Below are 288,358 nucleotides of genomic sequence, written 5' to 3'. Positions count from 1 at the left end.
TGACCAGACGCTGTCATCCTCCTCGCAGAGAATCCAGCTCCAGTGTTTCTGACTCCCTGTAAGGATGGACCGGGTGGTTGACAATGACGAGAGGGATGTCTGGGATTCTTTTGCTTGCAAGTATCTTTATTACTTCTTTTCAGTCTAAGTTTTTGTTGAGGGTCAATGTTCACAGCGCTTTAACAAAAATAAGGACTAAACATAAGAAACAGAAACGGATGTTCCTCCAGACCGTATTCGGCGCCGCCCTTGGTTTGGTCTTCTCTGGTGTGGACTCCCCGGGACTCCTCAGAAGGGATATAAAGAAAGATAAGGCCGGAATTAGTCACATCCGATTCCTTCGTTATCACTCTAGTGCAACCACCACCTTGCGTAGTGAGGGAGAGGGGGAAACGATCCGTGAGGGAAAGAGGTCGATGTGCCTGTGTTTTAACCTACCCACCACCACCACCAGAAAGCATCTCTTAACGGTACTTGCCTTGGGCCACGTCCCGTCCACAGGGCCGTGGCGTCCGGACCCGGGGCGGTTGTTCCCCTCCTTGGGCCACCGGGTGTATGATGTAGATGCCGGATCCTCGCCCGGGTAATGGACTCCGCCACACCTGCTCTCTCCGCTCTCCGCTCCTCCTCCCGAACTGCTGGGCTCCTCTCATGCGTTGATACAGCTGGGCTCCTCTCCTGCATTGATACAGCTGGGCTCCTCTCCTCCGTTGATACAGCTGGGCTCCTCTCCTGCGTTGATACAGCTGGGCTCCTCTTCTCCGCCAGGACAGCTGGGCTCTTCTCCGCCGTCGATACTGCTGGGCTCTGCTTCTTTACACTCTCCGTCCTCCTCCGGGCTCCAGGAAACCGCTTCCTGCTTACGCCGCCCGTCCTCCAATAGGGTAAGGTTTATATTGTCCCTCCTCTCTGTTTGGGACCGTCCGTCCTGGCTGTCAACTAGTCCGTCGAACGCTTCCTGGTTGGAGTTGATGTCACTCCTCAGGATACCCCACTTCCGGTCGTTGTTCTGGCTCGGGACGCCGTCAGTCTCACACTCCCCTTGCGGGGTGTTAGAGATCAAAACTCGGAAAGAGATTCCAACCTCACTCATTCTAAGGTATGGAGCGGACTAGAACCTAGAGAAACTTTTGGCAACTCTTGGCTAAACTAGACTATAGCTAAACAGTACATACTTCTTCCCTTGTACTACACTTAGGTTAGGTTCACTGGGGTAGGATTATTTTAGAAGCGCCAGATGACTATTTTAGCCTGTGTTATTTATGTATGTATTTTTATGAATATATGTCATAGCTACAAGCCATGTTATTACAGTATTATTTTATCTTACTGCAAATGCTGTACGTATTATACTTCGCATTCTGTCTTACGATTGTAGCAGTTCATATCTCTTGCATGAGAAATAAGACTGTTCAATAAACCCTTTTTATTGAAACGCCCGTCTCCCTAGTTCTGTGCAAACTCTGTAGAAACGAAGCATGCAAGATCGACTGAGTGAAACTGTTCTCTATTGTTTCCACGATTCTGAGATTGTTCAGACTCTAAGGGAAACAAAGTTGTCATGTTTATGCGGTTGTCAGAAACTAATCCCTTCTTGTTCATTCGAGAAGTTCCTAGCGACCTCTGAGTTAGCTGGCACACACAAGTAATTAACTTTAATGTACTCAATAGAGACATACTGACCTCTGTCCTATGTCAAAACTAAAGTGTATATTATTCCAATGCCTAGAGCCTATCAGGGGTATGGGAACTAGACTACATGGCGCCCCACGGTTTGGTAAGGCACTAATTTAATGCTAGATACTGAAGTAACTCAGTCGTGCTTTTCTCATAGGCCCCTACTCATAACACTCCATAAGACGTCTGGAGTGGGTAAGGGATAATATCTGCCATAGCTGAGTAGGACGAAAATCCTATGTATTAGCTGTTTGGTTTATTCAACGTAAAAGGCTACAGTGTTCCAAAATATTGTGCACCTTATCTTTGTTCCCTTGAAACTTGCTCTGCAACTTCCATTAAACAATGGCCAAAGACGCAGTTACTCCTAAAGCTGTACCCGGCTATGTCGCTGTACTTTTTGACAATACAGGTTTTAATGAAACCGATGAGAATGCAATAATCATTCCTCCAAATTTAAGGAGAGCCATCACTCTAAAACTTATAAGACATGGTCTAACTCCAAGAGGTGGTAGAGCAGTTTTTGTGATAGAGGCACATGAATCTTACCATACAGAGGTATTCTACTCGTGGAATCCAATAACAAGAGTGTTTCACTTCTACAAAGAAGATGAACCACCTGAGGAATATATTCCGTTCGAGGATATTGAAATTCCACTCACATACCAGGAGCATGAACTCTGGTTTACAGGCGCCCTAAAACACTTAAATCACTTTACCAGGCTCGGTCCACTAGGTAAACCAGGAGCAACATGGCCAGTTTTAGCAGGTTACACACCTAATCCTGAAATCGAGGACATGACCGACATAGAATTACTTGCTCAACTCAAAGAGTTAATCAAGATCTACAGGCAATTAGTCTAATATGTCATGCGGACTCTCACAGTCCAGCCACCATTAGTTATTCCACAACAAACCTCCCACCAGGGGACTACACTACAATCACTCCACAGACTTTACAGGCAGTCATGGGTAAATTGCCTGCAAAACAGGAACAAATTCCGTTCTGGATAGCTCAAAAAATTACTCAAATGGAAGGGGTATTTCCTAATACCAGCCCCTATGACAAACAGATAATTCTAACAATCTGTTTACTAATGGGGATAACACCACATTGGGAAGACTGTACCACTTGGGGCACAGTCTTCGCTGCTATCTACACTAAAACATGGTGTTCCGTCAATGGTGGTAATACCCGACGTCCTGAAACAGATTCAAAACGAAGACGGGGCAGAGCCTGCTCTGAATTGAGATATGAAATTACTGAAAATTTTTAACCAGCTCTCAACAATAATATAGTCTAATATTAAATGAGAAACAGCATCAGTGGCAATCCACCAGAAATTAAGGGAATTTGATGTAACAGAACAACTACAAGAACTAGCCAGAATAATTGAAAAATCCTATGAAGAATTAGGCAGAGACAGTTTGGGTGGGAAACCAGTTAAACCACAACTGTCTGAAAGTCCTGAAAAAGCTGTTACTAAAAACAATCCTACATCTTCTAAAAAGAAGTGGGAAAATAGCAAACAACATTCAAATGAGAAAGATTCTCAATCCTGAGGTAGGTCTCCTCAAAGGAGCCCTCTGCAAGGAGGTAGAACCTCAGGAATAGGGATAATTTGAGAAAAGCTGACAGGTATCAAGATACTGATACACGTTCCTCTCGCACCTTTCAGATATCGTGACAGACATCCGAAAGAAGAGGACGGTCAGATCAAAAAGAAGAACACGTGAAGTCCAAAGACGATCAACATGTTCAGAAAAACAAAACAAAACCTCAATTCTCCAAGAAGAAAGTAGCAGGTCTAAAAATCAGACTGTAATATGAACTTAATCAAGCATGACTTTTTATCATAAATTTGAAACTGTATAGCTATTGTATCTTAAAAATGATTGTGCTGTAATGATGTGGAATGTTTTATCTTATATCTTTTTATATATGTAGTGTTAGACCTGGCATCTTTGGCTTGAGTCCCCCATCCACTTTTTCGCCCTCTTCATGTATGACCCCTATTTTGTGCTGATCTAAGACGCGCTGAGTACTGTACCCCTACTAACCAGGGCCATGGTGCAAGTGCTCCCTTTCAAAAGTATAACCACGAACCTTGTATCTGACCCAGGGAAAATGGTAGAAACTCCAAATTAGTGTCCCTAACATAAGGGGTAAATGAGACATTCTTTTCGGGGAATGAAGGTTAGTTCTGGAGCATAGAAATGGCCTTGGTAGAAAAATGTGTAGATTCCTAACCTCGTAGTGTGATCCAGATTTGTAGTCAAATGTCTGGGTTGTCTCTCACAGCCTGGGGGTTGCTGGCTGCCATCAGATAAGAGAGGCGGGGTAGTTTCTGGTGTGTGTGCTGCCTGCAACAATGCCGGCCCCACTTCCCGCTGACCGTCTGACACCCCGGCCTCCCTCCTTCAAAGGAGGGGTGCCATCTGGAAAAGACGAGGGACAACAGAAACCGGGGTGGAGGGGAACACCCTACCTGATGAAAGACTTCAAATACCTTCTGAGATATAACTAGGGAACCCTTGAACGGGAGGGGAGATCGTTGCTGGACCCGAGAGAGCCCTGCTGACTTTGTTGCGGTTCACGGATCGTACCTCCGGTATGCAAAGCATTTCACCAACACGAGCCCTGCTGACTTCGTCACGGCTCGTACCTTGAGAATTGTACCTTCTGTACGCAAAGCATTTCACCATCACGAGCCCTGCTGACTTCGTCGCAGCTCGTACCTTGAGGATCGTACCGTCTGTACGCAAAGCATTTCACCAGCACGAGCCCTGCTGACTTTGTCGCGGCTCATACCTTGAGAATCGTACCTCCTGTACACAAAGCATTTCACCATCACCAGCCCTGCTGACCTCGTCACGGCTTGTACCTTGAGAATCGTACCGTCTGTACGCAAAGCATTTCACCAGCACGAGCCCTGCTGACTCTGTCGCGGCTCATACCTTGAGAATCGTACTTCCTGTATGCAAAGCATTTCACCATCACGAGCCCTGCTGACTTTGACGCGGCTCGTACCTTGAGAATCGTACCTCCTGTACGCAGAGCATTTCACCATCAAGAGCCCTGCTGACTTCGTCGGGGCTCGTACCTTGAGAATCGTACCTCCTGCACGCAGAGCATTTCACCATCACGAGCCCTGCTGACTTTGTCGCGGCTCGTACCTTGAGAATCGTACCTCCTGTACTAAAAGCATTTCATCATCACGAGCACTGCTGACTCTGTCGCGGCTCGTACCTTGAGAATCGTACCTCCTGTACGCAGAGCATTTCACCATCACGAGCCCTGCGGACTTTGTTGCGGCTCGTACCTTGAGAATCGTACCTCCTGTACCAAAAGCATTTCACCATCACGAGCACTGCTGACTTCGTCGCGGCTCGTACCTTGAGAATCGTACCTCCTGTACACAGAGCATTTCACCATCACGAGCCCTGCTGACTTTGTCGCGGCTCGTATCCTGAGACTCGTCCCTTCTGTACGCAAGGCATTTCACCATCACGAGCCCTGCTGAATTTGTCGCGGCTCGTACCTGGAGAATCGCACCCCTAATCTTTGACTGTGAGTATCTGAGTCGCCCTAGCTACTCGAACCCAACCTGAACTGACTCCATCCCCATCTTCAACCCCTGAACAGTCGCCCCAACCTTCCTACCTTATTGTGGATTTGTACTGTTATTGGGCCTTGTGATAAATCAATGTATAAAGGATACTATATTTTCATAGAACACCGGTATGGTGTCCGTTTGTAGTGTGGCAAAATATTACTGAACATGATCATAAATGCTTTACACTGGCCCTCGAGGTTCAGTCTGACTGTTTGGTGATACTACTAAGGGGATAGCCCCCTATCCTAACTAGAGGAGGCAGGTCCTGGCTGGCACAGAAGTACTCGCCTCTGCCCACCAGAGACCGCCCAATCTAACATGTAGTATACTTTTATGCCTTCATCATGTCGGCGAAATAAAGTTATTTTGCCTGACTGACATGCCGAGGATTCTGAGAACGCAGCTCAAGAACGGAGAATGGGCTCAGACAATGTTAGACAGCGCAGCAGAAGTATCAATAGCTGAAGGCAGTGGACCTGAATGAAGACATTCAAGTTGAGACTGCGGACACCTGGGTTAGTTCTCCACAAAGGTTATATGAAATAACAGTCCAGATGGAGGGAGACATACCAAGAAAATTGAAAGCACTCTTTTGGGAGCTACTTTTAAAGGGTTATATATACTTCTAGCAGAACGGGATTTGTCTGAGAGTACCCACATGGGGAACACATCATTTGCCAGCCATCTCCAACCATGCTCCAGTTCATTTAAAATATACTTATGCCAGGAAATGGGCAGTGGCCCAGGCCCCAGCATTATACAAAAATCATGTAGGATGGGATGAGGACTCACCTCACCACACAATCCAGTTAAAAAATCAACCAACTGCTAAAAGACAGTATCCAATTAAGCAAGAAGGTAAAAAACAGGTCAGGGAGATCTTAGAACAACTTGAATACCAAGGGGTGATTGAAGCATGCACCTCGTCAATGAACAATCCTTTGTTTCCTGTTTCCAAACCAGACAATACATATTATCAAGTTTTGGATTGCAGGCACCTAAACTCTTGTTGTAAAACATTTGCAGTGCAAAATGTACACAGTACAGCATTAATGAATAACATTGTGCATAATAAATATAAAACCACATTAGATATTTCTAACGGTTTCTTTTGTCAAAACATTGCACCTGAAAGTAGGCATTTGACTGCTTTCTCAATAATGGGGACCCAGGATCAATTCTGTCATCTCCTTCAAGGATTCAAGAATAGTCCAGGGTTATTCACAGCAAGGGTACTAGAGTTACTACAAACTTATGATGACGAGGCATTGTCATATGTCGATGATATCTATCTGACAGACGATGACCTGAACAGGCACTTGAACAGGGTGAACACCATTATATTGGGCTTCGCCTCTGAGGGTTATAAATTCAATTTTAAAAAATCAAGAATTGCCCATCTCAACGTCCTTTTTCTAGGAAATGAACTATCAAGTGAAGGCAAACGCCTGGCAGCCAACTTTTTAGAAAAGTGTGCGCTGCTCCAACCTCCAAAAATGCTCGAATATAAGTTTCCTGAATTTTGGAAGAACTTACATTCTAAACTACGCAGAAAGGGTTAAACCTCTCTATGAATGTTATGGCTGGATTTTCTGGTTAGATGGGATCAGCCCCTAGGGGCCCCTCCAACCCAGCCAGAACGTAATCACATCCCTCCTCAGGACCAACTATCCAGGCACCTGGGTACCTACCTGAGGATGGGGAACTCGCAATATACAAGCTCATATTATTAAAAACACCACTAAATCTATAGGGATACTAAGAATACTCACTGATTACTAAGGATATCCATACCCTACACCACACTTATATTCACATCAGTTGGTCTCGCGGCCACTCAGACCCAGACCGGTCTACCCTAGGGCAGATATGACACACAATCCGGTGTGTCTACACATGGGCCTGCAGAACCCAATGCTCCCTTTTCCAAACGGTTCGCAATCCTGCAAACCTCCACGCCAGTCTCCCACCTGACGCTCTCACTTATTCAAGCCACAATCTTGTGGGTATACACACTGGTCTCCTACCCAGTGTTCTCACTAACGCCGCATATCAACGACGACCACATTCCTATGAACACCTATATATATATATATATATATTGGGAAGTCTCTTCACTAAGGGTCTGCTACTACAATATTAGGAGTTAGCCAATTAATATAATGTACCTCCTATTCTTGGCATCATAGGTCCACTCACTCCCTATTTATGTGATCACCACTTACCTGATTGGGATTACTCATCCATTCATGTACCTAGTAAACACCTAGGAGATGCATTTACTCAGATTGAACAAGAATATAAGGCGCTTTAATTTACTACAAATTGGGGTTTTATTCTACTACAATATTAACATTTACACAGATCTGTAACTGACAAAGACTATAGGTAGAACACACCGCTGAAAGAGAAAAGATTAAACATAACAGGAACACTCCGCTGAAAGAGAAAAGATTAGACATGCAATAGCTTAGGGAATAAGGACAAGATTAAGGATGGAGTTCACCTTATTAGTATGTAGTCTTGTTCTAGCTGTCATCTGGGTTCCTCTCTCGTCTGTGCCTTGGCTCATCTCAGACTCTCTCTCTCTCCTGCACTCTTGGGTACACCTCTGCGCTGATCACTTTGCACTGGACTCCTCTCCCCCACGAACGGTCTCCACCTTCCAGCTTCAATCTAATGGTTCCTGCCGCTATGATCACCGTTCATTCCACTAGCTTATTCACTCTGTCTCTGCGCCAATGTCCAATTAACTCCATCTGCTCCCATAGGTTAGTCCACGATCTCTCCTCCGTCTCTTCTAAAAGGCATTACTTCAGACTCCAGCTATTCACACCTCCTCCTGATAAGTAACTGCTTCTGACTGCTTCCTTCAGTTCCAGCTCACTATTCAACTCAGCTCTCTCTCAAGCTTGAACCCTCTCTCTCTCTGCCAACTCCACTCCACTGCTTTCCACTCCTCCACCTTAACACGACTGACTGGCACCGCCACCTTCACTCGACTGCAACTCTACTCGACTCACTGGCTCCGCCTCTGCACTTCACTGATATAGAATGCTGTTTCCTCATGGAAAGTTCCAGCCAGCAGCTTCCTCCCACCAATCCCATGCACCAGGCTCCTTGCGCTAGACGCTCCCACAGTGACCAGTCTGCTTGTTTCGTCTAGAGACCTGAGCCCGGGAACAATTCCTGATTAGATTCAGCTCTGGCCGGTTCTCTCCGGTTCGCTTAGGGCGAACAACAGCCTTAACTATAAACTTTGCCTTTACCCTGAAAAGCCTCTCAGCTTCAATAAGATGGAGTCCCTCTAGCTCTAGGCCTGTAGGCCTGAAAGGGATGAAATGCCCCTTAGCTCTGTCAGAATACCTACATAAACCATACCAATGTGTCTAATATGTCAAAGCCAATAGGCAATAGACAGGTTAAAGTCAAGAATAAAGGATCTATTATCATATTAAGCAGCTATCCTCTTCTAGGTCTGGAAAAAAGGGCTTAAAAGGGCCAACACAGGCTAAGAATACCTATACTAGATGTGAGCAAGATTAAGGTCTATATCACTGCTAAATAAAGCCAAAAACTCTGCCATTACACTCCACCCTTAGATCCTTATCTTGCGAACATCAATAAACAACAACATCCATATAAACAAACATCAACATAATCTATCCAACACAGGCTAAGAATACCTACCCTAGATGTGAGCAAGACGAAGATCTATATCACTGCTAAATAGAGCCCAAAAACTCTGCCATCCACCCTTAGATCCTTATCTTGCGAACATCTTATAAACAATAACATCCATATAGACAAACATCAACATAATCTATCAACAAATCAAAAACTAAAAAACTCCCTAAAAAGAATGACAACTTAAGGAAATTCCACCTGAAACTCAATTGTAGGGAATACAAACCTAACAACCAACTGAAAACAAATCAAAGCACCCTTGACTTGAATGCTGAAACATATCTGAAATTGGATCTGATAACAACAGAAACTAACCAAAGCATCCTCAAACTAAATGCGCCTCAACTTCTAGTGATAACTGGTGAAATCTAGTGATGTAGGGACTTATGTGTTGAATGAAAACAGCAAGGGGCCTACCTACTTCGGACAACTTAAGCCTAAATGAGGCCTACCTACTATAGTCAACTTAAACTAATGATGACTCATGAAATCTATTGGTGTAGGGGCTTGTTTGTGGGATGAAAATAACAATGGGCCTAAATGAGGCCTACTGACATTTGTGAATTTAAAGAAATATTTTGGTGAAATCTGAGAAGTAGACATGACAAACTGTTCTCAAGGTCTGGACAAACATTAATACATAATCATACTAAAAGACACACCTCCCAGGACAATCTAAAGTCTAGGGTAACCACCCTTTGATCAATCAAGGTGAAAATGTAAGAACAGTAAAAAACAACCCCATTTCTACAAGACAGCTGGTGTATATATATATCACTTAGTTTCTTCACACTGTGGAACACATGTGTGCACCACCATTCAAAAAAAAAGTCCTTCATTGGCAAAAACTGTTTTGAAGAAAACAGAAAAACTATAACAGGTGACATGTTTGTGTTTTTTTAAAAGTGGGGCCTGCTCGTAGTGATTGCCAAGAAAAATGCAGGCCAAGGAAAAAGAGTCCAATGTCAATTTTGTTGCTTCAGTGTAGGCCACCACCCTGCATCTTCGGTATCCGGACACTTCCTCCGATGCGGCCATTCACCACCCTTCCGGTCTGGTCTGGTCTGGATCCATCTTCCAAAAATAATAAACTAACATAAAAACATGAAAGTAAAAAACTAAAACAATAAAGGAAGTGGGAGGGGGAGGTGCCCACGCACAACCACAACCCAGCAATCCTAGGGACAAGAAAACAAGTATCATTATTCTTGCAAAATAAAATTTTAATTTAAAAAGCACCCCGGGTGCCTTTCATTATTGAAAAGAAAATATCCTAATTAATTAAAAACATTCAAAATTGAACTTTTAATGAAATTGTAGTAGGGCCTAACATACCCTAATCCTTACTAAGACAGCCCCTCCCTTCAGAGCAGGAGACAGGCTACAGTATGAAGTAATTTGAATCACTGCCAAATGATGATCTCACAGCAGGAGCAGGGCACTGCAAGCCTCCCATTTCCCTGATCAGAGAAGCCCGCCCAGGCCTACTGCCAAGGACCAAGAGTGTGCAAGAATCCCTTATCAGCAGGCAATGAAGCTGCCTGCGTCAACAGCCAGGAAGAGCCAGTTCCCCCGCCCTTACATAAACAAGCCGTCCGCGGAATAAAATTGGATTATAGCCAATCATAACGAGACAGGGCCGTGTTCGGAGCCTGCAGAGGAAGAAAAAAAAAACTCGTCTTCACAAGCCAGCTGGTCTGCCAAGGTCGACAAACAAATTCTTTGCAAGCTTGTTCCCAGGCCTGATTGCACTAACTAACGAAAGCCAGCATTTCAAAAAAACAATTCTGTTACAGTGTACTGCTACTTAAAAGCTCCAGTTTCTAAAAAGACTTTTGTCTAACTAATTCAGCTAAAGGCAAGATAATTAAAATAAGGGCACTTATTTAGAAAGGGGCAACTAAGTTTTGCACACAAGATTATACAGTCTGTATTTAAAAAACGAATTAACATGGACCATTGTCAGCTGTTGAAAGAGAAATAATTTTAAAACAACATAAAATGCAGACACATTTCAACATTGTATTTAGTTCAACCAGGGGCATCATGCAACTATGCATTACAGTGTAATTTATAGCGCAAACTATTTAATCCAACCTATTAAAAGGGCCACATTCATACATTATGAAATAGCTAATTATTTTCTAACTGAGTTTGATAACTTACCAAGGCTGGTTTTGCTGACACATTTATAAAAAAAAGTTGTAGTTTACATATGGGAAAATAATAATGTTACATTTTTTTTTCAAAAGCATACGGTTGCCTTTCACTAATTAAAAGCACATGTTACCATGCACTGTCGGGCAAGATTGATTATTCTCAACCTGTGATCACTGCAACCAGCAAATTCCTTTCTAGATGGAAAAACCCTCAAAGAAATAATTAATGAAAACAGCCCGTAGCATGCATTCTAACGGGCCACCTCCTTAACATTTCACTCATTTTAAATCATGCATTCAAAAATAATACTCCACACGTCTATGGATGCATATTAAGAAGCGTATTTAAAAGAACACAGCTCTCTCCGTGCAAACCCTTATCTCAATCCGACTGGTTGATTTATAACTTACAGTTCCAAGGCAAACCCACACAAATTCGTAGACGCAGTTCAAAAAGAATGTGAAATGAACAGAACCCTTCGCAAAGCACAAGATGTTACCTTTCCGTCAAGAAGCTGACAAAGCACGTAGGCAGACCAAGGAATCAAAAAAAAAGTCAAAATCAAACCATCAATCCTTAAATTAATCCACTGACTTTTATAGTCAGGTCAGATAACCATGCGTGTTGACAGCATGTTTTAAAAATAAAGACTGCCATCTCAATTCAAGATATTAACCCTTTGGCAGCTCAAGCACAATCATTTCCCAATGTCCATGGATACATGGGAAAGTCATGAGCACATCTCTTCACGTTTAAAGATAACACGTACACACATTTTCAAAACGTTATCCCCAAGCACCCGAGAGAGATCCAGCTCTCTCCTGCCAAACGCAATGATAACATGCCCTGTCCAAGCCATGACCACATGGCGCTATTCACAAGCCATATTTACAAGACAAGCTATTCACAAACAATACATCCAAGGCGCAATGCACAAGGAACACAGCAGATCAACATGAGAACATGCACCTCACAAGCCACATTAACATGGCGCTATTCACAAGCCATATTTACAAGACAAGCTTTTCACAAACAATATATCCAAGGCGCAATGCACAAGGAACACAGCAGATCAACATGAGAACATGCACCTCACAAGCCACAATAATATGGCGCTATTCACAAGCCATATTTACAAGGAGCTATATTCAAAGAACTCCACAGAACATATTACAATGAACACATTTCACATTGCACAGCATAAGCAGATGCAGCAAGCAATTTAATGGACAATTTAAAAGCATTTTTTACACACATTTATACAATTGGACCATCACAAAGATGTAACTGGCTCCCTCATGTAATGCCATCCTTCAACCCTGACAGTTCAAACACCAAGATGAAAACCATTCCTTCCACCCTGAATAAACCAAATGCCATGATGTAATGCAATTTCCTCACGCTGCAACTGTTCAAGCCCATAGGTCACACATGCTACATAAACTGCAACATTACGCCAGATGGAACCGGCGTTCAGGGCACTCCCTCAGAACACATGGGAAACAATCTAAGCACATGGCAAAGGTCACACAGGTTTCGTAAACTGTTCGTAGACGCCAGATGTTATGGCTGGATTTTCTGGTTAGATGGGATCAGCCCCTAGGGGCCCCTCCAACCCAGCCAGAACGTAATCACATCCCTCCTCAGGACCAACTATCCAGGCACCTGGGTACCTACCTGAGGATGGGGAACTCGCAATATACAAGCTCATATTATTAAAAACACCACTAAATCTATAGGGATACTAAGAATACTCACTGATTACTAAGGATATCCATACCCTACACCACACTTATATTCACATCAGTTGGTCTCGCGGCCACTCAGACCCAGACCGGTCTACCCTAGGGCAGATATGACACACAATCCGGTGCGTCTACACATGGGCCTGCAGAACCCAATGCTCCCTTTTCCAAACGGTTTGCAATCCTGCAAACCTCCACGCCAGTCTCCCACCTGACGCTCTCACTTATTCAAGCCACAATCTTGTGGGTATACACACTGGTCTCCTACCCAGTGTTCTCACTAACGCCGCATATCAACGACGACCACATTCCTATGAACACCTATATATATATATATATATTGGGAAGTCTCTTCACTAAGGGTCTGCTACTACAATATTAGGAGTTAGCCAATTAATATAATGTACCTCCTATTCTTGGCATCATAGGTCCACTCACTCCCTATTTATGTGATCACCACTTACCTGATTGGGATTACTCATCCATTCATGTACCTAGTAAACACCTAGGAGATGCATTTACTCAGATTGAACAAGAATATAAGGCGCTTTAATTTACTACAAATTGGGGTTTTATTCTTCTACAATATTAACATTTACACAGATCTGTAACTGACAAAGACTATAGGTAGAACACACCGCTGAAAGAGAAAAGATTAAACATAACAGGAACACTCCGCTGAAAGAGAAAAGATTAGACATGCAATAGCTTAGGGAATAAGGACAAGATTAAGGATGGAGTTCACCTTATTAGTATGTAGTCTTGTTCTAGCTGTCATCTGGGTTCCTCTCTCGTCTGTGCCTTGGCTCATCTCAGACTCTCTCTCTCTCCTGCACTCTTGGGTACACCTCTGCGCTGATCACTTTGCACTGGACTCCTCTCCCCCACGAACTGTCTCCACCTTCCAGCTTCAATCTAATGGTTCCTGCCGCTCTGATCACCGTTCATTCCACTAGCTTATTCACTCTGTCTCTGCGCCAATGTCCAATTAACTCCATCTGCTCCCATAGGTTAGTCCACGATCTTTCCTCCGTCTCTTCTAAAAGGCATTACTTCAGACTCCAGCTATTCACACCTCCTCCTGATAAGTAACTGCTTCTGGCTGCTTCCTTCAGTTCCAGCTCACTATTCAACTCAGCTCTCTCTCCAGCTTGAACCCTCTCTCTCTCTCTGCCAACTCCACTCCACTGCTTTCCACTCCTCCACCTTAACACGACTGACTGGCACCGCCACCTTCACTCGACTGCAACTCTACTCGACTCACTGGCTCCGCCTCTGCACTTCACTGATATAGAATGCTGTTTCCTCATGGAAAGTTCCAGCCAGCAGCTTCCTCCCACCAATCCCATGCACCAGGCTCCTTGCGCTAGACGCTCCCACAGTGACCAGTCTGCTTGTTTCGTCTAGAGACCTGAGCCCGGGAACAATTCCTGATTAGATTCAGCTCTGGCCGGTTCTCTCCGGTTCGCTTAGGGCGAACAACAGCCTTAACTATAAACTTTGCCTTTACCCTGAAAAGCCTCTCAGCTTCATCAAGATGGAGTCCCTCTAGCTCTAGGCCTGTAGGCCTGAAAGGGATGAAATGCCCCTTAGCTCTGTCAGAATACCTACATAAACCATACCAATGTGTCTAATATGTCAAAGCCAATAGGCAATAGACAGGTTAAAGTCAAGAATAAAGGATCTATTATCATATTAAGCAGCTATCCTCTTCTAGGTCTGGAAAAAAGGGCTTAAAAGGGCCAACACAGGCTAAGAATACCTATACTAGATGTGAGCAAGATTAAGGTCTATATCACTGCTAAATAAAGCCAAAAACTCTGCCATTACAACGAATTAATCAAACCTGATTTTAAAACCAAACATTGGACACAAGAACCCACAGAAATGTTGCGTTCACTTCAAGCTGACACGTTAGCAACAAAACACTTACAAACACGCGTAAACGTACGCAACTTAGTGATCCGAATCATTCTGGGTCAATGCAGATTAACCATTTAACTTTTAACAAAGGTAAAAAAGTACCAATTGCATACACATCACATTTGTATACACAAGCAGAAAAGAAATTTACATCAACAGAAAAAATTCTGACAGTAGTTCAAACCACTGTAGCAAAAGAAAGAGCCCTAGCACAGGGGAAACGCATTATGGTTGGAACTCCTGTACCAGCCTTAGAGGCAGTTACAAAAGCTAGCACTCCGAATGCAATAGCTTTACATCCAAGATGGATACAATGGGTTAATTCTCTTGCTTCAACTGATGTTGAATATGTTTTGGATCCTTATTTGAAAACAAAAGCATTCCTGCAATACTAACACGAATGTCCTCTGCCTAATGAAATTGTACCTCTAGACCAGTATGAATGTATAATTTATACTGACGAATCTGCACAACCCTCTACGGCGGTAAGCAAGCTTATAGTGCAGCACGCGCGATCATTAAAGGTTGTATGCGCGATGGCAGATTTAGTCCTATGGTCACAAAAACGCACTCTCTAGGAGATTGTACAGCTCGAGCTGAACTACAAGCATTCATGATGGCACTTGAAAATGCGGATCGTGAATTCCCCACACTCATAGTGTGCGATTCCTTTTACTGTGTTCAATCTTACAATGAGTATTTACAGAATTGGCCTCAAAATGGTTTCAAAGATGCAAAAGGTGGCACAATCAAGCACAAAACGCTTTGGGAACAAGTACTTCAGTTGCGAAACGGACTACAAAACACTCATGTGATACACATGCAGATTCATCAACGTGATGGCGTTCACGTTGAAGGGAATTAATTGGCTGACGAAGCCGCAAAACGGATTGTGCAAACGGCTTCCGTAGCTGCAATCACTCGTTCAAAAAAGAAAATAGACAGTGAAATAATACTGACTGTCAATGCTTCAACCAAAGGCAGCGGTGCAGTGTTACCTAAAACTTTTCCACTCATATATAATTGATGCGAATAGCCCTCCGTTTGCTCGAATCCCTGCAGAGGGGGATAGGGTAATTCCAAACATGGACTGTAGGGCAGCTTTGATCTACAAAGCACACCTGGGAGAGGGTCTGATACATCAGGGGATCTCTAAAACAATATTAGCATTAAAAGAGATGTACTGGTGGACAGGGATGAATGCACATATTCACATCTTCGTCATTAACTGCATAAAATGCAATAGAGATCGCAGAACAGAACGCCACCGGATACCTGACTACAGCATAGCCAGCCCAGTACAGACATCATTGTTGGACAGTATTAGACTGTCTACCTGCAGGCGTCCCTCTGGACGAATGCAGTCCCACAAACACTAATTCAAGGTTTCTTTGGATGTGGCCTCAGCACTCGGCTGACGCTCGAACTGTTATAAAAGATTTGCGAGTCTTTATCGGCACATACGCAATAGGCACACTACACTCTGACCAGGGCCCTGCATTTAGCTCTCGAGCTTACAAAGAAGCCATGGCGAGTTTGGGCTTCTCCATTCCATCCTGAGGGAAATTCCGTTGTGGAAAGAAAAAAACGGGACATAAAGCAGTCTATTACAGCTAGGGTTTTAGGTTCGGGTGATGGGTGGGTCAAACATCTTTATGGGGTCCAACGTGCATTAAACAACTTGCCAAGAGGTTCTCTAGGGGGTGTCACTCCATATGAGGTTTTATTTGGGACAAGAATGTTGGTTCCGGATCTTGATTGTCATGGAACAGTGACAGAAAATAAGAAATTTGATATCAAAGATCGTTTGGCTGTTTTACAGAACTTCAATGAACTAAGATCGAAACAAAGCAACGTGCTCCTGAAGTCAACCACCACTGGGGAAAAACCAACCTTCCCAGCAAGGCCTGTCTGGATCCCAAAGCTTGGTGATCTAGTCAGAGAAAAGATCGTGGACAAGAAGGAATTTCGGCCTTCTTACAAGCAACCAGAACCTGTCCTAGCAATCCACAGATCAAGAACAGTACTACTACCACCCCCTGCTGGTAAAAAGGAGAAAATATTTGTGTCCATCGACCTGATCAAACCACACTATGTGGCCGATACTAAGCAGTAGGCCACATGGACTCTGACAATGTAGCGGACTCACTCCGCTAACTACAATCCAATCCAAGAGGTTCAACTGAGAGACTTATCACCTTTGAAGATTCTACAGTGAGAAAAGAAGGACTAAGCAACAAAGCTATGGAACTCGTCACTCTTGAGACCCAAATAACAGTTCGTCCTGATTCACCTGTCTACAACGAAGTAAAAAGTGATCAAGAGGTTCCAGCGATTTCAACAAATCCGAATGCAATTCCAACCATTGACAGAACTGCCTCTGGCTATTTCATTAACTTTGATACGTTTTCTGAGTATCCCAGCGAACCTGAAACAACGCCAGCACAAAAAACTTTCAAAGAACAAACGACAGACTTTTTTCATCTCCTGAAAAAGACTTATCTGGTTTCACCATGGATTGAACTATGGATTGTTTTGGGAATATTCTTCTTTCTACTTTGGTTAGATCTGGTAATAACTCTGGGTATGTTGATAAATGGAAGATATATTTAAATGGACAGAGAAAGTAAAAAAGTGAACTTACTTCTCCAGCCACACAAATCATCCCATCGTGAACAAAGAGACTTGTCAGCAGTGAACATAACAGCCGTTCCTATACCAGTTTGTTTAGTTTGGGACAGAAGTGAACATGACATTTTTGGCCCGTCGGAGCTTTTGAAGATTCCACACTTATTCAAGATTTCATTAAGTGTCTTTATTACCTCTAGTACCTTTTTTGATGATTGGGACTTCTAGACTGTTAATAGCATGATGTCTGATCTAGAAATGTCTGCAGTATTCACAAATCATGAATATTTAGAGGGTTCATCAGGCTATGAACAAATGTAATAATATAATAATAATATTATAATCATTATGGTAATCATTTCTTGCATAAATCTGCATCACCTAGAAATGTATTCATGTATAACCAATGGGAACATTGTCCTGCACCTCCAAAGGGTAGCTCAAAAACTTCGGCAATGACATTTTATATGTTTTCAGGGTTCAACTTGTCAAATCCAGAAACTTTTTTCTTTAAAGACAGGAAAGAAAAATATGTTAACAAATACAAAACAGATTTATTCTGCAGCCTTTATTGCCCAACTGTCTAGACAGAGTTTCGACTTTTGGAAAGACAACATTGAGACAAAAATCTGCCTGGGGTACAAAAGATTGGCAAGTGCAGGGGGTAGAAGCTTTGTTTAGAGCCTGCATCAGCCCTGAGCAAATTATATTTTTGAATGACACTGTCCAACAAACGTCTTGCCTTGGGTTAGCCAAGATCAAAGACATAAATACACCGACCATACCTATGCCTACAAGTAATAGCACTACACGGGGGAGGTCTAGATACATAATATTTTGCATCACAACAGATCAGATCCAGAATGGAAAAAATGGTTGCTCTAGCCCACAGACACAACAACTGTCAAGAGTGATTCCTGAACAAAACACAGGGTTTCACTATCAATAGGCCAGACCCAGGATATGTTCAAAGACAGCATCCTGGGGTAATAACAACATACAGTGTAGGGAAACTATGTCTTGAATGACTACAGAAATCTACACTTGAGGATGTAAAACAACACTTATCTTTACTTAAAGATGGCGCAGACCTTAGGGAATTCTTGCTAGGACCAAGAAAACCGCGTCAAAAACATTTCATATATGCAGGTATCTATGCTGCTTATAAAGAAATATGGAAGATTACCCAAGCAGAGACTGCTGAACAAATATGAGAAATTGATCGTATTCATTCAGAGAAATCTCTCTCTGTAGTAGACAATGGGTTAACAACTCTGTAGTCCAGCATATATTCATTGGACAGCATTGTGTCTTCTGCCATGGACATCATGGAACTTGGTCATGTTGTAACATGGTCAGTCTCAATTACGTTCTATCATGCTATTGGGCTGGACACTACAAAACTTGCGTGCAGTCTATGTGCCTTGGTGTTTAATCAACCCTACGTCGCTGTTTTCAGAATTTAATCTCACTGAAAAACAGATCAAACTGGCACAAAGGGGAGCAGTCTATACGGTGCTGAGCATTGAAAAACTGGAAAAATTACCATTCACAGTGGCAGAGAACCCAGCTACTGAGTGGATCATACATGGTAAAATTACTCTGCCTGTTACAATTGTCCATTTTCAATATTGCCTAAAACATATACCAGCAGGCACTATGAAAGGTTGGGTAAAGAGTACATCAAGACATCATGGGATTTACCATACACACGGGTGGGGGTGTGAAGTGTTTCATAGCGGTTCTAACTGTGAAAATGCACTAAACGGTTCTCTCCTTTGTCAGGGAATTATTTTACACGGGGCCTGCAATGATTCCACTGCAAACTTATCCTGTCACCTGCAAGGCTCACAAGCTGCAGTGATTAATCCAATTTTTGGACTACTTTCTAATGGAAGTTACCTCATGTTGAATGATCACAGCTACTGTGGCATGTTGCCAGGTATCCCATATCTAGTGACTGTTTCATCCAGGGTCACTTGCTGTATGCAAGTATTGTTTCCACAAACCAAGACAGCCATGGAGTCGCCTTTATGGCCTTCACTGAACATCTCTTCTATATGAATTGATACTTTAAGCAGAATGAAAGCCATTCTTTTGCAACAAACTGGGCCACTGACCTCGGCCAAAGAAACCTATGATCTACAAGTCGCAAGGACTTCTGCCGAGATACATGCCCTTTGGATACAAACTGCCCTATACATTTCTCAGGAAATGTTGGAACGTATCTTAAACATTTCTGATACGAGCGGTATTGTACATTGATTTAAGACCATGTGTTCAGGACTATTAGCACCTTTTCAAGCAGTCCTGGGAATACTTCCAAACTTCGTGCACTCTGTGTTTGGCGGACTGCCACTACTTTTTGGACTAGTTGCAGGGATCCTACTTTTGCGCCTACTGCTATGATATGGCAAGACAAATCACCAACGTCACTCCAAGCACCATAGAGAGAGCTCAATTGGAGATGAAGTGTCATGAGCGCATCGTCCAAATTTTAGGTTTACCTCATCTACGAGAATTAAAAACCACATGGTTTCTGTCATTCAGACCAATCTGGCAAGATTGCATCTTACCTGTTCTATGCTGCCTGCTTTGCGGTGAAGAATGCGTGCTAGACATCTGTCTAACACTCCCATCAGTCATGCCGACGGATATCGATACTCGGCTGGACCCGGTAACGGCCCATGCTCTGTGTTCTCCCCAGCGGCTAACAGTCCTGATGATGGCATTCATTGAGCCTCACAGACGCAAAATGCTACTGCTGAGGTACGAGAGGAAACAACACGCAGGCAGGTAACATCTGATATGAACATTGCTGATGCGACGAATGCTGAAGGCGATGCTTCTTAACTATGTGCGGTTAGTCTTCTAAACAGGGTAATCCAACTTTCACCTACAATGGTAGATGACTTTTTGTCTACAGGATTAGAAGATTTCGGGCCAGATGTAGGTAGGCAAATACCGGTCGGTAACGGCCGAAATTCGGTCATTTCGGCCGTTACCGACCAGTATTTGGAAAATGAGATGTAGGGCCACCTAAAATACAGATTCTGTAATTTTACCGAATCGGTAGTTTTACCGATTCGGTAAAATTACTGAATCAGTAAAATTACCGAATCTGTATTTTGCGATGTAGGTAGCACTGTAATCAGTGCTACAGGGCTTTCAGAATTCGTTATTTACCATCAACTAGAAGTTGGTGGTAAATAATGAAAAGCCTTGAAAAAGCATTTTTTTTGCTTTTCAAACTCTGCCATGTTGCAGACATACATGCCCTTAGGGCATGTATGTCTGCAACATGTGCACCCATATATGATTGAGGGGTGCAACAGGGTGTCAAAGTGACACCCTGCCACCCTTCAATGTTTCCCCCAATTACCGAATCGGTATTTACCGATTCGGTAATTGACATTCATTCCTATGGGCGTACAGGCCCATAGGAATGAATGGCAATTACTGAATCGGTAAACACCGATTAGGTAATTACCGAATCTTACTGATTCGGTAATTTAAAAATAAAAATTACCTACATTCCATTTACCTACTCTTAAATACCGAATCGGTATGATTCGGTATTTAAGAGTAGGTAAATCGAGATTAACTACATCGGGCCCTTCATGTTTTCTTCATCCCCTTACACTGACTTTTGGTTTGGCACACAGTCTACTGAGAGACTCTGAATTTGACCTTCATTTTTCAAAAACAAGGGACTAACTTTGGAACTTTTTCCTATGATTATATATTTTTTTTCGAATTTGTATTTTTCGTTTTTTGGCACAAGTAATCTGCTTATAGTAGAACTATTCATAGAGAACAAGAATTCTTTGAAAAATTCAGGAGACAATATATGACCTTGTCCACAACAAAATGATTATGTAATCTGAAATGAAATGGTTTTGGCCCTTTTTTCTTCTGTATTTAAGAGCCATTTCATCGTGTTAGAGATCGAGACTCGGAAAGAGATTCCAACCTCACTCATTCTAAGGTATGGAGCGGACTAGAACCTAGAGAAACTTTTGGCAATTCTTGGCTAAACTAGACTATAGCTAAACAGCACCTACTTCTTCCCTCATACTAAACTTAGGTTAGGTACACTGGGTTAGGATTATTTTACAAGCACCAGGTGAGTCTTTTAGCTTGTGTTATTTAATTATGTATTTTTATGAATATATGTCATTGCTACAAGCCATGCTATTACAGTATTATTTTACCTTACTGCAAACACTGTACATATTATACTTCGCATTCTGTCTTACGATTGTAGCAGTTCATATCTCTTGCATAAGAAATAAGACTGTTCAATAAACCTTTTTATTGAAACACCTGTCTCCCTATTTCTGTGCAAACTCTGTAGAAACGAAGCATGCACGATTGACTGAGTGAAACTGTTATCTTTTGTTTCCACGATTCTGAGATTGTTCCAACTCTAAGGGAAACAAAGTTGTCATGTTTATGCGGTTGTCAGAAACAAATCCCTTCTTGCTCATTCGAGAAGTTACTAGTGAACTCTGAGTTAGCTGGCACACACAAGTAATTAAGTTTAATGTACTCGATAGAGACGTACTGACCTCAGTACTATGTCAAAACTAAAGTGTAAATATTTCCGATGCGCAGAGCCTATCAGGGATATAGGAACTGCACTACAAGACGTGCTATTATCAGGAGTGGTGGGGCTCCAGCTGGAAGACGTGGGCCCAGTGACCTATGTGCCCATTTATTAATTTATATATTTATTTTGAAAGTGGTATAGAGCGTGTACTAGATCCTTGTGGATATCAGAGCGCTTTACAGGCAATGATGAAAAGAGTTAAACAAAAGCAATGCAAAAATACAGATATACGTGTACATAATGAGCAGACCAAAAGCAAACAATAGAGGTAGATCGGATCTGCATCCTACGTTGTGCAAAATAAAATAGGAGAAAGGTGCTGGCCAAGAGAGCATCAGTGCCATGTGGATTTTTCCATGAGAATTGCTTTTACTTCCTTTTTGAACAATGCAGTGGAAGTGGTAAGTCTGGTTTCTGGGGGTAGTGCGTTCCATATCCAGGGGCCATCCCTGAGAAGGAGCGTTTATAGGTTTTAGTCTTATTAAATCTGTGTGGCTTCAGTACAAGGCTTTCTGCACTTCTTGTGGATCTTTTACCCCCAGAGATAAACAGTTTCTGAGCGAGATAGACGGGAGTTTTATGGTGAATGGCTTTGTGGGTCATGCAGGCTATTTTTAGGTGAATTCTGGCTTCCCATGGTAGCCAATTCAACGCTTTCAAGTCTGGAGAGATGTGGGACCTTTTTTTTGAGCCTGTGGTGAGTCTAGCTGCAGCGTTGATGGTGGCTCTTAGAGGTGCTGTTGTAGCTTTGGGGAGGCCGCAAAGAGAAACACTACCGTACTCTATCTTGGGGATAACTAGAGCTTGAACTGCCGTCTTGAAGTCGTTTTTTTGTAGGAAGGGTTTAAGCTTCCTTAGGGTATTAATCTGGAGAGTTGCTCCCTTTGTTGCATTGCGAATATGTTTATGCATTTTGAGGTTGCGATCAAGGGTTATTCCCAGAGATTTTGCTGAGTCAATGATAGCTGGTTGAACGTTGAAAGCCATGAGGTGTATGAACCAATCCTGGAGGAGGGGTATTTTGGAGGGTGGAGCTATAAGTAGGAACTCAGTTTTGAGTGTGTTAAGTTTGAGATGGTTCTTCGCTAGCCATGATTGGGTGTTCAGCAGCGTCTTGTTGAGTAATTTAATATCTTCAGGAGTATTAATCTTCAGATAGAGTTGTGTAACATCTGCATACATGTGAAATTGGACGTTGGATGATTGCAGCAAGGCAGTAAGAGGTTTCATAAACAGATTGAATAGAGTCGGGGATAGTGCAGACCCTTGTGGGACTCCAAGAGTTACTGGTACAGGATTGTACAAGGAGTTATTGACCTTGAATTTTTGGGAACGGTTATGAAGAAAGGAGGAAAACCAATTGAGCACTGAGCCTGAAAGGCTCATTCTGAGATTCAGCAGGTCAACCAGGTTCTCGTGTTTGACCGTATCGAAGGCCAGGAGAGGTCTAATAAGATTAGTAGGCATGATCCATTTTGGTCAAGTATTTGTAACGCGTCGTCGATAATGTGAGTCATGGCTGATTCGGTGCTATGGAAACAAAAGAGGTCGCTGTACTGTTCCTATGGGAAATGGGGGAAGTGTTTAGCTGGCATGACCACAGATGTTCGAGTAACATCCTGGGGCATCCATTTTGTTGGATATAATGGCCTCACACACCCCGAAGGATGTCATGCTTCATCATCGGCAGTTGCTCCTCGTCGGGGAGGCGGTGCAATCCCCGACGGGCTCACCTCAAAGAGGGGCTCTTTGGCGGAGATCTTTTTCCAACTGCCTTATGGTGAGGTGGGGGTGTGTGGACCGGGCTAGGTGTGGTGGTGTGTGGGGTATTAAAATGTAGCAAGGGGTACCGGAATTCAATTTATTCTGGGGGTCCCCTGGCTGCAGTTAAAAAGAGGGGTTAGGCTCACTACGAGTCAACAAGTTAGGTCAGGTGACCCTAGATGAGGCTAAAGGTGATGAAGGTCGACATGTTTCACGCTATGGGTCTAGTCACCCGCGATTCATCAGGACCGTGTAAATGTGCAGTGTCAAACATGCTAGTGTCATGTATGTCTTATGTTTACCTCTGTGGGTACTCCTATGCCTGGACATAAGGGAGAGAAAACAGGAAAAAACATTAAATGCTGCTATGCATGTCAGTAATTCCAGTCAATGCCAGCGTGTTTATATAGTAAGGCATGCCTATAAAGTTGAGAAAGCATGCCTTGCAACAAAGTCTGTGTGCAAAGTGCCCAGTGAAAAGCACACACGACTGTTGAGCTTGTGAGGAGGTTGGTGATGAAATGTGGTCTAAAAGCAAACAATTAAAACCAGTATTTAGAAGGAACTAAAAAAAATAATGAACCGCAGTTTCTGAGGATTTGGCTACTCCTGTTTTGTAAAACACAAGCAAGTATGTTTTTTGCGACACCACTTGTCAGTACATGCATCTAAAACAAACCAAACACACACTGTGTCCCAAACGTGTAAATTAATGGGAAAATACCTATGTCCCACTCACCTAAAGGTTGAGGACTACATGCCAACCTGCCCTTTGGGCAATTCCTAAGAATCAGACGCAACTGCAGCAAGATATCTGACTACAAAAAGGAGTCCGAAATCTTGTCAAGAAATCTACTGGACAGGGGCTACCCCAGAAGTGATGTATTAAAAGCCAGAAAGCGTGCTAGAAATAACAACAGGGAAGCACTTCTAGAGAGACGAGAGAGACCCCCGGCTGAGAGTCAACCTATCACATGTGTAACAACATACACCCCCTTGTCCACTGAAATTAGGGGTACCATCAGACGCCACTGGGGGATCCTCAGCACAGGAGAGTTGACACTAGAAGAACCAAGATTTGCCTTCAAGAGGTCCAAAAACTTGAAGGACATCCTGATCAGTACTAGGCCTAGAAACATCAAGAAGGATACCCAACAAACACTTTGGCACCTACCCCCAGTCACGGGCCACTTTCCTTGCGGAACGTGCGGCGTTTGTAAATACACCATGACACTAAAGACGATCCAACTCTCGGATAACTTCAAATGGGAGATCAGACACCACACAAATTGCAATACATCTCATTGCATCTATATGCTCAAGTGTCCTTGCGATTTACTCTACATCGGGATGACCTCCCGTCCAGTGAAAACTAGAATTATTGAACATCGGAGTAACTTTCGTTGCAAAAAAACACATACCAAAATGTGCAAACATTTTGTGGAACAAAACCATGACGAAGACTCCATGAAATGGGTGGTACTTGAAGCCAGCCCAAACTGCCCAAGTGATGCCCTGTTCCGGAAGGAGCAACGATGGATACATCGCTTGTCCACAGACAAACAAGGCCTCAACGAGGATATCCCATGGCACTCGCTTTAGGATATCAGGGTCCTTTTCTGTTTCCCTTAACATTAATTCCTGTTGCCCATAATACACGAGAGGCAATGCAAACGCCAGACACCAAGCGACATGCCCCACGTGCTATGTTTAGCACCCTATGTGTGCATACTCACCACTGCGTAGTGTTCCACATTGGACTTGCAACCACATTGTTATATACATGCCCTAGGCTCAAGGTACACGATGGCCTCAGCGCTACACTTTCCAACTAAGTTACCTAAAAGTACAATAGTTTTTGCTTAAACCATAACACACATGCGACTCAGTTTACGTGACTTGGTAAAATAAATGGGGGATTTTAACAACTTACCCCGTCAGGATGTAATCTATAGCCTCTACCTATATTCATCATGACACCCTCATAGCGGTAGCTGTAATTGAGTACCGCTCCAATATGGCCGCCACAGTACACCCCCTAACCACGTGACCTAACTAAGAAGGCGGAGACGCGTCGGAACACGCCGACTTGTCAAACGCGCTTTAAATTTCCCCGGCCGCCGAGCTCAGACATCTACTCGAGCTCGGCGGAGAAGGGTAGGTCGATCTGCGCGGACACAGGAGGAACGAGGTGAGTCTCACTAGACAGGGATCCTGCAAAGGTAGACACTGAGGAAGCCCTACGCTGCTTGGTGACGCATTTTCTAAGCTTAAATCAATCTCCAATCCCTGGCGCTATGTTACTTTATATCCCCAGCTTAAACCTTGGGCTCTCCCTGATGTCTAATCCCGCCGACCCCTCATGTGGCATGTAGTCCTCAACCTTTAGGTGAGTGGGACATAGGTATTTTCCCATTAATTTACACGTTTGGGACACAGTGTGGTTTGGTTTGTTTTAGATGCATGTACTGACAAGTGGTGTCGCAAAAAACATACTTGCTTGTGTTTTACAAAACAGGAGTAGCCAAATCCTCAGAAACTGCGGTTCATTAATTTTTTAAGTTCCTTCTAAATACTGGTTTTAATTGTTTGCTTTTAGACCACATTTCATCACCAACCTCCTCACAAGCTCAACAGTCGTGTGTGCTTTTCACTGGGCACTTTGCACACAGACTTTGTTGCAAGGCATGCTTTCTCAACTTTATAGGCATGCCTTACTATATAAACACGCTGGCATTGACTGGAATTACTGACATGCATAGCAGCATTTAATGTTTTTTCCTGTTTTCTCTCCCTTATGTCCAGGCATAGGAGTACCCACAGAGGTAAACATAAGACATACATGACACTAGCATGTTTGACACTGCACATTTACATGGTCCTGATGAATCGCGGGTGACTAGACCCATAGCGTGAAACATGTCGACCTTCATCACCTTTAGCCTCATCTAGGGTCACCTGACCTAACTTGTTGACTCGTAGTGAGCCTAACCCCTCTTTTTAACTGCAGCCAGGGGACCCCCAGAATAAATTGAATTCCGGTACCCCTTGCTACATTTTAATACCCCACACACCACCACACCTAGCCCGGTCCACACACCCCCACCTCACCATAAGGCAGTTGGAAAAAGATCTCCGCCAAAGAGCCCCTCTTTGAGGTGAGCCCGTCGGGGATTGCACCGCCTCCCCGACGAGGAGCAACTGCCGATGATGAAGCATGACATCCTTCGGGGTGTGTGAGGCCATTATATCCAACAAAATGGATGCCCCAGGATGTTACTCGAACATCTGTGGTCATGCCAGCTAAACACTTCCCCCATTTCCCATAGGAACAGTACAGCGACCTCTTTTGTTTCCTTAGTGCAAAACACGGACACAAGCTGCAACTGGACCTTCCACCCACCCCCTTGGGTGGTTAACCGTGTCCGTTGATCGATTGATCTCCTTCTCTAATCTCCCTCCTTTTGATACAGATCTGAGCACGGTTTCGACCGTGGGAGCACTTGCTTGGCGGGTAAACTGGTTGTTGTCCCCCACTTTCCGACTGCATCTGATTGATGCGAGTCTTACAGGTTCCATAGCCAATAATTGTCCTTGGCATTGAACCATCCCTTTTGGGAATTCTCCTACAATTCTTTTTTCTTTTTTCTTCTGAGCACATACCCACCCTTAGTGGAGAACTCCAACCCACCGAGACCGGTCCCCCTTGACCTCACCACCATGGAGGGTCAAGGACTGAGTTTTGGCGAGGAGGAGGCCGCAGAAATTATGAGGACACCATCTCTCTTTGGCATTGATAACGAACCGGCAACAGGGAGCAACACCACTGAGTGGCAGACCCTGTCGGACTTAAAAAGGGAATGGATAAGGATAACGATCCATGGTACTATGATGGCCCAGTATTTCAAGGCCAAAATAGCACCGAATGGGTTGATCGTCAAGAACTTCCCCAGAATCTTCTGGGAGGATGGCCAATTTAAAGTGGAGTGGTCACAAATCTCATGGAAGTGTACCCATGATCTTTTGATTCTCATTGTAAATACGGCGAAAAGACTAGCAGATGCACTTCTGGTTAAAATCCAGGCAGCCGAGGCCACCCTTAAAAGTGCGGTACAAAATCCAGGCTTTAAAACCAAATTGGCCGAAATCAATAAGGAGATGGCTGAGCACAAAGAATATCTCCTGAACCAGAAGGTAGCCAAGCTGCAAAAGGACATTAAAAAATTCTCCAAAGAGAAAGTCTATCCATACCTCAAGGAAGACTATGTCCCTACAGGCACCAACTATAATTCTGATTCAAGCACGAATTCTTCCAGAAGGGGTTCTAACAGTGGCTCCGACAGCAGTGGGGATAATATTCCCGCTCAGATGCCCCCGAGGGCAAAAAGAGGAAGAGGACGTGGACAAAACACCTTTAACGGTTACCCTAACCAGGGACAACCGGTCGGTGCCCCATTTTGGCAGTACCCCCAATTTCCCCCCTTTCAGCCACCGTATGGTCCACAATACCCTCCATTCTACCCCCCAACAAACCCTACACACCCACCTTTTTTAGGCAGAGGTTGGGGCAGAGGGCGCGGGCGAAAGAGAGGGAACGCACCCGAAAAAAGAGTGCAATGGGAGGACACACGCCCACAAGGGATGGACACACGGAGCACGAGCCGGTCAGGACCACAGTAAGTCTTGTGGTTAACCTTTCTGACCGGCTCCTCACAGATAGTGAGGAAAATGTCCTACAGAAAGGTCTGGGATTTGTTCCCACACCGAGGATTGACTCATTCGAACAGACTAGAGAATTGAAATCCTTTTTCAGAAAAATCAGATTGAAAACCTTTTTTGAAGGAAGGCCGTACGAGCCCAATATTGACTCTGGGCTACGTAACCCGTCTACCTTTACACCACATAATGGCTTGGTGCCAAATGAGGTACTTACTTTCGAACAAGCTGTTCTCAAGGATATTTCAAAATTGAACTCGAGAAATGGGTACTGTAACATCTCCAGGCAAGAGATGGCAACACTGAAATCGCTGGCGGAGGACCCGCTTATAACAATCAAACAGGCAGACAAAGGCGGTGCCACAGTGTTGATGAATACCAAAGATTACGAATTGGAATGCACCAGGCAACTGAGTGACAACAGGTACTATACCCCTATTGCCAGTGACCCCACCACACGCTTACAAACTATGATAACCGGTTTGGTCACGAGCGCAGAGTGTGAAGAATGGATCACCAAGCAGGAGGCTGAATTCCTGGTTAAAAAAGACCCAAGGGTACCATACTTTTATATCTTACCAAAGATACATAAAGCCACTAGACCAGTACCAGGAAGACCCATCGTGTCAGGGATTGACTCGGTCTTGGAGCCACTGTCGCAATTCTGCGACCATTTTCTCCAACCGCTTGTTAAAAGCATTCCCTCCTACGTCCAGGACACCACAGACGTACTACGCATACTGGCTAATATTGAGAACACGGGAGAGATTGATCTCCTTATCACCCTAGATGTGGAGGCCCTCTACACTAACATTCCACAGAGGGCCACTCTAGAGGTGATTGAGGAAAGACTTGGCCTCGAAATCTGGAACTCCAACACACCACAGACTTTTATAATGGAGTGTGCCACCCTAGCTCTTACAGAGAATTACTTTGAGTTCAGAGGCAAATACTACCATCAGACCCAGGGGACATCTATGGGCAGCACCTTTGCCCCTTCGGTGGCCTGTCTGTACATGGCGAAATTTGAATGTCAACATATACACCATGAGACCAATCCGTTTAAGGATAACATCAAGTTGTGGAAGCGCTTCATTGATGACATTTTGATCCTGTGGAAAGGCCCACCTATGTCACATGAAGCCTTCCTGCTTTGGGTCAACTCTCTGAATCCCCACTTACACTTTACAATGAGCTCCTCACCTAAGGAGATCGCCTTCCTAGATCTAACTGTAAGACTAGAAGATGGGAACATCAGTACCACCATGTACCGCAAGCCCACTGACCGTAACAGTCTCCTACATTTTAAGAGTCATCATCCAAGGGCCTTGCGTACCAACCTGCCCTTTGGGCAATTCCTAAGAATCAGACGCAACTGCAGCAAGATATCTGACTACAAAAAGGAGTCCGAAATCTTGTCAAGAAATCTACTGGACAGGGGCTACCCCAGAAGTGATGTATTAAAAGTCAGAAAGCGTGCTAGAAATAACAACAGGGAAGCACTTCTAGAGAGACGAGAGAGACCCCCGGCTGAGAGTCAACCTATCACATGTGTAACAACATACACCCCCTTGTCCACTGAAATTAGGGGTACCATCAGACGCCACTGGGGGATCCTCAGCACAGGAGAGTTGACACTAGAAGAACCAAGATTTGCCTTCAAGAGGTCCAAAAACTTGAAGGACATCCTGATCAGTACTAGGCCTAGAAACATCAAGAAGGATACCCAACAAACACTTTGGCACCTACCCCCAGTCACGGGCCACTTTCCTTGCGGAACGTGCGGCGTTTGTAAATACACCATGACACTAAAGACGATCCAACTCTCGGATAACTTCAAATGGGAGATCAGACACCACACAAATTGCAATACATCTCATTGCATCTATATGCTCAAGTGTCCTTGCGATTTACTCTACATCGGGATGACCTCCCGTCCAGTGAAAACTAGAATTATTGAACATCGGAGTAACTTTCGTTGCAAAAAAACACATACCAAAATGTGCAAACATTTTGTGGAACAAAACCATGACGAAGACTCCATGAAATGGGTGGTACTTGAAGCCAGCCCAAACTGCCCAAGTGATGCCCTGTTCCGGAAGGAGCAACGATGGATACATCGCTTGTCCACAGACAAACAAGGCCTCAACGAGGATATCCCATGGCACTCGCTTTAGGATATCAGGGTCCTTTTCTGTTTCCCTTAACATTAATTCCTGTTGCCCATAATACACGAGAGGCAATGCAAACGCCAGACACCAAGCGACATGCCCCACGTGCTATGTTTAGCACCCTATGTGTGCATACTCACCACTGCGTAGTGTTCCACATTGGACTTGCAACCACATTGTTATATACATGCCCTAGGCTCAAGGTACACGATGGCCTCAGCGCTACACTTTCCAACTAAGTTACCTAAAAGTACAATAGTTTTTGCTTAAACCATAACACACATGCGACTCAGTTTACGTGACTTGGTAAAATAAATGGGGGATTTTAACAACTTACCCCGTCAGGATGTAATCTATAGCCTCTACCTATATTCATCATGACACCCTCATAGCGGTAGCTGTAATTGAGTACCGCTCCAATATGGCCGCCACAGTACACCCCCTAACCACGTGACCTAACTAAGAAGGCGGAGACGCGTCGGAACACGCCGACTTGTCAAACGCGCTTTAAATTTCCCCGGCCGCCGAGCTCAGACATCTACTCGAGCTCGGCGGAGAAGGGTAGGTCGATCTGCGCGGACACAGGAGGAACGAGGTGAGTCTCACTAGACAGGGATCCTGCAAAGGTAGACACTGAGGAAGCCCTACGCTGCTTGGTGACGCATTTTCTAAGCTTAAATCAATCTCCAATCCCTGGCGCTATGTTACTTTATATCCCCAGCTTAAACCTTGGGCTCTCCCTGATGTCTAATCCCGCCGACCCCTCATGTGGCATGTAGTCCTCAACCTTTAGGTGAGTGGGACATAGGTATTTTCCCATTAATTTACACGTTTGGGACACAGTGTGTGTTTGGTTTGTTTTAGATGCATGTACTGACAAGTGGTGTCGCAAAAAACATACTTGCTTGTGTTTTACAAAACAGGAGTAGCCAAATCCTCAGAAACTGCGGTTCATTAATTTTTTAAGTTCCTTCTAAATACTGGTTTTAATTGTTTGCTTTTAGACCACATTTCATCACCAACCTCCTCACAAGCTCAACAGTCGTGTGTGCTTTTCACTGGGCACTTTGCACACAGACTTTGTTGCAAGGCATGCTTTCTCAACTTTATAGGCATGCCTTACTATATAAACACGCTGGCATTGACTGGAATTACTGACATGCATAGCAGCATTTAATGTTTTTTCCTGTTTTCTCTCCCTTATGTCCAGGCATAGGAGTACCCACAGAGGTAAACATAAGACATACATGACACTAGCATGTTTGACACTGCACATTTACACGGTCCTGATGAATCGCGGGTGACTAGACCCATAGCGTGAAACATGTCGACCTTCATCACCTTTAGCCTCATCTAGGGTCACCTGACCTAACTTGTTGACTCGTAGTGAGCCTAACCCCTCTTTTTAACTGCAGCCAGGGGACCCCCAGAATAAATTGAATTCCGGTACCCCTTGCTACATTTTAATACCCCACACACCACCACACCTAGCCCGGTCCACACACCCCCACCTCACCATAAGGCAGTTGGAAAAAGATCTCCGCCAAAGAGCCCCTCTTTGAGGTGAGCCCGTCGGGGATTGCACCGCCTCCCCGACGAGGAGCAACTGCCGATGATGAAGCATGACATCCTTCGGGGTGTGTGAGGCCATTATATCCAACAAAATGGATGCCCCAGGATGTTACTCGAACATCTGTGGTCATGCCAGCTAAACACTTCCCCCATTTCCCATAGGAACAGTACAGCGACCTCTTTTGTTTCCTTAGTGCAAAACACGGACACAAGCTGCAACTGGACCTTCCACCCACCCCCTTGGGTGGTTAACCGTGTCCGTTGATCGATTGATCTCCTTCTCTAATCTCCCTCCTTTTGATACTGATTCGGTGCTATGCCCTGCTCTAAAGCCAGATTGGTGACTGTCAAGGAGGTCGAAGTGGTCAATGTGTTTTGTCAGTTGTTGGAGAACGCATTTTTCCAAGAGTTGGCTAGGGTAGGGCTGTTAGAAATAGAGCGATAGTTGTTAAGGTCCATCGGGTCAGCTGTGGGTTTTTTTTAGGATGGGTTTCACTTGACCCATTGTGAGGACGTCGGGGATGCAGCCTTGATGCACAGAGCTGTTGATGATCCTAGTCCAGAGCGGAAGGATCAGAGGTGTTAGATCTTTAACTGCGTTAGCAGGGAGAGGATCGGTGGCATGATTGGCGTGCTTGAGGGTGCTAAGAATCTTTCCTACTGCTTCTTCAGTGTAGTTGTCGAAGGAGGACCAGGCTGCCTCGTTTTTTAGTTTAAGTTTACGGGATGTTTGTTGAGTTGGAGTTGGAAGAGACGGAGGGATTGAGGTGTGATGGCAAGACTGTAAGATTGTAAGGTCATTGAGGAGATCCCTCTTGATGTTTGTGGTTTTTAGATTAAAGAAAGCAGAGAATCCGTCACATGTAGGTTGGGTGTGAAGTTGTTTTGGTTTATCCTTAGATTGTAAGTTCATTAATTCAAAGAGTTTTTCGGGGACGATTTCTTGCTTGGTCTAGTTGGTGAGAGAAAAATTCGGCTTTAGTGCGTTTGATCTTTCTGTAATAATCCTTTCTCTTACTCCTTAGAATTTTAAGGTGCTTGGAAGATGGGACTGATCTCCAAATGCGTTCCGAAGCTCTAAGAGCGTGTCTATCATCGTTCAGCAGGTCATTGAACTAGGGTTTAGAGTTTTTTGAAGGAACTCTCTTGAGTTGCAGAGGAGCAGCTTCATTGATAACCATAGACATTGCGTCAAGGTAATGGTTGGTGAGGTCATTTACATAGGAGAGGCCATCCGGAGGCTGGAGTAATTTGTGGGAGTGGATGGGCAGTGTGTTGTGCTTGAGTTTTTTTAAGTCTCTTTTCCATATCTTTGGTTTAGTGGATTGGGCTGCGTTAAGTTTCACTGTTTCCCTGATGAAGAAAGTAATGATGTGGTGGTCAGACCAATCACAGGGCAGGATTGAATCAAGCTGAATGGAGTTGTTTTTGGAAATTATTAAGTCCAGTATTGCACCTTTTTTTGTGTGTGGGGCTGTTGCAGATTTGGGAGAGGTCAAGCACGCCGATGAAATTTTTGAGACTTTTGACCATTGAGTCTTGATGTCATTCCAATGGAGATTGAAGTCGCCTAGGAATATTGGAGTGTTTTGACGTCCGACGGTCGTTGTGACCATGTCCATGAAGTGTTCAGTGAAGTTAAGGTTATCACGAGGTGGATGATGTATGATGTGTATGGAGCAAATTGGCGTACCCTTACTGTTGATGTCGATGCACATGTATTCACAAGAGGAGAATGTGGGGGATATGGCTCTATTTACTGAGATGGTGCTCCTGTGTATGCATGCTATTCCTCCCCCAGTTTTTTCGCTCCTATCAAGTCTGATGATGTCATAGTTGGGTGGTACCAGAATGTCCAAGAGGGGTGAGGAGGATTCAGTCAGCCATGTCTCTGCACAATCAGGTCAAGCTCATGTGAGACGATGAGGTCGGCAACATCTGCTGCGTGTCTAGCGGCCGATCTACAGTCCAGGAGGGTGCATTTAAGAAGGGGTGTTGTGAGAGAAGGGGTGGGGTCAAGTGTGAGTGTTATTCTTTTCAGGTTAATCTCAGTGATTCCTCTATCATTGTGAGTGGTGGATCTGTGTGGGTTAGAGGTGATAGCCTGGATGGACGTGTGTGTCTCAACGCTAGGGGTGAAGAGAGGGGGATAGTAGGAGCGTAGGAGGGAGCGAATATCATTCTCTGAGAAAGGGTTGGTGCTTCAGATAGGGCGGGAAGGGAGATTGGGGGATGGGATGGAGTTCCAGGAGATGCGGTTATGCTTGGGGGTGTGTGAAAGATGAGTTGTGGGGTAACTTGATCTAGCTGTGAACGCAGATCTGAAGTGCGATGGGGTTTCTCTGTTTGTGTCCTGCTTACTGCTGTACCTGCATCTCCTTGCCTGCTGCCACTGTGGTCCCCTTCTTACGTCGCTAGAACTGCCTTGGTGAGACAATGTTCCAGGGCTCTGAAGGACGGTTTCAACCTGCTCCTGCTGGCGCTTACACCCTGGGACAGGACTCAAACTTCCAGAGTGCACCCTGACTGACCCAGCTGATGCAAGTGAGGGGGAGGCGTGACCGCCACGCTTACAGCGCTGCCTCTCACCCCGCGGCACAGGTTTCTCTGTTTGTGTCCTGCTTGCTGCCGTACCTGCATCTCCTTGCCTGCTGCCACTGTGGTCCCCTTCTTACGCCGCTGCTACTGCCTTGGTGGGACTAGAATCCAGGGCTCTGAAGGACAGTTTCAACCTGCTGCTTCTGGCGCTTACACCCTTGGAGAGGACTCAAACTCCCAGAGTGCACCCTGTCTGACCCAGCTGACGCGAGTGAGGGGGAGGCGTGACCACCGCGCTTAAAGCGCTGCCTCTCCCCCACGCTGCAGGTTTCTCTGTTTGTGTCCAGCTTGCTGCCGTACCTGCATCTCCTTGCCTGCTGCCACTGTGGTCCCCTTCTTACATCGCTGCTTCTGCCTTGGTGGGACGAGGTTCCAGGGCTCTGAAGGACGGTTTCAACATGCTGCTACTGGCGCTTACACCCTGGGAGAGGACTCAAACTCCCAGAGTGCACCCTGACTGACCCAGCTGACGCGAGTGAGGGGGAGGCGTGACCACCTCGCTTAACTTAAAGTGCTGCCTCTCCCCCGCTGCGTGGGACACGTGTGGGACGCAGTCCGGACGAAGCATGGACCAAGGATGGGCCGTCCGAGACCGGAGAAGGCTAGGCTGGGCCACCCTACTAACCTTTGGCATTTCATCAGGGGGGTCAGTCTAGTTCTATTACTGTTTCATCATGCCTCCAGTTGGGGTTAGTCTCTTGGGGAAAACGAAAATCGGGTGTAGGAGGCGGAGTAGTTGGAACCCTAGATGCGTTTTTAACTCGGGCTGAATCCGCGCTCATGCATGATGTGAGAAGTTGGCCTGATATGCAGTGCTCACTATTCTAGTGATCAATATGTATCAGTCCAAACAACCCTTATTGATGATTGGTTGTAAGTCAACCTGATAGACCAGCTATCCTAGTAGCATGGACAAGAGCAGTCTTTAGGCTAAACTCTAGAGGGCGTGTTAAGCCAGCTGTTATACCATCACATATACCCCTTGAACACCAAGTGAAAGGACACCACACAAGTTGTTATGAAAATAAAAGGATATTTATTTATAACACAACAGCCCTGGACTCTTTATGAGGACAGGGCGCTAAGCACAATACAAAGCTCTTAAAGAATTTCTGAAAGTCGCACAATTTACACAAATGCCCGAGGGGCACGAAAAACCATATACTCTAAAAGTGGAATGCGAAATTACTAGCAGGTAAGTACTACCCTCAGAGACTTTAGAAACACTAGGCCTACAATGCTGAACCCTTGGATTAGAAGCAGGAGGCCTAGGGATGGCGTGTGCAGAGTGGGAACTCTCACGCGTAATGCGGGACAAAGTCTATGGATACTAGTAAATGCAAAAGTTAGTGTTCTCGGGCGAACCCGACTAGGTAGGTCAAAAACGAAAGTGAATTTAGACACTTAGAGAGTTGGTCTACGCTGGAGCACCGTGATACTCAGTTTACCTAGCCCAGGGGCTGCGGCTGCATAGGGTTCAAGTGTCGTCGGGTTTCTTCGTTGACGAACCAGGAGCCTGAAGTGGAAGTTGCTGGCAGGCGACCAGTGAAGATGTTCCGGGCCGATCCAAGGACAAGATCAGCTGAAGAGGGTACCTGTAAGCAGAGGGGACCAAGTTCTGAATCACTAGCCAGTGATTAGATGGGCACCAGGATGGCACCGGATGAAGTCACCTCGACCAGGTGAGTGGACGACGCTGGGCTCTGCAGTCTCTCGGACCAGGAGGCGTTATCGGCGACCAGAATGGAGGTGCGAGCTGTCCCACGAAGGTATCTGCTGCCGGCGATTCTGGACCCAGGATTGGGGCAACAACTCTTGGCAAATGCAAGCCCACGTGGTGGACTCAAAATGGCGTCTGGAGTGGACCAGGAGGGTCCGGGGTGCTCCTCTGTTGGAGGGGAGCAAGGGCCAGCCTGGAGCAACCAGACCAGCGATGGAAATGTCATAGTTCGTCGTCAAGAGGGCTACAAGCCAGAAGGCAAGTGGCCGGACAACGCGGTGAGCAGCAAAGAGCAGAAGGGCCCCACGCAGATCTCAAGGATGCTGGGGGGCTGGACTTTGGTGCTGGAGCTGCTCAGGATTAGGGCTTCTCAAACCCCAAAGCACTCACTCGAGGATCCCTCGGCGGTCGTGCTGGATAAGCGTAGTGCAGTTCTGAAGATGGCCGGTCCCTCGAGGTCTCGTCACACTCACGAATCTCAGCTGGGCTGATGATGCAGGTAGAGGTCAGAGGTGCCAGGGAAGCCGGGTCTCGTCATGCTGGTTGGTCTGGTTCCGGAGGAAGGACGTGCAGCAAACCGCAGGTTACTTAGTTGGTGCCCGCTGATGCAGGGTGACTACTCCTTAGTCACAAGGGAGAAATCTTAGGAAGAAGTCTTGAGTTCCTTTCGTAGAAAGTAGTTTCAGGATTCAAAGATGATCTAATTTTGAAGGGTCCCCGCTCCCACCTTTATTCTAAAGAAAGGGGCTGGTACGGGACTAGGTCCTGCCCATGGGTGGGACCAGGAAGGGGGGTGGTTACACCCCTCTCCCATGCCGGACTTTCCCCAGCTCTGGGGCTGGTGTGCCCCTGGAACTGGTTCAAACTGGCAGATGCACAGTGAGCACCGGGGTGCCACTTGCAGTCACCTTCCTATTCAGCCCTGCCTACCTAGGATACACAAAACCCTGTCTGGGATGGTGCTAGCACCGCCCCTGACAGGAAACCCTTTGTCCAAGCTCCCCTCGCTGGAAGGACTCCCAGCTGCAGCGGGTCTGACTTGTGTCTGTGGTGGCAGCATCCATTTTGTGATGCTGAGGCTCGAGTTAACTTTAACCGGGGTTCACAGTTACATACATGTTGTGTCCCTCTAGAAGGGTGGAATGCTAACCCCGTCGCCAGAATTGGCGAGGGGTTAGTATTCCAATTCGTATGACACCTTACTCGACATGTTTTGATAAAGCGATACCAAAGATAGCAAATAACCGTGAGGATTATAATGCACTTAAGAGTATATGGTATGCGTTATCATGGAACAGCTATTAGGACTTGGTTCCGCAAGCTGCAAACGGGCTCAGCTCATGCCAGAGCACCATCTCACATGATTCCAAGCACTCTGCCTTCAGGATTGTTAAGGCCTGCCATAGGAGTGACTGATAGGAATCTATGTGTCCATTTTAGGGTTAGATATAGGTATACTATATCTAAAGCAAAGGGTGATTACACCACCTTGCCCCAGCTGTCGTGCAGCCAGTTGTGTCAGATTTAGATGGCCAGCCAGGGGTGGCATAATATATGCTGCAGCCCCTGGTAGGCCCTGGGTACATCTATGCCCTGAGTTACAGGGTCTGATAAGGTGGCCCAATACCAATTGGTATATGCACCTAAGGTACATGGAATCCATTTTACAGAGAGAGCAGTAGGCCTGGGGCCCCAAATAGCAGGGTCCCAGGTCAACTAAGTCGGAAAACCAGCAAAACACCAGGCAAAAAGTTGGGGGCAACCATAGTCAGGTATCCACCCTCCTACACATGAGATTCAACTCACGGAGTGCAGGTTATCCTTAGAACCCCTACCACCAATAGGACCAGGTAACCCAGCCCCCTCTTCCATGCTAACAGAAGCTAATGCCCCTGTAGTTGTTCCTATAGGGTTATCGAGGCAGGCTAATTCCATCTCATCTGAGCTCCCCGATTCCACCCCAGCAAGTCCAGAAAATTCATATACAGCCTCTCCAGTTACTACTATGGGTGGGAAAGCTAAACAGTTTAAGCAGGGGGCAGTGGGAGCAGGAGGAGAACAGCCATCAAAGAAAAGGAAAGCACGTGACCTTGCTAAAACACTACCGCGCTTGACAGGGGGTATAACTCGCAATGCCCCTACCAAGGAGGACGGGGTGCACCAGCAAAGCCTTAGAGACTGTTCTATTGTTGATGCTATTCCTGACCCAGCACACTTCAGTAAGGAAGATCATAGTATTCAGTAACTACAGAAAATGTCCTCTCTAATCGACTCTGTGATGCAGAAACTTTCTTCGATTGAAGCCAGGCTCACCATATAGAGCAAGGCCTCCCCAGACCTCCACTGTCCACTCAGAATGTATTATCAGGTCTCAATGTTCACTTAGACGGTGGGGGGTGCACCCTAACCGGCTGGGGGGTCAGCAAAGTGAGGGGTTTGCAAATATTTGACCTAATCCTTCCATTGAAGCTCCGGTTAATATTCAATCAAATCCCCTTACGGTTGGTGGATCTAGCCTATATGGTGCCCCCCCGGCCCCGAGACTGGGTAGTTTGCAACCTTCAACAAAGAATGGGAGCTCGCACAGCGTGTATATTCCTGACGGTAGCGTGAGGTGAAGAGTTGTAGTGTGCAACCAGAGTGTGACACTGTCTGGCCAGTCAGTGTGGAAAGTCAACAATGGGGTTCAAGGGTCCCCCTACTGGGAGGGGAACACTCTAGTGCACAACTGGAGGACCGTAGTCTTATTCCATAGACAGATTGATCAAGAGTCTATATATGTAGTTTCATGGTTTTTATTTTTCTCGATGTGAATATTATCTAGTAACCATATTCATTTTTGTATTTCAAAACAAGCTGGTGTTATAGCACACTTAGTAGATCCACATTTGTAATCCTCAACAAAGTTCCCGATGCATTTCGGGCCTGAGCCCTTTCTCAAGGGAATACTCTACAATGGAAAATAGAATGAAACCAGAATCAATATTAAGGCCGAAAGAAAACCGAGACAAATCTGTCTATCACATGCAAAAACCGGTAAAAAAAGTGTGGGTGCAGAAAGCCTCAGAAGGGTGAAAAAATCAGTCAGGTGGATATCGGTAATCTAAAGTGCTCAAAATAGAGAAAACGAGACCAAGTTCAAAGAAATGTAAGAATTCTAAAAGTGCATAAACCGAATGGTGACGGAAACGACAAAACGCGTGTATCTGTGGTTGAATGCCCACAATCTCCAGCGAAGAGGAAAACATCGTGCACATTAAACAAAGCGCGAGAGAAAACTCCCAAATGTTACTTACTCGGAGAGTTAAACGGAGTGCCTCGCGGTGTACCGGCGGGACAGAGGTGCAGTTTATCGGAGTACGCGTGTGTGTTAAGTATCCTGGTAGTAAACATAGAAGAAGGGTGATGATGCGCGAGTGGTAAACATAAGAAACGGACCATGCAATGAGAAGGAGAAAAGGAAAATCGACCACCATGTTGGAATAGTCAAAAGCAGTGAGAAACGATAGGAAATGTAAACAAGTATATAAAGAGGTTCATACAGCAGACATAAGGAGAAACAATTATAAATAACATAAAAATTCAATGCGATCATTCAGCCCGTTGGGCGCCATCGTGGCAAGAAATCGGATCCAGAAATTTTCACGCTTCAGCAAATTGTTCTTGTTGTTCTGGGTGATTGGGACTTGTTCCAAAACCTGGAATTTAAGTTGAGCAACTGTGTGTCTAGATTCGGTGAAATGAGAAGCCACACTTGATTTCGTATTGTTAGTGCGGATATTGCTTTTATGTTCCAAAATCCTGGTGCGGATTTTTCTCTCGGTGTGGCCGACATAGCATTTGCCACACGGACACTTGAGGAGGTAAATGACATTATTAGAATTGCAGGTGGCATTCACTTTGAGTCTGATGGGGTGTCCTTTCATGGGGTGGCATATGATGTTACCAGTGATACAGTTGTTGCAATTCGAACAGTTATAACAAGGTTTCAATCCCTTGTATACCTTCTGTTTGTCTTCCTGGTTGGGTTTGCACAAAAGTTCTTTCAGGTTTCTCCCTCTTGTGTAGGCAAAAATAGGTGGTTGTTTGAAAAGACCCATGAAGTCTGGTTCTAGTGTCAATATAGACCAGTGTTTTCGAATGATGGCTTGGAATCGGTTCGAAATATTAGAGTATTTAGATACCAAGACCAAACGGTCTGATTGAACTTTGGGCTTTGGTTGCAACAAGGCAGACCTACTTTTTTTCTCACTTCTTGACATTGCCAAATCCAATATCGGCGGAGGGTATCCTCTGGCTTTTAAACGTTCAAAGGTGTGTTTCATTTGTGTTTTGCATTGATCTTCATTAGAGACTATGCGTTTGATGCGCAGTAGCTGTGCGTAAGGAAGAATGTTCTTCAAACCAGGGCGATGAAAACTCTTGTAATGAAGAGTAGAATTTCTATCCGTGGGTTTTCGGTATACTGTGGTGAACCAATCTCCTGTACTCCTGTGAATTTCCACATCAAGGTAATGTACTTGTCTTTCACTGTGTTCCCATGTGAACTGTATTCTCTGGTTGAAATGGTTCCATGTGTCGAGAAAAGTGTTAAGAGACTCAGTGGTGCCCTCCCATAGGAGAAAAATGTCATCAATAAAGCGCAGAAATAATCTGCCATGTTCTTGCCAGCTATTTTGGCATAGAATGTAGGATTCCTCAAATTGCTTCATGTAGAGATTGGCGTAGCAAGGAGCTGCCGAATTTCCCATGGCGGTGCCATTAAGTTGTAAAATCCATTTGTCTTTGGCTGAAAAGTAGCTGTGGTAAAGTGTGAATATTGTTAATTGCATAAGGAAGACTTTCAGATCTGCGTCTAGCTCTGATGAAGAGAGGGTGTTCTCAATAGATTCAATACCTCCATCATGGGGGATGGAGGTATATAGTGAACATACGTCCACCGTGCACACGATGAGCTGAGTGTTTTTTAGTTCATTCATGATAGGTTCAATTTTTAAAAGGAAATCTGTTGTGTCTTTTACGTGTGATCTGGTAGCCTGAACAAAAGGTTGTAAGTATTTGTCCAAAAATTTGCCTACATTCTCGTGTAGGCTGCCTCTGGTCGACACTATGGGTCGAAATGGGGGATGCGTTGGATACTTGTGCATCTTGGGAAGCATGTATAGAGTTGGTGGTTTGGGGTTAGATGGTGTCAAAAATCTCCGAGTTTTGTCGTTGATGGTTCCCTGATCAAAAGCATTTTTGATGATGAGTGTCAAATCTTGTGAATACTCTTTGGTAGGATCTCCAGGTAAGAGATCATAAGTGTCTCTGTCATTGATGTGTAGGTCGATTTGCTGGTCATAAAAAGTGGTGTCCATGATGACTAGGGCACCCCCTTTGTCAGCATTTTGAAATGTGATGGACTTGTCATTGGCCAATTTTTGTAGGATGTTTCTCTCCTTCCGGGTTAGGTTTCCTCTTCTTATGGTTGATTGGAAAGGTAGCTTCAAGATATCTTGTTTGATCAAGTTTTCGAAGGCATCAATGATTTTATGGCTTTGTGGTGCCAGAAATACACTGTGTGGTCTTAATCCTCTAAGCATGTCCTCTTCATCAATAGGTGTGGAGATAACATTCGAAAAGTAATATCTTAAGCGGATGTTGCGAATAAGTTTGAATACGCTAACTTCCAGCTCCAATGTGTTAATGGCAGTGGTAGGAACAAAGGATTGACCCTTCTGTAGGGTGTTGATTTCTTCACTCGTTAAGGTAGTAGAAGAGATGTTAATGACAAGATTGTCTTGGGGATTCAGCGTCTGCTTTTGGGTTTCTTCTTGGTTTGAGGAGGTGTTTTTTCTAAGTCCTCTGCGGGTTTTTCCCCCCCGGGATCTTTTTGTTGGTCCAGACCTAATTCTAAAAAATGAACAGAAGGATCAGCGGAGGTGCTCGGAGTTTGTGAATCCGTACTTGGTGTAGTACGGGTTGGTCGAGATCTGGTGTCATCTTCTGAGGATGATGTTTCCGTAGCAGATGTGGGATTGTAGGGTTTGTTGGAGCGTCGGCGGGCGTACACCTCTGCCCAGGTGTACACCTCGCCGAGCTTATAATCTATGGTGTCCCTCTTGAATTTGCGTAGTTTTCTCTCCTGTGTTTCACGGGTATGTTTGTCCAGTTGGATGTTAATGTCCTCTAACATTTTATTCAGATCTTCAGCAGACATGGTATCGGTCAGCTCTTTTTTTACATTAGTTATCTCACGTGTTAATTCCTCCAGGGATTTGGACAGTTCCTCAACCATCAGTAGGATAAGATCGAGGGAACATTTGTTTAGTATTGAGTACCAACGCTCAACAAATTGGATATTATTCTTGCAAAGAAGCGGTTTGAGTGGGACCCTCAGTCCACGGGGTATCCGTTGCACCCGATGGTACCGTATCAGGGTGCTCGCATGGAGTTTCTGGTTGGATTCCTTTTTCAAAAGATAGAGTAGTTGTTTGAGGTTGCTTTCCGCGCTGCGGGTGTTGCCGGGGGCGGTAACTTCTTCTTGAATTAAATTGTAGATTTTGCTAGCATCTTCTGTTGTATATGCAAAGGTGGTAGCTTTTTGATCGGTCATCCCTGACACTGTATCAAAATTCATCTTGAAGCGCATGCTGAGGTCCAAGGACAGATAATGTGGAAATTCAACAAAGAATGGAAGCTCGCACAGCGTGTATATTCCTGACTGTAGCGTTAGGTGAAGAGTTGTAGTGTGCAACCAGAGTGTGACACTGTCTGGCCAGTCAGTGTGGAAAGTCAACAATGGGGTTCAAGGGTCCCCCTACTGGGAGGGGAACACTCTAGTGCACAACTGGAGGACCGTAGTCTTATTCCATAGACAGATTGATCAAGAGTCTATATATGTAGTTTCATGGTTTTTATTTTTCTCGATGTGAATATTATCTAGTAACCATATTCATTTTTGTATTTCAAAACAAGCTGGTGTTATAGCACACTTAGTAGATCCACATTTGTAATCCTCAACAAAGTTCCCGATGCATTTCGGGCCTGAGCCCTTTCTCAAGGGAATACTCTACAATGGAAAATAGAATGAAACCAGAATCAATATTAAGGCCGAAAGAAAACCGAGACAAATCTGTCTATCACATGCAAAAACCGGTAAAAAAAGTGTGGGTGCAGAAAGCCTCAGAAGGGTGAAAAAATCAGTCAGGTGGATATCGGTAATCTAAAGTGCTCAAAATAGAGAAAACGAGACCAAGTTCAAAGAAATGTAAGAATTCTAAAAGTGCATAAACCGAATGGTGACGGAAACGACAAAACGCGTGTATCTGTGGTTGAATGCCCAATCTCCAGCGAAGAGGAAAACATTGTGCACATTAAACAAAGCGCGAGAGAAAACTCCCAAATGTTACTTACTCGGAGAGTTAAACGGAGTGCCTCGCGGTGTACCGGCGGGACAGAGGTGCAGTTTATCGGAGTACGCGTGTGTGTTAAGTATCCTGGTAGTAAACATAGAAGAAGGGTGATGATGCGCGAGTGGTAAACATAAGAAACGGACCATGCAATGAGAAGGAGAAAAGGAAAATCGACCACCATGTTGGAATAGTCAAAAGCAGTGAGAAACGATAGGAAATGTAAACAAGTATATAAAGAGGTTCATACAGCAGACATAAGGAGAAACAATTATAAATAACATAAAAATTCAATGCGATCATTCAGACCGTTGGGCGCCATCGTGGCAAGAAATCGGATCCAGAAATTTTCACGCTTCAGCAAATTGTTCTTGTTGTTCTGGGTGATTGGGACTTGTTCCAAAACCTGGAATTTAAGTTGAGCAACTGTGTGTCTAGATTCGGTGAAATGAGAAGCCACACTTGATTTCGTATTGTTAGTGCGGATATTGCTTTTATGTTCCAAAATCCTGGTGCGGATTTTTCTCTCGGTGTGGCCGACATAGCATTTGCCACACGGACACTTGAGGAGGTAAATGACATTATTAGAATTGCAGGTGGCATTCACTTTGAGTCTGATGGGGTGTCCTTTCATGGGGTGGCATATGATGTTACCAGTGATACAGTTGTTGCAATTCGAACAGTTATAACAAGGTTTCAATCCCTTGTATACCTTCTGTTTGTCTTCCTGGTTGGGTTTGCACAAAAGTTCTTTCAGGTTTCTCCCTCTTGTGTAGGCAAAAATAGGTGGTTGTTTGAAAAGACCCATGAAGTCTGGTTCTAGTGTCAATAAAGACCAGTGTTTTCGAATGATGGCTTGGAATCGGTTTGAAATATTAGAGTATTTAGATACCACGACCAAACGGTCTGATTGAACTTTGGGCTTTCTTCCTTACGCACAGCTACTGCGCATCAAACGCATAGTCTCTAATGAAGATCAATGCAAAACACAAATGAAACACACCCTTGAACGTTTAAAAGCCAGAGGATACCCTCCGCCGATATTGGATTTGGCAATGTCAAGAAGTGAGAAAAAAAGTAGGTCTGCCTTGTTGCAACCAAAGCCCAAAGTTCAATCAGACCGTTTGGTCTTGGTATCTAAATACTCTAATATTTCGAACCGATTCCAAGCCATCATTCGAAAACACTGGTCTATATTGACACTAGAACCAGACTTCATGGGTCTTTTCAAACAACCACCTATTTTTGCCTACACAAGAGGGAGAAACCTGAAAGAACTTTTGTGCAAACCCAACCAGGAAGACAAACAGAAGGTATACAAGGGATTGAAACCTTGTTATAACTGTTCGAATTGCAACAACTGTATCACTGGTAACATCATATGCCACCCCATGAAAGGACACCCCATCAGACTCAAAGTGAATGCCACCTGCAATTCTAATAATGTCATTTACCTCCTCAAGTGTCCGTGTGGCAAATGCTATGTCGGCCAAACCGAGAGAAAAATCCGCACCAGGATTTTGGAACATAAAAGCAATATCCGCACTAACAATACGAAATCAAGTGTGGCTTCTCATTTCACCGAATCTAGACACACAGTTGCTCAACTTAAATTCCAGGTTTTGGAACAAGTCCCAATCACCCAGAACAACAAGAACAATTTGCTGAAGCGTGAAAATTTCTGGATCCGATTTCTTGCCACGATGGCGCCCAACGGGCTGAATGATCGCATTGAATTTTTATGTTATTTATAATTGTTTCTCCTTATGTCTGCTGTATGAACCTCTTTATATACTTGTTTACATTTCCTATTGTTTCTCACTGCTTTTGACTATTCCAACATGGTGGACGATTTTCCTTTTCTCCTTCTCATTGCATGGTCCGTTTCTTATGTTTACCACTCGCGCATCATCACCCTTCTTCTATGTTTACTACCAGGATACTTAACACACACGCGTACTCCGATAAACTGCACCTCTGTCCCGCCGGTACACCGCGAGGCACTCCGTTTAACTCTCCGAGTAAGTAACATTTGGGAGTTTTCTCTCGCGCTTTGTTTAATGTGCACGATGTTTTCCTCTTCGCTGGAGATTGGGCATTCAACCACAGATACACACGTTTTGTCGTTTCCGTCACCATTCGGTTTATGCACTTTTAGAATTCTTACATTTCTTTGAACTTGGTCTCGTTTTCTCTATTTTGAGCACTTTAGATTACCGATATCCACCTGACTGATTTTTTCACCCTTCTGAGGCTTTCTGCACCCACACTTTTTTTACCGGTTTTTGCATGTGATAGACAGATTTGTCTCGGTTTTCTTTCGGCCTTAATATTGATTCTGGTTTCATTCTATTTTCCATTGTAGAGTATTCCCTTGAGAAAGGGCTCAGGCCCGAAATGCATCGGGAACTTTGTTGAGGATTACAAATGTGGATCTACTAAGTGTGCTATAACACCAGCTTGTTTTGAAATACAAAAATGAATATGGTTACTAGATAATATTCACATCGAGAAAAAAAAAACCATGAAACTACATATATAGACTCTTGATCAATCTGTCTATGGAATAAGACTACGGTCCTCCAGTTGTGCACTAGAGTGTTCCCCTCCCAGTAGGGGGACCCTTGAACCCCATTGTTGACTTTTCACACTGACTGGCCAGACAGTGTCACACTCTGGTTGCACACTACAACTCTTCACCTAACGCTACCGTCAGGAATATACACGCTGTGCGAGCTCCCATTCTTTGTTGAATTTCCACATTATCTGTCCTTGGACCTCAGCACGCGCTTCAAGATGAATTTTGATACAGTGTCAGGGATGACCGATCAAAAAGCTACCACCTTTGCATATACAACAGAAGATGCTAGCAAAATCTACAATTTAATTCAAGAAGAAGTTACCGCCCCCGGCAACACCCGCAGCGCGGAAAGCAACCTCAAACAACTACTCTATCTTTTGAAAAAGGAATCCAACCAGAAACTCCATGCGAGCACCCTGATACGGTACCATCGGGTGCAACGGATCCCCCGTGGACTGAGGGTCCCACTCAAACCGCTTCTTTGCAAGAATAATATCCAATTTGTTGAGCGTTGGCACTCAATACTAAACAAATGTTCCCTCGATCTTATCCTACTGATCGTTGAGGAACTGTCCAAATCCCTGGAGGAATTAACACGTGAGATAACTAATGTAAAAAAAGAGCTGACCGATACCATGTCTGCTGAAGATCTGAATAAAATGTTAGAGGACATTAACATCCAACTGGACAAACATACCCGTGAAACACAGGAGAGAAAACTACGCAAATTCAAGAGGGACACCATAGATTATAAGCTCGGCGAGGTGTACACCTGGGCAGAGGTGTACGCCCGCCGACGCTCCAACAAACTCTACAATCCCACATCTGCTACGGAAACATCATCATCAGAAGATGACACCAGATCTCGACCAACCCGTACTACACCAAGTACGGATTCACAAACTCCGAGCACCTCCGCTGATCCTTCTGTTCATTTTTTAGAATTAGGTCTGGACCAACAAAAAGATCCCGGGGGGGAAAAACCGCAGAGGACTTAGAAAAAACACCTCCTCAAACCAAGAAGAAACCCAAAAGCAGACGCTGAATCCCCAAGACAATCTTGTCATTAACATCTCTTCTACTACCTTAACGAGTGAAGAAATCAACACCCTACAGAAGGGTCAATCCTTTGTTCCTACCACTGCCATTAACACATTGGAGCTGGAAGTTAGCGTATTCAAACTTATTCGCAACATCCGCTTAAGACATTACTTTTCGAATGTTATCTCCACACCTATTGATGAAGAGGACATGCTTAGAGGATTAAGACCACACAGTGTATTTCTGGCACCACAAAGCCATAAAATCATTGATGCCTTCGAAAACTTGATCAAACAAGATATCTTGAAGCTACCTTTCCAATCAACCATAAGAAGAGGAAACCTAACCCGGAAGGAGAGAAACATCCTACAAAAATTGGCCAATGACAAGTCCATCACATTTCAAAATGCTGACAAAGGGGGTGCCCTAGTCATCATGGACACCACTTTTTATGACCAGCAAATCGACCTACACATCAATGACAGAGACACTTATGATCTCTTACCTGGAGATCCTACCAAAGAATATTCACAAGATTTGACACTCATCATCAAAAATGCTTTTGATCAGGGAACCATCAACGACAAAACTCGGAGATTTTTGACACCATCTAACCCCAAACCACCAACTCTATACATGCTTCCCAAGATGCACAAGCATCCAACGCATCCCCCATTTTGACCCATAGTGTCGACCAGAGGCAGCCTACACGAGAATGTAGGCACATTTTTGGACAGATACTTACAACCTTTTGTTCAGGCTACCAGATCACACGTAAAAGACACAACAGATTTCCTTTTAAAAATTGAACCTATCATGAATGAACTAAAAAACACTCAGCTCATCATGTGCACGGTGGACGTATGTTCACTATATACCTCCATCCCCCATGATGGAGGTATTGAATCTATTGAGAACACCCTCTCTTCATCAGAGCTAGACGCAGATCTGAAAGTCTTCCTTATGCAATTAACAATATTCACACTTTACCACAGCTACTTTTCAGTCAAAGACAAATGGATTTTACAACTTAATGGCACCGCCATGGGAAATTCGGCAGCTCCTTGCTACGCCAATCTCTACATGAAGCAATTTGAGGAATCCTACATTCTATGCCAAAATAGCTGGCAAGAACATGGCAGATTATTTCTGCGCTTTATTGATGACATTTTTCTCCTATGGGAGGGCACCACTGAGTCTCTTAACACTTTTCTCGACACATGGAACCATTTCAACCAGAGAATACAGTTCACATGGGAACACAGTGAAAGACAAGTACATTACCTTGATGTGGAAATTCACAGGAGTACAGGAGATTGGTTCACCACAGTATACCGAAAACCCACGGATAGAAATTCTACTCTTCATTACAAGAGTTTTCATCGCCCTGGTTTGAAGAACAATCTTCCTTACGCACAGCTACTGCGCATCAAACGCATAGTCTCTAATGAAGATCAATGCAAAACACAAATGAAACACACCTTTGAACGTTTAAAAGCCAGAGGATACCCTCCGCCGATATTGGATTTGGCAATGTCAAGAAGTGAGAAAAAAAGTAGGTCTGCCTTGTTGCAACCAAAGCCCAAAGTTCAATCAGACCGTTTGGTCGTGGTATCTAAATACTCTAATATTTCGAACCGATTCCAAGCCATCATTCGAAAACACTGGTCTATATTGACACTAGAACCAGACTTCATGGGTCTTTTCAAACAACCACCTATTTTTGCCTACACAAGAGGGAGAAACCTGAAAGAACTTTTGTGCAAACCCAACCAGGAAGACAAACAGAAGGTATACAAGGGATTGAAACCTTGTTATAACTGTTCGAATTGCAACAACTGTATCACTGGTAACATCATATGCCACCCCATGAAAGGACACCCCATCAGACTCAAAGTGAATGCCACCTGCAATTCTAATAATGTCATTTACCTCCTCAAGTGTCCGTGTGGCAAATGCTATGTCGGCCACACCGAGAGAAAAATCCGCACCAGGATTTTGGAACATAAAAGCAATATCCGCACTAACAATACGAAATCAAGTGTGGCTTCTCATTTCACCGAATCTAGACACACAGTTGCTCAACTTAAATTCCAGGTTTTGGAACAAGTCCCAATCACCCAGAACAACAAGAACAATTTGCTGAAGCGTGAAAATTTCTGGATCCGATTTCTTGCCACGATGGCGCCCAACGGGCTGAATGATCGCATTGAATTTTTATGTTATTTATAATTGTTTCTCCTTATGTCTGCTGTATGAACCTCTTTATATACTTGTTTACATTTCCTATCGTTTCTCACTGCTTTTGACTATTCCAACATGGTGGTCGATTTTCCTTTTCTCCTTCTCATTGCATGGTCCGTTTCTTATGTTTACCACTCGCGCATCATCACCCTTCTTCTATGTTTACTACCAGGATACTTAACACACACGCGTACTCCGATAAACTGCACCTCTGTCCCGCCGGTACACCGCGAGGCACTCCGTTTAACTCTCCGAGTAAGTAACATTTGGGAGTTTTCTCTCGCGCTTTGTTTAATGTGCACAATGTTTTCCTCTTCGCTGGAGATTGGGCATTCAACCACAGATACACGCGTTTTGTCGTTTCCGTCACCATTCGGTTTATGCACTTTTAGAATTCTTACATTTCTTTGAACTTGGTCTCGTTTTCTCTATTTTGAGCACTTTAGATTACCGATATCCACCTGACTGATTTTTTCACCCTTCTGAGGCTTTCTGCACCCACACTTTTTTTACCGGTTTTTGCATGTGATAGACAGATTTGTCTCGGTTTTCTTTCGGCCTTAATATTGATTCTGGTTTCATTCTATTTTCCATTGTAGAGTATTCCCTTGAGAAAGGGCTCAGGCCCGAAATGCATCGGGAACTTTGTTGAGGATTACAAATGTGGATCTACTAAGTGTGCTATAACACCAGCTTGTTTTGAAATACAAAAATGAATATGGTTACTAGATAATATTCACATCGAGAAAAATAAAAACCATGAAACTACATATATAGACTCTTGATCAATCTGTCTATGGAATAAGACTACGGTCCTCCAGTTGTGCACTAGAGTGTTCCCCTCCCAGTAGGGGGACCCTTGAACCCCATAGTTTGCAACCTTTCCAACATTCATTGGCAAAGAAACTCCACCCTCCTACCTCCCTACACCTACCATCGGAGGCCACCCCTTACTTTGTTGTTTTAGGGAATGTCCCGGAGCTTGGATTCCAGGTGTGGGAACATTGGTCTACCCTACGCAATAAGGCCCTACTTCTCCTAAGTATGAGAACAGGGCTAACAACAGAACTGTTTACAGAATTCAAAATGGTGCGCAGGGTCCCATGGGTGGGGAAGTCTCAGAAAACCCTTAGGGGGGATTGTGTGGTCTTGAGCTTCAGGTCACCCAGCAAGGTTCAATACATCCTGTCGAGGGCAGGGTGTCGGGTTGTAAGGGATACCATTTCTGTACTACCCTTGGGTTTCTTTTATCGACCCACCATTGATCCTACTGGTGCCAACATGAGAGGGTCTCTTCAAGCACACAGTTTTTTTGAACATCCAGTCCCTGTGAGCAATCGATTTGATGCTCTTTCCACACTGGATAGCAATGACTGACTCAGCAGTGATGGTGGGCCTGTAACAACCACACCAAGCCCAATTAAGGGGTACGGGAGTTTAGAACAAGGTTCCCTAACTAGAGATCCACTTGAAAGATCTGAATCACGTTCCACACAGTTAGCAGGGGTTGCCGGGTTTACATTGGGTTCTTGGAACATTGCGGAGCTTTTGTCCAAAACTGTATCCAATGACTGGTCAACTTTTGTTGATCAGCATGACATCTGGGCATTTCAGGAGACAAGGGCCATGAAACAAGTCCACCCCCCAGGGTTACTTAACTTCTCCAAATTAGCTCAAAGGGGGCGAAAGGGGAGACCATCAGGCGGGTTAACATGCTGTGTGAGGTAGCAAGCGAGTTATACCGTCAAGGAAGTTTTTATTGACAGCCTGGACATCTTGGCCCTATGCTTACGTTTGGGTCATGATAGGAATATCTTGCTAATCAACATTTATGCAAGAGGGCAGCCGGGCGGGAGGTGCTCTGAGACTGTTGAAATCCTTGATGGGTTTCTGAATAGTTGGAAAGTAGGGCACTATTTGATAATAGTGGGGGGTTTTAATTGTTCCTTTGAATTTGAGGATCGTAATCTAACTACCGATGAGGATTCTCAATGGAAGATCCCCTCCTTAGACCTTAGTCCAATTAAAAAATGGACTGAAGCTGCTTTGCAGCTCAAGGGGATGTGCCTGGCGAAGGGAGTAAGGGCAGCAGATGGGAGGACCCAGTCGGATCGCATGGGTGTGCATACCTTTAATAACGGCGCAAGATCAAGCAGGATAGCTTACATCCTTCTCAGTGTGGAATTTTGGGCACACTTACATGACATGACGGTCGTAGAGCGAACCGAAAGTGACCATGATCCACTAGTACTATCATTACTGGCACTGAGTTCAATAGTTAATTCCGATATGGATGTGGTGCACAACTTAGTGGAAGCCGCTGTCACAAATGACGACAGAAGAGTTAGATGGGCCAGGCTTATCGAAAGAGAGGGGGACCTTGAAGAGATGAAGCCCATGGTTGGCCATTCGGTTGCTATTCTTAATAGTTGTCACTCCCAGGAGGATATGAACCGTATTGGTCCGAGTGTACATAGTGAGCTATTTACCAGTTTTAAATGATTCTTTATTAAACGCAATTCTAGAAAGAGCCGTTCAGGTGCAAAGATGGCTACGTTGTATAATAAGCTTTGTAGAGAGTCATACCGGGTGCTACTCAACATACTTGAAGCTAGTCAGGAGAGAGACATGGTCAAATTTTGGCAGTTAGTTAAGTGGGGTAGCAATGGAACACCACATATACCGGTGAACCATGTAGTGCCTGACTCGTGGGTTGAGCTTTTTAAAGCACAATTTTCACTTGCAAATACTGTTGATACCCACCTACTACCAGGTTTCATGTCTACAACCTTATTGTTTGATAGCTCTGAGGTTGAGAAGGTTCTCTCATTGTTGCCGAAAGGGAGGGCTCCCGGTCCGGACTGTATACCGGCTGACTTGTTTCAGTATGATAAAGAGAACTGGGTTAAATATATTACTTTTACAGCCAATGCCATAGCCAGTGCTGCACCCATCCCCGATACCTGGTCAGGAGCTCTCATATTACCAATATATAAAAAGGGTGATCGCTGGTCTCCTGGCAATTATCGACTGATTAACCTTATTGACTCTATGCAGAAAATAATTGCCAGATTGGTCCTCAGTAGAATCCAAATGTGGATTGAGGAGAATTAGATTTTGTCACCATTGCAGGCAGGCTTTCGTCCTTTTACCAGCAGCATTGATCAGGTTTTCAGGTTTGTTATGGTGTACTAGAAGGTAGTTAATATAGGAAGAGGGTCTCTATATGCAGCCTTTATTGACCTTAAATCTGCTTTTGACTTGATGCCACGTAATAAAATGTGGCACACCTTTTTGGAAGTAGGGATGCCTCAGGAGCTACTATCCTTGATAATTAGGTTGCATAATTCGAACTATGCTCAGGTGCGGTGCGGCCCAAAGGGTGAGTCCACAGCTAGTTTCTCAGTCCTAAAGAGTGTGCACCAAGGATGTGTCCTGGTGGCGACATTGTTCTCCCTGTTCATTAACAGGGTGGTTCAATACTATTCCACATACCCCACAGATGCCCCTATCTTGGGGGGGCTTAGGATACCACTGCTCATGTTCGCGGACAACACCCTGATCCTATCCAAGACGCAGAAGGGACTGCAGGCTGCATTGGCTAGGTTTGAGTTGTTCTGCCGCGACCATGGGCTTGTGGCTAATGTGGACAAGACTAAGTTCATGGTCTTTCACCATCATAAGACCATTCAAAGTAGTGTCCTCATGAACAATGTCCTTCTGGAACAAACAGAAGCGTTTGCATACCTGGGGATTACCTTGGGTAAGAAACTTAGCTGGAAACCACACATTGATATTTTAGCTCTGAAACACGCTCAGTTGGGAGGAGCTCTTGCCAAAGAACATAAGTTCTCATTCACCAACCCATGGCCCCGGTTCTTAAGATATACAACACTAAGGTTATTACTTCAATCCTACATGGAGCAGAACTATGGGGTTTCGAGAACATCTCCTGCTTGGCATAAGCCCAGAATAAATTTGTCAGAGGTACTACGAGTCTTCTGCAATCCACACCATTATTGCCCCTGTTTTTGGATCTGGGTTGCCTCCGAATTGAGGAGCTAGCCCGTTATAGACCAATAGCATTTTGGCGATGACTCTGGGTTACCCCTGAGCTTTCCCATTATGCGAAATCCCTCATGGATTTCATGGGGGTTGGCTGTACGGGGAAGATCAAGTGGTTACAGAATGTAAAAAACACCCTGCGTGGGATGGGAATGAATGGCCTGTGGTAGCACCCCGAAGAAAATCCATTTCCATGTAAAAGGGAGCTCAAGGGCGCCTATTGGGATATGGTTAAAAATAAATATTTTTCTTTAACTATTAGGCCCACCCTATCCATGGATTATCTTATGCAAAAACAGGAATTCGTGTTTGAAGCATATTGGGATACCATTTCCAGACCGGTGGATAGGAAACTCTACCATCAGTTTAGGGTTGGCTCTCTCCCAATCAACGCGTTCACTTGTAAATGGCGGCTGAACGGGTCTGAGCATTGTCCTACTTGTCCAGCTCCGCTGGAATCCATATCCCATATTCTGTTGGCGTGCCGACTTACAAATTCCCCAGGTTTAAATGGTTGAAACCAATTTGCATGAACATGGGCACTAGATCGGCTATGGTGGCATTAAGGATTTTGCGGACATCCACTGATGCTCCTATAGTTGTAGCTTTGGCAAAATTCCTGAGCTGGGCATGTATCATTTGCTGCAAAAAGCCTAGTTATAGCCATAATAATGTCATGTAATTTCAGTGTGGTATCATTAATTAATTACTTTTTAGCAACAAGGATTATCTGGTTTTATACTGTATCTTTGTATTTATATGGTTTTTAGGGGTTCTCTGTTTTTAATTATTTTTATCTGAAATATATACTGCACTAACTACCGATTGCCACACTGTTTTGATTGTTATAAATGGCAATGTGTTTTTATTTTTAAAAAAATGATCCATTGTTGTATGTATTGTCTTTTATGATTATTTTAATCGAAATAAAGACATAATGAAAGGAAATAATCGAAGCCTCTGATCCTGACACAGAATTAAGAACTAAGAATTATCTATTGTATTAAGGACACAGAGGTGAGGATGATCCCACCCTATGATGTTTGGTGAGGTCATTGCGTAAGCCTACTAAAATGTATGATTTGTATGCTCTACTATTGTACCCAAATAGGTCCTGGGAAAGAGGTCAAGGTAGCGAGTATTTAATAAACGCTGGGGAGCAAGAACTGTAGGTACAAGTAGGAATCTTTTATTTCAATCTTTCTTTTTTATAGATATACATAAATATTTATACTGTATTTCAGGTGCTCAGGTGAATAGTACGGTGCAGGACGTGACAAAAGTGATCAAAGTGAACGGACTGTCACACAACAACAACAAGGTTAAAAAACAACAATTATATACAATAGAATGAGTGAAAATCCTTGGGTAGGTCGACGGCGTTTCGATCTATATAGCTTTAGATCATCATCAGGACTGATGAGCTTCCTGAAACTGTAAGAATTGGGATTTTAGTTACCTACATGTATACTAGGACTTGCATTTGTTTGTGCTCCCCGGGATTGGTGAATTATCATGCACATGTTTGTGTATTATCACATGCGCATTAAATCGAATTTTCTAAGGTGTAAGGGGGCTAATTACCTCACCTTGGTGTACAGCGTATATTTAGCCAAAAAAGGGGTTTTTTTTGGGCTATACATAGAGACATGCACTTATTTAAATCAGTTAAATGACTGGGTTATTTACATTACCTAGCCAATGCATTCTCAGGCAAGGATGATTTATTGATACTGCAATTGAATTGGAGGTTGCTTTCTGGAGAGAATCTGGTGATAATATGAAATATTTCAAACATCACAGAGAGTTATGGCTATACTCAGAAATACTTTAAACACCACATAGAGTTATGGCTATACTCATATGTTAAAAAACTGGGACACTGGATGTGCCTAGAGTATAAGGTAGCAATGTCAGAAGGTCATGCTATTTACCAAAGAACGATGTGGTCATTTTAAAAATAAAGCTGTATTATTAAAGAGGAAAAGAACTTACATTATAGTTAATCAAAAAAAGGGTCTCTCAATGAGATGGTCCAAGTAGCGCTCGATCACTTTTAATTAGACGAGGGTCCTACTTGAACGTCTTTTAAAATGAAGGATAGTGGTTAGAACCTGTAAATTGCTATTAGGTAATCCTACTATAATATAGCGGCGAAAAGAGGCAAGTCAACTTACTTGAATGAATTAAAGGAACGAGGGAATCCGTTTTAGCGCGTTCGTCGCTATGACAATATGCAAATATTGGCGCCTGGAACTGTAAAGGCACGTTTTCAGTACGCGGTTAAATATACTTCAAGGGATTCAGAATGCTAGGTTTAACTAGCTTAACGGGGTACACTTACTTTAATACCGGCGATTTGGCGTAGCAGGGAAGGGGTCCGAGTGCCTCACCGACAACTGCTCACAGCTTACTGAACGCTGGAGCCACCATTAGTAGCGTGTTTTGGTGCGCGCGCAGCCACAGTAGCGTGGCACAACCGGCGCATGCGCGGCAGAGTCCAGTTGGGCTCGCGCGAGGAAAGATTAGCGTTGGTGATTGGCACTTGCGCGGAGAATTGCTGAAGCGCAGCCAAGCTAGTGTTTCACATTTGAGTCAGTTTAAAATTAGTTGGGGTAATATTACGCGCAGAGAATGGGTGATTTGTTTGGTGTATAAACTGAGAGGTATATATAGGAGAAATTTAGGCATTCTAAGTGATTTCGTAGTTTTTTTAAAATAAGGGGGTTATAACATTCTGGGTGGTTTCATAATTTACAAACATATATATATAACCATACATTAGGCACAACATTTTGCGAGTCCCATTATGTACCATATATTCAAGGGAACAGTAATGTGCTAGTCTTCTTAAAGTTCAGGTGCAATAGGCACAGCCTTACGAGAGCCCTATTATGGACAATATATTTAAGAGAACGGTAATGTGCTGTTTTTCTTAAAGTTCAGGTGCACTGTTGTTAGGAATGAATGGAAGGACTGTTGTAAGGAATGATTATAAAAAGTGCACAAGACTCAGTGGATATTCAGTCAAATAACATTTGGTGTAGTTCAAATGCACATGTTCCATTCGTCGAGTGAATTGAGTCCTTTCTCAATGGTTTTACAATAAAAAATCCATTTACATTCCAGCCGATTCAGAATTGTCTGTTGATTGCCACCTCTAGCATTTGGCACTAGTTTGTCTATAACTTGCCACTTCAGGTCATTTTCAGAGTGACCTAGTTTGAGCAAGTGTTCAACCAACGGAGCCGTTGTCACTTTACATCGGATCCTGCTCCTGTGTTGAGATATTCTTGTCTTTATCTGTTGAGTCGTCTGTCCGATGTAGAGCAATTTGCACAGGCACTCAATACAGTAAATCACATTTTTTGAATTACAATTTGTGAAAAAGTTTAGAGTGTGCTTACAGCTCCCATACTCGAATATTTTGGTGTTCGTGGTGAATTCGCATGCCATGCACTTATTACACTTAAAATGCCCTAAAACACGTGGCATATTCAATCTCGTTTCAATTGTATTATGATTGGTTGGGCGGCTGGCAGCTCTTACCAGATGGTCTTTCAGGTTACGACCTCTCTTGAATGAAAATAGGGGAAGCCCGGTGTTTAGCTCTAAAGGGTCTAATACATTCCAGTGTTTTTTGATCATTTTAGTGAGTTTATTGCTAGCTGTATTGAAAGTGGTAACACAGGTAATTTTGGATAAAGTTTTTTTGGGGTGGGGTTCAAGCAAGTATTCTCTGTGTGTGTACCAGGCCCTTTTCATGGCCCTTCTTACAAGTTTGCGTGGGTAGCCTCTAGCAGTTAATTTTTTGCAGAGAACTTCTGCTTCAGCAAAAAAATCATTTTTGTATTTACAATTTCTTCTGATTCTCAGAAATTGACCGTAGGGTAATCCATCCCTCAGAGCCCTGGGGTGTGCACTCTGGTATTGTAAGAGAGTGTTGCGTTCCGTGGGTTTGCGGAACAGTGTGGTGTACAATTTATTTTCTTCACATTTAATGGTCACATCTAAGTAGTCAATTTGGTGTCTGTTATATGAGTAGGTAAATTTCAGGTCTGTTTGGTTGGTGTTCAACCATGTACAGAAATTGTTTAGTGCTTCTTCGTCACCGCTCCAGATCATCAGGACATCGTCGATGTACCTATGCCATGATTTTATTTGGTCGCGGAAGGGATTTGTTGTGTTGAGGATGACGTTCGTTTCCATATCATCCACGAAGAGAATCGCAAAGTTGGGGGCAAAAATCGCCCCCATGGAAGTTCCCTTACATTGTCTATAGTAGGTGTCTTTGAATAAGAAATAGTTCTTGGTTAGGGCTATTTCCAGAAGGCTTATTATAAATTCTGTAGGGACTTGGTGTGGTGCAGGGCGATTGTTTAGATGTTTCTTGATTACATTGATTCCTTTGGCCTGGGGGATGTTAGTATAAAGTGATTCTATGTCTAGAGTCACCAAGATTTCACTGTCTGGATGGAACGGGTGTGACTCAATGAGATTAATGAGGTGTGTGGTATCTTTAACATATGTTGCAGTGTCTTGGACCAAGTCACGGATGAAAAAATCAATATATTTGCCTAGGCGTTCTACAACCGACCCGCACCCTGAGAGTATTGGTCTTCCAGACGGTCGTTCTGTGTCCTTGTGAATTTTAAGCAATGTGTAGAGTACTGGGGTGCGAGCGTTTTTATTATTCAGGAATAAAAATTCATTCTTACTTAGAAATCCTAAATCAAGTGCTTCTTGTGTAACAGAAAGAATTGTTTCACTTATATTCCTTATGGGATTGCCTCTTAGTTGTTCATAATGGTCTTTGTTATTGATCTGGCGCATGATTTCATTCTCATAAGAGATACGGTCTTGGATGGCTATCCCGCCACCCTTGTCGCATGGTTTTATGACAATGTCATTGTTTTGTTTTAATGCCAACAGGCTATTTTTCTCCTCTTTGCTGATGTTGTAGGGTGTGAATCTATATTCATCTTTTATTTTACCCAGATCAAGTAACACCAGGTGTTCGAAAGTGAGCACTTCTGGCGGCATGGTTCCACTAGAAGGATTGAATGTGGAGGGAGGGCGTAGGCCTGTGGTGTCATTCCTATTGGGTCCTTCACGGTTTTTAAAGAAAGTCTGTAGACGTACTTTCCTAAAAAAATTGCATGATCTCAGCTTGGATATTGAACCAGTTTGGTTTCTCAGCAATCACAAATGATAGACCTCTGCTAAGAAGAGCTACATCTGTTGAATTCACAATGTGTCCTTGTGAATTTTTGGCAATGTGTAGAGTACTGGGGTGCGAGCGTTTTTATTATTCAGGAATAAAAATTCATTCTTACTTAGAAATCCTAAATCAAGTGCTTCTTGTGTAACAGAAAGAATTGTTTCACTTATATTCCTTATGGGATTGCCTCTTAGTTGTTCATAATGGTCTTTGTTATTGATCTGGCGCATGATTTCATTCTCATAAGAGATACGGTCTTGGATGGCTATCCCGCCACCCTTGTCGCATGGTTTTATGACAATGTCATTGTTTTGTTTTAATGCCAACAGGCTATTTTTCTCCTCTTTGCTGATGTTGTAGGGTGTGAATCTATATTCATCTTTTATTTTACCCAGATCAAGTAACACCAGGTGTTCGAAAGTGAGCACTTCTGGCGGCATGGTTCCACTAGAAGGATTGAATGTGGAGGGAGGGCGTAGGCCTGTGGTGTCATTCCTATTGGGTCCTTCACGGTTTTTAAAGAAAGTCTGTAGACGTACTTTCCTAAAAAAATTGCATGATCTCAGCTTGGATATTGAACCAGTTTGGTTTCTCAGCAATCACAAATGATAGACCTCTGCTAAGAAGAGCTACATCTGTTGAATTCAATTGATGTTGGGACAGATTAAATATTGGTATTGTCTCCTGGTTAGTGTTAGATATTGGTTCAAGGTCTAATATTGGTAGCCCCATTGGTAATATCTGTTCCTGGTTTGACGTTCCCCCGGGGGGAAGTTGTATCTGGGTCTGGATCGTGTCTTCCCTCTCCCTCTGCCCCGAGGAGGGTCTGTGTTCCTCGGTTGGCCTCTCCCTAAAAAATGGGGATTGTTACCAGTGGAAGTGCTAGGGCCTTCTGATCCCTCTGAACCCTCTGATTCTACTGAGGATTCTGAAAATGTTACTGGTGCTCGGTTTCTGAACCGGCCCCACAATCCAGTTGGAACTCTTTGTTGGTCAGGAGGACCTGCAGTGAAATAGTCCTCCCGAAGGTATGGGTAGGTTTTTTCTTTGTTATATTGGTTAATGTCTTTAGAGACTTTTGTGGTTTTCTTATGGTGCTCAAAGCTCTCAAAATCCTTTATGGTGCGGTCTATTTTCTCTAACGCTGATTTTGCATCAGCTAGGCTGTCCAAGTCACGGATTGCTTGTTCTAATGCTGCAATCTCTTCTAGTTCTTTTTTGCAATGTTCAAGTGCGGTGTCAATGCCCAACACCATCCAGTGGCGTGAGCACGTTGTACCGATATGGGAGAAGCCTAGTTTAAATTTGAGGTCTTGGATAAAGATCGCTGGTACGTTTCGCACCTGGAGGCCTATTGGGATGACCTCTGCTCTCAGATAATCTGTTAGCATGCGAGCATGAAGTTCTGTTCGTATATGTTTTTTCTTAAGGTGTTCTAATTGAGCAAGTTTCTCACTAGCTGTGTCTGTGGGGGCCCCAGAGTTGGTTACGGGACCTTTAAACAGAGATGGACCAGCAAGTTTAGTAGCAATATATTCTTCTGTGTAGGTAATGGCTGTATTTGTAGACATTATCCGGAGGAAGGCACCGAGTTTCTAGGTGTTGGGAGAAAAAACCACTCAATGAGTGATACCCTTGCAGTGTAGCCACTGCGCATGGAAAGTTTTTTTGTAAACAAGGGAACCCCACAAAGTAGAACCTGGGGTAGAGCGATGCTTTTTAAGGAACAATGGTTCAGGTTAGGCCTAATTAGGTCCTGGGGAAGAGGTCAAGGTAGCGAGTATTTAAAAAACGCTGGGGAGCAAGAACTGTAGGTACAAGTAGGAATCTTTTATTTCAATCTTTCTTTTTTATAGATATACATAAATATTTATACTGTATTTCAGGTGCTCAGGTGAATAGTACGGTGCAGGACGTGACAAAAGTGATCAAAGTGAACGAACTGTCACACAACAACAACAAGGTTAAAAAACAACAATTATATACAATAGAATGAGTGAAAATCCTTGGGTAGGTCGACGGCGTTTCGATCTATATAGCTTTAGATCATCATCAGGACTGATGAGCTTCCTGAAACTGTAAGAATTGGGATTTTAGTTACCTACATGTATACTAGGACTTGCATTTGTTTGTGCTCCCCGGGATTGGTGAATTATCATGCACATGTTTGTGTATTATCACATGCGCATTAAATCGAATTTTCTAAGGTGTAAGGGGGCTAATTACCTCACCTTGGTGTACAGCGTATATTTAGCCAAAAAAGGGGGTTTTTTTGGGCTATACATAGAGACATGCACTTATTTAAATCAGTTAAATGACTGGGTTATTTACATTACCTAGCCAATGCATTCTCAGGCAAGGATGATTTATTGATACTGCAATTGAATTGGAGGTTGCTTTCTGGAGAGAATCTGGTGATAATATGAAATACTTTAAACATCACAGAGAGTTATGGCTATACTCAGAAATACTTCAAACACCACATAGAGTTATGGCTATACTCATATGTTAAAAAACTGGGACACTGGATCTGCCTAGAGTATAAGGTAGCAATGTCAGAAGGTCATGCTATTTACCAAAGAACGATGTGGTCATTTTAAAAATAAAGCTGTATTATTAAAGAGGAAAAGAACTTACATTATAGTTAATCAAAAAAAGGGTCTCTCAATGAGATGGTCCAAGTAGCGCTCAATCACTTTTAATTAGACGAGGGTCCTACTTGAACGTCTTTTAAAATGAAGGATAGTGGTTAGAACCTGTAAATTGCTATTAGGTAATCCTACTATAATATAGCGGCGAAAAGAGGCAAGTCAACCTACTTGAATGAATTAAAGGAACGAGGGAATCCGTTTTAGCGCGTTCGTCGCTATGACAATATGCAAATATTGGCGCCTGGAACTGTAAAGGCACGTTTTCAGTACGCTGTTAAATATACTTCAAGGGATTCAAGGGATACTTCAAGGACCTAGCACTTCCACTGGTAACAATCCCCATTTTTTAGGGAGAGGCCAACCGAGGAACACAGACCCTCCTCGGGGCAGAGGGAGAGGGAAGACACGATCCAGACCCAGATACAACTTCCCCCCGGGGGAACGTCAAACCAGGAACAGATATTACCAATGGGGCTACCAATACTAGACCTTGAACCAATATCTAACACTAACCAGGAGACAATACCAATATTTAATCTGTCCCAACATCAATTGAATTCAACAGATGTAGCTCTTCTTAGCAGAGGTCTATCATTTGTGATTGCTGAGAAACCAAACTGGTTCAATATCCAAGCTGAGATCATGCAATTTTTTAGGAAAGTACGTCTACAGACTTTCTTTAAAAACCGTGAAGGACCCAATAGGAATGACACCACAGGCCTACGCCCTCCCTCCACATTCAATCCTTCTAGTGGAACCATGCCGCCAGAAGTGCTCACTTTCGAACACCTGGTGTTACGTGATCTGGGTAAAATAAAAGATGAATATAGATTCACACCCTACAACATCAGCAAAGAGGAGAAAAATAGCCTGTTGGCATTAAAACAAAACAATGACATTGTCATAAAACCATGCGACAAGGGTGGCGGGATAGCCATCCAAGACCGTATCTCTTATGAGAATGAAATCATGCGCCAGATCAATAACAAAGACCATTATGAACAACTAAGAGGCAATCCCATAAGGAATATAAGTGAAACAATTCTTTCTGTTACACAAGAAGCACTTGATTTAGGATTTCTAAGTAAGAATGAATTTTTATTCCTGAATAATAAAAACGCTCGCACCCCAGTACTCTACACATTGCCTAAAATTCACAAGGACACAGAACGACCGCCTGGAAGACCAATACTCTCAGGGTGCGGGTCGGTTGTAGAACCCCTAGGCAAATATATTGATTTTTTCATCCGTGACTTGGTCCAAGACACTGCAACATATGTTAAAGATACCACACACCTCATTAATCTCATTGAGTCACACCCGTTCCATCCAGACAGTGAAATCTTGGTGACTCTAGACATAGAATCACTTTATACTAACATCCCCCAGGCCAAAGGAATCAATGTAATCAAGAAACATCTAAACAATCGCCCTGCACCACACCAAGTCCCTACAGAATTTATAATAAGCCTTCTGGAAATAGCCCTACCAAGAACTATTTCTTATTCAAAGACACCTACTATAGACCATGTAAGGGAACTTCCATGGGGGCGATTTTTGCCCCCAACTTTGCGATTCTCTTCGTGGATGATTTGGAAACGAACGTCATCCTCAACACAACAAATCCCTTCCGCGACCAAATAAAATCATGGCATAGGTACATCGACGATGTCCTGATGATCTGGAGCGGTGACGAAGAAGCACTAAACAATTTCTGTACATGGTTGAACACCAACCAAACAGACCTGAAATTTACCTACTCATATAACAGACACCAAATTGACTACTTAGATGTGACCATTAAATGTGAAGAAAATAAATTGTACACCACACTGTTCCGCAAACCCACGGAACGCAACACTCTCTTACAATACCAGAGTGCACACCCCAGGGCTCTGAGGGATGGATTACCCTACGGTCAATTTCTGAGAATCAGAAGAAATTGTAAATACAAAAATGATTTTTTTGCTGAAGCAGAAGTTCTCTGCAAAAAATTAACTGCTAGAGGCTACCCACGCAAACTTGTAAGAAGGGCCATGAAAAGGGCCTGGTACACACACAGAGAATACTTGCTTGAACCCCACCCCAAAAAAACTTTATCCAAAATTACCTGTGTTACCACTTTCAATACAGCTAGCAATAAACTCACTAAAATGATCAAAAAACACTGGAATGTATTAGACCCTTTAGAGCTACACACCGGGCTTCCCCTATTTTCATTCAAGAGAGGTCGCAACCTGAAAGACCATCTGGTAAGAGCTGCCAGCCGCCCAACCAATCATAATACAATTGAAACGAGATTGAATATGCCACGTGTTTTAGGGCATTTTAAGTGTAATAAGTGCATGGCATGCGAATTCACCACGAACACCAAAATATTCGAGTATGGGAGCTGTAAGCACACTCTAAACTTTTTCACAAATTGTAATTCAAAAAATGTGATTTACTGTATTGAGTGCCCGTGCAAATTGCTCTACATCGGACAGACGACTCAACAGATAAAGACAAGAATATCTAACACAGGAGCAGGATCCGATGTAAAGTGACAACGGCTCCGTTGGTTGAACACTTCCTCGAACTAGGTCACTCTGAAAATGACCTGAAGTGGCAAGTTATAGACAAACTAGTGCCAAATGCTAGAGGTGGCAATCAACAGACAATTCTGAATCGGCTGGAATGTAAATGGATTTTTTATTGTAAAACCATTGAGAAAGGACTCAATTCACTCGACGAATGGAACATGTGGATTTGAACTACACCAAATGTTATTTGACTGAATATCCACTGAGTCTTGTGCACTTTTTATAATCATTCCTTACAACAGTTCTTCCATTCATTCCTAACAACAGTGCACCTTAACTTTTGGAAAAACAGCACATTACCGTTCTCTTAAATATATTGTCCATAATAGGGCTCTCGTAAGGCTGTGCCTATTGCACCTGAACTTTAAGAAGACTAGTACATTACTGTTCCCTTCAATATATGGTACATAATGGGACTCGCAAAATGTTGTGCCTAATGTATGGTTATATATATATATGTTTGTAAATTATGAAACCACCCAGAATGTTATAACCCCCTTATTTTAAAAAAAACTATGAAATCACTTAGAATGCCTAAATTTCTCCTATATATACCTCTCAGTTTATACACCAAACAAATCACCCATTCTCTGCGCGTAATATTACCCCAACTAATTTTAAACTGACTCAAATGTGAAACACTAGCTTGGCTGCGCTTCAGCAATTCTCCGCGCAAGTGCCAATCACCAACGCTAATCTTTCCTCGCGCGAGCCCAACTGGACTCTGCCGCGCATGCGCCGGTTGTGCCACGCTACTGTGGCTGCGCGCGCACCAAAACACGCTACTAATGGTGGCTCCAGCGTTCAGTAAGCTGTGAGCAGTTGTCGGTGAGGCACTCGGACCCCTTCCCTGCTACGCCAAATCGCCGGTATTAAAGTAAGTGTACCCCGTTTAGCTAGTTAAACCTAGCATTCTGAGTCCCTTGAAGTATATTTAACCGCGTACTGAAAACGTGCCTTTACAGTTCCAGGCGCCAATATTTGCATATTGTCATAGCGACCAACGCGCTAAAACAGATTCCTCGTTCCTTTAATTCATTCAAGTAAGTTGACTTGCCTCTTTTCGCCGCTATATTATAGTAGGATTACCTAATAGCAATTTACAGGTTCTAACCACTATCCTTCATTTTAAAAGACGTTCAAGTAGGACCCTCGTCTAATTAAAAGTGATCGAGCGCTACTTGGACCATCTCATTGAGAGACCCTTTTTTTGATTAACTATAATGTAAGTTCTTTTCCTCTTTAATAATACAGCTTTATTTTTAAAATGACCACATCGTTCTTTGGTAAATAGCATGACCTTCTGACATTGCTACCTTATACTCTAGGCACATCCAGTGTCCCAGTTTTTTAACATATGAGTATAGCCATAACGCTATGTGGTGTTTAAAGTATTTCTGAGTATAGCCATAACTCTCTGTGATGTTTAAAGTATTTCATATTATCACCAGATTCTCTCCAGAAAGCAACCTCCAATTCAATTGCAGTATCAATAAATCATCCTTGCCTGAGAATGCATTGGCTAGGTAATGTAAATAACCCAGTCATTTAACTGATTTAAATAAGTGCATGTCTCTATGTATAGCCCAAAAAAAAAACCTTTTTTGGCTAAATATACGCTGTACACCAAGGTGAGGTAATTAGCCCCCTTACACCTTAGAAAATTCGAATTAATGCGCATGTGATAATACACAAACATGTGCATGATAATTCACCAATCCCGGGGAGCACAAACAAATGCAAGTCCTAGTATACATGTAGGTAACTAAAATCCCAATTCTTACAGTTTCAGGAAGCTCATCAGTCCTGATGATGATCTAAAGCTATATAGATCGAAACGCCGTCGACCTACCCAAGGATTTTCACTCATTCTATTGTATATAATTGTTGTTTTTTAACCTTGTTGTTGTTGTGTGACAGTCCGTTCACTTTGATCACTTTTGTCACGTCCTGCACCGTACTATTCACCTGAGCACCTGAAATACAGTATAAATATTTATGTATATCTATAAAAAAGAAGGATTGAAATAAAAGATTCCTACTTGTACCTACAGTTCTTGCTCCCCAGCGTTTATTAAATACTCGCTACCTTGACCTCTTCCCCAGGACCTAATTAGGCCTAACCTGAACCATTGTTCCTTAAAAAGCATCGCTCTACCCCAGGTTCTACTTTGTGGGGTTCCCTTGTTTACAAAAAAACAACTACTATTGTACCCTGCCTAATAATTTACACTGTTATTTGAGCATGCTGAAGCTTTTATATTTTCAACAGAACAGAAGTATCTGAGTGGATGACGAATGGGACGCCTGCAGTCGGTCATTGGAGAATATCGATTCTAGTATCCTAAGATCTTGGATTTGTTTGGTTAAATGGACTTTCCTGTTCAATTTTCTTGTTAATTTAGGACATATCTTTGATAAATGTAGTTTGTCTGCAAGCTGTTGGCAAACAAAATGGCTGAACCTTGGTGTGCCCTGTATTTAGGGAAGAGCTGTGTAACGTGATTAGTTGAAGGAACTGTTGTAATGTTTTAGGCATTGATGCGGAAAGTGGTTTGTAATGTAAAACATTTTCTCTGGTTGCTGTAGTTGAAGTAAAAATTTGACATTTTCTCTGGTTGCTGTAGTTGAAGTAAAAATTTGAGAAGCATGATCCTCGCCTCTGTGGCCTTAAAAGAATATAACATTTGAGACGCAACAGCTAGAAATGTTGTTATTCAACAAAGGTAGAGGATTAATAGTCAATAGATGGCAATTCATCTGATGTTCTCTTACTACTACACCCACTTGGCTGCTGGACTTATTTACCACAGTCACATTGTATGCAAATTGGGTCAGGGGGTGCCCAAGGTTTTCCTAGAACCATCCCTGTGCAGATGTACAGCTATAATCATCTAATTAGTGGATACATACAGTTTCACATGTCCAATCTGTTTTATTAATTGAAGGGTCAATGGAAGGCTCAACTTGAGCTGTAGCCTCTACAACCATACATGTCAACGGACCTGATTAAGGGGATAGCCTCTCAATTATTTAGGCCAAAAATTGCTTTATTTCCCACCTAAAATTGCCTGTGCTTCAGTTGGGGAAATTAAGTCCCCCAGTGTTTTTGTTTAACTCTCCCTATTTGTAGCGTCGAAAGATTGGCATGTGTGTTTACAACTCCCACAAGCTGCTCTGAACGCAATGTACTTTATCCACGGTGTGACACTTAGGGAAGTGCAAGTCACTCGTAGGAGTCTTCAGGGTCCCACTGATAAAGACAGACTGCACTGGAGGTCTTAACACTTTCCAGCCCTAAGTTTCCTCTGACTTTTTGGCATAGCTAAACTACAAGTCCCAGCGTGCCGTCAAAACCTCTCTTTATCGCGAAAGTTTCGGCTCCTGCGCAAGCCCAACGCGCCTCCCTGAAACTACAAGTCCCGGCGTGACGCTGCTGCTGGTTACCCGTATGTCTCGGCTCTCGCGGTGTCGACTCGTGCCCTGCCCCTGCCCCTGTCTCGCGGCTCGCAGCTCCTTCGCTCGGTATATAAAGGTGGCGCGCGGGCTGAGCAGACGGCTGGCGGCGGCGGCCCCCCCACTGAAGCCTCCCCTTCCCCGCACAGAGGAGCGACCGCCGCTGGCAGGAGAAACCAAGGAGACAGCTTTGTAACCCTCCTCCTTGTCCCTGGACCCCTTACCTACTATCCCATGGGCTTTTATCTGATGGCGCTTTTTTAAAGAACTTTTTTCGATTTTATATTTTTTAATCCAGTGTTTTTAATTTATTATTTGGAAATGGCGAGCTCGGCAAACTCGAATCCCGTGGTAAGCAGGAGACGTAACAGTGGGAAAGCTAGGGAATCCCAAGCTACGTGGACATGAAGGGGACCCCTCTACACACGAGTAGCCCCTGCACTTAGTTATCCTGTTTGAAGCCTCTCATCCTCTCACCCACCCTCTTCCCTCTCTGGAATCGAGAGGGACACAGTAAAATACCTCTCTTTTCAGTCACTTCACACAACAAACGCTTGTTAACATGGAGGCCCCCCTACGGTATTCCTGAGGAATCAGGGAAGGTGTTGCTAAGATGTCCACCCCCCTCATCCCTTAATTCTTCGTCTATTGTGGTGTCAGTCGTTCCCCAGGACAGATGTAGTTCACATATGTATGTGCCCCCAACAGTGTATACTCCGTTACAGTGGGATCATGACAGTCAAGTTGGAGTTGTAGAAACAATATTTTAACCCGGGTTCTCTAGGTCGGGCATTGTTGTTTTGTGGTATTTCTCGAGGGGTACGGGGTACACAGCTCCTGGTAGGCAAGTGGGTCCCCACAGACGAGCAAAGGAATCCCTAGTGCGTTGTGGTGCACAGATACCCTGTAACACGTTGTTCGCGTGTTCTTACTTATCTGGGGGAAGGGCGCTTCTTAACCCATATCACGAGCTTACGTGGTGGGATCCTGTGTGTGAGCCTTCCAGGTGAAGGCGGCGGATTGTGTTAGGAGACGTTACATGTAGTACTTAATTCACTTGCAATACTACGGTTTTGTGGCGGGGGCTTAAAGTTGGTGTTCAGAAGTCGTGATTGGTATTTTCAGGGTAGCGTATTATGCGTTTTTATTTTATTTTTACCCCTTCTCTATGCGCCTTGATTATGTTCTCTTCCCGAAGGAGCCATTTTAAGCCATGTACTTTGCGCGCCTGTGAACAAAAGCCGCCAGCAAAGCACCTTCCAAACCTTGCGGATTTGAGCCGAAACCCCTCCCAAAAACAGTCCATCCTACTGTTTGCTGTTGACGATGAACATGTATAAATCCCTGATTCGATCAAACTAATTAAAGCTTATTTTATTTGTTTGGAATCTTATGAATCGTCCCAAAAAATAAAACGAAATATCCTAAAACCCAATAGAATATTTCCGATCCTCCTTCAGTGGTAAAAACGGCTCCTGGGGGCCCTGTGCTCCCCGGGGGTTCTGAGCCGCTGTGGCTGGGAGCTGCAGTGGCAGCCAACATGGCCTCCTCCCTCGCTCTCCGCCTCTCTCCCTCTGTGCGGCTCCCCCCTCGGCTCCCTGTTTATATAGAGCCATTGCAGCTCTCTAATATAGACTCTGCAGGATGGGAAGGTGCTTTGCAGGCCCACGTCACCGCCTCTCCATTTATACAGCCGGGCCAAGGCTTTAAATAGGGAGACGGGCTTTGGCTGCCAGCAAGGGAGGTGCTGCTGCGGAGGGAGGGGAGAGAGAATGATCTGCGGCGCTGGGGAGGGAGCGAGGCAGGGGAATCGCTATATGGGTTGTGGCAGTGCGAGGATGACTACAAATGGAGGAAGGAAGCAGGGACTCTAATTTAGAGCGATTTGTTGTGTTTGAGGCAGGCTCGGCGAATGATCTTCTTCGAATACATTTCAGTTTATTCCATTTGTGTGCTATTGCTGAGTTAGTGGGGTTGTTCGAGTGAGGGCAGGTCCGTGAAATGAGCCCCTGGCTGGTGATGGCGACAAGAAGAAAGGCTTTAGGCTACTGCTTACCGGGCATGTTTATCACAAAGGCGGCTCTCGAAATTAGTTGCTTTGCTAGCTCTCCCGAGAGTAGTGCATCCCCAGTCAGATGAACACTGAGGTGCGAGCTTGTGCCATTTCAAGATCGCTCTTGCCGTTTATTTATAATTGTGCACTGGCAAATAAATATTATTTACTCTGAGTAGTAACATGCAGTTTCCGACTTCTCTTATTTTACCGGGCTGCTGCTTTGCAATTTTAAAATAACCACCATCTTGCGCTTTATTCTATGCTTTATGTTTAGTAATTAAAAAAACAAAACTTTAGCATTATATTACAGTGCAGGGTATTTATGATAATTAATGCTGCTCTGTGTCGTGGCTTGCTCTTTAGCTTCACATTTAGTCATAACCGACCTTTAAATTGTCCAGGCACTGAACGAATAACATTAATAACGTAATTATTGATGCCTAACATTTACAGTGCTACGAACCTCAAAACTTTAGGAAAAGCGTTACATAAACGCTTTTTTTCAATTCATATCCCTTATTAACCCGCTACATTTTGGGCTATTTGACGGTTAGTGCTGGCTAATCATGTTATAGCAAAGTAATCACATGTCTCAGCACTTAATCAATGCAAATAAAATGGCAGCAGGGTTGAGCAAAACAATGTGTCGCCACTTTTTATTGCTTTTCATTTTTGTTTTTGTATCACACTTTTAGAAAAAAAAATACTCGAAAAGCCCTGTTTTGATATATACAAATACTCTAGCACAGAACAGGTTTGGCAAACAGAAGATATATATATCTCTATATATATATTCTGTTAGCCAAACCTGTTTTAACCCAAAGTATTTGACACCCAGGGTGCCTTGTTTTTCCTGTTGAGTGACCTCGGTCCCCCAGTCTACAGCATAAGCCATCCCTATTAGCCAGAAAAGTTGGAGGCAAAGGACCTGCTCTTGGTGCACTGTACTCATGACGTTTGGTCTTTACATTTTAAGCACACTTTTAAGGGTTTCGATGCACACACCAACAAAGTGTTAGTCTGCCTTTGTGAAACAATAAAGCAAATGAAGTAACAGTTACAAAAGAAATGAATAGGTGACCGGTGTTCATAGTTATTTGCACTTTTTTATATTGGTTTCTTTTTATATGTAAATTCAGCATATTGCCTAAGAATTATGGCGGTTGTGGTCTGTAAATATGAGCCATGTTATGATATGCCTTTTGATAACTCTTGCTACCCCTTAGCATGGTAATGTAGTGCTTTAGAATTTGTGTGCCCTTTATGCTTCTGTGGCAATCATTAATTTGATTCATAGTGGTCTGTTGACACTGTATTTGATAGTGTTGTTGTGCTTGAGTCTTTTTGGGTTGAAGCCAGCAAGGTGAGATTCGATAACTGTAAGAAGGCATTGATTATACTAAATAGCGATTGGTTAGAGCTTAATATAGATTTTGATGGGGCATCATGTTAAATGAATGTCTATTTATTCATTGCAGATTTTTACTTTATAGCATTGTGTTGTGGCTTTGTGTTTCTTTTTTTTTGTTTGTTAAGTTTTAATTTCTTCTGAAACAAGAGTACATCCCTGTACTGCTATGAATCTAGTTCTGCAGAATACAATGCAACCATGCTATGGAAATGTTTGTGCATGGGTTTTCATATTTTTTTGACTATGTATTTGCTGTTTTCTCCACTACAGTGTGCTTTAGTATCAGCAAGTTTAGTGCAATGGCGTGTCCTGCATCAAAGTCCTTTTGGTATAGAGGTTATAGGATTACACCTTTTTAAATTATATAGGAGAGGCAAACCAATGGCTAACAGTGAAAAGAGCAGCAACGCGTTGGTGTGGGCATTGAACAAACTTATGAGTGCAATGACAATAACCTGGTATAATAATTGGGACAAATAGAACTTAAGTTATGTAACATTAACAAATGGTATGTTTTGACCCTTCAGGGTAGCAATTGGAAAAGAGGGGTCTTCCTCCTTCCTCAGAATAGATCTTGTAATAGAAAAATCAGTGGCCACCATTCTGTTAAAAAAAAGTGTATGTGTGTGTGTATATATACACATATATATATATATGTGCGCTTGGAAGCATAACGCGCACTCAGTAGTATAGATGCTCAGATTGTTTATTTCTCAGAAAATGTTATGCGCTTCGACACTAAATGTGTCTTGTTTACACACACGTTAACCAACACGACTTTTGGCTTGTTTAAGTAAACATACACTTTTCCATTGTTTAACAAACAGTGAAAAAGTACACGTAGTTTGGCTTTTTATTATTCTAGGTTAATGGATCAGCCATTTTGAAGTGGTATGCTTATAAATGAGTAAAGCATTCACTTCCAGTAGCGAGTGTTAATACAACATTGCCTACGTAAACTGAAAGGAAACATTTTATGTCATTTCAGAAAATTAATGGGCTGGCGAAGCAAAAAGAAACAACAATAAGATAGGTCTTTGAGCATGCGTTATAGTGAATTAGTGGTCTAGTGCCTACCATCCAAATTGTCTACAGCTTCGCATGAAAGCAACACGAATAGAAGGCCTAGTGCCTTTGATCATAACAATTGCTTTCTCAATATGAGCCATGAATTATATCCAGTAACATCCACGGTTTCTGCGGTCTAGTGCCTATAAAGCCCATTTTTCCGTTCAAAAATAGCAGATAGATATCTTACTGCTTTACCCCGATTATCCATAGAGTACAGATATATCCCTAACAAGTCCAACATTACGTGTGACTAATATACAAGCAGAAGGACCTTAAGAGAAATAACCAATTAGGGTCCTTATTAATGTCCAACAAAAACAGTGAAAAGCGGATTCCTTATCTTACTAAAGTGAAGTGACCTCCTCATTCGTCGAAGAAAAGGGTAGGGAAGATGTGCAGTGCATTTACAAAAGTGATGTCTCCCTTCCTTTCCTCCTGAAAGAAACATATAAACATACTTAAAATATGCATTAAAATAAATAAAGACTAGCTTGAACGTTCTAATTCTATGCAGTATAGAACAGATAACCGATATCAACAGAACAAATTTGAAACTTGTTTTTTCTTTCTAGATGGTATACTTCCTGGGGCATTGCATGGTACACCATGTAATTTGGACTATTCTTCATATAAATGAGTTGCTAGTTCTTCGTCTAAATTATGACATCTCACCTACACGATAAGCGAAGATCACGTAGAATTCCTTGACACAGAGATTAATGTGGTAAATGGTAGACTCATCTCTAGTTTACATCGAAAAGAGACGGCTGGTAATAGCCTCCTTCACGCCCTCAGGAATTCACTTTTCACTGTTTTTGTTGGACATTAATTAGGGCCCTAATTGGTTATTTCTCTTAAGGTCCTTCTGCTTGTATATTAGTCACACTTAATGTTGGACTTGTTAGGGATATATCTGTACTCTATGGATAATCGGGGTAAAGCAATAAGTTATCTATCTGCTATTTTTGAACGGAAACATGGGCTTTATAGGCACTAGACCGCAGAAAACGTGGATGTTACTGGATATAATTCATGGCTCATATTGAGAAAGCAATTGTTATGATCAAAGGCACTAGACCTTCTGTTAGTTTTGCTTTCATGCGAAGCTGTAGACAATTTGGATGGTAGGCACTAGACCACTAATTCACTATAACGCATGCTCAAAGACCTATCTTATTGTTTCTTTTTGCTTCGCCAGCCCATTAATTTTCTGAAATATGACATAAAATGTTTCCTTTCAGTTTACGTAGGCAATGTTGTATTAATAACACTCGCTACTGGAAGTTAATGCTTTACTCATTTATAAGCATACCACTTCAAAATGGCCGATCCATCAACCTTGAATAATCGCAAGCCAAAATACGTGCACTTTTTCACTGTTTGTTACACTTTTCCATTGTTTATGTTTACTTAAACAAGCCAAATGTCGTGTTGGTTAACGTGTGAACAAGACACATTTAGTGTCGAAACGCGTAACGTTTTCTGAGAAATAAACAATCTGAGCATCTATACTACGGAGTGCGCGTTATGCTTTCAAGCACACTGAGGATTAAAATTAATCGTTCGGCATTTGGGTTCGCCGAAAAAACTCGCCTCCTGACTAAGGGAGCAGGATCCCGGAAGGACCCTTCTTTCGGAGCAGACTGATATATATATATATACATACACATGCATTCAAAAAACTTTCTAGAAACAGTCTCTATGAAAATGCGTAAGTGTTGTTTGGATATACATGTGCCTTAAAAAATGAAAAGGCAAGGCTTTTGGCACACACAGGAACAAATTGGCAACAGCCAGGAATATTGACAGAGTTACACCTGAAGAAAGTCTCTCATTGCACGCATGTTTTAGCTTTCCATTTGTGAGGTACAATAAACCGACCTGGCCTTCTTGGCCTTGTCATAAACAAGTCCAACCATCTGATAAGGGGGACTCGGGTGCCTCTTGACCTTGGGAGAGCTAGTGTGGGCCAGTGTGTATGTGTCCAGATGTCCCGTATGGGGAGTGTGTGATCCCTAATGGTGGCGTGCATTTGGTGTTCTGAATAGTTGAGTGTTAGTAACTTTGCGGCATCTATCTTTGTGGTATTTTGGGAACACGCGCCTTTAGCCATATGTTTTATTTAAGCCGATTTCCTCAGACCTATTTGTGGTGTAACTGGCCTATCCGTGGGATTGTTCAAGGTTTTCCCTGGGTGCGTGTTTGTGTTTGGGATAAGTGTAACCCCATCTGTGACTTGTCAATTAGTAACTGAATCTGATTTTTTTTTTTTAACTGTTTAGTTAATCAAAACCTTAACAATCTTCCAAATCACTTGATACATTGTGCCGTTAAAGCACAGACTTATTATAGTTACATCAGTTTCTTTAAACATTTATATTAAAAATTAAAATTAATATGAATGATTGATACACCACCTTATTTGTACTATTCGTTAAAATTAATTGATGTTCCTCCTTGCAGTACAATTGTTAAAGACAGGTAATGACCACTAAGCGACTCTGTGACCAATTTCTTTGCTTCATTACTTTCTTATAACTGATTATACATTTTAAGTGGCAAATAAGTTGCGGGTCATTCGAGTCAAGCCATTTTTATATGGCAGTTCTGCAGGAGCAGATGCCTCTTTCATTGAACTGTCTCCAACAGTTGACGGAGTTGCAAACCTAAGGCTGGGCAAATACATATTAAATGTATAAATTCTGTGTGGATGACCCTCAGAGTGCTTGCTTTTGAGTCCTGGTACTCCCTGCGGGGCAAGTCTGCATTAGAGGTCAACTTCCCCATACGTAACTCTAAAACGTGTTTTTTAAGTAGGGAGAAAAGGCAAGACCAAGATACGCGGCTGGCTCTGTTTTTGTGTAGAAATGCATTTCCATCCATGCATAGGCTCTCCGACTCAACGTTGCTGTATCTTCTAGTAGCTAGTCTTTTTTTTTTTTTTTTTGCCTGCTTCATGATATGCTGAAACGAGGCCAGCAGTAATTTCTGCTGCCAGAGGTCAGCTGACCTGGTGATTTGTAGCGAAGCCTGTAAATGCTGTGCATAGACAGACTGAGGGCCACTGTGTAGGGCGACCCAAATCGCATTATTAATCTCAAGCCCGCTATTAAGCCAGATTTTATACCAAGTTTTAATTGCCTCGTACCTTCGATATAATTGTTGTTGCAGCCCAAACTAATCAAACCTGGGCCAGTGAGGAGGAGTTACATGGCAAAGAAAATACTGTTTGTACACTTATGTTTGAAGGCTGTCCCGAACGCAGTGCGACTTCCATGCTGGACAACACTTCCGTACGCAATAGTTGGTGGCAGTTTCGCTTTGACTGCTAATAATGGGGTGAACAGTGGGCCTTCTAGAGTTTTTGATAAACTACAGAACGCAAATATTGGGGCGTTTCCTTTCTTTTGCATGGCCTCATTCTGCTTTAGAAAGGAGAGCCTTTGATCCAAATATATCCCAATATATTTATAACTGCTCACCACTTCCAACCTCACGTTGTTGATTGTGAACATCGTTTGTTTATGAAGACTGCGTTACGATCATTACTTTTGTTTTTGTAGTATTTATTTTATTTCTATCAAGTTTGTTTTGACCAAGTCAGCTAACTCATTAGTTGCTCTTTGAAAGCTGATTCTCGTTTGCTTAGGAGCACAATGTCATCCGCATAGGACAGATGTGTTAATGGCAGTGTACCCAGACCTGGAGGATGTGAGCTAACCAAATCTAGCCTTGGTGTCAAGCCGGCCACAAATAGGTTGAACAGGTGTGGGGCCAAGACACAACCTTGTTTAACCCCTCGCTAGTATAGATCTTCCTGTTGAGCTGCGATTTTTACCTGCATCCAGGTGTCGGTATATAGATCCTTTATTGGTTTCAGTATTGATTCTGGTAGACCCTGTTGCTTTAGTTTGCCCCACAAAATGCGTCTACTGAAACAGTTTAATGCCGCCTTAAAATCCACAAAGCATAGATGCAGTTTTTGTCGCTGCTGCAGGCCTTTTTTTTTTTTTTATTTTTTTTTTAGCAATTAGCCCTAACGCTAATGCATTTGAGATTGTACCTGTGCCCTGCGAAAGCCTGGCTGATAAATGGGGATTATTTTATTCGCGTCAGACCAGATTATCAAGTCTGCTCAAATCAAGGAAGCATAGTATTTAGCCTCAGTGTCTATTAACACAATCAATCGATAATTGGCGGGGCCTATGCGCTCTCCTTCTTTAAATACTGGATTGATTGAGCCTCTTCAGCTTTACGGTAGGCAGCTAGTTTGCCTACCAGAGCAAACAGACAGTACATCTTTGGTGCCCATAAATTGAGATCTTGCTTATAAATGTCTTGGGGTACTCTATATGGGCCCAGAGCCCCATCAAGCCTACTTTTTGCTATAACCTTGGATATTTCTTCTTCAGAATAGGTTGGGAATAGCTGTTGTTACCCCATCACATTTTGTGCTCTTTCCTGTTTTGGTTGTTTTGGAGAATATATCCACACTGTTATTCTGCTTACTCTGGGTCACTAACACTTTTTGGTATAATACCTTTAAAATGGTTTCAAGGGAGTTTGTCCTGCCCTGGTTTAATACTGAGAACGTGGTGTCTAGGTGTTGTACCCAAGTAGACTCTGTGACACAAGTCACGTTTATGACTTGACGTTCTGGACAGAGAATTCACTTGGTCCCAGAAAGCTCTGGCATTCAATTGCTTTGCGTTAGATAGTAATTTTGTCTAAAAGTTATTATGTTGTGGGGTCAATTTGCCTGTCTGACTGCTTATCTCGGACTCTGGGTTGATGGGGAGGTCCCCTTTGATGAATCCAACAGCAATGATAGGAGTTATCAAAAATGTGTACGATTAACATGGCAGCCATTGGTATCATTTTTATCGAAATGATCAGTATTTTGCATACAGTTGGCATAGCATACATAGATGTTGTCTTTAATGATATTGACATTGTTATGCTTGCATCGATTATGGCATACATTGATAATATTTCTACTGGTATCAACATTGTTATGCAAGTACTTATAATTGGGTGCATCGACAATGCATTTATTGGTATTGCCGTGGTCGGACCTGCATATATCATGGTGTGTAATAACATCGTATTCACGGATATTAACTTTCCCCCTTCTAGCTGAATTTTAAACTACTTCATCCCCCTCATGTCTTAACAGTTACATTATTTGAGACTGTGTTACTGTAATGTCTGTTATCCTTTCCCTAGCTATTTGCATAATTCCTAATTTGAGTACTGCATTTTTACCGCAGAAAACCCCTATTTGTAGCAAATCACACAACAGTAGTACACCAACAAAAACTGGAAGTAGTAAAGTGTATAGTTTTGATACCCATAGGGGGGTCGAAGAAAAAATACTATGAAACAAGTCCTGCGCAGGGGGCCCCTCCATCCATGTCCGCTTGTAAACGATGCAGTGCTTGGGTGACAAGAGCAACCGTTCTGTTCTCAAGGCCATTTCCAGGGATAAAAGTACAGCAGGCATCACCAATCTTGGCACACAGCCCACCCTTTATCGTGGTCATATAGTCCAACACATATAGATGTTGCATCACCATAAGGTTGATGGCTGTAATTTCTTCCTGGATATTGTTTAGGCCGAGCTCAGTGTTAATCATTTTCAACATCTCCAACCTGTTTTTTTGTAACCAGCGGGCGTTCACCTTCGTTTGCACAGTGAAGAAGGGTATGGGCCCTCCTGCATATACTAGAGTCTAAATTATTCAGGAATGTACTTGTACTGGCCAAAATAATCAGCATTTCTTCTTCTTTGAGCATAATGCAACAAAGTTGTTTTCTTCTGTAGTGGATGTTGAGACAACTCGGACAGATGCTCAGCGGGAATGACCAGCGTTTGGGTGTGTATGGTCACAAGGGTGCAGAGGCCCCTCCATCTGGGGATGAGCTGTGTGTGGGTAAGCTCACTACACTGCCAGTAAAAATCCATCAATGTGTACGTGTCCCGTTGTAGTTCCAGTATATGCTGTTCTTATTCACAGTTCTTGTTACACTCAAGTGGTAAGGTTCCTTTGCCTCTGAAACACAAGGAACACAGTAAATTTCCCTCCAGTTAGGGGCTACCCATTCCCCTCCAAACATGCATACCTATTAATCTCGGTATGTAACATTTCCTGGCACGGGGCTTATATGCTGGCATTTGATCCCCCCCCCCCCCCCCCCCCCCCCCCGCCTCCCTTGACACTCATTTCCCCTAGCATGATCTAGGTGAGCGGCCCTGCACTCGAATTCCATGTCTGGGGTCCACTTGTGATTAAACAAAAAAGGTGGCCCTGCAATATGTTAAGAGCCACCCTGGGACGCAGACTGATGCAAATATATTTGTGCACTGTTGTGGTGGTCTTGCTACCTCCAAGAACCTCTTTTCTGCAAAGTCCCGTGACCAAACAGTGTCCTCCCTTATTGTGCCCCTTCTGTGCATCCTGTCTACCTCGGTTTGGACTTTGCTAGTTTTGGTAAAAAGGTACAGTGCTGTGGGGTCGATCTTGTATCGGGTGATGTTCACTATTGCTCTATGGGGGTCTACTCGATTGGGTTGGATCTTGCCTCTGATTTTGCATAGGTACAGGTGGATAATTCATTTGACTTTTTTTAGGGTCTTCTCTTGGGATAAGTAAATCCTGTCTTCTCCTACGCCATGGGGTATCGGTGAGCATATGTAACATGACCTGTTTGTGGTTTGAGTGCCCATCGTTGTCATATGTTGGCATCCAGTGTTGTGTGCTGGTTAGTGCATTAGGAATGCTTGTGTTTGCTTCAGCATAGATGTGAGGTGAGAGGGGCCCCTACGCAAGTAGATTTCATGATACTAGGCACCCCTGGGCTAAACAGCGTGTACAAGAATACATAACTACATGACATAAAAAACATTTGTAGGCTGTGGGATGGTCTTCAGGGGAGATGTTTGTTGTCAGGGCACCCAGGGGTCTTTTGTCTTAAACTTTGATCAAAGGGGCGGCGGTCTGCTGCAATGTTGGTGCACGTGTGGCTCAATCGCAGACCTGTAGGATAAGAGCTGTGGGTTGTAGGTTAGCTTGCAAAAAACACATAATTTTGGTAGTTTTCTGAAAAATTCTTGTTTCCTTTTTACCAATACACTCTATGGCTCCACTGTGAGCAGTATTTTCTAGCGGGATACTGGAAGTAGGTGCTAGCAATTTTGGGGAATGGGGAGTTAAAGCTGGTTTAGTGCTATTTATATTTTAGTTTCCCCCACTCTCCTTGCTGTAGTGGGGACAGTAATTTTCCTCTGTCGGCTGCTCCGTTCCAAGTTGTGTTTAACCGGTGCATGGGTATCTTTTTAAAAAACATTTTTTTTGTAAAACATTTTTTATTAAGAAAACAAACCTTAGCAATAGCATGACAATACAGAAGGAGCAGATCAATAGGCATCAGTGGTACAGCAGGCAATATCACAAAATACAATCATGCCTGGTGGAAGGTCTAGGGCGATGTGGTGTCGTCTCATGCAGGAGTCAGAGGGGGCTGACAAATATCTTTACGATGGGAGTTCCAAAGGCCCCACACAAGAGACCATTTTTTGGGACATCCACATGACACATATACAGTCTTTTCTTTAAACATTGCCCTATCCATGTCTTTTTCCCATTCCTGTGCTGTGGGCGGAACAGACTCCCCCCATCGCTGGGCAATATTCCTCTTGGCCAGCATTAGCCCCAAAGTCACCCACTGCTTCAAGCAGATATTCAAGTCAGTCAGTTCCCAGATGTTTAGGGGACACCTACAGGCCTCCACTTGGAGCTGCCAGACAGAACTGTATTGATAATGTTGTGAATATCACGCCAGTAGGGTTGGATCTGTGCATATTCCTACAGTATATAAAAAAAGGTCCCCATGTGGCCACAGCCCCGCCTGCAGACTCCCTAGTCTACTCTTCCCATTTGTACCAGTTGGGGCCCTGTTACATAGATATGGTGAAGGAGTTTTAATTGGACGAGACAGAGACGAGCTGGTATTGCTACAACTCTGGGAGAGGAAACTGTCTCCTGCCATTCCTCGTCATCCATTTCTATCTCATCCCTGGTCCACTTCTCTCGGAGAGCCAGAAAAGGATCCGAGATGTTGACCAGTTTTTTGTTCTATATCAGAGAAATGGTGCTGTCAGGAAGAGACACTTCAGATTCTGGAGTAGTCGACCTGATCTCTGAACTAGCGGCCTCGGACCTCCGTCTCATTAACTCAGGAGCCACCCACATCAAAGGCCACCTGCTGGACCCAGTGTTCACCAGTACCCCCGCGATGCAAGAAATAGACTCCATCCCCCTTCCATGGACGGACCACTTCTTGGTCCTATTCCAACTTCCAGGTCCCCTCAAGAAACCTCAGAAACCTCCCTCCTTCACTAAAGGCAGGACTTGGTCCAAACTACCTATTGAAGAATGGGCCAACACCCTGATATCTACCACCCCAATTCACGACGACATCCCGGACAACGCCGATAGTAACTTCAGAAATTGGATTACGACCTCCCTTGATTCTGTGCTCCCACTCAGAATGCGTGAAGACAAGACCAACAACACCGGATCTGCCCCATGGTACACCCCGGAACTACGCCAGCTCCGCAAAAACTGTAAAAGAGCCGAACGGCTTTGGAGAAAAGACTGGAACAATGCCAGCAAAGAGGCATACCACTCCTCAGTCAAAACCTATAAAACCGCAATTAAGCTCTCCAAAGCCTCTCACTATGACACCCGGATAAAGGAAGCCTCTAATTCCTCTAGGGAATCCTATCTCATTGTGAAGGAGCTTCTGAAAGTTCCCGTCTCTTCCTCGCCCACCAACCCTCAGGTAGACAGAAGCAATGACCTAGCTTCATACTTCAACAACAAAATCGCCCGCATCCTCACATCCCTCCCTCCCCCCAGCTCCCCTTCCCGCAGAAACACCTTTCAGCCCCCCGATCAGACGGGAATACGTCCCCAACTTGAGACATTCAAGCCGGTAACGTCTAACGAGGTGGAAACGACCCTGAATAAAATAAAAAGTGGATCCCCTCTAGACCCTGCACCTCTGAGATTCCTCAAAAACGTGGCCCCCGCTATCACCCCCACAATCACGGAGCTTATCAACTGCTCACTTGCTCAAGGATCAGTCCCCCACAGCTGGAAAAATGCAGTGGTGAAGGCACTCCTTAAAAAACCTCAGCTCGACCCAACTGATATGGCAAACTACCGGCCCATATCACTCCTCCCGGGGATTAGCAAGATCACCGAGAAACTGGTGAATAGTCAACTCTCCCGTTTTCTCGAGACTAATAACATCCTGCGGCAATCCCAAACCGGGTTCCGTCCGGGACACGGTACAGACACCGCCCTGCTCGCCGTCATCGAGGAAGCAAGGCGCATTCTAGACTCAGGGGGATCAGTGGCAGTGATCCTCCTGGATCTGAGTGCCGCCTTCGACACGGTCAATCACCGTGTCCTTCTGCATCAATTGGCGACAGCAGGGCTTACCGAGATGGCACTCAGATGGATAGAGTCCTTTCTCACCGGACGCACGTTCCAGGTCTGGGACGGCGAATTCCACTCGTCCACACTTCCACTCACCAGCGGGGTTCCTCAGGGCTCCTCCCTGAGCCCCACACTTTTTAATGTGTACATGGCCCCCTTGGAAGATGTGGTAACACCATTCGGGATAAAAATCGTGAGTTACGCTGACGACACACAATTGGTCGTCTCCCTCTCCCAACTTGACGACCACCCAGACAAATTACCAAACTGTCTCACCGAAATTCACGGGTGGATGTGTGAATCGTCATTGAAACTCAACGGTTCCAAAACCGAGGTGATGCTCATGGGCAAACAATGGGCTACCATCCCCCCGGCAATATGGCCAGACGTGTTCGGGGAAATCCCCACCCCGAAACACGAAATCAAGACCCTCGGAGTCTGGCTAGAACCCGACCTCTCAATGAAGACCCAAGCGGCCAAAACCGCCGGAACCTGTCTTGGGCTTCTGCGAACTATTCGCAAAATTCTCCCCCTCCTACCGCCCGTGTCCAGGAAACTACTAGTACAGGGCCTCATATTGTCACGGCTAGACTACAGCAACTTGGTCTACCTAGGTGCGCCGGAAGCCACCTTAGCGAGACTGCAAAGAACCCAGAACGCTGCAGCTCGCCTAATCATGAGTGTACCCCCTAGAGTATCCGCCAAACCCGCCATTAAGGCGCTGCACTGGCTGCCAGTCCGCCAAAGGGTGGAGTTTAAGGCCATGTGCACGGCCCATAAACTAATCAACGGATCGGGACCTGCGATCCTCAGCGGTCTGGTCACCCCCTACATTGCACCAAGGGCCCTACGGTCTGAGAACGAGCACCTGGCTAACATCCCTAAATTCAAGAGAACACGTACTGGAGGCCGACGTTTCTCTGTCAAAGCGTCCGCGGGCTGGAACTCTCTCCCACGCTCCCTCAGATTGGAGCCCAACCACCTGACATTCAGGAAAAAACTTAAAACCCTTTTGTTCCCTAAATAAACCCTTCACCTCTCTCCCCCTCAGTAGGACTCAATGTTAACAGCGCGGGGATGCCCTCGGGTCACCAGGCGCTATACAAATTGCTAAATAAATAAATAAATAAATAAGATGACCATCCAGCACCCTTCCAGTGGGGATGATTCCGTCAGTGTGGTCCCGGGCTGTAAGTGTGTGCGAAGTGCGTGTCGAACCTGTGTGCATCGGAAGCGCTCCGATTCGCCCAAGGTATATTGCTGCTGTAAAAGACGTAATATCAGATATTTCCCACAAATCCCTTTTTCATGCAATACCTATGAGATCCCTCATAGGTATTGTCAAATCCCTTACTCTTCCATAGGTAACCCAATTGCTCGGAATTCCATAACGGTGTGGCGAGCGTCAGCCTCCGTTTTCAGCCCAGGCGATTGGTGGCCGCATGCCAGACGTGTACTGCATGTTTAGTGGGGCCTGTAAGTGGATAGCGCCGGAGCCAAAGTAAAGGGCTCTACTAAAGGTCCCCCCTGAGAGGAGCTACCTATCCATGTTGTATCCTGGGTTACAAGGCTGGGCATAGGTGCAGTGGTTGATGAAGGACAGATGGGACGCCCAATAATACAATTGTATGTCTGGGAGGCTGATGCCTCCGTCATACCAATTTAGGGAAAGTTTGCTGAGAACGATGAGAGGTTTACTGTTCCACAGTAGATCCTGTTGGAGGCTCTCAACCTCTCGGAAATAGGACGTGGGTATCGGATCCATGGAATTCTGTAGGGAATACAGGAATCAGTAATTATTGCAGGCCTCTAAAAATATACTCGCCCACTCGCAATTGTGAGTAAAATGTTATCAGGTTGAGCTATTTTTAGCACAGACGAGTCCCATCTGGTAAGTGAATTAAGGCTGGAAAGGAGCAGGTGTTCTGTTCATCCAGAAAGTAAATAAGCAATAAAGATGCCATCAAAACTTGTTTTTATCTTGACACATTTGCTGTCTGTTCAAGGAAAGAGGACATATGTAAGTTTGCCTTTTTACTAACTGCTGTTTGTAAAATGGTTATTTTTTTCTCTCTTACTAGTTAGAGGTTTTTGTCAAGTGAGCTGTCGGAAGATGTCAGTTTTTTTCTCTTACACATAACACTTAAATAAATAGCCTGTTTTATTACACACTTCCAAATATATCCGGAATTATGAAAGCACATTTTTTGTAATTAAGTGTGATGCAAACAGAGTTAAATAAGAGCAAAACAAACCAGAAAACTTTACATGGTGATATGCAAATGACACAAATTTGCAGAGATTATATTTCCAAACATTGTTTGTACACTATATAGTTTTCGGTAAAACCACATGGCAATGGGAAAGTTTGTGACCATTTCAATGTAAAATCTGCTGCTTACAAATAAGTGTGCAACCACTTCATGCTTTAAGTATGTATTTATTAAAAGTGATTAGTTTTTTTTTTTAACATGATTTGAGAAACCTTCCTTCCCCACCCTTATGACAATGCTGGTAACGAACTAAGAGGCAAGTCAGGGGTCATGTGTATCCTGTGGCTAGATTTGTATTATACATGGGGAAAAAAAGTTTAGTCTATTAAATCATACAAGTCTTTTGTACAGCAGTCATTCTGAACTTGCACACTTGAAGGTGTCCTCATATGTGATAATGAAGAAAATTGCGTTTTAATGAATTAAAATCGTTGCCCGCGTTAACATAATTTGAAACCAGTTTATGGGTCAAGAGCATTACAAATGGGTCGAGTAGATTATTTAAGTCTCTAGACCTGCAGGTCCAGTAACATTTTAATGATTTTTTGAGGCCTATGCGTGTTTGTACTCTGTGATTGCGCTAGGGAATTGGCCCCCCAGACAGCAGTCCCCTCCTTGCTTGTGTTCCCAGTGCCTGCTGGGCTTCCTGCTGCTGTGGCTGTTGCCATGTGTTTGGCCAACTATCCGGTCTCTGCTGTGTCAGGCATTGGTTGCCTGATTTCCATGGGCTGTACGATGCAATGGTGTTTTGCTCTGGGCTTGATTTTGTGGATGGGTATTTTGTAGGGCTACCCTGGGACTGTTACTTTCTGCTAGTGGTATGATCTTAGGTGACTATACTTGGTTCTGTGTTTTTTCTCGGTAAGAATAGTGGCATTCTCTAGGAATGGCGGGGGCTGGCAGCCTTGTTGCCTTCTGGTGCAGATTCTGTTAGATATTTCTTGGGTTCCATGGCTGAGTTCTCTTCCAGCTGGGCAACATTTGTACACTTGTGATCATTGTGGTCCTTTGTGAGGGTGATCTCGGCTGTTCTTGGTCACTTCAAGTAGACCACTGAGTGGGGGATGGAGACTGTAGCCAGCCCATTTCAGATCTCCGGAGTTTTTCCTGTTGGCAAGTAGGGATACCTCCTTGGGGGTGTTTTCATGCCAGTCGGGCGTACAGATTTTTCTGTTGGGGTCGTTCTCCTGGGTATCGCATTAGCAGTAGGGGGCCTCAAGTTCGTTGGAAGCATCATTCAGCATGGGCCACCTTGTCTGTGCCACTTCCTTGGGAAAGTGGTGGGGGGGTGACGAGGCCGAACTGGGTAACCCCAGGACTGCTCTTGGACTGGTAGCTACAGCAGTTGTCCCTGTACTCCTTGGGACCGCTCCCCACCTAACCTTGGAGAATTCAGTGGGAATGTGCATAGTGTGGTCCTGAGTATCCTGTTCCTTGAGCACCTTATGTGCTACCCTTTTGGCTGCTTCCACCAAGAAGTGGTGTGCGTGCCCTGCCCACTGCCAGTATAGCTCTAAGAGGCTTCCCGTATAACCCAGGACTGCCCCCTTGAAGTGGGCTCGACAGACTGGGATCACGGACTTGCGTCTGTGTGGTGTGGAAGTGGTTTGCTGACTTATGTGCGGGGGGGGGGGGTAAATTCCAGGGGAGGACTAGGCTATAGTCCCGTTCCCAGCTAACTGGATGGACTTTTTTTTTTTTAAAATCTTGGAACAATAGGTCCCATCCTAGTATATTGATCGGGAAGGAAGGATAGCACAATAATTGTTCCCATATCCTATTCTCCCCTATTTCCAGCTTGGAGTTCTGTGAGTGGGTCCTCTGCCACGGAACCAGAGATGCACTGTATTTTGGCAGTAGTTTTTAATATGGGGGCTGCTCCTTCCCGCATGCATGACCTTGCCGCCCCTGTATCTACTAGAAATTGATGCATCAAAAACATTTAACAATTTGACAGACACATGCAATGAAATAACCGGTAACAAAGTGCAATGGTTAGTTCAGAACTATGAAAGTTGATTTTTCGCAGTGAAATGGCAAATATGGAATTCTGATTTGTGGAAGAAGTTATTTCATAAATGCATAACCTCACTAACATAACATTTAAACAGGAAGCACAATTGCAAAATGTTAACAGCACCACAACATCAATAATGCATTAATGGAAAATGTAAAAGAAACTAAGAGAAAAGGTCAACAGAAAAAATGATGTCTAAAAACCCTAGCCCTCCTTGGCCTACAGCCGAAGGAGAGGGAATGCTATGTGTGATACACGGAGCTAAGTGAGCCTGATACACTCAATATTGGCTCGATGAAAAAAGATAGCAACTGTCTGTGCGGCGTGAGAACAAAGCAATAACCTGACCATTATCGGCCCTCGGTGGTCAGACACAAGGTAAATCTTAATCACCAAGGTCCGAATTTTCCAGGACTTCTAAAGAACACCCAATGTCACAATCTGGGTTCATGCGTACAGTCTGCCTGACTCCCAACAGTCCAAGCTGAAAAATCCACCTCCTCGTTTCTTTGACAGTCTGTGTTGAGAAACCAGAATTCCCTAAGAAAACTCTCCTAACTAAAATATGATCAAAGTGGTGGCCCTATATAAACCACCATGGGCCTCCGGTAAACAAGTTGTCACTCAATGGTTAAATGGGTGAGAGGGCCTCCAAAGGAGTTTGTTTTCAGTATCAACTTTGCTTATTCTGGATGAATTGAATATAGGTAAGTGAATTATCCTAAAAATAACTTAATTTAAATAAATCAAATGGCTAAAGCTGACTAGACATAACGATACTTAACATTGACACAAATGTTAACATAAAAACAAATAGACATGTGTATATGCAAAAAATAGATTTTATCAAAATTTATATTAGCAGGGAAAAATTACAATAAACCAAAATGAAACACACAGGGATACAAGACAGATGCTAAGAAAATTAATCAAAATCTCTGTAAGGCCTGTGGCAAGCTTATCCAGAAGTAAGGGATGGAGAAATTTCCTTTCGGATTAAGCAGAAGTCGACGTTTCGGTCTCTGCAGTCAACTCAATGAGACCATCATCAGGACAAAATTGAAACAAAATATTGTAACTCCCCAAGGGCGAGAATCACTAGCCAGTGTCTTGGCTTTTATGGTTTTATCGGCTATCACACTGTTGGTATTAATCTGAAAGTCGTGACCACCGGTTGTAGTTTTAAGGAGGGTCTCAGGTAAGGTTATTCTTCTGAAACGTGCAAAGGGAGAAAATAATTACTCCGTGTAAATTGGGTCACATCCAAGAGATATGTGCAGCCAGACGTCTATTAATGGACGGTCTGTCAAGCTACTCCGAGGTTAGATACATCAATGTTTCCCGTCATTCAATGGTTAAAGCAGAAACATACGGTAGCTACCCTCACCTTCTCTCCCTTGCTGACCAGGGAAAAGAGTAAAAGTGATCTATGCGCTAGTCCTAGTTTGCGACGTGCTGGGACTAAGGATTAGATGTAGTTATTTACCCAGTGACGGCTGCATCTGGATGGACCTTCGCCCTGTGGAAAATATAATTCCACATTTCTCCCCTATGATGGAGTGTGCCTCAACCATTCAACCAGCTGATTTGTTGAGTATCCGTGGTATCTAAATCTGCATCTGAAAAAGTTCCTCTGTCGGCAGCTCATGTGGGTTATTTGTGTATTGAGTTGCATTGCTTACCATCTCTTGCTGGGGCAAAGCACATTTGGGCCTTCCCAGCTCAGTACTCCCAGTAATGTTTTCTTTACACTTTTGACTCTTCTGAGAGTGTTACTTACATTGCTGGATAACCCTTCCATTGCCAAAATGTTGCACTACTGATGATAGAACTGGGATACAGGAGGCGTGTCAATTTTCTTCCATTTGATGGCATTGGTTGTCTTTTCTGCCCCTAGACATTACAACACCTTGTCCCATGCCTGCCTGGCCAAGCGTTCATATCCCTATGGCTTAAGGCGACTATAATTGTCTCAGCTGTTAATTGCAAAGGGTGCCCTATGTAAAGTTCGAGCGACTTCCTTCCAAAAGTATTCTTTTTGAACAGTCCCACCAAATGTGTAGCGGGTCCCCTCTACTTTCCCATCTTCTGCATTACTTCCAACTTGTCTCAGGATATATACGGTGAGGGTGTAGAACAGCCATGTATAGTTCTAAAGAAGATCCCCTTACTCCTAACTACTGACGAACAGCTTTGTACGTCTCCTTAAATGTTCTGATTGTTTCTGGATAAAAATATTAAGTGCTTTCTTCCATTGTAACATATGACACCAGCTGGGTCTGGCATCTTTGTCTAAAAGTATTGAATGTAATTTTAAATAACTCTATTATTTCCTATCATTTTGAGAGAGAGGGTTTCAGATGGTGCTTTCTCCCGGTTGGTTATCTTCTTACGTTTAGAGTTGAGGGTCCATTATCAAATCTGAGTCTATCCCACTCTTCTTAATCTTTGGATTTACATTGTAAATATTACTTTATTTGATCTCCATGGTACGTTTCCAAGATCATCGTACAGATACATTCCCACTATTTCAAAAAGGGAGTTTCATGGAGTGCAGGAATGAATTCAGGATCCTGAGAGATCGCATGCATGGTGAGGGCAAGGTGGGGAGTCCTCTCACATTGGCCAGTCCGTCCTATATTCTAAGGGTGCAATTGACTGTAGTGCTCAGTTGCACATTTTGACGTGTGATTTTTTTCTTTCTAGCCTCATAGAGGCCTATTCACAATAGCATGACCCTTGTGCACCACTCTACCTCTATCCATAGCTGGGTTGCTACATAGTATAGATCTACATTTGCCAAAGTTGTACCTCTCCATGTCCTAGATTGCAATACAAGATTCTGAAAGATACGTGGTCAAGTCTTGCCCAATATAAAATTCTATATTTTCTGTATCTCTTGAATGACTGAGCTCTCAAAAAAGGCTTGGTAGGCGTTGAAATATACAGAGTAGGCCTTGTAGAACATTTATTTGAACAGCTTTTTTTCTTTACTGACCAGCATATGAGCAATTTGTGATAGTCATTCAAGTCCTATTATTTTTTTTTTATGTCCACCACTAAAGTGGGGTAGTTTACCGTAAAAAGGTCTGAGATTTTCAGTATACTTTTGATGCTAAGATATTTTACTTATCCCACAACCCATTTCATAGGATATGCCATCTTCTAGATGGACCACCAATTCTGGACGAAAGGATACATTTAGGATTTTGGATTGATCCTAGTTTATTTTATACCCAGATTCCTTTCCAACCCTCTGCAGCTGCTTAATAATGTCTTGGGAGAAATGTCAGTAATGCGCTCAGGACGCTCAAGACCTCCTCAGCATGTTAGTTAATATTTTACTTATTAGTCTCAAACAGGATCATGCTTGACATCTGTGTCCATTGTTATCAAAAGACCAACAGTTCAATGGACCGGCCAAAAAGTTAGGGCGATGTTGGGATATCCCTGCCACATACCTCTGTGGAAGCCAAACAATTGTGAGAGTTTTGTTAAAGGCTATCCTTGCTATGAGCCTCTCATATTTTGACTAGGCCAGTTCTCTATTTCGGACCTAATCTCATGACTTGTAGGACCAGTGACAGGAAGGACCAATCCACTTGATTAAATAATTTTGAACCCAGAAAAAGCAGAACAGAATGCTTAAAAAACAAAAAAACATTTCTCACCCTTTTTGACCAAGTGGATTGCCCTCTGTTAATATCAGCATGCCTGTTTTTGAAAGAGCAGCCCGAGCATTAAATGATTTAGCCACAAGGCCAGAATTTAGTGTGTATGACACGCAATACCGCATGCCCTTCCACCGTTTAGTGATTACTGTAAGTTAAGTTTTGTTTTTCTGTAATGGGACATTAGGAAATTCTGTTAAACTATTTTTGACTGGGGGTGTATAATTTAAACGTAACAGATATGAGCGTATGATTTTTTATGTGCGGTTTTGTTGACCGGAACACCATTGAGCATTGGTTAGAATTGGGGTAAAGACTTGTATGGCGTTGTCTTTTTCACACAAAATGTAATTTTTCGAGTAAGAAGTATAGTTGAGCTGTTTCACTAGCTCAGGCCACGTTGTAACACAAAGATTTTCTTCTAATGCATTTTCATTTTCCGCCTTTTCTTCCTGGGGGTTTCTACACTTGGATCCTTTGCGTCAATGTTAGGGTCTTGTTGAGTATACGCCCATACTTTGTGTTCATGTGCCACAGTATCCTAACTTACTCATTTAACTTATGTTTTTCCGTTTTAACACCTTAATGACTCGAGTTTGCTAACAAGTAAAAACTCCCTACTTAATGTCTGGCAAGCAAGAGAGTGGTAGGGTAAATTTCACCAGTTAAGGGTGCATCGTAGCTTATCAGTTAAAACAGTAAAATGTCATATTGCATTATGCAGTATGTGTCAACTAAGGCAGAAGAACCAGATCAGTTAAATGCACCTTGCGCAGCCATAGAAGAATTTGCTGTCCACTGGACTAGCAGCTGAGAGTTCAAGACTGTTGATCCTCACCAGCATTCTCGACTTCTGTCTTTAAGTTGAAGCAGAGACGCCATTTAATGATGTCCTGTTGATACATACAATTATTTGAGTAATGTGTAGCACATTTTGTATTTTGCACATCTACATGTGTGCTTTAGGTGCATGACCATCTAATTGTTGTGAGCCCTACAATGTAGCATTTCAGTGGGGTCTTCATTTAGTGTATAATGTGCACACCTGGTTAATACTATTATTGCTTAGTTTTCCTCGCACGTTGTTTCTTAACACTTTTTTGTTTATCCTTGCAAGCCTAAACTGTACAGATCTGTAATCGAAGATGTTATCAATGATGTCCGTGAACTGTTTCTGGATGAAGGAGTGGATGAACAAGTCCTTATGGAACTCAAAACGGTAAGCCCTCGAAGCTGGAAAGGTTCCACCCCCCAAGCTGTATCCCCCCAGTTTTGCTAGAAGATAAATGTAGAGGTATTCCCATTCTGTATTAGTGATCGAGTGGTACCGAGTTTACCAGCCCCAGTGACCGTTGTTAAATAATTGATGCCATGATCTGCTTTAACAGGTAACTCAAAGCAAGGCAGAGCTAGGAAACGAAGTTTCTGAGTATTGCTTGTTTTCTAAAGCGTTGTCTAGTTACAATTGTCTATCCATCAGTGGCTTTTCTGGGAAAAATGAAAAGCACCTTGACGTGAGCTGAGGCACATTAGGGGAAGTCCTAATCCTGGTAAACAAAAAAAGCGATATTAGTCAGTCTTGTGGCAAACCAGTCTATCTAACATGGAGTAATTTACCCCGGGTCGAGTTCATGTTTTAGAGTAGTACAGTGGAATCAGCCATTTTTTGATACAACTGAATTTCCAAAGTAACAAGAAGGCATGAAAGAGGAGTGAACTGTAAGTGCGGGGGAGGGGGGGAGGGGGGGAGGGGGGGGAGGAGGAGGAGGTTAGAAGTGCTGCACCATCTCTAGTTTTGGACGGTATGTTTAAAATCACGTGAAGTCTGAAGAATTCCTTGCTGGGGTCGCCTGCTATTTAAATGGGTTGTATAGTGGAATGTAACGTGGTGATGGAGGCACACGTTTTGTGTTTTATTGCTAAGCTTCTGCCATGTTGTAACGCCACAAACGTGTGACATGGAGCTCATTGCAACAGAGTTTTTTTCTTTTCTTAACGTTTATTTTGGTATTCACAACTGATATGCCGAATGGTGAGATTGGCTAATTAATGGCATCCTCCCCACTAAAATATTTGATTATGAATGTAGACTGGCATTGATTTAATTACTTGACCAACTAGAAAACATAGAAGTGACTCTAGTTAAATATTTAAATTGATGTGCTTACTTGGTCTAGTAAAAAGATCACCTTTTTAATGTGTGGGATATTTTTTTTTCTTTTTCTCCAGTGGAAATTTACCTCACCCCCACCCCCATCTTTTGCTTGTGTGGCAAGAGTTTTTACATCACTCTTCAATTAATTTCCTACTATATTTTATTTGCCACATCATTGAGAAGGTTGTTTGCTTTTTTGAAATTTGATTAGGTAAATGTGTAGGTCAATTTTGCATATGCTCTTTTTTCATCCCCCTCGTTTCACAATTGCTAGTCCCTACAGTGAGAGAGACGGAATATGACATCGAGGTGCTTTCTTTTGTCCTACTTTGGTTCCTAATGGTAACATGCTGTAGAAAAACGTGTGTAACGTTTTTTTTGCCTCATCTGCAGTTAGGAAAACACTTATTTGAAAGGGCTTTTTTCTTGAAATTAACTTTTCCTTTTGCTCCCTATTTAAATTTGGATGCCATGACAACTGGGGGTATAGACTCTCGCTGCTTGCCTTAACGTTTTCTGACCTGATGTATAAATAGTCTCTAAAAAAAAAAACCTCAGTGCTGTTACCATTAAACAGGCAATCCATCCGGAAAAATAAATCCCTTGTGAATGCTGCCCTATTAAGGTTTTTCTGCAGCCCATTTGGTTTGTGTGCAAATAGCTTATCCAATGTCTTTGTGAAATGTCTGTATGTGTACTTAATGTTTCTTTTATTTTAATCAAGCTGTGGGAGAGCAAGCTAATGCAGTCCAAAGCGGTTGATGGCTTTCATACTGAGGAGCAACAACTTTTACTTCAGGCTCAACAGCATCAGCAACAGCAACACCAGCACACACACCACCAACCGCATCATCTTCAGCAGCAGCAGCACCACCAGCAGCAACAGGCTGTGCAGCATCCAACTCAAACACAGCAGGTCCTCATGCCAACTTCTCACCAAGGTCAGACACCAGACCACATTGGCAACGTAGCTTTGCATGTTTCACTTCAAAATTGGCTTTTCATATGTTTTGATATTGAAGAGTAAGACACGGAGGACCCCTTTAGAGTCTTTGATTGTTTTCACTTGCTACTTTCCATAACCTTAAAACTAGAGTGACAACCTATTAAACTCTTAATTGTTTAACAGTAATGTTGAATTTTAAGATATTTAGTTTGAACAATATTTCAAACGTGAAATAACTTGACCATGACCATTGATATTGCATACATACACCTTAAAAGGTGGTATGTATCAAGAGTTTTCAGCCCAGCCTCACATGATTCTGTTAAATACCTGCTTCTTCAATTTGGCAACTTCAGCCGTAAATATGGTAATTACAGGAATGTGCTGAGCTTCTATTGAGCTGTCAAATTAGATGGGACAATTGCTCTGAATAGTTGCATTTAATTACTCTGACCTATATACATTGGTGCCAAGATAAAATTCATTGCATGCCTGCAAACATAGGATGTCACATGGGAATGCTTATTGAGGAGTGCACCTCCTACTCTGTTCTGAACATGCATTTTTAAAGAAAATAATATTTTACTCGTGGCTTTGGATTTTCTTTTTCAATTACTATTTATTTACGTGTCTTCACCCGGTATTTGACTTTTGACAAGTTAGACCTTTCCTGTGGCTATCGTCCTATTACATAGTGTATGTAACTTGTAAGAAGGACCATATTTTTGCCCCACCTACAGTTACCAACCTAATTAATGAGAATAGATCACTAATTGAGTAGTACAGATGAGGTCATTGCTAAATGAAAGTGAGGGCTCTGATGCTGCTGGTATATGCCTCAAGATTTCTGCCAAAATATTAGTCTCAATAAACGGTAGCTGTAACTCTAGTATCCAAGGCGCCCTCCGAGCCACCACTGCAAAGAAGGCACTTAACACTATTGGTAGCCAGTGTGGCGAGTCAAGCTCTTTCAGGGCATTTTGTAAAACGAGGAATTATGGCATAATCAGTTTAATGAGAGTGATGGGCAAACCATTGCCTTCCCTGTCATGGTATTCTGGACCATGTTCCTGAGCAGGAACAGACACCAAATAAAAAAAAATGAAGCCTCTGCTTATACTAGCGTCTTGGTAGAAGCAACAGATTAGAGCCAGGCTGTATGAAAACTGGTTAAGATTTTTAACCCCTTCGATGCTGATGACGAGCTCAGCTCGTCATCAGCCACGGGTGACGTGTGCGGATGACGAGCTGAGCTCGTCATGTAACGCGGTTAATCGAAAACAGCAGCACAGCGCAAAAATAACCCCAGCAGCGATGCAGTTAATTTCACTAAGTGACCATGGTTGAGTTTAGGCCAAAATCTGAAGCAACATAGGCGTTGGCTCCAGATTAACCAGTAGTGATAGGGACTAGGCCCAAGTCATCCTTATCGTCCCAGACTGGGCAAGTAGGGTGTGGTACATGGAGCTCCTTAGCATGAGCATATATCCTACGATCGGGCTTCCACTGCCGGAGGTCTTCCTGTCTCAGTAGGAGGGCATGCACCTTGAACTAAATGGCCTTACTCCTCCATGTGCCGAAATTGAAAGGCAGCCCTTGGGTATACTTGATTGGTCAACTGAAGTGGTAATGTCCTCCATGCCATTGCATGCCCCTCCAAGAAAATGCATCTTTGCTCAATTTTTGGACACGTTTGTTACCGGGTGTGGTGACAGGGGCACTGACTTCTTAGAAGTGAGGCTGCTAAATGTTGTTTCATTGTTTTGACTTTAGCCCAGCACCATCTTCCAGTGGGCACTGCAAAAAGGATATTAGTCTGCCTTTCTTCATTTACCAGTCCTTCACCCATGTTTAAATTGCTGATTTTGCTGTGGTTTATTATAGGTCTCGTATATTTTCCCTACATTTTCAGTACATTCTTCCTTTATTTGCTTTTTGAGCCTGAGCAAAGTTGCTCGCTGCATATTCGGTCCACCTTCCTGAACACCTGCGTGCCTTCTTACTAGAACTTTTGTCTGCTTTCTATGTTGGGAAAATCAACCACTCTACCTGGATTCTTTGCTTCACCCTTCAAATTGTTTGGATCCCTAGAGGGCTTTACGTTTTTACATTGATGGTAGCAATGATCATTGAGTAGATGACCAACTCTTTGTATCAAGATCTACAAAGCCCTTGGCAAGAAGCAGCCTCCAGAACGTATATGAACCCATTCGAATAGGGCTAAGGCTGCTACCACTGCATTACACGAGAAGTGCCTGTCCTTGATTTCTACAAGACTGTGACTTTGGCAACGGTGCATCCGCTCATGAAGCATTCTTGGCTTGACAGACCCACTGGTCAAGAAGAATACTTATCCCGCTTAGTTCTGCAGGGCTTGTTGTGTGAGCCCACTTCACTCCCTTCCACTTTTGGGAGGTACTCAATTTCAATCATGTTAAGTATTTGAACTGCTCAGTGTTCCCTTTTTAACTAGATCATTTTTAACACACATTAAACTGTTCAAATGTATTCTTCACGTGGTAATTAAAAGCTCTTTCATGTCCGTCTTCGGGAGTTACCAAAGGTTGTTAGAACACCTTTCTTAAGCTCATGGTCTCAATACTCTCTTTTCCGACATGGTAATGGTAAAAGTATTTATAGAGCGCTAACATTCATCCTGGAAGGATATCATGGCGCTAAAATTGACAGTGTACGTGTAACTGGTGGTTGTTGACGGTAATATTGTGATTTAAAGGGTCTTAGGGAACAGTGTTGTTTTAAGTTTTTTCCTGAAGACAAGATGGTCATCTGTGAGTCTCAGATCTGTCGGTAAATTGTTCCACAGATTTGCTGCTAAGTGTGAGAAGGTACGGCCTCCCGTCCTAACCTTCTTTATTCTAGTGGTTGTCGCTCTTGCTGTGTGTTGGGAGCGAAGATTTCTATGTGGAACATAGAAATTAATTCTGTTTTTTAGGATGGTTGGACCTGTTTTGTGTAATGCTTTGTGGGTGAGGCATAGTATTTTGAATGTGGCTCTTTCTCTCATTGGCAACCAGTGTAATGCTCTCAGACAGCTTGTAGCGGAGTCATATTTTCTTTTGTTACATACGGCTTTTGCTGCCGCATTCTGAACAAGCTGTAATTTTGAGAATAGGTAATCTGCCATGCCAACGAATAGGGAATTCCCATAGTCAAGTCTACTGATTAATAGTGACTGTACTAGGATCTTTCTACATTCCAGGGGAATCCATGGAAACACTCTTCGTAGCATTTTCAGTAGTGCAAAGCCTTTACCACAGATAGTTATCACGTGGTTATTCATTGACAATTTATTGTCAATGTAGATTCCCAAATTCCTTGCCATCTGGGTTGGTTTGGTGGGGCACCAAGAATGTTGGGCCACCATGTGTCATCCCAAAGTTGTTGAGATCCGCCAAACAGTAAAATCTCTGATTTATCGGCATTTAATTTCAGGCAGTGATTATGCATCCATCTGGATAGTTCAGAAAGGCAGTTTAGTAGTCTGTTTTTGGGATCTTCTTCACCATCTAAGGCAATCATTAGTTGTGTATCATCGGCATAAGAGCAGATGTTAACGCCCCACTTTTTACCGATCTTGGCCAGTGATGATACATAAACATTAAATAATGTTGGACTTAATGATGCCCCCTGTGGTACACCATACTTGATCTTACAGGGTGTAGAGTTGTAGCTGCCTAATCGGACAGATTGTGATCTGTCTGTTAAAAAAGACTTAAGCCTGGTCAGGGCTTTTCCCTGCAGTCCTTTTGCGGCTAACATTTGCATCAGGAGGTTATGAGATACGGTATCAAAAGCCGCTGATAAATCTAACAGTATCAGGGCCACCGTTTTACCTTCATCAACCTGGCTTCTGATGTTGTCCAGTACTGCCAATAAAGTTGTTTCTGTACTGTTGTTCGACCTGAAGCCCGTCTGCGAGACGTCGAGCAGGTCGTTGATTTCCAGATAGTTTGATAACTGTTTGTTCACTAATTTTTCCAATACCTTTGAAAGGTATGGCAACTGCGAGATGGGCCGATAGTTGCAGGGTTGTTTATGTCCGAACCAGCTTTTTTAAGTAAGGGAGTCACTACTGCTGTCTTCCAGATAGCTGGAAATTCCGCTTGGTCTAATGACTGATTTAATGCTTGCGCCACTATTGGACCAATTGAGGGGATTAGTTGTCGAAAGATGTAATGTGGGCATGGGTCCGATGGTGAGCCCGATTTAATTTCCGACATGACTTTAATTACTTCTTCCTCTGAAAAAGGGCCCAAGGCAGAGCAGGTGGCCGTCAGGGGGAGCTCTGTGTTAATATGATGTTCAGTCAATTCCTGGTCATTACTGGTGAAGGATGAATAAATTGTGTCTATTTTATCAAAGAAATAATTGCTGATTTTGTCACATCCTTCCTGTGAGGGTGGCAGATGTGTTGTAAGACTAGGAGGGTTGCACAGTTCTTTAACTATTTTAAAAAGTTCTTTAGAGGAATGTTTGTGTTCTAATATTTGTTGGGAAAAGTGATCTTTTTTTGCCTTTCGAATAGCTGCGTTGTAGGATTTCAATTCTTTTTTGTAAATAGATCTGTCAATCATGGTTTTACTTAGTCTCCATTTGTGTTCCAGCGTAGTACATTTTCTTTTGAGTACCTTGAGATCTGGACCATACCATTTTTCCGACATTGTTCGCCTAGTTGTACTTTTAGTGGAGTTTATAGAACAATGTTCAAGTGGTACACCGATGCTTTTCTGTAAATGGTGTGTTTCTTGTTCAGTGGAGGAGCCTAAGTTAGTGTGGTGAAAGTTCTGGTGAAACTTCTCCAATGAGAATTTGCTCCAGTTTTTGGTTGTAACTGGTTTCTGTGCCATTGGTCTCACTTTATTTATTGGTAGTCTAATAATAAAATCTATTCTATAGTGATCGGTCCACGTAAGAGACGTAATATTATTGATAGTAGTGGTCTCGATATTTGTAAATATCAGGTCCAGTCTGTGTCCGGCTCTATGTGTGTCCTGGTTGACTAGTTGTGTTAGTTGTAGGATTTGCATATTATCTGCAAGGTGCCTGGTAAGCGGATTATTATCTGACTCAAAATGTACGTTGAAGTCTCCTAATACTAAGATGTTTTTGTGCTTTAAACAGGTGGGAAGAATCTGAGAAAGCAGTTGAGTGCTAAATTCAGCTGAGCTCCCTGGAGGGTTGTAAATGATAGCTCCTCCCATCAGTAGATAGGAATCTAAGGAGATTGAATAGATCATAACTTCATGTTTGCTATCCTGTTTGGAGGCTTCTTGAATACATGTAAACTTCTCTTTAAATAGCAAGGCTACTCCTCTACCCTTCTTTTTGGGTCTGTTAAGGTTTAAAATCTTATACCCTATAGGAAGTGCAGTTGCGATGTCTGGAGTACTGTGGGTGTCAAGCCAGGTCTCCGTAAGGAACACTAGATCCGGTTGCAGTTGGTATAGAGTGTCCCAGAGTTCAATTGAATGTTTGGGGAGTGATCTTGTATTCAGATGGGTACAAGATATCTCGAGATTGGTGGTGCTTCTTAATGTAAGATCGCCTTTGGATATATTGACCCATCTACATGTCTTGCAGCCAAAAGATCCCATGATGTTGGTAGGCTCCACTGTAGCACATGGAGGATGGCCCTGCGGGGGTTTAGTATTAAGTAGCATGAGATTATCTTTAGAGTAAGTCAGTCTCAGTATGTCTGGCCTGTCCTTAGTTAGTGAGGCGGAGTTTTCAGTCCCTAGTCCCGTGCAGGCGCGGACGGGCGCAGACGGGCTAGTCTTTGGCGCGTCTTCGGCGCGCCGTCGACGCGCCCGCTGCGCTCGTGCGCTGCCTGCTGAAGCTGTTCATTTGTACCCGTAGAGGTGGGAGGGGCCAAGCACAGTGCCGCTCGCCTGCTCCTCACCAAGATGGTGGTTTTAGATTTGAATCCCCGGCAGCACCAAGTCGGCTGAGGTAGGGCGGACAGGGTTCGTGGGGCGAGGCGGGGTGAAATGAGATAAGCAAGCGATTCGCTAGGTTTCCTTCAGTCGCTATTAAGCTTTTAAAATTGATTCTTTAAAAGCAAAGTGCTAAATAAACAAACAAAACACTTTTAAAATGTAACTCTTTTTAAAAAGTGATCAGCAATACAATTTCGTTCACTCACTCGAGCAGCAGTCCCGGCTTCCGCCTCAGGACCTCAACAGTCATATGCACACTATCAATCATGCAGCTTAAGAACTAAAACAACTCCCTGTCAAACACTAAATACAAAAGCCTTTTGCGCAAATGGTTTGTATGGTTTTAAGTTGACCTTCAGGAATATTGTAATTTGTGTGTGAATGTCATAAAAATAATTAGCTGGGAACTATCCATGCATTCGCTTACCCAGTCCTTTTTGACAATGGTACTGTTCCAACGCACATTCATGGTAATTTTTATATGGACTGTATGTACATGGAAAATTAGTATAATTTACAGTTTTCTGTCTAGTAGTTTATTGGGTGAAAAGTTAGTTGCTGGTGTTAACAAAACGTTAGCAAAATACTTCACACCATAATATGTTTGTGACGTGTAGTTGTAGATACATGTGCAGTGCATAGTTCTGCTAGTTAGTGTTTTGCTTATTTTTCTTTGACATTTGTCTTAAGTTGCAGGAGCTAGTGAATCCAGGTGTAGTGGTATTACGATGTTAAATGAGAAGGGGGACGGAAGAGCTAGATATTTAACAAGGTCTTACTCCTATGCTCCTCCAAGTACTCATGCAAAGCAAGGAAAGGAGAATGTTCCTCTAAATAGCCAGTGCTCTGAGAGTTGCTACCTGGCAGGGAGTCAAGTCGCTGGGAGATGTGAATTTCTAATCCTAATGCGCTCACACACCTGTTAGGGTGTCATGCTTCATCATAGGGCGCTCCTCGCCAGACCGGTGCTTCAATATCTGACGGGCCTGGTGGCTTATTTGGCGGAGATATTTAGACCTGAGGACGCCATATGTGCTGAGTGCATGTGGGCTAAAAATAGTGTTGTGGTGTGTGCGAGGTAACTTAAAATAGGCACCACCCCCCAGAACCCTTTAACACCTTCAGCGCGGCACGAATTTTCGCGCTGTAGGTTCTAAGAAACGGGCGTGGCCGTGACGGAACGGTTCCGTCATAAGCACAGCCCAACCGGCGCTCGTGACAGAACCGTTCTGTCACAAGCATCAAAGGGGTTAATTCAATAAGGGTCCAGGAATAAGGAAAACAGTGGCGCTATCAAGAGGTCCTAAGGTACCCGGATAGCTTTTTATATGTGCACGGTCAACATGTTTTGTGCCTGTGGAGCCCCAACATTGGGCAGCACTTCATCAGGACCTTAATAAACAAGAGGTATTAGCCCCCTTGTGGGTATGTCCAAATAAAGGGTCTCATCCTGGATAGGAATCAGTGAAAAGTCAGACGCAGAAGGCGAGGAGGGCCCCAAAAAACGGATTCAGTGGCAGGATCAACCGGCACCATAGCAGCAGGAACGCATGAAAATGAGTAGCAAGAAAAACAACCGGACCTAGTTGTAAACCTTTCCGCGGAAACCCCCTCCTCTATTGAGAAGCAAGTCCTCAACAAGGGCTTGGGCTTTGTTCCTACACCACATGAAGACCGGTTCTGCCTGCACAAAGAACTCCACGGGTTCTTTAGGAAAATACGTCTGCGAGCTTACTTCCAGTTTAAGGAACACCAAGAGAAGACTGACACAGGCCTACGAGTTCCATCGAAATTCACACCGCATGAAGGGATGACACCCCACGAAAATCTCACCTTCGAGCAAGCCGTGGTGAAGGAAGTGGACGGCCTCGCTAATAAACAACACTACAACAACCTGTCTTCGAAAGAAAGAACAACGATCAAAGTGCTCAATGAGGACACTTCAATCACTTTCAAACCTGCTGACAAGGGTGGAGTGATCGTATTATTGAATATGGGCGACTATGACCAAGAATGCCTCAGGCAACTCACAGGAGAGGCACTACAAGAAGATCAACAAAGACCCCACCGATGCACTGTTAACTAGGATAAAATCAATTGTGACATCAGCAGAAGCACAGAGCTGGATTACTAAGAACGAAGCTGACTTTATAGTCCACACAGATGCCGCATGAACATGATGATTTCCTTGTGAAAATCCTCTTCTCTACCCAGCGCTCATTTTCAGTAACTCCAGATGCTAAAAGGATCCTCAAACTTACCATGTAGTTTATCAAGGAGCCTGTTAAGGCTAGAGCTATCACACCTATGGTGGATAGGAAGTATAAAGCCTCCCCTAGTAGCCCTCCATTTATTCGTGGCTAGTTACCCCTGACACGCTAGTGGTATATACTGCTAGAAAGTGCGCAAACAACCAAAGCACTGGTGATGCCGGGGTCAAAAGGCTGGCGGCACAGTCTGCTACTCATTGGGGAATTGCCAATTCCATTGGCTTGCATCCCCCAAAAGTAAATGCCCCCTTAAAGCAGCTGCACCCTTTGTTTACCACTTCCCTTATCCCAAAACACCAGGGGTTTCTACCCCGCTGGTCAGAAATCACCTCAGATTGTTGGGTTCTAAATATCATAAAAGGGAGATGCTGTCTGGCACTCGCGCAAACATTGCCAAACATCCCCACTCTCCCCAGTAAAAAATTGTCCAGAGAGCCGTAGAACCTGTCCCACCTCAACATAGTGGAAATGGTTTATACTGACTCTACTTCATCTTAAAGGACGACTGCTCCCTTAGGCCCAAATTTGATCTCAGGCTTGTCAACAAGTATATTGTGTGATCACTGTTCATGGTGACTCTACAGGACGTCATACCACTCTTACAGAAAGGTGACTTCCCGACTGCCCTAGATCTTAAAGACTCCTACTTTCACATACAGATCAACCCAGCACATTTCAGATACTTGAAGGTTGTAGGAAGTAGACACCATTATCTGTTCAAAGTGCTGTTCTTTGGGGTAACCACTGCTCCAAGAGTCTTCACCGAATGTCTGGCCGTGGTGAGCGCTCATTTCAGGAGGAGCAGCAGCATCAACATGTTCCCTTGTCAGTATGACTGGTTGATCCAGAGGGCCTCAACAACTGTCTAGCGAACACCCAGACCACAATTCACACCCTACCAGCTCTGGTTTCACCATCAATCTCACCAAATTCCTCCTACAACCCCCTTCTCATACAGTCTTTCCTTGAGGCTGGACTAAATGTGCATGTGGAAAGAGCGTAGCCCAGTCCAGCCAGAGTACAATCCTTCAAAAACATGCCACTTTTTTCAGCAATATATGACGGTAAGACTCAGAACAGTAATGCGCTTACTAGACATTATAGCATCATGTGTTGCTAAAGTTCCTCATGCCAGACTCCACATGCCTCTGTTACAGGAGTATTTGGCAGCACAGTGGGGGTCAAGCGGAGGGTCGCCTAGAGGATCTAATGTTGATTTGGGGCCGCACGTTTTGCTCTCTGCACTTGTGGGAATCAAACAACCTGTTGCTGGGGCCGCCCTTTCCTGGACCCAGTTCCGCAAGAGACCATAGAAGATGTGTGGCGCAGCGGCTGGGGTGCCTGACTCCGGACCACTGGGTTCACGGTTCGATCCCCGGCTCCGGTGGCAGGTTAGCCCAGCACCATATGACTCTGGGCAACAGCTTGCTTAATCTTCCCGACGGCCCCCAGCGCTGGGACACCTCCGTTTGAGGTAGCTGTGCGCTTTACAAATGCTGGCATTTACATTAAATGCTGGCATTTGCAATCGCCACAGATGCCTCGCTGACAGGTTAGGGAGCACGTCTCTCAATTGCCTCACTGTTCAGAGTCTGTGGACTCCAATCCAGCTAACTCTTCACATCAATCACCTGGAACTCTTAGCCATCCAGCTCGTTCTCTGGGCTTTCCACCCTCCCATTCAAAACAAGACAGTCTTGATACACACAGACTAGTCTGCCATGTTTTACTTACAGAAATATGGGGGTACACATTCACCACATTTCTTGTGTAACCCAAAGCAACTGGCGGTGAGCAATCCATCACAAAGTCCACCTACCCATTCAGCACATTCTCAGGGTGGACAACAATCTTGTGCATCTCCTCAATAGGACGCATCAACAAGTCCTATGTAGGAACTCTACCCCCAGGTCTTACACACGTACTTTCACTGTTGGGGGGGTTCCTACAGATTGACTTGTTTGCCACTTCCAAACACACAAAATGTCCAAACTTCGTCACCAGACTAGCACACCCATAATCCCTTGGTTATAGACTATGGATAAATTGGTCCGGAATATTTGCTTAAGCTTTTCTGCCTCTCTCACTCCTACCGTTTGTGGTTAGGAGGCTGAAACGGATATCCCTAATGCTCATTCTATTAGTACCAACTTGGGCACAACTGCCATTGTACTCCACACTACTAGAACTCTCTCTAGTCCCACATGAGAAGCTCCCCCATGGGATAGATGTTTTCTTGCAAAACCACTGCAGTATCAGACATCACAACCCTCAACAGTTAAACCTTGCGATCTGGCTCCTGAGGTCTTAATATTTGGATATCTTAATCTAACTGAGGAGTATGTCTATTCTAGCCTAGACTGAATGGTCTACTACCTGTTACTTAGCCAAATGCTTTGTGCGCTCCGGTCTTCCCAAACACATTAATCCACTCACAGCATCTGTGCAGCATATTGTATGCTACCTCCTTTACCTGCAGAAGTCAGGGCTAACCTATACATCTTTGTTTACATCCGGCTGCTGTAGCTACCTATTTTCAGAAAAGGCTACATATTTTACTATTCAGAATTCCAGTCATTGAGGCATTCATGGAACGCCTCAAAAGGGTTATTCTACCCCCGATGCCCCATGTTCTCATTTGGAACCCTAACATCACCCTCGCAAGATGGGTAGGCCTGGCTTTTGAGCCACTTCACTCTTGTCCAGTTTATTGCCGCTTAACAATTACCTCTCAGTAGAGTCCGTGAAATTCACGCTGTTACTTTAGAAGAGCTGTTTTTCCAAGTACATCAAGAAAGAAAGGTTCTCAGAACCAATCCAAAATTCCTGCCTAAAGAGGTCTCCAGTTTCCACCTTAATTGAGCTTCCATTTTATTTCCAATTGTAGAGACTAACTGAACACGCTCTCAATACTCCTGGTGTCAAAACAGTGTTTATCTATTATATTTACAGGACAAAGCCCTTCCGTAAGAGACCACAGCTATTTGTTTCTTACCGCAAGTCGCACAATGGACGTGCTGTTTCCAGACCAATAGTTGCACAATGGTTGGCCAAGTGTATACCATTTTGCAAATGCAAAACGATCTCTTCCTGCCCCTCCCAGACCCTATTCCACTCATAAGAAAGGGGCTTCTATGGCTATCTTCGGTAACCTGCCATTAGCTAACATTGGTAAAGCAGCTACCTGGTCAACCCTGCATACTTTTACCAAGCACTTCTTTGTGGATATCTTATCTAGACAACAAGCAAGAGTGGGCAGGCTGTCATGCGCACACTTTTTCAGTCCACTGCAACATCCTCAGGCTAAGTCGCCGGTTTTGGGAGAACTGTTTTAAGGTCTAATCGCAGCTACACATGCCACGAACGGAAAAGTTTCCCACTACTTGTATTTTGAAGTCTTTCCTATTGTTTGATGGAGGTTAGATGAAGACTGGTTTAGAAATGTAAATAAAATTAATTTTGATAGCTGCAGTCCTTTGAAGTTATTTTTTAAAAAGTAGCATTTACTGCAGTGATAGTGCTTATTAAAAGCACCAATGGGGGGGCCAAGAGTGAGGTGAAAGTTATTTGTAGATGATAAAAGCTTTAAAGAATGGGGAAATATACAAGCTTCGTAGACACCGGACACCGATCAGTGACTGAGGTTAGCATCAGACATTTTCTATCAAAATTGTATGGCACCTAAAATGTATGTATGTGTGCATATATACATATACACTTAATATCGGTCATATGGCTTTAAGCGGTTGATACCTCACAGCTGGGCTCATGTGGCCATGTGAACATCACATTGAATATTGCTGCATGATCTTCAGAGTGTGGGCAACAGTCTCAAAGCAGCTGTGAATACTAAGAGGAATTCCCTCTGCCCCATCACACTTCATGACATCAATGAGACATTCAAGAGCAACACTTCTTTCCATGATTACGAGGGAAACTGAGAACTGTTAATATAATGCAGCTTTAAATATAACATTGAGGTTGTCCGCGTTTTCTAGAGTGACTCATCTGACAACTCATGATACAATGAATTGTCGCTGTATGGTAAATCATAAACTGCATTTTTCTTTTTGTTTTAATAATTTTACCATTATTGTTTTATGTAATTATCAAAAACGCAACTGGCCCTCAACTGGCAGCAACATTGGTATTTATAAAGGTTAAAAAAAATCCTGTCTTTTTGTTTCATTTCTATTGAAGTGGGCCGGCAGCTCTACAGCTCAGGAGACCAGACTTCAAACCACCTTTTCGATGGTGGCAAGGTCCAGGCACGTTATGGAGGAGGTGTGTTCACGCACCAGGGTAGGGCGAACCAGTAGACCCCCTAGGTGTTTGAGTTGCTCTGCCAAGCTTGGTCTCTGCTTGGCTGGACCTCTAAATGAGGACTGTATTTGTGTTGTCCTAGAATAGGGGTTTTGAAAGAAGATTGTGGTGGTAATTGGCGGCACAAGCAAGCCTATTGTGAGAAAGTCGTCTAAAAGATCACATACGGGTTTGACAATTGTTAGGTTGATTTTACTTCCTCTCTGCGATGATTTGCATGTCCCACGCCCTAAAAGCATACTGAAATCTTAATGATATCAAAACCTTAATTATATGAAGTATCTTTGTATCTGATCTTTTAAGCACAACTTTGCTTAAGAAGGAGGAGATGGAGAGCAATGTTTATGTAAATTCAAAGCCTATAATGAAAAATGAATCCCCTTATTTCAAAGTAATGTCCAAATTGGAAGTAAAACTAATGTTCTCCCTCTCCTCTTCCTTTTCTTCTATAGCCGCAAAAGTTAAACTATTAATTGTGAGTCAGTCTTTCGTTGAAAATAATAGCTTGCTTATTTGCATTTACAGTACCCCAACAGCAGGTGATCATGCAAGACTCGAAACTGATCCAGCACATGAATTCATCTGGCATGGTATGAAATATTGCATTCTGTATTTAATGAGTGGAGAATAAGATGCCTCCGAGAAACTGTGGGTGGTAAGATGTGAAAATATCACGTTTCCCATTTGCATCTTCAGTGTATATTTTATTGGGTAATAAGAGTTCAGGATGGCAGCGTCAAATAGAAGCTATTTGCTATTTTCCTGCTGGTGTACACCTGCAAATGGCTGTATAAAGCATCAAAATTGAACCGTTCTGCGTACATTGTAGTGGAAACTTATTGTTGATGGGTAGGGAATAGAAGCCCCGCCCACTCTCCGCCCATATTTGCCATTGGCATGTCATTGTCCATTCTAAATCCTGGCTTCTGATTCATCAATAGAATTGTTAGTCCCTCCTTAGTATCACCTCCTCTTCATTTTTCACCTCCCTTGGCGACTGACGCCTTTACTTCGGTTGTTACACGTACGTGTTATTTAGACTGTGAGCACTATTTTATTTAAAGTGAGGTTCTGCTACTGCAGGCACGTCATGCTTTGGTGCCTTCATTACTCCCCCCACCCATTGTCCGTGCCATCTTCCTCCTGTTGTCTGTGCCATCTTCCCCTTGCCGTCCCTCCTGTTGTCCATGCCTTCTCCTCTGCCCGCCCTTTGTCGTGCCTTCTTCACCCCCACCCTCCTCCCTCCCACTGTCCGTGATGCCTACCATTTGCAATGCAATAAGTCTCTTGTAAATGAAAAACCTATTGGATTGCAAATGCTTGATAATTGGGTGTTTGAGGCATTTGTAGATGTAGATAAATGTGGTTTGCATACGTCCACCATCTAGTGTTGGGTCAGTGTACCGTGCGTACTGACAACCCAGTTCTCACACTTTAAAAGACCAAACCACAAAAAAACACACTCCAGGTTGATCGAGCAAAAAGCTCCCTGGCCACCACTGCCATCAGGCTATGTTTGGCACGAAAACAAGATTCTGATGTCACGCCATCTGGCACATGCACTTGACAGAATCCTCCACCTTGGCACCGAGCCAACAGTCTTCGGAGCTCTCTTTCGATACCAAGCACTTCAGTACTGAAAATTATCTAGTCACCGAAAACTTTGAAAATGCCACACAAGGACTCTGCTTCCTCTGTAGAGCCCATCCTCCATAGGATGAAGGATAGGCTTAACGGCAAGCAAAAAATGCATATTCATCCTACTGGGCGTATCCTGGCTAAAGCAGTGTTACCATCGCCACACAAGCGACAACTCTCCTTTGAAGAAACAATTGTTCAGCCTGTGCCATCTAAGCAGATGAAAGCTGATAAAGCAACCAGTGCTTTTTCTTTCTCTTCCACCACTGCCCTCTAGCCCCTTTCTCTACCATCTTCACCCTCTTCTTCTCATTCATTGGCTGACCCACTTGACATCACCCCTCCGTTTTCCATAAGGGGAGCAAGGCACGTAGGACTATCTTTAACACACCACAGGCACCTGACCCGTGGTCCGTATCTGACGTGGACCCTCCAGCGGACACTGATTCAGTTCTATACCCGGCCAGACCCTTCCCTCCATTGACATCACCTTTTATCACGAACTTATCAGCAGGGCGTTACATACCATCGGGTACCTTTACATAAGGAACCCTTAGAGGATTTCCTTTGAGACCCTCTCCCATCACGCATTTGTCGCCCAGTATCTCCCTATGCTTAAGGGTATGCTTTGTCATACTGATAACATTTGCAAAGACCTTGCATGAGCACGTATCATTACTCCCAGGGTAAAAAAGAAATGCAAGGTTTCATCTTCAATCCCGATTTTACAGAGAGCAGATTCCACCAGATTAATTTATTGATGCATCAGGTAAAATAGTGGCTGCACAACTTGCCATCTCGAATACTTTATTCTGCAGATCATGCTGCACAGGGCATTAATGCCAGTGTACTAATATGCGGACATGCTTGCACGTATCATGCTTTAACCCAGATGTTGAGCAAACCCCTCTCAATGTCCCATTCGACAAGGAACATCTCTTTGGCCCACAAGGGAATGAGGCATTCGAGAGAACAAAAAAAGATGTACAGGTTGCCAAATCCATAGGCTCACTTCAAACCCCAAATCCTGTGGGGTCCCTTGCTGCTACCCACATAGAGCCAGTGCCAAAACAAATCAGAATCCTCTACCTCCTACAACTGTGGCCAGAGTCATCACTCCTGTCTGTGGGTAAATAATGCAAAGGGTAGGGGCAGAGGTGCCTCCACTTGTGCGCTACCCGCACCACTAAACAGTGACCCACTTCTCCTTCCCCTGATCACACTACGCCTGCCGGGGGAAGGTTACAAAGCTTTCGTCAAAATTGGCAGACCAGAACACCGGACCACTGGGTGTTGTACATTGTCCAACATGGCTATTTTCTGGAGCTCATCAACACACCTTCAAACATTCCACCTCGTTCTTGCAAGCTCTCTCGAATACCAAACTCTGATCACACAGGAAGTCCAAGCCTTCAACATCAAAGGTGCAATATAACCTGCCCCTCTACGATGGCAAGAGTTAGGAGTATACTCCCTCTAATTCCCATGAACGATGGGACTCTATGGCCTACATTAGATCTTGGGCCTCTCAACCATTACATCCTGTCAGAGCTATTTCATATGGTCACTCTACAAGATGGGTTCCCTCTTCTGCAACAAGGCATTTTTTCGCTCAGCCCTAGGCTCGAAAGGCTCCTACTTTTATATTCCAATATATCCTGCTCTTCACAAATATCTAAGATTAGTTCTAGCAGTCAAACACTCTCTCCAGTTATCACACCTCTCTGACCATTTGGCATTGGGCTCTAGATCCTAACATTCATCCCTTAGCGGAACCCCTTCCAGGGACAGGCTAAAACTATGCTGATCACCTCAATCTCCTCAGCAGGATGCGGCAACAAGTCCACAAGTGCGAACTCCACCCTTAAGTCCTCCTCCCTTACTTTCCTAAGTGTAGATCTGTTCAGTACCGCAAATAAATCAAAATGGACATGCTTTCAATCCAGGTTGCAACACCCACTATCCAAGGGCAATGCTCCATGGATGAATTGGTCAAGGATATTTGCTTATGCTTTTCCGCCTCCCATTTCTGGTTGGGAAGCTCAGGCAAACCTCCCTTACACTAAAACTACCAGCCCCCATTTAAACAAGACATTCATGGTTCACAACACTACTTGACCTATCAGTAGTTCGGCACAAGAAGCTTCCCCTCTAGGCGAATCTTCTCATTCAGGACCATAGAGATCAGGTACCCAGACCCAAAGGAACTGGATCTAGAGATTTGACTAGATCCAAGGTCAACGTTGGGTTACTTAAACCTCCCACCTGAACGTATGACCATCCTTAAAGAAGTACGTAGACTACCTACCTGAGCTTGCTATGCAGCCAAATGAAAAAGATGTCTTCCACTGTAATAATAAAAGTATTGATCTGTTTAACGCTACTATACAAAACATTGTTACTTGTTGCATCAGGATTAGTGGGGAATTAGTATAGGGAAATATGAAATTAATTTGAGCGGTGGACATGTTAGTCTGTTAGTTGGATTCGAAAGGATAGTGGAGATATAACAGAGGGAAGGCAAAAACCTTAAGTTCCTCCCTATGATGGTTTCACATTTCCTCCTTAATCAGTCAGTTAAGCTTCCTGTATTTTTTCCCCTCATCCAGTCACAGTAGCAAAAAAAAACTCTCCATACACTAGATGTAAAAAAAAAAAGTACTTCTGTATTACATTGACAGAACAAGACTTCCAAAAAACAAAGCAACTTTTTGTTGCTTTTTCATTCACAAAGGAAAACCCATATCCAAGTCGGGCTTACCCACTGGATAGTAAATTACATTCGAACATGCAATGCTAAAGCCAAAATGACTTTACCCATGCCCCCTAGAGAGAATTCGACACGTAATATGGGGGTTTCAATGGCTTTGCTAGGTATCATCCCACTAGCTAATATTTGCAAAGCAGCTACATTGTCTACACCACACCTTCACAAAAAATTATTGTGAGGATGCTTTTACACACCACTAAGCTAATGTAAGACAGGTAGTGCTAAAAACACTCCTTCAAACAATTGCAACACCCCAAGGTTAGCCACAGCTTTTAGAGCGCACTGCATTGGTTTATTCAAAGTAAGTGGATCTACAGCCACACATGCCTCAATCAAATTGTTACTTTACCTATAAGGATCTGTTCTTGACATTTAGTGTAAATTTACATGCACCTTCCCTCCTCCCCGGACACATTCTATCTATCACTTGGACATCTCTATTTCTCTACTTACTCTATACTCCATTCTCACCCGTCTGCGGGGAACATTTCTAACATGGAGTCGATTCCCATGCGCAGTATTCCCAAGAGGAGGAGTCACTCTACCTCATGATTCAAAATGCTTCAAGGAAACTGCACACATCCGGACCCAACACTAGGTGGCAGAGCTATGCAAAGCTTGGAATTCTTCTGCACTAGATGCCCGGAACTGATGCTTACCATGTAAGTAACCTTATCCTTTTTATTGATGTTTGGATACAAGTGCTTCATTGGAAAGGCTACTTCGGTTTGCTAAACAGTCCCTTACACAGTATGTTTCATTCTTTTTCCAGTCTGATGTTGTCTTCTAATTGTGACAGCTTAACTAGTTTACTGTTTGCATGAGTTAAATTCCTTTGCTTACCATATTGTGCTAATGTCATCTAAAAATAAGTGACTGCTGTGTGAAGATCACGTTGTAAGTGCTTTCCCTGTTGTTGGAGTTCCAAATATACATGATTTCTGTTAACCTCTTTAATGCGGAATGTGAGATGTTCACGTCCTCTGCATTACCTCTTATGCTGAGGAAGTAAACCGCTCTACTTGGATGCTGAAAATCCTTCTGCGTCTTGCACCAAAATGTTTTTTATCAGTTTTTTTTTCTTCCAGTTTTTCTAACATTTTTTTTTTTTACACTAATCTCAGGATGTAAGGGAAAACCTTGCCTCTTGTCTCAAGGTGGTTAGTCTTTTATCATTGTGGGTCGATCAGCAGGCTGACGCCACACTATAAACTTTAAAGCAGTCCGTGTCATTAGGCACATACTCCTTTCTCTTGGATGCTTGGAGGAGAAGGGGAGCACATTTGAATGTAACATCTATTTCTGACACCATTATAGTATTCTCCATAAACTCAAACTTTCTAAAAACGAACCACCCTCTCCACCAAGATCTTCCCGAGCAAGGTGTAAGATGACAGCAAATACCTATTTTACTGACCTCTTACTGGAACCTCCTGTTTTGTTGAAATATTTGGATGTATGCAAATGCTTATAATTTTAATTTATACACTTCCACTGTTTTGGACTCCATTGCACCTCCTAGCTGCACTTTATATGTTGAACTCCCCCTCTTCGATTCTCTGAGAACGTACTGAAAAAAAAGAGTAAATGTAAAACATTGGATTTCAAGTGGAAAGCCACTTCGAGTCCTGCAATAAAACAAAAAAACCTATAAATTGCCTATCAAGGCTTCTCATAAGCTTGTGAAACAAACATGCAACATTTTGCAGATCAATTGGTCTCCACTCGAAGCTTGTCAGATTTTTTTCTACTGTCAGCTCATTCTTTTATCAGCGAAGTCTTCCACCTTCTGAGGAACTGTGACATTCTCTTTTTTGATAGAAAAGATTGTTTCCATGTATTGTAATTTTTTTCCTATCATATCTGTACCTCAAGAATCAACCTGGGCTCTCCCTCTTCTTGGCTTTTTAAAAATGAAATTAGAGGATATCCACTCCTCATATCCAATTGGTTCTCTGTGGAGAAGTGTGGCTCAGGGGTTAGAGGCGGCAGACCCGGAAGCTGAGATCGGCCCTGGACCAGGGTTCAATTCCCCGCCTCGGCGGGTGTTGGGCTAAAAATTCCACGGCCTCGATAATTCTCGCTCCGGTGCCTTCTCGACTCACGGGTTCACACTCTGCGACTCTGGGCAATAGCTTGCTTAATCTCCACAACGGCCCCTCGCGGCGGGATGCCTGGCTTTCACCTTGTAGATACCCTGCCAGGGTTATCTCACAGGGGAATACCAGGACGGGTTCCCTAAGCAAGCGCCGGGAAATCCACTGCTGTGCGCTATATAAGCTCAAATACATTTACATTTTACCTCTCCAGCAGGCCTATTCTCCGGAAATCTCAAAGCTTGGTATGGGCTTTATTGGTCCTCAGTCATGTGGGCTTCTTAAATTCAATAAATGTGGCCTCGTTACCTCCTACCTGGAAACTTGCTCATGTTGTACCCCACTGAAGAAACCATCCAATACCTGTCACCTCTAACTGCCGACCTATGTCTTATTTGCCATTTTCTACTTTGATATTAGAAAAACTGTCAAAAGAACCTTGTCTGACTTGAAAAAAAAATCTCCTGTAAGTTGACTTCCAGCCTCTCAAAACCACTGGAATTCTAACATCAAACATAGCTGATCCTTCACTGGTAGATGTTTGATCACATGTAGGTATACCATCTAACAAGAATAGTGACATAAATGGATATATGCATGTCCCTCAAAGCTTTAATACTTGCATTCCCTAAAATAAAGTGTCTCTACTGAACAAACAGGAAGAGGACTGATATGGCATAGTGTTAGAGGCAAACAAGACATTAGGCAGAGAACAGGCCTAGTACGTTTTGCAGAACTGAAGAGGGGAGGAAAGATAAGGAAGAGATTGGAGAAACCTGAAGATAAAATTAAACGCTAGAGAAAGTAGTTTCACAGACCAAAAGGGATGATCGTTGACAATTCCCGCAAGCTAAAGTGGAATTGACACCTACAATTCCAAATGGGTGCTGAATGTTCTGTAGAATCCACACCATGTTCTCTGAACAAGGTGATGAGTAAAGGGTGGGGGGGAGGGGGAGTTGTAACAGTAGTGGCAACTAAATAAATGTGGTATATTAGCAATCACTATCAGGAGTTGTACTAGTTTGAAGGGGAATCCACCTAGATAGTATATCTGACTACGGTCCTCAATCTGGGCATTATATTTGAAGATAAGCTTACTCTGGAAGCTCAGGTCACAAAAACAACTTCCTCTTGTTTTGCGATCTCAGATCCCTCCGAAAAATGTTCCCGATACTACCTTCTCAGGTACGCGCACAAGTAGCAAGATGTACGATACTCAGTAGGCTTGACTACTGTAACACTCTCTTGCTGGAATCCCCTAACTTCCTGTTGGATAGACTGCAAAGGATCCAGTCAGCAGCTGCCAAACTAGTCTTAAGGTGGCCGAGAAGCTCTTCTGCCTCTGAAGCCTTGGCAGAACTTCATTGGATTCCCCTGAGACAGAGAGTGCAATTTAAATCTCTCTGCCTTGTTCTTAAAGCCCTTCACGGGATAGGACCTGTACGTATGCGGAAAAAATTCGACTGGTACGTCCCGTCAAGAACTCTGCGCTCCTCGTCGGCGAGATTGGTGAAGGTTCCTAGATTTCGAAAGGACCGGTCAGGTGGGAGATCCTTTGGCGTGGCAGCAGCTAAATTGTGAAACAGACTCCCTTGGGAAATTAGGCAAATCAGGACGCTCATTTCCTTCAGAAAAAGTGTAAAAACCTGGCTATTCCCCAAGACTTAGTGGCCGGTTCCCGCTCCCTCTCCCTCTCTCCCCCCTTGAGCTACTTTAGTGCCAGGATACCTGCCAGGTGATAGTGCGCTTTATAAATTGAATATATAAATATAGTGGTGTAAAATTGTAACTTCATTTTGAGAAAAAAAGCTTAAACTTTGTAAACCCCATCACAGGAAAAAAATAGCAAAAAACCATTTAACTGTGTGGGGGGAAAAATAATTTTAACATGACCCTTTTTTTTTTCTTTTTCTTTCTGCCATCTATAAAGAGTTCCACATCTTTTGGAAGCGTATTTCATGTTTGAAGGCCAGTTTTCAAATACAAAGATTGAAAGGTTTTAACTTTGATTCTAAAGTCCCAGAGTCTTGAGAAAAATGGCAAACAGACATGCCCCTTTTAAGTCTCGCCTAGGTAGCGATTGTGCTGTTTCTTCGAGACCTGCAATATTCAGGTATAGACTTTAAGCTCCGCCCACCCTTTCAATTGGCTCCTCTTACTGTCCTTTGTGAATTATCGCTTTTGATTCGTGAATAGACTTGGTAGTCCCTCCTTTGTGTCCTCTCATGAGGACAGCGCCTTTTACATGTGTCCTTACTCTCTAGTTTTCATTAACAGTTCGTGAGCACTATTTAGTTAATGTCTTGCTGAAGCAGGTACGACATGCTGTCCGCCTTTAGCATCCCGCCCTGGTATGTAGTTGCTGTGCGAGACCCGACATGTTATCCCGCTTCTGCAAACCATGACGCTTCAGAGGAGGTAATTTTTTTTACTTACGAAGTACAGCTTTTTAAAAAAAAAAATGTAATTACTTAATTAGTATTCACGGCATGCTGCACTTTAGCTTCACCCGTTTAAAGCGAAAGTTCAGTGTCCTTAGGTTGCTACAAAAGTAAATAAATAGAAAGTCAGACGCCGCATTTCTTTCCCATTTATTTACTTTTTTAGCAATCGCTGCATGCCAAGGTTTAGCTTTAAACATCTGAAGCTAAAGCACGGAGTGCCAATGAAACGGATAAATACAAAAAGGCGGTCAACAGCTTTTACATTATTGCTTTTACCTTTCAACATGGTGGTCGCCCACCTTTTGTCTCCTATTTATTTACTGATCAGGCATTGATGACACGGCCCGCAAATATCTTTAAACATATACAATTAAAGTGCGATACAATGCAGAGGCTACAAAACAAAAAAAATACTCCAACTTCTTGATGCTCACTTTAAATGTATTCACTTTAAACATGGCGGCTGCACACCAGTCATTTCTATTTATTTTTTCCTTGATTACCATTTGCAGTGCAGCATGTAATTCTATTCCTTTATTAGGTCTCAAGGAAAGAGTGCAGTACCACAGGCTATTGCTAGGTGTCCATGTGGATGTTTAATAAAAACAAATTGTAAGGTAACCTCAGCAGCGATCTTTCTCTTTATCATTCCATGAAGGGTTGCAGTACCTAATGTGCCTAATGGAGGTCCTTTTACAATTCCACAGGGACACTTAGTAACAGCTTTCGGTACAGCACCCTTTCCTTCATTCATGACATTTATTTTGTTACTTATGCTACTGCTGGGATATTTTTAATCAAAAAAAGGACAAACATTAGCATTTGCTACGCCAATGGCTCAAAATTTCACTAATGCAAGACCTCTTGCATTGCAAATGCTTGTTTTTATTAAACGTGGGTCCTAAAATAAGTGAAAGGTAGTGTGCAAAAGCTAGCAAGCTATTAAATCACAGCTAATAGCTGACCAGATACTTTAATGTATTGGGTATGAGTGACTGTTGATTAGAAATGGATAGAATGTCTTTCTGGATTTGGAGAAAGCATTTGATAGGAAGAACCTTAGTAGGACTCTTGTGTGTGTGTTTTTTTTTTTTCTGGTGCTCAAGTTGACTAATATCATAATTGTTTGCTGACGCTGATAGAGGGTCGGAGGAAAGTGAGGTAAATTGACAGCATTACCGTAGCCAATTGTCAAACCAAGCTAGCTGCAGGCTGAGATATCTGGTTCACAGTGAAGCACCGCACACAATAGCAGTTATTCTAAGATAATTAAAATGTGTTAAGTAAAGTATTAAATTACAAGCTGAGCTGGGCTGAAACAAAGGTTCTCTCTTCGAACAATTGGACAGATAAAAGTAGTGGAATCTCTTATGTTATGCACTTAGCATATTTCTACATTCTGGATTGTAAGAATCCACTTCAGACCAACTGAAGGAAAAATTAGAAGTAACCCTCTTAAGACATAACAAACACATCTAACTCGGAAATATTGCATGAAGTAAAACTAACCTTAAAAAAGTTGTCTGTTACCAAATACTCTCAGTTACTGATGCTACGCCTAAGCCTGCTGCATTTGATCTGTATAAAGTATGTCGAAGCAGATCTCTCAGTTCATTTGGCTCAAATTGTAAAGCTGAAGGAAGGTCTCCACCTCTTTATGGAGGACAGACTAAAAAAAACATCACCACTCTATTCATGCCTGGTGCAAGCTGCTGTATTTGACAAAGCAATCAAAACCCGGCAACATCAAAGTACTTTTTTTTCTAAGTTATTATTAATCTTTGGTTGATAGTGAATGAATCCTTTGGGCAAAGAAATACATACTGTAAACCGTTCTTTTTCTGAAATGGCAATGTAACATTGAAACATACTTCTGGGTGGCTCCTCGGCTATTCTGTCAAATTGTCCTTTAAAGTTGAAAGTGTTTTTTTATCAGATTCCTGTATGTGATGGTTGCTGGCATTTTGCTTTTTAAGTTGCTAGCACACAAAGCGCTCTCTGTGCCGGAGATGCCAATTATACCTTTTTTCCCTCAACTGGAGTCTTTTCTCTTGTCATCTGGAGCACTTCCTCCTTTATTTAAAAAATATATTTTTATGACTTGGCGCTCTTGCCTTTTAGTCTTTGTTTTTAAATAGAAGTAGATTGTATCCAGGATGGTCCTACAACATCACAATGAATGCATCTTGACTTCAATAGATGGGTCCTAAAGAAGTAGAATCAAGGTTTATTGTACATACTTATTGGCAGGGCTTCTATAGGTTGGGATTCATGTGCACTTGAACTTCAGGCACTGGGTCACCTGGATCTACTGTATAAAGTGGGAAAGCAGTGCGAAGTTGTTTCTGGCCACCATATTTCTTCAAGATGGAAATGTGAATGGATCTGTATGGAATCGAAGTTATCAAGGGCATATTGGATGATCCTTGCAAACAACACTTGCCATTAGTTACTGTGGTATATTGAAGCAAACCTACTTCAAATATAGTGATTTATTTTAAACTTTACCAATTCTTTACGCTTTTATTTTTCTACAGAGTGCAGCAGCTGCAGCAGCTACCTTGGCTTTACCGGCTTTACCTGCTGGTGTCACACCAGTACAGCAGATACTAACAAATTCAGGTAACAATTTCTTTGCACAGAATGATGGCTCTGGATATTCCCTCTCCTACCTTTTCCTCGTTCATGCTTGGTAACATTGTAGACCATAGCGCAGAGAATTGATGATTTTTTTAAATGTTATACTTGAATGCATTTTGTTGCAGGATTGCAGCAGGTCCATTCATTGTAGTTTGAGTTGCTGTTCCTGCAATTAAAAACCCCAACGTTTTAGTATTGCTTTTAGTCTTCTACCATATAACTTGATTTTTTTTTTTGTTTTTCTTACAGGCCAGATCTTGCAGTTGGTAAGAACAGCTAATGGTGCACAATATATTATTCAACCCCAACAGCAAATGGTTTTACAGCAGCAAGTGATACCACAGATGCAGGCCGGGGTACAGGCTCCTGTGATACAACAGGTAAATAAACGAAGATGTTCCCATTAGTTTATGGTGTATCTGGTTGCTTGTTTTGTTTCATTCACTGCAAGCACAATATAAATTGTGATGTGGCCTATTGTGTGTGCAATATGACAAAAGTGCAAAACAAACTGCTTGTACTGTTTGCATTTGTCCATGTGAAGTTCATGTCCGTTTGTTTTCAAATTATTGGATGGCTGAACTTGCCCTTTGACGTGTTTGCACTTAAAGGCCCCTCTGGTGTTGTTTTTAGATTTGTTTGAATATGTGTAGTGACCTGCCACAATCCTTGTATTGCAGGATCTTTGCTTTGTTTGTGTTTTGGTGAATATTTTTATGCCTTGGTAGTGAGAATAAATGTGGACCAATAACATGTTATTTGGAGCAGGTGTACTGATCAAACACACATTAATACTTTTGTTACTACAGAACAGCGAAACTGACTTGAGAAAACTGTTTGCTGCCTAACGGATGAATGCAAGAAATCCTTTACACAGAGAAAACGCTCCCCTTGTGGTTACAAAGCTTATTTAGTGTGGTCTTACCGTACTAAACAAATTTAACCCCAAAGTCTCTTTTTTAAACAAATGCACGTGAAAAAATGCAGCAATGTGGTGGAGCTTTGAACAGGCCAAGATGGCCACGCCTTAGACGAGCTATTCGCTCAAAACCTGCAGGGAGCAGGAAAACCCCTCATCCTGCAGCCCACAAATTACTTTGTCAAAAAGAGGGTTGAATCTTTGTCGAGGATAACCTCCGAAGTTGAGGCCTGCCTGTGTGAGCTGAAAAGTGGTGTTGCCTGAGCGTCTCCACGGGACAGCGATGCGGACCAGAAGAGAACGCTGTAAAGGCACTGCATGAGTCAAGTTGTTCACTGTGAACCCGAAATGATGACCAGGATGACAGGAGGTGAGAAACTGAAGAAGGTACGGCATGTAAAACACCATCCACCCCTACCTCTCTGTAGCCTGTGACCAATAAGACACCACAGCCCTGTAGGATTTTGATGTCTTGGCCAAAACCTACACGGTTTGAAGACCTCGAAAGCCATCCCAAGAAAAGATAACTTGCAATTCCAAAGCCTAAGAAGTAGCAGAGGACACTTTTTGAGACATTCACCACCATTTTGTGAATCAACCGTGTACTTATCCTGCTGGGCCGTGTAAATTGCTTGGGACAATGGTTCACTGAGAAAATGAGTAGACCATGCGATATCCTGGCACGGTTTCACAAATACCAATACAGCTTCATTTTTTGGGATGGCACACCAGCTGCATTACTCTTACGACAACAGTTCCACCCAGTGACAGACAACTTGGAACAAAATCAAATCTGCAACAGGTGGCTTTTCCCCTTTGGTATTGGCAACTAGAAAGAGCTTTCCAAGGCACAGAGAGATAATTTCATAATTGTTTATACATAATTTTTTTTCTTATTCTCAGTTGGGGGACATTTGGAAGTGGAGGAAAGGTTTAAAGAAAGATGTTCAAACAAAAAGTAAGCCACAGTGGGTCGCCATCCTGTACATCTCATACGAAAATCCAGGTGCTAACTTGACATGCAATAGGGTGCACTTAAGCAAGATTGCGCATCACATCTGCTGTCGTTAAAATACTCTTCAGCGTAAAGGGATTTAATGCGCCAAGGAAATTGTTATTGTTATAATTGTTATTGCGAATTGACATTTGTGTAGCGCTGAATCACCGGCAGGTCTCAGCGCTAGGGAGGGACAAGGTGGGCTACTAGATACCACAGGGTTGATGCATGAGTTTTTAAATAGTGCTAAATGATTCTCTGAACAGAATAGTTTTGAGTTGTTTCCTGAAACGAAGCAAGGAGGGTTCCTTTCGAAGATGTTCAGGAAGCTCGTTCCAGAGCTGGGGGGCCAAGACAGAGAAGGCTCTGCCTCCTTTTGATTTAAGCTTCTATCGGGGGCAGGATAGACGACCAGCCTTGGATGACCATGATGTGCAACCAGGCACTTAGGCCTCCAGGCGTTCTTTTATATAGGTTGGGGCAAGGCCATAGATTGATTTATGGATGATACAGGGCCCTTGAATTTCGATCTCTGCCTGATGGGGGAGCCAATGTAGTTTGTGCAACAACGGTGTGGCATGGGATCTACTCTGAAGCCTGAAGATCAATCTTGCTGCACCATTGAGGACCACCTGAAGTCTGTTGGCTAGGTTCTGAGGGAGGCCCATGTATAAGGCATTGCCGTAGTCCAACCTTGAAACGATGGTGGCCGAAACTATCATTTGTAGTGAGGTGGTGGTCAAAAGAGGGGCGAGTTTTCGAACTGTCTGATCAGGCTAGTGCATATACCCACCACCGAGGTGACTTGATTGGCCATTGAGAGCTCTGAGTCAATTTTCAGACCAAGGCTCTTCACGACCGGCACAGGGTTAGGGGTGGGGCCCAGCTCCTGGGGCCAGAAATGGTCATTCCAGGGGGAGTTGACAGAAGGGATGACCAAGATCTCTGTCTTGTCTGGATTGATTTTCAGCGAGTTTGCTGACATCCAGCTCTCACTGTAAGTCTAAGCACATTTTGGACATGTGCTTGGGCAGGGGGGGTATTGTGAATGCTGAGAAGTTGAGTGTCATCAGCGTAGTTGAATATTTTACAGTCCATGTTAGCTAAAGCTACTATCAATGGTTGCAAATAAATATTAAACAGTAGTGGAGATAAAGCGGAACCTTGAGGGACGCCGCAACTAAGCAGCCCTTTATCTGATATCTGCTCACCCTGCTGAACCCTTTGGGAGTGGCCAGATAGGAAGGGTTTGAGCCAATTGGTGCGCTTGACCATTGATACCCAAGCTAGAGAGTCTGGTCAGTAGTATCTCATGACTGACAGTATCAAACACCGCTGATAAGTCCAATAGGATCAGGGCACTGGGCTTTTTACTGTCAGCCATGGATCTAAGCACTGTCAGCATGACCAGCTCAGTGCTGTGGTGTGCTCTGAAACCTGCTTGGCGAGCGTGGAGTAGTTGGTTGTCCTCCAGTAAAGAGGATAGTGATTTGAGGACATGTTGCTCCAGGACTTTTGCAAGGAAGGGTAGATGGGATATGGGCCTATAGTTTTTAAGATTGGACACATCGCCCCATATTTCCTTAGGAGTATGACGCTGGCTTTTTTTAGGTTAGATGGCATATACCCAGTCTCCAGGGAGTGGTTAAGCATGGAGATGATATGGCTTTCCAAGGCAGGGAGTGCCATTGTGAAGAATATGGGGGGGCAGTGTTCTAAAGGGGAAACATGTTTTAATTCGAGTCATGATTTGGCGGAGGGAAACAGGGTCCAGTGTGGGAAAGCTACTGAACATGATCAGAGGGGGCTTCCTGCGGCAGGTGAGCGGGGTTATAATTAATCGAGATGTTATCAATATCAGAGAGAATATCTTTCACTTTCTGCAGGAAAAAGGCTTGAAATGTGTTGCAGTCAATGCTGTCATCCGCTGGTAGCACTTGCTAAATTCGTTTCTGGACCAAAGATTGATGTCTGACCTAGATTTAGTGTCCTAGGAAGCTTATCTAGGCGGTTGGAACTGGTGAGACTTCCATCTTCAGAGTGCAACCATGGGCTGGTGCCAGCAAAGAGCCAGGCAAAGGTACCACGCGCTCAATTGGTGCAAAGGGTGACCCTTTCTGTAGAAGTCTAACTAGGGGCCCAAAAGTTCTCCAGAAGGGGTGTAAATTAACCAGAGGGATGCTTTTGCAAAGTGCACCGCGTCGAAGCCAGGTTCAAGCTCAATCTGTTATCTCCCCCTTAACTTGGCACTATTTCCCTCGCCCTTAGTGATCTTACCTTTTCTGACTGCAACAGACTCCACAGAGCTTTGTAGGTCAAGCATTTACTAGTAGAGTAAACACATTCCTACAACACTCTCATGCAACGAATCAAACCAAATCTATACTTTTGGTGGAAAAAATTCTGCCAGCTTGGCCTTGTTGTCTTGAAATGCCCTTTTGTTGCTGGCACAGCAAACATCTGCCCTCTAGGTAATTATCACCCGCTCTTGTCAGCCCTAAGTCAGGGTACACTAAATCCCAGGTGTGGGGATATCTGCATCTGCAGATACGCCTCTAAAACATTTGGGTCTATTCTTAATGTTGTAAGTGCTATGGAATCCATAGAGAGTACATGGGTTGGAAACTTGAGTTCCATAGCACCATGATTGCTTCACTAAACAGTGTTTGGTACCAAACTACTCCTCACAATATACCCACTTTTTGCGAGTGTGGGACCTATTGTAACAATTACCCAGAGGGCTGCTCAGAGATGCCCCCTGAAGACCTACCAACCCTGGTATGTTCACTTACTGCGTGTGTGTGCGGCAGCCTGCCACACACGCATGTTTTTGGACCCCTGGCACTGCATGAAGGGGACGCTTCAAAGGCCAGCCGCTTCGGTAATGCGACCCCCAGCATCTGCTGCTAGCAGCAGATGGCAGCCCCCGGTTTACAGGCCCACTTTGGGCGGGATAACTTAGACTCTGAGGTGTGCCCACCTTTGCCAACTCCACCCCTCGGGTGGAGGAGGGAAAGTTGAGCACACCTTTCAGTTCACTGTATTTTGAAGATAAAGGGACGCTTCCAGTCAGAGCTAGGACTATGCCCCCACCCACAAAATGGTGGCATAATGGAGGGTGTAGTCACCCCAGGTGAAGTGCCCATTGCCCCTACCTGTTACTCTTTTAAAACGCCCCCTAAGTCTAGAATGTTAAGAGGCTTCCTCAGACCTTGAAACTAGTCACCTGCGACCTAAGAAGTACAAAGATGCTGTGCAGTGAAGCCGAAAGACTAATGATTTGGCCCCAGCCCAACAAAGCTGTCTCCAGCTTGAAAGACCCTGCGAGAAGACGACACCTGTCCTGCAGCCAGAGACTTCAGAAACCTGAGGAATACTGCCTAACTTTGACAAAGACCAGAACTGCTCATGGCAGCGGTCCTGTCCCCAGTAATCCAACACAAAGGACCCTGGTGTCCTCCGCGTCCAGGAGTCCTGCCCACTCTGAACCCGATGCCTACCACCCATGTCCAGATGGCCCACCATCCCAGAAAAGGTTCCCCAACGGTCCTAACCTCGTCCAGCGTTGGCTGACCCCTCCTGGACTCCAAGACGACTCCTGAATTAAGAGCTCCTCCCCCTGACCATGATTGGCTCCTGTTAGAAGACTCCGTCATCCAAAGGCACCCCTGAACCTAAAGCCACAGAGCCTTGGTGAGCTGAATCGACCGTTCCCTTTATGACCCTCTACATGTCTACTTACCTCTGCTGTTGTTGATCTACCTCCTGCAACCACTTGTGCGATGCCTGCAGTCTGTATGTCCAAAGCAAGTTCTCCATTGAAGAGCATTGGGTGCCCAATGCTGAATAGCACCCAATGCTGAATTTGCACCTTACCCCCGTCCGCCTCTGTGCACCTGGTGGTGTATGTTTGGTGCTGCTTTGTGACCCCTTCTGTGCTTACTCTAACCCTCAAAGCTTTGCCCCTGCAGCTGATTTACCTACCTGCAAGTACACATTGGGCCAAACTTCGATTTTGACTTCTGCACCCGGCAGCCCCTGTGTGTCTGGTGCAGTCTTTGTACTCATATGCCCTGGGCCCTTCTGGGAAACCCCTGGACTCTGTACACGATATAACCATGTGGTGGTATACCATATACAGAGCCAGTTTCCTACAGTTGACTTTTTAATTTTAAATTTCACTGAACAAAAGATACAGGGGTTGATTTAGTTCCTTGTCAGTCAGTGCTGAAACAGCACTTCCTCGGTTTCTTGTCTCATTTTGTATCTTGGACCACGTAAAAACATATTACACATTTCATCTCTTGCTTCACAATTGTAGGTTCCAGTAGTGCAAACTGTTGATGAATACCTGTAGTAACTTAATTACATGTGGGGGAGAAGCAGGAGCAGGGGGGAGCAATGGATTGCGTGACTCTGCAAGGAACAGAAGCATGCCCAACCACTGTAAGTCTTAAAAATAAAGGCATACAGTGAATGGCCATGTTCTGTAGTAATCCCACCCCTACACTTGGTCATGGAGAAAGACCAGCTTCCTGAACTCAGTGCTTTAAAAACAACCAATCTGTGCCCTGCTCTGATGTTGTTTTTACTAGTAAACCAAATGAGAGCATAGCAATGATTGGTGTGAGCATGTCAGCCCAGCGCTCCAAAGGAGACTGGGACAGCTGTGCTGCATTTTTCCCTGGCTCCTTAGCAGCACAGGTTCAAGAAGCCTAAAGTACCCATATCCGATTGGTCACAGTAACAGACCTGTCCAACAAGACATGTTGACCAGGTTTTTGCTGCTCACTGACCATCAGCAGGATTGGCCATGCTGTTTTCTACCCAGACTGACGCATGAAAGACAACGGCATGCTACAGTGAATCTATATGGTAATTTGGCACTTTCAGTTAATGGCAGCCTGTGTGGGGGCAACAGGTCAGCGCCCCCATGCCCTAATGAAGAAACATCCGCTGCCATCGCCATGAATGGATTTGCACCACTGGATTCTCTAGGTTTGTGCTGGCCATTTGTGGGCTTCAGACTCTTCAGAGAAAGGTTTTACACCGCGTTGGAACCCTTCCAAATTAACTCTGCTATGGCACGCTTTCTGGATCTAACCACTCAGGCTCTGGAGTCCCCCCTCCCCCACCCCCAATGCATTACCAGAAGTTCTTAGTATACCTGTGGGGTCTCGCTTACTGCCAAAAAGCCCTTGCAACCTGTAACTCTGCTAGCTCAGCCCTTTAGCAGCTAAATGGAGCACAGTGTGGCAGAGTTTGTGCATACCTCAGAGGACCACAATCTTCCTCTTACACCTCACCTGCCGCATCTGAGCTGCTTGGATTTCTCCATCTGCCAACTGTTCAGAAAGGTTAGAACCTGCTCTTCATTCACATCCACACCCCATCCCCCAAATATTCTGCTTTTACTTCATTGGTTCATTCTACCATCCTTCAGAAAATGCAATCACTTTTGGACAGAGAGGGCATAGAGCAGGGTCCAGTGTTGAAGAAATGCGAAGGATGTTACATCCGCTATTTCTAGGTTCCGAAGAAGGATGGTGGGCCAGGTTGCATTCTCTGCGTTCCGAAAGGCGGTACGTGTGCTTTATGCTGGGATTGATTCTTTTTTCCATTTTGCATTTTTTCCTTTTTAACTCCTCCCGGACTCTTGTGTGTTTACGAAGTTGATGGCAGAGGTCATTGCCTATCTACATCGACCAGGGATAAATTATTCTCGTACTTAAAAAGCTGGTTGCTGAAGGCAGATTTGCTGCAGTCAGTTGCAGACCACCCCTAGACTATAACCACATTTCTTTCATTCCTGTGGTTCTCAATCAGTGAGCTGAAATCCCACCTTACGTCTGTGTGGAGGATTCCCTTTATAGGGGAAGTCCTGGACATGGTGGCGTCAAGGCCATCACTCCTCTGTGGCGAGCCTGGGACATTGAGGAACTAATGCAGTTATTTGAAGCTTAGTCTCGAGTTCCGGAGTAGACTGTTTTAAGGCTTCTTCATCCAGCTGATCCAATCAGCTGCCCTTCCAGTGGAACTTCCATGGACTCAGCACCAGGGTTCTCTCTTGGACAGGGTCTGTGTATTGAAGGAGACTGCTCATAACAGTCAGTGGGGGCAGGTGGCTGCCAACCTGCTAAGCAGCAGTGCATAAATGCCTCCTCCAGAATTCACATTAGCAATGGATCCATTCTCTGGACTGGTGCGGCCATCTAGGAGGAATGCAGATGACGGTGAATTGATCCCCAGCAGGACGCAAGCTCAGTATGAATCTTCTAGAGCCCTGTGATTACAGTTTGCTCTGAAGAACTTCCTCCCATTGATCAAGGGGATCTGTTTCAGGTCTTGATGGACAACAGTACTGTCATGTGGTACTACTACAAGCAGGTCTATGTGGTTGTGGACTGTTTAAAGGCACTGTGCTTTTGGAAATGGCTGGTCCTACAGGAGAATCTCCCTAGTGGCCAATCATTTGGCAGACCCACTGAACACAAGAGCAGACAAACGTACCAGACCTCATCTGGCTGACCACGAATGGAGTCTTCGTTTGGATGTTGCATAAAGGATATTCAGCCAGTGGGACATGCTATGGTTGGATCTTTTTGCCACCCCAAGAACTTGCAGTGTCGCTATTGCTGCCCACAGGAGTATACAATCACAATCTTCCTCACACTCATTTCACCTGCAGTGGGCATAGGTCTCCTGTGTGCTTTACTACCGTTACGGTTTCTGCCAAGTTTTCTGAAGGAGATCAAGAAGGACTGGGTTCAGAATATTCTGATAGCTCGGATTGGGCTAGGAGAATTGGTACCTTAATCATTTGCGCTCTGATCAGTTTAGTACTTAAGAAGAACCTCCTGTTTCTGTAGTAGGGGTGGTCCGACATCCGCAGCTCCACAATCTATTACTTTACCCTTGTACACTGAACGGCGACTACTGACCAGTTTTTTTTTCTTCTAAGTATATTGGCAGATCTTGTAGGTATGCTCCCACCTACTAAATCTGTTTATACGAGTCAGTGGATGACGTTTGTTGCCATCATGTTGACACTTTGCAGGCCAAGTTGTCTGTTTTATTTGTTCTGTCTCTAGACCAGTAAGGTTTTGCAGTGGGCACCGTTAAATTGTTCATTTGCCTGACCAAACCCTTGTTAATCCAGTCACTCTTTTAATGTAGTTTCTAAAAGTACTCACTTGCATGTTTCCGTTGACATGTTTTATTTTGCCATAATAGGACTTTAGAATCAAAACGACCAAGTTAATGTGCTAGTCTTTCAAGTCCATGCTGTTCTCTGCAGCTGCATACTAAACATCAAAACTATTGTCCTCATTGCAATTATTTCTAGTTGCTGTTAGTACAATAACTGTACACTACTTTTCCCCCTGACAAATGGGTGCAGTGGACGCGTAATTCTTTTCTTGGTAGTCTCCCCTTACATGTGGTTCAAGCAAGTACCCTGCCTGCCCTTTTCTCTTTGCCACATCCCACAATAGTTGAACCCAAAAGGAGCTTTCTCTTACATGGAGACACACAGGAGTAATAAGTTGATAACCAAGTTGTTGTTGCCTATGTTGACCATAAGAACGCAAAGGTAGTCCAGAAATTAACCCTGTCCAGGAGGGTCGTTCTGTGCATAGAAAAATGCAGCTATGGTCTGGTGTTGAAGAAACTCACTGTGGGCCTGCTACTCATTCCACCAGAGCAAAGACTATAGCGATGGCATTGGTGAGGGGGTGTTCAGTGCTCGGCATCTATCAATCTGCTGCTTTGGAGTCGATGCCTAACGGGCTCAACTACCTCCGTTTAGGAAAGACCCCCTTTTTGACATTGTTGCCCCCACTTTTTGCCTGGTATCTGATGCAGTTCTAACAAATCACTGGGTCCCTGCGATTAAGATCCCTAGTGCCAGGTCCCTTTCCCTAAACTGTACAATTGTTCCGCCAATTGGCAATACCTTTAGCACCCCCGGTAAGTCCCTAGTAAGAGGTACCTAGATCAGGGAGGCTAATTAGGTTCCCCAATAGCTGAAGTGTGTATTGTGCAACCCTAAGGGACCCCTCAGCGCCAACATGCAATCATTCATTTTCAGGGTGTGTTTTGGTGCAGATTAAAGTGAAAACATGACATGGCACACATCCCTGTGTGCTGTGCCTACAGACTGCATGCAGTAGAGGTAAGCTATCCCTACAGAAGGCCTTACAGCTTAGGCAGGGTGCATTACTACTGAATGTACTGCCACAGCTGCATGCGCAGATAGCCCCCTGTGACATCAAAGACGATTATTCGATATCCAAGTTAACTGGGAAGTTACTTTAGCTACATGTGCTGGACACTGGGAAAAATGAGTTCCCGAGCTACATGATGGCCTCACTGAAATATATGGTGTTTGGTATCCAATACCTTGCATTAATGTAGGAAAGTCCCCCTGCCACCCAAGTCCCCAGTGCTAGAGCACTTTCCCTAAACTGTGCAATTGTTCCCCAATTGGCAAAACCTAATAAATAGTACCCTGGTACCTAGGGCCTGAGATACTAAAGAGAATTCCTAAGAGCCGCAGCATGCATTGTGCCACCCTAAGGGACCCCTTACCAAGCAGGTGCATAGCTGCCATTGCAGGCTGCATGTCTTGGTGCTGATAAAAATGCATGTCGCACATCCCTGTGTGCCACATCCCCTACCACAGCAAAAGGAACAAATGATGGACGGAAGGCTGAATAATGCAAACATTCTCCCCCAGCCACAAAGATCTGGGTTTAATCCATTGTTCTTTTTCTCACCACGCCTCCCCCAGTTTGGAGCTGGCCATATGCAAATCACTCTTGACCCTGTGCATATATTTGTTAGTCACCCCTGCAGAAAGCCTTATAGCCCTAAGCCAGGATGCTTCATATTATTTGTGAGGAAATACCTGCATGAGCAGATTTACCCCTGTGTTGGTCGGTCCTAATGCTGTCAGTGCAAGTGACCAGTGAAGCCCTCTTAAACCATGTGCTGGACACTGATGAAAATGAGTTCCCTAGATACATGATGACTTCATTGAAAATGGGGATGTTCGGTACCGCACCTCGTTTTGATAAAATCACTCTGATGCCAGTGTTGGATATAACAAAGCATGCTCTTAGAGGGCACCTTAGAGGTGACCCCTGAACACCTACCAGCCTCTGGTGTGCTTGTTGGACTCTGCCAGCCTGCCTCCCGAGACGAGTTTCTGACCTACTCGGGTCAGAGCCTTTTACTCTCATGAGGCCGGGTACAAACGTGTGTCCGGGAAGACGGTAACATCCTCTTCCTGAGTATAACCTGATGATTAGCCTCCTTGGGCTCCCCTCCCCAAGACTAGTAGCACCCATATGGTGGGCTAACTACGAGGTGGACACAAATTGTTAGAGGTAGCCATCTTTGTGACTGCATACCTAGGAATTCGAGGACCGGGTGGTCATATAGGAGGCATAGTGTCCCCAGGGATCAGTAGCCAATTGGCTTCTACCCTAACACTCCTAAATTCAGTATTCAGCCGAGTCCCTAGCACCAGAGAAGCAGTTTCACTCCCTGGTATTCCACATAGTTCCACTGGCGATGTATTGCAGTATTCCACTCTTGAGTCTAGACCTAATAGAACACAATATAATCTACTGCAGAGTTTAAACAGTTAGTGCAAGGCTGCACGCAAAAAAAGGACTTTGATATCAGGATCTTAGCAACTGGAAAAAAACAGCAACACGGAGGCAGCCAGTCTCAGTTCTTCCCCATCCCTTCATTACCAGGCCCTTTCTCGCCTAATGCTGATGCTGGTTGCAGTCAGCTTGGTGGCTTCGATCATGAAAACAATGTAGAGGTCAAACCACTCCTTGCTGGTGTGTTCCAACTTCCAGCAGACCCATGTTGCCACTGCCAGAGCACAGAAACGGACTCTGTGTTGGGACTGGAGTCGGACTTTGGACGCTGGACTAAGAAGCGGAGAGAGACTAGGCTACAGCAGTCACCGCTATCATTTACAGTGCACCCTGTATGAGCAGCGCGTGAGTAATGGAATCCCACTGAATGAAAGGAAGAGCAGCTCGGCACCTCTTACACACAGGCACCCACAGTTTGACATCTGGTCATCTCTCAGCAGCTGCCTTGTCCCAGCTAGCTGAGTCTCAGCACTGGTGTGGAAGCCTGTTGTGTGCTTGTTGATTCGTGATATTTTAGAATAGGGTATTGATTTGCAACGCTCTTTGGAGTACGACAGCACTCCGTGCAGTGGTATGCACCACTTTGTGTGTGTGGTGTACCTTCTAGAGCGCTGCCCCATCCAGCTTTATTCACAGATATGGAGGGGACTATGTATATGGAGAATGGTATGGAGGGGACTGTATATGGAGATCGTATGGAGGGGACTATGTATGGAGATGGTGGGAGTCTGAGCGAGGGCACTACATGCACTGGAGACAGCACAAAAGACTGCGTGTTCAACCCACATTCCCCTTTAGCTTGCATGAGTCTGCCTTCCTCCTCCCAGCCTGATCTCTGGCAGAGATCCATGACCTCCAAACCCAGGCCAGCACAAGAAGGTGAAGATTCCCCCCCCCCCTCCTTTTCCCCCCCGCCCCCCCTCTCACCCCACCCATCTGTCCAACCCACCCCCGTATACCTACCCCCACCTCCCTGTCTCGCACATGATCTGCCCCTTTTGGTGCAGTTACCGACTGTGCTATGTGCATCCAGCACCACGAGGCATTCTGGAACTTGTAGATTTTGTTGTTTAAATTGTTGGGGTCAACAATAGCTGGCACTTGTGGCTGGGGGAGCAAGGGTGACGACAAGCAGTGGAAAGGATGGTCATTGTGGTGGGGGGGGGGTAGAACGTGCTTGCCAGTGATGAATAAAACAGTTAAGAAGATAGTAGAGTAACACATGTTGGATCATAATTTCTTTTCCGAACTCGCCGCTATCAAGTGCCAATAGAATAAGTGCAGGCTGCCAGCTCTCTGAAAGCGAGCAATTTTACTGTATTTAATTTAAGCCCTGGCAATGTGAAACAAATTATTATATCTGTGCAAAGAAAGACACTGTTGTATGTTACATAGAGACCACTGTGTATAAAAAAAAAACATCTGCATTAAGACGTACATGGAGTAAAGGTTATCATCAACAGCTACATGGAAAGGCTGGCGCATCGAGCCCCTAAATCTAATATTAAGGAGAGCCTCTGGCACCAGGAAAGCAGATGTTTACGACCTAAGGACACCAAAGAGCAAGAATTTAGGAGCAGTAACTGACTTGGCGCCAACCCTGCCGGCCGGCCTGTTGTCCAAGACAACTGTGCCAAAGACAACTTGTCATGCAGCTGCTCAGCCTCCAAAAGCCTGGAAGAGACTGCAAGCACTCTTAAGAAGCTACCAGCATCTCCTGTGGAGTAGTGGAGCCACTTCCCTGCACCCAAGAAGAACCGTTAGGACTTCGAACAGCACAACTGCACCCATGGGGTGACTTAGGCATGTGCAAGCTTTGCACCTGCACAGGGCCATCAAACCCCAGGGGCCACCACGGCAATATATATCCTTAATATAATAATCCTCTGAGGATGGATACATATTTGTGTGGGGCCCCTGGCAGGGATTTGGCAACCTCCGGCTCTGTTCCACTTCCAAACACCCTGACTCCCCTCTTCACTGGGCTCCGCCCCGCCCAGACCCCCTCTTCCGGGTCCCCCTACCTACGCTCCCTGCCCAGGGCCACCATGAACCTAGAGCCGCCCCTGCATGCCCCCGCTGAGTCTAAGTGGGCCAACTATACTAACCAGGTCCTGAGACACACCAGCTTTGAACCCCACCATAGGTTTGCCCAGACTGAACTTCAAGTCACTGCTTGTGGGTTCAACTGGACAGCCCCTACCCCAGACGCATCTTGCTGTCTCATCATCCTCCCTCCTTCACTGTCTGCACACTGGGCCCCGATAAATTTAAAAGAAAATCCAAGTAATATTTAGTTCTCTGTAATCTGCAGTCTGTCATGGTTGATCTGTTTATGTGTGAGGAAGAGTTCAGGACCATCTGATGTCCACGTGTAGGGGCAGCATTCATGTCGTCCCTTCTGGAGACTGTGCAAGGTCGCCAAAGAGTCTGGCACCACTACTGGGGCTCAAGAGTAAATTCCAATCCATTTTGGGGCTATGGATAGTCAAAAGATGAGAAATATGATTAAGTAAAATATCCTTCTGAGAGCCTTATTGAAAGTAAGTAACTTAGTCTTTGCCTTTTATTTTCTGCAAGCCCAGTCTTGACTACGAATTTTATTGTGTTTCTACTTTTTTAGAGACCACTTACCATCACCCCTTTTTAATGCCCACTGCTTGCTCTGTGTTTACGTGATCGATTTCCAGCAGACTAGAAACTAGAGAAAAAAACTATTTCCCTGAAGTTGTATTAATATCACTATAACCGCCTGGTTATCCGTATCCGAGAAGCAGTGATATCTTTTTGCTTTTTCGTTTCCTAAGGGGAAATTGGTTACAAGTTCAGCTGGGGCCTCATAGTTAACTTCTAGTGTGAAGTTAAAATTCAAACCGTACAAATGTACAGCCCTGGGAACCCATTTAGGATGGTTTCTAATGGTATTTGGAACATCCTGATTGGTGAGCGCAGTCAACTGATTACAAATGTTCACCGAGCATGAACGGAATACCTTTGTAATCTGTATGGATTATGCATATCTGTATCCCATGACTTTCTTTTAATCACTATTAGTGATTATCTTTTTGTCAAACATTGACCAGGTGGGTAAGAGGCCATGCCAGTGAATGATAGCAATGATTTCTGTAGCTAATCTATCCAAGCAGGTTATTTGTTAGTGGCTTCCTATACACATCTTGCATAACCTTGTTACAGCCGCTCTAGTTTTATTTGATGTTTACAAAGGCCCAAATGTTGGGTTGTTGTTCATTAATATCTGTTGAGCGGGCAAGTGGAGCATGAAAAATAATGCCACAAAACAAGTTAAAAGGTGTTTAGCTTGGCAGATTGAGGATATTATCCTGATATCTGATAGATGGCAATCCTTCAATGGTCTCCAGCTTTTAAATTCTAGAAAGTGTTCCAGCGTGTGCTGTTTAGTTCTGACTTTCATGGTTTTTACGAGCAACACTTTTCCTAAATCGATCCCTGGTCTTAATGTGTAAGTGCTGGGCTTGGATGTGTTTGGTATGACATTTTATGTATGTTTTGCTGAATTCTCCTATACGTTTTTTCACATCCCAAAGAACGATTTTCTTCCCATTGTTAGCTGCCCAACAATTTTCAAAAACATTATTCCCAATAAAAATTCCACTTTGCTTGGTTTTTCGAAATTCTTTTAGCTAGCTCTATTTCGAGCTGTTGGCATTGGCTTACTTGTAAGGGTTGTACACAAAGTGATGTTGCCTTCCTTATTTCTACACATTTGTGCTAACTTAACCTGTATAGTGGATAAACAATGAGCGTACAACTAAGCATTGCTTTGTTTGTGTTTTTTTGTTTTTTTTGTCATGGTTGATTAATTATTTTATTGTTTGGTTTTTCGTCAGGTTTTGGCTCCAATGTCTGGTGGAATCCAGCAGCAGGCAGGAGTAATCATACAGCCTCAACAGATTTTGTTCACGGGCAACAAAACGCAAGTCATACCTACCACGTTAGCCACTGCAACGCAAGCACAGGGACAGATTACTGTAGCTGCCCAGCAGCAGCATGCCCAGCAGCAGCATGCCCAACAGCAGCATGCCCAACAGCAGCATGCCCAACAGCAGCATGCCCAACAGCAGCATGCCCAACAGCAGCATGCCCAGCTACAGCAGGCACAACAGCAGGCACAACAGCATGCACACCAGCAAGCACAACAGAATGCGCTGCAACATGCACAACAGCAGCATGTGCAACAGCAGCAGGCACAGCAACAGCAGCCGCCTCTGGTTCTGCAAGTGGACGGAGCTGGGGACACTTCATCGGAAGAGGATGAGGATGAAGATGAAGACTATGATGAAGATGAGGAAGAGGACAAAGAGAAAGATGGGGAGGATGGACAAGTTGAAGAGGTAATCTTGAAAACGAAACTTCTTGGATGAGAGAGTAAATGAGGGGCATATCTGTTTCTTTCACATTGTCGTGGTGCTAACCAAATATGAGTAATTGGGATCAATGTTAGATGGCTCCTGGCCTGTCTAGTTTCATGAGAGCAAGATGTGTTTAAGTTCTTTTATTAAGAAATCATTTTATTGACTTTCTTTAAAATAACCTGCAGACAAGAGAAAACCCATCACACCATAATGCCCAGTATGCGTAAACTGTGTAACAGTAATGCACAGTTTTACCGACACATGCTTCTTTTTTGTCTGGTCCCATACACACTGTTTACTTACTATTAATTCACCTGATTACCCAATGAATCCATAATCCTTTTGTTCTGAGTAGTTCCTTTGTGAGGGCAGAACACATTATGTTGGGTGCCTTCACTATATGGCTTATTAGGGTATTGGTTTATACTGGAATTTAAAATGTTAATGCTAGTCTTCAGAGAGAGCTCTGTGCTGTGCCGTGCTTAAGAGTGTTGAGATGATTTTTTGGCTAATTATACCCCTCAAGCTTCTTAATATGATTAGCTTGTGGAGCTTGATTATTTATCGTATTAAAAATTATCAAATGTGCTGTAGTGCAAATTCTGTCTCATTCTTTCAGACCTGCTCCCCTAACATCAATTCGAATTTAAAAATAAATCTTATATATCATTAGTCATGCCTTACAAACCGCTACAAATCATCAGGATAAACGTACATCTTGAATGGAGCACAGGTGTAATACTGCATCTTTTTGTTTGTTTTGAGATAGATAAAAAAAAATAGTTCTGTCTATGTATCGCCACACGTAAAATGCTAGGCCTCTGATTTTCCATTTAATTGTCCTTCTGTTTCGCCTGTTAATTAAAACAGGTTATAAGTAGATTTGATTTTTAACACAAAAAGCCAATGTCTTAGTGACTGATCACCTAATGGGTCCTGTATTTAGGTGCTACTAGGGCCTAAACAGGGTGGAATATGAATATATATATATATATATATATATATATACACACACTCTGGAACACCCTTCCTGCACATATCCGAGCAAGTCCCTCCCTGTTCACATTCCGCAAACCGCTAAAGACGTGGTTATTTGACCAATAGCCTTGTATATCTTCTTTACCCCAGTTGCTGATCCATCCCTTAATTAGCGCCAAGACGCCCACGGGTATTCGCCGCGCTCTGCAAATGTCAATAAATAAATAAATATATTTTAATATTGTTAATTGGGGAGATGTTTCATAATTGACCACACAGGAAAAAAGATGCACAATATATTCATAAATGATTCAATAAAAAATGTAGTTGGAAAGAAGTGTGTTTTTTGTAAAGGTGGTTTTAGACGGATGCTAACTGACGGCAAACCGGATTATTCAAAACAATTCTCATCTCTAAACCACATAAGTCAATTAATTCATGTTACCACTCCCTTTTTGAAGACGGGTCACAATTTAACCAATGTTTAACTATCTGAAGTGTAACTAGGAAGTCTAATTAGGATCATTGAAATGAATAAAAATCCCCAAAAATGTTGCTGGAGTGTCAGCTGTAGAACTTAAAGTAAACACGTAGGTGAAGGATGAATGCTGGTACTTAATTTGTTTAGCTCCTTAAAAACCTCGACCCAGTAAGCTTTTATTTTCGGGCACTGGATGAAGAAATGTGCGGTGTATGATCCAAAATAGTTTCAATGGAAGCAATTAGTATTGATCCTATATCCCCCATAAGTGTAGGCCTTTTAAAGAAAATGGATATATGGTATCAAAGTATAATTGTGCTTTTTCTGTTTGTTTTTTAAGCGTGAAAGATGTCAAATTCTTTGACGATAAACAATACATTGTCTTAGCTCATCAACTGAAAACAAGTCTCTATATACTTGAAGGAACAGTTTAAGAATATACCAAATGTAGAAGAGTAGTGTGAAGCAGCGAAGGAAAGAGTTTTGAATTAACTGTCTCAGAGTCCTTCAATTAGTATGTGACTACTTAACTGCCAGTGAGTCATGAGAAAAACAACAGGGAAGTGATGGTTTGACCCATAAGAACATGCATTTTGTGCATCTGGGAAAGACCAATCTCTGAGATGACCAACCATATTTGTGAGTAAAACTGATCGGGTCTTAAACCTGGTCTTTTTAGGTCTCGCCTGTCGATGCGCATGCGCATCGAGCAAGGCGAGAGTATTGCGAGTTATCCACTCTTTATCTGCACTGCAAGGAATCGTGGCGATTCCTTGCAGTGCCCGTGACTTTTAAGGTCAATGCGCATGCGCATTAAGCTTATGCGCATGCGCATTGACCGTAAAAGTCACGGGCGCGTGCACGTCCGTGTATGTTTACCCTTGCCTACTCTCTCTCTCCCCTCTCCGCCCCCGTTCCGCCCCCTCCCCTTCCCGCCGTGTCGCATTTCTCCTCCCCCCTCCCCTCTCTTCCTTCCTTCTAACGCCGTGTCGCACCTCTCCCCTCTCCGCCCCCTCCCCGCTCCGCCCCCTCCCCTTCCCTCCGTGTCGCATTTCTCCTCTCCCCTCTCCGCCCCCTCCCCTGCCCGCCGTGTTATTTGTTTATTCCACCAAGCTCCATACTGCAGCAATCAGCTTTTCCATAAATCCCAAACTGAATTATACGGGTGCCCAGTTCGAAGGCCTTTCCATACATCCTTCTTTCAAATGCCAGCTGGTGCAAAATATGACAGGGCGATTCTATGATGGCCTGCAGGCATCTGAAGTGCACACAGGAAATTGCGGACCCAAACCAATGCAAAACCTCGACAGTTAAACATCCAACAGAGGTCTCCTCCTCACCAGGGGTCTCCTCGCTCACTACCCAGGTCTATAATCTGCAGACGCCATTGTGCCGACACAACATGATGGTCTACCCTGGATTCGTTCAGCGAGCCATAAAAGCACACTTGGTTCTTTCTCCTACATTCACCCCACACTCTCGCTATAACCTGCAGGGTGTGATGCACACTGATGTCGCACCTCTCCCCTCTCCGCCCCCTCCCCTTCCCTCCGTGTCGCATTTCTCCTCTCCCCTCTCCGCCCCCTCCCCTGCCCGCCGTGTTATTTGTTTATTCCACCAAGCTCCATACTGCAGCAATCAGCTTTTCCATAAATCCCAAACTGAATTATACGGGTGCCCAGTTCGAAGGCCTTTCCATACATCCTTCTTTCAAATGCCAGCTGGTGCAAAATATGACAGGGCGATTCTATGCTGGCCTGCAGGCATCTGAAGTGCACACAGGAAATTGCGGACCCAAACCAATGCAAAACCTCGACAGTTAAACATCCAACAGAGGTCTCCTCCTCACCAGGGGTCTCCTCGCTCACTACCCAGGTCTATAATCTGCAGACGCCATTGTGCCGACACAACATGATGGTCTACCCTGGATTCGTTCAGCGAGCCATAAAAGCACACTTGGTTCTTTCTCCTAAATTCACCCCACACTCTCGCTATAACCTGCAGGGTGTGATGCACACTGATGTCGCACCTCTCCCCTCTCCGCCCCCTCCCCGCTCCGCCCCCTCCCCTTCCCTCCGTGTCGCATTTCTCCTCTCCCCTCTCCGCCCCCTCCCCTGCCCGCCGTGTTATTTGTTTATTCCACCAAGCTCCATACTGCAGCAATCAGCTTTTCCATAAATCCCAAACTGAATTATACGGGTGCCCAGTTCGAAGGCCTTTCCATACATCCTTCTTTCAAATGCCAGCTGGTGCAAAATATGACAGGGCGATTCTATGATGGCCTGCAGGCATCTGAAGTGCACACAGGAAATTGCGGACCCAAACCAATGCAAAACCTCGACAGTTAAACATCCAACAGAGGTCTCCTCCTCACCAGGGGTCTCCTCGCTCACTACCCAGGTCTATAATCTGCAGACGCCATTGTGCCGACACAACATGATGGTCTACCCTGGATTCGTTCAGCGAGCCATAAAAGCACACTTGGTTCTTTCTCCTACATTCACCCCACACTCTCGCTATAACCTGCAGGGTGTGATGCACACTGATGTCGCACCTCTCCCCTCTCCGCCCCCTCCCCTTCCCTCCGTGTCGCATTTCTCCTCTCCCCTCTCCGCCCCCTCCCCTGCCCGCCGTGTTATTTGTTTATTCCACCAAGCTCCATACTGCAGCAATCAGCTTTTCCATAAATCCCAAACTGAATTATACGGGTGCCCAGTTCGAAGGCCTTTCCATACATCCTTCTTTCAAATGCCAGCTGGTGCAAAATATGACAGGGCGATTCTATGCTGGCCTGCAGGCATCTGAAGTGCACACAGGAAATTGCGGACCCAAACCAATGCAAAACCTCGACAGTTAAACATCCAACAGAGGTCTCCTCCTCACCAGGGGTCTCCTCGCTCACTACCCAGGTCTATAATCTGCAGACGCCATTGTGCCGACACAACATGATGGTCTACCCTGGATTCGTTCAGCGAGCCATAAAAGCACACTTGGTTCTTTCTCCTAAATTCACCCCACACTCTCGCTATAACCTGCAGGGTGTGATGCACACTGATGTCGCACCTCTCCCCTCTCCGCCCCCTCCCCGCTCCGCCCCCTCCCCTTCCCTCCGTGTCGCATTTCTCCTCTCCCCTCTCCGCCCCCTCCCCTGCCCGCCGTGTTATTTGTTTATTCCACCAAGCTCCATACTGCAGCAATCAGCTTTTCCATAAATCCCAAACTGAATTATACGGGTGCCCAGTTCGAAGGCCTTTCCATACATCCTTCTTTCAAATGCCAGCTGGTGCAAAATATGACAGGGCGATTCTATGCTGGCCTGCAGGCATCTGAAGTGCACACAGGAAATTGCGGACCCAAACCAATGCAAAACCTCGACAGTTAAACATCCAACAGAGGTCTCCTCCTCACCAGGGGTCTCCTCGCTCACTACCCAGGTCTATAATCTGCAGACGCCATTGTGCCGACACAACATGATGGTCTACCCTGGATTCGTTCAGCGAGCCATAAAAGCACACTTGGTTCTTTCTCCTAAATTCACCCCACACTCTCGCTATAACCTGCAGGGTGTGATGCACACTGATGTCGCACCTCTCCCCTCTCCGCCCCCTCCCCGCTCCGCCCCCTCCCCTTCCCTCCGTGTCGCATTTCTCCTCTCCCCTCTCCGCCCCCTCCCCTGCCCGCCGTGTTATTTGTTTATTCCACCAAGCTCCATACTGCAGCAATCAGCTTTTCCATAAATCCCAAACTGAATTATACGGGTGCCCAGTTCGAAGGCCTTTCCATACATCCTTCTTTCAAATGCCAGCTGGTGCAAAATATGACAGGGCGATTCTATGCTGGCCTGCAGGCATCTGAAGTGCACACAGGAAATTGCGGACCCAAACCAATGCAAAACCTCGACAGTTAAACATCCAACAGAGGTCTCCTCGCTCACTACCCAGGTCTATAATCTGCAGACGCCATTGTGCCGACACAACATGATGGTCTACCCTGGATTCGTTCAGCGAGCCATAAAAGCACACTTGGTTCTTTCTCCTAAATTCACCCCACACTCTCGCTATAACCTGCAGGGTGTGATGCACACTGATGTCGCACCTCTCCCCTCTCCGCCCCCTCCCCGCTCCGCCCCCTCCCCTTCCCTCCGTGTCGCATTTCTCCTCTCCCCTCTCCGCCCCCTCCCCTGCCCGCCGTGTTATTTGTTTATTCCACCAAGCTCCATACTGCAGCAATCAGCTTTTCCATAAATCCCAAACTGAATTATACGGGTGCCCAGTTCGAAGGCCTTTCCATACATCCTTCTTTCAAATGCCAGCTGGTGCAAAATATGACAGGGCGATTCTATGCTGGCCTGCAGGCATCTGAAGTGCACACAGGCCCCAAAGGAGAGGAAAATAAACGCTGAGATTATCCCCAGAGCATTCAGATTCCTCATTGAAATTGCGGACCCAAACCAATGCAAAACCTCGACAGTTAAACATCCAACAGAGGTCTCCTCCTCACCAGGGGTCTCATCGCTCACTACCCAGGTCTATAATCTGCAGACTCCATTGTGCCGACACAACATGATGGTCTACCCTGGATTCGTTCAGCGAGCCATAAAAGCACACTTGGTTCTTTCTCCTAAATTCACCCCACACTCTCGCTATAACCTGCAGGGTGTGATGCACACTGATGTCGCACCTCTCCCCTCTCCGTCCCCTCCCCGCTCCGCCCCCTCCCCTTCCCTCCGTGTCGCATTTCTCCTCTCCCCTCTCCGCCCCCTCCCCTGCCCGCCGTGTTATTTGTTTATTTTACCCGCCGTGTCTCTGCTGCTTCCCCCTGTCCTGTCTCTCCTCCTCTCTCTCTATACCCTCCCCCTCCTCCCCACCACTCCCATCAAGTCCCTCTGGCCCTTCCCTCCTCCCCGGACCCCTCCTCCCCTGCCCCCTCCACCCTTTCTTGTTCGGATTTGAGGTTGAACTGCGTTTGCTCACGCATTTTTTGCTGTTTGTTGCTTTTTGCTTTACTATGAGGTAAAGCACAGGGCTGAGTTGGTTTCTAAAGTCTCCTGCCACATTGCCGCCTCCTCCCCTCCCTGCAAGTGCATTTGTCGTGTTGTCGATTGTCGTGGTACACACTCACACGAGGTCAAGTTCTGATAATTTTAACGTTGTAATTTGCACATCTCCGCCTAAAGCGCCTTTTACTATTTCCACAGTAATTTCTTTGTTACATCAGTTCTGCTTTGTCCAGCTCTTTTGAAGAGGTCAGGTGTTTCTCTTCTTTCTTGATCTGCCTCCTTGTTTGTAAATATCTCTTCACGCATGTAAGCTCGGGTGAAATGCTGTTACCGGCTGTTGTGCAAGTTAGTCTGCTCTTTTAATTTGTGTGGATTTTGAAGTCTACCCACATAATACAAAGTTACATTTTGCTGTAATCAGGAGGTTCTCTGGGAAATGTTGGCATTTTGGCAGTTTTATTTATCCTGGTATTTGCTACAGAATCGGGAAATTCCTGGAATATTTGAATACTGCTTCTTTCGGGTGTGTTTTTGTGTAGCCAAGCAGCTGTTCATCACCCCACCCAGAGGAGACTTCGAACAGATCTTCTGTCCCAAAGTAAAGTGTTGATTGTCAGGGCAGGACTGGGGAACCAAAACCTCACTCACCCTCAACCCCTCACCCTCAACCCTCACTCACCCTCAACCCCTCACCCTCACTCACCCTCAACCCCTCACCCTCAACCCCTCACCCTCAACCCCTCACCCTCAACCCCTCACCCTCAACCCCTCACCCTCAACCCCTCACCCTCAACCCCTCACCCTCAACCCCTCACCCTCAACCCCTCACCCTCAACCCCTCACCCTCAACCCCTCACCCTCAACGCCTCACCCTCACTCCCTCACCCTCAACCCCTCACCCTCAAACCCTCACCCTCACTCACCCTCACTCACTCACCCTCAACCCCTCACTCTCACTCACTCACCCTCACTCACCCTCAACCCCTCCCCCTCGACCCCTCCCCCTCAACCCCTCACTCCCCCTCAACCCCTCACTCACCCTCAACCCCTCACTCACCCTCAACCCCTCACCCTCAACCCCTCACTCACCCTCACTCTCACTCATCCTCACTCACCCTCAACCCCTCACCCTCACTCACCCTCACTCACCCTCACTCACCCTCACTCACCCTCACTCACCCTCACTCACCCTCACTCACCCTCACTCACCCTCACTCACCCTCAACCCCTCACCCTCAACCCCTCACCCTCACTCACCCTCACTCTGACTCACCCTCACTCAGCCTCAACTACTCCCCCTCACTCCCCCTCACTCACCCTCACTCTCACTCATCCTCACTCACCCTCAACCCCTCACCCTCACTCACCCTCAACCCCTCACCCTCACTCACCCTCAACCCCTCACCTTCAACCCCTCACTCACCCTCACTCTGACTCACCCTCACTCAGCCTCAACTACTCCCCCTCACTCACCCAAAACCCCTCACTCACCCTCACCCTCACCCTCACTCACCCTCACTCACCCTCAACACCTCACCCTCAACCCCTCACCCTCACTCACCCTCACTCACCCTCACTCACCCTCACCCTCAACCCCTCACCCTCAACCCCTCACCCTCAACCCCTCACCCTCAACCCCTCACCCTCAACCCCTCACCCTCAACCCCTCACCCTCACTCACCCTCACCCTCACCCTCACTCTCAACCCCTCACCCTCAACCCCTCACTCACCCTCACTCAACCTCACCCTCACTCACCCTCAACCCCTCACCCTCACTCACCCTCAACCTCATGCTAAAGATTTACAAAAAAACCCATAAACAATTCTAAAAGCACTAACTCTAATGCTGCGAGACCTATTGCATTTCTAATGCTTGTTTAAATAAGGCTCAAGGAAGGAGTGCTGAGCTTCAATCTTTATGTAGATCACAAAAAGGGCAGATTTTAGATAGACCCACCACTTGTGAGTCTGCATTTCCAATAGTATTTTAAAAACAGAAGGGCCCATCAACCTTTGTAGGGCGGTAGTTGTAAGGAAGGGAGGGAGCAGCAAGGTTTCTCAAAATAGAAGTTACATTTTGAGAATAGTGAGTCCTTTATTTTTTTATTTTTACAAAAGCATTTAGGACCGTTAATGGTAGCACTCTTAATTGAAAAGGGAATTGTGGCAGAGTATTCGTTTTAATTACTGTACATATTCTCTGAATACCTAGTGGGAAACTGTCCTATTTCTACATTCTTGGTGATACTTTAGTCAAATGATTTTCATAGAAAAATTAAGATGTGGTTTCAAGGTTGACCCTAATATTCACACCAAAATAAGTGACATTCGTTGTAAAACATTAATCAAAGCTTAGAAATTATGTAAAATCGGAGTTTTCTTTCCAGGGAGTAGCCGGATATCACATCAAATTTGTATGCTTCTGGTTCAATGATTGGAAGAGCAGTAAGTAGGTGTAAATATAGCCACATCTTCATCATTTTCTGCTACTTTACGCCATGCTGTTTAATGACATAAGTAGGAATCCAGAGAGTATGAACAATTGCAGCGAAAAAGACCGCCTTGATGTGTGCCTCTTCTAATCGCAAATCCTTAGCGCAGTGAGATCATACACACGACCCTGGCTGATAAACCGCTATATAGAGATTGAATGTGGCTGAACGTGTTTCCAAAAACAATCCATCTCAATATCTACCAAAGGAAAGACCAGCCGACCCTGTCCATTTTTTTTTTCTGCATCCAAAAGAATCATCCCGGCCACTTTTCCCTACTCATTAGCGATATTCAATATTGAGACTGCAGGGTTGGTGTGCATTGTGGTGTCTCTTCCTGGAATAAAACCATGTTGCATCAGGTCAAACTAATCAGATATCCAAGGGACATTCTTAACAAGCATTGGTATAACCAATAGGTCTCGCCTTTGGGACCTTGTAAGTGTTTAGCCATGCAATACTTGATGTTGCTGCACGAAGGATATTGTGCTGGATAACTAAACACTTATAAGGTCCCAAATGCAAGACCTATTGGCTATGCCAACGCTTGTTTCATCCAATGCCCAGCCAGCCCTCTTCCGTGGAGAGAATGTCCGGTTGCCAATCTAGCCAGAATACGCTGCAGTAAGTGTGATAGAGCCCATTCAGCAGCCTCCGTGGTTAAGTAAATATTTTTTTTTATTATTTTGTTTTAGAAAAACACTTGTTATTCGGCAAGTCTAGGTTTTTTTTTTACTCCTTAACAAACCGTTAAATAAACAAAATTTTTAAAGCACCAATTGCAAAAATAAAACCATTTTTATCTCAACACTAAAAAACTATACAGTACACAAACCAAGCCACGTGCCCCTCAGACGAACACTATCATTTTCAACTTCACATTTCCAAGCGCGCGCAAGAGCTGAAAAACGCCATGTGATTATAGCCTGCCCTCGATGTTTTGTAGCCAGAGCGCAACAATTGGCATTTCAGCTTCCTCTGTCATGTTTCTATTGAGCAAAAAAGAAAGAGCATTATAGTAAGCGATGACTTGTGTAACCTGCTCCAGCGAGTCACCTCTCAGTTTGTTTTTGTCACGCGTTTCACTAAGAAAATTGTTCAGTGCGGGGGCAGCCTTGCAAATCTGGATTGACTCAGCAAGCAAACTGCACTTTCGCATTATCGACCTTACCTATACTGTCAGTCCACACCTGGATGTTCAAAAGCCTAAATTCTATAACGAGGTAGTCAAGAAAAAGAACGTCAATTGCACCATGGAATAACAATAAAATACATAAAAATAAATAAAATACAGAGGCTAACTGGGTTCACAAAAATGCAATTCCTTTACTCATCTTGGGAAAACTTTAATTTCTCGAATAGCATTTTATCTTTTAGGAAATTATTACAGCCTCTGCTACCAACAATCCTCTCAGCCTGTGACAACCGACCCAAAACAAACACTCTATCCAAGAATGAGAGCACACATCTACAAGCACAGCATCTCTTCCCAATTTTGCATTTTTAGGCTCGCTAAGACATTATTGACCAGAACACCCATGGTGCCTCATTAAGGCTCAATTAAAATGTTTGAAATGCACCTGATTTCAAAAGAAGGGATTTTTTTAAAATTAAATTAGGTTTGATCAGCCCACGAATATAATGCAATATGTGTAAACCTTTTTCAGAAGGATTTTTAGGGGCAAAAACATTCCTGGCAATGGATTCAAGTCAAGACTACACTAGAAGTGTGTCCTTTTTACAACTGATATTTTGACATTTTAAATAGCTTTAAATACCAGCTATTAAATCCTATCATGCTAGAGACTGTCTGATTTTCACACGATGAAATCAGTCGGCTATCACTTAATCATCGCCCCCGCAGGCCATCCAGCTCTTAACTGTGGAGACGTGGAAAGAGCTCACTGTAGGCCGGCACTGCAGTTAATACGGTCGTGAAAAGAAATATTTAAAAAACGCAAGCGGTGACGTGTGTTGGGCGCACTTGACGGGGAAAAAGTGCTGTGCACTTCGCGCGCGCTTGCGCACGTAATAGCAAGCTGGTCGCCGGCCTGGGCTACTTTTAAACCACCTTCTAAATTTCTTGCAAGAGCAGCGCATGCGCTGACTGTAGCGAGACCTAAAAATACTGCAATATAAGTTCCTCTCTGTGATGTGGGGATTTTACCTTTTCTGTCAGGAGTTGGAGAGAAAGTTGTAGAGTTAACACATCTGTGAGGGTCTTATACAACTATTGGTATAGAGCCAGGATCGGAAGCTTTTCCTGATATCCGGTCTTGAATAGCACTTTCCAATTTGTGTCCAAATTAAACTGCTGATGAACAGTAATAAGTTGGTACTCCATATTGTGGTATAGGACTGGATATCTCATTCTGTAGGCGTGAGTTCTGGACTATATAATTGCAAATCACATATTATTGAAGTTATTTTTATTTCCTTATACTCTAATCTATCTTGATAATCTCTTATAGGTAGAATATGATTCTTGTAGGTTTGTTGCTTGATTCCCAAGTCTAATATTCTACTAATAATATCATTATTTCATAAATTTCTTAATTTACAACTACAAGCCTTCTGAACAGTCTTATCCCATAACTGTTGCTTAACCCCTACCATGCTCGTGACGGAACGGTTCCGTCACGAGCCTCGGGTGGGCTGTGCTGGTGACAGAACGGTTCCGTCACAGCACCCGCGCAGCGCCTGCGCGGCGCTAATTCCGCGCCTGCGCTAACGTTCTCTAGCGCGGGCGGGGCCGTGACTGAACCGTTCCGTCACAAGCACAGCTCACCCGCGTGCCGTGGCGGAGCGGTTCTGTCACGAGCACGGGACCACCGCGCGGCCCCCCTTAGCACTGCGGCGGAATAGCCGCCGCAGTGAAGGGGTTAAGAAGCATTTTTATTGTAATTGATTTAAGGTGGTTTCTCAACCAGTCATTGTATTTGGAAGTGACAATGCAAATCATGTTTCTAAATTATAAATCTGCTTTAGAGTATTGGCCATTTCATTAGTGTATTTTATACCACAATTGTATATGAAAAGATATTGCCTCACATTACTGCGTTAAGTCAGTCCCACATTAAGTAGCTAGGTGCTGTGTTTTTATTATTGATATATTTTTTTATATTTAGTGATTTTAGTTTTGGGAGGTTTTGTTTAGGAGAAGAGTCCAGTTAAATGTCACTCTTGTTATTTTTAGAGGTTTTTTCACCTATTAGTTTAAATTTCTTAATATGAGAAGGTTATGATCAGATATCAGCGGAAATTAATTTCAATATCTGTATCAAGTATTAGACCTTTGCATGCCAGAAAGACATCCGTTCTTGTGCATGTTTTGTGAGGGGCGAAGTACAAAGTAATGCTGGGCTTTTTTGTGACCGCGCCATACATCAGTAAGTACCGTAGAGTTCTGAAGAAGCAGTGAGGCTGACCGAGAGCGTGTCTTACGAAGGAGTGCTTTAAAACTGGTTGAGTCTAATGCCAAATCTATTATCAAATCTATATTGCTTCATAATTGTGAGGCTGACCGAGAGCGTGTCTTACGAAGGAGTGCTTTAAAACTGGTTGAGTCTAATGCCAAATCTATTATCAAATCTATATTGCTGCATAATTGTGAGGCTGACCGAGAGCGTGTCTTACGAAGGAGTGCTTTAAAACTGGTTGAGTCTAATGCCAAATCTATTATCAAATCTATATTGCTGCATAATTGTTAAGGGTCAGGCCAGATCGGGAGATCCTACAATAATGGATAAAACATAGATGGATCATCAATATTTGATGCATAGACTACACAGATACCGACAATTTACCCGCCTTTTGCTATTTGTGGTATCAGCTAGTGCCCTAAAGGGTGAACCGAAGAGCTTTTTGATTCCCACCTTGTGTTACCTAACAAAGTAGTCTGACTGTCAATTGTGGGAGGATGTAGCCTTCCGGCTAGAGCGGTCGACCTCTCAGTGGGGAACTTGGTTTGAGTCTGGGCAACAACGCTCAACATCCCGTGATTCTGGGCAAATCCCTTAATCTTCCCGTGCGTAACAAAAATGAATGTGTCCATCTGTAACGAAACTGGTGCTCATGTAAAGCGCTCTGATACTCAATGTCTGGGTCTAGCTTGTGCTATATAAAACTCTTTAAAAAAAAAAAAAAAAAAAATTAAGAAAAATTATTGTTGTGGCTGAGACTTTAAGACTGAAAAGATTTAGTTTGACAATTTCAGCAGTGGAGAATTGTATTGTTTGCATAACTGCTCAGGATTAAACGAGGCCAGTTCTTCATGATTAAGACAGTTTGGACATCGAACGGAACCCATTAAGGTTCAGCAGTTCATCCTTGTGTTTTGCAAATGTGCATTTATCGTGGCCTTTTTGTCATACTGTATCTTTGACTGGTTTGGAGATGGTAATAAGAGTGGTGTAGTGACATTTAGGCTCACATTTGCAGAGACATCTTCCCTTTTTAGGTCTCGCACCTGGAGATGCAGCGCGAAGCGCTGTCGCCAGCGAGACCTATTGTCGTCGACTAGGCTTTCAAGGGCGACAGGAGATGGGCACGCGCAGGCTGCAGGCCGCACAGGAAATGTGAACGCGCCGCGCACATCTCCTGTCCCCCTTGGGAGGCAAGTCAGCACAGTTTCACTTTCACTTTTGTGAAAACTCGCACCATCGTTGGAGCGGCCCTTGCGGGCCCGCTCAGTTAATATACATTGGCACTGTGCCTTCATCAGAACAAATGACGGATCCTCCAAACTCACCCGTTGTGGCGGCTGGCTGCGGCGCGGTACTGGAGCACTTACATGTACCGCACATGCGCGACCAGCGCTCGCCCTCCCAGGTCTCCTCCCCGCCCGGATGTGGAGCTGCGCCTGCTTTGAGTGGTTCGCTCCCCTGTCTCTCCGCCGAGACTCGGTATCGTACATGCTGTGCTGCTCTGCTTATAACTGTGCCATTGTTTATTTTTGTTCGCCTGCTATTTAAATAGTGTTTGCCTGCCTGTACCATTTCTGCTCTGCAATTTGATTTTTGCGCAGACTCGGTATCGTACATGCTGTGCTGCTTTGCTTATAACTGTGCCATTGTTTATTTTTGTTCGCCTGCTATTTAAATAGTGTTTGCCTGCCTGTACCATTTCTGCTCTGCAATTTGATTTTTGCGCGATATCCCCCCGGCGCCCTGCTCTGCTCCCCCCTCCATTTTGTCCCTGTTGTTGTTGTTGTGCTTGCTGAGCCCGCCCCGCCTCCCAGCTGAACAGCCCTCGCCCCCCCCCCTCCACCTTCCATTTATGACAGTAGCTCACGCGCGCAGCGTTCACGCGCAGCGACCGCGCCGAAGGTGCGCCAAAGGTAAGCCCGTCTACGCCCGTCCGCGCCTGGACGGCGCCCAGCGCCAGACCCCCTTCCCCACGCGCTGCCCAGCCCTCCCGCATTACCTACGATGCCGCCACCCTCCTAGCCCTTAACCCCGGTCGCGCCCCCAACTGCGTCCAAGCCGCTCCTGGACACACCCATGGGCCTTTCTCATGCTACTCCTGCAAATTCATCGGCACCGACAACATCTACGCTACGACCACACCACAGATTCCCGACCCCAATCACCTACAATGCATCCTTCTCAACACCCGATCGGTCCACAGGCACGCCATTGACCTATGGAATCTACTAGACACCATCTCTCCAGACGTCGCCTTCCTAACAGAAACATGGGTGAACGCTTCCTCCGCCCCAGACATCACCATTGCCATCCCTGAAGATTATAAGATCATACGCAAAGACCGTACCGGCCACACAGGAGGAGGAATCGCTATCGTCCATAAGAAATCAATCCGCATCTCAACCAGCTCTGACGCCAACCTCGCCAACTCCGAACACCTTCACTTCCAGATCCACACCGACCCCAAGACCACACTCAGAGGCACCCTCCTTTACAGACCACCAGGACCCCGCGCAAAATTCAGTGAAGACATCACGGCCTTCATCACTCCACACGCGCTCCCCTCAAAAGACTACATCCTTCTGGGAGACCTCAACTTTCACCTCGAAAAGATCAACGACCGCAACACCACCACCCTCCTGGACAACCTCGCCAACCTCGGACTTAAACAACTGGTCACTTCCCCCACCCACATCGCAGGTCACACACTCGACCCCATCTTCACCTCCAGCAATCATGTCTCCTTCAACCACACCACGGATCTCCTCTGGACTGACCACAGCTGCGTTCACTTCACCTACAACAAGCCAAAACCCATCAACCACCTCCAACCAACTCTGCAAAGAAACTGGAACAAAATCACCATCGACCAGATCTCCTCATCGCTCCTTCTAAACACCCCAGCCCACTCTTCTAACCCAGACCAAGCCGCCGCCAACTTCACCCTATGGTTATCCAACACCGCCGACACCTTAGCACCACTGAAAAAACGTCAAAGCAAACATGGCAGCAAGAAGGCCTCATGGTTCAACAATGATCTTAAGAAGTCCAAGAAACTCTGCCGCTCCCTTGAAAAGGCCTGGAAAAAAGACCCAACCACAAGCACCAAGGACGCCTTCAAAAACGCCACCCGCACACACCACCAACTAATCCGAAAGGCCAAGAAAACAGCATTCAAGGATCGACTTGACAACAACGCCCACAACAGCAAGGAACTTTTCAACATCGTCAAGGAATTTACCAATCCCTCGGCCAACTCCAACGACATCACCCCTTCTCAAGCCCTCTGCGACTCCCTAGCCTCTTTCTTCCACAACAAAATTGCAGACATCCACAACAGCTTCGACAACCAACCCGGAGACCAACCCACCCAACCATATGCCGAACATTCTCCCCCCTTGAACACCCTTAACGACTGGAACCCAATCTCCTCTGAGGACACCATCCGCCTGATGAACTCCATCCACTCAGGATCCCCCACAGACCCATGTCCTCACCACATCTTCAACAAAGCAGACTCCGTCATAGCACCGCACCTCCAAGACGTCATCAACTGCTCCTTCAACTCCGCCACCTTCCCGGAAAGCTGGAAACACGCTGAACTCACCGCCCTTCTGAAAAAACCCACAGCTGACCCCACCGAACTCAAAAACTACCGTCCCATCTCGCTCCTTCCATTCCCGGCCAAAGTAATCGAGAAAGCTGTCAACAACCAGCTCGCCGCCTTCCTCGAAGCCAACAAATCCCTCGACTCCTCACAGTCCGGCTTCCGAGCAAAACACAGCACTGAGACCGCCCTCATCGCAGCTACAGACAACATTCGAACTCTACTGGACAATGGAGACACAGTCGCCCTCATCCTCCTCGACCTCTCTGCAGCCTTCGACACAGTCTGCCACAGCACCCTTTTACAACGCCTCAGAAACATCGGAATACAAGAAAAAGCACTTGAATGGATCACCTCGTTCCTCACCAGAAGAACCCAGAGAGTTTGCCTTCCACCATTCAAGTCCGAGGCCACTGAAGTCATCTGTGGCGTACCACAAGGATCCTCACTCAGTCCCACCCTCTTCAACATATACATGAGCCCCCTCGCGGCCATCGCCCGCCAACACAACCTCAACATCATCTCCTACGCGGATGACACTCAACTGATCCTTTCTCTCACCAATGACCCCAGCACCGCCAAAACTAACCTACACGAAGGAATGAAAGAAGTTGCCGAATGGATGAAACAAAGCCGTCTAAAACTGAACTCGGATAAAACAGAAGTCCTCATCTTAGGTTCTTCCCCCTCTGCATGGGACGACTCTTGGTGGCCGGAAGCCCTTGGAAAAGCGCCCATCCCGACAGACCACGCACGGAACCTAGGCGTTATCCTGGACTCTTCACTCTCAATGAACAGACAAGTCAGCGCCGTATCCTCATCCTGCTTCAACATTCTTCGCATGCTCAAAAAACATTTAGCTGGATCCCCACCGAAACCAGAAAAACAGTCACCCATGCTCTGGTCACGAGCCGACTGGACTACGGAAACACCCTCTACGCAGGTACCACTGCTAAACTCCAAAAGAAACTCCAACGAATCCAAAACGCCTCAGCCAGGATCATATTAGACATCCCGCGCAACGAACACATCTCTGGTCACCTGAAAGACCTCCACTGGCTACCCATCAATAAGAGGATCACTTTCCGACTGCTAACCCACGCACACAAATCACTCTACGACATTGGACCAGAATGCCTCAACTCACGACTGTCCTTCTACACCCCCTCCCGCCAACTACGTTCTTCCAGCCAAGCCCTCGCCACTGTACCTCGCATCAACAAGACCACCATGGGAGGCCGATCCTTCTCATACCTGGCTGCTAAAACATGGAACTCACTCCCCACTTACCTTCGCCTTACCCAGAACCACCTAGCATTCAGAAAGCAACTTAAAACGTGGATATTTGACAAGTAATCCTCCCCCCCCCTAAGCGCCTTGAGACCCTCTGGGTATGTAGTGCGCTATATAAATTCTCTGACTTGACTAGACTTGTTTTGCTGTTCCCTGCCACCCGAGCCTGAGATGGGGCTGTGAGCTGCTTCTTCCTTCCCTGCCAACTTGAGCCCCTCAAGCTCGTCTGTTGCATCCCCTCCTTGTACAACTCATATTTTAAATTATTGCCAGTCTCGTCCTCAATAAGTCCCTGCTGTCCTCTCGTGTGATAGTCAGTTGTCTCCTGCATGCGGGATCCTTCTCTTGCTGAAGTCTTGACCCGTTCCAGCCCCCCCGATGTCGTGTCTATGAGCGCCTTCACTGTAACAGCTACTATTCCTCTCATCCCCCCCATCCCCCCGGTTTGCCCATCGCTGGCTCTCCGCTTCTGCCGGACTCTTGGCGGGCACAGAGAACGACCACCGAAAGGGAACGAGGGCTCCACGAATCGGCTGCTGAGGAGGCTCCCGTGGGGGAGATGCCGGGACTTTTCCCCAGACTCTACGAGATGTGGAAGTATTGTAACATGGAAGGTCTGTGGAGCGGGCCGGAGCCCGCTCGGCCCCTATGTCCTGCCCCCTCAGGCGTTCTCTTTTTCGTCTGCCCCTCCCGGACTGCAGCCCGAGTCTCACCTTTCTGCCTGTAACACAGCCTGTTCTTTATTTCTGCTACCCCTCCCTTTCTGCTACCGTCCTGTTTCAAGACTGTTCTATACTCACTTCCAGCATGCTGACTGTCCCTCCTGCCTGCACCCCCCACTGCCCTCTCCCAGCAGCCCTCGCTTCGTCCTTCCCTACGTACAGCCCTCCACTGGAAGACTTTTTACTCTCATAATATAGAAGCTTCACTTTTGCACACACAGCAAGCTGACACTCGCTTCCCTCTGCCCATTCCCCTTCTCGTTCACTTTCTGCCTCCCCCTCCCACCCCGCCATTGTACCCGCTTCCAAAAACCCTCCTCCTATTCCCCACTACCCTCATTTGCTTTTCCTTTTTCCTCCATTCTCACTCTTTCCCTAACATCTTCCCCTCCTCTTTTTTTCACCCACAATCTCACCATTCACCTTATAGCGCTCCCCGTTCCCTCGCTCAAAACCCACAACCCTTTCTTCCCTGCTCTCCTATCACCTTTTGGGGTCTCTGCTGTTTATCCCCTCCTATTTCTGTAACAACTTCTTTCTTTCTCCCCTAGCCCCTTAGCCACTGCCCTCCCCAGTTTCTGTAGTAGCACGCCCTCTCTCCTACCACTCTCAGAGCTCCGTTCTTTTCTCTGAAGTCACTCCCTTCCTTCACTGCCGCCTTCTAACACCCCGTCCCTACCCATTCTCCTATTTCTCACCCGTCTAACACAGCCCCTCTTTTTATGCCTCTTTCATGCCTAACTTGGTTTCTCTTCCCTCGACCACCCCACCGGTGTCAGATCAATACAAACTTGCTAAAATTCACTGAATCCGTTCTCAGCACATTCGCCTGTCCCCTAAGATGCCCACTCTCCAGCGTCTCTCGGAGGGACCAGTGCAAACCTGCCCAGAAAGCGTAAGATCACCCTCGTTTCCTGGCTCTGTCTCCCCTGTGTCATTTCTGCTGGTTTACTTAACAGCATTTCCCTAATTACTTCCTCAAGTAACTGTCTCTAATAAAAACTCCTGTCCCAAAAATAGCTGCACGCACGGGCACCTTGTTTAATATTCCAGGCTACCTACTTTCAGAATGGTGACAGCTTATGGTACACACTTTCCACGTTAAGGTATTGCAGGGCTGCATGCCTAAAGCATTTTTGAACTTGGAAACGCCCCGATTCTGTTAATCCAGTTTCTCTTACTGCAGGCCCGATGTGCTTTGGTGCCTTCTTTACAAATTGTCCGTGCCTTCTTTACCCCCGCCCCCCCCCTTTTCTGTGCCTTCTCCCCATCCCTCTCCCGCCGTCCCTCGCTCCCATTGTCCGTGATGCCTACCATTTACCATTCAATAGGTCTCATTTACACGAGTTTGAGCTATTGGCATTGTAAATGACAATGCCATTAATTAATGTTTTGGTTTTTAAAACATAAATAAAAAGCATTGTCATTTACAATGCCAATAGCTTAAACTCCCGTAAATGCAAGACCTATGGCATTGCAAATGCTTGTTATATTACCTACTATTCCCACTTCGAGTGCTCCATCCCCTTAACTCAACCTTCACTCCCCCCTCTACTCCATCCTATGTTGAGTGGACAAACGAGGAAGCCCTTTTTCATGACGGGTTTCCAGTCCAAGTTCAAAGCCTTAGATGCTTCCCTCATAGCAGCATTTATCCACACCCACCATTATTTTTGAGTGAGTAGTAGTAGTTGATGAGTTCACCAGGGAGGAATGTAATAAAATGATTAATAGAAAAAAAGAAGCAGTTTCTTTCGTTATGGAGACTCTTTGAACAACCATTTTTTTTCTCTTCAACACCATTCCTCTTACCCCTTTTTGCCGTTATTTAGCTTCCTCTCAAAACCCTCTCTCCCAGCTAAAAAAAGCATTTTTTCCTCTTTTTCCTTTTTTCCCAGCCCTTATTTATGAAATTGTGCCACCACTAATTGCTGTTGTAATATAAAGGTTAACTTGTAATCCCAATTACATGGTGTAGAAAGATTATCCCCTCGTGAAGAAAAGATTTAGGGTGAAGGTAAAAAGAAGCAAACACCCAACTAAATAGGTCTGACATTAGACCCGTAATCCAAAATGACAAAAACGTCCTATTTGCAAGCAGATTTCTCAAGGAGTTACAGAAATCAATAGTTTTAGGAAGAAGAATTGACACGCCTTATCATTTCTAGACCCTCTGATTTCTCTAGAAACTTGGAGAGCTAATCGAGGCAAAGCATAGCCTAGCTCACGAGTTACAGGTATTCGTAATCTGTCCATCAACCAACATAATCCCTGTATTCATTGTCATTTAGCCCACTTGTGGATCTTTTAGAAAAGGCATCAAATACAAGATTTGCCTTCTCTCCAGAGAAATACCAATAAGTACTTGAATTGTATATAATCGCGAGACAAGATGTTTCCTGAGGATAGGCCTGTGCCCCGGGCAATTAAAATGTTTGTATACATTCTTAGCTTCCTTAATCATTCATCAGTGCAATGAACAGATAAAAAAAAATGGTGTTGGCGCCAGAGTAATACTAGTTCTTGATTTTGCTGATAGAAAGGGAAGATCCATTTTATTTATCTTCTAGCTTTTCCAGGGCATCCTGACCTTGCTTTTGTGGTCTACCTACCACCTGATCTCAAATGACCAGCATAATTAATTTCAGCTGTTCTGGACGAAACTCCATTTCAGTTATGCGTATGACGATAGTGGAGAGCTGTTCAGGCATTTGCCAAACTGTTGCCTGTGTTTTAAGATTAGCAATACAAAGGGTGGCTGAGTCCTGCTTACACAGGACTAGGAGTTATAAATAGATGCTGAGAGTTCTTCCCTGTCGTCTTCCTACTTGGATGTAAGGAAGGGCTTGGCGCATCAGTTGAATATCCTAGTATCTGCACCTGAGGCAAGAAGGTGTCACAATTATCCCAGGCAAGGATGCCTTAGTCTTCGATCTTCATCTTCATAATCATTCACTCCTCTCAACCGCTTTGGCTTCTGGAAGCATTAGTCTCATTGTGTCCATTTGGCACAGAGCTTTAGCACCACCCGATGCTGCATGGGATGAGAGATGATCATACGGTCCACCTTCAAATAACAGGATTCTGCCAGTTAGAGGAGGCTCACAGAGAGTAACATCCGGGCCGGAGTCTGGATCAGACACAAAATGAGTGCTAGAACCTATATCTGAGGTGTTCGATAAACGGAAGACCTCTTGTGACGCGGTCTAACCTGATTGGCCCCAGGTATCGGTATACTTCATCCATTGAGGTTTTACCATAATCAAAAAGGGTCTACCATGAACAGTCTCTTGCTATTGCCTCTTGTCCTTAATTGATATTAAAATGGATTCTACCCCCATGTTTGACACTGATTAGTACAGGGGAAAGGGTTTAATTGAGCTTGGCCGAGTGGTCTGAGATACCAGAGGCAATTTCGATTATATTTACTGTTTTCTCAGAAGAGAAACTCTTCAATGAAAGTTCATGTTTTGAATAGGCCCTAAATATCTCTGGATAATCAGGGCTCGAAAAATCCACTCGCATTGAAAAATCCACTCGCATTGAAAAATCCACTCGCATTGTCGAGCAAGCTATTTAGGTTTCGCTGGGGGGCGGAGCCGTTAGGCTCCTCCTCCAGCGAAATCTGTAGTTTCTAGTATGGGTGACTTTAACCCGCCTCTCTGCTTCATTGGCTAGCTCCATAAATGGAGGCTAGCCATTGGAACAGAGAGGCGTCCGTCAATGCCGGACCAGACACGGGGGCGTTCCCGAGATTCTTTGACTTTTGCCGACGTCACGCGACGCCGGGAACGCCCCCGTGTCTGGTCCGGCATTGCCGGCACCCGCCTTCCGTCGTCAGCGTCTCTCCTCCCCCTTTCCCGCCCCCTCCCGCTTGTTATATTTTTATTTACGGGTGCCACCCCGTTTTTATTTAATTATTGGAGGCCGGTGCCCACCCGGCATTGCTCCGTGTTGATTTCACCGCCGCTGGCCCGGAGATCGAGCAAGAGGAGCTGCGCCCGCCTCCCTGCCAAGGGCCGCGCTGCCATTGGCGGCCCTCAGCGCAGGAAGCCAGGCACGCAGTGGTGCGACGTGGGCGGGGCCTCGAGGCGGCCATTTCCGCTTCCCCCTGCCCGGGGGAAGCCTGCTGGTGGTTCGTTGCCGGTCTCCCGTGTGGAGAGGGAGACCGGAACTGCTGGGGAAGCCGCCGTAAAGGAGCCCCCTCACGCAAGGCTGTTTAATCCCTCCCGCTTCCGTGTCTTTCCCGCCCCCCCCTCCCGTGTGGTTTAATTCCTGTCTAAACAACACGTAAGTGTCCCAAAACCTTTTTTTCCCGCCGCCGCTTGTTTCCGCCCCCCCCCTGTCCGTGCGCCGTTCCCAACCCCCCCCGCCACCCCCTCCCGCTTCCGTGTCTTTCCCGCCCCCCCCTCCCGCTTCCTCGCCTTTCCCGCCCCCCCTCCCGCTTCCTCGCCTGCAGTCGTGAATTCTGTGTCTGAACTGTTCTGCTTACAAAGTTTATCCACACATGCGTACACGTCTTTCACAGGTCAACATTTACTCTTTATTTAAAGCATGGCATTGCTGCGCATACTGTGGTTTAATTCCTGTCTAAACAACACGTAAGTGTCCCAAAACCTTTTTTTCTGCGTTTCCGTGAATCTCCCACTTGCTGTTCCCCTCTTGCCTTTGATGTTTTTTTTCGAAATCCATATCACTTTCCGGTATTAATATATGTCGAGGACATACAAAAGTCGTCGCTCTGGTATTTTTTTTTATCGGTGACTTTAACTCCTTTTAAGCCCCCTTATTACCCGTCCCCGTATTCCTCGGGTGTCAGGGTTCCTTTAAGCACTATCACTACGGCTACAAGTCGCGCTTTTTGCCTGTTTTACTTTTTAAATTTAGTGTGTAGCGTAGGATAGATAGGTTGATGAGTTATGTACGTGCTGCAGAAATCTGTTTGCTACCTGCAACTAGCCATGAGCTGGAAACCCCGAAGCAAGTCAAAACAATGAGTAACATTTGATTTGTTAAACATAAAACGTTTATATAAAGCCTACGGCGCTACGTGTAGAAGGTTCTTTTTTGCTGTCGTTTTGTGCGGATGAGTGACCCTCCCTCCCCACCCCATGCCCTCCCTCTCGTGTTTTTTAAGGGTTACCTCTACTGATGGCGTCTGAGCTGAAACACGCCATAGACTGTCCAGAAGGGGATTTGCGCTGAAAATAAAATGCCCAACAATTGCCTATTCTAATTATCCCATAAAATGTCACTGAGACCATCTGATTCGTGCTAAAGTCTGCGTTTTACGCGCCCTGACCTTCAGCCTAATGACATTTGCACAGCCATGTTCTGCAGCTAGACTGACCCCCACCTAGATGGTGTATTGTTCTAGACAGCCCCTAGATGAGAGAGGACGGGAGTCGGTGCAGGGGGTCGCGTCCTCTCTCCCACCCCCAGGAAGAGGAGCCCAGGGGTCTGAGTGACAAGGTAAGACTTGTCCACAGTGAATCACAAGATGAGGAAAGGACCGGGTGCTTAATATGTACAGTGCAGATTGTATGTCCCGGCTTCGCTTTGCACGCCCTGTGATCTTGGGCATGTCGTGTGTACAGAGTAGATTGTATGTCCCGGCTTCGCTTTGCACGCTCTGTGATCTTGGGCATATCGTGCCCACGTGAGCAAAACGTATATATGGGAAGGAGCGGTGTTTTTTATTAGGCAATACAAAGAATTTATGAAACAGGTGGTGCCCCCAAGTACTCGCCCGCAGTCCCCCCCCCCCCCGCTGTCCGTGCGCCGTTCCCAACCCCCCCCCCCCCCCCCGCCACCCCCTCCTGCTTCCGTGCCTTTCCCGCCCCCCCCTCCCGCTTCCTCGCCTGCAGTCGTGAATTCTGTGTCTGAACAACTGTTCTGCTTACAAAGTTTATCCACACATGTGTACACGTCTTTCACAGGTCAACATTTACTCTTTATTTAAAGCATGGCATTGCTGCGCATACTGTGGTTTAATTCCTGTCTAAACAACACGTAAGTGTCCCAAAACCTTTTTTTCTGCGTTTCCGTTAATCTCCCACTTGCTGTTCCCCTCTTGCCTTTGATGTTTTTTTTTTCGAAATCCATATCACTTTCCGGTATTAATATATGTCGAGGACATACAAAAGTCGTCGCTCTGGTATTTTTTTTTATCGGTGACTTTAACTCCTTTTAAGCCCCCTTATTACCCGTCCCCGTATTCCTCGGGTGTCAGGGTTCCTTTAAGCACTATCACTACGGCTACAAGTCGCGCTTTTTGCCTGTTTTACTTTTTAAATTTAGTGTGTAGCGTAGGATAGATAGGTTGATGAGTTATGTACGTGCTGCAGAAATCTGTTTGCTACCTGCAACTAGCCATGAGCTGGAAACCCCGAAGCAAGTCAAAACAATGAGTAACATTTGATTCGTTAAAAATAAAACGTTTATATAAAGCCTACGGCGCTACGTGTAGAAGGTTCTTTTTTGCTGTCGTTTTGTGCGGATGAGTGACCCTCCCTCCCCACCCCATGCCCTCCCTCTCGTGTTTTTTAAGGGTTACCTCTACTGATGGCGTCTGAGCTGAAACACGCCATAGACTGTCCAGAAGGGGATTTGCGCTGAAAATAAAATGCCCAACAATTGCCTATTCTAATTATCCCATAAAATGTCACTGAGACCATCTGATTCGTGCTAAAGTCTGCGTTTTACGCGCCCTGACCTTCAGCCTAATGACATTTGCACAGCCATGTTCTGCAGCTAGACTGACCCCCACCTAGATGGTGTATTGTTCTAGACAGCCCCTAGATGAGAGAGGACGGGAGTCGGTGCAGGGGGTCGCGTCCTCTCTCCCACCCCTCAGGAAGAGGAGCCCAGGGGTCTGAGTGACAAGGTAAGACTCGTCCACAGTGAATCACAAGATGAGGAAAGGACCGGGTGCTTAATATGTACAGAGCAGATTGTATGTCCCGGCTTCGCTTTGCACGCCCTGTGATCTTGGCATGTTGTGTGTACAGAGCAGATTGTATGTCCCGGCTTCGCTTTGCACGCCCTGTGATCTTGGGTATGTCGTGTGTACAGAGCAGATTGTATGTCCCGGCTTCGCTTTGCACGCCCTGTGATCTTGGGCATGTCGTGTGTACAGAGCAGATTGTATGTCCCGGCTTCGCTTTGCATGCCCTGTGATCTTGGGCATGTCGTGTGTACAGAGCAGATTGTATGTCCCGGCTTCGCTTTGCACGCTCTGTGATCTTGGGCATGTCGTGCCCACGTGTGCAAAACGTATATATGGGAAGGAGCGGTGTTTTTATTAGGCAATACAAAGAATTTATGAAACAGGTGGTGCCCCCAAGTACTCGCCCGCAGTCGTGAATTCTGTCTCTGTACAACTTTGCTGCTTACTGTTCTGTTTACAAACTTTATCCACACCTACGTACACGTCTTTTCACAGGTCAATGTTTACTTTGTTTAAAGCATGGCATTGCTGCACATACTGTGGTTTAATTCTTGTCTAAACAACACGAAAGTGTTCCAAAACCTTTTTATGCGTCAGAGATTGACCATGTGCAACATTTAAGCCAGGGCGCACGCCCTGAAACACAACACTTTATTGAACGGGTCCACGTGTCCTCTCCATCACAAGGTATTTGATGTGCAGTTCAAGCTCATGAGCAGCGAGTCAATAAGATGACAAGGGCAACTGAAGAGATACCCTTTGACCTAGATAACATCACATGGTTGACCCACTCCCTCATCCACCCATAGCCCATCAATACACTCCTATTTGTTGCGAGCCCAGGCTCTTGCAGCCGTGTTTACATTTAGTTTCTGCTTCTGCTTTATGACCCTTGACCCCAAAGGCGTCAAGATCAATACAAGTGGTACCTGGGGGGAGAATACATGCCTCCAATTAAGGCCTATACCAGTGCCAATTACACCCCTGCCACCTACCGCCAGTCACACTCAGCAATGCTCTGACTGATCAGGCCTGCACAACCCTCGCCTGACCTTTACGTATTTCTTGATTGGAGTTCCAGAGGGTTGATCGCTGATTGGCCAGGCTCAAAACCCAGAAAGTTGATGGGATGGTATTGCTATCAATGGTATAATCTTCACATTGGGGTCGAATGTACTTTGTCACTAGTACTTTCCCGTCAAACCAGCCTACTCTATTGCCAGCATTACGTGTTTTGTTTACAGGGTTATTTATTTGCAGTTTTCGGTAGCGCGATCTAGGGCGGTGCGACCGGTGCAGCCACACCTGGCACTGATCTCGGGAGAGGCTCTGTGTGCAGAAATAACTTTCGGTTTTAAAAGCACATGCTGTTTCCTTGTTGTGTCCAGCAGATTTCGGGGAACGATACAAATATCAAGATACGTGGTGATTAATGTTCCTGTTGAAGAGACATCAGTTTTGTCGAGGGGCGGTTTTGACGCATTTTAAAGTAGCGCAGAGGGTTAATATGCCTGCTGCAAAGAATGTGTACCTGCAGATCACGGAACAGTAATCCACATTGGTTTGTGTAACTTTTCATATAGACTGATCTAAACATGTAAGATTAGGGCTTTAAGTGGGTTGAAAAAACTGGAGGGTCTCTCAAAGCGGCCTGGCCAATGTGAATAAGTACGTGGCTTAAAACCACGTAAACTAAAAATCTGTGCTTAGCATAGTGTGCCAATTGACCGGCATTTTTCTACTTTTGTCTTTCCATCCAGATATATAATACAATAAGTAACATTACACCTACAACAAGTCAGGACTATTGGCTTTGTCAGTGGTATTTTTATAAGATAAATAAGCAACAACTATGGCTTAGTTGTATAGAATATTGAAAATGCTTCAGTTCTGAAATGATGTTTTCAAAACCAACACATAAATAAAAAGTTTGTCATACACAATGCCAATAGCTCAAACTTTTCCAAAGGCGAAACCGTTGCATTGTAAATGCTTGTTAGGGACTACTACCCTTTCTGTGGAGCTGAAAATCTTCGAACTTCTGTGGCAGACAGACTGACTTTTGACCTCTGTCTTTGAAAGCAGAGCAAATGTGACAAGATAACACGATTTAAAGGCATCGTTGTTGCTCACAAAGTGAAAGAGGATACAGATGCCTTTAAGTCAATTATCTTGTCACATTTGCTGGCTTCCAGAGGCAGAGGTCAAAGTCGTTTTGTCTTTCTACATTTATTTTTCTGTGACTAAGTTACAATTGAACTGTGCAAAGCATGTGAAATGAGAGGCTGTAAGATGTCAGGCTTTTTTCTAATACAACACTGAAATAGCTAAGTGAACTGGTTAAACAGTTCAAATATATTTCACTAGTTTTTTTAATTCTGCTATGAAAAAATATTTTTATAACCTCAAAAATGTAAAACCTTATTCTGTGATGTGCAAAAATAAAATATTTTTTCTGAAACCCAATTTCCAAACATTGTTTATGCGCTATTAGTGAAACTACATATTAGTGGGAACGTTTTGTGGCCATTTCAAGGGAAAATATGCTATCTGTAAATGGCAGTGCACTGCCACGTACTGCTTTAGTGATGTATTTATAAAAAGCGAGTTGTTAAACATGAACTGGAAATTATTACAGCTCCTGCCTAGATGGCAGTGAAATTAGTGAACTAAGGGTCAGATGTGCGAACATTCCATCTTACGAGTCGCAAATTGCAACGTTTTGCCACTTGCAATTTGTGACTCACCAAATGGAATGTACAACAGTGTCTGAGACTCTAGGATCCTCAAATGGGTCTCAAGGGACCTGCCTTATTAATATTCATGAGGCAGGTCTCAATTTGCGACCCATGGGAATAATTCTTTTTTTAAGGGCAAGTAGTGGTCCCTGGGACCACTGCCTGCTCTTAAAAATATTTTCGCACCCTTTCACAAAGGGGAAGGCATCCTCTTGGGACCCCTTCCGATTTCCTGTTGGTGACCACAGAAAACAGTTGTAGATCTAGCCCAAAGAGGAAAGCCATGGATCATGTGTACCCTACATAAGGGCTTGATTCTTGTTATACATAGAGCAAGCCTTTAGTCTAGTAAATGAAGGTTTTTTTTTTTTGTACAGCAGAAATAGTGAACTTGCATATTTGAAGGTGCTCTCATATGATAATAAAGAAAAAGGAGGCTCCATAGACAAAATATTTGCCTAGGATCACACAATTTGAGACCAGTTCACGGGTCAAGGGCACTAGTTAGGTTGATTAGATTATTCAAGTTACAAGACCTGCAGGTCTAGTAAATTATTTGATTTTTCAAGCCCTGCTGTTTTCTCCCAGTGGTTTGCAGCCCCTTGTGATGGAAATGTCAACACTGACCACCATGACTGCCATTGCAACATCTACTTGGACCAGCGCCGTAGCCTGACCCAGCCGTGGGCGTAGAAGAGATGTGACCTCCAACGCCCCTATCCCAGAAACCCGATTATCTCTCTCTGCATGAGCCATCTTTAACCTGATGCTGCCAGTTGATCCTGCCTTCTATTGACAAAGCCCCTTTACTTTTTGCACCAAAGAAGTCTGTTAGTCTTTAACTTAAAGGAATCTGTAAAGGTCAGTTTCCTTTTGCAGTGAGCCATCTTTTACGTCTGTTGCTCTTCTGAAGGTCTGCGTTGCAGGTTGTGCGGGTGCTGTTTCTTATTTTCTTGACCTTTGTGTGACCTCTTGTGAAAAGGACGAGGCACACAGGAAACCTAATGCAAATGGTGCCGATACACTGCCCGGACCTAAAAAGCCCGACGGTCGTGTTGCCAGGGAAAGACTAAGAAAACGCCATGACGCCACCATCGGGGGCCTGCCTGGAGGAGGCTAACGTGGAAAAGAAAGCGGCCACGGACAGGAAAAGAGCTTTCTCTCCCGACTCCAAACAATCCCTCTCCCTCTGAGTGCAGCAGAAGAAAAGAAGACAAACTGAGTCGTGTGTACACAGTGACTGAGCTCGGCGGCCAACAGAGTGGAGTGGATGCCCCGGGTCCCGACAACACGACCCTGGATACAGGTTGTGGCTCACGGCAAGTGCCTTTGAGGGGGATCGTTCTGGTAAAGGGTGGGGGGAGTGGGGAGTGGGGGGCACGATGGGATAGAGCACATATTTCTCAGTCAGGAGTGTCTTGATTCTTGCACTACCGGCATAACCTTCACTTTCCCCCTCCCTCACTCTCTGAAACCAGTGCAGATAGCACAGTAGATGTGAGATCTCTGACCCTCTATTAAAACAAAAACTTTGTTTGTTTTTCCTACCCCACGTCGTGGCTCAAGAGACGTGCCGCTTTCCCCCTGGACCCCAAGACGTTGAGGCAACCTAGAGGAAATCTCCACGCATACCGTTGTGGGACAAGAAGGGAACCCAAGGATAGACCTTTCTCACTTTTTTTTCTCTTCTTCCAGGTCTTCACCAAAAAAGACTATACAATAAAGTAATAGAATAGCTAATACCCCAGTCGCACCTGGTGTCTTCCGCCAAAAACAAACCTCACCCTTACAGCTCTCTATAGAGTGCATTGTGTTGCATAACTAGCAGGCGAGAATGAAGAGAGCAGGGTGATGCAAGATTATTTTGTTGGCTTGGCTTTTACTGGGGTTTTTTTTCCCCAAGCATCATGATTGTGTTCCAGGAGAAAAATATGGAAGTAACAGACGGATGGGAGCTCTTTAGGGATCGGTCAGGAAGATCAGCTGGAGATGAAGCTCAGAGGAGATAAGTGGTCTGTCTACAGCCTCTGCAACTGTTATGCAGAGGAAATGCTAAAAAACATTGCCCCTTAGAACACACAGCATGAGTGTTGGGGCAGGGTGCGTAATGTTCATTTATGCTGATTGTGCTAATCTCTCTACTGAAGAGAAAGTTAGCTCCACTCTCAATTTGAGCAGCACCCAGGAGAGAGCAGCTCGTGGGGTGGCACATAGCCTGTTGTTAACTGCACTTTGTCTTGCTGAATGCTCGAATGGCACTGAATGAAATGGCTTATCTTTTCAACGGTCACCAGGCATCCTTCATGGATACCTTAATGCATAGTCATAAAAAGAAAGCAACATCATCGTTGAAGATGTACAGCCTATGCGTTATGGGTGAACTCAAGATTTGGTTTGACAAACCCAATATGCCTCATCTGAAAACAATCGCTGGCTTAGATGCACCGAACCTGTATAGGATCCTCCACAAACCCACACACAACTCTGGACAGATCCTAGATGTCATTTTTGCTAATACCAATCTAGTTACCTTTCAAACTAACTCCGGTCACATGGTAATTTGAATGTTTTCCAACATAAAACAACACTAAGCGATGCACCTAAAACCACCTAACATGCATCCACCTTTCGACCGTGGGACAAACTCAATTTGGAACACTTGGAAACACAACTAACATCCAGTAGAGATCTAGAAACAATACATTCTGTTAAACTGAGTAGATACAGGAAGCTTTTGATATCCTGATACCACTAAAAACCATACTACAGAACAATAGAAGACAAGCTCTTTGGAGAGATAAAAGACATAAAATAAAAAATTTGTAAGCTGCAACGTGCCTGGCTCAAAACAAACACCAATCAAGACAAACTTTGCCTTCAGAAAATTTACAGATTTTTCAAGTCTGCTGTCAAAAAAGCTAAGAGATGCTATTCAGGCAGAATTCAAAATGCTAAATATGCAACTAAAGAATTCTATAAAACACTCAATGAATTTCGTAAACCGAATTGCCTAGAAGGAGCTCATCCTTTAAAACAAAGAATAAGCACTAACCTTTTTACAAGACAACAATCTAAGAATACTCTAACCCAGACTCCCCATTCCTTCCAACACATTTCACACAATGAATTTATGGACCTGATTAAAGAAAGCAGGCCTGCCAGTAGCTCTTGACTCGTGGCCACCACAAACCTTCAAGACAGTTCTTCTAAAAACCTGTGCTGTAACTACTAGAATATTTCTAGAAGAACTCTAAAAGTCATATGCCCATTACTGAAGAAAACAAACTGGGACCCGCTGTACCCTGAAAACTACATACCGATTACTAGTGGACCTTTCCTTAGCAAACTGATAGAGCAGCGTTCACCCAGATGTCACAATTCATTGAAGAGGATGCCATACTTTGACTTCCAAACGGGATTCCATCCAGGAAGAGACGCAGAATCTGCCCTCCTTCCATCTGGGATGACCTGAAGAACACAGTTGACCGCAACAGGGTTCCTACGCTACCTCTTGGACCTCTCTGCTGCCTTCAACATGGTTGACCATGACACTCTGAAACAGAGACTCTACGAAGCTGGCACAGAAAAGACTGCTCTAGACTGGATTGCATCCTACCTTTGCAACAGAACTAATACCATTCATACCCCACCTTTCTAGTCCAAACTGTACTCCACAAATCAGGGGTTCCTCAAGGTTCTATCTTCTCGCCCATGGTTTTCAAAATCTACATGATATTGTTACCAGGACTGATCTATCCGTTTCACCTCACGTGCTATAACTATGTAGATGACACAAATACTCCTTCAACTGGAATGCCCCAAAGACATTGGAAAAACTCCAGTTTTCAGTTGTCTCTGAGCCATGGATCAATGGATGACTTGGAGCCATCTCCAATTGAATGCTTCCAAAGCAGAAATACTCATATGTGGCGATTGGAAACATTATGACCCGCTCGCCACCTGGCCTGATGATCTGGGAACACCGCCTAAAGTATCAAGAAGGTAAGAATCCTCAGAATGACCATGGACTCCAAGCTGTCGATGAATGCACAAGTGTACAAACTAGAAAGATCAAGCTTTATTACTATAAGCTCTGCAACAAATCTTCCCCCATTTGGGATTTCCACACAAGGTCCAAGCTACCAACGCCCTTGTTCTGTCCAAACTCTATTATGCCAATGGCCTCTACCATGGATAACCTTTAGCGACCATGAAAAGACAACAACTGATTCAAAACTGGGCTGACAGATAACTCATAGATATAAAACTGCAAGACCACATCTCCCTTACCTTGAAAGCCCTGCATTGGTTACCTTCTGCTGCTCTGAAAGGTAAAATCTTTGATTAGGGTTATGAGGGGCATCTGGGGATATCCAAAGCTAAGGAAAGGTTAAGGTTGGAGTAGTGGTGGCGTAAAATGGATGTGGAGGTGTAGAGCTTTATGAGAGATTGCATGCAGTGTGTTGAGTGAAAAGTTTCTGAAACCTCGGACACAACCCATGGTTTTTAGGAAGTTACCGAATGGCCCGTGGAAAGAAGTGGCTCTGGATATATTGGGTCCGATACAGTCTGAGTGGAGTAACGTATGTTGGTTCTGATGAACATTTTTCAAGGTGGCAGGAGGTGACCTTCACATGTGGGATTGAGACAAAGCAGATTGCGTTGTTTGGAAGAGTCTCTTGAGGATAGAGGACATACTAAATGTTTTACTGACCGACAATTTTTTTTTTTTTTTAATTTGTCATTTGTAAAGCGCCTGAATAATCCCAGATGGGGTATCTCTGCGCTATGAGTGAGAAGAGGTATTGAGGCAGTGATTAGAAAAGCAGGGTTTTTAATTTTTTCCTGAAGCCCAGGTAGTTAGTGGAGGTGCGAATATCCAGGGGAAGTTGGTTCCATAATTTAGGGGCAAGGTAGGAGAATGATCTACCTCCCATTCTGGTTTCTGTGATGCGAGGTATGACAAGAAGGCCTTTCCCTTCTGAACGGAGAGTGCGCGACGTTGTGTATTTGGACAGTTTATTGGCCAGCTAGACCGGCCCCATATGGTTTAGGCCTTTGAATACTATACAGCAGATTTTGAAGTGTATTCTTTTGCGACTAGGTAGCCAGTGGAGTTTGCGTAGGAGTGGCAGGGAGGGGGCACGGTATGTAGAACTAGTTACCAGAAGGGCAGCAGTATTCTGCACCACCTGCAGACTTTGTAGGGCGGAGTCCTTGGCGGAGATCAGCAGAGCATTGCTAAAATCCAGGTGGCTGAGTAGTAAGGCGTGAATGAAAGTCTTTCGTGTTGAAGAGGGGAGGAAATGGAAGACTTTACGAAGCAGGTTGAGGGCGTTAAAGCAAGCTCATTTGGTTGCTGCAATGTGTGCATCCATGTTCAAGTTGTTATCAAGAAGGACTATTAAGTTTTTAACCACCGGCTTAGGCGATGGAGCTACGCCAAGTTCTTCAGGCCACCAGCTGGGGGCCCAGCTGGTGATTGCGTCTTTAAACAGCATGATTTCTGTTTTACCTTTATTTAGCTGCAGGAAGTTGCAGTTCATCCAGGAAGTTATTGCTTTCATGCCATTCGCAAATATATCTTGAGTGTTGGGGGTATTCTTATCCAAGAACAGTTGTGTGTTGTCTGCATATGAAATCGGGACGAACCCGATGTTCCTGAGAAGTGCCACCAGGGGGGCGACGTACACATTGAAAAGGGTGGGGCTGAGACAAGAGACCTGAGGTACCCCTTTGGTTACTACGGTGGTCTTGAACTTGAAAGATCCAAGGTTCACTATTTGTTTCTATCTTTAAGAAAGTCTCTCAACCACTCTAAGGCAGTGTCCTGAATGCCTATTGAGTGCAGTCTGTCTAGCAGAATCTGGTGGGAGATAGTGTCGAATTGCGGCAGACAGGTCGAGCAATATAAAAATTACTGCATGACCGGCGTCCGCTTGAATATGAATGTCGTCTGCTGCATTAAGCAGGGCCAGTTCGGTGCTATGCAGAGGACGAAACCCTTACTGGGATATGTCAAGACATTTAGACTCTACAAAGGCTGAGATGTTTGTTGATGTGTTTTTCCAGTAATTTACTGTACAAAGGGAGCAGTGAAATGGGTCGGTAGTTGGATATGACATTTGGTGGCAATTTGGAGTTTTTCCTGATTGGCATTATCTGTGCATCTTTCCATTCTTTGGGGAGTTTACCTTGCCTAATAGAGCGATTTAGAATGGAGCAGAGGGGCTCTGCCAATTCTGCTGAGTATTTTTTGCACTTTTTGTAGGTGTAAGGTCTAAGGGAGAGCCTGACTTGGCAGATTTCAGTCGGTTAGTAGAGGAAAGTCTTTCAGTGAGCACATACTGGGTGGACGGGGAATCTCATAAGTCAGGTGCTGCCTGGCGTTGGTGCTAGGGGTGGATATCTTGTTATAAATATCCTCATTTTTTTGTGTAAAGTGATCAGCTATGTTATCACATAGTAATTGGTATGGTTCTTCTTCAGGATTATGAAATGAATCTTATAACGCACGACTTAGCCCGAAGGCATCAAGGCGCCTAACAGAAAAAACCAAGGGAGCAATAAAAAAGTAACTACGGGTACGCCCTTGCAAACAGCCATGTTTTTAGTGCTTTACGGAAACGCAGAACGGAAGGCTGAGCTTTAATTTCACATGGAAGAGTATTCCATAGCTTACAGTCTATAGATTACAGTCTTTGGGTTTGATAAGAGTGTTAAGGATGTTAAACAGAGTTTTTGAAGTGTTATCTGATTGCTCGATTTGAGTGGCTATATATTTTTTCCGGGCTTTCCTTAGATTTTCGTGATATTTGTCTAGGGCTGATTTAAACTTGTCTTTGTCCATCAGGTCTTTGGATCGGCACCAATGTCGTTCAAGATTTTTGCACTTGCTCTTCTCTGATCTGAGATCTACCGAGTACCAGGAGATCTGGGGACAGGTTAAGGCCTCTGCCCGTTTTTTCATGGGAATCAGGGTGCCTGTTGTTTCTAATAGAGTCTTGGAAAGTCGTCAGGCATTCCTCAACTGTGGCCACAGAAGGTTGGTGGGGATTGATAAAGGTTTCCCGAAAAAGGTAGGCGTGAGTTTGGGCCATTGTCTGTAGCTACGGGTCGCTGAAGATTTATTGTGTGCATGCTCACGTGGGCCTACCAGGTCTAATGAGATTATCAAGTGGTCAGACCAAGTCAAAGGGTTAGTGGATTTATAGATGGTCTCGGAAGAGTTGGAGTGGACCTGGTCTACAGTATGACCTGCAATGTGTGAGGAGGCATCATTCTTTTTGTGAGGCCAAGGGCTGCCATTTCCTTAAGGAAGGAGGCTGCTTCTGGGTCCTGGACGTCATGGACATTAAAGTCACCAAGGAGAAGAAATTTATTGGAGGAGATTACGTGGGGAGCAATTAAGTCCATAAGAAGTGTAATGGAGTTGGAGATAGGTCCAGGGGGGCGGTCAACTAGTGCGCCCTTCCAACTCAGTTGTGAGTGGAGGTCCAGCCTAAATATAAGAATTTCTATTTTATCACTAATAAATTGGTCTAGTGTAGTGGCTTTTATTGGGTCCTTGTGTATAGGATAGCCTTCCTGCCTTGTAAGTTGATAGAAGAATGGAGACATTTGCTGACGAGGAGGATGTATGATAAGAGAAGTGATGGAAAGGGAGGTCGGTTAGCGGTGAGAAAGTCAAAGTTGTAAAGGCACCAAACTACTTGGAAGCATACAGTAGAGCAGAGGTCTTCAAACTTTTTGATGCCGAGACCCACCTGTCAAAAAATGTTAGGCATGAGGACCCCCTCCTGACCAAAATGTCTAGAACTTCGTACTCAGCATCATCGACAACCAAAAGCGCCCCCAATTCTCACGGCAAATCATTTTACAGTTGGGAAATGAAATTAAACAGTGTTTAGCAAAACCAAATGTTTGTAGATGTGGTCTTTTGGGTTTTGTTATTTGTTTCGGTTTTTGGTAACCATCTTGGCCAAGTGAACAATAAATTCTGAAGGCCACGAGAAAATGCTAAGAGGCTGGCTGCCTGGGTGTCCAGTCACCTAGACTATAATTATGTTCTCGTGGTACAAGTACGGCCAATGGGTATGCCCTTGTAATTTGTGTGCTTGGGCTATACTCAAAGGTCATCTTGAAGCAGACTACCTATGCTCATGGTGCATCTCTTGTCCCTATGACCTCTTTCACATCAGTGCCCCTAGAAGTGCCCTTCTTTGCAGGCCATACGTTCAGTACAGTGGGAGGCTTAGTATCTGGAAGGAGAATGACATCCATTGTGAACATGTGTTCCCATGCACTTGGTGCAGGTGCCGGACAACATGTTGCACGGTCAGACTGGCTAAACTGAGCCTTCGTCTCTGACCGACGCTGCAAAAAGTGAGTGTGTGCAAGGCAAGCCTAGGTCGCATTTAACAATACGTTCGAAATAGCCAATTCATTTACAGTTCCAAATATTATGCTTGCCATAATTTTGAGCCTCTGCCTGCCAGCAATGTTATTATGTAGGCGCATGAATTATTTAAGATTAAGCTTTAGGAGCCCTGGTGTGAGGGAGCAGTGAGTAACAAACAAAACTAGCGTATTCACTGAATCTGCAAAGCCACATGCAGCTTTTATTACACAAAATAATATTTTAATAGCGCACAATCATGACAACCCGTCCCACCTCTTTTTCTATTTAATTTGTTTCGAGGTAACTGTACATGTAGCATGCTTCAACCTCCCTGTCTTGAGACATGCCCAGTGCCAGTCTGCGGGGACTCTGGAGACTTGAGTCAGCTGAGTCTTGTGGATATATTCATTTATTATGCAGCTGACGAGATGGGGCCTCTCACAGCTTAGGAATCTCGGCCCGGGTGCACGTGGGACACATAAGCCCTGGAGTAGACTGATGCTACTTGTTTGGTTGCCAGGGAGGAGGAAGAAAGCCCAGACATTTACACTTTGTGCCTTATTACTTACCTAGGATAGCCAGACGCGCACACTGCGACCTTTACTTCACTATTCATGCCCTGTGCTGAGTGCAGACACATGCACACAACCTCATATACAGCATACTTTGCTGAGTGCAGGCGTGAGCCAAAGGCTCTTTTCATGTTGTGCACAGTAGAAGCTAACGCACAGGGAGAGATTATTGTATGGAAATGAGCTCCACACCCGATTGTATACATTTAACATTGCTTATTTATACTGAATACATGCTATAATATTCAGTCATGGTAAACTGATATTCATTGCTTGATTTTGCTCGAGAGTGTCACTCGTGGTTGTTGCAATGAATTTATGAAAATGTCACACATAGAAATCTGAAACCTTGGCAGCTATGGGACGTGCCGTATTTAAATTCAATCTTCCATTGTGTTTCTCTGGAGCAATCAATGAAATTGAGCACGGAGTTAAGGCAGCATAAATAAAAAGACACATGCAGGAAAGAATAAAAACGGACAGAACACAGAAAATAAAGATCAACCGGAGCCTTTGCCCAAATCCCCTCATGGCTCAATCGGGAAACAAATAAGAATCTGTGTGTGTGCGCAAGTCAGTTTCAGTGTATGTCTGCAGCGGGGAAGAGGCAGGTTACCTAATTAAACTGGGAAGCTTTGGGTTGCCTTGGAAATCAGCCGGAAGTAACGCGAAGATCCTAATGAAAAGGCAGCAACGAGGCACAAAGCAGCACACGAGGTGAAAGCAGGGATGGCCAAGGAAGGCAGCAGTGCCGGCGTGAATATTGCAGAACTCCCTCGAAGTACAGGCTGCATTGCAAAGGTTCTGGTCCATCTTTATGGACAAAGTTTGCTGGCATTTCCTGGTATGCATGCTGCAGTCTCTCTGATTGGAGGACATGTTTTGATGACGTGTTCACATTATGATTGGCTTATTTTACCTAGTCCTCCAATCAGAGAGCCTCCTGAGATGCCAGTATTTCTAATCCAAAACGAAGAGGAAACGTTTTGGAGATGAGGCAGACGTGAGGCTGGTGAATGCGCGACCCCCTTCAGATGACTCCACGACCCCCCTGGGGGTCGCGCCCCATAGATTGAAGACCTCTGCAGTAGAGGGTAATGGGTGTAATGATGTGGATTTTAACTTCGGTATATGAAGATATTTGGTGTTACATTTTTCGTGTATATACCAATATATAGCATACATGTGTTGTCCTTGTTGTTTATTCGACGTTTTCCCTGTCTATCATTTGTTTTTTATTAAAGAAAAGGGAGGTGTGTTGTAACTAAGGCTGTAACTGGAGTGTAGTGATTTCCTTTAGAATGTGTTCGGGAAAGTTATTCTAACGGAGACTGTTGCTCAAAAGAAAGACTGGAGTAGCTGTATTGTGGATGGCTGGGCTTGTTCTCTTAATAAAATTAATTAATTCTAAATGTTAACTAGTGCGTGCTGCTTCACTGAGGAGTTATTCTTCATTTTACACCTCTTAAGGACTCAAACCCCCGCTGTGCAGAATAATGCACACGGGAAATTGAGCCCTTGCTGCAAACCTTTTACCTTTGAGACAAGTCCCATCCCCCGCCCGCACCATAGTTCTCCTTCCCATCTTGAAAGAGCTAGTACACCATTGTTTGGTTTGAATAACTTTCTGACCATTTCTAGGATGGTAAAAGTTAGGCCCTTAATTGTAATTGCTGACAAACATAGGCATTCCGAAAAGTTCCAAGGCCAACAGTAGATTAGAGGCTCTTTTCTCGCTACTCGAATGATATTGGAGTGTGGATTTCCCCTGTGATCTGAGATCTTTTGTGCCTTCTGGGCAGATGCAAATTGGATGTATTTTCACCCTTAAACATGCGTACATTTGCAGCTAAAAATACCTTTGTCGACATGTCCCCAGTGATCAGATTGGATGTATTTTCACCCTTAAACATGCGTACATTTGCAGCTAAAAATACCTTTGTCGACATGTCCCCAGTGATCAGATTACATTTCCTGGCTGACAATCTATACAGACGACTCAGTCACTGCACAGACACATTCTCTTATGTTTCCCTAATATTTGGGTCAGAAGTTTTGCTTTCAAAGGTTTATTTTTAATTCATTATTTCTTGTTTGACGTCCTCTGTAAACTGAAGCTCAGAAGAGCCAACTTCATATTGAGAGCTCGTGTCATTTTCTTAATACAACCAAGTGTGTTGGAGGCAAATTGTTTGCAGTTTGATCTATGCTATGACAAATGACCAACTGGTCAAACTCAAACCATCACCATGATTACTATGTTAATCTTATGGATTCACAAACTGTTCATAATTCATTGATCTGAAAGCTGGTTTTCAAAGCCCTATATGTCTGAATACTGTTTATTGTGTGGATCTGGCTCAGCACACTTGGACTACCAAACTTGTATGTCAGAATACTGTTTATTGTATGGATCTTGCTCAAAAACTGTTGTCAAGCGCTCCGATACCCTCGGGTCAGGCTAGCGCTATATAAAACTTCTTAAATAAGACTTTATTTCTAAATTACTGTGTTTCTTTGTACATTGTCTCCTTTGTTTTTCTACCTCTTTTGTAAAGCGCTCTGATACCTGCAAAGGGTCATGTTTGCGCTATATAAAACCTTCAAACTAAAATAGAAAAAAGTGTCAGCCAAAGAAGTGTTAAGAACCTCTTAATTAGACTTCGAATGGAGTCTCATTGCTACTCACCTTAACACCTTTTTTTTTTATTATTAGCCATTCACTCTAGCGAGGCACATTGTGTTGTGTGGAAAACAATAGTTTAGGAGGGTCAAGGGGACTATATTTATAGACCATCCAAACTCAAATACCCCTAATCAAGCTACAAAGAACAAGAAGAGTTGGAGGGTCTGTGAACCAAAAAAGCCGAGCCTAAACGGTCCTATTTAGAAAACACAATTTTGGATTGCACTAAGCCAGACCAGGTGGTCACATGACACAAGTATATGATAGATATCCTATCAGCCCACCCACTTGGCGGAGCCTCGTCATGTAGGACGTCTAGAACCAGGATGGTGAGTCCGAGCCCAGATGAATTGGCCAGACAACACACACTTCTGGTTCATATAATGGAAGTGTCCATGCCACAGAGTGGTGCTGAAAAAGTGCAGTGCAAACAAAAAAAGTGAAATAAGTGATGTTAAAATGACGGTCGAGGCAAAAGAATTTTTTTTTATTGGTATTCACCAGGACGCCAGATTAGGGAGACAGTGGCAGTATCTCCCGGACCCGCTGCTGCATACGTGAGTTAACAACAGAGTGTGTACATTGTCAGTGATTGGGCTGCGAGAAGCAACTAATAATTTATAATAGCGCACTGATTTTAATAGTCGCTTGCTTTTTACTTTAGGCAGATTAACGTGTCTTTTAAAAACACTTGCATTCTCTCCCATTTACTGTTACACCTGGGCTCGATATATCAGCCTGCCCGCCTCGGTCCGACTCGGCAGCAGTGCCGTTGTGCGGAGGGCGGACAGGCAAGAGCCAGGCTGCACTTCCGGTTTCGCCCGAGTTGAGGTTAGCGCTCTAGTGGCTACCTCACTCGGGGCTATTTAGCCACGCCCCTCCTTCAAGCGCGCAGCGGTTGCGCGCAGGGGGCGCCTTCGAGCGCGCCTTCGAGCGCGCCTAAGAAGCGCCGAAGAAAAGCCCGTCTGCGCCCGTCCGCGACAGGACGGGGCGAGGGGTGATGGACCCTGGTCCCTCTACACGAGCTAGTACTGGTAAGAGCAACCAATCTCTCTCCTACTCCGCCCTTACACTACGTAGCCTTAGACCACCTACATGCTGCAATATAGTCATTCCCTGGCACTGTATTGAGGATGCCTATTCCTGTCCTCAGTGTCTGCGCCTTTCTAATGTCATTGCACCCTCTCCCAATTTCTACACTTCAATTAAGGGTTTGAAGAGTTTTTTGCTAAATGTACGCTCCCTACCCAAACATCAACATCAGGTCTGGGACGCAATATATTCCATTCAACCAGACATATGTTTCCTTGTGGAAACCTGGTTAAAACCCCATACAATTACAGCCATTGCTATGGGGATTCCCTCTGGCTATAAAATTAAACACCTAGACAGGGACATCAAAACGGGTGGTGGATTGGCTATTATATATAGGGACCATATTCAACTTACTATTATTGAACAACACTCAAACTCACAGCTAGAAATACTACTTTTTAAAATTCACCTTACTAATCTTCTTACCTGGAAGGGTGCCTTGGTCTATCGCCCCCCAGGAGTAAACCCTAATTTTGCACTTACTCTCCAAGAAATACTAGCCCCGCATATAAGATCGAAAGAAGACTTTTTACTTCTAGGTGATTTTAATATACATGCAGACAAGCCCACGCTGACCGAATCCATGACTCTAATTACAGATCTATCGAACCTGGGCCTAGAATTGAAAAATCATGGGCCTACTCATGTAGGAGGACATATGCTGGATCTAATTTTCTTAAATTCTACTAAAATATTCTGCTTACCGGCTAAAAGCATATCCTGGACAGATCACTCTTTGTTGGAATTTACTCTAACAACCCCTGTAAGACCCACAAAGAATGCTCCCTCCCCCCCCTCTTGGAGACGTCAATGGCATAAAGTTAATTTTAATACAGCTCAAGAAGCATGGACAGACCCCAATTTTTTGGAATCCGACACAGTAGACATAGCTCTAGCCAAGCTGAATGAGTCTATTAAAAAAGCCATTGACACTATAGCTCCTCTAAAAAGACATAAACAACACCCAGTGTCAAAACAAGAAAAATGGTATACGAAGGAACTGAGAGCAGAGAAACAAAAGTGCCGACGAGCTGAGAAAGCTTGGCGGAAAACAAAATCCGAGGATAGTCGGAAATTTTTTTTAAATGCTCAAGCAGAGTATTATAAAAACATAAAGCTGGCCAGGAAACAACAACTAACTCAACAAATAGCTGAAGCAGGCAACAGCTCTAAGGAACTTTTTCATATTCTGCAAAACTTTATAAAGCCCACGGCATGTGAAAGCTCTGACGACTTCTCACAGGATCTGTGTGACAACATCTCTCTATATTTTGAAGATAAAATTAACATCATCTATGAGAGAATAGTAGAAGCTAATGACATCAGCAAAAATAACTCCAAAACGTGCTTAATTACAACCCCCTCCACATACAATGAACCTTCTCTGACGTCTTTCCCTTCTATTGATCACACAGAGCTCCTTATTCTTTGCAACCACATAAAAACAGGCTCCCCTAATGACCTAGTTCCAGCTAAAATGGTTGGTTCTCTGATCCCTTTATTAGGCTCACACATACTTGAAGTGGTCAACATCTCCCTCAGGACAGGACAGGTCCCGGCAGAATGGAAAAAGGCAGTGGTGAACCCGATAAGGAAAAAGACATCATCTCCCTGGACAGACCTTTCCAACCTACGTCCTATCTCTCTCCTACCTTACCTGGGCAAAATCACGGAGAAGCACGTGAACACCTATCTCTCTCAACATCTTGAAGCGACGGACGGCCTGGACTATTCTCAATCTGGGTTCAGGCCGAACCACAGCACAGAATCAGCACTTCAAACAGTGACCAACAACATCAAAATGGCACTGGATGATGGTTGCTCTATGATTCTGGTGCTGTTGGATCTTTCCGCCGCTTTTGATACGGTGTCTCACAAGGTGCTTCTCCATCGCCTAAGGGAGGTAGGAATAGGAGGAGAGGCTTTCGCGTGGTTGGAAAGTTTTCTGTCCGGGCGTTCCCAAGAGGTTAGGCTGGGCTCCCATCAATCCACCCACAGAGAGCTCAATAAGGGGGTGCCACAAGGCTCTTGTTTGAGCCCCACACTCTTCAATATATATGTGGCCCCCCTAGCCAACCTAGCAAGATCTTTCGGGTTCACCCCCGTGTCGTACGCTGACGACACCCAACTCCTTTTTCCTTTTAAAAATCTCACACCTGCAATAAAAAAATCTTTTGCAGATGGCATGAGTGCCATTGCAGACTGGATGTCATCAAATTGTCTGCAATGTAATGTCGGGAAAACCGAAGTTATGTTGTTCGGTCAAGCGACGACACTTTGGTCATCAGAATGGTGGCCCCAAGAACTAGGTCCTGTCCCTACCCCTAATAGCAAGGCCAAAAACCTAGGAGTACTATTTGACCAACAACTCACTTTTAAGGATCACATCAATCAGGTAGCTGGTACCTGCTTCCGGGCTATCGGGATGCTAAGGCGTGTTTTCCCCTACCTACCAGACCATTACAGGAAAACACTGGTCCAGGCTCTTGTTATCAGTAGGGTAGACTACTGCAATGGTTTGCTCCTTGGAGCTAACGAGGAGCAAATCAAGAAACTACAGGTTATACAAAATACTGCTGCAAGGATTGTCATGAATGCTCCACCTAGGACACCTTCCGGCCCCCTACTGACTCATCTACACTGGCTTCCTGTGAAGAAGCGAGTTCAGTTTAAGACCTTATGTACTATACATAAGAGCTTAATAGGGATGGGCCCCAAATATTTCATTGACATCTTTCAGCCCTATATTCCAGGGCGCTCTCTGAGATCCAGCAATCAGCTACTGCTGAAGGTGCCCAGAGTTAAGAAAGCCAGGCAGGGTGGCCGTGCATTGGCTCATACCGGACCCACACTCTGGAACACACTACCGCTAGACCTAAGGTCCATTACCAACCATATGAACTTCAGAAGAAATCTAAAAACCTACCTGTTCCCTACCAACTAATGATCAAATTACATCTGGCTACACCTCTTGTTCTCACTCTCATTTGCAGTTATAGCGCGGAGATACCCCTTCGGGAGTCTAGTCCGGCGCTTTATAAGCATATAAAATAAATAAAAAATAAAAAGAGATGTAGGACAGTGTGAAAAAATCACTGTTTACTTTGCTGTGTTGTGGATTGGGCCAACATGTTTCTGCCAACAGGTGAAACTACACCGGCATTCTTCAGGGCCACATACATAAGATTTTGCTACTGCAAAGGTACACTCAAGTGGTATTGTATAAAGTGAAAGAGACAGACCAATTTTTGTTAACGGACTGTCAAAACTAATGGAGTGGTCATATGGACCATCCTACCGTATCCTCTCGAACCAGTAGTTGATAGAGGATGTAATCCCAGCAATATGTGGGAGTCAAGCCTCACCTCACCCGGCAACGGCTCGGAGATTGAGGCCCCGCTCTCTCCGTCGGTACCTCTCGGCTAACACCAAAGCCCTTCGGCTTTGGTGTTATGTGTGCTAGATTTTCTTCCAAGAAGTCTTTCGACACATGAGACCCTGGCTCCTCCTCTTGGCGATAATGTGCATAGGCATTGACTTCATTGTTGGATTTTCTTTCCACTGTTTGGTTCCGACCTGTTTCATAGCACTCCAGTTCGAGACTTCCTTAAGCTCACTTTGGTTCGCTGTTCATTTGAACCCTTGTCGGTATTGTTTTGGTCTTGTTTTCATCTGTGTACTGAAAACCAGAAAGCTTTCGCCCATCGATTCGACTTACTCTACTCTCGGCCTTCAGGCCTCATCCGCTTGGGACTACTTTTTCGTTCCCTGTCTTCAACTGAGAATGTGCTGCTAATGGAATAGACTCCATTTCGCTTTTGCCCTAGGTGCCATGCGAAGTACCAACTACTATCAGGTTAGCAACTTGGGTCTGGCTCCAGACCATCAGGAGACGGACTGTGTGGCTTGTCTATCCTTTTGATTAAAAAATACTTTGCGCAACTGTCTGGCACGTTGCAGAGAGATGCAGTGCAGGGACCTAAAATAAACACTTGACCTCTTCGGACAACAAGATGTCCAGGTGGAACAATAAATGCTCCACGAGGCCTCTGCAGCTAAGGAGCAAGCCTTTTCTATCCATGACTCTGACCTGTAAATCTGTCTCCAAATCCAGGATCTTCCTCCGGGCCAGCATACGGTGAGTATCCGTGCCCCTATTCAACTGGCAAAAAGACACTGTCTCGACTGAATATACAGCTCCTAGGCCCCCACTGCTAGCAAGCCATGGTAGGTACTGACTATCTGCTGAGGACACCCTTCCCTCGGCAATGAAAGCAAAGCCGAAACCACCCCCTTCTGCACCGAGCTGACAGGACTCAATGCCAAGCTGACAATCTTCCTCCTTGGTTCTATGCACCACTCTTCAGCTCCGACAACCTCGGCTCCGAAAAAGAAATAGGTCTCTCCACTTAAAACTTCAACATTTGCATCCTAGTTGCTACGGAACTAATCCTCAAAATCATGCAGGAAAGGCCCGATCTGAAGTAGAATAAACTGCATATACAGCATCGCAATGGCTGCATTTTAGATAAGGATGTGCAGCCGGGGCTTCAACCATCTAAGGGCCAGCTTTCTTTTGAAGAGGCCATAGACTTCCCAGTGCCTACTAAAAAGGACATAGCAACCAGTCCTTTACATCCTCCTTTCTCCACCACCTTAACCACCTCTTCCACCCTCTTCACCACCACCACCACCACCACCTTCACCACATCATGACCCAGAACATTACACCAAGAGGGTCTCCACAGTCTTCAACTGATCATGGGGGTGGAGGTAATTCTTCTAAACATCCCACAGATCCATGGGATCATTATATTGATCCACCAGGTGATGCTGATCCAGATTTCTACCCGCCAAACCCATCAACCCCTGATGATGCTTACTTAATTATCAAGGCCTCATTGCTAGGGCAGCAGCATATCACCAGGTCCCCTTGCACAAAGACCCAATTGAGGATCTTTAGGCATAACACTCGACACCAATCTCAACATGCAGCAACATATCAGCAAGGCAACAAAGGGAGCGAACTTCCAGATCAATACTCTGAGGAAACTTAAACCCTTCCTCCCAGCCAAAGACTTCCAAACTGCAGTACAAGCACTAGTCATCCCTCGAATTGAATACGGCAGCATCGCCCTCTGCAGACTCCCACTAACTACAACCGCTCCCCTGAGAGCTTCTCTAAACGCTGCAGCGAGACTCATCACTGGGTCAAAAAATCACTCCCATATTACCCCTGACTTGAAATCTCTGAACTGGCTGCCTTTTGAAGCCAGAATACATCTGAAAATCGCCTGCATGACACACAAGGCTGTACACCTAAACTCACCCGGATACCTCGCTCAGAAACTGACAATCTCTGGCGGAGTTACAAACACCAGAGGCACAAACAATCTTCTGCTGAAACCTCGAAGATTCCGGAAGGAAAAAACATATAAGCGCTCCTTCTCAGGAATGGCGCCTAGGATCTGGAACTCACTCCCGCCCGAAACCAGGCTTATCTCTTCCACTACACTCTTTAAAAATGAAGTAAAAGCTATCCTCATGGCTAAATACACTTGAGCTTTTATCTCAAACACTGTTAATACTCTGCATCGATTTGTACTACATGTTTGACCCCTTTGATTATTTGTATTAGCTGTCTTATTACTCACATGATTGGCTTTGTAGCCACCTGGTTGTACTGTTTGACCTATTGATTTATCTGTCTGACTATACTCCCTCATGTACTACTCTTTGTAAAGCGCTCTGATATCTGCGAAGATCTTGTCCGCGCTATATAAAACTTTCAAAATAAAATAAAATAAATAAATAAGGAAATTGTCCTTTTTGAAACATTGCCCAGCGCACACCGATCATGCCAATATCTTGCTATGCTAAAGGGCATGCAGCGCCACTCTGACATTTTTAAGGACCCAGGGCAGGCACTTATTACACACCGGTTCGCCACAAAATATGAATCCGCACCCTCCGATTCTATTGACAATAAGGGTCCCCTTCCCCCTGAGTCACTAGTTGTGTCTAACGTCCGTAAATAGGCCAACTCATAACCTTCAGCGGATGCTCTCCCAACTAACAAGGAGTTCAAACTTATTGAGTCTTTAGGGAAGCAGGTGGCAATCCTCAAATCCTTGGCGGATCGTCAACACACAAGCTTTATTGGCAAGGTATGACGGGGCACCTTGGAATGCAATTGAGGAACCCATTCAACACCACCGGAAACCAGACATACAATTGTAAATGAGGGCAAATTAATAGCAAATAAATCAATCAGTTGTGCCCTAGACTCGGGGGACGCATCTGCCCTGGGCATCAAAAGTATATTGTTGCGTAGACCTGCTTGGCTCTGTATATCTGGCTTCAAGCCAGAGGTGCAGAAAACACTGTTGAATGTGCCGTTTATCAAGGAGCATCTCTTTGGTCTCCAGGTAGACCAAGCACTTGAAAAAATGAACAAGTATTGGCATAGCCAATAGGTCTCGCGTTTGCGACCTTTTAAGTGTTTAGCCAGAGCTCTTGGCTTTGGCAATGTATTAACGCTATGCTGTAGAGCATTGTGGCTGCTATGCAACATGTTGGAAAGTTATGTTAAAAATTTTTTATAATGAAATCGTAGCAGCAACAATAAAACAACAATGATCAAAATAACTATGCATGTATGGATAGCAATACTCGGAAAACTAGATATTGTGTATCAGCGTGTTTTGTACCATGAGTGTTCAGAGAAGGTAGTAGATCATGTGTATTAAGTACACATTTTCACATTTCAATTACATTAGGTTTACAATTGTATCACATATTTACAATTTTTAGCACAGGTAAAGTAAGGATCTTCCCAGAATCACACATTTTCAGGCCAGTTACTAGGAGCTGGGGATAAACATCCAGGTCACAAACACAGCAGGTCAGCATCTAAATAATAATAGGAAAACCAACAAAAGTTATAATATCGTTAATCCCATGCAACACTGATAACTGTGTTTTCCTAAAGTGTTTGAAAGGTCCAAGCAGAGGCGGTTTAAGGCACGGGTAAAGTGGGTGAACAGCACAACACACAGGATGATGGACGGAATGTTGCACAATGGCAAAACATTCACCCCCAGTCACAGATCTGGGTTTAATCCATTGTTATTTTGCTAAACACACAAGATGGACGAAATGTTGCTCAATGGCAAAACATTCACCCCCAGTCACAGATCTGGGTTTAATCCATCGTTATTTTGCTGCATCTTGTGTGTTTTACGGGTAAAGAGGGCCCTGGACCAAGGCCCCAGCCTTGCATGGGGGCCCCCTAATAGAGCCCGCTTTGCTTTTGCTCTGATTACCCTGAATAATTCTTAACATTTTTTTAAATATGGTTTCCTTTCATTTATTTTCAGTGTGGGTGATGTATTTGAGTCTATTGCAGACATATGGCAGAGAAAAGTTTGCTTTTCAACACCATGCAACAGCCATAAAAACAGTTTATTTCAGATCAAAACAGGACCTCACATATCAGAAAACAGAGGAGGTCTCGAAGATTATTAACAATAATATTAATGAGTTGCTGTTGAATTATAATATTGAAAGCACGTCACCATCCATGAATATTTAGACAAGTAGAGGTGTAAACATATTTTGAATTTCGACGTGTCTGTGCACTGCTAGTAACCTGGCCAAGCACGGCATGCAAGTGCTGAAATTGTATCATACACTTCAATACTGTTACAAACTGGGCCTCCCAAATTATGTGTGGCCCAGGGCCCCTGACATCCTTAAGATGTCCCTGGGTGCAAGCGAACGTCCCAAGGCCTCCTCGACACTGCTAAAAAGGAAAACCTAGGCCCGTACTCTCTTGTTGGTTGTCCTGCAGCTGCTGCTCCCCTGCAATGGCAGAGTCCAGAGACAGGCCCCTCTTAACTCACTAGTGACCGGAGAACTTCAACATGGCAGAGTGCATGGGGCCTCGCTGCCGGCAGACACGGACAGGCTCTTGAGAGGACAAGATGCAGTGCCAGCTTTGGGACTGATGAGCAGCTCCTCCCCTGGGGGCCCATATTTATGCGCTGGTCTTGGCACTGATAGAGCGCAGATTAAGCTGCAGTCAGTCATATGAGACATCTGATGCCTCGTGCGAGATTCAACTCAAGGAAAGCATGTGTTATGTTTTACTGTGAAACAGTTTCCTATGCAATTTTCTTGTTCTCGTCGACATGCAAAACAAAGAGAAAGAACATACTTTTAAATGTCTATAAATGTCAGTCAGGCGGTGTTTTTACGCTCATTTTGTGGGAGAAAGCCTTAGGAGCCAAATAAGATTTATTTTATGTTTAAAGGTCCTATTTAGTTTGATACACTATAAACAAGGAATCACCTGGGGAACAGTGTTGCTTTAAAGCAGCTAGACTAATCAAGTAAGAGGATTGCACTGGCTGCTACGTGTCACAAGGGCATTTTTAGGTCTCGCCTCTCAATGCGCATGCGCATTGAGCGAGACTATAGGGGCTTAAATAAGCTTTACCTAGACCTGCGATTGACTGGCGATTTGATGCTGTGCCCGTGGCTTTTAGGTCAATGCGCTTGCGCATTGACCTAAAATGCGCGTGCACAGCATCAAATCGCCATCTGTTCCCCAGCAGCACTCCTCCCACACCTTTGAAGTGAAGCTTAGCTTCACTTCAAAGGCCCCTGCTGCTTATCACCCTCCTCGGCGCTCTCCCCGCTCGGCCCATACCGTGCCCGCCGTGTCGCATTTCTCCTCCCCCTCCCTCCCTCCGTCTTGTTTTTTTTTTTTCCCGCTCCGCCCCCTCCCCTGACCGCCGTGTCTCATTTCTCCTCCCCCCTCCCCTTCTCTGTCTTCCCTCCGTCTTGTTTCATGTGGATTTGCCTCTACGTCTGGACGTTATGTGTTTGAGATGTCTAGGTAGTAACACCCTCTGTCGACCACTGGATCTATCTTGTGTTACGGTGGTACTCTTAGTCTGAAGTTGACTGTTTTTATTTCGCTACACTTATAGCGTTTCCTCGTGAGTTGCCCATCCACTTCAATTGTATTTTTCTTGTTATTTGATTGTGTCTCGTTGATATGTATGGTTTTAAGTAACTTTCATTTAGTCAGGAAATTCTCCAGCATTTCTAGAACAGATGATGGTCTACTTGCGTAATGTGTTCGTTATTTTTTCCACGCGTGGACGCTTGCCGGGAATATTCCTGTTCTTGGTATTTCCTTGGTTTGCTGGATGTGGCACTGTTACCGGAAACCCCCCTCGTTGTTTACCAGACTGTACCAGGAAATACCACCCACCGTTGCAGTGCACTCTTCACCTTCGGAGTTTCCCTTTTATAGCTGCTCCTTTTGCGCGCTAAGTGTAGATTTGTGAAATCTTGGTAATCCACTTTGCGAGTGTCTGTCTCAGAGTTGCCAAGCTCCTCGGCCCTCTACCCTTGCCAGTACAGGATAGTTCTTTCAAGGCTCGCAAGCACGGCTGTCCCAAAGGAAGGGCAACCGCCTCGGCCCGCGCTATTCTGGGGCTATCCCCTCCTGTTGTATGTAACGCGCATTTATGATTTATAACAATAAAAACCATCCCTGACATTTTTTGTTGTTGTGCAGCTAACTCTGCAACACCACTAGATGGCGCCAAATACTCTGGTGAGTAGAATCCCTCCTTGGAACCGGAACTGAAGAGTGACCCGCAACATTTTGTTGCTCCTAGAACCATAAAAACTTCTCGCATGCATATGTACAAGGACTCCCGAAGCAGATTCTGAAATTGGGAAAACACTTGTTAAAAGTGATAGTTAGAATTTTGTGGTTTGACGTGTAGCTTGCACCATCCATTGCGAGTCTATTTAGGGCTTTGCTTCAGGAACCTTCACCCTTTGGCTTGGGACATCATTCGCATCTAGGATCATGCCACGGGAAATGTTTAAATCACACCGTTATATTGGCTGTTGTGTGTATCCTTCCGCCTCCAGTGGAATGCAAGTAGGTCTATTTCTCATTTGAAAACTACACTCTCATCACACATTTAATTCGTTATCATCCGTGCATTGTATGTGCAAATGATGTATTTAAAATGATTTTGCCCTACTGCAGGCGTCTATGTAACCACTTGAATCCGAGTGCTAAAGCTGCTGACTTTGCATGTACTTGCTTATTCTGGTCTAGCCAACTAAATGGCGGCATGGTGTGTTTAGGTCCGGGCGTATTAAACATTTAGAATGCATTTTTCTCCTAATGAACAGTGCAGCAGTCACGGTTCAGATAGACAGGGCTCCATTCGAGGGTAGACTGGCTCGAGTCGAGAGTGGACACAGTCTACTTTCAATTATCAGAGGGTAGACGCCGTCTGCCCTACTGCAGAGCTGGACGCTTTCAGTGGCGTGCGGAGGTCCTTCCGTACTTCTCCCGGAAGTCACAGGAAAAGGCTCTCTTCTCTCTCTCTCCCTCTCTCCACTCCCTCTCCTCTACCTCATTCCCTCTCTTCCTCCCTCTCTCTCCCTCCCCTCACTCTCTCACTCTCCCTCTCTCCGTCTACCTCTCTCCCTTTCCCTCACTTTCCTCTCTCCTCTCACCCTCTCCTTCTCACTCTCTCCTTCTCACTCTCCTCTCTCCCCCCTCTCTCTCCTCTCCCTCTCTTTACCTTCCCCCTCTCCTCTCTCCCCCCTCTCTCTCCTCTCCCTCTCTTTACCTTCCCCCTGCTCTCCTTTTTCTCCCCATCTCCCCCTCTGCTTGCTCTCCTCTCTCTCCCTCCCTCCCCCCTCTCTCTCTCCTCCGTCCTTCGCTCTCTTCCACCCCTCTCTTCTTACCCTCCCTCTCTCCCTCTACCCTCTCCCTTTCTCCCTTTCCCTCACTTCCCTCTCCCTCTCTCCCTTTCCCTCTCTTCCCTCTCCTCTCTCCCCGTCTCCGCCTCTCTCCCCGTCTCATCTCTCTCCTCTCTCCCCCTCTCCCCCTCTCTCTCTCTCTCCTCTCTCTCCTCTCTCCCTCTCTTTACCCTCTCCCTCTCCCTGCTCTCCTTTTTCTCACTCTCCCCATCTCCCACTCAGCACCACCACAGCATCACTGGTTCAAATATGTTCTTTCAATGTTTCAAGCTGTTTTCAAGCTTTCAAGCTTTATTACGATGTTAATATTTCACTTCTGTTCTTGGATTTTCGTCACAATAAAAAACACTGAACATAATCTTCACAAGTTATTTAGAAAAGTTTAAGCTATTGACATTACTAATTAAATAAATTATTTAAGTATTAATTATTTAAAAAAATTAGAAGCCATTGTTATTTGTAATATCGATACATCTAAGTCACGTAAATACAAAACATGTTGCATTACAAATGCTATAGGTGTCACATTTGCAAAAGTTATAACTATTGACATTGTAAATGACAAAGCTATTAACTTAGCTATTTTAAACAACACATAAATAAAAAAATAGTCATTTATAAGACCAATAGCTCTTTCCTAATGCAAGACCTATTGCATTTCCAAGGCTTGTTCCTGCTAGAGCCCTCTGAACATTGAGGGCAGCCTCCCCTCCGAAAAAACATATTGGGTCACACTGAGGTTGCTGCATGACCTAAGAGGTCAGACAGCCGCCTCACATGACCACAGAACTGGAGCCCTCAGCATAAAACATACCAGAAGGAAGAACGCCCGGCCTGCGCAGCACTAAACAGGAGCCTCCGGGTAGAGGAAATGAGGCTGGGACAGCATGCTGAATGGAGGAGCGCCCGAGACCTCCGGCAGCTGCTGTCCTCACACCTTGAAGATAATAAAACATACCAGAAGAAAGAAAGCCTGACCCGTGCAGCAGTAAACAGGAGCCTCCTGCCGAAGAAAATGAGGCTGGGACAGCATGCTGAAAGGAGCGCCCAAGACCTCCAGCAGCTGCTGTCCTCACACCGTGAAGATAGGAGATCCCCGTCGATGTTGGCGCAGCTCCTATACATTCTACAATTAAAAAAACATGTCCTAAAGTGACAAATTATTACCCGCAGAGAACGGGCGGTGCGCACGCGTGCTTCGGAGAGCGAGCAGCCATCTGTTATCAATTATCGCGCCCAAGTCTGGGCACGATAATTCAAAACAGATGCCGCCCATGCAGGGAACCGCAAGCAGGCCGTGGGCGTCAACATTGGGACAAAAAGGTGGGACAAAATGACGCCTTTTGCCAATTGTGTGCTGTCTTTTTACAAAGACGCATGTAAAGGCCAATGGAATGTCAGGATTTAGAGTACGAGCTTGCTCTCGTGCGCAGAAGTGCTGGTCAGCTCCTAGAGGCCCTCTCCTTAGAGTAGCGCACGCGCGCTGCGCTAAGGCTCGACCTAAAAAGGACACTGAAGTAGCTAAATCAGTGGGGACGCTCCAAACCCCTGGTTTGCGTGGCTCCTTTCTGCTTCCCTCATACAAACAGTGGGCAAAAACTATGTCTGCTAGGGACTCTACCTTCTCGTACAGGCAGCAACAGCGGAGATTTCTAGTTGGTACATAAAACTTAATCCTATTTCTTAGGATAAGTGGGCCTGTGTTATGCAGTGCTCTGTGTTATGCACAGAATTTTGAAGGTTGCTCTCTGCCTCATTGGCAGCCAATGGAGCTCTCTTAAGCAGCTCTTGGCTGGGTCGAATTTTCTTTTCTTCCAGATTGCCTTAGCCGTCGCGTTTTGCACTATTTGTAGTTTGGTAAAGAGGTAGTCTGCTAGGCCTACAAACAGGGAGTATCCATAGTCCAGCCTACTCATCAATAGTGACTGAACCAGGATCCTTCTACACTCGATGGGCATCCAGGGGAACACTCTTCTTAGCATCTTCAGCAAAGCGAAGCCTTTGCCGCAGATTGTTGACACGTGGGATTTCATAGACAGTGTTATCGATTGTCACTCCCAAGTTCCTTGTTGTCAGTGTCGGAATTGAGGAGGTGCCCAGGGACGCTGGCCACCAGCTGTTATTCCACAGCTGAGTATGTCCACCGAACAGCAATATCTCTGATTTATCTGCGTTCAGTTTAAGACAGTGGCTATACATCCAGTCAGACAGTTCGGTGAGACAGTTTAGTAGCCTACCCTTGGGGTCATCATCCTGATCCAGGATTACAGTTAATTGGGTGTCGTCTGCGTAAGAACAGATTTCGACACTCCACTTTCTTCCTATCGCTGCCAGGTAAGACACGAACACGTTATCACAAATGCTTCATATTTGTTATAGCTAGAAGGCATAACCAGTATAAAGTGCTCCCATTTGGAGTCATTACTGCACCCCGTTTCTTCACCAAATACCTAGCAGTAATAGTAGCACATCTGAGTAGACAGAACATTAATTTCTTCCCATATTTGGACGACTAGCTAATCAAAGCAAGTACTGTTGTCATGTTTCAACTACACATTTAAACTACTCTCCATCAGCTGCGGTTTACTATAATCCTACAGTAACCACACCTTCAACCTTTACAGATTCATCCTTATTTGGTGGCCATGCTCAATGCACAGTTTGGCTTAGCGTAGCCAAATGTGGCCAGGTGTCAAAATATTCAACTGCTACTACAATAGTTTTAACCCAAACACACAACAGTCAAGACAGTTATGCGACTCTAAGGCATGTCAACTTGCATTGCAATACTACCGCATGCTTGACTACATGTGCCCCAGTGCAAGAATGTCTTGCGTGCCAATGGTCTCAATCACAAGTTCAGCTAAAAGATCTAGTGTTAGACGGCTGCCATTTCTCAACCTTGTTCCCCAGATCATTTTCATAGCGCATGCATCCCTTACAGCATGTGGTTATTCCCTTACAGGATCTCACAGTGAAAGGTCTCTGGGATACCAAACACCAGGGTCCCCACTTCAACTTTCCTAAGCTGTTCACCTAGTATTAAAATCCTTTCTAACTCACCTTGCAGGCAGGGTCGTCTTGGTCCGGGTAGGCATGACAATCATGTACTAGTTACAAAAACAGAAGGGGGGCACCGTCTCAACAGTTATCATGCCAATCTCAGACTATTAGGCGTTGAGCAATACATAAAATTTACTTGCTAACTGAACACATCCCAGGGATGGACAACCACGAGTGGGAACTCGCCCGCAAGCCCTCCTTCCATACTTTCGCAAGTGTGGTTACCACAGATAGACCTGTTCTCAACTGTGGATACCTCAAAATGCCCAAATTTCGCCTCCAGATTCCAACACCCACTGTCCAAAGCTAATGCTGTAGGAATGAACTGGTCTGAGATATCTGCGTATGCTTTTCACCTCTCCCTTTTGTGGATCAGACGCTCAGCAAGGTCTAGTAGCTCCCACTTGGGCTCGCCAGCCATGGTTCACTACACTGCTCGAACTCTCTGTAGTTCCCCATGAGAAGCTTCCCCACAATCCAGTCCTTATAACTCCAAGCCATGGCGAAATCAGTCACACCAAATTCAAAGGAGCTCAGTCTTGTGATTTGGCTACTGAGGGCCTAGAATTCAGTTACCTTAATCTCCCTCCTGAATGTATGACCATTCTTAAAGAAGCTAGTTGGCTTACAATTAGAGCATGTTATGAAACAAAGTGGAAACGATTTGTCTTCTACTGTCGCAGTAAAAAAATTAATCCATTAGATGTAACTATGCAAAACATAGTTTGCTACCTTCTTCGTTTGCAGACGTGTGACCAGGCTTACCCTTCAGTTAATCTACATTTTGCTTCAGTTGCTGCCTAGCTATAAAACAGGCAACACTTACCTTTGTTCAAGGTAACAATTAAGGCATTTACGGACGATCTTAAGAGTAATTCTACCCTGAGTTTTACCTGCACTCACATTGAAATTCAACATTGTAATAGACTTACAGGTCCACCCTTTCAACCATTGCATAACTGTCCCCTCCAATTTGTCTATGAAGGCTGGTTTTTTGGTGGGCATTACCTCACTTAGGCGTGTCAGTGAGCAGCAGGCATTAACCTTGGAAGAACCGTTCTTCCAGTTACACAGATATGATGGTCAGGTGATTAGAAGCAATCCAAAATTTCTTCTAAAAGTTTCATCTGTCTACCTGAGTCAGTTGAATTACTGGTTTTCTTTCTGCAACAGGATTCAGTTGCAGAAGAGCTTTTCATACCCCTAGATGTCAAAAGAGCTCTGATGTATTAATTTTTAGAAACTGAAGAGAATCGTAAGACTAAACAAATCTTTGTATCTTTTTTGCCCCACTCATGAAGGAGCAGCCTGTATTGAAGTCGGGCATTTCTAGATAGATAATGCATTCAGCATGTTATGTCAAAGCTAAAATGACTTTGCCTACACCTTCAAGACACACTCCCCTCATTATATAGGGGCTTCCATGGCTTTCCTGGGCAGTATCCCAATAGCTGACATTTGTAAGGCAGCCACATAGTCTAAACCACACACTTAACTTCGTATGCCAATAACCCAGTATAGGTCAGGCAGTGTTACGTACTCCTTCAAACAACTGAAACAGCCACAAGTTAGCCACCACTTTTGGAGAGGGACTGCTTTACAGCCTATGCAGTGTGTGTCTACAACAACACATGCCTCGAATGAAATATGTTACTTACTCTGTAAGCATCTGTTTGTGGCATGTAGTGCTGTAGATTCACATGAACGTACCTGGACAGCTGCAGCCATTTCAGTTCCTTTACACTATTTTATTTGCATGAACATCTCTTCACTGATACTTACTCACTCCATTCTCGCCCGCCTATGGAAGAAAGACCATCTAACAATGGAGTTGATGCCCATGCGCATTATCACCAAGAGGTGTCGCAGCTTTATCTTGTGACTTGAAAGACTTTTTGCAAAAAAACTACTTTTACACATCTGGACCCAACCCTAGATGGCCTAAGTATGCAGAGCATGTGAATCTACAGCACTGCATGCCATGAACAGATGAATCCAGGTTAAATAACATATCCTTTTCTCAGCAGCTTCACAAACAAACTGAAGCGTTGTGCAGGACGATCTTAAACATTCACATTTTTTCGGTTTTGGATTATCTGTACCCTAGAATTAAATGTTTGCTACAAAGCCCGTGAAATGTCATTGCTCCCGAAGGAGGTTTGTAGGTAGTGGGCCTGTTACTTTTTCTCTCATCTCCCCCATTTATTGCCACTCCACAGTCCTGCCTCTCCAAAGTCATGTCTCTTTCTTCCCCTCTAATCCATCTGCATCCCTGCTGCCCTTGTCCCACTTCCTTTCTGCTCTCCATCTATGTTGTCCCCTTTCCCTGCTCCCAATCAAATCAATCCAGCACGTCTTTGGAGCTGTTCTCTTCTGCTGTGAAAGGATTGGGTATCGTGAGTGACAGAAGACAAGCCACAGTTTAGAAAAGTGGGCAAAGGCTCCTCTAATAGCAGCAGCACTGCCAGAAGATAGACCATGTAGACCAGTCCTGTTGAAAGAACCAAGGATATACCTTCATCAAAGCCCTCCTTTAATAGTGTTGCAAAACTGTCTTGTGCCCAGTGATCATCGGATCATAAGGCAGAACTGGCCAACCCTGCATTCTGCCCATCCCCTGGCCCTGCAGAGTGAGTGGCATTGAGTATGATCCAAAATATATGGGATGGGCTGAACTAATTGGGCAACACATCAGTCATATATATATATACTTTTGTAGTGTATACTGGCAGATAACCTATACAACTCTAAAAATGTGACCAAGCCAGTGTCTGCTAAAATGACTTCTGACTAATATTAATACGTTTATTTACTGTGGCTTAAGCACTGCTGACAGTCTGTATTTGTATTCACACATTTTCTTCAATACACCTGCTTACCAATAGTAATAGTGATTAAACTGGGAAAGCGCTGCAGCACTTATGCACTGTGCTGGAGCTGTTGCTGCAACTCCCCATCATCCGTGTGCCCCAGCATGAGAACGAGTAGGACAGTGGGGTTGGGATGTTGATGAAGGGGTACACCGCACCGCCTTGGGTGCACGCCTCCTCAGTGACGGCAACCTGGTCATAGATATGAAGAAGGCGCTATATCAAAGTACCGTATGTGCTACTGCACCAATCACGTTAACTCCTGTGAGGAAGAGAGGCCACATGAGATTTAATATGATCTTGGCCACAGTCCATGGCTGTATCAGAATAATACATTTCTATAAACAACCTCCTAAGTGGATTGCTATTACACCCAGAGAAGGAAACTAGCAATAAGCATTGGCAAAGCCACTAGGTTGCATCTATGCACGTTCTATGGGCTGTGTCAATGCTTTTTTGTAGCCAAGCCGGACAGCAGCAGGACTTCTGTAAAGCATGGTTGAAAGTATATATATATATTTTTTAGCAATATGGCACTGCCAGCGTTGATCAAGACTTTTTTTGCGTTGCCAGTGCTTGTTTTATGTGCACTTTCTTGGAGAAAATGCACAGTTCCGTATCCTAACCCTCAAAATGTTCTTCCTGATGTCCATAACATTGCCGCTGCATGTAATCAAGCTCCAGGCTTTTTCTTTACAGCTTCTGTATGCCACATTTTTCCCCTATAGGTTGGTGCTCAGGCCCAAGTTTATTTTCTGTCACAAGTGGTAACCCTATTTTACTTCGGACTGGCTATCACACACCTGGTTTTCATGTCTTCCACCTAATCCCTCAAAAGAGCACGAGAGACTCAATTGTTTTAACCCCAAAAGGGGGTTCAGTTTTTACTTTGATCACTGTAAGGTGGATGATCAGCTTTGTGTGTGGTTTGTTGGGGTTAAGAATAGCAAGGACGTGCAGAAGTGGACCATCTCTCGAATGATTATGCACTGCCTCAAGGTATGTTATACACTGGCAAACAGGCAACCTCTGCAAGGCTCCCCGGCTCATTCCACCTGAACAAAAGCTGTTACCACTGTGTTGGCATGCAGAGTGCCTGTTCTGGCAATTTGTCAGGCTGCTACGTAAGAATTTTTGCACATGTTCACAAAGCATTACTGCATTGACGGTCTGGTCCATCAATGTCGAGCACGTTGTACACTCTGTCATGTAGAACTTTTTGGTGTGAGCCAGTTCAAAGACCCACCACCCGGGAAAATATTGCTATACTATCTATCACTAGGTGAGGAATCAGAACAAAAAGTTATTTCAGTAATGCTCTTTCTGGTCCCTACTGTTGCCGATACTATAACCGCAGATTCTTCACCGACAATCACTGTACTGTAAAGCAGACCTCATCTAAAAAGATCCTAGTCTAGAGATCTGCACACTCGCTATTTGCTGATGGTCTCTGCACCTTACTGCGTGGACAAGTGTAAGCAAGTAACTGACATAGGCGTGCATGGATGGAGGTTATTTGTGGCTCTGCATGACGTGGAATATTTGACCACCTATCTGTGCACAGGAGTACTTTTGTAAAGTTTGACGCCTAGAGAATATTCACAAGGTGGGAAATCTGCAGCTGGAGTATCCACCGGAAAGAGTGTTGTAAGTAACTTGTTCTTTTGTATGTGCCGTTGAATCATTTTCCACTCGATGTCAAAAGGATTGTTGCCCACACACACAGTAGTACCTTGCGTGCGCACACACCCCTCCTTCAATACATTTCTCATATAAACCAGTCTATCCATTTACCTGCACTTTTCAAAATTCTTAAAATGGCTGAAGGCAGCTTCCACACCTTGGAAACGAGGAGATCCTGAATTTCCTACCTTGAGAGATGGGAGACATAAGCAAGACTGAACTTCTGTTTGTTAATTGGCTGCCTACTAAGACAGGGAAGCAGTTTTCGAAATGTGGTAGATCAGGACTAATATTTCGTGTATCCAAACATATTTTTCCTTAACAGGTAAACAATTTGTTTTCTGGCCAAGTGGACCCTCCGCCAAACCACAAGGTGTGCAGCAATTTTCTTTAAGGATCATGTTTTAATTGAGCAACTCTTACAAAATTGCAACTTAAGCTCTGCACACCCTTATGAAGCATACCTGTTATGTTAATTTTCAGCTTCAGATGTTTTAGATACATGGAGGCCCACCTCGTCTCTTCTAGAAGTTGGAGCACTAGGATGCACTTATGACACTCAAATTAAATTCGAGGATTATGCTAATCACTTACTTTCCAAATCCCACCTGTAGGTGGCAATGCCATATACAACCGTGCAATCCACGCTTTTTGAAGGAGCAGAACTTTTTTTGTTTTATTGTAGAATTCTAAAACTTGTGCAATAGCGTAATTTATTCCCCAATGTCATTTTATGATTTATTTGCTGGTTGTGATCACTTCAGATAAGATTGTCATCTTTGAACTCTTTGCAACACGGCGCCACTATTTTGCTTGATGAAAAGTAACTCTTTAGTCAGTGCCATTGTATTAGTTTGGCTAAAGAGTTGAACATTCTTGATGCACCTATGAAATGTTGGCTAAAGCGTAACATGTTTGCTTAGACAGGTGTTTACATATGATGCAAATGCTGTCTTTGGGGGTTAAATTTCTAAGGACCCATAGCTTTTCTGTTTTAGGGCTCGTAACAAAAGGCCTCAAGGCTCTAATGAATATTGAGCAGGCAGTTGTTCACTCAACAGCTGTTTGTTTGATTAGCGCCTTACAAAATAGCTTAAGCCAAATGTTGTTCCCTGAATGTCAAGTATTTTATGTGCAAACGGTATCCTCATCAGTTCATGCCATTTTATTTGTTTGAGGTTGTAATGTGGACTCCTGCTCATCACGCTTATGTTGGGCAGTACTTTACAACCTCTTGCCTGAAAAGATTTCCCATTTCTGTTGCGTCACACACTAGTTCTTTGCACAACAACTTGTCTTGAGCCCCTTCTTTTTTGACATCTTATCTCCTTTTAGGAGCCTCTAAATAGCGAGGACGATGTGAGCGATGAAGAAGGCCAAGAGCTGTTTGATACTGAGAACGTCGTTGTGTGCCAGTATGATAAGGTAGTTGGGGGTTTAGGGCATTTAATCTTTGTCGCATACGCTGAAAAGTTGTTTGCCCTTTGTAACCAATTGCTCGTTGCAGATTTGCATTCAAGATTCAAATTAAACGCAAGTAAAAGAAACAAACTTGTTTTTCGAAAGTGTGATAACCATACCTTTGTTAATATACATAGTGACTTAACATGTTCATATAACTTACTTCTGGCATTGATATGACTAGGTTTCAGAAGTGCACTTTAAATAGCACTGTGATAACTAAAGATCTCGTTTGTCAGGGTAAGGATCGATGAGTATAGACCAGATGTGTGACATAGGCAGGGTCTGGTATTTAATTTGTTCTGTGGTTCAACGCCCCTATGTTATATGCTTTGTGCTGCAAGGTGACTAGAGTATCAGATGTGAAGTCTTCTGCAAGGCTTGGCTTGAGTTACACCGATAGAGACCATTGTATTTTGTTTTTGCAGAGATTTAGTTCCCAACGGGGTGTTGTGTGAGTGAGTTTATGCAAATTTAGGCGCGATTGGTCTGCGTATATCTGTAGTCTCGAACTTGGGACCACATAGGGTGGATTGGGAGAGTGCTGTGTGAGGGGGTACTTTTTCTTACTATAGATTAAATGTCTACATAATGTAGAAAAGCTGTATGGTATTTGGAATGCTCATTTATGGTAGAGGTCTGAAAGATTTGGTGCACGCACATATAACCATTGCATCCACGTTTGTGTATTTAGAAGTTTCAATTAATCACTTTTTTAGGTCTGGTGTTAGCCACAACCATTTGATTTTATTAGTTTTTAATATATTTAAATACGGTCCTTCATCCATTGCTTTATTTACATGTTGCTTATGCCCACCAGGCACTACTCCAGGAATTTCCATTTGGATGGGCCAAGGGTGCCTTTGAGTGGGCCAAGGTGAAGTAAATATTTGGTCCTTGTGGAGTTGGCCCACAAGCTCTAGATTACATCATATCTAATTCCAAACCGGCACCACAATACAAATTGTAGGTTCTGTGTATATAGATAAAGCATATACAGGGTAAAGTAGTGGTAAATTGAGCTGAGGCTTATTTTAGGGATTAATAATCTTAAAGCAATATTGTAAACAAAATTGTATATTTAATAAAAAATTACATTTATGTCGATGACTGGTTTACTTTTTGGGGGGAGACCTTCCCAACCCTCCCCCCCCCCCCCCCCCCCCCCACTCTTTAGTTCAGGGTGACCAGTGTGCTCCTTTGAGCACAGGGTAAGAGAAGGATGAACTGGGTAACCGCATGAGTGTATGGTGAGCAGTGTGATGGATGCGAGTGCAGGGTGATAGGTGAGAATGAGAATTGAGTTGTCTGAATGCAGAATGTATTCCCAGGTCTTTGGAGTAACTCTTATTGACAGTTGGCGAGTTGGGTTTCAGATACAAGTTAAACTATTGAGGTCACTCAGCTGGAGGCAAGATGGCCGCTGACTGATTGCAGCAAGAAGTCTCAGTTCTCCCTGTCTCTTCCTAATCTCTGATTTTGGAATGCGGGAGACTCCCTTCCTAGCAAATTATTGTGTGGCAACTTGGATTCGTGAGTTATTGCCGGTTCAGCAGGTGCCCGGGATAACCACAGTTGTGGTAAAACGGCTTGATTGGCTTCCCTGGTGGCGGTGGCGGCTCAGAGGTAAAGAAACTATGGCACCTAGGGCCCTAAGCAGCAGCCGAAGGACGTTAATGCCCAGATGGAGCAACAAGAGTGCTGGCGGTAAAGAGGCACCGAAGGATTCAGCAACTCTAGGTCCTAACCAGCGCAGCTTAACCCTGCCACGGCGAGGTACCACTAAAGACGGATGATCCGCGCGGCAATGGTGGCAGCGGGCCTGCAGGAGCTAGCAGCGGAAAAGATTGCGGCAGAGCACAGGGCGGCACAGATGGGGTAAACATAAGGAACCCACCCTAAGGCAACCTACCTTGAAAGAATCTTTCCATACGAGCACAGCAGAGATGGCTCAGATCAGCGCTGGAACCGCGCTGGGGGAAGACGCAAGAAGTGCTGTTGATGGGCGACAGACGGAGGCGGAGTTACAGGTGCTCCTCCTCCTGTTGCTTCGGTTCTGTTATAGGAGAAGTTGGGGCTGAGGGTCACGCTCCCGTATTAACTCTAGACAGGGTGATCCCTGAAACCCCAGACGGAGAATGTTTCTTCTCTCCATGATGAATCTGACCTCCAGACTTCAACCGAGGGCAGCCTGATCAGCACTTCTGACTCAGATTCGTCCCTAAGCTCATCAGTACAGAAGGCACCTGCAAACTATAGGAGTTCTCAGCAGAAAAAAGGATACATTCGAAATGAAAGCACCCTCAAAGTTCTCTTGAAGCTGAGGCAAACAGGAAACTTTGTTGGGACTACTCTGCAACTTCGCATCTATATCAAGAGGGCAGGTAAGTTGATTCACACGGTTCACATGGAGTAGTACGGTATCAATTTTGGAACAGTTAAGCAGTCATACGAGGTGCAGTAACAAAAGAATGAAGCAGCTTTTACAGGCGGTGAGGAAATCCCTGAAAAACATATTGGCTATCTGGATGGGAAAGGTATGACGTATTTTAAGGAGTATAAGAATTGCTTCTCTTAACGTGTGCGGGTTAAATATTCATATGAAAAGACATCGTGTTGCGGCTGCCCTGAAACTAATGCGATTGGACTTAGTCTGTCTCCAGGAGACGCACGTAGAAGGGACAAGGGGTTATGTAATGGAGCAATTGGGTTTTACTTTGTTGGCATATTCACAGCAAGGGACAAAGACCAGAGGGGTGGCCATTTTGTCTAAAAGAAGGGATGTTAAAGTAAATAAAATGAAGGAAGATCAATGGGGCAGATGGGTCTTGTTGGAATGTGTAATAAACAATCAAGAAGTCACTGTAGGATCAGTGTATGGATCTACAGAGGATGACCCAGATGTTTTTGAGTTCCTAGACACAGAATTGGCCTCTTGGCCTGAACCAGTTATGCTGTGTGGGGATGGGGGGGGGGGGGGGGGGGGGGGGAGGGTCTGGGCACAGAGCACGGGCAGCACTATGATAGCAGGAAGAAGAAAGTATGCCCAGCAATATATAATTTGGCACGTCATAATGCCCTAACTGACGTATGGGTACGGCTGAACCCATTAGATGATGGAATCACCTATTATTCTGCTCAGCATAAGGTCTGCGTCAGACTTGACTATTTTTTTACCTCTAATTCCTTGTTATCTAAAAGTCAGATAGAGAAGTTTCCCCGCTTGATCTCTGACCACAACCCGCTTGTTCTAACACTTGAAGTGACCGGAGGGGAGAGACTGGTACGCACATGAACGTTTTAAAGGAATTTGCTTAAGACGATTATTATATTAAACACATGAATAATTGGATAGCAACTTTCTGGCAAATTAATCGGGGGAGCACTGAGACCGGATTTAGCTGGGACGCATTTAAAGCTGGGATCCGATGGGAGACATTAAGTTATAGTATGTATGAACAAAGACAAGAGGAGATTAGAGTTAGCAAGTTCATTGAAGCAGTGTCGGAGGCAGAGGGGGAACTGTCTAGCAGTCCAGACTGGTACCTCCCCAGATACAGCACTTTTAAAAATACTGTCTACTAAAGCAGAGCTGAATGAGGGTTTCGCAATTAAGGCATCTGCAACCTATTTAATAAAAAAAGAACATTGCCATGAATTGAGTGAGCGTGTGGGACATACGCTTGGTCCGCACAAGGCAGAGGTTGGCTACAGGACACATTTATGAAATTTCAGATGGTGAAGGGGGCACACCTGCTGATCTTGAAATAGTTGGGGAGGTTTTTAGACAGTTCTATACTAAACTTTATAGCGAGGAGCAGGTGGGAGGTTCTTTAGATAGTCAATGTTATTTGGGGGATGTTGAGGTACCTCTACTCACCAAAGAAGACAGGGAGGCGCTAGATGTAAATGTAATGTAAATGTATAGGCATTTATATAGCGCACTACTTACTCGGAGGGTCCCAAGGCGCTTCGACCGCTGCGAAACACTTCCTGGCTTCCCTGAGAGATGGTCCCTTAATGGGTATCTCCAGGGTGAGACCAGGCATCCCCGGCGGTCTGGTGGGGCCGTTAGTGAAGATGAGGCAAGCTAATGCCCAGAGTTGCCGAGTGTGATCGCTGATCAGAGTGGGCACCGAGGCGAGAGAATTATCGAGTCCGCTGACCCTGGTCCAGAAACCTGCCGCGCCGGGAATCGAACCCTGGTCCGCACCATTAAGTGCTGAAGAAATTACAGTGACACTTAGCAGCCTACCTTCAGGTAAAGCTGCCGGGCCCGATTACATCCCTGTAGAATTCTACAAAGCATTCCAAGCTGGTATAAGTCTGGACCTTGTGGACACAATTCTACAGGCTCAGTTAAGAAAATCTGTGCCAGGCTCGTGGGCAGGCGCCGATAATGTTGTGATTTTAAAAAAGGGTAAACCACTCCTGGAACCAGGGTCATATAGACCTATTACTCTAATGAATGCAGATGCTAATATTTATTTGAAAGCGCTGGCTATAAGGATGTGTAAGAGAATTGAGCAATTAGTTAGTTCTATACAACATGGTTTTATCCCAGGGAGGGGGAACTGCTCAGCATGTCCGCAAGGTCATAACTTTGTTTGATGCCACGGAAGACTCAGGAGACCCTATGGCGGTTATGTTTTTGGATGCAGAGAAAACCTAACCTCCTGGTCTCCTGGGACTACCTGTGGGCTTCTTTAAAGTTGTATGGTATTGGTGAAGGATTCATCTGAAAGAGACACGTTAGTGATAGATTCCTTACCTTAGAATATCCCTAGTCGTCGGACTGGATCCGGAAAATTTTGCGTAGCAATATCCATGCGCACCGGCAGGCATCGTCCGCGGCCGGCGTCGTTCGCGCCGGAATGACGTCGTCGGAGTACTTAAACGCCGCCCATGCGAGCTGACATCCGTTCTTCTTTTTTTCCGCGCCAGCTAGCGCAGATCCGGAGAAGCTCTACCCCTTCTTTTTTGACTAAACGTTTTGATCATCTCTCTACTAGAGTCTTTGCCTCCAACCGTGCCGGTAGGGATGCCCGGGTTCAAACCCTGTTCCAGGTGCAACCGACTGATGTCGGTTACCGATCCCCATCGCCGGTGCCTCAAGTGTTTAGGCCTCGACCACGACGACCGCGCCTGCCCTGACTGCCGGGCCGGGCCCTGACGACTAAGGCTAGGCGAGAGCGGTCTCGCAAGCGACTGGAGCTCCGGCAGTCGGCCCCGTGCCGCTCCTGGTCCCGGTCACACGGGAGGTCGAGGGACAGGTCGCGGGGTCGGAGCCCTCGCAGCTCCGGGAGTGGTAATCGGTCGTCAGGATACAAGTCCTCAGGTAAGAGGCATAAGAGGTCGGAGAGACATCATCGTTCCTCCGACCCACCCCGACGCTCGCACTATGCGGCCGGGGGTTCGGGTGACGCCATCCACGCGTTTCCGCCAGAGTCGCAGTCGTCGCCGCCTGCCTCACACCTTCGGGTCCCTGGGCAAGACGCGACGCCTGAGGAGATCAAGCGGTACCTCTTGGCCTTGAGGTCCCTCCCTTCTCTGCCGGGCATAGCGGGTCGAGTGCTTCGGCTCCGCCGCCGCCGCCGACTTCAGTCCCGGCGCCGCAGGCCCTCTCTGAATCCGCTTCCAGGTCGTCGCCGGTCGACCTCACGTCCTGGCCGACGCCGGCCCTACGGGTGTCGCCCCCGGCGCCTACTATGGGTGCCGTCCCCGATCCTACCCTCGGTCCGGTTCTGGCGCCGGAGCGGCGCCGATGGGCGCCGCATCCGACAGCATTTGGAGATTTCTATTTCCATGAGCAGGACCCATCTGTTGAGCCTGTACTACAGGAGATGGGTGACGAGGGTGATTGGGAGGGGTCTGAGGACCCTCTGGCACGGGAATGCCAGTCACCACAGGACTGGACATATGAGCTTGGGGAGACCAGTAACATTGACACTTCGCCAGACACTGGATTTGTCTCTCCTCCCACCGTGGCTATGGATGAGGGGGCTGCTTATAGTGTAGTGTTGACCCGGGCAGCCAAGGCCTTAAACCTTGAGCTCCCTGTCGCGGCCGTGAGGACTAACCTCCTCACAGAGGTCCTTAAACCGCAGGCAAGCTCCAGTGAGCCTCTGCTGCCGTTTAATGAGGCCTTGTGTGACGTTCTTGTGGGCACTTGATCCAAGCCCGCCACAGGTCCGCCGCCTGTGGATAGGAACGTGGCCAGACGCTACCGCCCGGCCCCGGGCGACCCTTGCTTTTTGTCCACCCACCCCACCCCCGAGAGCCTGGTCATCCAGGCCTCCACTTCCCAGACCGCATTCCCGACGGCCCCGCCCGATCGGGAATCCAAGAGGTATGAGCAGTTCGGGAAGGTGTTCTCGTCCCTCAGTTTGGGACTGCGGTCAGTTAATACCGCATGCCTCTTGGGCCGCTATACCCACACCCTGTGGGACGCGGACGTGCTGCCACAATGTCCAGGGAAGGTCCGGGCAAAACTCACCCAAACCCTTGCGGAGGGTCAAGATGCAGCACGGTATTCCATCCGGTGTGGGCTGGATACCACGGACTCACTGGGCAGGGCAATGGCAACGACAGTGGCGGTTCGACGCCATGCCTGGTTGAGGTCCGCCAACTTTTCGGCCGATGTCCAGGCCACTCTGCTGGACATGCCGTTTGATGGCCGTCGCCTCTTTGGCGACAAGGCAGACCATGCGCTTGAGCGATTTAAGGACTCCATGGCTACGGCCAAGTCCTTGGGCCTTTCGGCCACACGCCAGCAATCTGGTGCCTTTCGCGGCCAAGGAAGGGGCGCCCCCACACGTGCTGCCAGCCACGCACCGCAGAATGTCCAACAGCGCGGTGGCGGCCGTGGAAACTGCTGTGGCGGCGGTCGGGGACAACGGCGCGGCCAGTCCACACCTTCCCCCGCAGCACCTGCCTCAAAACCCTCCTAGTCCGTGCTTTCAGGCCCATGTGACACCAGTGGGGGGCAGGGTTCGCCATCACCTCTTCCACTGGCGCACCGTCACGTCGAACAGGTGGGTGCTGCAAATCGTCCGAAGGGGCTACTCCCCTTCGAGGCGACCCCTCCAGCCATGCCACCGCCATTCCACCGCGTGTCGGGGAATCACTTGCAACTTCTGCAAGAGGAAGTCACGGCCCTCTTGGCCAAGGGGGCCATCGAGCGCGTTCCTGGGCCAGAAGTACGGTGTGGTTGTTACTCCCACTACTTTCTGGTACCCAAGAAGGGCAAAGGGGGCCTACACCCTATCTTGGATCTACGGAACGTCAACGGCTTCCTCCGGAAGGAGAAGTTCAAGATGCTGACTCTGGCTCAGGTCTTAGCTGCCCTGGATCCAGGAGACTGGATGGTAGCGTTTGACTTGCAGGACGCTTATTTTCACATCCCCGTCCTGCCGGCCCACCGGCGCTACCTGCGGTTCACGGTAGGCCACGAGCACTTTCAGTTTACCGTGCTTCCCTTTGGCCTTACCAGCGCCCCACGGGTGTTCACCAAAGTGATGGCGGTGGTCGCAGCCCATCTGCGCAGGTTAGGGGTTTCAGTCTTCCCCTACCTCGACGACTGGTTGTTGAAGGCAGGCTCGCCCCAGACAGTCGTCAACCACCTCCAGACTACAGCAGATCTCCTGCATCTGCTAGGGTTCTCCATCAACGTGCCAAAGTCACACCTGTGTCCCTCTCAGAAGCTCCTCTTCATCGGAGTGGTTCTGGACTCGGCGCAGTTTCGGGTTTATCCACCCGAACAGAGGGTTCGGGATATTCAGGCTCTGATTCCGATCTTTCAGCCTTTATCCCGGGTCTGGGTCAGGTTGACGCTGCGGCTTCTGGGACTGATGGCCTCCTGCATCCTTCTGGTGCATCACGCCCGGTGGCGGATGCGGGCTCTGCAGTGGGACCTGAAGTTTCAGTGGACCCAGCATCAGGGCAACTTGTCTGACCATGTCTCGATCTCGGAGGGCACTGCAAAACAGCTGCAGTGGTGGCTCACGGACCGCTATTGGGTCAGTGGCAGATCCCTACCCCACCCAGAGCACGTAGTTGTGACAGACTCGTCCCTCCTGGGTTGGGGAGGCCACATTGGGAGAGGTGAAGATCAGGGGTCTCTGGTCTCCGGCGGAGTCCCAGCTCCACATCAACCTTCTGGAGCTGCGGGCGATCCGACTTGCACTGAAGGCATTCCTCCCCTCTGTCCGGGGGAGTGTAGTGCAGGTGCTCACGGACAACACCACCGCCATGTGGTACTGCAACAAACAGGGCGGGGTGGGGTCGTGGACCCTATGTCAGGAGGCTCTACGCCTCTGGCAATGGCTGGAACATCAGGGCGTGACCCTGGTGGTTCAACACCTGGCAGGTTCCCTGAACGCCACGGCGGACGTACTCAGCCGTCGGTGCATGATGGATCACGAATGGAGTCTGAACTCGGACGTGGCACAAGGCCTCTTTCAGCAGTGGGGAGAGCCTTGGTTAGATCTATTCGCCACAGAAGAGAACGCGCAATGTCATCAGTTCTGCGCTTTGGAGTTTCCAAGGCGGCACTCGCTCGGGGACGCTTTTTGTCGCGAGTGGAGTTGCGGTCTATTGTACGCCTTTCCGCCTATACCACTTCTGCCCAGAGTGTTGAAGATCCGGTGCGACCGGGCCCAGGTTATCCTTGTGGCTCCGGACTGGGCACAAACACACTGGTATCCCGAGCTACTCAGCATGTCAGTCGATCCTCGATTCGTCTGCCTCTTCGGGAGGACCTTCTGTCTCAGCAGCAGGCGACGGTCCTCCACCCGAACCTGTCCAGTCTCCACCTACAAGCTTGGAGATTGAGTGGCGATAGTTGAGGCCATTTGACTTGCCTCCGAATTCTGTAATGTCATTCTGGCAGCCAGAAGTCCCTCCACAAAGTCGGTATACGCCTGCAGGTGGAACAGATTTGTGGCATGGTGGACTGCAAAGGCTGTGGATCCACTCTCTGCACCCCTTTCTGAGGTTCTCCTCTTCGTTCTTTCTCTTGCCCAGCAGGTCTCTGCTCTGGGCACTCTCAAGGGCTACCTTTCTGCCCTTTCAGCCTTCTTAAGGCTACCTGATCAGCCTTCCTTGTTCAAGTCCCCCATTGTAAACATATTCTTAAAGGGCATCACTCATATGTTCCCTCCTGTTCCTTTCGTGATGCCCCAGTGGGACTTGAATCTTGTACTTACCTACCTAATGTGTGCTCCCTTTGAACCGCTCCATAACTGTCCTCTCCGTCTTCTTACCTTGAAGACTGCTTTCCTGGTTGCCATCACCTCTGCCAGGAGAGTGAGTGAGCTCCAGGCTCTATCTTCTACACCTCCTTTCCTCTCTGTTCATCCGGACAAGGTTGTGTTGCGGACGAGACCTTCGTGCCTGCCCAAGGTTGTCATGGCCTTCCACATCGGGCAGTCCATTACCTTGCCCACCTTCTTTCCGCCTCCGCATCCCTCGAAAGAGGGAGAGGCTCCACCGTCTGGACCCAAAAAGTGCACTCTCTTACTATCTGGATCGCACACGCCAGTTCCGGGTGGATGACCAACTCTTTGTTGTTTACGTGGGCGCTAAGAAGGGAAAGGCGGTGCACAAGCGGACCATCTCGCGTTGGATCATCTTGTGTATCCAGGCGTGTTACTCCTTGGCAAAGAAGGAACCCCCTGTGGGACTACGGGCTCATTCTACCCTGGCCACGGCGACTACCACTGCCCTGGGCCGAGAAGTGCTCTTGCAGGATATTTGCCAGGCAGCTACGTGGGCCTCGCTGCACACGTTTGCAAGACATTATTGCCTGGACAGCCATGTCCGGAGGGATGGCTTCTTTGGCCGTTCTGTCCTCCAGGACTTTCTGGTGTGATTATTGGTTCGCAGACCCACCACCGGGGTTGGTATTGCTGGGGTATCTATTCTAAGGTAAGGAATCTATCACTAACGTGTCTCTTTCAGATGCACAAGTTACTACTTGTGTAACGATATATCTGTAAGAGACATTAGTTAGTGATCGATTCCTTACCGACCCACCCATCCTCCCTGTTCTGCGAACCAATATCTAGGGTTAAGGTCATCCTCTTTCAGGGCCCTAGTTTCATGGCACCAGTGTTGGTTCTATCATGGCTCTGCGTATCTGGCGCGGAAAAGCTGTGTATCAGAACTGACGTCAGCGCGCATTGGCGGCGTCTAAGTACTCCGACGTCATTCCGGCGCTAACGACGCCGACTATGAACGCGGAGCCGCAAGCGACGCCTGCCGGCGCGCAGGGGTATTGCTACGCAAAATTTTCCGGATCCAGTCTGACGCCTGGGTATATTCTAAGGTAAGGAATCTATCACTAACTAATGTCTCTTACAGATGTATCTGTAAAGATGTAATGAAGAAAATCTCAGGTTTGTAGGATTGTGGATATAAGACTTTAATTGAAGATAAGACACAGGAAACTCCAGCTCCTTCATCCACCTGCTTCACTCTGTACTGCCTCAGTCTTTCCAATGATAACATTCTATGTTACCTAGTTACATATGAACATTCTAACAGAGACATCTCTACACATCTTCCCCATACAATAATATTATTAAAACATTTGAATATTCAAATAGCATAGACTAACACATGTATACTTTTCAAAAGTAACCAACATTTTTGAACATAAACATAAACTAACACATGTACATACACATCCATCCAAATAAAGCTGTTAATTGCATTGTAACAACGAAGGTGATGAACATTTAGAAATAATTCCATAACTCCAGGTGGAACCATCATTTAAGACCACTACGCTTTTCTTCACTTCTTTGACTAGGAATGGGTTAGAAAACTTACTGTCTCCCTTGACAACAGCACCACCCCGTTTCACAACCACCCAGTCATCTACTTCAATAGTAGGAACCCTGACACCTCTCGTTTGATCAGAACGAGAAGCAGCAGCTAATTGTTGACACTTGACCCTTCTACCAATACTCTCACGGTCCACCCACACACACTCCTTGTCTTTTAGCCACCCAGGTACTTCCTTAACCCCTGGCTCTCTTCCCTTGAGTGACACAAAAGGTGATGCAGCAGTCACTGAATGAGGCGTCACTCTATAAGACCAAATGAATTTCCTTAACTCATCTGGCCATGACAATCCATTACACAGGGAAAGCTAAATATTATCTATTAACCGATTAATTCTCTCCACTAAACCATTCGCCTGAGGCCTGAACATAGCAACTTTTTCGTGTTTCACACCTTTTCGGTGGAGAAAATCTTGCATAGCTCTGGAAACCAACTGAGGACCATTATCTGACACAAGAATCTTTGGAATTCCTTCATTCATTAAGACCCTCTACAAAAATTTGATGGCTTTCTCAGATACAATACTATCAGTTGTCTCCACAACAAACCATTTGGAGTGGTAATCCACTAAAACCATTAAAAACGTACAATTTGACCCGAATTTAGAAATGGGACCAAGAAAATCAATTGCTACTCTTTCCCAAGGATGATCCGGAAACTTAACACAAGAAAGTGGTGGTTGACGAACAACTTTGGTTTTGTCACTAGCAGCACAAGCGTAACAATCCTTTACAGCATCTTCAACATCTTTATCTATGTTTGGCCACCAGAATGACTGGCGTATGCGTCTTTTAGTCATACTCCTTCCCATATGACCTTCATGCGCAATATTGATGGTCCTGGCTTTCAAACCCTGAGGAGGTACAAGTTTATCTCTTCTCCACAACTTACCCTCTCTTACACTCAACTCTTCCTCCACGTTCCTATAACCTCTGAAAGACAAATCAAGACTAGTATCACTTCCAACCATTAGACACTTGCAGAATGACTTCTTTTAATACAATATCCTCCGACATTACAGCTTCCCATTCTTCCTTATCAAAGGATTGTTCTTCAGTATAACATACCAAATCCTCAACAACCTCCTCCTCCTCACTTACTTTAATAGGCATTCTAGACAAGCAATCAGCCACAACGTTTTTTAAACCTTTCAAATACTCAATTTCAAAATTATAATCCAACACAGAAAGAATCCACCTTGAAATTCTCCACCTTTAAATAAGTGCACAAGAGGTTTGTGATCAGTTCGAAGTTTAAAGGGAATACCCCAAACAAAATACTTGAAGTGTTTAATTCCCCAACAGCATTCTAAAGCCTCTTTCTCTATCACAGAGTAGGAAGTTTCAGCATTTTGTAATCTTCTAGATGCAAATCCTATCACCCTCTCTTCCCCATCTTTTACCTGAGACAAGACTGCTCCGATACCCACAGCACTAGCATCAGTTGTAACATACGTCTTCGCTTTTACGTCAAAATGTCCTAAACAAGGAGCAGACAAAATCCCTTCTTTAACTTGTCTGAACGCTGTTTCACAAGCTTCACTCCAAACAACAAACTCTAACCCTGTTTTCATTAGTAATCTTAAAGGTTCAACAATGTTTGTAAATACTTTTACAAATTTTGAACAGTATTCAGCTAATCCCCAAAAACTCCTAAGTTCTTTGTTTGTCGGAGTAGGAGCATCTTTGATAGCTAAAACAATGTTTTTTTTAGGTTTGATTCCATGCTTAGAGATCTCATGACCCAAATAACATACAACATCCCTTCTTAATTGACATTTTTCCCTTTTGATTGTCAAACCATTTTCTCGCATCCGGCATAGAACATCTTCCATTAGAGTATCATGATGTTCATAATCCCCGCAATGAGCACATCATCTTGAAAACAGAGTTCATCTTTCAATCCTTGTAACGCTTTTTGCATAACTCTTTGAAAAACTGTTGAAGCTGAAGCTAGGCCAAATGGCATTCGACAATAGCGGAATGCACCTAGGGGAGTTACAAACTATGTTAAGTGTCTAGATTTTTCATCAAGATCTATCTGATGATACGCTGCTGACATGTCCATGACACTAAATACACTTCCACCACCCATTGCAGTGAGCATTTCTGATATGTTTGGCAAGGGTTGACGATCTACCCATATATTCTTATTTAAATCGCGGAGGTCAATGCATAAACAAATCTTCTTCCCACCATCCTTTGGCGCGACTACAATGGGTGCCAACCATTCAGATGCCTCAATTGGCTCAATAATACCCATTTTTAACAGCTTATCGAGTTCTTCTTGCAAAGGACCCCTCATTAAATGAGGTACTGATCTAACTTTATGAACAATGGGGGTAGCATTAGGTTTAAGAATAATTTTATGGGAGAAATACTTGAGCTTCCCTAACTAGTCAGTAAAAACATCAGCGTATTTACTCATTATTAAGGATTCATAATCCTCAATGCTACTTACAATCACAGCTTGAACTGGTTCAGCAGCATTTGGATTCAAAACAATCCCTAAATCTTTTTGATGTCTCCATCCTAATAAATTTGACCCTTGCTTAGTCAAATAAACACGTCCATAAACCTTTTTAGATTCAAATTCAATCACCATCCATTTCAGCCCCAAAATATCTATAATTTTACCACTATAACCTACAGCTTTAATATCTGGAGGATCCCAATCTTTTTCACTACTTGTCTCCCCCCAGGTTTTAAGGTACATTTCTTTCGACAAAAGAGTATAGAGGCTTCCAGAATCAATCAACATTCTTATCCCATTAGAATCTAAACTGATAACATAGTGTGTTTTTTCTAACTTGCTCGTACTCTCCATTTTGATGGATGTATCAGTGATGTTAGAGTTAACTTTAACAATAGAATTATCAGTTTGAGTAGAAATAACATTAATGGAAGGAACAAATTAATGAACACTTTCACAAGAATCCTCAATTTCATGTACATCGGGCATTTTAGTCTTACAAACTTTGGCAAAATGTCCTTTCCTACCGCAAGTTCTACAAATTACATTCCTTCCCATACATTTAGTACTAGAAGCAATATGGCCTGGTGCACCACAACGATAACAAGTAACTGGTCGTGAGCCAAAAGATACAGATCCTTTAAATTGAGTAGATTCATTACTTTTATCAGAGACCTTACAAAAGGGTGACTTAGAAAAAGATTTTGTTACTTTAGTTTTGTTAACAGCTTGAATATCAATCTTTAGATGGCACAATTTTTGATCCAGACTCTTTGCTTATCATAGAACTAGTGCATTTGTCCATTTCTTAAATCCAAATATCAGTATGCTCTAGACCTTTCGCAGTTTGAATTGCTTCTTCTAACGTAGAATCTTTAATTAATAACTTTTCACGAACTCTTTTATTATTTTTACATCTGACAATTTGGTCACGTATCAAGGAATCTGCCAATTGTTCAAATTCACAAGTCAAGGATAACCCTCTCAAGGCTGCTACATAAGACAAAATGTCCTCATCTACTTTTTGAATTCGGCAAAAGAATGTATGCCTCTCTAATACTACATTAACCTTAGTAATGAATCTGATATCTAACATTTTCATACTCATTTCAAATAAATTGACTCTGACCATCACCAGTACCCAGCGAGACTTCGGGTATATCTTCATTCAATCTCCTACCCTCAACTCCTAGATTATGAAGTAAAATAGCTTGTCTGCATACCGACCCATATTTATCTGCACCTGTAGCAAGAATATAGGTTAGAAATAACTTCTTCCACTCCTTCCATGGAATAGCAGGCTCCCCAGGAGTTGGAAGAAAAGAGGGAGGAGCGGATAAACCTTGATCACTCATGTTAAAGTAAATCCTTATAAATGACAAGTACAATACTGTCTCCGAAATAAGAAAATTAGGTTAATAAAGAAATAAGTTAAGTATCACGCAAGGCCTTCACTTTAACTCCAAAGAATTTCAGTTATGCAGTACAAATGATAGGAATTTCAGTTATGTAGTTCAAATGCTCAGGTAAACGATACGATAAACATCGTATTTCAGCAATAAAAATCACGATTGAAAACCTATCTTCAATGTTAGCAAATGAATCTTTCCCAACAGTACAAAATGGCCGCCACGTAGCGTCGTTTACGTCTTTCTAAAGGAAATCCTTGGCGCCGATGACACGCAACGTGCTTCAAGTCTCTTTCCAAAGAAAATCTTCCAAGATGACGCGGCGATGATTCGGCAATGAAGCGCGTCCTTCAAAACATCGGAAAGTTCTGATGCAGCCGGTGCGAACAGTGCATTCTTTAAAGTAAGAAACGTATGATGCAAATAAACTGGTAAAACGTTAAGATGAAAAAAAAAATTGACTTGAAGCAGGTTTAATCGGCAAGTCCATTCAGTAAAGCACTCAAGTCAGTCGACCAAAGCATCAATCCAATTTAACCCCTTCCGTGCTGCGAACGTCCAACGGTCGTCGCGTGCACTACCTCGCTGGTGCTGCGCACGACCGTTGGACGTCCGAATCCCGTTAGCGCGATCGAACGTCCGCACTGGGGCGGAATGTTCCACGCGCTAAACGGGTTAAATTAGTTCGTTTCTTAATAGAGAACTCAGCTACTCGGCAGAAGCATCAATCCAACTTATTTCATATTTTTTACATGTATCCAGAAGAGGCTATATATTTTTTACATGTATCCAGAAGAGGCTATGGAGGAAAATCCAACTCTCCAACCAAATAAACTTGAGTCAAGAATTAAATCACGAATCAAATCATTAAAATGTTCTTTTTAGAGTTTAAAATGTTCTTTTAGAGTTAAAATATTCCAGTAAAATTCAGTAGAGTTCTTCAGGAACCTTTTCCTTTTTAATTTCAAAAGGTAAAAATTGTACTTAGTGTGGATGAGGCCCTTTTTATCTATTTAATAATGATAATCCAAAGGTGAAGAATCCAAGATCTGCCCTTTGTGCAGAAATTATCCCATCCTCGTCGCCATTGTAAAGATGATCTCAGGATTGTAGATATAAGACTTTAATTGAGGATAAGACACAGGAAACTCCAGCTCCTTCATCCACCTCCTTCACTCTGTACTGCCTCAGTCTTCCCAATGATAACATTCTATGTTACCTAGTTACATATGAACATTCTAACAGAGACAACTCTACAGTATCGTTACACAAGTAGTAACTTGTGCATCAGGGCGATCCAGGCGCTTTATCAATCCCTTCTAGATCGGCGCGGAATCGATGGAGGGCATACTTCGGCAGTATCAATTAAACGGGGTACTCGTCAAGGGTGTCCTTGTTCGCCCTTGTTATTTGCGTTATATATGAACCCCTTAATTCGCAAGTTGGAATTAAACAATAAGATTCTTCCAATCAGGATCCGGGGCCAAGCCTTTAAAACTTTGGCTTACACGGACGACGTTGCGATAGTGACGCCCTAACCAATTAGTGCTATCCAGGAAGTAGAAAAAGAGGCTGCTCTTTTTGGTCAGATTTCGGGCTACCCGTTAAGAATAGACAGGTGGTCTGTGAGAATTCTAGAGTAGTTAGCTTGGCTGTGTATTTAGGGTTTAGCATCTTAGCAGACCTCGATAAGGTTGGACCTATAATGATCAAAGTAAGAAATCTTGATAGAATACATAATCTTCACCTTTCTTTGGTAGGCCGCACTAACGTAGTGAAAATGATAATTGTTTCTTTATTTATTTAGGACAATTCCATTGGTTTTTGAAGCTAAATGGTTTGTTGCAATTGAACATTTAATTAATAGGTTTATCTGGGCACAAGGGAAGACAAGGAGGGCCCTTCGTTTTCTGACTCTCCCTAGAGACAGGGGAGGGTGGGCAGTTCCCGATTTTAAGTTATACTATTGGGCGGCTGCTATTCAGTATATGTGTTGGCTGACGGGGGTGAGGGGGTGGGGAGACACTTCAGATTCACAAATCAAGACCGGATCAACAGACATTTATGCAATTTTTATTGGGGAGAATGCAGAGAACTGTTTTTTTTTTTTAATATACAGAGCCCAGCTATTTTAAAAGAACCAGATTCAAGGCACTTATGGCAGCTTATAAAATCTGGGCACCACTCTGTAAAAAGCTGGGGGTGGGTAGGTTTAATGCCTATACTCTGATCGAAAGGAATGTTTCTCTTCCAGGAGAATTACTCGCAGATTCAGTTTTTTAGTGTGAATCTTTCTGGATTCACTATGCTTTTTTTTTTTTTTTTTTTTTTGTAGCCCAGGTGGGCGTCGACGTCTCACCTTTTGGTGTATTTCCAGTGACGTCTGCACGCTTCCCGCGGAAGCTCCCACTCCTGGGCGCCATCTTCAGATTCTTTTTTCCGCGGTTGGGGTCTGGATCGTTCCCGAAAGGGCTGAAGAGATTTTTGGAGAAAGAAGAAAATATGCACCTTTTGCAAGAAAAGAGATTGAGAAGACTACAGGAGACTACATCATCGAAGAGGACGACGAAGGAGAAGAAGTTCAAGAACTTTGACGTCCATCGGAGAATGCAAGCTCAGGGGGCCCCCTGAACGCATGAGATGGACAACACTCCTTTCAAATTCTGCCGTAACTGCCACCATAAGTACGCGCAGAAAGACCAGCACCCGGTCTGCAACCTTTGCCTACCGGTCGACCACGAGAGCGAGGACTGCAACGCCTGCTCCGCCTTCACGCCGAAGACTCTTCGAGTGAGAAAGAGACAGAGGATAGCCAACGCCACCATGCAGGGCAAGGGACAGCCACCGTCCCTTCGAGACCTGGGGCTTTCATCGGACGAGGAGGACAACACTGCCGCCGAACAAGACGGCTACACGATCGTAGAGACCGATATTACGAAGACTCTAAAGAAGGTAGGAGACTCTATGGCCCCTAAGGCACCGAGAGACCCTGAGTATCGAAAAATTGAGGGCAAAACTTCGAAAGCGCCGACGCCGAAAACTTCGGCGTCCGCGGCTACACCAAGGCACAGCGGATCCTCTGAGAAGGACTCCCAGGCGCTGGGAGCTGGAGAACAGCAGAAGACGTCGAAAATCGCCCCCGAAAAGTGTTCGACGCCGAGGGAAAGGGACCCGAAGGGAGCTTCAGCGCTGACGAAGGACCCGAGAGCCAGCTCGGCACCGAAACCGACGACGAAAGTCGGCTCAGCACCGAAAAGAGCGGCCGATCCATTCGACGCAGACCACGCGGACAAAATGGAGAAAAAGAAAAGACGCCTCGAGGCCGAGATGGAAAACATCCTGCGGCGGAAAAAAGATTTCGACGCCAGGATGAAGGAATACACTATCCCGACGAAACCTAGGCTACAGGTGGTCGAGGAAACGGAGGAGGACTACGACGTCGAAGGACAGTCAGTGGGCGTCGAGACCTTCGGCGACCAACAAGAGCAGGATGCCTTCTACTACGAGGATGAAGGAGACGACTACCGCAGGACACTCCTTTGGTCTGCATCCTCGGTGATTCAGGAAATAGATTGGCAGGACGTCGACATCGAAAGCCTAGAGGAAGCAGTCGACACGTAACCCTTGAGGCCCTCGCCGCCAGATGACATCGGAGTCTACAACACTGTCATCAGGAATGCTGCTGCAGTTTTCAAAGTAAAACTCGACGAAGAAAAGCAGAAAGCAGACTTCCTTCTCGAGATACTGCTCCCTACACAAACAAGGAGCCAGTATCTGCCCATGCTGGACAGTGTCATGGCACAGGGAAAAGAGGCTTTCAAGGAACCAGCTACATGCAAAGCAGTCACTCCCAGGACGGAGAAAAAGTATAAACATTCCTCCAAGGACCCACCCTACATTCAGGGATCGGTCTTGGCAGACACCATCGCAGCCACGGCAAGAAAGAGGGCAAATGTGCCTACCACTTCTAGGCCACCTCCAGACAAAGAAAGCAAGAGGATGGACCTGGTGGGGAGAAGAATTAAACGGAATGCCGCAATGCACTGGCGCATGGCAAATTCCAATGCACTGCTCAACAGGCACCAGTACCAGATCCTGGAATAGCTGGGCCAGTTAATAAAGAACATGCCACAGGAATTCAAGCAAAGAGCTGAAAACCCTGTCGAAGAGGGGAAGAATGTAGCCAATTCCTGCCTCAAGACTGCCCTGGACGGAGCAGGCCCCTCCAGCAGGCTAATGATGATGGGCATCACAGAGAGAAGACAGGCCTGGCTCAGGATTCCGGGCTTCAAGCCAGAAGTGCAGCACAGCATCCTCAACACACCGTTCAACGGAGAAACGCTGTTCGGGCCCCAGTTGACGAGAAACTCAGCCAACTGAAGAAGGATAGCGAGCCTGCAAGATCCATGGGGGCATTGCAGTTCAGAGGTACTAAAAGGGGCACCCCGTCACGAAGACCTGAGGGGAGGAAACCAGCCAGGAACATCACACCAGGCGTTCCAACAAGCCCTCCAAGCAGACACCCAGACACAGCAGGGGCAGCAAAAACAGTCCTGGCAGTACCAACCAAGAGGCCAGTCCTTTCGCGGGAGAGCGAATGGACATGGACAGAATAAGAGAGGGGGACAGCAACCTGCCTCTAAGTGACTCGATAAAACTCAACGTGCCCACCCGAGAACTCCCAGGGTGGAGCACAAACACATCGAACAGGAGTTACGCGAACTAGACACCTCCGTACATGTAAGACCAGAGGGAGGAAGACTGAAACACTTCTTCAGGGAGTGGAAGAGTATAACACGAGACAAATGGGTACTCAACATCATACAGCACGGGTACTGCATAGAGTTGAAAGGAAAGCCAATGGACAGGAAACTAAGAAGAAGGCCACTAGCAAGGAAAGACCTAGAGCTCCTTCGGGAGGAAGCAAAGGAGCTCCTGCAAAAATAAGCCATAGAACCAGTACCTTACAGGGAAAGGAACAAGGGCGTATACTCCACATATTTCCTGGTACCAAAGGTGGACCAAACTATGAGACCCATTCTGGACCTAAGATTCTTAAACAAGTTCGTGAGAACGCAAAGGTTCAAGATGATCTCCCTACAAGAGGTACTCCCTCAATTGCTAGGCGGGGACTTTATGGTCACCATAGACCTGAAAGATGCCTACCTGCACATCCCAATGAACAAGGGCCCCAAGCACCTCTTCAGATTCATCATCAGAGAAGACCACTACCAGTTTACAACCCTGGCGTTCGGGCTCTAATCGGCACCAAGGATTTTCACTAAGTGCCTCGCAACAGTCGCAGCACACCTACGAAGGGAAGGGATACACTTGTACCCTTACCTGGACGACTGGCTGATCAAAGCAAGCTTATACAAAACATGCAAGCAGCACGCAGAGAGAGTGACCAGCACACTGATGAACATAGGATTCTCCATCAACTGGGGAAAATCCTCCTTGGAACCAGAACAAATGAAAATCTTCCTGGGAGCACAGATCGACACCTTACAGAGCAAGGAGTTCCCCAGCGAGAAGAGAACGATAGCGCTCGGGAGGGAGACTCCTCTCTACCAGAAGGGGCAAGCTCGGAGAGTGAGGACAGCGAGCAAAATCATGGACATGATGGCATCCTGCATACACCTAGTGCCAAACGTACGGCTCCACATGAGACCTTTACAGGAGCAATGGTCACAAGCTACAGGTCGTTGGGAGGATCTAGTGGTTGTAACGCACGCAGTGCAGAAAGAGATGGCATGGTGGAACATGGGGAACATAACAAGGGGGAAGCCTCTGACGCAACCAGCGCCAACAGTGACCATTACCACAGACACGTCCCAGAGGGGATGGGGCGCTCACATGGAGAAACTCAAAGTAAGAGCCCTGTGGACACCAGCAGATGCGGTCAGACACATCAATTACCTGGAGTTGAAGACAGTTTTCCTAGCCATAAATGCCTTCCAAACAAAACTGTACAACCAGAGAGTGTTGATCCAGACAGACAACACAACAGCGATGTTTTACATCAACAAGCAGGGGGGGGACACAATCAGCCCCGCTTTCTAAACTAGTGCAGGAGATATGGAGATGGGCCATCCCACTCAAGATAGACCTGCTAGCCATACATCTACCAGGAAAGGACAATGTAGAAGCAGACAGGCTCAGCAGACAGACATCGGCATCCCACGAGTGGGAACTCAATGCACAAGAGACGAGAAGGCTCTTCGACAGGTGGGGGACACCATCGGTAGACCTGTTTGCAACACGCCAGAATGCAAAATGCCAAAACTTCGCATCCAGGCAGCCCGGGGAGGGCTCCCTGGGGAATACCCTATGGATGAACTGATCCAGGACATTTGCTTACGCTTTTCCCCCCGATACCGCTGATACACAAGGCACTCAGCAAGTGCAGTGTGTGCAACATGACCCTGATACTGGTCGGCCCACAGTGGGCCAGGCAGTAATGGTACTCGCAGATCATGGAGATGACAAAGTTCACCCCACAGATTCGGGAGAAGAAAAGACCTACTCTCCATGCAAAACTGAGAAGTGCTGCGCCCGAGAGCCTGAGCCTCATAGCGTGGCTCCTCAGGACATGGAGTTTGCGCATTTGAAACTGCCAGAAAGCACCCTAAGGGTACTTTGGGAGGCACGAAGACACAGCACACAGAAGTGCTATGTAGTGAAATGGAAGAGATTTACACTGTGGTGCAGGAGAGAAAAACTACACAATAAGATGAAAAAGGACTCAACAGTGCTAAAGTACCTTACGCACCTGCTCAACCAAAATCTGAGCTCATCCTCGCGGAGGGTTCACTTGGCAGCGATAGTCGCTTACACAAGAGGAGAAACGTGCAAGAGTTTCTTCACATCACAGGTCATTAAGAGATTCCTGGAGGGAGCAAAGAGGATCTCACCGCCAAAGAGGGTGCCACCACCTGCATGGAACCTTAACCTAGTCCTAACGGAACTCATGAAGGAACCTTTCGAACCAATTCACAAGGCCTCCCTAGAAATGCTAACCATGAAAACAGCTTTCCTGGTAGCAATCACTTCACTGCGCAGAGTGAGCGAACTGCAGGCAAAAAACGCTACAGGAACCCTACATACAGATACACAGCGATAGGGTGGTGATGAGAACGCACCCACACTTCATGCCAAAGGTAGTGTCAAGGTTCCACTTGAATCGGACTATACACATACAGAGTTTCTTCCAAAAACCGGCAACAAGAGCTGAAAGGGCACTGCACACTCTGGACGCCAGAAGTGCAGTCATGCACTACATTGAGAGAACAAAGGAACACAGGAACACGAAGCAGTTCTTTGTGTCCTTCGCTAACAGTTTCATGGGAAACCTGTAACTAAAGGAACAATTGCGCGATGGATCGCCCAAACAATACAGTTCTGCCACAAGCAGGCAGGGCAGGAACTAGCAGAGGGGACGCGTGCCCACTCTACCAGGAAAAAAGGAGCTACAATAGCTTTCCTAGCTAACACACCAATTCAGGACATATGCCTGGCGGCAACATGGGCTTCAGTGCACACGTTCACGAAGCACTACTGTGTGGATATACAGATGAACAAGGAAGCACAAGTCGGACAAAGGGTGCTTCAACACATATTCAATAACCAACGCTCATCTTCCACCCAGCAGCCACAAACATGATAAACCGCTACAAAGTCTATGCACAGCATAGTGAATCCAGAAAGATTCACACTGCAAAACTAATAGTTTCTTACCTGTCGGTGTAGTTTTGCTGCTTGATGATCTTTTTGGATTCACTAGCGAACCCACCCACCTCCGCCAGAAAGATGAGGCTGGAGAGAAAAGGTGGTTGAAACAAAGACAATATTTGGAAAAGAAGCCTTAAAGGTTAAAGCGGTGAAAAAACTTTAGTTGAACATTGCCATAACTTAGGTAACAAGAATGAACACGAGAAAGAAGAATCCGAAGATGGCGCACAGGAGTGGAAGCTTCTGCGGAAAGTGTGCCGACGTCACCGGAAATGCACCAAAGGTCGGACGTAGACACCCACCTGGGCTACAAAGAAAAAAAGAAAGAAAAGACTACGAATCCGGACCCAAACCACAAGACCGCAGAATAATGCACAGCATAGTGAATTCAGAAAGATCAAGCTGCAAAACTACATCGACAGGGAAGAAACTATTCGTTATGGCTGATTAGGGGCAGCGGGGGATTAAGAAGCTGGGGGACTTGATGGGGCTTAACGGTGTTCTGCAGGTTACTGATGTCCAGGAGAAGTTTGGCATCTCTACTAATAACTCCGTAGCTGCAGAAACTTAAAAAAGTTATCTAATGAACAAGCAGGGGGGCTCTGCTGGCTTTAGTAAAAGTAGGATTTTAGATGTAATTGAAGGTGGGGCAGATTGCTCTATCAATAGGTTCTACTCGGAGCTAGTTGCACTCAAAAGTGATGATCTAGAAAAATATGGAAGGAAATGGGTGGACAAACTTCAGGTGGATCAGGATAGTTTTCAGGTCTCACTTGAGATGGGGCGAACATTACTTTGCTCAGCACCGTTGCAGGCCCAACATTATAAAATAATATATTCCTTGTATCCTACACCTGCTAGGATTGCGCAGTGGGGTGGAACAGGAACTTGCTGCCCCTGATGTGATAACACACAGGCGGATATTATTCGTGTTTTTGCATCATGTCTCCAACTTTATTCATTGCATAGGGCAATTGAATCTTTCCTGCATCGAACTTTAGGTATTAAAACATCCCTTACATCAGCATGGATTCTTCTTGGGGTAAGTGGGGACGATGAGCAGTGTGACTCGCAATATTCTCTATTCTTTGCTATGTCAGTTTTAAGGCTTTGTGCGACCACTGCATGGCTGGATAAGGCAGCCCCAATCTTTCATCAATGGCTAGCCAGGTTATTGTCAGTATACAACTTAGAAAAAAAGGGATATATGAAAGGAAGGGGGAAAAAAGGGAAAATCCTATCATGAGGTGGAAGGAGAATGTTTAAAAACTAAAATCAAGCTATTTCTTTGTGCTCCTCTACTCCTTCGAATTTGTTTTTGTAGGGACTAAGGCTTATTATTATGTTTTCTCATGTTGCTTTTTCTCGTTTTTTTATTTTTTTTTATTCCTGCGCTGCATCTGACAAAATGACTGTTGTATATGTAAATATTTTGACTGTTTATTGACAGGAAATAACGAAAAATATTAAATATATTTTTTTTAAAACCAGTTAAACTTTTGCTAATATAGCATTAACCAGGGAAGGAGGGTGGAAGAAATAATTTGCTGATCCTGCAACAAACAATATCTCATGATTAGGGTTGCCAGCTGACTGGATTTCTACCAGCACCACCAGTATTTTGATATATTCTGGCAAGTACAACAAGCATTGGCATAGCCAATAGGTCTTGCTTTTGGGACCTTATAAGTATTTAGTTATGCAGAACAATATCATTGCATGGCTTAACACTCAAAAGACTCCAAAGGCGAGACCTATTGGCTATGCCAATGCTTGTTATGTTTCATTGCCAATATCGTATTCGGAGTTTTTCACAATCTCACTTGCAGAACTGAAACCATTTCAATTCCAATTATTCATACCATCTTTAACACTCATTTGTCTGAAATGTAAAACTAAATTATGCTAGCAAACATTGTCAAAGTCAATGGGCCTGGCTTGTGTGTTTTTTCTAATCGTGATCTGATGATGTGTGATAAGTTCGGATGTACATACACCTACAGTGGCACCCACTTACATGGTTCAAAACACCACATCAGTCCCCAAAGATTGTCCCTGCATATAAGGAGACCACTCCAATTTGAGTAGCAAATCCCAAGCACATGCCTTTAAAGAAACGGCATCATTGGATCTGTGGAGAAAGGGCGTGCTTCAATCCATTGAGATTGCAGTAGATCACCAACAATGAGGCCATTGAGCAGCATTACTACTCACGGAGCATACAACACTCGGGGAATGAGGAAGTCTAGGGAGGCCATCAAGACTAAAAGTATCTGCAGGCCATCTGGAAGAAATTGGCAGCAAGGCTGAACTGTGACAGAGTAGGCCTGAATTAAATTTCTAAAAAAAAAGTGGCACATGTATGCAAATTGGGGCAACTTTGAACTTGTACTAACAGGCTGTTTAAGTGTTTTGCAAGCTAACGGGGTGCTAGAGAGCCCCTGGCAACTTGGCTGCATTTTAGAGCTGCTCTATTGGCCTGGAGAAGAAATACATCCTAATCCTGCCATTCTGCACCACAGATGGAGTAAATTGGTCTTGGTGTGCGGGCCCTGAGAAGGTCCAGCCTCGGGCAGTTCTTTTATGCAGTCTCCCCGGCCAAACGGAACTGCTGGGTTACCAAGACCACGCGGCCATGGCATAAATAAGCAAGTGAACTATTGCATTATGGCAGTGGAATAAGAGAAAAGAAGGCGTCGGCCGAATTACTATCTGTGAATGCAGCGACTGTGTCATCAAAGGACCCGCCGGCATGGAGTGAGTGAGTGAGGTGCGTGGGTGAATGAAGGCGAGGATCGGCCGTACCTTGTAAACCAGGAAGCTGGTTTGGAAGAATGTCTGGGAGCAGCGGCTGGTCGGCGCCTGAGGAAGTCTTGGCACATTTGCTGTGCTCGAGCTCTGAGGATGTAGGCCTCCCAGGGGGTTGCATTAAAGAGCTAACGTGGAAACATCTAGGGGCTCACTGAGCCTGAAGCATTGGACTGCCCCACTCTTAGACAAAGCTACACGAGTAAGACATCCATAATTCTGAAGTGGAGCACTGCTCTACAGGCTGCAGATCGCCTCTGGTATACTGAAGGATAAAGAAGCCATATTGGCAGGGTGGCCCACAGTGTCGATTGGTGGACTTGTACTAAAACCGTCTCCAAGTAACAGGACCGTGCCTGCTCACAAACACTTCAGACCAAATAAGTGAGAAGGCTGCAACTGCTAATAAATTACTGATCTGCTGCAGGGGGTTGATTGCATGCGAAGATACTCTGAAGTAATACTGAACATTAGGTGCAGGCTGACAGACATTGGGGACTGCTTGCTGAGACACAGAGATTGACTTTTGGGGCCAAGGAGATGCAAGTGAAAGCGCCACTAAAATACAGACATGTGGTAAACAGATAAAAGCCAAAAGACGACTCACATTCAAGCCAAACAAACATTGGACACGCGGCTCTGAAAGTGGCGCTGCCGTGAAAGTAACTAAGGGTGTAATGAACCATGACAAGACAGGAAAGCCAGATGGCGCCTGTGCTCGTAGCAGTGCGTGTAACCGCACGCTCTAGGCCGCACAAAAAGCTGTGGTCGGCTTTTTGACGCCCACTCACTAAAAGTCTCACCAGTGCAACGCATGCGCTGGCTCAGACGAGACCTTAAGAGCACCCTAAAGCAGGTATTTTTAGCTCTTATCTCTGCATACTTAAAACTGCACATATAAATTGGAAGTACTTTCAAATGTGTTCTAGAACTACATTAATGATCCATGGCTAATATTTAAAGGAAACCGACAGAAGTCATGTTACAAATTAATGCATACAATTTTATTGACAGCCCTATTTTGCATCACAGCCAAGCCTATGCAGACTATTTAACAACCAATGGCAGATATATTTTTCTCTTGGAAAACCCACTCATGATATGACTTTTCACGAAATGCATCCTCCCTCTTTGGAAATAAAATAGAAATGTAAGGGATATGCTAAGTGGGGACCCAAGGGGTACTGGAACCAGTGAAAAGAAAAAAACAAAGTAGCACTTTCTGACTCCAACCACTAGATGGCGGGATATCCACTAGAAAAAGCAACAACAAAAAAGGAAATATCTAACGCAAAAGGAGCCCTTCAAACACAATCTAGTTCTTTTCATATTCCACATATCGTGGAGGATCTGAAGCAACCTCCACTGACACATCTACCTCTTATAACAAGACTCAAAATCAAGCGTCCTCTCCTAGAGGATACTATAGGAGATCCAAAGGAGGAAACCATAATGGAGGCAGAGGTAAAACCGTTTTTAACCAATCCTCCATCACCTCTCACCCCTGGTCAATCAATACAGGTTGCGGGAAGACTACAACAGTTCCTTCCCGCATAGATAAATATCACATCCGATCAATGTGTGTTAGATCTATTCCAACGTGGTTATTGTCTGGAGCTCACTTCCACACCTCCAAACATTCCACCTTGCACACACAGGTTATCAGTAGACCATCAAAAGGTCTTCAAAGAGTAAAGTAAAGCCCCACTGGACAAGAGAGCAATAGAAAGTGCCATTACAACAAGGCACAGGATTCAGAGCTCCATCCTTTTTGGGTGTAAGGAAGTAAAGAGAGCTAAGACTCATTCTAGACTGCAGACTTTTAAACAGGTACATCTTTTCAGAACAGTTTCATATGGTCACTCTTCAGGACATTATACTACTACTCCAACAAAGAGACTTCATGACTGCATTAAACCTGCAGGATGCACATTTTCACATTGCAGTTCACCAAGCACACAGACCAAGTTTGTTTTCAACGGACAACACTTAGAATTCAAAGTGCTTTTGTTCGAGGTCACCACAGCCCCCAGGCTATTTACCAAATGTCTAGCAGTGGTACCAGCCCCCTAATGAAGGCAAAGCATACATGTTTTTACATATCTGGATGATTGCCTCATCAAAAGCAAAACAATATCACAAATGTTTGCAACACAGACAATAGATTTACTGCACACACTGGAGTTTATAATCAATGCAGTAAAATCTAACCTGTATCCTCTCCAGATACAACCCTTTACAACCTTTATTTAGGAGCCATCATAAATTGTCAAAACGAGAGTAGCTTACACTAATGCAGCCAGAATTCAGACTTTCAAAAACTTGAGATCTCAGGTTCTGCCTGATAGGCCATGAGTACAGTTATGCATCTCCTTGGGACAATGGCATAATCCCTTCATGCAAGACTCGATATGTGTCCACTAACACAAAGCTTATTGCAACAATGGTCTCGAGTGGAGTGTCAGTTAGAGGATCTAGTGTTGAGCAGCCATCGGGTTTGCCACTCTCTGCAATGGTAGTACTTCAGCAATCTGTTGCAGGGACGACCTTTTATATAATTCCGCAAAGAACCATAACAGTGGACACATCAATGACTGGATGGGGAGCGCACTCACAAGAAATGACTGTACATGGGCACTGGACATAGTCAATCCCTCCTACATATCAGTCATGTAGAGCTGCTTACCTAGCGATTGAAAGCCTTCCTTCCTCACCTCGTAGGCAAAGTAGTATTGATCAAAACAGCAGCATGACTACCATGTATTATCTGCAAAACGGGGGTATCTCCATAGTTATCTCTCCTAGATCAAAAAATCTGGAAGATTGCTTTTCAACACAGTATTTAGTTGTGCGTACAGTACATGCCAGGAGTAGGCAAAGACTTGGCAGGTCTCATAAGCAGGACATGCCAACAAGCCTACGATTGGGAACTCTGTATACAAGTCTCTCACCCATTTTTCAGCAATTGACATAACCGGATGAGACCTATGTGCAACACTACAGAAGGCAAAATGCCAAGACTTTGCTTCCAGGTTCCAACACTCACAGCCCAAATGCAATGTACTATGGGTCAGTTGATCAGAGATATTTGCTTAAGCTTTTCCACTGCTGCTTCTGCTTCGATGTGTAATTCACAAACTGAGGTAGACCTCCTTGACACTCATCCTTGTTGCTTCCACATGGGGCAGGCAACCATGGTACACAACACTACTAGAGTTGTCAGTATTGAGACATCAACTACTACCAAAGAAGACCTCCTCACTTGGAACCAAGGAGCAGTAAGATACCCAAGCTCCAGATCTGTCTTGCAATTTGGCCCATGAAGTCTTCGAATTCGGATACCTAAATCAACCACAAGACTGTATGGATATCTTAAAAGAAGCAAGAAGACACACAACATGGGCATGCCATGCAGCAATGTGTGTGGAAATGCTTTGTTCATTATTGTCACTCAAAAGATATTAATTCAGTAAATGCATCACCTCAAATTCTATTACCTGCTTCACTTACAAGCTGCAGGGTTATCTTTCACTGCTATAAAAATACATCTTACCATGTTAGCTGCATATCCTCAAAATGAAGAACAAACATCTATATTTAGAGTTCCCATAATTAAAGCCTTAAGGCCTTAAAAGCCATTCCACCTAAAGCTCCACCCGCACCAATTTGGAATCTTAATATTGTACAAACAAGGTTAATGGGTCTGCCATTTGAGCCATTGCTCACTTATCCACTAAAAGTTTTTTATTGGAAATTTGCTTTCCTCATTGCAATTATTTCACTCTGACTAGTAGGAGAAATGCATTACAGTTTGCCGGAGCACTCTCATGTGAGTATACAGATTGTTCAGTAACAATTAAAGTAAATATCAACACCAATATGACAGAAGTACAAGAAATCCAAAAGATGAGTGAATCTTGGAGTCTTTAATGGAGATTACAGCCAGCCGACACGTGTTTCGTCGCCTTCGCGATTCATCAGGGCTAGAAGGCCGTATCGACGTCACAAAAGGTCGCTCAGCTGGTGATAGTTCCGACCCAGCCGGGCCCGTGACCTATGAAGCTGGTTCGAGTGCGTCCAGCAACAGTCTATATCTTGTTTATGAGTACTAAATCTGGGCGTATTGTAGTATACTCGGAGGTAGCCACAGACAGTTGTTTATGTATGTAAAAGCTTCATCAGACAAGTACTCTCTTTCTTGGCGGTAGTGGTTTCAATGGTTAATGTCCCGGTTAAATCTCTCTTACTAGTGTAATGGCGGTATAAGGTACGAGTTTCCAATTCTATAATTCACGAGGCCGTGTGTTGGCTCTCGTAGCGCGTACGGCGGGTGTGCCTCCTCCGAGCAAACAGGAACTATACTCGGAGGAGGCACACCCGCCGTACGCGCTACGAGAGCCAACACACGGCCTCGTGAATTATAGAATTGGAAACTTGTACCTTATACCGCCATTACACTAGTAAGAGAGATTTAACCGGGACATTAACCATTGAAACCACTACCGCCAAGAAAGAGAGTACTTGTCTGATGAAGCTTTTACATACATAAACAACTGTCTGTGGCTACCTCCGAGTATACTACAATACGCCCAGATTTAGTACTCATAAACAAGATATAGACTGTTGCTGGACGCACTCGAACCAGCTTCATAGGTCACGGGCCCGGCTGGGTCGGAACTATCACCAGCTGAGCGACCTTTTGTGACGTCGATGCGGCCTTCTAGCCCTGATGAATCGCGAAGGCGACGAAACACGTGTCGGCTGGCTGTAATCTCCATTAAAGACTCCAAGATTCACTCATCTTTTGGATTTCTTGTACTTCTGTCATATTGGTGTTGATATTTACTTTAATTGTTACTGAACAATCTGTATACTCACATGAGAGTGCTCCGGCAAACTGTAACGTATTTCAGCAGTAGTTGTATCTACTCTAGGGAGTGGTTTAGGTTGGTCCACTCGCCGAGTAGCACCTTAGATATTTACAAGAAATTAAATCGCATGCGTTTATACAGGCAGTGCACCCATTCAGAACTGAGCTAAAAACCTTTTCTTTCTAGTAGGAGAAATGCAAGCACGAACTCTAGAGATGAACCATTTTTCCAAGTACATAAAGGCAAAGTAGTTTTAAGAGCTAATCCTAAATATCACAATTGCATTGAAATGCCTGTTTTTTTTTTTTTTTTTTTTGCATCAACCAGACTCCGTGGCAGAGCATTACACACATTAGATGTTAACGGAGCATAGATCAGTGCTTCCGGAAAACTCGACAACTCTTGTTTGTGGCATTCTCCAAATCGCATCAAGGTAAAGCAATTTCCTAATGCACGTTGGATAGTATAATGTACCCAAACCTGCTACACTGAAGCTAAAAGACCCCTCCGTATTCCGCCAAAAGCCCTCTCTACACACAAAAAGGGGCTTTTATGGCATTCCTAGGGCATATTCCAATAGCTGACATATGTAAAGCAGCTAAGAAATCAATGGGAGAGCAAGGGTATGCAGGGCGCGTCCTGTCCCCAGATGCAATATGTTGAAACAATGTAGACTGGCCCACTATGTGTATGTGATTATCTTAGTCACTGTTTTGTGGCCTGGATTTAGGACCCATTAGGTGTTATTAAAAGACCCCTCACACACCAACCTGGTTGGTGTCATGCTTCCTCATCGGGGTCCCAACCAGGTGCCGAGTGCCACCTAGTTGTGCTACATTACTGTATTTCACTTGCATCACACTGTTGCACCAACATCCGCTCCGCTGTAATCGAGCGTCGTATCACAACCAAGTGGCACTGGTTGGGACCCCGATGATGAAGCATGACACCAACCAGGTTGGTGTGTGAGGCACAAGTTAGTCAACGCTTACAAGGAGAATGTTTAGTCCATGCCAAGCATGTGGATCTACAGCCACACATGCCATCAAACAGTGAGGTTACTTACCCTGTAAGCATCTGCTTGTGGCATGTAGGGCTGTAGATGCACATGTGCCCGCCCTCCTCACCGGTGACTTGTAAAATATGAAGTATATAAATGCAAGGAGCACATTATTACATGGTAATCTACACAGGATACACTTTTCTTTCACACCACTGTAACCCACCAAGCGGAAAACAATCTAACAATGGAGTTGATGACCATGCGTTCTACAAGCAGGAAGAGTCCCTGTACCTTGTGGTTCGAAATACATCTTTGAAGAAAACAACTTGCATACTTCCGATCCCAACACTAGATGGCAGACTTATGCTAAGGATGTGAATCTAGAGTACTACATGCCACAAATAGATGCTTACAGGGTAAGTAACCTTAACCATATATGTGCGTATGTGGGTATACATATATATATATTATTTTTTTTAAAGTTTTTTTGCTTACCTGTGATACACTTACATTTTCATTGCAAAGGCATATGCGTGGTAATGCTTTGTATGACAATAGTATTGTGGTTATGTTATACTTCCAATTGCAGGTGTATGCAGAGCATGTGGAGCTACAGCACTACACGTCACAAACTAATACAGGGTTAATAATAGATTCCTATTTGTTCCAGGGTGTGATGTCACTATTGTGTTGGTTCTGTCTGATTGGCGATCTTAGCATCTTGGTATCATTGAAACTCTTCCTTTTTGATTGTGAAAATAAAATGTTCTGTCCATGAACACCATGAACTCACTGTTGCCATGGATAGTCTACCTGTCCTAAATGCCACAGTTAAGTGCAAGCTGCACATGGAATTTGTTCAGTATAAATTGCTGGATAGCTGCTTGTATAGTGTTCACCCACAATAAGGATGGATAGGTCACTTTCATATTTGATTATATATATCATAAAATGTCATCAGTGTTGGTACATCTTTGAATATTCCTGCCAGCGATCGCAAAACACTTGGATATAAAAGTTTTACATTCCGATTAAAAAATATTGACCATTTCAGCACCATCCTTAACCTTGCTGTCTTGCATCTCTATGAGAAACAAGGTACCTCACTAATACATGCTGAAGGAGACTAGATCAAATACTGTTCATTTAAAGAGCTAGCAGCTTCTTTCTCCCAAAATGCCTCTTACTGGCTGCGCCACACGCTGAATTCTGGTTAGCTTGAAAAGGAGCCCACAAGTCTGTCAAACTTACTTTTTTTCTGGGTCTTGTCCTCAGAATTAAATTGTTTCTTCGTTTGACATCTTTGAAACATTTGCACCCTTTGTTACATATTTATGGTTACATTTACTGACCATATATGCCTTCACATTTGAAAAGACTGCTCTGTAACCCACACGGTGTTAGTGTATTTGGGGAGAACTGCTTGCCATCATCGCATTAATTAAAGGATTGTGAATTCTGCAAATATATACATAGACATTACACGATAGATGTTGGAGGCTCTTGGTGCTCAAGGAGGGAAGAAAGAAAGAAGGAAGAAAGGCCAACCATAGAGTGTGACTTTTCCACTATGGCCTGGCCCTCGAACTCTAGACTCCCACAGGTATGCAATTGCCTCAGACCTCATTTGCATCATTACAGACCTCCATTCAAAGTGAAGGTAGCACCCTGTTTGTCTCTTTTCTCAAAGCAGAAGCACACTTATGAAAACTAAAATGGGTGTTTCAAGCCAGTGGTGAGTTTGTTTGAGAAGCTTTGTGTTTTATTATGTGCTCAAACAGACACACACTTAACCATTTACACTGGACGGGAATGCTTTTCAATATTGTCTAATTTGACAAAAAGTAATGAAGTCACAATTTGCATGATCACTGCACCATTGTTACCACCCCCTGCAAATAAAAAGTGAGATGCTACCTTTCTCCTGCTGCTCTGTATTTGAAGAGGCCATATTAATGGCAACCCTACACAGTGCTTAATTTGAGCCAGTTGTTTCAGGTGCTCGTCACCAGCACTTAAATGTTCACACCAATTTTTGTAACAGTCTGCCACGAGGTGGCATGGTCTAGCTAATTTAGAGATGACCACAACAACTGTTAGGTAATTATTAATGTAATATTAATTGAAAATCGCTGCCTCCAAAGCTATTCCTATAGCATTGGGGCCTGAAATAGTCAGACTTGTCTTACCTGTAGGAGCGTGATGGCTAGTAGTTGTGTTAATATTATTTGTGGCATGGCAGAGGCAATGTGTGGTGCAAGCTGCAGTGGCCTTCTGGCACTTTATATATATATTTGGGGCAATTAACCCTAGCGGAGGAAATCGAATACCTGAGGCTTCAGAGAAAACAAACACTACGCCCACGGAATCAAAACTCCGCGCAACCCAAAACAGCAATGCAAGACGACGGCAACGCAGCAAATGCTCCCAAACCAAAAGGAAGGCAACCCAGGAGAAAATTCTGGCAGAACAATAAACAGTAAATGAAAACACCATAATAAGCTTAACCAGTACTGAATAAAACCAAGCGGAGAAACGGGTACTTTCGTTGGGCCTATCTTTCTGCCCGGAAAGTAACTTTAATTATTGCAACACCAGAATCGACATCTTTAAATATATCCGCAAAATAAAGCTCAAATATTATGCCATCAAGAAAGGCACAACTGAGAAGAACTTGGAAATGGTTCAACAATCCAAAAAAGCGGATTACATGCTAAGGATGTCGGCCTGATGCGAACAATGCACCATCTGCGTACTGAGGATGACAATGTTTCTAACACTCAATTTATCGCTGATACGGAGGACGTAGAAATTAACCTTGCAAGTAGCAGTCCCTTTAAATCACCATCGACATTCAACCCTAGTATGCCGAGGGATGCGATAGATATCTATGCTGATAGGCTAACAGAAGAGCTCAAAAATCTTCAATTCAAAACTATGAAGCAACGCAAACCACCTGACGCCAGAATGAGAGCATACAACAATCTGATGCAGAAATTAAAAAATGACAATAAAATAGTCATCAATCAATCAGATAAAGGCAGTAACATAGTGCTTTGGGCCAAACAGGATTATATCGAGGAAGCTAACCACCACCTCAATGACGAACTTTGTTATGCCAAAACAGATTTTAAGACTGCTAAAATGATTCAAGAAACATATGAAAAAGATCTATACCTATGGAAACGCGAGGGACTTATATCTAAAGACGAACTGAAATTTCTACATAAAGTCCACCCAGTGTTACCCAACATTTACTTTGTACCCAAAGTACATAAACAACAAACAGCAGTGCCAGGCCGGCCCATTGTGTCAGCGATTTAACAGTGTTTTCGAGAACACATCTAAATACATAGATTTCTATCTGCAGGAATATGTTGTCTCATTACCAGCTTACATCAAAGACACAACGGAGTTCTTACATCTTTTAAATCAATATACATGGTCTGACAACTTGTTACTCATGACAATGGACATAGCCACGCTATATACCAGTATAGCACACGCTGATGGAATAAGAGCGGTCAAATACTATCTGGACCAACGCCCCACTGAACTATACCAACATAACAAAATGCTTATCACTATGATGGACAAATGTTTAAACAACAATGTTTTTCTATTTAATAATGTTGTTTACAGGCAATTGAGGGGGGTGGCCATGGGGGCATGTTTTTCCCCCACCTACGCGGGGCTCCACGTGGGGTGGTGGGAGGAACATGTCATCAAGGTTCACCCTGCAGCGTATTGGGATAACAATGTCGTGAGATATTGGAGATATATAGACGACGTGTTTATAATTTGGCGTGGTTCCATGCAAGAGGCTTATCAGTTTGTGAATGATATTAATAATCAATTGAACCTGAAATTTACAGCAAACATTAGCGTACATGAGGCCACTTTTCTGGATGTGCAGGTCAATATAGTGCAAAACAAAATAGCCACCAGCCTGTTTAAGAAGAGCACATCAGGCAACACCATCCTGCACGCCAGAAGCTTTCATCCACACTATACTATCACTGCCATCCACTATGGGGAATTTTTGCGAATACACAGGTCCTGTAGCTCTCCTGAGATGCGAGAGAAACATCCACAGGATTGTAAAAACAGACTAATTGCCAGGGGCTATAATGCCAAGAAGTTAGACGCAAGCATGACAAAGGCTAACCGTCTTAACCGGCTAGAGCTGTTAAATCCAAACAGGGCAAAACACCCCATATCACAAGAAGGCAATAAAGAAGATACTATCCGCCTCATAACGGGATACAGTCATCAAGCACGTCAGATCACTAAATTGATTAAGCAAGAATGGCCCATCATCCTCACAGATCATGTACTTAAAGATATCATGCCCAAAACTCCTACTGTGACGTATAGACTAGCGTACGCAATGCGCAACGATCTGGTGTGTAGCAGCCCAGAGACGTTAAAAAGTGGACAATTGGTTGTCCCCCCGCAAGGTTTTTTTTCGTTGTAGCCGGTGCAGGGCGTGCAAGTTTTGGGTCAATGTTAACATACCCAACCCCATTTGATATTACACCTATCACTTTGAAAGATCATTATACTTGCCGCACTGAACTAGCCGTCTATGTACTTAAATGCACCTGTGAACTTACCTATGTAGGTAGTACCAAATTACCGGTTCACATGCGCATTTTACATCACCTGAGGGCGATAGTTAATGCCGACCCCAGCTATCCTGTAGCCCGGCATTTCAAGAGTGTACATAACCAAAACCTCAATCACCTCAGATATTTTGTTATTGATGCTGTCAACCCGAGTAAAAAGGGAGGGGACAATGAAAAACGTCTTAGACAGCTAGAATCAAAATAAATCGTGCTGCTCAACAGTAAAAGTCCGGGAGGTTTAAACATGGAGGATCTTCACAACTTTCTGTAATAGAACTATTGTGTAATAATGGATGATCCTTTTTACATCATGTTAAGTGGCTACTTACACCCCATCTTTATTATTCCAACTGAAATTATGGTCTCCGGAAAGGATGTAGGGCCTCTTGGAACTCCGATGTACATAGAAATGTATTTTCACTAACATCTGATATTTCACACAGTACATTAACACTTCAGGCAGATCAAGTGGAAAGTCGTAGATTTTAATGTTTATGTATCGTTTAACATTATTTGCACACCACATCTATGTGAAACATAGAATTTGCACTTATTTTCAGGGTACTCGTTAATCCTTTGTGAGTCCCTGTTTTAGCACCTGAGCACTTTGAGCTAAACCGTAGAATATGACACACACACATCTAATGCATTCACTTGGGCACCAACAACAGCCAGAAGAAGGTAATCCTCGGGACAATGAGGTTGATAATAATTACCAATAAATATAACAAAACTAAGGGACTTCAAGTATTTGTACAGATAATAGGCAGACATAAATCTTTGTCTAAAGTCCGTTGTTTTATCAAAGTTAAAACATGGCTTTTGATGTCGGTACACTATCACCGATTTGTAAAACATGTATTTTTTCACAACTTCATTTGTGTGTGTATAACTTTCAAGGCACATATCACTTTATAAATACTATGCGTGGGCCATGATGTTTTATAATTGTTCACAATCAATTTCAAGTGTATCATGTTAAAGCCAACATATTTATATGTACCATATGGATAATGCATTGTGTTAAAATGGCGCCCTCGGAAACGTTTCATTAGGGACTATATGTTGATGTTTACTTTTTGAAATGAATTGGCACGTTTTTGTGTGTACTCTTGTTAAATAACTGTTGCTCAATCACTCCCCATCAGTGAGCAAGGACGTGAAGTCCGAAACGCGTCTGATGGCTTACACCACAATCAAATACATATTTTCGTGAAATCGGAAGACTGACTCTGGCTAATTTGTGAAGTCTGCGTACCTGTTGGTGCGGTGAAGCACATTTGCGACAAGTTGGATTGATATATATATATATATATATTTTTTTTTTTACCCCTACAACTTTACAAATGCCTTTGACAATAGTAGTTAATGACTTAACATTCAATTTAAGGGAAGGAAACTGAAATGGTTCTGGTTAACCTGGAAAAAAAAAACTATTTCTATTGCTTGAATAGCTAATTCTTTTGTTGTTTTTCTTCTTTAGATCCATAGGAGTAAAAACAAGTGGAAATTTCACCTAAAGGATGGCATCATGAACCTTAATGGAAGAGATTATGTATTTTCCAAAGCAGTTGGAGACGCAGAATGGTGAAATTGTTTTAAAAACATGTTGACAAAGTCACAACACAAACTCGAACAGGAAGAAAGCAGTATGGGGTCTCTAATGCACATCTCTGCCAATGCGAGGTGTTTTTTTACAACTATAAAAAACTGAAGACACCCCTGTGTTCGGCATCAAAAGCTTGGAATTGTTCTACAAACACTAGTGCTGAACTGACAAGCCACAATGAAGAGAGCATCTAGTGTTAATTTGGATGACTAGTTTTTTGTGTTCAGTCTCCTCACAGATGCTGATTACAGCACCTAAATTAAAGAATATGCTTCTCGCTGCCACCATAGCCACCTTTGGCATATGGTAAACTTTACAACTCAAATTGTGGAGTCTGGTCTACTATCTTCATAGCAACTATCTTTGCTTCTGTATGCATCTTTTTTGCCCCATTTGCTCTTTTTTACGCAGCAATGATGTCTTTTTTTAATATTCATTCTTTTTACTGGAGGGACACTATTTGAACATTGAGTTGTTTAATATTTTTTAAATGAGATTTATAATATATTGTAGGCTGCTGAGTTTTTCATGTTCTTTGGAGGGAGGGGTTGAAGGGATAGGCATATTGAGGAAAGTAATCTGAGTGATTAAGTCACTTGGTTGTTGACAAGACAACTCGCTGTTTAAATACTAAACCAACAAGTTTGTCCTTATTCAATGGAGGTTTAGTGACTTTATAATTTAAAGTGGTTCGTGTTGAACTTGTCACTGCCCTGGTAGGTATCGCGTGAAATAATGGTGCCATGTGTTTGATACATTAAACCTTTTAAAGGTTGAGGTTGGAGTAGGTAGTGAGGATGGGGTGGCTAAAATACTTTTTACTACCCAGAGGACCGCCAAGAAGGTGTGGGCTTGTATGGAGGGGTTATCTGGCCAATGCAAGTCTTGCATGTTTCATAATCCAGTATTTTTAATTTGTGTGGTGTCTTAACAGATTGGACTCTCTAATATTTGATGAAAAAAAGTATGTTCTTACAATATCCATGCCATACATTTTATTGCAGCAGGCAAACCATCTTAGTTAAAGCCTTCCAGATTGCACATTTTAGAATAAAAAAAGGGACCCGCCTATTTGATCTATAGAGATGCCTTTTTTGAGACTGGAGTGACTGTAATTTTAGCATTTTAATTATGCCAAAATGTTTGCTTTGTTTTCCGCAAATGTCCATATCTTTTATTTCGGTCCACGAAATTAAAGGCTATGGCTAGACTTGAGCTGCTAATGTGCTGCTGCCTGGCAGTGAGACTTTCAATCCTCCGACTCTCCTTTGCTTATTTTCCTTTCCATAGAAATAATTTGGCTCTATGGTATTTCTGGCTTAAACTCGAACTGGCAGCAGTGGCAGGTTCCAGGAACTCTGAGCAGGGGAACATATTTTGCATACGCTATGGGTCAGATGCAGAATACAAATCCAAAAGTCTATAAAATTAACTTTGCTTTACATGTAACAGGAAAATTGATATTTACAAACATGCTCCTGTAGCTACATCATAAATGATTTGAGGAATATTCCCCCTCCTAGTGGAAAGCAATGTCCGCACACTTGAGAGTATATAACATTACCTAAAGTGTTGCTTGCTGTAGGAGACAAAACAATTTACAGCACCTGTAAATGTTCACTTTTGTTTTTCACTATTCCCTCTTTGAGCTTTTTAACATACTGAATGGATTCTAGTAAGTTTAGATGTACTCTTTTTTTTTTTCTTCTTTTCTTTCAGCTGTAAGCACATTTGCTTACCACGCATCCTGTTCATGCTTTTCTACTGCTCACATCTGTGTTCTGTATTGTTTTGGACTGTAACTGTCACGAAAACCGGTTACGTGGATTTGTTCTTTTAAGTGTACTTACTGTCTTTCAAATTATTTTATCCTTATGTCCTCATTAGAAACAACTGAGGTAAATCTATACTAATAACGGATGGACCCAGAGGTTTATTTGAAAGACAAGTGATAAATGGGTAACTGAAGAAGTTCTGCAAGCACCTAACACTTGATCTAATTATCAAAAGGACATAATAATGACTTTGCATTTGAAATTGGAATTTCCTCCCTCATGGCCTGCTTCCCTAAAAAATCCAACACATACATGTTAGATAGTGTGCTTCATAATGTAAAGTATTAAACATTTCAGTTAACAATGAAAGTCACTCGCTCATGAAAAATTAATAACAAGGCAAATAATTTCATCGAACCTGCTAGAAATGTGCAGTCTGTCCAGTCAGTGGTGTGCTGTTACGCATCTGGCCATCCTACTCTGTCATCTAATAGCAAATGCAAATTTTAAAGATTTTGTTCTCCAAGAGATTACCTTGAGCCTTCATAAAACAACTCTGCACAAGTTTTTACAGCATTGTTAATTAGCCCTTTTAACAGTTTCCACAAAAATGTTGAGTCTCCATTGATGGATACTGAAAAGCTCTGCACATTTTTGTCAATAACATCTGCTTACCTAGTTGGTTTGCAATTACATAATTTGTTAGATTGTATTTGCTGCTAATGTGCTTTCCATTCTTAGATCATCAATATTTGAATTACTTTACCCGCATTAAACTTCTCAGTAGTTCTGGTCTTCAAACAGTTTGGAATCTCTTTAAATGTCATTTTGTCATGTGGGATCTTTATTGCATTGAAAGCTCACTTTGAAAGTAAGACAGTTTAGTATAATTTCACTGTGGATGGCCTCGGCACTCGTATGACACAAGTACAGCTTTTAAAAAATATTTTTCTGAATGTTGCTTGCTGCTTCAGCCAAATACTTATTTTGCTTGAATACTGTTTGCACAAGGCACTGAATTTTTGGAAGTTTTCTGTTATTTGTATATATTTTTTAAATAAAAAAAGCTTACAGCTAAAGAACTTTGACTGCATCTGCCCTGTAATCCCCAAGCACATTACCTCGGCCTGGCATTAAAAGGTACACCTATGCCCTTTTAATTTTTATACACAGGCTCTCTTGTGCAAAGAAATAATGTGAACGGTTGAATGAGAGAACAAACAGTTGATCCATCAAATTTCACTACAGTTCATGGCAATCTGTTAACGGAGTAGGCTAACCAGATCTGGGTTTTAGATTACTTAAACAGTTGCGTTATTCCCGAGCTCAGTCTCTTGCACAAGAGATTTACAACTGTACCAAGATACGAAACAAAAAGAACCCAACACCATTAGTAGTATACCAAGTGGTCCATATTTTTAATCGGACAATAATGTGGTTTTTTTTTCAGTTTACAATTTTGCTACTCCCAGCTAATTTTAAATTGCAGCCTTGTCTAGTGAGGTCTACTGCACATTCATCACCTTTAGTTACCTTCAAGCTGATCACCATGGTGAAGCTACCCTCTAGGTAAATGTCTCTTCAAGATCTATATGGGACATGAATTAAAATGTCTTGTAGAATTAATTTTATCAGGCATTTGTGTTTCTATTTCCTATAAAAGTAGCTTGTGTACTCTCACAATCATTCTTGAGCTAATTCCTGTTTGTATAGTTTTATGAAGGCAGATTTGAATGTGGTAGGTTTAATTCTTGTAGTTTGTTTTGCAGTTAAAACCTTTTAATTGCCTCTCTCCTAAACTTGTTGGAATGAGGCCATATTAAGCAGCAGTAGAAATTTCCCTTCTCCTTGAAACCTGTTACATATTTTGTTCGTTTACTGAAATTCAGTTAATTTTATTCATAATTTTCATGAATCCTGAGAAAATTATGGTTCAGTAGTGATGTACTGAATCTTGCCTATGAGCTTAAGGACAGTCAAACAAATCTGATCTTTTTATTTTTGTAAATTATATTTTTTTTACATAGACGAGTCTAAATATTCCCATTGTGTAGGCCCTGCTGCTTGAAAAAGGGCATCAGATTACTGTACTTAGGACTTTTAACATCGTACTCAATTGCGTGGCTGGTCTGCAGGATTTTCTGCTTTAACATTTGCTTAATTCAAGTTTACGGTGCTTTACTGTAGTTCACAATTTTCATTACTGTTCATCGGTTTGTGCTTTTTGTCTGACTTGACCCTTTATTTCTCGCTTAAGATTTGATGTAATCCATGTATTTATTTGCATTTTACTATTTTTTGAAATAACATGATTATTGGTTCCTACTGCTTTCTTCATTTTTCATCTCGTCCTTTCACTGATATATATATATATATATTTTTTTTTTCTTGACTATAAAAATAATGTAATTCATTTTCACACTTGTGATACTACCAAAATGTTATCTACCTAGCACTGAATCAGCAGACAAGATAATTGTAACTTAAGGGTCTTGTCAAAGACTGAGAAAGGCATGTGATTATGAATAATTTATTGTATAAAGGTATTCTAAAAATGTTTTACACCTGAAAAAACTGTAGGCCTCTTTTATTAGCCAGGGCTACATTGACTAGAGATTAGACCTAAAACTAAAAGACTCCTCATAAGCTCACCTAAAATCTTCACTCCTCAGTTTCAACATGTACTGCAGCTGTAGTGTGCAAGCTCTGTTTTATCAGTCTACCATCTTATTCGTGCAAAAGCTCATGCTTCCTTTTGTGCAAAAGCAAGGCAGTGAACATTGGAGTCAATGTTGGGTTTTTGATGACATCCGAGCATAATTTAAATTAGCTACCCCTTTTAATGTTGTCTTAACAGCTTGCAGTGTTTGTGAAACACCACCTGCCAAATTTGGATATTCTCAATGTTACTCTAACAATATTGTCAACTGTTAAATGATTTTAGGTGAGGATCTGTGTTTGCGTTTTACAGCAATTGCCTCTACTATGCATAGTGCTTTAGGTGGTGAGGACAAAGTGTTCATTTTCTTTGAATTCACCTTTTACTTAACGTGCCTTTTGCTGCATTTTGTCTTTTAAGTGCTCAGCAAAATATAATTTACAGCAATTCAATTTATGTGAAAACTGAAATTGTAGTGTACTCCTACATACGGATATCTGGTTGCTGGCCCGATACCATGGTTACAGTGTTTTAGATTATGAAGTTTTGCTGTATTCTGTGAGCATGCCTTCTCAATTCCTCTGTATATTGCTGGCTTGATTTTTCAACTTTCCCCATTTCTATTACATTTGATCTTAACATAACTTTTCTATAGACTTTCACTATTTCGTATATGTCTCTGGAATGAGGAAAATGTTTAGAATCTGATAAATACAAAAAATCTAATGTTTTAAAGTTGCCTTTTATGACCATTTTTATTCCTTTTATTGAAGTTATGTTCATAAAAATGTTGGCTATCTGCATATTCTCAAAATGTCCATCTTGTTCAGTGTAAACAAGGCTCAAAAACATAAACCCTATTAGAAGTCCTGGGACCCCAATAATCCCTTGTTACTAACTCAATCCATCATTTAGGTGTTCCATCCGATTAGCCGAGCTAAGAATGTGAGCTTAGATATTGTTCTGCGAAACAATCAAGGTGTGCCTACCTCCTCTGCTGTGTGGCAGCTGAGTGAGGATTTAAGGCCTCTTTATCAATCTGTTAATTCTTCGTATGAAATCTTACACCAGAGCATTGATGTCTCAAATGTGTAGGGTTTTGCACAAGCTTTAAACGTAAGATTTATTGATGACACGTGCTACAAAATATTTAATGTAGTCCCTCTGCAACAATTACTCAAGCTTGCCATTGCTGCTTTTGGCAATCGGCAGATCACACACTGTGATCCTCCTCTGCTTTCATAGAAGTTTCGAAAGAGATACTAAAGTTCTTTAACAGAAGTGTATGACCAAACAGAATTCAGAACATTTAATGCGCCATGTTCTTGCCCCTTACATCATATTCCTTTTCATAGGGAGAAGATTTTAGGGCACATTGCTCCTAACTAAGAAATGGAAAATAGACTTTTTACTCTATACTCTTGCCAGCGTCCTATGTTCTTGCATTTAAAAAACGGTTCATCTTGTCAACTGTTCGGTTTTACTAGTTTTAGAAGCGTTTTTATATTTTACTAGAAGAGATCTCATTGGTAAACCAAATATATACTAGCAGTTTTGTTCCTAGTTGTAGGAATCTATTAGGATGACTTTTCTCTTCAGCGAGTGCATTTTATCTGTAGCTCGCATTTATTGCTACAAGGGCAAAAAACAAATAATTTCTAGACTCATTTCTTTAACTGTGTTAATATTTAACTTTACAGGGGACCCCATTTTCGTTTACTGTGATAAATGAGCAGATCATCTGGTTAACTGGTGTGTATATTTTTTTTAAATACTACTAGAGTTTTTCATCACAGGGGAATGAAAAGGATTGAAGGGATGTGCACTGGAATCAATCTGGCAAAGTCTGGAATGGCTCGTTTCCCAATAGAAAATCATGATTTCTGTTTTATTTAGTGTTAAATGTCTAGATTGCTGCAAATTTCTCCACCACCATCCACTTTTCAAGTAATAGAAATTGCCATTTTTAAGCATTGGCCACCTTTTGGAATGAATGTTTCAAATTCCAAAGACCGTTCATTTTGTGAGATCATTTTGTTTAGTTACATGTGCCACCCCAGTGCCCCCTTAAGTCTTCTATTGCTCTTTTGTGAATCAGGGTATTAGATCACAAATTTGTGGGTGACTCTGGGGAATGCAAGATTACATAGTTTTTCCTGGTCTAAACCTTTGTCAACTGCTGTTGTACATACTATGTTCTATGTGTGGAGGGATAAATATATTTATTATGTTTGTGAAATGTATCTGTACAATTGCAGATCAAGGTTTCTCTTCCTTGACCAACAGGATATTATGTTTAAAAAGCCACGCTTGGAATGCAATTAGAGAACTTGGTATTTTAATGTACTGAGACATATTTTAAGTTAACATTTTGCCTTTGCAAAAACTTTAATTAAAGATGTTATTTAAAAAAAAAAGTGTTGCTCATTCTTTTTCATTTTTGCAAACTAAGAATGCACTTCCTAAAGAGCTACATAAGACCACCCGCTTGCTCAGTGCAGTAACTTAAATGCAGGACCCACAATATTCCCAGGTAAAGGCTGGGAAATTCTCAGATTATCAAGCATTGGCAAAGCCAATATATCTCACCTTTGGGTCCTTTTGCCCTCGCCAATGGATTTAATCCACAGTATGCTTGATGCTGTGCAACATAAAAGAATTGAAAAAGAAAAAACTTTTTTTCAGCAGCGTCATTTTCTAGACACATGCACAACACACAGGAGCACAAAGTAAAGCCCACACGTCATCAAATAACCAGCACAACGCAAATACGTGAAAATTGGTGAAATTTAACCAACAAATATCGTAAAAATATATAAAAAAATAAAAAGTGATTCATTCAGACTGATTCCTAAGTCTTGTACTCACACTAAGTTTTATTCTTTTTGTGGAGAATTCCAGTATGGTCAAATCCATGTACCAGCATACACTGCTAAACCACACATTTCCACCATCACCTACAAACAATACACAACTCTATCCAATACCATGAACCAATCCACTCATCACTAATACAACCCCCATTCCACACCATACTTGACTACATCCATTCCAGACACTCACTCCCTGCTCTAATTACTATTCACTAACAAACCATTTGCCGCCTTCCATCATTTGTCCAACCAACACCCTCCTCTTCCTTCTACCATAATAACACACACTGCCCAGCATCTCACATTTTAAATCTTGCAACAGACCAGTCTAAGACAAACACTCTTACCTAATCTTAAAAACATTACCACCCCCTCTACCATAAAACTTCCACTCGAAACAATAAGATACAAATTAATCCATCTCCTGAAACAAATACACCAGCACCTCTTTTCACTACTCCTCAAAAACAAAACATAACATGCACACTAGCACAACAAAATCTCAAGCACAACAGCTCATAATACTTACTGTCACAAAATACAAACATGCACCCACCTTTCAAACTACACAAAGGAACAAACTCCAATGCAAAACTTTCTCTCTTCACCATACCTAACACATATACAGCAACACAGCAGCTTTCTTCCAACCGCTTCTCATCCATTGGACAATTTAGAACCTTACTACATGACACACATGCTGCACCGCCACCTCTGCCTACTACACCTTCAGCCCTAAACGCACTCACCCAATATAAGCAACGTACCACACCGCACAACTTCACTTCTCCATGTCTACTGCGCAACAATGTTACACCACGAAAACAACATACCGTACCAACTCACTCTCAAACACCGTCTCCTCCACCTTCACACCCAGACCTATCAAAATGCCTTCTTAGCCTGCTGGACAAGGACCACATTACAGAACAGCTACATGATTGCTATCCTGATGCAGCTAAAACCAGCACTAAAAACACAACTGCTACATACCCACACAATACTGATCACTCTTCTACAAAACATAGTCTCACTATCACCAAAGCACATTCTCTAAACTGTCTACTAATAAATTCTCGATAGCTCTCTAAAAACAAACATCACATCTACGACCTTCTCATCAATGCAAAGCCAGGCATACTATTCATAACTGAATCTTTGTTTGGAGATGATATGGCTCAGGTCCTGCATTTTTTATTTTTTTTGCATATTTATATAGCGCAAACTTGATCTGAAGGTATTGGAGCGCTTTACATGAGCATCGTACTTTCATTACACATTCAGGCACGGGGATATTAAGTGATTTGCCCAGAATCACAGGATGTGGATGCGACCCTGAGGTTCGAACCCTGGTCTCAAGCACCAAAGTAGTCAGTCTAACTGACGGACCAAATCCTTCCCCCTAAGCCATTCCTCTAGGCCAGAGGTCTTCAAACTTTTGTCAGCTGAGGCTCCCCATCTAAACCTCTTTACACGTTGCCCCTGCCACCACCTGACAGAAAAGTTCTGGAAGCTGGTACTTTGCATCATTGATGGCCATTCCCTCCTGCACAGCCCAGGTCTTATAGGGCAAATAATATTAAAGTAAGAGTGTTTAGTAAACTGAAGTTTTCGTAGTGCTTGTGCTTAATATAACATTCTAATGAAAAGTCTCCAACAAAAAAAATAGCTCACAAAATGACACTGGTGTATTATTTTTCACATAAAACACAATTTAGGATAGATTAGCAAAACCACTCCCAAAACACAGGTGAGGGGTGTGCCTGTTTATCTCCACAGAAACATTCAATATGTTGATGGATTCTTGCTTCTGCCATCCTTTAGGTTGTGCTCCACTTCCAGCCTTGAGCAGTGCTTTGAAACGGGGGTGCTCACAACATTTTGTTATACATATATTTTTTGCGGGTTTATATAGAGCGAACATGACCCAAAGTTATTGGAGCGCTTTACAGGAGCCTCTTTAACCTTACACAGGCACACATTAATTTTTTGTAAGCACAGGAAGAATAAGTGATTTGCCCAGAATCACAGGATGTTGAGCAGACACCAAGAATTGGTTCCCAGCTCCACAGTCATCAGCTCTGGCTGTTGCGCCAGAGCCTTGCCCCTAGACAAGATATCAGGAAAAGGGATTCCACAAAACATGCTTTCTGACACAATTGAATCATCGTGATTATTTGGAGTATGGCAAGGTATTTGCAAGCCAGTTTATTCTCTAGCAGCATCAAGAGTCAAGCCAGTTTATTCTCTAGCAGCATCAAGAGTCAATTTGTTAGCATAGTTGGCTTATAAAGATCACCTTCCAAAGCTTCAGAAATGGCTGCACAAGAAAGAATTTAAATTTGGTCTACGAAAGAAGTGAGGAGAGATGGTAGGCATACTTCACAGTATTTGTTATATTAGGTTTGTGGACTCGGCTCTAGGGATTGGAACATGTTAAATAAGCACCAGCAACTTTAATCCAGGTGAAATACATTTTTCGTATGTCACTGGTAAATTAAGTGATTTTGCTCAGGATCACATGATGATGAGCTGATACCAGGACTCGGGCCCAAGAACCAAAGTCAGCACTTATGGCAACTGTAAAGTAAATCTGATTTTAAATACCAAAAATAATAATAAATGTGTTAGTAGTTATATTAGCAAGACTGGATTTACTGTTTCTAAAAATGTAATATATTTAAGCACTACAATCTGAAACCTAGAAGAAGGAATACAGTGGCACATACAAACAGCAGCTTTTAAGAAGGGCCAGAGTGGCACACAGAGCCGGGAACATAAAAGAAGTAGAATAAAGGGGGATAGCACGAGCGATATAGATGGGCAGCATTGACACATTTTACCACCAACATTGAGGAAAGACCATGGCACATACTGCCAGTGACATAGAAGAAGCACTATAATGCCACAAATAGACTTTGGGGTATGCTCACTATGAAACAAAGTCTGACAATTCAGTTTGAGGAATTAAGTGGGAGGCTAAGAGAAGTAATGAAACAGCTGATCAAGAAGTGGGTGAACGCTAGTTGTCTGATATTTTTTGTGTGCCTTTTCCACACCAAAAAACATTCTTTTAAAAGAACATGACCAATAATATTAATAATTTACATATTTAATATTTGCTCATGATGCAAAACATGTTGCACTTCTAGAGGAAAGCCTTATTTCCTGGAAACGTCTCTTTGCACTATTTATTTGAAGATCGGAGTACATAGTGGGAGGGCTGTGGAAATCAAGCCAGGCAGGCACAGCCTAGGTGTATCTGAGATAAGATTCCAGACACTGCCCAGCCAAGCCGCCTGCAGCTAGAGCGGAGACACACGATGGCGGGGGCCGAAGCCCTTTCATACTAATGTGCCTGGAAGCAACAAAAGAAGTGAAGTGGTGGGGTGGAAGTGTGCCCCACCCCGGGGCCGTGCACCCAACAGTTTGAAGACCAATGCTATCAAACGATCACCCAAATTTGTATAGGCAAAAAAGGAGGGGTTCTAGCTGTTGTGTTCAGGCAAACGTTACATATCACTAAAGTTGTCAAGATCTCCATAAGGAATTGAGGCTCTTCTCACAGGATGCAATCCTACACCATCTTCCACCTGTAACTTCCTGCTCCTTTACTGACCTCCACCTAACAAAGTGACATTCCCAGACACACTTCTAGACAGTTTCAAACCTGATAACAATACACTCCAGCCTATACGTTCTGGGTGACCGCAACATTTGGTTTGACAAGCCCAATATGACCCATCCAAAAACAATCACTGACCTCAATGCACTGAACCTGCGTCAGATTGTCCACAGACCCACACACATCGCTGGACAGATCATAGATGTAATTTTTACTAATACCGAACTAGTTACCTTTCAAACTAACTAGTCACATGGTCAGACCACCATTTGCTCGCTTCTCAACATAAAGCAACACTAAGCAACTCACCTAAAACTGCCTTACATGCATCCACCTATTGACCGTTGACAAACTCAATTTTGCACACTTAGAAACACAACTAACCTTCAGTACAGAACTGGAAACAAAAAATTCTGTTCAAAGACTGATTAGCTACAGGAAGCTTTTGACATCCTGATACCACTCAAGACCACACAAAAGAAAAAAAGTGTCTTGGAGAAATAATGAGATAAATGACCTAAAACAACAAATTAGAAAGCTTCCAACATAACTGACTCAAAACAAATGCCAACCAAGACAAGCTTCACCTACAGAAAATTAACAGATTATACAAGTCGGCTATTAAAAAAGCAAAGAAAAGGTACTATTCAGACACAATTCAAAATGCTAAATGTGCAAATAAAGAATTCTATCAAATACTCAATGAATTTCATAAAACCAAATTGCGTTGAAGGAACTCCTCCTGTTACCCAAGATTTCACAGACAAACGTTGGACTCTTACTTAAAACAGAGACACAGCACCAGCGCTAACCCTTTTACAAAACAACAACCCAAGAATACTCTAACCCAGCCTCTGTTCTCTCCCACACATTTTACACAATCAATTTATGGACCTGGTCAAAGCAAGCAGGCCTGCTGGCAGCCCTTCTGACCTGTGTCCACCGCAAACTTTCAAGGCAATTCTTTTAACAACCTCTGCTGCCACTCCTGTATGAAAAACCTCAACAATTCCTTTACTTCTGGAATATTTCCAAAAGAACTAAAAAAGTCATACATATGCCCTTTACTTAAGAAAACAAACTTGGGCCCTGTGAACCCTGACAACTACAGACCCATTACAAATGGACCTTTTCTGGGCAAACTGATAGAAGGAGCAGCGTTCGCCCAGATGTCATAATTCGTTGAAGAGAATGCCATACTTTTATACTTCAAAACAGGATTCTGTCCAGGAAGAGGCACAGAATCTGCCCTCCTTGCCATCTGGGGTGACCTGAAGAACACAGTAGACCGCAACGGGGTTGCTGCACTACTCCTCTTGGACCTCTCGGCTGCCTTTGACACAGTTGACCATGACACTCTGAAACAAGGAAACTGAAGCTGGCATAGAGGGTACTGCTCTAGAATTGATCACGTCCTACCTTAGAAACAGAACTAATGTCATCCATACCCCCAACTTTCTTGTCCAAACCATACTCTACAAAAGCAGGGGTCCCTCATGGCTCTATCCTCAACATTCACATGAAGTAATTGCCGGCACTGATCAATCAATTTCACCTCACTTGCCATAACTATGTAGATGACACACAAATACTCCTTCAACTAGAGTTCCCTAAAGACATTGGAAACGCTCCAATTTTCAGTTATCTTAGAACCGTGGTTCAGTGGATTACTTAGAGCCATCTCAAATTGAATGTCTCCAAAACGGAAATACTCGCTTGTGGCGATTGGAAACCTTAACCTGCTTGCGGCCTATCCTGATGAAATGGGATCAAGCTTTGTCACTATAAAAACGCTGTGATGAATATTCCCCCATTTGGGATTTCCACACCAGGTTCAAGCTACCATCTCCCTTGTTCTGTCCAAACACGATTACGCCAATAGCCTCTACTACAGATCACCTTTAACAACCATGAAAAGACTACAACGGATTCAGAACTCTGCTGCCAGACTACTCTTGCATATCAAACCGCGAGACAACATCTGACCTGCCTTGAAAACCCTGCATTAGTTACCGGTTGGCAGTAGATCCACTTTCAAACTGCTTTGTATTACCCACAAAGCAATACGTGGAATGGGTCCGCTCTTAATCAGAAAAAAAATCAACAAACACATTCAACAAAGGAACCACCGCTCTAAAGTAGCACCTCAACTCAAAATCCCAAGATGCAAGAAAAAAAGCATGGGTGGCACATCTTTCTCTGTTCAAGCAGCCAAACTATGGAACACTTTACCCCCAAAATAAGATCCATGGACAACCATATTATCTTCAGAAAACTACTCCAGAATTGGCTCCTCCCCACATAAGCACCATACGCAAACAGAAATGTACGACATATCCCTCTGTATATAAGCATTTTTTTAACTATAGATATGTACCTTTCTTTGTGTATTGCTTTGTATAAACATGCAAAATAATTGTTAAAAAAATTAATACAAATAAATGGTTTAAGTACAATAACACTTGAAAACCAGAGTTTATCTAATGCATCTTTTTACTTCCTTTAAGCAGCTATATACCTTCCATGTACTTGGATCTATATATTTAATACTTATCTCCCAAAATAGGATATCCAATGCACTCCCATATTTCTCACCCTATACCTCTATCAATAGCTTTAATCTACATATACCTACATCCTTTATGCATCTTTATACTTTCCATGTACTTATGGGTCCATATATGCATCACTTTCTTCCATTTCAACATATCCAATGCACTATCCTATTTCTCATCCTAAATCTCTATCAAGATATCCTCTACATCCACTGTTATTTATCCCAAACCCCATACCACTACTATGATTTCCAAAATAACTTTCTGGACTCTCCCATAATCTACCTCTCCTTGCATCATCTGACACCTCTTTTACCATACCGATCTCCCAAAACAAGCCTTTCTAAATTCTTCCCCCTGACTCTTCCCCTCCTCATCCCCTTTTAATCATTCCAAAGCCTCTTCCTACTTCTTTGACCTCCCCCCCCAAAAAATATATACAAATAATACTTTCACTATACTAATTAACCACTAATCCTTTATGGGTTCCAGAGTAGCGCACTTCTTGCCAAAAAAGTGCTTCAACACCTCATCAGAGGTAGGAAGCACTATATATAAATGCTAATCTTTTTCCCGCTTCTATCCATCCACTTCCCTTCACTATCCAAATAACTGAGAAAACATATCCACCACTCAAATTACTTTCATATTTCACGATACTAATTTTCAACACTAATCCTTAATTGGCGAGTAGTACGCTACTCTGGAACCCACAAAGCGCTTCAACACCCCATCCGGCTAACAAGAACTATATAAATGCAAACCTTTTTCCCTATACTCTGCCTCCCCAACACTTTTCAATCCAAATAACTGACTAACATATCCACCAATCTAATTACTTTCATGTTTCACTATACTAATTCAACACTAATCCTTGTGGATTAGGGAGTAGTGTGCTACTAGGCAAAAAACTCTTGAAAACCCCATCAAGGGGGAACCAAGCACTATATAAATGCAAACCTTTTTTTCTACTTTTATCTCCCCGATATCTTTCTCACTCCAAATAATGGACAAATATCCACCACTCAAATTACTTTAATGTTTCACTATACTAATTCACCACTAATCCTTTATGGGTTTCTGGAGTAGCATGATACCTGCCTCCCCCCCAAAAAAAACGCTTCAACACCCCATCAGAGGTAACCAGTGGTAGATAAATAAACAAACTTTTTTTCCCTCTAAATCGAAATTGACTACCCTACTCACTACTTAAATCACTTTCATATTTCATTATACTAATTCAACACTAATCCTTTATAGGTTCCGGAGTAGCGTGCAACTGGACGAGAAGGCGCTTTGCTGTCTCGTCAGGGGTTGTAAGCATTATATAAATGCACTTACAATAAAATATTAGACTGACAGTAGCTACTTAGTTGTTATAGATAGGGTTACCAGAGATGTGGATTTCTTGTATTTTTGTCCCTTAATTGCTGTGCACCAGTTTGATGGATCTCTGCAAAAGTTTGCAGACCTGTTGCACAAGTTACATTGTCAGAGGATTGAAAGTTTTGTGGCATTTAGTCAATGGGGTGCAAAGAAAAAGGGAGTCCAAAAACTTGATTATAGAAATTAACCAAATGTATTATAAAGGAACACAGACAACCCTGCTAATTACAGGGCCATTAGCCTATTCGATAAGGCACATAAATCTTTTAGCATGCAGATCTTTGAAAGGGTACAAACTTGGATGTAGGAGAATAAAATGTCATACTTTTATGCAGATTTCAGGTCACGTATAAAGTACCATCGACCAAGTGTCCTGTGTTATTCTAATACAATGGAAAAGGGTCGTACTGAAGAAGGGGCTGTTATATGAAGCATTTGTTGATCTGCAAGCAGCATTTGACCTGATTAGGTAGAAAGGGAGAAACGACCGAGCGTTAACATATTAAAATGGGCATTTTTTCAGGATTGCGTGTTCGCTCCGACCCTATTTACACTGTATATCAATAGCTTATTAACAAATTCTGATTGTAGTGGCAACCCCCCTCTAAATAATTTATACCTTCTCTTCGCTGATGAAATGTTATTCATATCAAAAACTGTGGACTATCAGAACCGTATAAATCGATTCTCAATTTTGTGCAAAGAGTACAACTTAGAAGTCAATACAGCCAAAACTAAGTTCATGACCTTTCTTTCACACAGGGTTTTCAGAGGGAAATTGAAGTTAGGCAATCCCACTTAGAGCAGATGAAGAATGTTGACTATCTGGGAGTGAGAATTATCAGCCCATTATTTTGTGTCCCACAAATAATGAAAAGCCAGTGGGCGTTGCAACATGCTGGGTCCACGATCGTAAAAAAGCTGAATCAGGCCAACATCCAACCGATTAAACCTGCACTAGAAATGTATAGAGCTGGAGGGATTGATGCGGCCCCTATGCAGTGCAGAGCTATGGAAGTGTGAAACCCCCATAGCCCAACTAAAGCGAAGATACTGGAGGTACATTGAAGAGAGCTAGTTGACTAAATATCCCATTGGTTCTCTAACTTACATGATACCGAAATTTCAAATATAACATGGTAATCAAGATTAACCACTTCAAGTGAGATCCATCTTAAAATTCAGTAATGGCATTCTGCCTTTAAATATTTTCAGAAGCAGGTGGCAAGAGTATTCAGTTATTTTCACCTGAGGTATTGGTAAATCAAACCCAATCAGACTAGCATGTTTTATATTTATTTGCCCCACGTACTGAAATCTGAGAAACGTCTTCATTATCTCAGTTTACCATACTCTGTCCATAAACCACCTAAAGGAGGCAGTTTGGATACTTGGATCAGAAACTACAGAATGGGTGGTTTACTCAGTATCTAGATACCTATTGTATGCATGGCTCAGTTGTTGCAAAATAATACAAATATGACCCGTTGAAAGTGAAACTAAACCTCTAGGGGGATTCTATCTCATTGTACAATATGATATGAAATGATAATGTGTTTTATCTTTTACTTGTTATACTCTATGTAACTACATTTCATATATTTGTGATTATGCTCTTAATGGGGATTAGTCCCGAAATATAAATAAATAATTATATATATACTAGCAGCCCATCCCGACCTTGTACTGGAGCAATCAGGCTTCAGGGTCCCCGCCCGCCCCGATGTTGTCCGTGGGTCCCCCGGAGTAGCAGCCCGTCCCGACCTTGGCTTCAGGGCCCCCGCCCGCCCCGACATTGTCCGTGGGACCCCCGGAGCCTTTCTTCATCCGCCGCACCTCCCCGCAATCCTGAGTTCATCGGTCGGCTGCTCCTCGCCGCTCCTCCCTGCTCATCTCCGCCTGTCCGCCGCTCCCCTCCGCTCCTCCCAGCCTGTCTGCCTTTCCTCCCCGCGTTCATGTCCGCCGCTCCTCCTCGCGCTCCTGGACGCCGCTCCTCCATGCGCTCCTGATGTCAGCACGCATGTTGTGGCCGGCGCTACTTCCATGGTACTACTTTTTTTTTTCTCGTAAATTTTTTAAATAACTTATATTTTTTAAATTTATATAGCCTATGTCCATCTGCACACCCTGACAATTTCAACGATGTATCGGGTGTGTGGATTGGCGGTGTGGTTCCCGTGTTTACCCGCCTCGAAGGTTCTAAGTTCTTCCTTTATAATAGTAGTATAGATATATACATACATACATACATACATAACAATTCGAACACATTTTAACCTACATACGTTTTCTTTGCATGCTCTCTGGCTCACAAAATAAAACTGTCCAACAAGCCAAGCAAAAACCATCTACCTTATGTTGCGCTCTACAACAAAAGGATAAAGTAGCCTAGCAGTGAACTACACAAACTACTATATGGAGAATATAATATTTGGCCATTAGGGAATAAAATATAAATGTTTACAACCACACTGCTAGGCTTTCATTCACTTTGGGCTTCATATGTAGTACAATCCTACTAAAAGTAGCAAGGAAGCCCTAAAATTCATCAAGAGTGCATACATGAAGTTTCAGGATTACTACGTGAACACCTACAATACACATTTATGTCCACTTATTATGTGAACCACTAAATAAATACAATATATTAAAGCAAAGAAATCACATTAAATCGGATTGCCTCTGTAATTACAGTTCGTATTCCCAAAGATAGGAATTCCTCTGATCTTAGCTTCCTAATAACTTTCCACCTGGTTGACGACTCACCACAACACTTTTCAGACCTATAGCATTTTCTACATTTTGAGATGATGTAAATGTTTGTGGTGCACCGTTATGGAGAAGCATAGATAGAAGGGGGTCCCAAAATACTTTTTTCCACCAATGAATTTTTCATAGCTAAAATACGGCTGAATGGATTTAAAGGAAATTTGGCAATATTATATATTATGGTGCAGAGATTATGCTTTTTGGGTACTGCAGTTAAGTAAGGTATTGTTTAAGTTATAAAGAATTTAAACTTAGTGATAGGTCACCTCTTGTACTTTCGCTGAATTTCACAAAGGTTTGTGAAACTACTGCAGTACATGACTGTAAAATCTTTGAAAAATATATTTTAAAACTTTGCTACCCACTACCACTTTAATAAACTATGGAGGGAAAGACCAATTACTACCTATATCTAAGGCCCTAACACGAACAAAGCCAAAGTGAAGTAAAAACAATATGGCTGCCTTTTCATTCTCTTAAAACCGCTGTTACCCAATTATCTACTGGCTTGTCTTCATGTACCACATATACTGCAAAGTTAACATGGTATACCATGGTTTAAAATATAACTAAGGTCTACCTGTATTACTTGATAGTGGCACCCTTGCATCATGCAAGGTTTTGCATGGGCAATGCTATACTTAAGACAGATTTACAAAGCAATGCAAGGCCACCATATGCCCTGCATTGATTGGTAGTAAGCTTTATTGTTTAGTTAATTAAAACCATAACAAATCCTTTACAATAAGTATCCAATATTAAAAAAGAAAGTAAAATTAATCAAAGTACAGTTTAAAACAGATTTGAAATAAAATGATGGTTTTATTAAATCTAGGGGTGACAAGTTGCTTTCAAGCGTTGTTCTAAGGCCATCAAAAACTTTATCAGCTAGCAGTATAAAAGAGAAAAGTTAATAATAATAAGAGGCCTCATTAAATCTAAACATGACCAGTTGCTTTCACGCGTTTTTCAAAGGCTATCAAGAACTTTATCAGTTTGCAGTTAATTATAGGTGCTGTTGAGTCCAAACCACCAGTAACAGCAGTCCTACAGGTGCGTAGTCTCTTGACCTGAAAAATGTTCTTTAAAAAGAGCGTGCGCTCCCGGTTCAGGTTCTTGCAATGACATGATATGAATTATGTCTTCTTTTATGGTGCCACAGAGGCGACAGACAACTGTAACGTAGTATTTCCAGGCAGGTTCGTCAGCCAAGGTTGGGTATTTACTGAATCTCAGAGCCATCAGCTTTTTTTTTTTTTTATAAAGACGGAATAGGTTGTGTCCAAGTAGGCAGCGGGGGTAAGTTTTTTGTAACCGTTGATCACAGTCCAGGAATGGTAGCGGTCTGAAAAAATTGCTCTGTCAGTAATCAACGAATGAAATTTGGCCGCCTTATTTAATGCCTGTTTAAAAGAGATGAATGGCAAGTTTTTGTCCCACAAATTAGCAGTGCACGTTTGCTCCAGACCGCAAGTCAAGTATTTGTTAGCTTCTGATTTTTTTTGTAATTCCAGTTCCTGCCATAACAATCTATTAAGATTATTATCAGTAGCATTCATCTTAATTCGGTACCATACCCTGATGCTTGTGTAGAGTCTTCCTAGAGTTTCATTCATGAGGCCAAATTCTAGGCGCATCTGAGCTGGTGAGGCTGAGCTAGGAAGGCGGAGAGCCTTTTTATAAATTTTTGTAATCAGGTTGTTTAGAACGATAGTGGCCTTACCCAGCATAGCTACACTAGCATAAGTGCAAATATTAAAGCTCCAGCTCTTTGCGTCATATCGTTTTTCTGAGCTCTTAGGGTCTGTCGTCGATATAAAATCCTAGATATTTATAACTTGATACCCTTTCCAGGTGATTTCCTTCCAGCATGATATTAAGATGTGCTGATCGTCGATTGGTGATTAACATTGTTTTTGTTTTGGACAGGTTGAGAGCAAGGTAATTCGCGGACAGGAATTCTGATAGTTCTGTTAGTAATCTGGACAAAACAAACAAACTGACTGTCAGTGGTCTGTAGAGTAAGAGGACTATGTGTCTGAAAAAACAGAAAATGTCACTGTGTACAGGAAATTAATCCCATCAGCCCACCCAACTGGCTGAGCATCATCATCTGGGATTGTTGTGGAAACTCGTATGGATACGGAGTATCACTTTGTTGAAATAGTGTGTTAGTCTCCACTTCACCGAGACCACCAGCGATTGATCCAACCATAGAATGACAGGGAGGGATAGAATGGTGTGGGATATTTAGTTGCAGTGAGGAAAATGTGTAAACAAAAAGTGTGTAATTTAAAATTGGCTACTGTGACAGCAAGGAATAATTTTAATAGGGTTCAATCAAGGTGTCAATATTAAAACAAAGTGTATGCCAGTTTGACAAAATAACTGTCAGGGAAAGATGGTATTGTGGTCGACATGTTTCTGCCATTTACTAGGGGTATTCCCTACTGGCATTCATCAGGACCTAATAATACACTACTGCAAAAAAATGAAAACAGTGCAAAACCAAGTATTTACACCAAGATAAATGATACCCGGTATATTGTTGAGCGTGGAAGATCTCCTACGTCTTTGTCCGGTTCAAAATCCTATTGGATTCTTTCCTGCAAGATTTACAAGCAAAAAACAATTGTACTTGTAACAGACACAAAAAAATCCATTTTGTAACCTAATGTTAGATGTCACTCTTACGTCTAACTTCAAGAGATAATTTAATTGATGAAAAACAGCTTAATGTAACTCACCCAAAAATCCTTTGGAGTAAGCCCCACCTCTCCTGGCCACTGCTCAGGAAATGGAGGCCCGCTCTAATCAGTGAAAAAATATAAGTAGCAATTTGATGGTAGTATAGGTTCTAACTCTAGGAGATAACAAAACCCATTTGTTCACTGTATTTACTCAATAGTTTAATAGGTTGGCATTTGATTTCTGAAACACCACAGACGACTTGATTCACTGAGCCCAAACCTAACGCCGACATTGTGTGTTGATATTATTTATAGATTTAGCCAAACTGCCAATTTGAACTCTAATGAAATCCTGATGTATTTAAGAAAGATGGCAGGGTAAGTCTTCAATACAGAACTCTTCAGCAAAATAAGGTTCAGTCTAAGTATTTTGACAACCAAATGACAAGAAAAAACAAAGACCCGCTGTAGATCTGCAGAGAGCCCATTTTCCTGCTGTCTCTTACCTCTCCGTCTGTACCTCTGGCCTCGTCCTAAGCCAAGGGGGGAGGTACCGACTGACCGAGGAGGTTCGTTGTTTCTAGTCTGTTATAGCCAATCACAATTTATTGACAGAACCCGTGGTCATGCGGACCGCGAAGGGCACCGCGTATTACATGTTACACCCTGGTCCGCTATATAACTTAGGCGTTAGACTAGCATGGAGCGTGCTGCGATCGTTGGCTTAAAATCCTTCTTGTGAGAAGAAGAGCCTAACTGAAGCCCAATGTGCAGACGTCAATGAGGAAAGTAGTAAACACAAAGCGTCTCTAAAACCCAAAGTTCATCAGGGTACGTATACAGCATACCGAGGCTATGCCGCTTCACTGTTAAAAAAACAGTAAACAGAGCCCGCGACTGCTGATTGGGCAATGCTGTGGCCAATAGCGGGGGGCGGCTCAGATTTCTCACTTATTTACCTTTTCGGCTCCAAATACGCCATATGGGCTAATGTGATACGGCAGCAGAAAGAGTAGAAATACACGCCGTAGTTTGATCTAGTGTGGAAATTTATAAAACAATGCCGTTCCTGCGATATGCAAATTGGAAAAAACAACAAACAAACATCCGTTGATAAGGCATTAGTAATCAATCGCGGAAGGCGGCAAATGGAAATACAGGGTCCATTGAACGAGTCTCAAGCAGCATAACAAAGGCTATTTAGGACCTATCGACAATCACTAGACCATTTAATTATAATTCTAACGCCTGAGCGTTGAATGTGGAATCATGACAGAAACTCTATTGCACCCAGATAGACATACAAACCTCATGAGCCATGTTAAATGAACAGGAGCAAGGCCAACGTCAGGGTAAATTATCTGTATAGGGGGTGACTATGCAGGAAAAAAAACCTAATAGTTATAGTGGTCATTTGTAATATCAGGGTGCTAACTCACAAAAACCGTCCTACATGTCCCAAAAGGAGTAAATTGGCTAAGCAGTCTGAACCAGAATGTGACTAGTGATCGTTGGCAATCTATTTGATGATCTGGTAATTTGACTTTCTGACTTCATTTGACTTGTATTATGTACTTTACATATCACTTTATATCATAGACCATGTCTAGGACTGATGGTATTGTTGATGGATAGAACAATACATCTTTTAGATGGATACCTACGGTATTTCATCATTCAGTCCCTGTGTGTCACTTTTAAGTCTATAAATCCATTTCTGTTATCTAACGAAGAGAAACCTTGTGATGTCTGTAATATGTGGTGGTATCCACGGTTTTTCCAGGACTGTCCAATTCATTTCATCAGGAGTGTGTTTCATTTGGATGAAATGGTTGGTTAGTCTGGTCGCCTGTTTGTTGCACCGAATGGTGCTCTTATGTTCGTTTATCCTCAGTTTTATTCTCCTGGTGGTCATCCCCACATACCGCAGGGAGCACGGACATGTGATTAAGTAGATCAGTTTTTCTGAGTTGCAATTAGTATGACTTTTTAGGACCCATGGTCTCTGAGTTCCTATATTGATGGTTAAGGTCTTTTTTGTTTGAGGGCAGACAGAGCATTGTCCACACAGATAGTGGCCCTGTACAGGTGGCAAGTTCCATAAAGTATTTACAGGTGATAGTTCTGTTCCATTGGCAAACCAACTTTAGTTAGGCTCATAAGCACAATGTCATCGGCGTATGCCAGATGTGTAAGTTGCCAAGTTTCGACGAGTGAGAATTGCAGTTGTTTAGTTTACCTGAGAGATCTGAAATAAATAAATTGAATAAATGTGGAGCCAGGAGGCATCCCTGTTTTAAGCCGGTTGTTGACTTTTCTTGATAATAGAGAACCACCTAGTTTGATTTGTGTCCCAAGTGTCAGAGTAGATTAACAGCAGGCCCCTTAATATGCTCTCTGGTATGTTCCATGCTCTCAACTTTGCCCATAGAAGATTCCGATCGACACTATCAAATGCCGCCTGCAAGTCAATAAAACACAGGTTCAGCTTCTGCTTAGTGCGCTGGCATTTTTCTGCAATCATAGTTATAGATAAAATGTTCGAGGTTGGTCCGATTCCTGCTCTGAATCCAGATTGGTTAATTGGGATCATTGCTTTCTCTTCTGACCAGTTTGCCAGATCTTTTAGAAGGAGAGATGCAAAATATTTGGCTTCAACGTCCTGTAATGTTATTAGTTGATAGTTAAGGGGGTTAGATCTATCTCCTCCTTTATATATGGGCGTGATGATAGAGACTTGCCAACTTTCAGGGATAAGATTACAAGTTTGCACATCTGTGAAGAGTTTTTCAAGAGATGGGCCCCAAAATTCTGGTGCATATTTAAAGGTGGCTTGCGGGATACCGTTCGGTCCTGGTGCCCCGTTACTTTTGCCCTTTCTGATTATATTTATTATCTCCTCTGCAGAGTAGGTGTCACATGGTACAGCAAGGTGTGAAGTATACCTTAGGTCAGTTGTTGGTAACTGACTACAGCATTCTTCTTCGCTGCTGTTTTTAATAAGACTAGCTGAAATAATTTGCTGCCCAAGTGCCTTTACTCGATTTTCTTTGAATTTTGACGTCAGGAAAGTTACCCATTCAGATTCCTGAATGTTCGATGTCAGGACGTTTAGCGGCCTTGTTAGTTGGTTTATGGTCTTCCAGAATTTACTTGAGTCACAGAGTTTAGAGCTGGCCAGCAGATTGATCCAGAAGTCCTCATTCTTCCGTTTTTTATGCACCCAAACCCTTTTTTTATATAAATTTCTTTGTGCATGAAAATTTTCCAAGTGACGCCGTTCTTTGTCGTTCAGCTGTAACTTCTTTTGACTTCTGCGTAAGTCCCTTCTTAAGTCTTGCCGCTCCATCAGCAGTTTCTTTTTTGAGTTGACTCTTTTAACCCTTGTGTTGGATGATTTCATTTTTGTCTTTAATTTCTCTAGAAAACAAGACCAAGCTTCTATCTTGTTTGTTGTAGTGCGTCCTAACTCGTTCAGCGTGACCTCTATTATTGACAGCCACTCCTCTTTATTGGAGTTAGACCAATTTATTCGTTTTGATTAATTGTGCCTAGTTGGCCCCCCTAGTGAATTCAAAGGTTGAAGTCTTTCCATGCAGAGGTTTAATTTAAGGTGTTGCATCGCGTGATCGCTCATCTGTGTATATTCAATATAGAAGGTGATCAGTTGGGGGATAAATGAAAGACTAACGATAGTGAAATCCAGTGTTGATTGGGTGTGTGTGCCGTAATAAGTTTCGGTAGTCTGTCCTCTTCAGTCCTTCCATTCAGGACGCGCATGCCTCAATCTCAATCTTAGCATTTATATAGCGCACTACTACCCGGAGGGTCTCAAGGCGCTTGGAGAGGGGGGGTCCGCTACTGCTCGAACAGCCAGGTCTTGAGCTGCTTCCTGAAGGCGAGGTGGTCTTAGGTCAGGCGGAGGTGGGTCGGGAGGGAGTTCCAAGTCTTGGCGGCCAGGTGGGAGAAGGATCTTCCTCCTGTTGTGGCTCTTCGGATGCGGGGGACGGCGGCGAGGGCGTGGCGGCGATCAAAGGTGGCGTGTGGGAGCGTAGAAGTTGAGGCGGCTGTTGAGGTAACTCGGGCCTTGGTTGTGCAGGGCTTTGTGTGCGTGGGTGAGGAGGCGGAAGGTGATTCTCTTGTTGACCGGGAGCCAGTGCAGGTCTCTCATGTCTGGAGATGTGGCTTCGTCTGGGGATGTCCAGGATGAGTCTTGCTGAGGCGTTCTGGATTCGCTGGAGTCTTTTCTGGAGCTTGGCGGTGGTTCCGGCGTAGAGGGCGTTGCCGTAGTCCAGACGGCTGGTGACGAGGGCCTGGGTGACCGTCTTCCTGGTCTCGGTGGGGATCCACCGGAAGATCTTACGTAGCATGCGCAGGATGTTGAAACAAGACGAGGAGACGGCGTTGACTTGTCTGGTCATGGAGAGGGAGGAGTCCAGGATGAAGCCCAGGTTGCGTGCGTGGTCTGTTGGTTTGGGTGCGGAGCCCAGGGCGAGTGGCCACCAGGAGTCGTCCCAGGCGGAGGGCGAGGAGCCCAGGTTGAGAACTTCCGTCTTGTCCGAGTTCAGTTTCAGGCGGCTGGTCATCATCCATTCTGCTACGTGTTTCATCCCTTCGTGTAGGTTGGCTCTGGCGGCATCGGGGTCGTTGGTCAGGGAGAGGATCAGCTGTGTGTCGGCGTAGGAGATGATGTTGAGGTTGTGTTGGCGTGCGATGACCGCAAGGGGGCTCATGTAGACATTGAAGAGGGTGGGGCTGAGCGAGGAGCCCTGAGGGACGCCGCAGATGACTTCGGTGGCCTCTGACCTGAACGGGGGTAGGCGGACTCTGTGTTCTTCCAGCGAGGAAGGAGATGATCCATTCCAGTGCCTTCTCCTGGATTCCGACGTTCCTGAGGCGTTGCACTAGGGTGCGGTGGCAGACAGTGTCGAATGCCGCGGAGAGGTCTAGGAGGATGAGGGCTGCTGTTTCTCCGTTGTCAAGCAGGGCTTGGCTGTCATCGGTGGCAGCGATGAGGGCGGTCTCGGTGCTGTGGTTGGCCGTGAATCACGACTGTGAGGGGTCGAGGGATCCATTCGTCTCGAGGAAGGTGGCCAGCTGCTTGTTGACTGTCTTCTCAATGACTTTGGCTGGAAACGGGAGGAGCGAGATGGGGCGGTAGTTCTTGAGTTCGGTGGGGTCTGCTGTTGGTTTCTTTAGTAGAGCGCAGAGTTCGGCGTGCTCCAGCTCTCAGGGAAGGTTGCGGTGTCGAAGGAGGCGTTGATGATGTCCCGTAGATGGGGTGCGATGACGGCGTTGGCTTTGTTGAAGACGTGGTGAGGGCAGGGGTCGGTTGGAGATCCGGAGTGGATGGAGTTCATTGTGCGGATGGTGTCTTCGGTGTTGATTGGGGTCCAGGCGCTGAGGGTGGTGGTGGGGGGCGTTGGTGCAGTCGTGGGGAGCGTTGGTTGTGTGCTGAAGCTGTTGTGTATGTCAGCGATCTTGTTGTGGAAGTAGGAGGTGAGGGAGTTGCAGAGGTCTTGTGATGGGGTGATGTCGTTTATTCCGGCGTTGGGGTTGGAGAGCTCTTTCACGATGTTGAAGAGTTCCTTGCTGTTGTGTGCGTTGTTGTCCAGTCTTTCCTTGAATGCTGTTTTCTTGGTGGCGCAAATCAGTTGATGGTGTTTTCGAGTGGCGAGCTTGAGGGTGGTCATGTTGTCCGGTGTTGGGTCTCTTCTCCAGGTTTTCTCGAGGGCTCGGCAGTTCTTCTTGGAGCTCTTGTATTCGTCGGTGAACCAAGGGGCCTTCTTGCTGCCGGGTCTGCTGAGCGGGGTCCTCAGTGGGGTGAGGTCGACTGCGCAGTTGCTGATCCACTTCGTGAGGTTGTCAGCGGCCTGGCTGGGGTTCGCGGAGCTGGCGGGAGGGTGCTGGTTCAGGGCTGAGGTGAGCTGGTCGGCCGTGATCTTGTTCTAGCTTCTTCGTGCAACCTGTTGCTGGTGGTGGTGGATCGTGGTCCTTCTGAAGCTGAAGTGGACGCAGCTGTGGTCCGTCCAGTGGAGTCCGGTGGCGTGGCTGAAGGCGATGTCTTTGCTGGATGAGGAGACGGCATCGAGTGTGTGTCCGGCGAGGTGGGTGGGGGTGGTCACCAGCTGCTTGAGTCCGAGGTTGTCAAGCAGGGTGGTGGTATTGCGGTCATTGTTGTTCTCCGGGTGGAAGTTAAGGTCCCCGAGGAGGATGTAGTCAGTGGAGGGGAGGGCGTGCGGGCTGATGAAGTCGGCGATGTCTTCGCTGAATTGTGTGCAGGGTCCCGGGGGATGGTAGATCAGGGTGCCTCTGAGGGTGGTCTTGGGGTCGGTGTGGATCTGGAAGTGCAGGTGTTCGGCGGTTGTCAGGGTGTCGTCGGTGTTGGTCGTGATGCGGATGGTGTTCCTGTGGATGATGGCGATGCCTCCTCCCGTCTGGTTTGTTCCGTCCCTCCGGGTGATCTTGTAGCCCTCCGGGATGGCGATGGCGATGTCGGGCGCTGAGGAGGCGTTCATCCAGGTTTCCGTGAGGAAGGCGACGTCTGGAGATGTGGTGTCGAGGATGTTCCAGAGTTGAGCGGCGTGTCTGTGGACCGAGCGGGTGTTGAGCAGGATGCACTTCAGGTGGTTGCTGCTGGTGTTCGGCTTGGTGGGTGCTGGTGTAGTGCAGGTCCGGATGCAGGTGAACTTACAGGCGTGGCAACTGAAGGGTCCGTGGGTGCGTCTCGGAGTGGCTCGGTAGCATCCCGGGGCTCGGCCGGTGAGGGCGGCGGCGTCGTAGATACTCCAGGTCCGTTACCAAGTTTATGCCTATGAGGTACTTCAGGCTCCTTGTCGCGCCTTGTGTCTGCTGAGGAACGCACCAATGCATGTTCTCTGCAGCTAGTATTTCCTCTTCCTCTGGAGTATATATATCAGGTTGGAATTGAAATCTCCGGTTAGTATAATGTTCCATGATGGCTCAGTGCTTCGAAGACTCATTATTACCTTGCATATCAAAGCATTTTTTATCTTTTTTGCTTGTAGATTAGGTTGAATGTAATAATTAATCAGGATTATCGTTTTTTTATCATTTGAATTTTGTCCTGATAATTTAATTAGCTGAATGCTTGGATCTGGAGATTTAAGTTGTTCCGAATTGATTTTTAAAGCAGTAGACACATAAACTGAGAGGCCTCCAATTGCTCGACCGTAGGATTTACATTTTTCTGCGGCTACTGTATAATGAATGAATCCAACCAGTGCTATGTCTTCCTGCAGCCATGTTTCTAGCAGGGCGATTATATCGCAGTTATCCCAATCATCTAAAGCTAGTCCATCCTCCAACAGTCTTTTCGCACCAGCGATATTCCATGATAGTATGTGTATATCGTTGTTTTCTGTTATGTTTGTCGCAGCTCCGTTCGGTCAGTTCTTCCGTTTATTGTTTAGTATGCTGGGGAGCCATTTCCAGGTATTGCTTAAAATTAACGAGTCCTCCTCTCTATCTGCATTAAGACCTTCCTGTGTGGTAGCTGCGTCACTTCTGCCTTTGGCGTTGTGTAAAATAGACTGATTTTTTGGTAGCAAATTCAGCCAGTTTCCTAGTTATTTGCGGGCTGCTAATTTTCTTTAGAGGGAGCGGATATCCTGGATTAATGGGCTGTGAAAATTGGATGCCCCATGTTTGAAATGTATCTGATTTCCCTAGTATTAATTGCACTATAGCGGTGGATTTCCAGGTGGTCAGCGTTTGTTCATTTATTGTGTCGCTTGATCCGCTTAGGAATTGAACCCGTTCTAGATCGGTAGATTTAATGTCACTCAATTCCTTGATTTCCGTCATAAGTTTCAATATATTGCTCCTGTTAACTATATCATGTCTGCCTTGTGTCTTGTACTCCGGAGTCAAGATGATTTGAAGACAGACGTCCTTTGGCTTTGTAAAGTCTGACCTTGGCTTTACTTCCGCCTCCTGGTTTAATTGCCTAGTCTCCTTGTTCAATATGCAGAAGCTTAATTTGGCCGGAGTAAGGTTACGCTGCGTTTCTGATGTTGAATTGTGATAGTGTGGCGGTAAATTGTGTTCAATGTCTTGTGTTCCTGATCGTTGTGCTATTTTTGGATCAATAGCTGCTAAACCCATTTTTTCTGCTTCTTTATGGTGGACCATTTGTAATTGGCTAGTTGCGCAGTCTGGAGCTCCTTTTATACCCTCAAGATGTGCCCCAATTTGCGTGTTCTGTGGTATTTGTTTTGATATTATGTTGGAGGGTTGGTAGTGCCTAGCCGCATTGTTGATTTCCAGGACTGGCGCCATATCTTGAGGTGTTATGCCATTCCAAACGTCTTTGGACTGCAAGATGTCCTCTGGATCGATAATACTAGTATTATCCCTTGACGTAGTTATCTTGGAATTTTGTTCTGCGCCTGTAACGGGCAGGTTGTTCACTTTTAGTTGTTGGCGTCAGTGTAAAGCTTGTCGGACTTCCTAGTGAGCAGGGACCCTTAAGATCCTTTTTTGCCGACAAGTTTGCGGTAGAGAGCATATTGGCTCCTGCTATTGCATCCGTTCTAGTTCGCTTGGAACAGTCCTCTTTTGTTTTCCTTGTGTGTAGATTTGAGAAAATTGGATACATTTCAATTGCTGGCTGTGAGACTGCTTCGCTTTTTTGTTCCTAGCCTTTTTTCCTTTGTCTCTTAGATAATATTTGTTTTATTGGTTCAAAAATGATTGGCTCAGGCGTGGATTTTTTTGCCGGTTTCATCAGTAATTATAGCGTCCCCGTGCTTAGTGGTTTCTTTCTCATTGGTTTGTTCTGCAAGGGGCTTGTTGTCATTTGTATGTTGGTGTGCAATTTTGGAGGAGCACGGCCGTTCTGAGTCTCTATCAGGGTTAACAAAGCGTTTATTTAGGGTAAGTATCTGCGGTAGGACTGTTGGTAAGTTGCTTAATTTATCAAGAATTGGGCCGCAAGGGCAAGATGGTTGGAGATCAGGAGTATTTACTTGGGCTCTTTTAATTAGATTATTGAGATTATCTAATTTTGTATTTATCCCCGCTATGTAACATGCAATTATGTTCATTAGGTCAATTTGGATGTCCAATTTATCAGATTGCATTATTAAAGTCGCCGTAGATGTTAGAATTTTGTAGGCCCCCTTCTGCAAGCACTACAGAGACCCTTCATCCTTACATGAGTTAATATCCGCTTCATTTGTTGTAGATTGAATATGCCTCGCGTTTTCTGCTGGAGGTTGTATTTCAGTAGGACCTGTTAATCCACATAAAGTTATGTTGTCACTCCAGTCTGATGAGTGTAGAACCTCACCTTCACTAAGCTTTTCAGCTTCCGCATTTTGCCTCCTCTTGACTCTTCTCTTGGGCAAAAGCTGTTTCAGCCAATTGATCTTTCTCTTTGCTATTATCACCTAATTGGCTAGAATTTAGCCATAGTTGCGAAAGCTCATCAAAGCTTGAGTGAAGTAGTTGAATGTGGTTTTGTTGAGTTTTATTCATTACTTCCAGACTTAGTCTGGGAGCTTGACTTGTTTGATTTTCTTGAGGCTTTATTTGAGTGGATATGACAGTATCCTCAACAAAGGCAGAGTGTACTATTGCGGATGTGAGTGTGCTGGTTTTTGTCTTGGTCAGGTTTTTTTTGTGCACAAGATCGGATAGATGATCTTGCTCTTTAGGGGAGACGCTATTTACGCTAGATTGTGCAATTAGATTCCCTGGCATTGGTTTGCATGCTGCCTCTTCCAACTGGTTGTTTGCTTCAAGATCTTTCACTGGGTCCAAGGGTGTTGATAGTCCCGCAACTTGCTGCTGTTGATGAAAACAGTGCTGACCCAGTGTCTTTCAAAAACTGGTATCGTAAATCCTGTAAAGAGTTTTTATTTGATGCCGATTTTTCAAAGAGAGAGGCGATTGGTGAGATTAAAGGGTTTTTTAAGGTGTTGTTTGCCTTATTTGCACATGTTTTGTCGAGTCTTCTCCGTTTTGCTGTGCCCTTTAATACAGTTGATTTTTCGCCTGGAGTCTTTCTTACTTTGCTGGACTTCATGTTTTGGTAGGGGTTTGGTCGGTGCCGCGCTGCTTTTAGGTCAGACAGAGACAGTGACTCAGAGCTTTGTTGCGGGTGCCTCAAGTCAGCTAAGTATGAGTGCTTCTTTCCGGTTAGTCGTCCGCTCGGAAGGAGGCGCTTGAGGACTCTCTTAAGGCAAGAAACCATCAAGAAGTTTGTCCAGGGCGATTTTATTTTTATTTTCCTTTTGAATCCTTTTTGGTCCGTTGCTAATATTATTCTGCTCTCCCATGCGAGCGGAGCTAGCGGAGGGCCGCTGGCTGCACCTGTCCTAGACAGGTCGCCTCTGTGAACCACCCCCGGCTCTTACTTTGCGACTACTGCTAACGGTAGTCGCGCTCGCTTGCTGCTCCTTGGCGTTCACTACTCCCACCTGTGCCAGGGGAGAAATACAACCGGGAGTAGCAGCTCTTATGCAGACTTTTGTATGTTTCTAAGCAATTTTAGGCATAAGTATCAAGAGTTTCAAAAGTTTCAAAAGTCATTAGCGGAGCTAGGTGCTGGGTGTGGCTATATGTAATTTGGTGGTTTAGGCGAAGGTGTGGCTAAGGCAGACCCAGGGGCAGACCCAGGGGCAGGGGCAAGGCGAGGCAGAGGGGCTCACTGGTGCGGCTATGCAGTTTCTGCCGCCTCCCACCAGCCTCCTTCACTGCCACTGCTAGCTGCCTGCTCTCACCTGTCCGTGGTTTCTTTCTGCCCTCTCTCTCTGGCTCCTGGTTGTAGGCAGCAGGCTGCTGTAGGCTGCTCCTGACTGCACCAGCTCCCGCTTTCACAAAGAGTCTCGCGGAGCCACGGCAGTGCGGTGCCCGTGAATCTGCGGTGAGTCACAGCGTATCGCGTCAAATCTCCGCCTCCAATCCCACGGCAGCTGGCAGCCGAAAGCCCCGGCAAACTGCACCCGCTCCCAGTGCCGCAGCTCCGCTGCTTGCTCCACACTGTTCGTGGCTCTGCGTCTCTGCGTCTCACGTGAAGGGGCGTTACACTCCGTCTTACATCCACCAAATCACATTGATTGGTAAAGGTGGAGAAAAGCAAGGCAGCACAATTTGTTCTTTGGTGTTGCTCTGCACACCGTAATCTACATTGATGTTAAATTTCACATACATCTGTATGCCCCACCACTGTAGCCACTTCACTATACTCTATTCGACTATATCCCACTCCACTGTACGCTTCTCCACTTTGAGGCAGTCCAGTGTAAGGCACTCTACGACACTTCATTCTATGCTATTCCATTGGATGCCACTCCACTGTATTCTGTTACACTCTATGCCATTCCACTGTACGCCAGTCCATTCTACACCACTCCACTGTACGCCATTTTACTGTAAGCTACTCCACTATGCCTTTCCCACTCTATATTTACAACAAGGGGTGGTGAGGGACAGAGTCTCTGAATTAAACAGAAAACTCTCACCCAGTCAAGAGATCAGGGCTAGATCCAACACCGTTTTTTAGCTCACTGCACCATCCCAGTTTCAGAACCTGGCTGTATGCAAATTAGTCTGTTCCTGTCCCAGTGCATGATGGGAACAGGGCAAACCAAACTACAAAAGCCAATTCTTACACTGGGAAGGAAACAAGCTACCGGGGACCGGTTTCTGGCATTTCAGCCTCTTCGGCCCGGCTTGCTTGAATCCTGATGGTGCAATGAGCAAGGGACTCACATCTGAGTATACCCTTCCACGCTTAGGGTGGACAAAAACATTTACAACAAGGGGTGGTGAGGGACAGAGTCTCTGAATTAAACAGAATACTCTCACCCAGTCAAGAGATCAGGGCTAGATCCAACACCGTTTTTTAGCTCACTGCACCATCCCAGTTTCAGAACCTGGCTGTATGCAAATTAGTCTGTTCCTGTCCCAGTGCATGATGGGAACAGGGCAAACCAAACTACAAAAGCCAATTCTTACACTGGGAAGGAAACAAGCTACCGGGGACCGGTTTCTGGCATTTCAGCCTCTTCGGCCCGGCTTGCTTGAATCCTGATGGTGCAATGAGCAAGGGACTCACATCTGAGTATACCCTTCCACGCTTAGGGTGGACAAAAATATTTACAACAAGGGGTGGTGAGGGACAGAGTCTCTGAATTAAACAGAATACTCTCACCCAGTCAAGAGATCCGGGCTAGATCCAACACCGTTTTTTAGCTCACTGCACCATCCCAGTTTCAGAACCTGGCTGTATGCAAATTAGTCTGTTCCTGTCCCAGTGCATGATGGGAACAGGGCAAACCAAACTACAAAAGCCAATTTTTACACTGGGAAGGAAACAAGCTACCGGGGACCGGTTTCTGGCATTTCAGCCTCTTCGGCCCGGCTTGCTTGAATCCTGATGGTGCAATGAGCAAGGGACTCACATCTGAGTATACCCTTCCACGCTTAGGGTGGACAAAAATATTTACAACAAGGGGTGGTGAGGGACAGAGTCTCTGAATTAAACAGAATACTCTCACCCAGTCAAGAGATCAGGGCTAGATCCAACACCGTTTTTTAGCTCACTGCACCATCCCAGTTTCAGAACCTGGCTGTATGCAAATTAGTCTGTTCCTGTCCCAGTGCATGATGGAACAGGGCAAACCAAACTACAAAAGCCAATTCTTACACTGGGAAGGAAACAAGCTACCGGGGACCGGTTTCTGGCATTTCAGCCTCTTCGGCCCGGCTTGCTTGAATCTTGATGGTGCAATGAGCAAGGGACTCACATCTGAGTATACCCTTCCACGCTTAGGGTGGACAAAAATATTTACAACAAGGGGTGGTGAGGGACAGAGTCTCTGAATTAAACAGAATACTCTCACCCAGTCAAGAGATCAGGGCTAGATCCAACACCGTTTTTTAGCTCACTGCACCATCCCAGTTTCAGAACCTGGCTGTATGCAAATTAGTCTGTTCCTGTCCCAGTGCATGATGGGAACAGGGCAAACCAAACTACAAAAGCCAATTCTTACACTGGGAAGGAAACAAGCTACCGGGGACCGGTTTCTGGCATTTCAGCCTCTTCGGCCCGGCTTGCTTGAATCCTGATGGTGCAATGAGCAAGGGACTCACATCTGAGTATACCCTTCCACGCTGGGCCGAAGAAGGCTGAAATGCCAGAAACCGGTCCCCGGTAGCTTGTCTCCTTTCTGGTGAAGAATTGGCTTGGTAGTTTAGTCTGCCCTGTTCCCATGATGCACTGGGCCAGGGACAGACTGATTTGCATATAGCCAGGTTCTGAGCTGGGATGGGGCAGTGAGATAAATAACGGTGATGGATCAAGCCCTGATCTTTGGACTGGGTAAGAGTGGTCTGTTTAACTCAGACACTCTGTTCATCACCACCCCCTTTTTTGTAAATCGTTTTCCCACTCTATGCCACACCTCTGCACAACACTCCGCTATTCCACTGTACCCAACTCCATTGTACTCCAGTCCTTCCTACACAGTTGCACTATATGCAACTCCACTCTACAGGCTTCTCCACTGTATGCCACTCCACTATACGCTACTCCATTCTGCGCTATTCCATTGGATGTCATTCCACTCTGCCACTCCACTATACGCTACTCCAGTATCTGCTGTTCCACTCTGCTATTCCACTATATGCCACTCCCCTGTATGCTACTACACTCAACCCCATTCTATGCAATCCCATTGGACGCCACTCCACTGTATGCTAATACTTTACCCCATTCCAGTATACGCCACTTGCCACTATACTGTACGCTACTCCACTGTGTGCTATTCAGTCAGCGCCACTCTAGTGTACACCACTGTATGCCACCCGATTATACATTACTCCACTCTGCCACTCCAGTGTACACCACTCCACTCGATTCTACGCTAGTCCATTGGACGCAACTCAACTATATGCTATTTCAATCTACCCCACCACACTCTATACCACTACAGTCTACACCACTCCACTATATGCTATCCCTATCTACGCTATTCTACTCTACTGTACACTATTACCCTGTATGCTATTGCACTGTACACAACTTTAATTTTTGCCTCTCTTTTTATGGTATTCCACTCTACCCCCACTTCACTGTATGCAATTACACTCTGCCACCTCACTGTACGCCACGCAATGCTATTACACTGTACGCTATTACATTGTACTACTTCACTCTATTCCACTTTATGCCACTCCACTCTATGCTATTCCAGTGTACTCTCCTCCTGCCCTTATACCTCAAAAAAACTCTAGTACACTCTGCCACGCCACTCCACCCCTGTACACTCCTATATACATTTGTACTCTACTCTGCCTGTACACTCTATTCTACAACACTACTCCTCAACAGATTCTAACAAGGTACAACACAGCACTCCACTCTACTGTTTGAGACGCCACTCCAATTTTCAACAGTTTCCTCAACTCTACGCCACTTGAATGTATGCCACTCAGCTCTACCAGGTGTGGCCGGTATGGGTAAGAGTGGTGGGGCAGGGGAGAGGTGGGGGGGAGGCGGGGGGGGGGGGGTCGGCAGACAACAAGACACGGAAAGGTAAGTGACTTTATTTATTTTTCAATTTTATTTGCCCAATTCCGTCAACTGCCCCACCCCACCGCTCTTGCCTGTACCAGCCACTCCTGCACTCTACGCTAATCCACTATACACTGTTCCACTCTGCACCACTGTATTATATTTCACTCCCCGCTAGTCTGCTCTGCCACTCAACTCTTCTACCCACCAATGTACGTTATTCCACTGTACACTTTTCCACTGTATATTACTCCACTTTATGGTAATCCACTCTACGCCACTACACTGTATGACTGTCTCCTCTAGTCTATCTAACTCCACTCTATAATAGTCTACCACACTTCATGGCACTCTGCGACATTCTACTCCCCTCTATGCCTGTACACTTCACTGTCCAACTCTATACTCCACTGTATGCCCATACACTCCAATGTACAAGAGTCTATTCAACTATACTACACTTTTGTATATGGCACAGCACTCCACTCTAATGTACAAGACCCGACTCCATAACGGTTTACAACCTACCCTACACCAGTACACTCTGTGCCACTCTATGGCACACCAATACGTTACTCCACTCTACAAGACTTTACCTCACTCTAGGCTACTATACCACAATCGAGTCTACACTGCTCCACTGTTTCACACACTTATGTACTCTTTGTAACTCCACTCTCCTACACTTTCTTCCAGTCTATACCCCTTTACGCCACTGTACAACAATGCACTATGGTGTATGCTACTGTACTACACAATACCTTAGGCATCTGTGACACTTTGTGTGCCACTGCACTTCACTTTAATCCACTCTACTCTGACACAGTACTCCACGCCACTCTGCGCCATTTTACTCTATCACATGATGCCAATCCACTCCAGCCCGCTCTACAGCACTGTACACCACTTTACAAACAACTAGACTAAATGCCACTCTACACGACATCACTTTCCAATACTATACGATACCTCGCTGCACTCTACCGTGCAACACATTACTCCAGTTTATGACCTTAACTCAACTATATGCTACACGGCTCCACTGTACTGCACTCCATGGCACTATAGTCTACGTCACTCCACTCTGACACTTAACTCCATGCTACACTATCCTCCTCCAGTGTGCTCCACTCCACTATACCTCACTGTACTACACAACAACCAGCTCGCCGCCTTCCTCGAAGCCAACAAATCCCTCGACTCCTCACAGTCCAGCTTCCGAGCCAAACACAGCACTGAGACCGCACTCATCGCAGCAACAGACGACATTCGAACTCTGCTAGACAACGGAGACACAGTCGCCCTCATCCTCCCCGACCTCTCCGCAGCCTTCGACACAGTCTGTCATAGCACCCTTTTACAACGCCTCAGAAACATCGGAATCCAAGGAAAAGCACTGGATTGGATCACCTCGTTCCTCACCGGAAGAACCCAAAGAGTCTGCCTCCCACCATTCAAGTCAGAGGCCACTGAAGTCATCTGCGGTGTACCACAAGGATCTTCACTCAGCCCCACCCTCTTCAACGTATACATGAGCCCCCTCGCAGTCATCGCACGCCAACACAACCTCAACATCATCTCATACGCTTATGACACTCAACTGATCCTATCACTCACCAAAGACCCGAACACTGCCAAAACCAACCTACATGAAGGAATGAAAGAAGTAGCCGAGTGGAAGAAGCACAGCAGACTAAAACTGAACTCAGACAAAACAGAAGTCCTTATCCTAGGTACCTCCCCCTCCGCCTGGGCTGACTCTTGGTGGCCAGAGGCCCTTGGAAAAGCACCCATCCCGACGGACCACGCACGAAACCTGGGCGTCATCCTGGATTCTTCACTCTCCATGAACAGACAAGTCAACGCTGTTTCATCATCCTGCTTCAATATTCTTCGCATGCTCAAAAAAACATTCCGCTGGATCCCCACCGAAACTAGAAAAACTGTCACCCACGCTCTGGTCACGAGCTGCCTGGACTACGGAAACACACTATACGCCGGTACCACTGCAAAACTCCAGAAAAAACTCCAACGCATTCAGAACGCTTCAGCCAGACTCATACTAGACATCCCGCGTAAAGACCATATCTCTGGTCACCTGAAAAACCTCCACTGGCACCCCGTCAATAAAAGGATTACTTTCCGCCTCCTAACCCACGCACACAAAGCACTCTACGAACTTGGACCCGAATGCCTTAACACACGACTTTCCTTCTACACCCCTCCCCGCCAACTACGATCCTCCAACCAAGCCCTTGCTAATATACCTCGCATCAACAAAACCACCATGGGAGGTAGATCCTTCTCCTACTTGGCAGCTAAAACCTGGAACTCACTTCCCATGCACCTTCGCCTCACTCAGAACCACCTAGCATTCAGAAAGCAACTTAAAACTTGGATATTCGGCAAGTAATTCCCCCACCCTTCTTCAAGCACCTTGAGACCCTCTGGGTATGTAGTGCGCTATATAAATCATCTGACTTGACTTGACTTTAGGCCGATATACTATAATCCACTCTGCCACTCCACTATCTGATGCTCTACTCCACTGTATGCAACTCCACTCTACAAGACCGATCTCCGCTATATGCCACCCTACTCCACTCCACAATACGGTACTGTACTACACTGCATGTTACTCGATGGCATGCCACTCAACTTCTCTCCTCCACCATACTCTACGAAATTCCACTTGACGATACTCCACTCTGACTCTCTACTTCACTCTGCTCTAAAACACTGTATTCGAGTCTGACAACCTACTCTACTGTTCAACACAGCATTCCACTGTGTAGCTCTCTGCTCCAGTCCACAGTACTTGACTCCACTATGAGACACCATGCCTCTACAGTATATAACACTTTACTACACTCTGATATGCTACTACAATCTACTCTAATTTAGAATACTCTATTTTGACAATAGACTTTACAACCTTCTTCTCTCTGCCACTGTACTGTACGACTCTCCACATAACCTATCTCCACGTGTAACACTGGATTCTACTACTTGAACCACTTTTTTATGTTTCTTTTTTAACCTTTACATTCAATGGGGAAAACAACGTATCTTCCCTATACAATCCAAGTTTAAATACACAAACTTTAAAAATTGTACTTATAACTTTCATTTTTAATTCATCCATCACCTTCAAATTATTATAAATAGTGCACCTTGTTACATGCTCTTTTGAGCTTGCTAACCAGACAATACAGACTGTAACTCACCAGTTATAGTTGGCAGAGTGAACCAGAACTAGTGACCCCGCCATGCTCTGCTTATGACCTTGCATGCATGCCATCACTCGTGACATGTTCTATGACATAAATTATGACATCACTGATGCCATCTGTAATGTGTAAGATGTAGCAGTTTTAGGCGGGTGATCCACTAGGTCTTCAGGGCTCGAAATTCCACTCACCTGTTTGCGAGCCAGATTTAATTAAGGGGAGCTATTTTTAGGTCCTACTCGCCCTTTCTGGTGAGTAGGAAGACAAACTGACTTTTGACCTCTGCCTAGCAAGATTTAAAGGCATCTTTATTGCTCACAAAGTAAAAATGTCTTTAATGCTTGTTAACTTGTCACATTTGCTCACAGAGGTCCAGTGCAATACAGTTAGGTCGAGTAGATTTTTTAAGTTACTAGACCTGCAGGTCTAGTGAAAATGTTTAGATTTTTCGAGCCCTGGTCCTCCCAAGAAAATTACTTGCAAGAAGTGTAAGTAACTTGGACACTATGCAAGTGTATGTAAGAGTTCTCGTGGAAATATGCTGGGAATGAAGTGTAAACTGTTTGGATTATGACGAACAAGACAATGATAGTGGAAATTATGTTGTAACCATAGAGGTGGCAAACATTATTGGTACAAACCAATGAAGTAAAGGTTTAGATTAGGAAGCATAAAGGGAGAAAAATGTAAGAGATTCAAAATGTGTTATATCCACAGGTGATTTAGAATATGATGTATTAGTGAACTTAGGAGCACAGTATACTATCTTATCACAGAAAGATTGCTTAGAAATGTTAAATTTAGAATATAAGGATGTGCATGAAACCAGAATAAATCTAAGAGGTTATGGTGTTGAAAAGATTGAGATGGTAGGGTATTTCTTGTTGAATATTGTCTTTACGAATAGGAAGATACAAGAGAGAGTCACTATAGCCAGGAAAAGTGCCCCTGTTCTAGGATGGAAACATCAAGCTGCCCTGTGTATACAATTACGACCCTTAAGTATTCATAGCAAATTTAGGAGAATTGGTGGGCTTTAAGCACAAGATTTTAAAGAAAATGATCGCCCAACTCAAAGCCCATAACATCAACAACTTCCCATTGGTTATTAGATAGTGTGAGGATATTAGTAAAGAAATCTAATCTTCTGTTTGGTTGGGAACGTAAAGCGGGTCTCTGTGGATGTGTTGATCTTCATGATCTTAAGAATGATATATGGGTCGCAAGTCATCCTCTATTGAATATAAATAAGATGTCTACAGTTGGTCAAGCTAGTTGGCTCTCCGCCATACGTCTGTTTTGGGTGTACCACCAGATGGAATTACACCCACCTCTATGCCATCTAACGTTCTTCCTTGCACCCTTGGCGGCATGTCAATTCAAACATATGCCTTTCGGTCTCACTTCAGCTAGCTGTCTTCCAAAGAATAATGCAAAAAAAGTTTTGTAGTTTATCTTTATTGATACCTCCAAGATCACATCTTAGTATTTCAAAATCCGAGGTGGAACATGATGAGCAGTTAGAGAAAGCTTTGGATATTATACAACAATATGGGTTAACAGTCCAATCTGAGAAGTGCTAACTAAAAGTAGACTGTGGTACTTCTTTGGGGAATAGCATTCATGTGAGAGGTATTTGATACAGTGACAAATTCATTGCTAACATTCAGAATGCTGCCATACCAGCTAGAAGAACTTGAGATCTTCCCTAGGATTGGTCAAATTTTATTCCAAATGTGTAAGGATGTTTGCTGATTAAACTAAACCTATCCATGAACTTTTAAGAAAGGGTAATACATTTGTGTGGTGTCACAAATGGCAGTCTGAATTTGAGAATATTAAATGTAAGATCAAGGAGGCATCACTTCTAGGAATGTTCAACATTAAGAACAAGACTAAACGGTCAACTAATGCAAGTACCCATGGTTTTAGGAATGTAATAAGCCAAATTCTAAATGAGTTAGAAATTATCATTGATCTGTAATGTACGCTGAAGTATACTGAAAAACTGTATTTAGTTATTGATCGAGGAAACCCTTGCTGTATTTTAACCATACACTTCAGAACATACTTATGGGGAATTGCATTTAAAGCGCCTTCAGATCATAAGCCTTTAACACATCTGACTACCAGAGGATCTGTTTTGGCCTCCCAATGGATTGAGAGTTGGTCAGCAAATAATCCGGTATTCAATTTTGTTACAATTTGTGGAGAGCAAAAACGTGTTTGTAGTTAGCTTATCAAGAACAAATGTAGTTTGTGTATGTATGTAATCAAGGTACTGGCATAAAGGCTGATGTGGAACCAGAATGGGAAGCTAATGTTTTAAATCTTGACCTGAATGTGATATCTGAAGACTAGTGGAGACTAGCATATGATAAGGAACGAAGAGCTTAGCTAATTGTCCAAATGGGTGCAATGAGGATGTCCAGGTTCCCACAAATGTTTTGAAATATATAATTGTGTAGAAGATTAATTAAGTGAAGAATTCTTGAGTTTGAAAGACAGTAAATTAATCCCTCCCACAATTTTGAGAAGCAAATTAATTGGATTTGCCCATCATAGTTGCATGAGAAGAAGAACCAAGAGTAGGTTCGGAGAAATCTTTTGCTGGCAGGGTGTGGATACTAAGATTGCAACAAAGGTCAAAAGGTGTTGCTTATGTGCCCATAGTGATAAGTGCAACAACACACATCACAACCCCTTACAACTGATGGAATTTCCTATAAGATCTTGTGCAAAGTTTGCCTTTAATAGAATTGCCCAAAAGGCAAGCTTGGAACATGAACATAAATATGTCCTAGCAGAGGTGGGTTACAGTTCAAATGCTTAAGATTGAATTTGTAGCCAAAATAAAATTTAGAAAGGTGAAAATAGTTCTAGGCAGATTTTAATGAGTGAGCGCTACCGGGGGTGTTTATCTCAGACAATGGTTCTCAATTTTGATCCACTGATATGGAGAAATATTTGGCAGACAGCAACATTGTACACAAGAAAATTGTGGTCTCTAAACCAAAAGTCAGTGGTTTAGTAAAAGGTAGGACTTGTACTTTTATGTTTGGCATGTACTGGTAGTGACAAACTGCCTATTTCGTTTCTCACTACTCTAAGGCCTACCCCTCTCAAAGGCCAGCATTGGGAATGCCTTACTAGTTTTAAGCTGTAATTTTCCATCAGAGTGCAGTAGCTTTTTCATGTTTCAGATCTTTGGTATGGTAATGATTAGTCCACCTTACTTGTGAAGTTGAATTTAACATTTCTGTTTCAGAAATACCACTTTTAGGAAGTGGACATTTTTCTGCACCTACTGCTCTGTGCCTGACTGCCTGTCTATTATATATGTCTGGGTTGGGTGACAGCTACACTTTGTGCATTCCCAGCCATAAACACAGGAAGGTGAGGCTTGTCTGCATTCCAAGTACTCATCTGCATTCTTATCAATCATCTGCATTCTAATGGGTCTTTCTAGGCAGGGAGGAATAGGAGGTCTGACACACTTCACTTGATAGTATCCTGCCCACACACAAAGCACTGATTTACCCTCTACAGAGCATTCCAGACAGGACTGGGGTGAAAAGGATCCTTGTGCACTTCAAAGAGCTGCTTTGAAGCCAACCTCTACATCAAAGGCACTTTTGGGTGCAAGTACAGAGTCTCTGCCCCATAAAATCAGTCACTTCTGGACCTTAAACTGAACCTCTGTCAGAAGAATTACTGGGCTACTTAAAGGACCTATATGGATTTCTCCAAAAGCTTACTGGCTTGTCTCCTGATTTCCTAAGCATTAGGGACACAAAATACTTCCTGCCATTCTGCTTGGCTACTTGACTTTACCTTGTGTGAGTCCTCCTCATGCCTGAGTTGCACTCTCAAAGTTCTCCCCCTCAGAAGTGGGTTCTCCAGCTGTTTTGTGACAAATTGACTGATCACCACTGTACTGATCGGAACAGACGGCTCACCCTATGATGCCAAGTCTGTTTGACAGTGGTTTACAGCCTGCACGGCGACGTCACTACGTGGCTCAAAGAAAACGCACTGCCTTTACTTCAGTGAAGCTTGATGGTAACGCAGGGACCAGACTGTGTAGAAAAGATCTATGAATCATGCCCTCTGCATCAAAGCTTTGCTACATCCAAGGTATTTTCTCTGCATACCCTGCGTGGGTGCTGTACCTGGACTGCCCTCCATCGCGGTTTGCCTGAATTTGGATTTGCACCAGTACCGCGTGAACTCAAGTAACCTTTTGACCGCTTGTGACTTGTTTTTACATTAAATGTTTTTAAAAAAATCATAGTTCTAGTGATTAGATTTTTTTTGGTCTTATTGTGTTCTGATAAATATTCTCCATTGTTCTGAACCTCTGTGGAATCTTTTTCATGGTGTATTCATTGTGTTACTGTGTGTTGCACAAATCCTTCACATTTTCTCTTTAGATAAGTCTGACTGCTCTCTGCCAAGCTACCAGAAGGTGGACAAGTTATATTTTAATGTGTATCTAGCTTACCCTGACTAGAAGGGTGGTTCCTGCCTGGTCTGGGGGCATACCTCAGCCAACCAGGAATGCCATTTCTAACAGATGGGGACTCACCCATCCTGACATCAGGTGCCACCCTTAATGCCTCAACAGTCTTTCTGCTCCCCTGGTGACTAAGCAAAATACCCAAGATGATGGACGGAATGTTGCACAACGGCAAAACATTCACCCCCAGTCACAGATCTGGGTTTAATCCATCGTTATTTTGCTCACCAAGCCACCCCAGGTCAGACATGGCCATATGCAAATCAGTCTTAACCCTGTGCCTCATGGGAACAGTCCAGCCCGAATTGCCAAGCCATGTCTTCCCTGGACCGGAATCAAGCATCCTAGGACTGGTGTCTGGCTATCAGCCGTCTTCAGCCTGGATAGCTTGACTCCAGTGGCGTAGTGAGCAACTGACCCACGTCTGGGCACACCCTTCCCACATAGGGTGAACAGCAAAACACAAAAGATGGACAGAATGTTGCACAATGGCAAAACATTCACCCCCCAGTCACAGATCTGGGTTTAATCTATTGTTATTTTGTTCACCAAGCCACCCCAGTTCAGACATGGCCATATGCAAATCAGTCTTGACCCTATGCCTCATGGGAACAGTCCAGCCTGAACTGCCAAGCCATGTCTTCCCTGGACCAGAATCAAGCATCCTAGGGCCGGTTTCTGGCTATCAGCCGTCTTCAGCCAGTGAGACATGGCTTGGCAGTTCGGACTGGTCTGTTCCCATGAGGCACAGGGTCAAGGTGGATTTGCATATGGCCATGTCTGAACTGGGGTGGTGTGGTGAGCAAAAAAACAATGGATTTAGGCCCAGATCTCTATACTGGGGTGAATGTATGACATTGTTCTGCATTCTGTCCATCAACTGTTGTTTTTGCATTTGTCACCCCGAGTGGGACGGGTATGCTCAGACGTGAGTCCACTGCACTGGAGTCAAGCTATCCTGCAAGGTGATAGCCAGAAACCGGTCCTAGGATGCTTGATTCCGGTCCAGGAAAGACTTGGCTTGGCAGTTCGGGCTGGACTGTTCCCATGAGGCACAGGGTCAAGGCTGATTTGCATATGGCCATGTCTGAACTGGGGTAGTGTGGTAAGCAAAAAACGATGGATTTAGGCCCAGATCGCTGTACTGGGGTGAATGTATGACATTGTTGTGCATTCTGTCCATCAACTGTTGTTTTTGCATTTGTCACCCCAAGTGGGACGGGTATGCTCAGACGTGAGTCCTGTGCTCTCCTCTCCACTGGAGTCAAGCTATCCTGGCTGATGACGGCTGATAGCCAGAAACCGGTCCTAGGATGCTTGATTCTGGTTCCGGGAAGACATGGCTTGGCAGTTCGGGCTGGACTGTTGCCGTGAGGCACAGGGTCAAGGCTGATTTGTATATGGCCATGTCTGAACTGGGGTGGTGTGGTGAGCAAAAAAACGATGAATTTAGGCCCAGATCTCTGTACTGGGGTGAATGTATGACATTGTTCTGCATTCTGTCCATCAACTGTTGTTTTTGCATTTGTCTCCCCTGGTGACTAAAGCATCTCCAATGCAAGAGAGGGCATTTCAATTTGTTTGGGTTTTTCTTTTAACAATATGGGCCAGCAAAGTGGGCCCAAATATCAAGTGTCCTCCTTGCCATGATGAATGGCTGCACTTTTTGGGCTTGAGTTGGTTGCCTCCTGGGAAAACCGGCCAACCCCAGCCATCTCTGATAATTGCAAGCCTAGGAAGTCATGGCTGGTGTGCCTCCCATGGATCACAATGTTTTCTTTCAATTCCCTGCAAACTAAATTTGGCCTAAAATCACAAATTTTTAATGCATTTGTGATGCAAACTTTCATAATCCAGGGGGGTCAACAAGAGTCCCACCACCCTGCATTCTCTCTTTTCCCAATGAAAATGCGACCTCACTTGCAAGGCTCGCCCTGTACCCACAACATTAAAGGCCCCAAAACACAATGAGTGAATATCATCACTAGAGGTAGCTGCAGTATTTAGGCCCGGCCTCAACCGCTTCTTAGGATAACCTTCCAAACCTAGACATTTATGATAATTATATACCTGGGGAAGTCCAGAGTGGTGTGCCTTGCATGGATCTTTTGCTTCGTGACACACAATGGTATGCAAACTTTACAAAAATGTTTGTTTTTAGTCAATGTATGAGTTTTGAAAGGGTTTCTGGGGTAAGAAAACCTTGTGAGAACCATGCAAGTATGATCCTAGTCTCTAGACTCTAGTTTTCGGGTATAGCTAAAGAGGCACAGTTGCAGTGTTTTGTAGAGCCGATCCACTCACTGGGATTTCCAGAGAAGGTACATTTGGATAGTTTACCAGATTTAGATGTGTTGCATGGAATTCTTTTGGCTCCTGGGGGGAACCAACTGCGTTGAAAGCTGTGCGACACTGTTGGTGCTGTGCACTCCAAGGAACTCCTGCATAAGTATCCTATGCCCCTGATATCCAACAGAGAAGTTTAGAGCAAAGGTGGAAGATGAAGAGGTATAGCAGAATTGGTGAACCATGGGGTACATCGGATAGGAGACCTTTATAGGGATGGAGTGCTTCTACCATTTCAGGAATTTTCTGCCACGTTTGAGATCCTGAGAGGTCAATTTCTAGTGCGTTGGGTGGTAATATTTGGGGTGTGCCTTCAATGGGGTATGGGTTTACAGGTGCCTCAATTGCACTGTTGTGTAGTTCCTATAAAACCTATACAGGATCTGCGAGTTCAGACAGCATACACTGTAGGATTGGTGTCAGACTGATTCTGAACACCCCCACTGGGTATGTTGGCATTTTGTACCAGCTAGCTCACAGCGCCACTAGAATCTCCTCTTACCAAGGAGAGAATAGGTCTTGGCAACCATCAAACATGACAATCCTGATCCCTAAGGACTGTGGAAACATTATACTACTTTCGCTCAGTCACTCGTGCTTACTTAGTCTGTCTTAGAGTGATACACAGAATAAACAGGCTGGGTGTTATCAATAATTATTTATTGAACAGTTGTTGTTCTGGTGTAAAATAGATGTTGCAACAACCGTAAGTAGCAGATATACAGGATTAGAAGTATTATGAATGTGAACGGATGGTAAGGCTCTACCATCTTGTAGTGCATACAAGTACATAAAATATTTGATAATAAAAAGATCCGTATGATGTTTCCTTAACTAGATGTACCTGAGTGTACCTAGCATCTGTGTAGCTGTTAAGCCAAGAATCCCTCTAGGATAGAGTCAACCCCATTACCTCAATTGAGACACGGTGGGACCCCATCTTGGTATCGAGTTGGACACCCTGCGAGGGATGTTAGACCACTGTGAGCTGGAGTATCTGCATACAGGAACCTCAGCGTCTCGCATCAGTGTGTTAGCCAGGAAGTCCTGGTCTTCTCTGTCTATTTTAGCAGGATGTATATATACACCCATAGGTCTCCCCAGGGGCCCTACCTTGCTGTATTACTGTTTTTGGCCTAAGGATGGCGTTGGGCATGAACTTTATAAATAGATATTTTACAGGAGAGGGTAGTCCTGCTGTGCTTCCAAAAATCCTCATGCATAATGTATGAAATTTTGAACTAGGGAAAAACCCACGTTCTGAATACAGTGTCATATCTAGGTAAAAGGTCACTCCCTGTAAACAGTTATAAGTTTAATGTAGGGAAGAATATAGGTGAAGGGTTATGAAGTTACCTGGGCCTATATCAGGGTACCTATATGGAAGATAACACCCACTCTTCTTCCGAATGGACTATATAGTTAAATTCTCCTCGTGCTACTATGTTGACTTGATAATGGTATGCTAATAGCCCCCCCAAAAAAAAACCTTTGTTTGTGCTTGAAAATAATAAAGTTCTAAAAATCTTTGAAAAGTTCCAAAAGGAAATTGTCATTCAAGCCATAGCACTAATGTGTTCATAGGTATAGTTCGAACTACTACAAGCATTTAAAAGTCATGCATGCCCAAAACAAATTTCAGTTTTGTTATTGAGTTCTAATTATTAGATTTGTTTAGAAAAAAAAAAAAAGTTGAATTTCTCCCAGCACACGGCGGGCCAAATCAGTTAAATGTTTGTGTCCTGGCTGATAGACGCAACAATATTGCCTGCTTCCGCAGATGACTGTCCCTGTAACACGTCGCAGATTATGTCAGTTGAGCACAGATGATTTTCCGTGCTGTCAATAGCCGATACTGAGGCAGCCTGTGCGCCATCCAAAGCCTGGGTGTCAGAGGAGGAGCCAGTGTCCACACCAACAGGAGCCTTGACTACCTGTGGAGGCTCTTGGAATTCCGCCATCAACATTGGAATACGCTGGGGACACTGCAGTACATGGGCCGTTATTGGGTCCAGTAAAGCATCAACGTCCGGTTACGCACATGATGGGAGTGTCAGACACAGAGCCAACATGCATTCTTCTCCACTAAACAGGCATCGGAGGACAGGTTAGATCCAGTCCATCCAGAGTGGTCTAAATGACAAGAACCGATATTAGCTTAGTTCTCTCAGGCGAGGTGTGCCCAGATGTTGTACCATGCGATCACAGTATTTTCGTTCCAGTAGTACTGTTTCCATCTCCTTGATGACTTTGTGACTATTGCGTAGCAGAAAAATTACCATCAAGATACCGGCTCTTAGAAACACGATCAGCGGAAGTTCTCCAAAAATGCTTCAAAATACGGAGTGTATAAAGTTATGTGCATAATAGTCCACAACATATGGTCTTAAATTGGGAGAAGATCCAGTCGTATCAGTCATGTTAATGATATGATTTGCCATTTCTGTGAAATGGAAGGGGCAATTTGTACGTATGAGCGCCTGTATTCTGCGATATGGAGATCAAAAGTCTCTCGAGTGGAGGTTAAGGGCACTTATGTAAAAGCATGGCTTTCATTCTGCTCAAAGTATTAAACCGTATTAATGAAACATTTAGCGAAGGCCATAACGGTGCCTCCCTGACTATATGTGTTGGTGGAGACAATACTTGCATACAGCAAGTAACCCTGGAGCTGACGGTTACCAGATATGTGATGCCCGGAAGCATCTCACAGCAACCTTGATCGTTCAACATCAAGTAACTCCCATTGAAAGAAGCCTGAACACTGGAGTGATGAATTTCCTACCCATTTCTTCATGTCTGTCTGCCTTCCTGCCTCTGTTCAAGGCAATATTAAAATTGAAAAGTAGTGACGGGTAGAGTTGTGTGGCCATGGATTAGCCATTCTGTGGACCGTGATTCTGCAGTTTTAAAGGCTAATCTATCCAGTTTTTCAATTGTATATTTTGCACCCCTTTGTGCCATCTCAATCTGTTTTTCTGTTAGGTTGTATGAAGAAAACAGAGATTTACTGTTGATAAAACTCCAAGGCACATAACCTGGGGGCAAAGATTGCAGCGTCCAGCTTAACAATATAATAGAATGCAATTGGGATTGCTCGTGTTGTAATATGGACAAATCCTGTTCTAATAGGTCTATTGCAGAAGATGCAATGTTGCCCAGTGAATATATCCTGGAGGTTAGTGTAGTTAAACCATTGTCACCCTCGGCTATAGCTTTCTCTAGGTTTATTTGATCTATTTCTCGTAATCTTTCCGCAGCTTCTTGTTGGGATATTTTCCAGGTTGTGACATGGCTTTCTAGGACCTAATCCAAAGAATCCTGTAGTTCCACATCCTTTGTAAGTAAGGATAAGTGTTTCACCTGTGATAGTGTCGAGGTTCTTAGCCAATCGAGGCATAACTTCTCAACACCGTATGATGTCACTACCCCTGGATGTTCTCTCTGTACATAGCGTGGATCTGGCCTGTTGATATTAAACCCTCTGGTTTTACCCATGAATCTTTCCTGACATCTATTGGTGTCTGTGAGCCAAATCAACCATCCCTTCCAATCGGGGTCTGATCTATTGTATTGCATGAGCTCATGGAACGTAATTCCTTCTTGTGATGTTATGTTACCCTTGGTGTGTGATGGTATGGGCATCCAAGGTGTATTCAAGTCTTTTCATTTCAATACATGATTTGCTGAGGAATGAGGCATACTCAAAATAGCGCTTCTGTTCCCTGGACCTGCCCGTCTCTAGTACCTCAGACAGATTTTAAGTCTATAGTGTCTTTCCATAAGTCGAAACCTTGGTCAGACAACTGGAGAACAAAGGAAGCAGAATAAAACCTTAACCCCTTGCATGCTCATGACAGAACGATATACAAAACAAAGGAAGAGAGGTTACGTTTGTCTCAAAAGCCACAGAGAAGGAGCCATGTACAGAGCGAGTTTACACACCCAATTTGGATGGATAAGAAATCCCTCACACACCGACCTGGTCAGTGTCATGCTTCATCATAGGGCCCCACCTCAGAGGCCGAATGCCTCCTCGGTGTGCTACGATGCCAGAAGACTGCGGAGCTGGTTGAGTGATAGGGCGTGCAGTGAGGAATAATAATAAAAGTGTCTAAAGAGTATCTCAAAAAATGTATTAGTAGATCCCTAAGACACAGTAATAAAAATGGTCTTATGTGTCTGAATTTACAGCCAAAGGTAATGGTTTGGTTTAATTCAGAATTTTAATCAGTCAACATGTTTCAGCCTTTTAAGTGGTCTAAATTTACCTAGGCATTCATCAGGACTAGTGTGAACCCCGGCGGTATGGACTCTCTAATCGTCCACCGTAACCTGGGGACGTGAAAGTGAAAAGGTAGTGAAAATGTGCAAAAAGAAAAACGGGGGGAGAGCTAATAGCCCAGTCCCAACGCTCCTGAATTAGGAGTTTTTCTGCACTTTAAAATATGGCGCTAGCTGCACTATGGGTCTCAGGAGGGGGGTAGGAGCGTACCTGGCACATCGCCCTCAACGCTCGCCACCCGCTTCGGCAGCTAGCTTCTCCTCTAAACCGGACCGTCGGAGTCCTCAGAATTGTGGGCAAGTCTAACCTTCTTTTTGAACTGAGCTTTTGGTTGTTTGGTTTTATCTTCTTTTTTGGAAGTATAGTCTTGAGCGTGCTGCTTGTCTCTGGACTTTGTACGCACTTCTTGTCTGTCTGACCATCCTTCCCTCTCCGAATTTTTCTTTGAACCCTGAAAGGAATTCCTAAGGTTATACCTCCTTTTGGAGGGCTCCTGTGGAGGTGATCTACCTCTGTATTGAGATCTGTTTTCTTTATTTTTCAGTTTTTTGTTATTCTCACACTTCTTTTTTGAAGAAGCAGAAGCCTGCTTAAAGGTGTCCTTTTCGGGACTACCCATCATTTTCGGTTTTAATGCTTTCCCACCCAAACTGTCTCTGCCCAACTATGCATACTCTGTCTCAATTATTTTAAGTATTCATGCTCCTGATTGTAAAGGACTGAACTCCCTTAGGCATTGACGGATTGCCACTGGTGCTACTTCCTCTTTAATATTTGCTAATATTATAGCTGATACCTGGGCATAATTACATAGTAAGTTCTTCCCTTAGTTCAGAGCAGGTTCTGCTCTCTATTCAATTTGTATCTGTCTAAATACATCTGGTACTACTGCTAATGACAGGATACCATGTGTTCTGATATATATGACAGCAAAAAACTGTACCCTAAGAGGTACACTCCTCTATCTGTGGTGTTATTCCCATGGGCAAGCAGATTGCCATCATTCTGTTTTTCATAAGGGCTAGTATGCGGGAATACTGCTTCTAGCTGTTTTATTTTTTGAGCAACCCAGAATGGCATTTGTTCACGTTTTGTGGGCATTTTACCCATTACTGCATGTAAAGTTTGTGGTGTGATTTTAGTTGCTGTATTTTGACCTGTATTTATATATGTTGTAGCCATTGCTGGCTGGACCGTAAGTGTCCTCATGACAAATTGTGTCCTGTTTCTGTAAAGTTTTATCAGTTCTTAGTGAAGTATAAGCAAGTCTCCTCCTGGCATTGTTTCAATGTCAGGATGTGGTGTGTAGGCCGCTAAAACTGGCCATGTCACTCCTTCTCTTACAAGCAGACCGAGACTTTTTGTATGGGGGAGGGTGCCTTTAAACCAGTATAAATGTTCCTGGTAAGTTAGTGGAACTTCAATGTCCTCATAGGGGCAATATTTGTTCGGTATTCCACTTTCTGTGTAGAAGTGAAATGTTTTGTTCTTGCATTTGCAACCGGGAATGTAACCAGTGAATAGAATACCTCTGCTTTAAATGATTTGTATGCCTCAATCACGAAAGCTACTGGTCCACCCCTGGATGTTAGACTGAGTGCACCTAATTTTATGGTAACAGTATTTCTAACATTTTCTACAATGGATATTGCATCCACATCTTTATCGTCTTCTGAGAGATTTAGTTCTTGAGCAACTCTATCCACATTTCATGTGTTTTCAGTCATTGTTTAAGAGAAGAGCTTTTTAAAGAAACTAAGATATGGTGTTTTGCACAGTTTAGGAACAAAGTGTCTTTCAAGCTTGATTAACCGACAGCCAATAAATAGGAATTTTGCCTACTCAGCTGTGGCGGAGTTTGTGCCCACCCACTACAGACATCTCTGGGGAAATGTGAGTAGGGGTCTCTGAGACTAGCATGACTGAACTACTCCGATTCTACAGTTAAATAAGTACCCAAACAATGTTGGCTGTGCCATCTTGTGTAGTTCCTATGAAATCTATACAGGATCTGCGCGTTTGGAGAGCATACACTGTAGACTGACTCTGAACACCCCCACTGGGTATGTTGGCCTTTTGTACCAGCGAGCTCACAGCGCCACTAGAATCTCCTCTTACCAAAGACAAAATAGTTCACTGCAACCAACAAACATACAACCCTAATCCCTCAGGATCATGGAAACAATATACAACTTTTCGCTCAGTCACTTGTGCTTACTTAGTCTGTCTTAGAGTTATACACAGAATAAACAGGCTGGGTGTTATCAATAAGTATTTATTGAACAGTTGTTGTGGTGTAAAATAGATGAGTTGCAACAACCGTTAGACAGTAGCAGATATATAGGATCAGAAGCACTAATAAAGTAAATGGATGGTAAAGCTCTACCATCTTGCAGTAATCATGAATACACACAAATATATAAAATACATGATAATAAAAAGATGTGTACTCCTACGATGCCTCCCTAACTAGATGTGCATAAGTATACCTAGCATTTGTGTAGGTGTTGAGCAAAGAATCCCTCAAGGATCAAATCAACCCCCTTACCTGAATTTAGAGACTGGGGGGGCCCGACTTGGTCTCTGGTTGGACACCTCTTGAGGGATGTTAAACCACTGCGAGCTGGAGTGTCTGCATGCAGGAACATCAGCACCTCTGGTCAGTGTGTTGGCCGGGAAGTCCTGGCCTCCTCTGGCTACCTTAGCAAAATGTGATGTATATATACCCATAGGTCTCCCCGGGGATTCTACCTCGCTGTATTACTTTGTCGAACGTAGGATGACGTTGAGAATGTACTTTGTACATAGATATTAGAGAGGTGATGTTAGACCTGTTATGCTTCCAAGAATCATCATGCATAAAGTATATTTTTACCAGGGAAAATCGTAAACCCCTCCTCCTCTACCTACCAAGGATGTGTATGGTATGAGTGCTCCTTCCCGGTAGAGGCCCCCCAGGGTCTGGACGCCTTTCTCCTGCCATATCTCAATTGCTTGAGTTGATAGCGCTACAGGGCCACCAGGGGTCTCCACTAAAAGGTATTGCTGGCACATAAGGTGTCACGGCTCGTGTATGCCACAGCAATGGCCTGGGTGTCTTCACCTTCACGCTGGGGTGAGAGAGCTATGATCTGATTCAGTGTATCTGGAGGCTGTGTGGTAGCCATGCCTGATTGATTGATTGATTGATTGATTGATTGAGTGTACAGTGTCTATCAGCCAGCCACCGGGCTATCCACTGCAATTAGGCAGCTAAGTAGTAGTGTTCAAAACAGGGTGCAGCTAACCCCCCATGGTCTGTTGGTAAGTAGAGCTTTTTTAGCTGCATTCTGTGTCGTGCCTTGCCCCATATGAAATTTCTAACCTGTCTCTCTAGTGGGGCAAAGAAGGAGGCTGGAACATACAAAGGTAGGTTTGCAAAGTAGTACATCAGCTGCGGGAGGACCACCATTTTGGCTAGTGCCACTCTTCCTATTACAGAAAGTGGGAGTGTGCCCCAGAATTGCATTTGTGATTGGACAGCGTTCATCGCCCTTCCCAGGTTTCTATCAAATTGGTCCATTTGGCTGATGATCGAGCCGGGTGCCCAAGTAGCGAAATGCTCTCTCTTTCCATTACACTGCTCTGCCATTGATAGTAAGTTCTGGGTAGTGATAACCTTCTTTAAACACAGAGAAGCAGGACTTTCCTACATTGACCTGGAGCCCAGAAATGGTGGCTAAAATCTGTAACAGGTGTGCCAGTTGGTTAGGGACCCTCTCTATATCCCTAATATGTACTAAGAGATTGTCAGCATAGAGAGATACTTGGTGTACAGCATCTCCTAGGGGTATAATATCTCCCGGTGTGGCTCGTAGTGCTTCTGCTAATGTTTCAAGCAGCGCGAAAAGGAGAGGGGACAAGGGGCAACCCTGTATGGTTCCTTTTCATACTGGGATAGCATCTGCTACGTAGGGCCCTAGCCTTACCCTGACTGTTTGGTCAATGTAGAGCAGATTGAAGAGCTGTAGAAAAACCTGGGCCCAGGTCATATTTCTGTAGTGCTGCTGCTAGGTAGCCCCTTTCCAGGGAACCAAAGGCCTTTTCCAGGTCCAGAATGAGGCAACCTGCTCTTGTCCAATCCTGCACAGCATCCGTTGACAGTAAATTGGCCCTCTTGACAAGAAGTTACAGATTAAAATGTCACAAATGGCTGTTTTTCCCGCCACTCGTTTTCATTTTTATTATATTAATAGTTAATTTGGGTAATCTTGACGGATCTACTTAAATGACCTCTTGCTGAATTCAGAATGTTTCGTTTTCTCAAATGTATAGCTTTCAGCTATCATCGATAGGTTTCGCACCTGTTTCCAAAACAAACTGCACGTAGGTTGAAACACAAACACCACTTAGAAAAATGAAAAACAAGCTGTTTTTTTGATAGAACTGTTTGTTCAAACAAAAACAAACTGTTTGTTCCTGAAAGCTGGAAACGGTGTGGTCCAAGCACAGCAAACCTTTAGTTGATGTCATTTTTAGAAATAAAATGCTCTCTTCTGCAAAATAAAGTGTGTATACATATGTATATATTATAGCTATTTTCTCAGACCCCTCCAGGGAAATCCACACGCCTGAGTATCTTTAGAATTCCCAGAAAGGTGGGAAAAAAAGGATCCAAACTTGGCATTGATACCTTATGTATATCCTGAATTTGTTAAGTGCGAACAGCTACCCAAAGGCATCCCGGAGCTGGGGGCTCTCAGGAAGATGAAGCAAGCTATTGCCCAGAGTCACATGGTGCTGGGCTGACCTGCCGCGGGGGCCGGGGATCGAACCGTGAGCCCCAGATTCCAGCACCAGTCGCTCTGGCTGCGAAAGCATAGGTGGGAAGTACTCCAAATACCAATGATTGGGCTTAACATTCTATGGGGGAAAGTCTTAGCAGCCAAGGAGTAAAGGCCATCACATACTCCAGTCAGAGCAGCATGCCAGATGACAGTTCGAGCTCCTGGTGCACAGATGTCCGGGATAAACCAAATATACAGAAACGGCAAATATACAGAAACGGCAAATATACAGAAACGGCAGGGCCGAACAAAGGGATCAGGATGGTAGTTATAAGACACTATATGTGGGTATCATCCTAGACAGTATTCAGTGCAATCAACAATAGGATAATAGAAAATTACAAACTAACAAACATGTACAGGAAAATATATTTTTATTCTAATTATTGACATAGATATTTTATAAAAAATACACAAAAATCGATCATAAATCACAATAATGTGTAAATCATACAGTACATTTAAGTAATCATCAGATGAAAAAACCATGTAAATGTAATCGATCCAATAAAAAGGTTGTGGCTGAGCTAATGTCTATTTCTTCGACGCGCGTTTCGGCGTGTACAGGAACAGAACTGCATATAAGTGCCACCCTGCGCCCTGACATCAGTTCCTCTTTTCCTGGGGCTTCCAACACAGATCCTGTGTCTGCTCCCAACTGTCATTTTTCCAACTGCTGCAAACATTTTTACAGAGTGTTATGGAACAATGTGCCCATATCAAGTCATTTTTAACTGCAAGGTAACTGTAATTGTGACTGCCTGTTTAGTAATCAAATATAGCATAACTCTTGCATATTCACTTGATTTTTAATATGCAATGTTTATTACAACATTTAGAGTTTGATCGTAATGACCAAGTGGATTAAGTTAAGAAAATCAATCCGATAAGGCCTACAAAGTGCAAAGAAAGGTACTGAGGCATGAATAGGAAATGCCACAAATGTTCTAAGGCTAAAGAATCTGATGTGCACAACTAAGTAATAAAAAGCAAGCATTCTAGCATACTGTTAGAGATGTCTGCCTTTTCCATGGGAAGAGATCTTATCTTGGCAGTGAATGGGGCTTAAACAGTGTGAATAGCTGAGGTAGAAGCATCGTAAATGCGTGCAGCCAGGAGAACTTGAGAAAAAAAGTTGCACACAAAAGAAAATGAACACATTCATTTGGCAATAGTAACTGATAAGCGCCCCCTTTTCGGTTATATTAAATACAAGAGATTTCACAAGCAGGCGAAACCTAAAGGTTACAAGGAAGTTATAGTTAGGAAATAAAATTGAAAAAACCTTTAGAAATCCCTTTAAAAAATACAACAACAAAGGTTACAGGGACATTATAGTTAGACTCAGATTTGACACGTACAAAAGCAAAGAAATTCATCAGCTATAGTCACCTGAACTAACTATAACATAACTTATGCCCCCATAATGCACTGCTTATGACCTCACATATTAAATCACTCATGACGTGGTTAGCATCTCAAATGACATAATCCAGTGAGTGTAAGTGTTTTGTAAACGTTTCTCACACTATACTAAACTACTGCAAAAGTTAAATTACTGTTCTTTCCGTACTACTGAGTGATACTATAACTACCATATGTCATCTGAGTGGCGGTGTGACTGTCTGTATCCACGTGTGAGTGGCTGAGTAGCTGTATTGGTGGACTAGTGGGTGTTTGAGTAGCTGTAGCTGTATGGGTATGTGAGTGGCTGTATGGGTCTGTGAATCGATGTTGGTGGCTGTATATGTGAGCATGTGTGTGTGTGAGTGACTGTATGGGTGATTAAGAGGCTGTGTGGCTCTGTGGGTGAGTGACTGGGTGTCTACGTGGGTGTATGAGTGAGTTAGTGGCTGTTTGAGAGGGTGTATGGGTAAGTGAGTGGCTGTGTGAGTGGCTGTATTACACAGTCAGTGTTTGTGTGAGTGAGCGTGTGAGTGATTGTATTGATGTGTGAATCCATACTAATATAATAAAGAGAGAGCCCAAACCTTTGAGACGGGTAATCTCAGGAACCACAGCACCAATCACAACAACCAATACAGCATTGGAAAGGGCAGTTGCAGCAGACGGACATATGCTAAGCAGACGTCCACTATATACATTGAAAAGGTAAAAGAACCGTGTAAGGAAAATAGTCCCTTGTGGGCGTGTCTGCGTTGTGCTGGGGGCGTGACAAAAGTTGGGGGCGTGTGGTACCTTCCGCCCTTCATGCCATGTCTCATATTGTGCGCTAATCCCACCCTGCTCACTTTAAATACCCCTGCACCCCATAATCATAACCCACCCTCACTCCTTAAAATACCCCAACACCCTTAAACACTAACCCATCTTCATCCTATAATTAAACCCTGTACCCCAAAACCCAAACCTATCTCTAAACCCTAAATACCCCTGTAATAACCCAAACCTAGCCCTGAAGCCTATAAATACCTCTGTACCTCAAAACCCAAACCTACCCCACAACCCTAAAAATACCCCTGTACCCCAAAACCCAAACGTAGCCCTGAACCCTAAAAATACCACTGTACCCCAAAACCCAAACCTACCCCTGAACTCTAAAATACCCCTGTACCCCAAAACCCAAACCTAGCCCTGAACCCCAAAACCTACCCTTGAACCCTAAAAATACCCCTGTACCCCAACACCAGCCCTGAGCCCTAAAAATAACCCTGTACCCCAAAACCCAAACCTACCACTGAACTCTAAAATACCCCTGTACCCCAAAACCCAAACCTAGCCCTGAACCCTAAAAATACCCCTGTACCCCAAAAATACCCCTGTACCCCAAAACCCAAATCTAGCCCTGAACCATTAAAATACCCTTGTACCCCAAAACCCAAACCTACCCCTGAACTCTAAAAATACCCCTATACCCCAAAACCCAAACCTAGCCCTGAACCCTAAAAATACCCCTGTACCCCAAAACCCATACCTATCTCTACACCCTAAAACTACCCCTGTACCCCATAACCCAAAACTATATCTGAACCCTTAAAATACCCAAACACCCCAAAACCTATACCTCAGTACCCCAAAACATATACCCCTATAGCCATACTTACCTTATCCAAACATTAAAAAAAATATGCTTTTACCATTCATGCATTTACAACGAATTTTGTTGTAAATGTATGCGTGGTAAAAGCATATAAAATGTAATGCCATGCTTTGTAATGGCATTGCGGAATCATGGTACTTTCGTAATGAAAGTATGCGGAGTGATGCTATGCGGAAAGAAAGTTGCGGAATAATGGGTGTTTACCCTCCCCCTGTAAGTACATTGGTGGCACGGCGGCCCACATCTCCAGCAACATACTCATATTTTTTCACCACCTATTTGAAAAATGCACGTCTCTCTCATTGATGGCCTGCACCGACATACACTTTTAGACACGCCTCCCGCCACAAGTTCTAGAATTGCGAACTTTAGAGCTGGGGAGCTACGTTCGAATCTCAGCATCAGCTCAACATCCTGTGATTCCAAGCAAATCGCTTTGTCTCCCCGTGCCTACCAC

General features: G+C 44.2%; 1 protein-coding gene across 3 annotated transcripts; it reads left to right on the top strand.

The window, feature by feature from the left end:
• Positions 1–67,844: 67,844 nt before the first annotated feature.
• Positions 67,845–237,608, top strand: GTF2A1 (general transcription factor IIA subunit 1). Of its 3 annotated transcripts, none has more exons than XM_086937593.1 (10): positions 67,885–68,176; positions 90,948–91,049; positions 92,710–92,926; positions 105,359–105,442; positions 106,007–106,071; positions 116,970–117,054; positions 117,322–117,452; positions 132,532–133,035; positions 193,253–193,342; positions 230,632–234,853. In XM_086937593.1, exons 1-10 carry the CDS (start codon positions 68,147–68,149, stop codon positions 230,737–230,739), a joined length of 1,416 nt encoding a protein of 471 aa, XP_086793719.1. In that variant the 5' UTR covers positions 67,885–68,146; the 3' UTR covers positions 230,740–234,853. The 3 variants fall into 3 exon arrangements, with proteins under 3 accessions (XP_086793720.1, XP_086793719.1, XP_086793718.1); XM_086937592.1 differs by having other exon boundaries at positions 67,927–68,176; positions 105,359–105,460; XM_086937594.1 differs by lacking the exon at positions 105,359–105,442 and having other exon boundaries at positions 67,845–68,176; positions 230,632–237,608.
• The last annotated feature ends 50,750 nt before the right edge of the window (positions 237,609–288,358 follow it).

Source organism: Lissotriton vulgaris, chromosome 9 (assembly GCF_964263255.1).
Source record: "Lissotriton vulgaris chromosome 9, aLisVul1.2, whole genome shotgun sequence".
NCBI classification, from domain to species: Eukaryota; Metazoa; Chordata; class Amphibia; order Caudata; family Salamandridae; genus Lissotriton; species Lissotriton vulgaris.
This window is presented reverse-complemented; position numbering and strand designations above follow the sequence as displayed.

Excerpts from the sequence above, each read along its gene's own strand:
- GTF2A1 (XM_086937592.1), top strand. The coding sequence starts at position 68,147 with ATGGCGAGCTCGGCAAACTCGAATCCCGTG. Across the intron at positions 68,177-90,947 it reads CGGCAAACTCGAATCCCGTG|CCTAAACTGTACAGATCTGT; the intron begins GTAAGCAGGAGA and ends TATCCTTGCAAG. Across the intron at positions 117,453-132,531 it reads AGGCTCCTGTGATACAACAG|GTTTTGGCTCCAATGTCTGG; the intron begins GTAAATAAACGA and ends GTTTTTCGTCAG.